At 40.1% G+C, this 283,558-nt stretch overlaps 14 protein-coding genes, 1 long non-coding RNA gene and 2 other non-coding genes across 32 annotated transcripts; 10 read left to right on the top strand and 7 right to left on the bottom strand.

Moving 5' to 3' along the window:
- Positions 1–19,494: 19,494 nt before the first annotated feature.
- On the bottom strand, positions 19,495–26,720 carry LOC114545404 (proteoglycan 4-like; the record flags this gene model as incomplete). Its single annotated transcript, XM_028563675.1, has 4 exons — positions 19,495–19,813; positions 20,778–20,794; positions 23,714–24,652; positions 25,929–26,720. Coding segments are annotated over 4 exons (2,067 nt in total), but the record flags the coding sequence as incomplete, so codon positions are not given.
- Positions 26,721–50,143: 23,423 nt separating this feature from the next.
- On the bottom strand, positions 50,144–54,190 carry LOC114545403 (uncharacterized). The gene is made up of 6 exons (XM_028563674.1): positions 54,149–54,190; positions 53,233–53,303; positions 52,599–52,797; positions 51,853–51,944; positions 51,430–51,553; positions 50,144–51,139 (listed from the first exon to the last, which is right to left on the bottom strand). The coding sequence occupies exons 1-6, from the start codon at positions 54,188–54,190 to the stop codon at positions 50,546–50,548; spliced, it is 1,122 nt and encodes a 373-aa protein (XP_028419475.1). The 3' UTR covers positions 50,144–50,545.
- A 6,609-nt stretch (positions 54,191–60,799) lies between these two features.
- On the top strand, positions 60,800–66,781 carry LOC114545745 (claudin domain-containing protein 1). Its single transcript, XM_028564235.1, has 4 exons — positions 60,800–61,597; positions 63,289–63,396; positions 63,632–63,769; positions 64,414–66,781. Exons 1-4 carry the CDS (start codon positions 61,306–61,308, stop codon positions 64,632–64,634), a joined length of 759 nt encoding a protein of 252 aa, XP_028420036.1. The 5' UTR covers positions 60,800–61,305; the 3' UTR covers positions 64,635–66,781.
- Positions 66,782–66,896: 115 nt separating this feature from the next.
- LOC114545402 (N-acyl-aromatic-L-amino acid amidohydrolase (carboxylate-forming) B) lies at positions 66,897–71,047 on the bottom strand. The gene is made up of 7 exons (XM_028563673.1): positions 70,970–71,047; positions 70,170–70,420; positions 69,894–70,089; positions 69,649–69,742; positions 69,445–69,552; positions 69,210–69,322; positions 66,897–67,142 (listed from the first exon to the last, which is right to left on the bottom strand). The coding sequence occupies exons 1-7, from the start codon at positions 71,045–71,047 to the stop codon at positions 66,897–66,899; spliced, it is 1,086 nt and encodes a 361-aa protein (XP_028419474.1).
- A 1,438-nt stretch (positions 71,048–72,485) lies between these two features.
- On the bottom strand, positions 72,486–74,622 carry LOC114545400 (oxysterol-binding protein 1-like). The gene is made up of 5 exons (XM_028563672.1): positions 74,494–74,622; positions 74,167–74,350; positions 73,628–73,745; positions 72,998–73,055; positions 72,486–72,716 (listed from the first exon to the last, which is right to left on the bottom strand). Exons 1-5 carry the CDS (start codon positions 74,620–74,622, stop codon positions 72,597–72,599), a joined length of 609 nt encoding a protein of 202 aa, XP_028419473.1. The 3' UTR covers positions 72,486–72,596.
- Positions 74,623–75,425: 803 nt separating this feature from the next.
- On the bottom strand, positions 75,426–90,375 carry LOC114545524 (oxysterol-binding protein 1-like). Of its 2 annotated transcripts, XM_028563855.1 has the most exons (17): positions 89,977–90,374; positions 87,561–87,733; positions 87,045–87,253; positions 85,992–86,160; positions 85,463–85,574; positions 85,139–85,322; positions 84,598–84,715; positions 83,800–83,857; positions 83,357–83,521; positions 82,205–82,450; positions 81,133–81,253; positions 80,764–80,867; positions 80,292–80,387; positions 79,853–80,040; positions 77,810–78,045; positions 77,654–77,692; positions 75,426–77,557 (listed from the first exon to the last, which is right to left on the bottom strand). In XM_028563855.1, exons 2-17 carry the CDS (start codon positions 87,695–87,697, stop codon positions 77,415–77,417), a joined length of 2,325 nt encoding a protein of 774 aa, XP_028419656.1. In that variant the 5' UTR covers positions 87,698–87,733; positions 89,977–90,374; the 3' UTR covers positions 75,426–77,414. The 2 variants fall into 2 exon arrangements, 1 of the variants encoding a protein (XP_028419656.1); XR_003690899.1 differs by lacking the exons at positions 75,426–77,557; positions 77,654–77,692 and adding an exon at positions 78,302–78,434 and having other exon boundaries at positions 77,958–78,045; positions 89,977–90,375.
- Positions 90,376–90,989: 614 nt separating this feature from the next.
- trnar-ucu (transfer RNA arginine (anticodon UCU)) lies at positions 90,990–91,078 on the bottom strand. The gene is given in 2 exon segments: positions 90,990–91,025; positions 91,042–91,078. It is a non-coding gene; the product is annotated as a tRNA-Arg (tRNA).
- A 942-nt stretch (positions 91,079–92,020) lies between these two features.
- coro1b (coronin, actin binding protein, 1B) lies at positions 92,021–102,066 on the top strand. Its single transcript, XM_028563856.1, has 12 exons — positions 92,021–92,256; positions 92,366–92,510; positions 94,473–94,678; positions 94,956–95,078; positions 95,973–96,102; positions 98,477–98,658; positions 98,783–98,902; positions 99,104–99,208; positions 99,324–99,469; positions 99,913–99,970; positions 100,095–100,424; positions 100,520–102,066. The coding sequence occupies exons 3-12, from the start codon at positions 94,475–94,477 to the stop codon at positions 100,640–100,642; spliced, it is 1,521 nt and encodes a 506-aa protein (XP_028419657.1). The 5' UTR covers positions 92,021–92,256; positions 92,366–92,510; positions 94,473–94,474; the 3' UTR covers positions 100,643–102,066.
- Positions 102,067–104,044: 1,978 nt separating this feature from the next.
- On the top strand, positions 104,045–108,058 carry LOC114545808 (nucleolar transcription factor 1-like). 3 transcript variants are annotated; one of them, XM_028564340.1, is made up of 4 exons: positions 104,045–104,240; positions 104,684–104,795; positions 105,122–105,277; positions 106,484–108,058. In XM_028564340.1, the coding sequence occupies exon 4, from the start codon at positions 106,486–106,488 to the stop codon at positions 107,098–107,100; it is 615 nt and encodes a 204-aa protein (XP_028420141.1). In that variant the 5' UTR covers positions 104,045–104,240; positions 104,684–104,795; positions 105,122–105,277; positions 106,484–106,485; the 3' UTR covers positions 107,101–108,058. The 3 variants fall into 3 exon arrangements, with proteins under 3 accessions (XP_028420141.1, XP_028420142.1, XP_028420143.1); XM_028564341.1 differs by lacking the exon at positions 104,684–104,795; XM_028564342.1 differs by lacking the exon at positions 104,045–104,240 and having other exon boundaries at positions 104,780–104,851.
- Positions 108,059–108,219: 161 nt separating this feature from the next.
- trnaa-cgc (transfer RNA alanine (anticodon CGC)) lies at positions 108,220–108,291 on the top strand. The gene has a single exon. It is a non-coding gene; the product is annotated as a tRNA-Ala (tRNA).
- Positions 108,292–108,571: 280 nt separating this feature from the next.
- Positions 108,572–122,165, top strand: dtx4a (deltex 4, E3 ubiquitin ligase a). Of its 2 annotated transcripts, XM_028564286.1 has the most exons (10): positions 108,723–108,789; positions 109,001–109,138; positions 109,356–109,570; positions 110,996–112,175; positions 118,724–118,785; positions 119,111–119,272; positions 119,383–119,444; positions 119,539–119,859; positions 119,964–120,053; positions 120,526–122,165. In XM_028564286.1, exons 3-10 carry the CDS (start codon positions 109,363–109,365, stop codon positions 120,754–120,756), a joined length of 2,316 nt encoding a protein of 771 aa, XP_028420087.1. In that variant the 5' UTR covers positions 108,723–108,789; positions 109,001–109,138; positions 109,356–109,362; the 3' UTR covers positions 120,757–122,165. The 2 variants fall into 2 exon arrangements, with proteins under 2 accessions (XP_028420086.1, XP_028420087.1); XM_028564285.1 differs by lacking the exon at positions 109,001–109,138 and having other exon boundaries at positions 108,572–108,789.
- A 2,550-nt stretch (positions 122,166–124,715) lies between these two features.
- msantd1 (Myb/SANT-like DNA-binding domain containing 1) lies at positions 124,716–128,086 on the top strand. Its single transcript, XM_028564524.1, has 3 exons — positions 124,716–125,171; positions 125,266–125,559; positions 126,934–128,086. Exons 1-3 carry the CDS (start codon positions 124,918–124,920, stop codon positions 127,223–127,225), a joined length of 840 nt encoding a protein of 279 aa, XP_028420325.1. The 5' UTR covers positions 124,716–124,917; the 3' UTR covers positions 127,226–128,086.
- A 561-nt stretch (positions 128,087–128,647) lies between these two features.
- rgs12a (regulator of G protein signaling 12a) lies at positions 128,648–170,726 on the top strand. 3 transcript variants are annotated; one of them, XM_028606228.1, is made up of 18 exons: positions 128,648–128,709; positions 130,351–132,226; positions 136,100–136,192; positions 152,800–152,821; positions 155,499–155,668; positions 156,544–156,636; positions 157,436–157,579; positions 158,676–158,858; positions 158,987–159,137; positions 160,060–160,157; positions 160,431–160,616; positions 160,964–161,037; positions 161,156–161,282; positions 161,763–161,859; positions 162,172–162,233; positions 162,706–162,817; positions 163,020–163,571; positions 169,615–170,726. In XM_028606228.1, exons 2-18 carry the CDS (start codon positions 130,433–130,435, stop codon positions 169,899–169,901), a joined length of 4,245 nt encoding a protein of 1,414 aa, XP_028462029.1. In that variant the 5' UTR covers positions 128,648–128,709; positions 130,351–130,432; the 3' UTR covers positions 169,902–170,726. The 3 variants fall into 3 exon arrangements, with proteins under 3 accessions (XP_028462029.1, XP_028462030.1, XP_028462028.1); XM_028606229.1 differs by lacking the exon at positions 128,648–128,709 and adding an exon at positions 129,131–129,312 and having other exon boundaries at positions 162,175–162,233; XM_028606227.1 differs by lacking the exon at positions 128,648–128,709 and adding an exon at positions 129,131–129,312.
- Positions 160,402–172,199, bottom strand: LOC114573971 (uncharacterized). Of its 3 annotated transcripts, none has more exons than XR_003695003.1 (3): positions 172,004–172,199; positions 171,023–171,087; positions 160,402–160,598 (listed from the first exon to the last, which is right to left on the bottom strand). It is a non-coding gene; the product is annotated as an uncharacterized LOC114573971 (long non-coding RNA). The 3 variants fall into 3 exon arrangements; XR_003695002.1 differs by lacking the exon at positions 160,402–160,598 and adding an exon at positions 166,145–166,988 and having other exon boundaries at positions 171,017–171,087; XR_003695004.1 differs by lacking the exon at positions 160,402–160,598 and adding an exon at positions 166,145–166,988.
- hgfac (HGF activator) lies at positions 171,297–184,694 on the top strand. 2 transcript variants are annotated; one of them, XM_028606230.1, is made up of 15 exons: positions 171,297–172,215; positions 172,303–172,758; positions 172,857–172,920; positions 173,303–173,396; positions 175,292–175,365; positions 175,468–175,611; positions 176,255–176,386; positions 178,233–178,343; positions 178,714–178,888; positions 179,567–179,664; positions 180,745–181,009; positions 181,943–182,082; positions 182,457–182,597; positions 183,278–183,420; positions 184,448–184,694. In XM_028606230.1, the coding sequence occupies exons 2-15, from the start codon at positions 172,693–172,695 to the stop codon at positions 184,619–184,621; spliced, it is 1,821 nt and encodes a 606-aa protein (XP_028462031.1). In that variant the 5' UTR covers positions 171,297–172,215; positions 172,303–172,692; the 3' UTR covers positions 184,622–184,694. The 2 variants fall into 2 exon arrangements, with proteins under 2 accessions (XP_028462031.1, XP_028462032.1); XM_028606231.1 differs by having other exon boundaries at positions 171,297–172,488; positions 172,563–172,758.
- A 1,941-nt stretch (positions 184,695–186,635) lies between these two features.
- LOC114545620 (protein Dok-7) lies at positions 186,636–238,583 on the top strand. 7 transcript variants are annotated; one of them, XM_028564027.1, is made up of 13 exons: positions 186,636–186,922; positions 187,037–187,082; positions 189,384–189,614; positions 192,902–193,102; positions 197,705–197,824; positions 202,257–202,355; positions 202,727–203,532; positions 206,683–206,731; positions 206,928–207,542; positions 209,399–209,487; positions 211,073–211,142; positions 226,419–226,589; positions 237,111–238,582. In XM_028564027.1, the coding sequence occupies exons 1-13, from the start codon at positions 186,869–186,871 to the stop codon at positions 237,245–237,247; spliced, it is 2,688 nt and encodes an 895-aa protein (XP_028419828.1). In that variant the 5' UTR covers positions 186,636–186,868; the 3' UTR covers positions 237,248–238,582. The 7 variants fall into 7 exon arrangements, with proteins under 7 accessions (XP_028419828.1, XP_028419827.1, XP_028419826.1 ...); XM_028564026.1 differs by having other exon boundaries at positions 206,904–207,542; XM_028564025.1 differs by having other exon boundaries at positions 206,886–207,542.
- Positions 238,584–267,865: 29,282 nt separating this feature from the next.
- LOC114546115 (alpha-2 adrenergic receptor) lies at positions 267,866–269,167 on the top strand. The gene has a single exon (XM_028564780.1). The coding sequence runs from the start codon at positions 267,866–267,868 to the stop codon at positions 269,165–269,167; it is 1,302 nt and encodes a 433-aa protein (XP_028420581.1).
- The last annotated feature ends 14,391 nt before the right edge of the window (positions 269,168–283,558 follow it).

Raw genomic sequence — 283,558 nt, 5'->3', positions numbered from 1 at the left:
ATCACTCTGTCACACTCACTCTCTGTCTCACTCACTCTCTGTCTCACACACTCACTCTGTCCCACACAAACACACTCACTCTCTGTCTCCTCTCACTCTGTCTCACACTCACTCCTCTCTCCTACAAACACTCACTCTGTCTCACTCCACACAAACACTCACTTTGTCTCACTCACTCTCTTGTCTCCCCACACTCCTCTCCTCTGTCTCACTCACTCTGTCTCTCCTCACTCTCTCTCTCACACACACTCCTCTCTGTCTCACACACACAATCACTCTATGTCACACTCACTCTCTGTCTCACACTCACTCCACACAAACACTCACTCTCTGTCTCACACACTCACTCACACAAACACTCACTTTCTGTCTCACACACACTCACTCACACAAACACTCACTCTCTGTCTCACTCACTCTGTCTCACACACTCACTCACTCTCTGTCTCACACACACAATCACTCTGTCTCACTCACTCTGTCTCACACACTCAATCTCTCACACACACTCACTCTCTGTCTCGCTCACTCTGTCGCACTCACTCACTCTGTCTCACTTACTCTGTTGCACACACTCACTCTGTCGCACTCACTTTCTCTCTGTCTCATACACTCACTCACTCTCTGTCGCACATTCACTCACTCTGTCTCACACACACACACACACTCACTGTCTCACACACATTCACTCTCTGTCTTACACACTCACTCTGTCTCACACACTCACTCACTCACACTGTCTCATACACACATCACTCTCTGTCTTACACACTCACTCACTCTGTCTTACACACTCACTCTCTGTCTCACACACTCACTCACTCACTTACACACTCAATCTCTGTCTCACACACTCACTCACTCACTTACACACACACACTCTCTCACACACACACACACACACACACACACACAGTAAGGTTTATGATTTGTAATGGCAGAAAAAGGCAGATAGATATTTAACAGAGTGGATAAGGAAAAAAATGTTGATGCTGTGTCTTACCATTGTTTTATATTGTATGAAACACTTGAATGTGTGAAATAAATGTTTTTGTTAATCTTGACTCACATTCTTGTGTTGTGTAAACTTAAAAAAAAAAAAGTTGGTAGAACTTAGATTTTCAAGGCAACCGAGTCAACTTACTTGATATGTTAATACAACACACATAATAAAGTCAACACAAATACAAAGCTTAGTCAAGACAACTTGAAAATGCACATTAGCCCCACTACATAAAGTTGTTGAATTGATGTAGATTGGAGTTGACTCCACACAATCATTAGTTCATATAATGCATAATTAGAAGTTGGATCCACTAAATTGAATGTTGTGTTTACAAATAAACCTTAGTTGACTGAACATGTTATTAGTACAGTGAACTTGCAACATTAAGTTGAGAGAACTGAATAGCCTCTTTGTGCCAACTTAATATCTGATTTCCAATCAACTTATAATTTCAAGGCAACCAGGTTACACATATTTTTAAGTTGAGTCAACAATTTTTTTTTTACAGTGCTGACACTTTAGAAGAATATGAGGAAATACCTAAGATACATATCCTTTTGATGTGTCTATATAGTATATACTGTTTTGTACTTATCTATTTTCATATTTACTATGATAATTCCAAATAGCATGTACAATATTCAATATGTTTGAGATGCAATTCTTTTTATTGTTCTTTTTCCTGCTTTATTACCTCTTCATTGGAAATCTATATTTATTTGTTTTTCATAACTTACTGTCAAACCTCTTTCAACATTCACATAGGTGGAATGCATCAGCAACCGGTTTCACAGGACACAAGAAGGGAGTGTGCCATTGTAGGCCTATCCTGAGCCTAGAAACTGACAAATTGACTGCTGAAATTCTATATCCTGTGATTTGGTTTTGTTCATTGCTAAGGTGTCACAACATTTCTGTCTGTCACCTATGAGTCACAACATTAGCTTTTCTTCTGTTCTAATAAAAAGGCCCTAATAGATGTGGACTGTCACAGAAGGTGAACGTTTTGGCAATACCACAGATGTGAATTAGACTGAATTAAAAGACATTGAAAAAGTTTAAAACATTGAAAGCAGATGGAAAGAGGGAATATATAATGTCTCATCTTAAATCTTTTGGGTGAGTATATTTTTAAGTCTATATGTAATGCTATCAGGAGATGTCTCTTACTTATAAACTAAAAGTGGGATTGTTGAGATAGTGAATTGTGCGTTCAGGAAGCAGTTTAATCCTTTTATGTGAAGTTTCAGTCAGCATCATCAGAACTGGAGCAAACACTGTTGATACAACTAGCTACAGTAGATAAGATGATTGATTCATTATGGGCAAGTGGCAATTTAAGCAAAAGCTTCAAACTTGAAAATTGAATAAATTCATAATTTTACATTGGTTATTCCGCCCATCCATTTTATGCCACTTATTCGAGTCCAAGTTGTGTGAATTTAATTAATTATACCATTAAGAATGGTTCATATAAAGCCTACTGCTGAGGAGTACTCAACAAATGTCATATAGGCTAATAACAACATAAATTAGGCCATATTGCCCTTACTGATTTAAAAAAAAATATCATACTTAGGCCAGTATAATCATGAAAAAGTTATTAAAGTATATTGTGTGTGGTTTTAACAAGGTGTTTAAAAAGTCTTACATCCAACTTGGTGAACTCGATACAGAAACCCTGTATAAGCAGCTACAGTTTGTCTTTACCCTATGTGCTGCTATTGTTAAATATAAAATGGAATGAGGAGGAAAAATACAAGTACATTCACCATTTATTAAATATAGTGATTTCATATTGGATCATATTGATGTCATTAAATGACAAGAATAATAAATACAAGAATATGAGGAAATACAACTTTGATATGTTTCTTTAGATGTGACAAATTTTATTATTTTCTACTTTCACTGTCTGATAAATCTGATAACTCACAATATCATATATATTAATATATAATATTAGTTCAGTATGTTTAAATGCAATTCTTTTTTTCTTGCATTTCTTCCTGCACCATTACCACGACACTAAAAATCTATATTTAGTTGTTCATCCTTACTGACTGTCACACTGGTTAAACAATTTTTAACATTCACGTAGGTGTAATGCAGCAGGACAAAAGAAGGGAGTATGCCATGATAATGACAGCTGAAATTATATACCTAGATATTTGGTTTTGTTCATCGTTAAGGTGTAACAACATTTCTGAAAAATATTTCACCTATGAGTGACGTCAATAGCTTGTTCCAATATAATAATAGATATTGACTGTCAAATAAGACAAAATGTTTACAATATCACAGATACCAATACATTCTATTAATCTCCTATGTCCTAATTTTAGGAAATGTTCATTTATGTCATTATCAGTTATTATCAAATATTTAATGTGATAATAACTGATTCTCAAATGAAGTTATAAAATTGTTTGTGATATGTTGTGAAATCTTGCTTCAGTGAGTTCTCTTTAGCTGATATTACATTTTCAATCTTGTTGTGATCTATTTTTGTCCCTCTCCATCATAATCAGAGGTTAGGGTCAAGTTGGAAGAAAACATTTATATCAGTGAGCTGTGAAGTAAAACGTCCAATTTGTCAGGCAGGGTTTTAGTTTTAGGATTAAATTCTGAAGACTCAACATGGTTTCTTTTTGCATTTTTTAAACTTTTGAATGGCTTTAGCAGATAGGAGGTGTTGTGAGAGGAAAGGGTCTTTTTATGCACAAAAATCATCATCAGAAGTTGTGAATTATTTGCAAATAGTGTTTTTAAATTCTGGGTGCAGATATTATGGCCAGTGTTAATTATCGACCCATTTCCAAACTTTGCATCTTAGCCAAGGTTCTTGAAAAGCTGGTGAATGATGAGATTAAGGAGTATTTTGTGGTCTATTCACATTTTATGTCACGTTTCACTAGGACAGGAACCCAAAAGCAGATGAGGACAAGGTGAGTAGAATGAGCAAAAAGGTGAGTCTTTATTAGGCTTTGTACGTGGAAGCAGGTGAGTCCAGCAAGTGAGGCAGTAGTGGAAGTGGGTCGGCTGACAGGTACATGCAGATCCAATAATGATGGTGAAGTAGACAGCCCGGCAGAGGTGGAGAGGATTTTCTAGGTCGCAAAACAGCATCTCTGTGTTGGCCCGAGAGAGAATAGGGCGGACTCTGGCTATATTTTTGAGGTGATAAAAACCTATTTTAGTTGTATATTTGATATGTGGGATAAACCCAAGCTCAGAGCCAAAAATGACACCTAGGTTTTTCACTTGTGATGATGGATTTTAAGAAAGGTCCTGTATTTTGATTTTGATTTCGGGTTTCTCTCTCAGAGCCTCTGGACCGATAATCAAAACTTCAGTTTTGTCCTGGTTAAGCTGTAAAAAGTTCTCAGCCATCCAGGATTTTATATCTGAAATACAGTTAAAAAGTGCATCCATCGGACATGTGTCACCAGGAGGCATGGCGATGTACAGCTGTGTATCATCAGTATAACTGTGAAAATTGATTCCATGCCTCCTCATGACACCTGCAAGAGGGAGCATATACAGATTAAAAAGAACAGGGCCCAAAACTGACCCTTGGGGCACACCACATGTCATTTCATGAATTGTTGAAGAGCATGTATCCATAGTTACCGTAAATGTTCTGTCTGTGAGATAGGAAGCAAACCAATTGTACACAATACCAGATAGGCCGACCAGGTATTTAAGTCTGTTTAAAAGAATAGTGTGGTCCACTGTATCAAAGGCTGCACTTAGATCCAGTAGCACCAACACTGAGAGTTTTTGTGAATCAAAGTTAGACCTGAGGTCATTTAAAATCTTCAGCAGAGCTGTCTCTGTACTGTGTTTTGCCCTAAAACCAGACTGATGATCGTCAAGGATTTTAAAATTATTTAAAAATTCATTTAGTTGAGTAAAAACAAGTTTTTCTAAAATTTTACTTAAAAATGATAAGTTAGATACTGGTCTGTAATTATTAAACACATAACAATCTAAATTGCTCTTTTTCAGAACAGGCTTCACCAACGCTTTTTTAAAGGCATCAGGGAAGACACCCATCTGAAGAGAGCAATTCATCATGTATAAAAGCTCATCTTTAAAAAAGCCATATAATGTTTTAAAAAATGAAGTTGGGATTGGATCTAAAGCACATGTGGTGGGTTTTACTGTGGAGAAAACTCTATCAAGCATCTCAGCATCTACCAGGGCAAAACTATCCAGTGTTTCCTCAGGTGAAAGTACATGTTCAGATGTATCTAAAACCCCCTTTTGGGAAGATACAATGTTACATCTGATAGTATGGACTTTGGCTCTGAAGTGGTCTGCAAACTCTTCACAAAGAGAGTTTGTTGAAATTATCTGTGAGAGATTAAAATCAGGGTTAAGTAAATGATCAATAGTGGAAAATAGGACTTTAGGATTATTGTTATTGTTGTTGATTATATTAGCAAAGTATGTGTTTCTTGAAGTCCTTAAGGCCTTATTGTAAATTTTCAGTTGCTTGCATAATATTTGATAGTTTATTGTTATTTTATTTTTCCTCCATCTCCTTTCTGCCCCCCTACAATTTCAGTCAATAACTTTTTCGTTATTAGTGGAGCAATAAAATCAAGGTTTAATTTCAGTTTACTGTTAAAATGTTAAATAATGAAATCACAGGGTGCAGGTAAAACATGACCTCATGGGGCAAGATTCATGACATTTTATCTCCCCATCAGTCTGGTTTCAGAAAATAACACAGCACAGTAACTGCCTCCAAAGTGTTAAAGGGTGTTGTGGATCCCTTAGTTTCCAAAGAATACTGTGCTGCACTGTACATAGATCTTTCCAAAGCATCCAATACTGTAAGCTAGATCACGGCATCTTATGTCAGAAGCTTTCAGTCTACAAGAAAAGCTTTGTTAAAAAAATTCCAATCTTCTCAAATCTCTTTATTTTTTATTATTTATATTCTTTTATCCCACCACGTACGCATCACTTTGATTTATTTTGTCAGAGACAGAGACCTCATATTAACTCTCTAAGTGCCATTGACGTGTGTGTGTGTATATATATATATATACACTACCGGTCAAAAGTTTGGGGTCACTTAGAAATTTCCATTCCAGACAGAATACCAGCAGAGATCAGTTGCATTGTTTTTTTTAATCAGGGCAGCAGTTTTCAGATTACATTATGTGCTTACATAATTGCAAAATGGTTCTCGACTGTTGTAGACAGAAGTGGCTGAAGAAATGCTTGAAATTCCATGCTTTTTGGTCTAAACGTCATACCCAAATTAAAAGTGGTACAGCTCCCATATACTTTGACACTTAGGGATGTGCCTGATATCATTGGAAAGGAAACACTCAAGTTGTGTCAGGGTGATTCTAGGCCTTACTGACACCGAGTTACAGAGGCTAGAATGGAGATTTTTTATTTCTGTCCAAGTTATAAATCTGTAAAATTATTAAAATACACTGCTGTAAACACATCTGACAGGTGACAGACAACACAGCATTAGCCACGTCTCAGCTTACTACAGAAAAAAATTCAGAAGCTAAAAGACTCAAAAATGGATTTTATATGAATTCTTTTCTACAAATATGTCTGTGCGTTTTTTTATTTCTATTTGAAAAGTGCAAATAAAAAAGCCAAAAAACTACAGAATACAACACTTCTCAAATACACAAACAAACCCACATCAATCACCTTTCCAATGATATCAGGCATACCCCTGAGTGTCAAAGTATATGGGAGCTGTACCACTTTTAATTTGGGTATGACGTTTAGACCAAAAAGCATGAATTTCAAGTGTTTCTTCAGCCACTTCTTTCTACAACAGCCGAGAACCCTTTTGCAATTATGTAAGCAAATAATGTAATCTGAAAACTGCTGCCCTGGTTAAAAAAAACAATACAACTGATCTCAGCAGGTATTGTGTCTGGAATGGAGTGGAATGGAAATTTCTAAGTGACCCCAAACTTTTGACCGGTAGTGTATATATATATATTATATAAAAAAAATGAAAAATAAACTGTGAAATGGCACTTTCTGGAGAGTTTTGTGCAAAGAAATGGAGAAATTGAGTCTTACATGATATGTGCAAAACTGCAAGGTTGAGTGCCTATACTCTGCATTGTTTTAGTATCAACAGGTATTTTCATTACTGTTAATCAGTCATCACTTGATTACACATTGTATTACCTGATATAAGAAGTGACCCATATAATGTGCCAAACATAATGTGCCACATGAAGAGACAGTGCAGCATATGACAGTAGCAACAGCTGAGAAGATTTGGGTCTGTGGTGACCAGGTCCACTGTTAGGTTTAAAAAAAGTTAAAACATTGGTGATGTCTGATAAAAATGTACTTTTAGTTGAATGAACACTGTAGCTGGAGGAAGCACTGAATCAACCGATTGCATCACACCACACTAATCAGCATTTGTCTGGCTCACACCTTCTCAAGCTTCTAAAGAATTGATTAGGTCATTGCTGATTTAGCATAAATGTAAAAGCGCTAGAAAGACCTATTGTTTAAACAACTTTGAGAGCCATTGCCAGTTGAGCCAGACGTGATTAAGACAAAGAACGAGTATTGCTGTAGTTTGGAAACAATTGACACCGTCTCAGTAAGATCTTGTGACCGGGTGTAGCCTCAGGAACATACAACTTTTCTTTTGAGAGACATCTGACCAATAGGGGAAGATTTCATTTGAGAAACCACCCAGATGTAGGCGAATAAATGTATGATCCGGGTAATGTCACAGGACTGTTCTTCTGTAACTCTGCAAGGAGAAGCATGAGATCAGTCCGCTGTCAGCTGCAGTGTAACATTTGTGTTTTGACTGTTGTTCTCATCGTGATGTTTCATTAAACCTTTTGCTTAACTTTCAATTCGACCCTAGCCTCTCCTCCTTCCTCCAGAAATCAGAACGAACACGTCTTTTAGAGATATTCTTAACACCACCTCACACAAACTTCTTCTCCCATTCTCTCTCTTTACTTACACACACACACACACACACACACACACACACACACACACACACACACACACACACACACACACACACACACACACACACACACACACACACACACACACACAGCACCTAGTGGGGCTCTCCAATGCTCGGAGGCGAGCCGTGGCCGGTTCAGAGCCCTACCGCTGGAGGAGATGCGACAGCGAGGACCGGTTCCACGGCTTGGTCAGCGACATGAACTCGTAGCGGCCGGTGAAGCTTCCGAGCACCGGGCTTCCACCGCTGCGAACAGGGTTTTTAGCTTTAGGAGAAGGCATTTTATCTGTTAATCCTACCGACGTAGACACTTTGGCGTTATGTAGTTGACCCACTGTGGTGAATTGTCTGCAGTTCTGGGAGGTTTGTTGCCGTGTTCTGAGAGAGCCCCGGCCCAATTTAACCAATGTTTATATACATGTATGCACATATATATATATACGTATAATGTCCCGCTGGGCAAGTGTTGTGAACGCAGCGCGCTGGGACGAACGTCCGCATGTGCCCAATAGAAACGAGGCAGCCAGCTAGGCACGGAAGAAAACACTCCATGGCAACGCTGCTGTAACTTTCACTCATTGAGGAATGTTTCTCTGCTTGCATCAAGCCCGGCCGATGTCCCGCCCCCGAGAGCCATATACCCCACCGTGATTGGTAGGTTCGTTCAGCTCCGCAAACAACACTGTAAAGTACCATACATATCACACTTGCGGGCTGCACTAACATTAAACTTTCATATTAAGGTGGGGGCCACAAACTAACGTCCCACGGGCCGCAATTGGCCCGCAGGCCGCGAGTTTGAGACCCCTGATTTAGATTAATGTATTGCTGGATTAAATGTGGACATTCTCTAAACAGGCTCATAGTCATTGAGGTAAGATGGGCGCTGGCAATTGACTCGAGAGGGATACCTCGGTGTCACAACGACGGTGTCTTCATTCTCCTCATCAGGATCTGTGAGCACATTCTCTTTCTCAGAAACAACCTTTTTAAAGAAGGAAGAATTCCTTGTTATGGAATGTCCATCTTGGGTCGCTGTGATCATGGAGACTTTGACCTCTGACACTGCGTATGGCTTGCTGTTGAATGGGGTAGTGGGTTTGTTGTGCTTGGGTTGTTTGTAAAGCACTTTGTTACAAGGGGTGAATGTGCTTGGTTCATCTTTGCTTTTGCAGTTGCGTCCCGCTCTCTGATGATGTGATCCGCGTTGTCTTTGCAGGTTGTGGTGATTAACGGGATCTTTGTGTGGATCTTGCGCTGGAACAACAGTTCTGTAGGTGACGCTTCTGTGGTGCTGTGTGGTGTGGCGCGGTACTCACGGAGAAACGTATTGAGTCTCTGTTTCCATGGGGTACTCTGTGTTTCTGCCACACGGATTGCTTTTCCAGGTGTATGCATGAAGCGTTCTGCTGTTGCATTTGCTTGAGGCCAGAGAGGTGTTATTTTCCGATGGTGAAAACCTAGATGGCCTGCAAACTTGGAAAACTGTTCACTGTTAAAAGGAGGCCCGTTGTCTGTTTTTAGGACTCTGGGAATTCCAAACATTGAGAACACTTTCTCAAAGATTGGGATGACTGTGTTGACTGAGACAGATCTCACAATTTCAACAACTGGGTAGCGGGAGTATTCATCTATGATGACCAATAGATACTCTCCAGTCGGAAGTGGGCCTTAAAAATCTGCACTGATGTTGTGCCAGGGGGCTTCTGGCAATTCGGACATTTTCAGAGGTTCTGACTGTGTAACAGGTGTGTTGGCTTGACATGCTAAACAGTTCTTAACAGTCAGTTCTGCTTTCTGGTCTATGTTGGGAAACCAGACCTTTGACCTGAGCAATGTCTTAGTCTTTACAATGCCCTGGTGTCCTTCATGGGCTAGCTGTAGTACTCTGTGCTCAAGGGATGTAGGAATGACGATTCTTGTACCTCGCAGGATGATGTCATCGGTGTGAGACACAGTGAGCTCCCCACTGAGCTCCCCACTGATCTGTCTGTACTTTTTCAGTGTTGCAGCATGTGGTGTGTCGCCCATGATTTTGTGCCATGTGTTGTCTCTGATGTGGGTACTAACCTTTTGCAGGATTGGGTCTTTTAGGGGTTTCATCTTTTATCTCAGTCATAGAGTCATAGCTTTGGGTGTGGCGTACTCAGTCACAAAGTTGACATACTCCTCTGCTACTTTCATCACTCTTGTGCTGTCGCTTGTCTGCATCAGGATGGGGTGACGGGAGATGTAGTCAGAAGGGTTGTCTGCGCCTTTCCTGTATTCTGGGTGGTGATGGCGCAGTGGATATGACACATGCCTTTGGTGTGGGAGACCTGGGTTCAATTCCCACTGCGATACATCGACCAATGTGTCCCTGAGCAAGACACTTAACCCCTAGTTGCTCCAGAGGCGTGCAACCTCTGACATATATAGCAAATGTAAGTCGCTTTGGATAAAAGCGTCAGCTAAATGACATGACATGACATGTAATGTAATAATGTAATATTCTACACTGAAGTTGTAGGGCTGTAGTCTCAGTCCCCACCTCTCGATCCTTGCAGGTGGTTTTGAACGCAGGTTGTTCCATATGACCTCTAGAGCTTTGTGGTCAGTTACAAGGATGAAAGGGTTGCCATACAGGTACAAGTGGAAGTGTTCATAACTCCACACAATGGCCAATGCTTCTTTTTCAGTTTGTGAGTAGCGTCTTTCTACGTTGCTGAGAGCACGGCTGGGGTACGCTATGGTGTGCCTCTCTCCTTTTCCATTCTTTTGGTAGAGAATAGCACCTAGGCCGACTGGACTAGCATCTACCACAAGCTCTTTGTCTTTGGCTGGATCAAAGTATGACATTACCGTGTTGCTGGTCAGGCTGTTTTTGATCGTCTGTAGCGCACTGGCGTGCTCAGGGTTCCAGTGCCACGGTGTGTCTTTTCTGGTCAGCTCACGTAGTGGTGCAGAGATGGAAGCGAAGTCTTTGATAAAGCAAGCACAGTAGTTTGCCATGCCAAGCAGACTCCTGACTTCGGTCGGGTCTTGTGGATCACTAGCTTGCTGAATGGCAGCAACTTTTTTGGGGTCAGCTGAGATTCCACCAGCTGAGAAAATGAACCCAAAGAATTCGAGTTTAGCTTTGTTGAACTCACATTTCTTTCTGTTGAGTGTGAGCCCTCTGTCCTTCAGTCTCTGGAACACAGCTCTGAGGCTGTCGTCATGGTCTTTCTGTGTTTTACCATACACGATGATGTCATCACTCAGATTTTTCACTCCTTTGATGCCTTGCAGAGTCTGGCAGATTACATTTTGGAACACCTCTGCCGCTGAAGATATCCCAAAATTCAGGCGCTTGTAGCGTCTCAGGCCAAGGTGTGTGGTGAATGTTGTGATGTACCTGCTGTCTGGGTGGAGTTCTAGCTGATGGTAACCGGCAGTCAGGTCGAGCTTGGAGAAGACTGTAGCTCCATTTAACTCGTGAATTACGTTGTCCATGGTGGGAGTGATGTGGCATTCACGTTGAATGGCAGTGTTGGCCTGTCTCATGTCGACACAGACTCTAACCTTGTCTGGATCCTTTGGCTTGGGTGGCGTAACAATGGGGGAGACCCATGGCGTAGGGCCCGTGACTGTCTCGGTGACGTCGTCATCTTCAAGCCGTTTCAGCTCCTCTTCGACCTTCTGTTGGATGTGAAAAGGTACCCGCCTATGTGGCTGACAGGTTGGCTGGATGTCAGTGTTGATGTGAAGCTTTACTTGAAAGTCTTTCAGCATGCCAATGCCTTCAAACAGCTCTGGGTATTTCTGTACTGGCTCATCTGCTACTGTTTGGCTAGTTGGAGCAGATACAGTGTTGATGATCTTGATGAGGTCTAGCTCTTTAGCTGTGTCGTAGCCTAGCAGAGAGCAGCTGTCACCTTTCATTACATAGAATTCAGCCATGGTTTTTCTATTGTCTGTCTCTGTGCTACATGTAAATGCACCGGTTATGAGCAGTGGTTTAGTGCTGCCATATGGAAATATCTTAATATCAGCTGGGCTAAGCTCAGAGGTGGGTAGTAACGAGTTACATGTACTCCGTTACATTTACTTGAGTAAGTTTTTGAAAAAATTATACTTCTAGGAGTAGTTTTAAATCACTATACTTTTTACTTTTACTTGAGTAGATTTGTGAAGAAGAAACTGTACTCTTACTCCGCTACATTAGGCTACAATGAGCTTGTTACTTTTCTTTTTACTTTTTCTTTGTACGTGACTGTGTTTCACCAATCAAACGTAGTTGTGCAGTCTCGTCAGCTGGCAACAAAAAATAGGCGACTCTGATGCATAAATCAACGCTTATGAATATCACTTCCACATCAGTCAGGACCAAGATCTGACCATAATTACACTGGTCATTTCCATAAACTGCCGTAATTAGCCCATTATTTCAGTTGCAATCCTGCCAGTGGAAGCGATTGTGAGAGCAAATAAAAAATATAAAAAACATAATTCAAACCGCTGTGCGCATTGGCTCAAGAAGCAGAGAAATAGCCAATATGTAATTCCCTCCCATTCAAATCTATATATTTCATAAATATACCCATCAGGGAATGTTTACGGCGTTGTCGGTCTCTAAATGTTTTAACTTTTATGAGCGCACTCTTCCCCCGTCTCTCTCTCTCTCTCTCTCTCCGCACCGAGCTCCGCCTGATCTTCTATAAGAATGGTGATGGCGTTATCAATTGAGTAGGCCTATTGATTGGTCAGTAGGCGGTGCTTTTACACCGGTTGATCTCTGATCTCCAACATAACCTGCTCCCGACCAGGTTAGGCGTCCAGCATGAGTTACCACGGCGATTGAACCCGGTATCAAGTGATCCACCTTCGTGATAAAGAAAACCCTGGGTTGAACCTGAAGTTACCTCGTTAACCCCAAATCTTGCTTCGTACAGGCCTCTGGCCTCATAATGAAAGCATGTTTACCTTAGTAAAAGTGCCAAACAGCAGCTCCATTACCTTGTTCTAGTTCTGCCTGCAGAGCCTTGTAAAAAAAAGTAGGTTTGGAAATTTGTGTTACTTATTTATTTTTATGTATTATTATTTTATGTATTTTATTTTTTAAGTACTTGAATTTACCTGGATTATTTTAATTTAAGATATTTTGTAATTAATTAATTTTTATTTATTTTATTGATTGGATGAACTATAATTTGCCTAAAGATGATTATTTAGTATTTTTGTCCGTCTGATTGAATGTTTATGTTAAAAAATAAATCAGACGTTACTCAACAGTTACTCAGTACTCAAGTAGTTTTTTCACCAAGTACTTTTTTACTCTTACTCAAGTAATTATTTGGATGACTACTTTTTACTTTTACTTGAGTCATATTATTCTGAAGTAACAGTACTTTTACTTGAGTACAATTTTTGGCTACTCTACCCACCTCTGGCTAAGCTGTGGGCATGGTCTCAGTGTACTAAGGACCGATTCACTAATAATGTTCACTGCAGCCCAGGAATCAATCATTGCTGCAATCTTCACACCATTGAGCCTAACATGTGTGCGTGGTTGAATAGTATTGTTGTTGCTACTGGCAGCAAATACATAAGCCTCATCACTACTAGACAAGTCATGTGTGGTATTCTGTGTTGTGCTGGTGATGTTATACACTTTCTTGTGCGTTCTGTGTTTCTTACTGTTGTGTCTGTATTTTGTGTCATGGTCCTTTCCAGGCATTCTTTGCTTTGACCTGCACTGCTTGGCGAAGTGGTTAAGCTTCACGCATGCTTTACAGTCTTTTCCTTTTGCTGGGCAGTCTCCATCGTGTGGATACTTTCCTCCGCAATTCCTGCATTAGAGGTTGGGCTTGGCTCTCCCGGCGCGTCGGCTGGTAGTTGTTCGCCCGGTCTGATGCACTGCATTCACTGATGCAGCTACACTCTGCTCCATGCCGGCTGCTTGTTGCTCGGACAGTTCCAACGTACTCCAAATCATCCAGGCTGTCGTCGGGCTCTCTGAGCGCTCTTCTGCGCAGCCTGGTTGAACTGCAGCTTTGGATCAACTGTGCTTTAATTTTGTGGTTGACGTCACCCGGCTGTTGCACTGCTTTTCGGAACATATATACTTGATACTGGACGTTCTTTTTAGGCGCGAAATATGTGCCTAGCTTCTGCTTAGCATCTGCAAACTTATCTTGCTCTGCTGCTAACGTGTCATAGATATAGCAGAACGCAGAACAGCAGAACAATGGAGTCCCCCACTGGCACCCCATGCAGGACTCCACTCAAGGTCTCCAAGAAGGCCGAATACTCCGAACTCCTGTTTGGTGCATATGCACAAATAACAGTCAGAGTTTTCCCCCCCACAACCCGCAGGCGTAGGGAGGCGACCCTCTCGTCTACCGGGGTAAACTCCAACGTAGCGGCGCTCAGCCGGGGGCTTCTGAGTAGCACCCGACCCCAGCGGTTCCTCCCACAGGTGGTGGGCCCATGGGCTGGAGAGATGGGAGCCACGTAGCTTGTTCGGGCTGTGCCCGGCCGGGCTCCGTGGCAAACCCGGCCACCAGGCGCTCGCCGACGAGCCCGCCGTCTGGGCCTGGCTCCAGACGGGGGCCCCGGGCGTCCTCCGGGCAGGGTCACTCCATCTCTACCTTGTTTTTCCATAGGGTTTTTGAACCATTCTTTGTCTGGCCCCTCACCTGAGACCACTTTGCCTTGGGAGACCCTACCAGGAGCACAAAGCTCCAGACAACACAGCCCTCAGGTTCACAGAGACACACAAACCTCTCCACCACGATAAGGTGATGGTTAATGGAGAAGGCATATACTACTCTCAGCTTTATTGTAGCTTTTGGGAAGGGTTATGGTTATGGTATTTAGCAGACACTTATGTCCAAAGCAACAAAATATGAATCTTACAATAGTTAAAATTCAATTTAAAGTTACTAAGCCAATATTAAGCAAAATAGTAATAATAACAATAATGGCAATACAATATCAAAAATCAATAATAAAAAAATACCATAAATATACAAATCATAACTCTAAGAATTAATTAATTATTTAAGTGTAAGATCAACAGTTAAGGCTTGAGATCCCTCTTGAAGAATCCAAAACGATCACATGAACGCAGAACACTAGGCAACTCATATAATAGAATGCACGCATATTTTAAGAGGACTGTCTGCAGGGAATGTGACTGACCAATCACGGTGGGTGTGGGCCGCCTGGGCCAAAAATGCCAGGGCATTTTGTTCCAGTCCAGCCCTGTACTCATCCATTTTAGTTGTATTCTAAATTGTAACACTGTTTTCCTTGTTTGTCTCATTAAACCTTTAGAACATTGTGACAAAGTCCAGTATGAAATCACTATGGTGAATGTCTACATGTATTTTTCTTCCAACGTCAAAGTCAGTAGAAAATACAGAATTGTTTTTTGGGCATTTCTTTTTTTGGAAACAGTTGAATCAGATAATACATTTCCCTAAGGGAACACGTGTATACAATACAGGAAAAAAAGAATTCACACAAAGAATTATTTACATTTTTACAAACTTAACACCAGTGGTGGAATGTAACAAAGTACATTTACTCAAGTACTGTACTTAAGTCCAAATGTTGCGGTACTTTACTTGAGTCTTTTTTTTTCATGTCACTTTCTACTTCTACTCCACTACATTGCAGAGGGAAATGTTGTACTTTTTACTCCACTACATTTAATCTATTAATTAATTAACTTAATTAACTAATTAAGTTTGTGTTGATTCTAGCAGCCACTTTGGACAAAAGCGGTAGGCCCTAAATGGAAGGGGGATGTAATGTAATGTAGGCTACTGACTACCACCACATTGTGCATTGTGAAGTAATTTTATGAATGAAATAGACATATTAAATACCCAAGGGCCAATTCACGGTCTGTTTTGAATCGTTTACAATCCCCTAAAAGCCTGACCAAGATTGACTCGGGTTTTGCAAGTCCTCTTTCACTTTCCCTTTTAGCTTTTAGTTGTTCTTCGTTTAATAAAATTTTTTCCGTCATGGCCCTGTCCCAGTATCAGCCATAATTACACCATATAACTTCCAAAATGAAATAAAAATACAATTAGGCCTATATAAAGAGATGTTCTGCTACCCCTTTACCTGGCTGGATACACTAACACAGGCTTCTCCTTTTCAAAAAAATGTTTCTTCTGGTTTTGTTTTGGCGTTTTGCAGTTATTACTTTTTAGATATTAATTTCTTTGTACATGTAAAGGAAATTTGCAAAATTGATGACCCATTCCATGTCAGTTGGCTGACTGAACATTGACTTGAATAATCAATTTGAGATATCTGCCTCTAGGCCAGTACATTGTACATACAGTATATGAAGATGAGATGAGATTTGCATTTACAGCATTTAACTGCATTTAAAAAAAATCTACATCAACATGTCTTTCCAGAATTTAATGTAAACTGTTCTTCAAGACCCATAGCCACTGGAAAACTGAGCAAACCTGAATCACTTACTCTATTCAGAAAAGCTAATTGTGAAAGTAAGTTTTTGGAAATAATAAGGCAGGGTTTGATTGTCTGTACATAGTATCTTCAGTGCATTTAATATAATGTGATACACTTTTGTATCCACTTTAAATGATAAAAACTTAGTGACATAGAATAGACAGTTTTTTATTATTATTGTATCCTGATCATCACAAAAACCAATTTTTTTACTCAAGTTGTACAAAAAGGTAAGGTAAGCTCACAGAATACACATATGTATAATAATATAAATACCTTTAAATAAGAAAAGTGACTGGATAATCATACAGGGCATTGTGTTCGATTTAAATGTTATTTGTTTCTACATCATATTATTATAGCACAATAATTTAAACATACTGAACAGTTTACGTGGTATGTAATGGTGTGTCTGATGTACAAGGTTTCAATTGTCATTACTCTCATTTTTAAGCCATTCATTACAGTGATGACTATTTTCTTCAGTCCTTTTTATATCAGTAATAGAAGTCTTTTTCTTATGGTATTTCACATGGGCATAACCGCTGCACTATTGCTGGCTTGACAGTAGCCATGACAGCATTACAAGGAAGGATGCAGTGATGAGACTGATCTTGTGGCTTACTCCACTTGAAACTTCTGTAAATGTTGAAAGAGGAAAAACATTGAAAGGCATTGCTTTAATAAATAAAAATCAAATCTGGAATTTCTTTATGAACTAAATATTTATTTTTGATAAGGTAGCATTTAAAATTGCTTACGTGTGCCATCCACAGAAATGGAGATGGTGTCAACATTGAAAGCTGTAATGTTCGAAGCTGCCCTAACCAAAACATTTCCAATCTGAGCGCCATTAGGAATGGGTGTGGATGAAAATGCAAGGTCCAAGTTGTTGATGATTGATCCACTACTGCAAAAGGAATGACCAAAGAATATTGTTTTATTTGTATGAATTTATGACAAATACTCTTAAGCTTCTATCACTATAGCATGAACAAATTACCTGAATGAAATCACTGTCAAGAAGCGGAATGAAGAAAATGCTTTTTTGTAGAAAGGTTCAAGCTGCAGAAATTAAAAAAACAAATAATTTGTAAGTACATTTATTTTATTTACTTGTTTCTTCACTTGTGCCTTGATTTAATTATGGTATTTAATTTGGTAAAAAAAGTAATAACAATATCTTAATCTAAGACAACTACATAATTTATGTTCTATTTAATGTATATAGAAGAATGATTTATATAAGGTGTGTGTGTATATATATATATATATATATATATATATATATATATATATATATATATATATATATATATATTTAGTGTGTTTGCACCAGGCTATTTTAAATTTAAATAATTTAATTATCTTTCAAATATGTATAATTAAAAATACGTTTGGATGGATTTTATTTATACAGTCTTGCTTCAGCACACTGATGGGAAATATACTTTGTGACAATTGTAAGTGAAAATCAAATAGATATTTAAAATATATTATTAAAAAAGATGGCATATTGCAGATTATGTAAAATTATAGATATTTAGTTAGATGTTTCAGATTAATTAAAATGCATAGATTTTTCTCAGCTTTTGGAAGAGTGACTTACTGTTGACTTTATTTTTGAGGCTCGACTTGTAAATGCTGCAGTTGATGGATTCTGCAAGTCAATCGTAAATGTTTCTCCAGCAGATCTGAAAGTCAATAGCCTTATTGTGACTGCCTCAGTAGTTGTAGTTGTAGTTGCAGCAGTTGAAGTTGTAGTTGAGGCTGTTGTAGTTGAGATTATTGTATTTGTAGTTGTATTTGCAGCAGCTGGGATTGCAGCTGTAGTATTTAAAGTGGGGGCTGCAGTTGTTATTTCTGTAAAAAAAAAAGGAAAAATAAATTATGGTAGCCAGATGGCCTTATTTTAAACAAACACATCACTGTAGTCTAGTTAATGTTTGTCAAAGTGGACTTCATGGTTATTATGATTGTGTATGCTCTTTGGCAAAACAAATTTAAAAAGCGATCAGGAAAGGAAAAAATAATAACTTTGATAAAAAGGTCAGTAATGGTATTTACAGTGGAAAAAAATGATATTTAATGGTACTAGAATATGAAACTAGGGTGGTTCTTTTCAATGAAATTGTGGAGTATGTCAGATCATAAAAATACATATATACACACAGACAGTGATAAATAAATGACAAATAACAATGGGTATATGTCCTTGCTCTAACAACTACTGGAGTGAAATGTAGGGCTAGTGTTTACTTACGAACTACTGTGATGGATGTGGCATCAACAGTGAAGTTGAAGGTATTATTGGGGTTAGAGACAGCCTCTACTAAGGTTTGTACTACAACATCAGCCTTTGGGATTTCTGAAGGTGAAGCAGTTTGATTGAACTCAATCCCGACGTCTGCTACAGTGTTGTCCATTCGTGCTTTGGCTTGGCTGCATTGAAAAACACACATGTTAATTAAAGGATATCGACACGTATGCATGTTTGTAATTATACAATTTTTTGTAAATATAAAAAAATATAATATTGATCATCACAACCCAGAAAGTAAAGCAAATTCATTTGGCTCTCAAAATCTTAAAATATTACCTAAACTGTATGACAAAGCTGCGGATGAAAAGACGGCCAAATCTTTTACTGTAGATGGAATTATACTGGGGAAATAAAAAGTATAAACAAACTAAAAATACAGTATTCTCTTAATTAAAAGAAAAATTGCAAATGTAATACACAGACAAATAATAAGAATAAGTACTAACCACTGCTACAACTTCTGCCTCAAGATTCTTAAATTGTATGCTGCTTTTATTGGTGAGTTCTTCTGTAAATGGCACTACCAAGACTGTTGCAAGAACCACAACTGGTGGAGGAGCTGCAGTAGTAGTAGTAGTAGTGGTAATAGTAGTAGTGGTGGTAGTTGCAGTTGTTGTTGAGCCACCTGTTGTTGTTGAACCACCGGTTGTTGTTGTTGTTGTTCCTCCAGTTGTTGTTGTTGACGCACCAGTTGTTAACTCACTGGTTGTCGTTGGTCCAACAGTTGTTGTGGAACCTACAGTTGTTGCAGTTGATCCACCTGTTGGTGATGTTGTAGGTACTGCAGTTGTTGGTGCAGGAGTTGTAGGTACAGAAGTTGTAGATGCAGCTGTTATTGGTGCTGCCGTTGTAGGTGCGGCTATTGTTGTTGCTGCTGTTGTAGGTGCAGCTGTCGTAGGGGCAGAGGTTGTAGGCGCTGCTGTTGAAGGTGCTGCTGTTGCTGGTGTGGCTGTTGTAGGTGTGGCTGTTGCAGGTGCGGCTGTTGTTGGTGCGGCTGTTGTAGGTGATGCTGTTGTACCTGCTACAGTAGTTGGTGCTGCTGTTGTAGGTGCTGCAGTTGTAGGTGCTGCAGTAGTTGGTGCGGCTGTTGTAGGTGCAGCTGTCGTAGGTGCAGCAGTTGTAGGTGCTGCTGTTGTAGGTGCTGCAGTAGTTGGTGCGGCAGTCGTAGGAGCGGCTGTTGTTGGTGCTGCTGTTGTAGATGCTGCAGTAGTTGGTGCTGCTGTTGTAGGTGCTGCAGTTGTAGGTGCAACTGTCGTAGGTGCAGCTGTCGTAGGTGCAGCTGTCGTAGGGGCAGGAGTTGTAGGTGCTGATGTTGTAGGTCCTGCAGTAGTTGGTGCTGCTGTTGTAGGTGGAGCAGTTGTAGGTGCTGCAGTAGTTGATGCGGCAGTTGTAGGTACAGCTGTCGTAGGTGCGGCAGTTGTAGGAGCGGCTGTTGTTGGTGCTGCTGTTGTAGGTGCTGCAGTAGTTGGTGCTGCAGTTGTAGGTGCTGCAGTAGTTGGTGCGGCAGTCGTAGGAGCGGCTGTTGTTGGTGCTGCTGTTGTAGATGCTGCAGTAGTTGGTGCTGCTGTTGTAGGTGCTGCAGTTGTAGGTGCAACTGTCGTAGGTGCAGCTGTCGTAGGTGCAGCTGTCGTAGGGGCAGGAGTTGTAGGTGCTGATGTTGTAGGTCCTGCAGTAGTTGGTGCTGCTGTTGTAGGTGGAGCAGTTGTAGGTGCTGCAGTAGTTGATGCGGCAGTTGTAGGTACAGCTGTCGTAGGTGCGGCAGTTGTAGGAGCGGCTGTTGTTGGTGCTGCTGTTGTAGGTGCTGCAGTAGTTGGTGCTGCAGTTGTAGGTACAGCTGTCGTAGGTGCGGCAGTTGTAGGTGCGGCTGTTGCAGGTGCAGGAGTTGTAGGTGCTGCAGTAGTTGGTGCTGCAGTTGTAGGTGCAGCAGTCGTAGGTGCAGCTGTTGTTGGTGAAGCAGTTGTAGGTGCTGCTGTTGTAGGTGCGGTTCTTGTTGATGCAGCTGTCGTAGGGGCAGCAGTTGTTGGTGTGGCAGTCGTAGGTGCAGCAGTTGTAGGTGCAGCTGTAGTAGGTGCAGCTGTTGTAGGTGCAGCAGTTGTAGGTGCAGCAGAAGTTAGTGCTGCAGTTGTTGGGGCTACAGTTGTAGGTGCAGGAGTTGTTGGTGCAGTTGTCATAGGGGCAGGAGTTGTAGGTCCTGCAGTAGTTGGTGCTGCTGTTGTAGGTGGAGCAGTTGTAGGTGCAGGAGTTGTTGGTGCAGCTGTCGTAGGGGCAGGAGTTGTAGGTGCTGCAGTTGTAGGTGCAGCAGTCGTAGGTGCAGCTGTTGTTGGTGCAGCTGTCGTAGGGGCAGGAGTTGTAGGTGCTGCAGTTGTAGGTGCAGCAGTCGTAGGTGCAGCTGTTGTTGGTGCAGCTGTCGTAGGGGCAGGAGTTGTAGGTGCTGCTGTTGTAGGTGCTGCAGTAGTTGGTGCTGCTGTTGTAGGTGCGGTTGTTGTTAATGCAGCTGTCGTAGGGGCAGGAGTTGTAGGGGCAGCAGTTGTTGGGGCAGCAGTTGTTAGTGTGGCAGTCGTAGGTGCAGGAGTTGTAGGTGCTGCTGTTGTAGGTGCTGCAGTAGTAGGTGCTGCTGTTGTAGGTGTGGTTGTTGTTGATGCAGCTGTTGTAGGGGCAGGAGTTGTAGGGGCAGCAGTTTTTGGTGTGGCAGTCGTGGGTGCAGCTGTCGTAGGTGCAGCTGTTGTAGGTGCAGCAGTTGTAGGTGCAGCAGTTGTAGGTGCAGCAGTAGTTAGTGCTGCAGTTGTAGGGGCTACAGTTGTAGGTGCAGGAGTTGTTGGTGCAGCTGTCGTAGGGGCAGGAGTTGTAGGTGCAGCAGTTGTAGGTGCAGCAGTTGTAGGGGCTGCAGTTGTAGGGGCTGCAGTTGTAGGTGCAGGAGTTGTTGGGGCAGCTGTTGTAGGTGCAGGAGTTGTAGGTGCTGCAGTAGGTGGTGCTGCAGTTGTAGGTGCAGCAGTCGTAGGTGCAGCTGTTGTTTGTGCAGCTGTCGTAGGGGCAGGAGTTGTAGGTGCTGCTGTTGTAGGTGCTGCAGTAGTTGGTGCTGTTGGTGTGCTGTTGTAGGTGCTGCAGTTGTAGGTGCAGCTGTCGTAGGTGCAGCTGTCGTAGGTGCAGCAGTTGTAGGTGCTGCTGTTGTAGGTGCGGCTGTTGTTGGTGCAGCTGTCGTAGGGGCAGAAGTTGTAGGTGCTGCTGTTGTAGGTGCAGGAGTTGTAGGTGCTGCAGTAGTTGCTGCTGCAGTTGTAGGTGCAGCAGTGGTATGTTGCAGCTGTTGTAGGGGCAGGAGTTGTAGGTGCTGCTGTTGTAGGTGCTGCAGTAGTTGGTGCTGCAGTTGTTGGTGCTGCTGTTGTAGGTGCTGCTGTTGTAGGTCCTGCTGTTGTAGGTGCAGCTGTTGTAGGGGCAGGAGTTGTAGGTGCAGCAGTTGTTGGTGCAGTTGTGGGTGCGTGTCGGGGCAGGAGTTGTAGGTGCTGCTGTTGTAGGTGCTGCAGTAGTTGGTGCTGCTGTTGTAGGTCCTGCAGTTGTAGGTGCAGCTGTCGTAGGGGCAGGAGTTGTAGGTGCAGCAGTTGTTGGTGCAGCAGTTGTAGGTGCTGCAGTAGTTGGTGCTGCTGTTGTAGGTGCTGCAGTTGGAGCGGCTGTTGTTGGTGTGGCTGTTGTTGGTGCAGTTGTAGTTGCAGCTGTCGTAGGTGCTGCAGTTGTAGGTGCTGCAGTTGTAGGTGCAGCTGTTGTTGGTGCAGCTGTTGTAGGGGCAGGAGTTGTAGGGGCAGCAGTTGTAGGTGCTGCAGTTGTAGGTGCTGCAGTTGTAGGTGCAGGAGTTGTTGGGGCAGCTGTTGTAGGTGCAGGAGTTGTAGGTGCTGCAGTAGGTGGTGCTGCAGTTGTAGGTGCAGCAGTCGTGGGGTGCAGCTGTTGTTTGTGCAGCTGTCGTAGGGGCAGGAGTTGTAGGTGTGCTGCTGTAGGTGCTGCAGTAGTTGGTGCTGCTGTTGTAGGTGCTGCAGTTGTAGGTGCAGCTGTCGTAGGTGCAGCTGTCGTAGGTGCAGCAGTTGTAGGTGCTGCTGTTGTAGGTGCGGCTGTTGTTGGTGCAGCTGTCGTAGGGGCAGGAGTTGTAGGTGCAGCTGTTGTTGGTGCAGCTGTTGTAGGGGCAGGAGTTGTAGGTGCTGCTGTTGTAGGTGTTGCAGTTGTTGGTGCTGCTGTTGTAGGTCCTGCAGTTGTAGGTGCTGCTGTCGTAGGGGCAGGAGTTGTAGGTGCAGCAGTTGTAGGTGCAGCAGTTGTAGGTGCTGCAGTAGTTGGTGCTGCTGTTGTAGGTGCTGCAGTTGTAGGGGCAGCTGTTGTTGGTGCTGCTGTTGTAGGTGCAGCTGTTGTTGGTGCAGCTGTCGTAGGTGCACCAGTTGTAGGTGCTGCTGTTGTAGGTGCGGCTGTTGTTGGTTCAGCTGTCGTAGGGGCAGGAGTTGTAGGTGCAGCAGTTGTAGGTGCAGCAGTTGTAGGTGCTGCAGTTGTAGGGGCTGCAGTTGTAGGTGCAGGAGTTAGTTGGGGCAGCTGTTGTAGGTGCAGGAGTTGTAGGTGCTGCAGTAGGTGGTGCTGCAGTTGTAGGTGCAGCAGTAGTTGGTGCTGCAGTTGTAGGTGCTGCTGTTGTAGGTGCTGCAGTAGTTGGTGCTGCAGTAGTTGGTGCTGCTGTTGTAGGTGCTGCTGTTGTAGGTCCTGCAGTTGTAGGTGCAGCTGTATTTGGTGCAGCTGTCGTAGGGGCAGGAGTTGTAGGTGCTGCTGTTGTAGGTGCTGCAGTTGTTGGTGCAGCTGTCGTAGAGGCAGGAGTTGTAGGTGCAGCAGTTGTAGGTGCACCAGTTGTAGGTGCTGCTGTTGTAGGTGCGGCTGTTGTTGGTTCTGCAGTAGTTGGTGCTGCTGTTGTAGGTGCGGTTGTTGTTGATGCAGCTGTCGTAGGGGCAGGAGTTGTAGGGGCAGCAGTTGTTGGTGCAGCAGTTGTAGGGGCAGGAGTTGTAGGTGCTGCTGTTGTAGGTGCTGCAGTTGTAGATGCTGCTGTTGTAGGTGCTGTTGTTGGTTCTGCAGTAGTTGGTGCTGCTGTTGTAGGTGCGGTTGTTGTTGATGCAGCTGTTGTAGGGGCAGGAGTTGTAGGGGCAGCAGTTGTTGGTGTGGCAGTCGTGGGTGCAGCTGTCGTAGGTGCAGCTGTTGTAGGTGCAGCAGTTGTAGGTGCAGCAGTAGTTAGTGCTGCAGTTGTAGGGGCTACAGTTGTAGGTGCAGGAGTTGTTGGTGCAGCTGTCGTAGGGGCAGGAGTTGTAGGTGCAGCAGTTGTAGGTGCAGTGCTGCTGTTGTAGTAGGGGGCTGCAGTTGTAGGTGCAGGAGTTGTTGGGGCAGCTGTTGTAGGTGCAGGAGTTGTAGGTGCTGCAGTAGGTGGTGCTGCAGTTGTAGGTGCAGCAGTCGTAGGTGCAGCTGTTGTTTGTGCAGCTGTCGTAGGGGCAGGAGTTGTAGGTGCTGCTGTTGTAGGTGCTTCAGCAGTTGGTGCTGCTGTTGTAGGTGCTGCAGTTGTAGGTGCAGCTGTCGTAGGTGCAGCTGTCGTAGGTGCAGCAGTTGTAGGTGCTGCTGTTGTAGGTGCGGCTGTTGTTGGTGCAGCTGTCGTAGGGGCAGAAGTTGTAGGTGCTGCTGTTGTAGGTGCAGGAGTTGTAGGTGCTGCAGTAGTTGCTGCTGCAGTTGTAGGTGCAGCAGTGGTATGTGCAGCTGTTGTAGGGGCAGGAGTTGTAGGTGCAGCTGTTGTAGGTGCTGCAGTTGTTGGTGCTGCAGTAGTTGGTGCTGCGGTTGTTGGTGCTGCTGTTGTAGGTCCTGCAGTTGTAGGTGCAGCTGTCGTAGGGGCAGGAGTTGTAGGTGCAGCTGTTGTTGGTGCAGCTGTCGTAGGGGCAGGAGTTGTAGGTGCTGCTGTTGTAGGTGCTGCAGTAGTTGGTGCTGCTGTTGTAGGTCCTGCAGTTGTAGGTGCAGCGGTGGTAGGGGCAGGAGTTGTAGGTGCAGCAGTTGTAGGTGCAGCAGTTGTAGGTGCTGCAGTAGTTGGTGCTGCTGTTGTAGGTGCTGCAGTTGTAGGAGCGGCTGTTGTTGGTGTGGCTGTTGTAGGTGCAGCTATCGTAGTTGCAGCTGTCGTAGGTGCACCAGTTGTAGGTGCTGCTGTTGTAGGTGCTGCTGTTGTAGGTGCAGCTGAAGGGGGCAGGAGTTGTAGGTGCAGCAGTTGTAGGTGCTGCAGTTGTAGGGGCTGCAGTTGTAGGTGCAGGAGTTGTTGGGGCAGCTGTTGTAGGTGCAGGAGTTGTAGGTGCTGCAGTAGGTGGTGCTGCAGTTGTAGGTGCAGCAGTCGTAGGTGCAGCTGTTGTTTGTGCAGCTGTCATAGGGGCAGGAGTTGTAGGTGCTGCTGTTGTAGGTGCTGCAGTAGTTGGTGCTGCTGTTGTAGGTGCTGCAGTTGTAGGTGCAGCTGTCGTAGGTGCAGCTGTCGTAGGTGCAGCAGTTGTAGGTGCTGCTGTTGTAGGTGCGGCTGTTATTGGTGCAGCTGTCGTAGGGGCAGGAGTTGTAGGTGCAGCTGTTGTTGGTGCAGCTGTCGTAGGGGCAGGAGTTGTAGGTGCTGCTGTTGTAGGTGTTGCAGTAGTTGGTGCTGCTGTTGTAGGTCCTGCAGTTGTAGGTGCAGCTGTCGTAGGGGCAGGAGTTGTAGGTGCAGCAGTTGTAGGTGCAGCAGTTGTAGGTGCTGCAGTAGTTGGTGCTGCTGTTGTAGGTGCTGCAGTTGTAGGAGCGGCTGTTGTTGGTGCTGCTGTTGTAGGTGCAGCTATCGTAGTTGCAGCTGTCGTAGGTGCACCAGTTGTAGGTGCTGCTGTTGTAGGTGCGGCTGTTGTTGGTTCAGCTGTCGTAGGGGCAGGAGTTGTAGGTGCAGCAGTTGTAGGTGCAGCAGTTGTAGGTGCTGCAGTTGTAGGGGCTGCAGTTGTAGGTGCAGGAGTTATTGGGGCAGCTGTTGTAGGTGCAGGAGTTGTAGGTGCTGCAGTAGGTGGTGCTGCAGTTGTAGGTGCAGCAGTAGTTGGTGCTGCAGTTGTAGGTGCTGCTGTTGTAGGTGCTGCAGTAGTTGGTGCTGCAGTAGTTGGTGCTGCTGTTGTAGGTGCTGCTGTTGTAGGTCCTGCAGTTGTAGGTGCAGCTGTATTTGGTGCAGCTGTCGTAGGGGCAGGAGTTGTAGGTGCTGCTGTTGTAGGTGCTGCAGTTGTTGGTGCAGCTGTCGTAGAGGCAGGAGTTGTAGGTGCAGCAGTTGTAGGTGCACCAGTTGTAGGTGCTGCTGTTGTAGGTGCGGCTGTTGTTGGTTCTGCAGTAGTTGGTGCTGCTGTTGTAGGTGCGGTTGTTGTTGATGCAGCTGTCGTAGGGGCAGGAGTTGTAGGGGCAGCAGTTGTTGGTGTGGCAGTCGTAGGGGCAGGAGTTGTAGGTGCTGCTGTTGTAGGTGCTGCAGTTGTAGGTGCTGCTGTTGTAGGTGCGGCTGTTGTTGGTTCTGCAGTAGTTGGTGCTGCTGTTGTAGGTGCGGTTGTTGTTGATGCAGCTGTTGTAGGGGCAGGAGTTGTAGGGGCAGCAGTTGTTGGTGTGGCAGTCGTAGGTGCAGCTGTCGTAGGTGCAGCTGTCGTAGGTGCAGCTGTTGTAGGTGCAGCAGTTGTAGGTGCAGCAGTAGTTAGTGCTGCAGTTGTAGGGGCTACAGTTGTAGGTGCAGGAGTTGTTGGTGCAGCTGTCGTAGGGGCAGGAGTTGTAGGTGCAGCAGTTGTAGGTGCAGCGGTTGTAGGGGCTGCAGTTGTAGGGGCTGCAGTTGTAGGTGCAGGAGTTGTTGGGGCAGCTGTTGTAGGTGCAGGAGTTGTAGGTGCTGCAGTAGGTGGTGCTGCAGTTGTAGGTGCAGCAGTCGTAGGTGCAGCTGTTGTTTGTGCAGCTGTCGTAGGGGCAGGAGTTGTAGGTGCTCCTGTTGTAGGTGCTTCAGCAGTTGGTGCTGCTGTTGTAGGTGCTGCAGTTGTAGGTGCAGCTGTCGTAGGTGCAGCTGTCGTAGGTGCAGCAGTTGTAGGTGCTGCTGTTGTAGGTGCGGCTGTTGTTGGTGCAGCTGTCGTAGGGGCAGAAGTTGTAGGTGCTGCTGTTGTAGGTGCAGGAGTTGTAGGTGCTGCAGTAGTTGCTGCTGCAGTTGTAGGTGCAGCAGTGGTATGTGCAGCTGTTGTAGGGGCAGGAGTTGTAGGTGCTGCTGTTGTAGGTGCTGCAGTAGTTGGTGCTGCAGTAGTTGGTGCTGCTGTTGTAGGTGCTGCTGTTGTAGGTCCTGCAGTTGTAGGTGCAGCTGTCGTAGGGGCAGGAGTTGTAGGTGCAGCTGTTGTTGGTGCAGCTGTCGTAGGGGCAGGAGTTGTAGGTGCTGCTGTTGTAGGTGCTGCAGTAGTTGGTGCTGCTGTTGTAGGTCCTGCAGTTGTAGGTGCAGCTGTCGTAGGGGCAGGAGTTGTAGGTGCAGCAGTTGTAGGTGCAGCAGTTGTAGGTGCTGCAGTAGTTGGTGCTGCTGTTGTAGGTGCTGCAGTTGTAGGAGCGGCTGTTGTTGGTGTGGCTGTTGTAGGTGCAGCTATCGTAGTTGCAGCTGTCGTAGGTGCACCAGTTGTAGGTGCTGCTGTTGTAGGTGCGGCTGTTGTTGGTGCAGCTGTCGTAGGGGCAGAAGTTGTAGGTGCTGCTGTTGTAGGTGCAGGAGTTGTAGGTGCTGCAGTAGTTGCTGCTGCAGTTGTAGGTGCAGCAGTGGTATGTGCAGCTGTTGTAGGGGCAGGAGTTGTAGGTGCTGCTGTTGTAGGTGCTGCAGTAGTTGGTGCTGCAGTAGTTGGTGCTGCTGTTGTAGGTGCTGCTGTTGTAGGTCCTGCAGTTGTAGGTGCAGCTGTCGTAGGGGCAGGAGTTGTAGGTGCAGCTGTTGTTGGTGCAGCTGTCGTAGGGGCAGGAGTTGTAGGTGCTGCTGTTGTAGGTGCTGCAGTAGTTGGTGCTGCTGTTGTAGGTCCTGCAGTTGTAGGTGCAGCTGTCGTAGGGGCAGGAGTTGTAGGTGCAGCAGTTGTAGGTGCAGCAGTTGTAGGTGCTGCAGTAGTTGGTGCTGCTGTTGTAGGTGCTGCAGTTGTAGGAGCGGCTGTTGTTGGTGTGGCTGTTGTAGGTGCAGCTATCGTAGTTGCAGCTGTCGTAGGTGCACCAGTTGTAGGTGCTGCTGTTGTAGGTGCGGCTGTTGTTGGTGCAGCTGTCGTAGGGGCAGGAGTTGTAGGTGCAGCAGTTGTAGGTGCTGCAGTTGTAGGGGCTGCAGTTGTAGGTGCAGGAGTTGTTGGGGCAGCTGTTGTAGGTGCAGGAGTTGTAGGTGCTGCAGTAGGTGGTGCTGCAGTTGTAGGTGCAGCAGTCGTAGGTGCAGCTGTTGTTTGTGCAGCTGTCATAGGGGCAGGAGTTGTAGGTGCTGCTGTTGTAGGTGCTGCAGTAGTTGGTGCTGCTGTTGTAGGTGCTGCAGTTGTAGGTGCAGCTGTCGTAGGTGCAGCTGTCGTAGGTGCAGCAGTTGTAAGTGCTGCTGTTGTAGGTGTGGCTGTTGTAGGTGTGGCTGTTATTGGTGCAGCTGTCGTAGGTGCAGGAGTTGTAGGTGCTGCAGTAGTTGGTGCTGCAGTTGTAGGTGCAGCAGTGGTATGTGCAGTTGTCGTTGGTGCAGCTGTTGTAGGGGCAGAAGTTGTAGGTGCTGCTGTTGTAGGTGCTGCAGTAGTTGGTGCTGCAGTAGTTGGTGCAGCTGTCGTAGGGGCAGGAGTTGTAGGTGCTGCAGTTGTAAGTGCTGCTGTCGTATGTGCAGCTGTCGTAGGTGCAGCAGTTGTAGGTGCTGCTGTTGTAGGTGCGGCTGTTGTTGGTGCAGCTGTCGTAGGGGCAGGAGTTGTAGGTGCAGCAGTTGTAGGTGCTGCAGTTGTAGGGGCTGCAGTTGTAGGTGCAGGAGTTGTTGGGGCAGCTGTTGTAGGTGCAGGAGTTGTAGGTGCTGCAGTAGTTGGTGCTGCAGTTGTAAGTGCAGCTGTCGTAGGTGCAGCTGTTGTTGGTACTGATGTTGTAGGTGGTGCAGTTGTAGGTGCAGCTGTCGTAGGTGCAGCAGTTGTAGGTGCTTCTGTTGTAGGTGCGGCTGTTGTTGGTGCAGCTGTCGTAGGGGCAGGAGTTGTAGGTGCTGCTGTTGTAGATGCAGGAGTTGTAGGTGCTGCAGTCGTAGGTGCAGCTGTTGTTGGAGCAGCTGTTGTAGGGGCAGGAGTTGTAGGTGCTGCTGTTGTAGGTGCTGCAGTAGTTAGTGCTGCAGTTGTAGGTGCAGGAGTTGTTGGTGCAGCTGTCGTAGGGGCAGGAGTTATAGGTGCTGCTGTTGTAGGTGCTGCAGTTGTAGGGGCTGCAGTTGTAGGTGCAGGAGTTGTTGGTGCTCCTGTTGTTGGTGCAGCTGTCGTAGGGGCAGGAGTTGTAGGTGCTGCTGTTGTAGGTTCTGCAGTATTTGGTGCTGCTGTTGTAGGTGCTGCAGTTGTAGGCGCAGCTGTCGTAGGTGCCGCTGTCGTAGGTGCAGCAGTTGTAGGTGCTGCTGTTGTAGGTGCGGCTGTTGTAGGTGCTGCTGCTGTAGGTGCTGCTGTAGTTGGTGCGGCAGTCGTAGGAGTGGCTGTTGTTGGTGCTGCTGTTGTAGGTGCTGCAGTTGTTGGGGAAGCTGTTGTAGTACTAAAAATTACTAAAAAGTACCCAAAAAAAAAGATTTGGCAAATGAGCTTACCTTTTGCCTGCATTACCTAAGTTATATAAAGGTGATAGTAGACTGTTTTTCTATAACAAATATTTAATGCAGTGTACGCAAGTACTCTACTTTAACTTTATGGTACATAACGCTACACCTTTTCCAGTATTTTCTATCAAGACTTTTTAAAGGCAATCTGTTTAACATTACTCAGCTTACCTATAACAATCAGGAACATTGATATGATCCTTCCGACAGCCATCTTGTCTTCTTTAAATCTATGAAATAATACAATACAGAGACTTATTCACAGAAGCAGTATATGGAAAGCCTTTGTTCTACAGTAAGTACTTACTAGACTTACTTTTTAACAGAGATGGGGACTCAAGTCTGATTCTCGGACTCGAGTCGCACTTAAGTTGCACTAACAGCTGACTTCAGACTTGACCTGGACTTGACCTAAAAGACTTCAGACTTGACTTGGACTCGAGCTTCGAGACTCGTCAACAATCTGTTTTCATGCTATCATTGCTTTTTAAATCTAAATATATTCATGTATTTCTATTTTCTTTTATTGGCGCATATACGTTGGTGAAACGTATGACGAGCAGCATGTCCCCTGCCCTTTGCCATAATGTGCACATTAACGCATGCTTTATGCCTGATGTGCGCGCACTCACATATAAAAAACAAATGCATTGCCGATGGCGACACCAAGTCCTCCCAGAGTTGTGCCTTTTGTCATTAGTTTTGCTTTCAATAACTTTGTGAACAGTGGCAGTAAGCGAACAGCTACATGCAAGGTGTGTGGCACCAAGATAAATGATGCCGGATCAACAACGTCGGACTTCATCAGGCATCTCAAAACACACCTAAATAGGGCAGACACATTTAGCATATCATCACAGGTAACAAGCTAACCATCGCAAAGTGTTGCTGCGAACAGGCAAATTGTATCTTTATAGTTAGTTGTTGCTGAGGCTCAGGCATCCATGGCACACAGGAGGTGTGACTGTAGTCCTATTTACTATTTCATTATTTCACTGTCACCTGCCGTGGAGACGCTGGCCTCACTAACCTCTCCTCCTCTGAACTGAGCGTACTAACACTTAGAAAATAAATGGCATTACATCAGTGAGATCAAACTGCTTATTGTGCGTAATTTGGACTCACATTGAGATGCATGTTGTTCTGTAACTAGAGTGGCACTCCCATTATTCTCTTGATTTCCACTTCGACATGAGACATTTCTTTTGAGTGAAAGAGACGTTACAGGTACAGGGATATGTTAAGTAGACCCCATAAAGTTATTCTACAACTAATTTTGATACTGTAGTGTATTGATGTAGTTACAGGACATGCTTTGAATTCATAAGATTTAACAATACAGTGTTAGGGACGGATCAGATGGCCAGAGACTTGAGACTTGACTTGGACTTGTGGCAAAAGACTTGAGACTTGCCTTGAACTTGCCCCTCAAAGACTTGAAACTTGACTTGGACTCGAGCTCAAAGACTTGATATTCGACTTGGATTTCCAAAACATGACTTGTGAACATCTCTGCTTTTTAATAGTGCACAGTAGTCAATCTCCAAATGACAGTAGTCATTATATTTGTACTTTTAGCATTCCTAACTCAGGGCACAGAAAACATCCAAAGGGAAATAGTGTTACTATTATAATACAGTATTTCTCCATCTAAATATCTGTATCCTTAACTGTATAGATATTATACTTTGAAACAACTGTTACAACATGAAACTTACACTTCTGATAAACTAATCTATATTTCAGTATACTGTACAACATATCCATTACTGTAATATGTTTTTTTTTTGACAAAATACAGCAATCACAATAACCACTTTGAAGTTGATGAGATTAAGAAAATGTGTAGGTCCTTTTGACTTTTAAAACCTACATGGATATTATTTCACAACTTTTGGAAAAATTTATTTTCTCTCACAATACCTCCTTTTATTCTAATAAAGCCAATTATAAAAGTTCTAAAAAAGCAAAAAAAAAACATGTCAAATTTTCGAAACACTGCCTGACAAATTAGACCTGTTTCTTCACATCTCATCGACAAAAATGTTTTCTTCCCATATTCCAACAAACTTCTAGTGTCTTTTACTCTATTTCTCCCAACGATTTTATCAACGTTAGGACATTTATAAACGTTGATATGCTCAACAAGCAGAATACTTGAACAGGCAGGTAATACACAAATAATCATCTCTTTGAAAGATCATCAAAAAAGATTTATTGGGGCCAAGTTAATTTTACTTGATACTTTAAAAAACACAACTTTTTCATTAACTAATTATCATAAGTATTAGTTACAGCTTTATAATAGCCATACAAGTAATGGTTATACATATTTACAAACTATTAACATTGACAAAAAATATTATTATCTAAATTTATTAAGTTCTTATTAAATTATTTATTACATGTACTATTAATATCTAAATGTATAAACTAATTAATTTAGATGCACTTTAGTGATATTACCCTAAACAGTAACACTTTACAATAAGTGTACATTAATTAGCATTAGTTAATGCATTAATAAGCATTAACTAACCGTTATTAAGGGTTGAATAAATTGTGTAATAAACATTTATTAACAATGCTCATGTTAACTAAGGTATTAATTGATACATTATTTACCATTAGTTGATGCCTTAATTAGCATTAGTTAATGCATTATAAATGCATTAACTAACCGTTATTAAGGGTTGAATAAATTGTCTAATAAACATTTATTACCAATGCTCATGTTAACTAAGGTATTAATTGATGCATTATTTACCATTAGTTGATACCTTAACTAATTGTTAATCACAGTTAACTAGGGTGTCTATTTTACCATTAGTTAATGCAGTAATAAGCCTTGACTAACTTTTAATCACAGTTAACTAAGGTGTCTATTTTACCATTAGTCAATGCAGTAACAAGCCTTGACTAACTTTTAATGACAGTTAACTAAGGTGTATATTTTAACATTAGGTAATGTACTAAAAAGCCTAAAGTGGAAATAAAAGCTACACCCTTAGTTGATGTTGATGAAGGTTTTTCCTACTATTACTTGGTTGTTGATAAATATGTTTGATAGCATGTATGTCTTGAGGTTCACGGCCAAGCCATGTCATTATTAGAAAAGTTTTTTTGTTTATTTACAGGTTATGGTTGTCCACCTGTGTCCACTATATTTGTCCATCCTCCAACATATGACTTACTTTTGGTAGAGGGTGAGATCAGGGAAAAGACTCCATAGTCTCCATGCAGAGGTTTGCTTCTTCCTTTGTCTTCATACACACATTAACTTAAAGCCCAACCTATATAAATTATTGTGCATGCTATATAAGCATTACTTAACCTTAAATGGTCACTTAATTAATGTGTAACAATACTGAATAAGCCTTAATAAACCATCACTAAACATTTATTAATGCTCTTTGGTAGACATAGTAAAGTAGAGAACATATGCACCTTAACTAACACTTAATTAATGTGTAACAATACTGAACAAGCCTTATCTAACCATCAATAAACAGTTATTAATGCTCTTTGGTAGACTTATTGTAAAGTAGAGAACATATGCACCTTAACTAACACTTAAGTAATGTATACCAATACTGAATAAGCCTTAGTAAACCATAGTTAAACAGTTATTAATTCTCTTTGGTAGACTTATTGTAAAGTTGAGAACATATGCACCTTAACTAACACTTCATTTAGTATTTAACAATACTGAACAAGCCTGACTGAACCATAACTAAACAGTTAGTAATGCTCTTTGGTAGACTTATTGTAAAGTAGAGAACATGCACCTTAAATAACACTTAATTAATGTATAACAATACTGAACAAGCCTTACATAACCATAACCATAAGTTATGAATGCTCTTTGATAGACTTATTGTAAGGTTAAGAACATGTACACCTTAACTTATTATATTATGATTCATAGTTTATTAATACTCTTTGACTTAAACATTCACACAACTTTTAAACATTAGTGAAATATTGTCAATGTGAAATCAAATCTTCATGACAACCTTCTGTTATGCACACATATTCAAAATGGAAAGGTTTTCATTTGATTCTGAGTCAGTTCTCATCTTTCTTTCCACTGAGACTCAGAGCTATAACAGTTTAAATCCTGTATGGAGATTACACTTGAAATTGTCCCGCTCTCGTCATATTCACTGTCATGTCTTCTGGATAGTTTTCCTCTCTTGAAACCTAACAAACCAAGTGGGATATATCAATTTCTTTTAAATGCATGCAAAAGCTACGGATGCAAGAATTGATCGTTCACTAGATCAATATCAAATCTTTACACATATTGTACAAATGACAACAAAACATGATAGGGCAGCCTTAATGGTACACACTCTACCTAGTGAGTGGTGAGCTACCTTGACGATAATGATTATCCATTATCTAGATAGTGTCCAAAATATTAATGCATTGATGCATCTGATAGCCAGCAATCACAGCGTTTGTTTGTATAGAACACAGTATACTATGGACCATAAATAATCATTATCATAGAGTAGCCTCCCCGGCTGAATGATGGACTTCATGGTTGGATAGTTTATTCACTTTCTATGCAGAAATCAACCTAAATTAAAAGCCTAATACAATATTAAAATGATTCTCCTTTGAACCTTCTGTCACATCCAATATACCTTAGTAATTGCATTTCTATCTCTAAAAGTTACACCGTTTCATGTAGCTTAACAGGCTCATTAGCCTGGTAATTAACTGCAGGCTAAAATACGTTGACATGCTAGCTTTACTTGCACATACTCATCTCCAAGTCTGTAAAACTCTTAAACGGCATATCATAAAGTGACTGACAATACAAACGATGTTAGAGTAAACACTGACAAACCTTGTTCCTTTATCAGCCAGATGATATACAAGATAAGCATACACCATGCTTTCTTTTGCAGAGTATCAGCAGCACATGTTGCCCGTGGCCTCAGCCCGCTAGTGTTGACGAACTGACCGAAGAGCCAGTTAATTAACCCGACTCGTGTCACTGAGCCGGGAGAATCGAGTGCCATACGTCAATGTTTTTTTCTTTTACTTCATTCGTGCCGTTGGCATTATATATATGTCAATGGTTGGCCGTTGTGTAGCTGGTATTCTTCTGCTACTGTGTGTGTTGTAATCAAGCTCATTAGCGCCTTCGCTGGACTGGAGTGGTGGTGGTAGAATCAATCAGGAAATGAGCTACTAATGCCTAGACCCTATGCCGAACGAGACCGAATGTAACGGGGTTGATCGCGTTTAACTTTACATAACTATCAAGATAACATTACGTGTATTTGTATGTGATATAGGCCTAATACTTTCCCCTTGGTAATGTAGCATATGAATTTCCATGAACACAATTCTAAAATGCACGAGACATAAAGGCTTCTGCTATCGGTTGATAACTCAAACTTGCCGAGAACCTAGACACCCGTTTAATTACATGACTCATGCATTAGGCACCGTTTCGGTCTTGTTCAGTAGTCTGGTGCACAGTCTCCTGGTGATAGCCTACCTATCACGTAACAAACATTTAACTTAACATAACTCCTAAGATAACATGATGTGCATTTGTATGTGATATCCATCAATAATGTAATCAATTAATTTGTATGTACACAATCATCTAAGACCATTGATAAAACCATTGACATATATATGTAATGCCAACAGCACAAATGAAGTAAAAGAAAAAAACAGGAGTGAGTCGGTTCATTGACGTATGGCACTCGATTCTCCCGGCTCAGTGACACGAGTCGGGTTAATTAAACGGCTCTTCGGTCAGTTCGTCAACACTACAGCTCATACAAGCAAAACGTTTTATGTTTAACTTGTTTAGCACCTGGTTGATAAGGGGATAATTGTTTCCTCTAATATTGTTTGTATTTTGAGTCACTTTATGATATGCTGTTTAAGAGTTTTACGGACTTGGAGATGAGTAAGTAAAGCTAGCATGTCAACATATTAGCCTGCAGTTAATATTACCAGGCTAATTAGCCTGTTTACATAAAAGGGTGTAACTTCAGAGATAGAAATGCAATTACTACAGTATATTGGATATGACAGGTTCAAAGGAGAAGCATTTTATATTTCACTGAATATTTCATTATAATTAAGGTTGATTTCTGAAAAGCAAGTGAATAAGAATGGGAAGTAACACTCAATTTAAGCACTCAAAGGGTCATTTACAATAATATATGTGTAAAAGGGGTTAAAATAAAAAAAGATGGATATATTTAAACTAAAAGTATTTAGTATCCCACTTGGTTTGTTAGGTTTCAAGAGAGGAAAACTATCCAGAAGACATGACAGTGAAGATGACAAGAGCGGGAAAATATCCAGTGTAATTTCCATACAGGACTCAAACTGTTATAGCGCTGAGTCTTCAGTGGAAAGAAAGATGAGAACTGACTGAGTCAAACTCAGAATCAAATGAAAACCTTGTTTACATTTTGAATATGTGTGCATAACAGAATGTTGTCATGAAGATTTGATTTCACATTGACAATGTTTCACTATGTTTAAAAGCTGTGTTAATGTTTAAGTCAAAGAGTACTAATAAACTGTGAATCATTGTTTATTTATGTTTATTCAGCACTGTTATGCATTTATGAAGTGTAAGTCAAGGTGCATATGTTCTTAACTCTACAATTAGTCTTTCAAAGAGCATTCATAACTGTTTAATTATGGTTTAGTAAGGCTCATTCACTATTGTTATACATTGATTAAGTGTTAGTTAAGGTGCATATGTTCTCTACTTTACAATAAGTCTACCAAAGAGCATTAATAACTGTTTGGTGATGGTTTAGTAAGACTTATTCAGTATTGTTACAGATTAATTAAGTATTAGTAAAGGTGCATATGTTCTCCACTTTACAATAAGTCTACCACAGAGCATTAATAACTTTTTAGTGATGGTTTGTTAAGGCTTATTCAGTATTGTTACACATTAATTAAGTGTTAGTTAAGGTGTATATGTTCTCTACTTTACAATGTCTACCACAGAGCATTAATAACGGTTTATTTATGGTTTAGTAAGGTGTATTCATTATTGTTAAATACTTAATTAAGTGTTAGTTAAGGTGCATATGTTCTCTACTTTACAATAAGTCTACCAAAGAGCATTAATAACTGTTTAGTGATGATTAGGTAAGGCTTGTTCATTATTGTTACAGATTAAGTAAGTATTAGTAAAGATGCATATGTTCTCCACTTTACAATAAGTCTACCAGAGCATTAATAACTGTTTATTGATGGTTAGGTAAGGCTTATTCAGTATTTTTACACATTAGTTAAGTGTTAGTTAAGGTGCGTATGTTCTCTACTTTACAATAAGTCTACCAAAGAGCATTAACAACTTTTTAGTTATGGTTTAGTAAGACTTATTCAGTATTGTTACACATTAATTAAGTGACCATTTAAGGTTAAGTAATGCTTATATAACATGCTCAATCATTTATATAGGTTGGGCTTCAAGTTAATGGCTACATGAAGACAAAGGAAGAAGCAAACCTCTGCATGGAGAATAAAAGTAAGTAATATGGAGGATGAACAAATATAGTGGACAAAGGTATGTGGACAACCATAACCCGTAAATAAATAATAAATAAAGTTAAACAGCTTTTTAGTACATTACCTAATGTTAAAATATACACCTTAGTTAACTGTTATTAACAGTTAGTCAAGGCTTGTTACTGCATTGATTAATGGTAAAATAGACACCTTAGTTAACTGTGATTAAAAGTTAGTCAAGGCTTGTTACTGCATTAGCTAATAGTAAAATAGACACCTTAGTTAACTGTTATAAACAGTTAGTCAAGGCTTGTTACTGCATTAAGTAATGGTTAAATAGACACATTATTTAACTGTTATTAAAAGTTAGTCAAAGCTTGTTACTGCATTAGCTAATAGTAAAATAGACACCTTAGTTAACTGTTATAAACAGTTAGTCAAGGCTTATTACTGCATTAACTAATGGAAAAATAGACACCTTATTTAACTGTGATTAACAGTTAGTTAAGGCATCAAGTAATGGTAAATAATGCATCAATTAATACCTTAGTTAACATGAGCATTGTTAATAAATGTTTATCAGACAATTTATTCAACCCTTAATAACGGTTAGTTAATGCTTTTATAATGCATTAACTAATGCTAATTAAGGCATCAACTAATGGTAAATAATGCATCAATTAATACCTTAGTTAACATGAGCATTGTTAATAAATGTTTATTACACAATTTATTCAACCCTTAATAACAGTTAATTAATGCATTAACTAATGCTAATTAATGTACACTTATTGTACTTATTAAGTGTTACCCACTAATCTAATGATAAAATAACATACATTGTAATATAAAATATGTAGCCTATTAATAATTAATTAATAATTAGTAAACATAAATCATAATCATCACATCGTTTGCAAACAATAAAATAACTTTTACCTAAAAATCTCTCTCTCGCTCTCTCTCTCATAAACACTCTACTACTACTACTTCATACAAAAGTCTATGCACTTAAAAATGTACTTACCCAAAAATGAAAAGATATAAGATGAAAAGTTATGAATCCCTCCTTTTTATCTGCTTTCAATGTTTTTTCTGTGTCTTTTTTCAGTCCAGTTCACATCTGTGATAGTGCAAATCTTTCACCTTCTGTGACAGTCAACATCTATGAAGGCCTTTATAAAGGAACAGAATGAATGCTAATGTGACTCATAGCTGATAAGCTTTAAGGAAATGTTGTGACACCTTAGCGATGAACAAACCAATTGATAGGATGCAGGCTGTCAATCTATCAATTATTTGGCTAAGTACCATGGCATGCTCCCATCTTTTGTACTTTGAAACAGGTTGCTGGTGGAATGAATCTGTGTCTGTTTGGTAACGCCTTGCCACATGTTTAGTATGGAGTTGTTTTGGTCTGAAATTGTCAGTTCCGGGTTCCTTTTGAGGAAAGGTGGCAATGCTACACCAGGCACGGCGTTATGGGTGGGCCTGACGGGCCTAGGCCCACCCACTTTTCAACAGGCCCACCCAAAACATTTCCTCAAAAAACATTAATTAATTAATATATTATAATTTGGTGAAGAATTATTATAAATCGGCAAATAATCTCATAATTTGTTCTAAAATTGTCTAAATGTTTAGTTTTCAGAAACAATTTAAAAAAATGTCTATTTTTATGTTTCTGCGCAAGTTTAGCAGACAGTGAGGTTCGGATCGGATGTAGCTTGTAGGGTAGCACTTTATAATAACTATCCATAATTTATCATTTATTAAGCATTAGTTAACTATTAGTTAATGGTTTGTTCATTATTACTTATTAATTGTTCATACATAGTTCATCATGAGTAAAGTATTTGTTCACACAATTATAAATGGTTTGTTCATAGTAAATAAGCCTATTAGTAAATGGTTTGTTCATCATTATTAATTAATTGTTCTTACATAATTCATCATCAGTAAAGCATTTATTCACATAGTTATAAATGGTTTGTTCATAGTAAATAAGCCTATCTTGAAAAATATGTTTGTAAGTACATGATTTATACGTAACAAATAATGAAACCATTTGGAAATGAAATAATTTTCCCATAATAAACCAGTTACTAACTATTGCTAAATGCTTTGTTCATCATTTGTAAAGCACTGCTCCTATGTTAATTCTCATGAATGAAGCATTTGTATACACACTCATAAATGGTTTGTTCATAGTAAATAAGGCTCTCGGAAGTTATGTTCATAAATAGAAGTTTGACACTTTCTAAGTATTGCACAAACCATTAGTAAATTAAATAATTTTCCCTTTATAAACTATCTACAAACTAGTAGTAATTTATTTGTTTATCATTTGTAAAGCATAGTTCCTACATTCATTCTAATCAATAAAGCATTTGTAAATGCAGTTAGTAAATGGTTGGTCCATAGTAAGTAAGCCCATGTAAAAGGTTTATCAGTATATTTTTTAATAATTCCTACATGATGCATTAACCATTTGTAAATTAAGTAACTTTACCATTATCAACTAGGTACTCAGGAACGTAAACGGTTGTTTATAACTAGGAAGTTAATGATTAACAGACTATCTAGACCTACATTTGTTCATGTCTTAAATAAAATGTTATGATTTAGAAAAAGGCCTAAACTAATAGCTGGGGTGTTAACACATCTGTTACAAATACTTACCAATAATGTAATCCATGATTAACTCATGAGTTACTAATGGTTAGTTAAAGGTCCAATATGTAATATTTATACTGTAATAAATCCAAAAATGACACCAATGCCTCATCAGATATTAAGGAAACATGTTAAACTGAAATACTATCTTTTCTGACAACAATGGTAATTTCAGTATTTTTTCTTTTTGAAATTTACATTCCGTGACGGAATTTATGTTTATGTTTTGATCTGTGTGTTGTTATCAACGGCCCAGTTTGACAGGCAGGCCGGGTTGCCAGATATACCTGTAAAAACGTAAACCCAGCACGCTCCAGCTGTAACGGTAGTACAGCCATGAAAGCAGCAAACGAACAAGATCAACGGAGATAGATTCTACATGACATAAAAAAAAGAAAACGGCATGTTGCGTGACCAGAGACGTAACAACCCCCTGGTAAATATTGGAGATGTATTTGAAAGATGGAGACAGCTTAGAGCCCAAAAGGACGCAGAGTTGGCTTATTTTCTCCTGAACAGGTAAGCATTAGCTTCATGCTAATTTATCACAGCTACTAGGGACGGGCATTTTTTGTCATTTCAACATTTGTGTACTCACTTTGAATTATATAGCTAGAGTAACCGAGTTGGTTACTCGCAAAAACAATTGAGACATAGCCAGTAAAGTGATCCCGACTGGTCCTGGCTATGCCGCCATGCTAACCCTGCTAACTGTTGTCATGGCTGTTTACAGCGTGTAGCCTCTTCAGCGGCTGGAGCCGACAACGGTGAGTTATTTTAAACCACGAGAGGGGGGCTGTAAATCGGAAAGAGAGGACTGTGAGTTTGCAGTGTGTTTAGCTATTGTTCCCTTAATTCTAAGCCAATGAAGTGTGTCGGCAAGGTAGTGGTATTTTTAGTGTTTCGTATTGTAATTCTAAGCCGAGGAAGTGTGCCTGACTGGCGTGTGGAGAGGACAGTGAGGTTGTTGTGTTTTTAGCGGTTTATACTGTAATTTTAAGCCAAAAAAGTGTGTCTGTCAGTTGGTTACAGAGCTCTGCGTGAGCACAGGCTTTTATGACTGTCAATATAGCCAGCATCTAACGTTAGCTACTCGGCTGTGCTGTGGAGTAATGTCTGGCTATGTGAGACTAGCATCTAACGTTAGCTACTCTGCTGTGCTGTGGAGTAATGTCTGGCTATGTGAGACTAGCATCTAACGTTATCTACTCCGCTGTGCTGTGGAGTAATGTCTGGCTATGTGAGACTAGAATCTAACGTTAGCTACTCCGCTGTACAGTTGAGTAATGTCTGGCTATTCAGAAAAGCGTCTGGCAACATTGTTGTGAATGCTGCGGTCTCAGCCTGGCAACCCCCGTGAACTTCGAGTCTGGGCAGGAGGGGGCGGGGGAAACGACTCTCCAGTATTTTGAATTGGTAGTGCACTAACTATTTTAACCGCTAGCTGCCAGTATTACACACAATATTACATATTGCACCTTTAAGTATACTGTTTGAGCCCATCTAAAGTGAGTACTTTCTATGCTTTACAAACCATTTATAAATGAGTTCCAAAGGCTAACAGAACCTGGACACACACGTATTCTATTTGAAATTCAGAAATATGCCTACGGATAGTTAGTGTTAATGCATCTTTAACAAGCACTTACCAACACATCAATCCATGATTAACCCATGAGTTAGTACTGATTAGTTGACTACATGATGTGAGCCCATCTAAAGTGAGGACTTGCTATGCTTTACAAAGCATTTATAAATGAGTTGCAAAGGCTAGCAGATACAACAGAAACACAAGTAAAAAAAGTATTTGTAACCCTTATTATAATGTAGTAAGAATGTACATTTATGAAATATTTTCATACCTGTGTTTTATCTGTTTATGTGTATGCCATGTCTCTGTGTATATTAATACACTTCTCAAACTTTTTCCTGGTTTCCTAGTCTCTTTATTGATGTTCAATTCTCTGGCTCTTAACAATCTAGTTTTCTTCTGGTTCTGGTCCAAATTCACATTGATATCAACTACATAACACTACTACGAGCTATTTCATAAATGTACATTCTTACTACATCGTAATAAGGGTTACAAATACTTTTTTTTACTGTTGTGGATTGGATAGTCCTTCAACCAATCAGACCAACAATCCGGGTGACATACCAGCGACAGCGGCATCAACAGGTTGCTGCGCGCCAGACTGACTTGCAGGGCAAATCTAAAATTTGCCGGGAGTTCGTCAGGCTTTTCCTGGCGGTGTTTAAATAAATAAGAATCTCTTAGCCAAAATAAACTATGCACCACTCCCAGTTCTCTTATTCTCAACAAACTTGATTCACTGACACAACAAAGGCGGAGACCGGCTGACTGTAAGACACTGTTGTGAAATTTCAAGTATCAAACATCACTGGTGCTTTAATTAAAGCTCCTGACATTAAACATTCCCGGAATGCTTTCTCTTTACCCACCGAAACTGCAAAACATCACAAGATTGATGATTTTATATTTTTCAAAGATTTTGTATTCTGATCACCATAAAGTTTCCCACAGAAATTAAACCTTACATACAAACACTCATGTACAACAAATTTCATTGTTTTGACAAATATACCATGTAAAAACAACATTTCAATCAGGAGAGACTTCGTTTGCAGATATGCAAAGATATTTATTGTACAACTGTATGATATTGAATGTACAAAGTCTTTTGGAGATTGGACTCCATCTAATTAATCTTCTTAAAGGGGTAGGGAATAGGAACATAACCCCCCGATGGAGCCCAGACACTGGTGGCGGCAGCGAAGAGACCAAAGACCGGACCGAAGAGGCAACGGAGCGGTCAGCCGGGAGAAACACAACAACCAGAGGCGGCAGGGGAGGAGCATAGACAGTATATAATGGACCAATAGACCCCGTTGCTCTGGACGGAGACCAGTGAAGGCTATTAGAAGCACTTTTCCGGTGATGGCCAGCTTTACTGCGCAGCCTCCAACTGAGAGAATGTGACGTGAGCAACGTGTCTGAAAGTTGGAAGTCTTCTGGTAGCTGTGCCAAGAGAAATCTCAATCATTCCCAATCTTACAGATACGGAGACTGTAGGTGTATGTAAGGAGATAACATGGGCACAGGCTAATTATTGATCACTAACATGCTAGTTAACATTAGTAATTAAACCTAAACATCTCATGTATCTGGTAAGGATGCCCCCTGGGCGCCTCCCTAGGGAGGTGTTCCAGGCACGTCCAGCTGGGAGGAGGCCTCGGGGAAGACCCAGGACTAGGTGGAGGGATTATATCTCCAACCTGGCCTGGGAACGTCTCGGGATCCCCCAGTCGGAGCTGGTTAATGTTGCTCGGGAAAGGGAAGTTTGGGGTCCCCTGCTGGAGCTGCTCCCCCCGCGACCCGACACCGGATAAGCGGACGAAGATGGATGGATGGATGGACATCTCATGTAAGTCGAAACTGCCTGCGAGCTTCTCCTGTACTATACGGTAATTCCTCTATTATGCGACAGTAAGTCACTTGGTTATGACACAATCGTTAGCCTATTTTTACAAAAACGTCTGCTACGGAGCCATAACGTTAGGTACAAGGTAATGGAGCCTTTTATACATTGTCGTGTTTCTTTGGAACTAAACAACGGACAAATAGAGTCTTTAAACGCTTCAGATGTAAAGTTATTCGCAGTCAAGTGACGTAAAAAAAAAATGGCGGTCAGCGGAATGCTAACAGGAGGTGATGGCCAGTTAGCAACAAAATGGCGCCATGATGGCTCGAGTTCTGAAGCGAAGCTTACCCCCTTGGGGAGGAGGAGGGTCGAGCGCTTTGCCTGAAACGACAGTTGACAGCACAAGGAGAGAACAGATTTAAAGCAGAGTTGTAAGGCTATGATTGGCCCTTGAATCTCGTGGCCAAGTCTGATTGGTTTAACTGACAGCGTCACTTCTTGAACAGCTGATTTGATTTAAGAATGAGTAGTGATTGGGTTAATGACGTCTTCCTGAAAGAATTTGCGATGAGCTTCATTAGTAACTGTAACTTTGTTTAATACTTGTTTATTTTGTCATATTTTGCAAGATTCATTTGTTTATTAATAGTGGAATTATTTTCTGACATCCCAGAGCTTAATGCTATATTGTGTGGCTTCTAATAATAGTGATGGTTTAACGACCAGGTGCTTAAAGTTGTATTTGATAGCAAGTTCATCCGAAGCTGGACAATCGTGATTGCAGTCTGTTCCTGTCCTGTTTGGTGGCTGATACACACTACACATGTGCAGACAACAGACTAGTCTCGTTTTGCCAGACCTTCCTCCCCAGCGCTGAGGAGGAGGGTCTGGCTAGTCCACACAGCATTGTGGGATGGGAGAAAAACATGCTCGGTTTTATTGCCATTTCTTTCTAACAATCATAATCGTCTTGGGTGGCACTAAGTGCAGAACAGAGCATTGGTACTGCTGCAAAATAGATTGTTTTGGTGGAATGTGTACGTTCAAAGGTTGTTTTAGTCGTGCAACATAAAACTCAGATTATACAGATAATCTAGCTAGCTGTCTGGATTTACCCTGCAGAGATCTGGGGAGCAATTATTCATAGTCCTCATAAAGTTTAGAATGCCAACACAAAGAAAGAAGAAGGTAACGGACATCCAGGATGGAATCTGCATTGTTTCTCTTCAATCTGAGGTTCGACTATCGGCCAAACCCTATTTTCCAGCACCTTGGAGTAGACTTTACCAGGGAGGCTGAGAAGTGTGATACCCCTGTAATTGGCACACACCCTCTTGTCTCCCTTTTTAAACCGGTGAACCACCACCCCGGTCTGCCACTCCTTAGCCACTGTCCCAAACTTCCACGCAATGTTGAAGAGGCGTGTCATCCAAGACAGCCCTTCTACACCCCGAACTTTCAGCATTTCTGGACGGATCTCATCAATCTCCAGGGATTTGCTACTGTTGAGTTGTTTGACTACCTCAGCAACTTCCACGAGTGAAATTGACGACAATCCCCCACCATCCTCCAGCTCTGCCTCTAACATTGAGGGTGTGTTTGTTGGATTTAGGAGTTCCTCATTGTGCTCCTTCCACCACCCAATTACCTCAGTTGAGGTCAACAACTTCCCATCCTTACTGTACACAGCATGGATGGTTCCCTGTTTCCCCCTCCTGAGGTGGTGAACGGTTTTTGCTTGTATCCAACTAACTGCTAACTGCTGGTGGAGTTTGTGACTGTTAAATGCTGACCATTCTACATTCCATGCAAATTTACGGCTGTGTTTAGCTATACTCAGTGTTTACAGCCCACCAAGCACTAATGCTAGTAGCTATGTGTTAGCTGAACTTTACGGAGCCTATGTGTGTGCACTAAATGTAGCCTGTTTCGTATGTCGTTTTTATGTAATTTAATTGTGTAACCACTTGAGCCAAGGTGAAACATTGTTTAGTGTATATGGTTAAAATGACAATAAAACACACTAGAGTTGAGTTGACTGTCTCACTGTCTGTCTGTCTGTCTGTAAACGGTAGGCGTAGCTTGGGAGTAGACACTAAAGCAGCGAAACAAGTGCATTCTGAGATTTCAAAGTCAAAGTGAAATTTATTTAATCCATAAAAATGGAAATTACAGTGCTCATACCCACCTAATACAATACAATAAATAAAATATAATACAATATAAAATACAATACATAAATACATCACAGAATTTATAAAAAATTATGTTTTAAGTGCTTTTTGTGCTGTCTGATAGTCTGAGGTATAAAAGAGAGAGCATACCGCTTAGTTCGTGTCACAGGAGGCTTTAGCCTACCACTATGTTCCATAACTCTGCCAGTCAAATTACAATGAAGAGGGTGACCCAGGTCCCTCGTTATTTTCTGTGTCATTTTTGCCAGACGGTCGCCATATGCTTGATCCACTATATTTAACTCTCCTACCATTTTTCCAGCCCTTTTAGTCACTGTATCAATCCTGGCCTTCTCGGTTATGCCAGCATTCCAACCCCAGCCCACCACACAGTAACTCCAAACAGTTCATATCACTGACATAAAAAACATTCTCACCACATCTGTATTCACCTTAAAGGACTGCAACTTCCTCATACAGTATACACGTGGACTTAATTTTTTCATCAGTAAGTCAACATGATCTGACCATGTTAGCCTATCATTAAAAACAATGCCCAAATACTTGTATGTGTTGTTAAGAAATCTCTTAAAAGACGTGTTCGTTCTGATTTCTGGAGGAGATAGGAGAGGCTGCGGTCGAATTGAAAGTTAACTAAAAGGTTTAATAAAACAACATGAAAAACGACAGTCAAAACTCAATCAAACATAAAACATGAAACACTGCCAGCAGCAGACTGCAAACATGCTTCCCCTTGTGGGGACACAGATTGCAGCCATGCAACATGACAAACAATACACTGTAACCAGCGGACTACAGCAGCTTCCCCTTGCGGGATCACAGCTGAAGTCCTGAGACAGTCTCCGGATCACACATTTATTCCCTCCACTTGGGTGGTTCCTCAAAATGAAATCTTCCCCTATTGGTCAGATGTCTCTCAAAAGAATAAGGTGTATGTTCCCAATCAGTGTCTTGAGGCTACACCCGGTCACAGGATCTTACCGAGACAGTGTCAATTGTTTCCAAACTACAGCAATACTGGTTCTTTGTCTTAATCACGTCTGGCTCAACAGGGGATGGCTCTCAAAGTTGTTTAAACAATAAGTCTTCCAGCGCTTTTACATTTATGCTAAATAACAGCAATGACCTAATCAATTCTTTAGAAGCTTGAGAAGGTGTGAGCCAGACAAATGCTGATTAGGCTTAATCAGTATTGAAACATTCCTTCACTCAGTTACACAACAGTTTACATTTTTTAAGTAACATTTTTTACCTTAAAGTTGTTTTCAAAACGCAAGCATAGTTTTAACTTTTTACTTCAACAGTGTTCACTCTTTCATTTGATTGATTTGGTGTATTTCACCCACATGAGCAAAAAACACATTTTCTGGCTTTTCTCGGCCTAGAAGCCACCAATTTCCAAAAAATGTTTACATTTCTACTACATAAGTGACCCAATTTCATGATATATTCATCTTTTCAACGGTGAAATATCCCTTTAAGCATTGTCTGCTCAGGTTCAATGCCCCCAGCCTATGGTGTTTCCAGCCTATGGTGTTTGAATGAGAATCTCATAGACCAAATAAATTATGCACCACTCCCAGTTATCTTATTTTGAACAAACCTGATTCACTGACACAACAAAGGCTGAGACCGGCTGACTGTAAGACAATGTTGTAAAATTGGAGGAAATTACATGGCCGGGCTTACTTGTACGTAAACATCACTGGTGCATTTTAATTAAAGCTCCTGACATTAAAAACATTCCCTGATACACTTTCTCTTTACCCACCATTGCAAAACCTCACAGGAGAGACAGTTTAAATCAATCCAAGATTTTGTATTCTGATCATTGTAACGTTTTCACAGAAATTGTACAAGCTATTGGAAATATCACAGAATACAGCTTTGATTGATTACATAAATAAACTTTGAATAAATAAGATTGACTGCGTATTATTTTGGCACACATGTAAATAGTTATATACTGTACATAATGTATACCATGGCATGTACACCATGACCTTTAATAAAACTTAATTCAGAAAATAATGAAAGTAATTTTATGGTGTTACTTTCTGTCAATAAAACTGTAACTAACTAACTAATATTATTATAGGACAGTGCTCAGTAAAGACTAAAGAATTTATTTGTATATTAATAGTGCAATTATTTTCTGACATTCCAGAGCCTAATGTTATATTACTATGTAATGTTATATTACTATTCTAGTAATGGTTCATTGGATCAGGTGCTTAAAAGTTGAATTTGACAGCAGGTTCATCCGAAGCTCTAAAAGACTTCAATCAAGAATTTTGGATTTTTACTGACAACAAAGTCCGTTTTCATACCAGTGATGGCAGTCGTGTTGGAAATCAGCACAGATGCTATTGTTGGCTTGACAGTAGCCATGACAACATTACAAGGCAGGATGTGGTGACGAGACTCATCTTGTGGCTTACTCCACTTGACGCTGTAAATGAGGAAAATGGAAACGAAACATTAGTTTAACAATCAGTTGTGCAACTTTGACCTTAATCTTAATCAAGTAGCACTCAATATTGCTTACAGATGCCGTTCACATTGATGGAGTTGCCTTCAATGTCGAAGCCGCTGACACTTGAAGCTGCAGTTATTAAAGCTGCAATCTGAGTGTTATTAGGAGGAAATGTTAAGCTAAGGTCAATGGTGTTGATGACTGATCCACTCCTGCAGAAAGAGAAACAAAAATATTGTTTAAAATATCAGATGAAGTCCACTATTCTTAAATTGTAACAAGATAAATCTTAACAAATTACCTGAATGAAACCACTTCCAAGAAGTTGAAGGAGGAAGGGAATGTACGGAAAACAGGTTCAAGCTGCAGAAAGAGAAAAGAAGTTGTCCTTTATACAGGTAATCTCATTGAGACACAGGGTCTCATTCTCAAGAGAGACCTGTTTGAGACAGTACACAACATCAGTTACAAAGAGACAAACAGATTAAAAGTATATACAAGATTTATCAAGTAGTATATACAATATTTAAACGAAAGTACCAATTAGACTTTAAACACTAAAATACTAAAAACAATGTTCCAAAAATGTTTTTTCCAGTGTCCTTAAAATGAGTTTAAAATCATCTAGTGGGATCAAGCTAAACAGCTTTAGATCTTGCTGAGCTGTATTACGGGTTTAGTGGGAATAAGAGAAAGCCTTTTTGAAAAGCTCAATACAACCTGATGGAACATTGAAGATAATAAATTCCTGGGAGCATAGGCTGTGACTACATCATGGAGGATCTCAAGGGACATGGAAATTGAAATAGAGCATTTCTTTATCTAATTGTACATTAAAAACAGGAATTAATAGATTGATTTTTAAATCCATGAATTAATCCATTGTTAAATAGAGGAACTGTGAACTTTAAAACAGTAAATTAATACATAGTTTAAATACATTAATGAATTCCTAAAGAAAAGAGATCATTTAAAAATAAATTTTAAAATGCAATTAATAATCAAATTCACATATTGAATGAATAATACAGCTTTTAAAAAGAGCATTTAAAATTCAATTTGCAAAGTCATTTCACTTCTAGATGTCATCTTTCTGTTTTTTTGTGATTGTTGCCGGCAGAAATCCTTGATTATGCGGCACGTTTTCTTAAAAAATGCGATGTAATATGCGGGATATTTATGCAATTTTATGCGAAGAAATTGCGGGAACTTGCAAAAATTGCGGGAACTTGCAAAAACTGCGTTTTGATGAAAAAGAGAAAAAAAAGTGATTCCCCCAACACCCTGCTTTTCGATGATGTTCACGTCGCGTAAATATGTCACTTCATAACGTTCCCATGGCAACAATGGAAAATGGCTGCTCTTGTGTGAAGTAAATGCAACATTTTTCAACTTTCTGCTAAGATATATGTGACTTTTTTGCAACGAAAATGCGGGGATTATGAAATCATGCAAGCCCCGCATATTTTGTGCGGAAATCGACAATTTATGCGCCAAAAGTGCGGCATAAATATGCGACGGAGTGTCTATTTGCACCCCTGGTACGAATAGCCTCGGCCACACAGCTGAGCTATTTACACCCTGTGACGTAACAACAAAAAAACGTTGCTCGTGTGCACCGAAATCATGGCGGACGTTCATCTTCCATGACCGCAGAAACTGGCATATTAGGGAAGTTTTGTCTCTAAAGTTTATAACAATTGAATTTCTAGCGGAAAATGGATACTACAGTTGCGCTTTCTGTCTTCAGTGAAAGCATACAACCGTTAGTTTGTTAGTTAGTACCTATTTTTTTGTATACAGTATGGTTACCTAGCAACCGAGGCTTGAAGAAACCAAGTGGTAAACAGTTCCTGAAAGAACTGCTAGGTGAGTGGTTAGGGCCAGTCGCGTATAGGTGTAGAAGACTTTCTCGTAAAAAAAGGGAAAGAAAAAAAGATGTTTTCCTGACCGGAAACCTCTCCAAAAGAACAGGTTTCGAATCCCCCCTTACCCAAAAAAATTGTCCTGTATTTAGTTCAGAATATTATGCTACAGCATGTCTGTATTACATTAAATAATTATATATAACGTTTTTAACCGTTTAATGTTAAATTTAATTCAATATGTTTCTGAAAAATGATGTGGAAACAATATGATAAGACCTTGTGATTTTAAGGTCATGACAATAATACTTTTACATGCTGCTAGTGGTAAAAGTTGAATTGAACTTAATAGTATACTACCATATAATGATACAAAATTCCAAAGCAATGTATATATTTATACGTATAATTTTATTTCATTTTCTATCACTTTTACTTCCTCAATCAAATGATAGTAATGCTCCCAAGATATTTCATAAAGAACAACATCATTCTTAAACACAAAATAAAAACTGACATTGACACATTCCTTATTTATATAATTCAAATGTTATATATAAAACAAATTATATAACAACTAAATATGGGTATACATTTACGGAATAATTTATTATTAAAATATTACACATTTACACACGTATAGGGAACACTAGAGTGCATGTAAAGGTGCTGAGAGACTATGTGAGGATGATGATGATGATGATGATGATGATGATGATGATGATGAAGAATCAGACCAGACGTCCAGTGAAGGTGAATACAGTTAAATTAAACTAAAGATCACAATTGCTTGGCTATGAAAACAGAAGAAACAGTCCTGACAATGCACAGTGGTGTGTCTTGTGTGCGTGAGTGCGTGCGTGTGTGTACGTGCGAGAGGATATATTTGTCGTTTGGTGGGTTAGCAGTCCATTTGTCTGTCTTCTCTTTGAATCTTTGTGTCCCTCAGCCTCAAAGAAGTTCGACAGTTTGAACTCCCCCCAGGTCATCTCCTTCCCCATGCCCTGTGCCTTGTAGGGGGAGAACACTCTGGAGGGGCAGTAGATGTATTTCCCTGGTACCCCGGGGAAGCTGTCATGTACAGTATGTAAGGGCTGCCAGGGCCCTGCTTTAGGGGTTGATGATAGAACCTGCACAGGCGACTTGTTGGAAGCTGCACTGCTGACTTCCTGTTCGCCCTCTCCTCTGACTCCATCTACGACTTCAGCTGACTGTAGGCTAAACAGTTCCTGGTCATCTTTTTCTGCTGCTGCTGCTGCTGCTGATGCGGCTGCTGCTGCTGCTGCTTGATGATGATGATGATGATGATGATGATGTTCTTGTTGTTGTTGTTTAACCAGGATGTCTGACCCAATCCGCTCCACTGTAGACCTGCTCAGAGACTCCTCCTAGTGCGAAGCAACAGGTGGAGGGGTTGAGAATGGCAGGAGCATTTATTTATTTACCAAACTCGGACAAAACATGCATCAAAAATTGTTTGTGGATTGTGTGAAGAGTTGTTTGAAATAAATTCAGTTAAGAAAACAGTTCAATTTGTTACATTTATTATATATTATATTCCCCCATAGTCTTGACATTTTGCATAGGGTAACTGATTACTAATTCAACCTTATTAAGCCTATTAAGCCAGACCATTAACTGGTCTGTAGGAGGATGGTAGGTAGATAATTTGAATGACCTGTATCCATGAAAGACTGCCTCTGGTAGCAGCTGTGTGCTGGGACCGCTGGGACCGGGAAATTGCTTCAGAGCCCTGCTGAAAGACCACTCCAGCTGTGTGATCAGCACCACTCCAACTGGATCTTCACTGGTCTCCTGCAATACAGAATCACATATAGTGATTTAGTCCGTCTAAGCCTACAGATCAAAATAGTTTGCATTCATTTTGCTATTGAGTTATATTACTCACAAATGCAATTATACACATGTTCACTGTGTAAATCCCTACATGCTAAATAAAGCAAACCAACAATCACATTAACCTGTCACACATAAGATACATAATAGATATGTGACATTTTTTTAAAAGTTGTAAGCTAAATGAGGAACAATTCAATTTCCCAAGTGTCAGACTGAGCAGAATATGGAGCATGCAGGAGACAGACTGGGGCAACAGCCTCCCCGTGTAAGAAGAAAGGGCATTAGAGTGTGGGGTGCTGAGGGGGTGAGGAAAGGGCATTTGAGTGTGGGGTGCTGAGGGGGTGAGGAAAGGGCATTAGAGTGTGGGGAAAGGCGACGGCCCAGTGAAATATCAAATGAGATAAGGGCAACAACTACACTTTAATCAACCATGGCCTGAGCATGACAGGCTGGGTGGAGAGTGCAGCCTCTTTTCTTTTTACCTGCACTGTACTGCAGTTCCTAATAGTTTTGCTTTTGTATATCTTTTTTTCTGTACAAGCTTTCTTTATGTATATTTCCTATGGCTGGTATGTACACACAATGACAAGATACATGTTTTGTTGAAAATGTTTTTGTTGACATCAATAGTATTCAGCTGCCTCAATATAAAATGTTAGACTTCGGACAATATTCCATAGTGGGCAACTATCACACTTTCAGATTACACTGTCATTAGACAGGATGTCTTTGCATTTTGACTGTGTTGGTCCAAGCAATAATTAATAATGATTGTTTTGATGCCACTTAGTTATTCATTGATGGATTTATTTACATTTGAAACAGGATTTCATTATTTTGATTGAGTAATCACCTTTTATAGGTCACATAGATTATTGGAATGCTGAATGTGCCATGTGGTGTGAGAGTTGTACTTAGAGTTTTGAAAATTGTAAATTTGGTTCAGTAAATGTGCCAAAAGATTGAGAAAACTGTAATCTGGATTACCTGAGAGTCTGTGGCCACCAAAGCAGCAGGGCAGTGATCCTCGGTCTCCATAGCTACAGCAGCTGGGATGTTGGGCTGTACCCTGTGCTTGTCACAATTTAACACAACATGACGACAGCCTGGCTCCACATGCTGAAGTCCACATACTGTATCTGAGCTGAGGAGGTAGAAGGGGCTGGCAGCGGGGCCTTCAGCCTGGCTGTAAGAAGATTTTGGTCACAAAAACATTCAGGGAATTCATGATGGTTTAAAGTAAGACAAAACAAATAATAACCTTTCACAGAAGCAACAATCCCAGAGGAGTCATCAGGCTGTTGGCTCCGTCCTGTGTGCTGTAAAAACAATTCAGAGTAATTTTCCTCACACAGTCAAGTTAGTTTATTCTTCACAATGTGTCTTTATATGTTTTCTCTCTAACAAACTGTGAATACAGACTGAGAACACCATATTTCCTTAAATTATGAATCACTATTTATTTGTCATGAAAAAAACAATGCTTTTAAGAAAACAGGTAAAGCACAGAAACAATATGAATATATAGTAAGCACACAATCAAAGATGTGGTTTATTGTGCCTATTGAATATAGAAATTTAAAATGCCAAATCCTTGAATGACAGCCTGAGAAAAAAAAACCTGTTGGTGGAGACACAGCCGGGGCTCTTTAGACTGCTGCTGCTGGCCCTGAAAGCACAGCTGACATTAGACTGTTATCATAAACAGTAGGAGTAAGAGTTTAAAAAATACTCTGGTTATTAAACTAGATCCACCTACTTAGTTCAGTGTCAAATTTAGATGGAGAGAGATTAAGCATCCCCCTCTCCATCGCCACGAGATGACTGTAATGGTAACATTTATTGTGTGTCAGGTATACCTGATGGAGCCTTCCCTAAAGACACCGTAATCTTTCCTGGAAAGAAGTTGGATCCTGTGCACAGAAAAACACAATGCACATAATAATTTGTATGATTTTATTCATGAATATAATTATACTATTATCATCGATAGATAGATAGATAGATAGATAGATAGATAAATAGACAGATAGATAGATAGATAGATAGATAGATAGATAGATAGATAGATAGATAGATAAATAGATAGAGACCAGAACAAAATGTTTCACCTATTAATCTTAACAATTTAATATTCTGTTTGGCATAGCAACTAAACCCCATTCCAGACATGCTGTAGTATTTAACGTTACCCATTCAAAATATACACTATAGTTGCCTGAAATAGGAAGTGTTTATGTCTCAGTGATATGATTTTTAAATACAAAACATGTAGAAGCATGCAGCAAGAGAAAAAAATGAAAATCAGACAGGTCTTCCACAAAGTAACCTTATTACAATTGGTAAACATTACTGCAAACGCTAAAATATAACGTGATGCATAACGTTAATGTATTAACCTTAATGTTAGCTAACATCATACCATTAACTAAAAACAGTTAGAACCTGTCAATCATAAAACACTAAACGTAACGTAACCCTTTCCCATATAAACAACGGAGACACGTACATTTACTACTTACTTTAGATAAGTTTACCAGCTTCTTAGACAACAGAACAGTGATTAAAACGCCGTACATATCGATATAAAACCTCCGTGGATTATATTCTCTACTGCTGCTGCTGATGATGATGTGAAGGCTGTCACTGTAAACAGGAAACAAAGAAGAAAAGAGTCTCTCCTTAACTTTATCCACAGGGGGAAACAGCGCCCCCGAAATCCAGCTTGTGGCCACAAATATATGACAGCTGTAGTTTAAGACTTACCATAGAGAATGAATGGTAAAAGTTAAAAGAATTAAAGGAACACGCCGACTTATTGGGAATTTAGCTTATTCACCGTAACCCCCAGAGTTAGACAAATCGATACACACCCTTCTCATCTCCGTGTGTGCTGTAATGCTGTCTGACGGCTCCAGCGGCATCAGGCCAGCACAGAACATGCAGGTGAATGGTTCCAGCAATCCTACTGCTCCGAATAAGTGACAAAATAACGCCAACATGTTCCTATTTACATGTTGTGATTTATAGAGTCACAGCGTGTACAAAAAACAAAGTAACATGAGACACAGCCGTCTTCTAACTGTAAACAAACCGGGAACTATATTCTCAAGCGGAAGAATATAGTACTTGGGCGGAGTGATATGCTCGCAGCAAGCCTGTCTGAGAATATAGTTCCCGGTTTGTTAAATGTTAGAAGATGGCTGTGTCTCATGTTACGTTGTTTTTTGTGACTATACAAATCACAACATGTAAATAGGAACATGTTGGCGTTATTTTGTCACTTTTGTCACAATTGGGAGCAGTAGGCTAGTTGGAACCAGTTACCTGCAGGATCTGTGCTGGTCTAAGCTAATGCTGGAACCGTCAGACAGCGTTACAGCACTCACGGAGATGAGAAGGGTATGTATCGACTTGTCTTACTCTGGGGGTTACGGTGAATAAGCTAAATTCCCAATAAGTCGGCGTGTTCCTTTAAGCCCTACTATTCACGGCTCCCGCGCCGCAGAGGCCGCAGAGGCGCGGACTAATAGCATTCATTTCTAATTGCACCAGGGTACGAATAGCATACACTGCTAATTGTACCAGGGGTGCAAATAGCATACACTTCTAATTGCACCAGGGTACAAATAGCATACTGTTAATAGCATACTGCTAATTGTACCAGGGGTGCAAATAGCCTCACCCATTATGTGATCGCATAATCCAGTTTTTCTGGAGGGACTGTTAATAGTGCTTAAATAATGCTAATGAAGCCCTCGTATGCACTTTTCACTTTTTTGTAACAACAGCGGCACCAGCAGTGACAACAGCTGCCCCATTATCAACCACAGCTGCCCCAGCAGTGACAACAGCGGCCCCAGCAGTCACCACAGCAGCCCCAGCATTAACCACAGCTGCCCCAGCAGTAACGACAGCAGCCCCAGCAGTAACGACAGCTGCACCCACAGTAACAACAGCGGCCCCATCAGTAACAGCAGCTTCCCCAGCATCAACAAAAGCAGCCCATGCAGTAACCACTGCTGCACCAGCATCAACCACAGCAGCCCCAGCAGTAACAACAGCAGCACCAGCAGTGATGACAGCAGCCCCATTATCAACCACTACTGCTGCACCTACAACTGTAGCACTCACAACAGCTAGGGTGTCTTTCAGATCTGTTAAAAGCACTTTTACAAACGACTTGCTGAATCCATCATCAGCAGCTTTTAAAAATCGAGCTGCAATGATAGTTACGGTTAACAGGTAAGTCTCACCCTCAGAATGAAATATTCTTATACACCTATTGAATTACTTTATCAGAGAGCTCAAGCACTCACCAAAACTGAACAGTTCCTTGACAGTCTATATATAAAAATGTCACTTGTTCTAATTTCCAGAAAGAATCGATGATAGAGACATTAAGGGAAATATACTACACCTCCAGCTCACTGTACTACTTATGTGTACACCCACTTTAATGTTCAAAGTAAAAGTCTTTAAATACAACTTCTTTTGTTTCTTTTTTTTATAAACTTAATAACACTTATTTACAATAAGTCTACCAAAGAGCATTAATATGTTTATTGATGGTTAGGTAAGGCTTATATTGTTACACATTAATTAAGTACTAGTAAAGGTGCATATGTTCTCCACTTTACAATAAGTCTACCAAAGAGCATTAATAACTATTTATTGATGGTTAGGTAAGGCTTATTCAGTATTGTTACACATTGATTAAGTGTTAGTTAAGGTGCATATGTTCTCTACTTTACAATAAGTATACCAAAGAGCATTAATAACTGTTTAGTGATGGTTTATTAAGGCTTATTCAGTATTGTTACACATTAATTAAGTGTTAGTTAAGGTGTATATGTTCTCTACTTTACAATAAGTCTACCAAAGAGCATTAATACATGTTTAGTGATGGTTTATTAGGGCTTATTTAGTATTGTTACATGTTAATTAAGTGTTAGTTAAGGTGTATATGTTCTCAACTTTACAATAAGTCTACCAAAGAGCATTAATAAATGTTTAGTGATGGTTTATTAAGGCTTATTCAGTATTGTTACAAATTAATTAAGTGACCATTTAAGGTTAAGTAATGCTTATATAGCATGCACAATAATTTATATAGGTTGGGCTTTAAGTTAATGTCTATATGAAGACCAAGGAAGAAGCAAACTTCTGCATGGAGACTGTGGAGTCTTTTCCCTGATCTCACCCTCTACCAAAAGTAAGTCATATGTTGGAAGATGGACAAATATAGTGGACAAAGGTATGTGGACAACCATAACCCATAAATAAACAATAAAAAATGTTTTCTCATAATGACGTGGCTTGGCCGTGAACCTTAAGACATACATGCTATCAAACATCTTTATCAACCACCAAGTAATATTAGGAAAAACCTTCATCAACATCAACTAAGGGTGTAGCTTTTATTTCCACTTTAGGCTTTTTAGTACATTACCTAATGTTAAAATAGACACATTATTTAACTGTTATTAACAGTTAGTCAAGGCTTATTATTGCATTTACTAATGATATAATAGACACCTTAATTAACTGTTTTTAATAGTTAGTCAGGGCTTATTACTGCATTAACTAATGGTAAAATAGACACCTTAGTTAACTGTGATTAACAGTTAGTTAAGGCATCAACTAATGGTAAATAATACATCAATTAATACCTTAGTTAACATGAGCATTGTTATTACATGTTTATTAGACAATTTATTCAACCCTTAATAACGGTTAATTCATGCTTTTATAATGCATTAACTAATGATAATTAAGGCATCAACTAATGGTAAATAATGCATCAATTAATACCTTAGTCAACATGAGCATTGTTAATAAATGTTTATTACACAATTTATTCAACCCTTAATAACGGTTAGTTAATGCTTATTAATGCATTAACTAATGCTAATTAATGTACACTTATTGTAAAGTGTTACTGTTTAGGGTAATATCACTAAAGGGCATCTAAATTAATTAGTTTATACATTTAGATATTAATAGTACATGTAATAAATAATTTAATAAGAACTTAATAAATTTAGATAATAATATTTTTTGTCAATGTTAATAGTTTGTAAATATCTATAACCATTACTTGTATGGCTATTATAAAGCTGTAACTAATACTTATGATAATTAGTTAATGAAAAAGTTGTGTTAATCAATTAACACCTTAGTTAACATGAGCATTGTTAATAAATGTTTATTACACAATTTATTCAACCCTTAATAACGGTTAGTTAATGCTTTTTAATCCATTAACTAATGCTTATTAATTTATACTTATTGTAAAGTGTTACCAGTTTAACTTTGTTGTCTGTAAACATCTTTTATTTTTGCTATTTTAAAGGCCCTTCTAGAAACAGGCATTATAAATCATCAGTAGCTATACATTCTAAGATACATCACATTCGATAAGTGTATTAAATTAAATTACTTAAATGGACACAATAATGACAGTGGATAGGAATGTTTGTCAAACTGAACACGTTTCTGTGCGGGAATGTCCAGGATGCTGGGCTGGACAGAATGACACAGACAACTTTAATTTTATACGGTTTATTGAGCCTCAGTGGGGAAATTACAATTTACACTTTGTTTGTTAGAAATCACTACACACAGGCCTGAAATACACACAAACATGCCTATTCAGGACCTATTAATGCAAAAATGGAGAGATGTCACAGTGAGTGGGCTGCCAGTGCTGGACTGGCACCCTGAGTGGGGGGTACGGTGCCTTGCTCAAGAGCACCTGGCAGTGCCCAGGAGGTGAACTGGCATCTCTCCAGCTACAAATCCACACTCTGTACTTTGGGACGTACGTCCCTACAGACTGAGCTACTGCCAGTAGCCTACATAGACTGTATAATAGTATACAGTCTATGGTAGGCTATAAGGAGACCTTTTAAAATCTTGACCACAGCACTGCTCCTTTTGTGTTCAATTAAACAAGTGGGCGTTTTGTTGCTTATGAATCAGCTATTTATTTATTTAAATATAGTCTTGCTGTCTAAGTCTTCAATCTAGGTTAGACTAGGCTACAGCTGTTTAACCAAGGTCTGGAACGAATAATGAAAAAGTCTAACTAAGCCTTTAATTGATATAGCCTAAATAGCTTAAAACGTTACAAATAGTTTTATAAAGCACAACTATCACGGAGCAGAACCTCTCCAGCTGATCACAGAGCAGGGACCTGTTTCACAAAAGCAGAATATCTAAATCCAGGATAACCGATAAAGCGAGGCTTGACCTAGTCTAATCTGTGCATCCTGGCTTGGTGCGTTTCACGAAGGCCAAGCCAGGCTGAGGAGGAGCGACTAGGTCGAGCCAGGCTGAAGTAATTCAGATAGATGCGCGTGCACGGCTTTCCTCAAAAGACCGCGAGGTCGATCACAGATTTACTGATGCCAAAATGGAGAATACGCATTGTACATACTTTATACAGAGAGAGCAGCAGCTTCTTGTGGAAGTATGATGACGTGAAACACATTATTTGTAAAAAAGAAAAGAAACACGGCCGCTGTAATGAAACAGAGAGTGAGAGCGAGGCAGACGATCACGGAACGACTGAATGCGTAATTGTATCCTAAATATATATATGACCACGGATCTGAATTAAAGCCGTCATAATCATTCCATTCAAGAATTAGGCTACTAATCATAATAATCATACATCGTAAATATCTCTTTCACTCTGTTCCTCTCTCTCTCTCTCTCTCTCTCTCTCTCTCTCTCTCTCTCTCTCTCTCTCTCTCTCTCATGGGCTAAAATATAAATTTCCTAAGTCATATTAACTTCCACTGCTCGCTTTTAATGCAAAGTGTACAACTGTTCGTTTTTGCAAATAACAAGTGACTCATTGAATGGTTTCAGTTAAGAGCTGTAGTTCATAAATGTATATTTTTAGACTATCATTCAGTCTGTCCGCTATTATCTGCCACACTTTTTATAGCGTTTGTTTTATTTTTTTTATAGAGGACGAGTTTCCTTCTCTACATATTATATGCCTTGCTCCCTCATATATATGGACATAGAAAATAAAGACACTGAAGCAATTGGACTCTAAAATCTAGAAACTATAAAGATAATTAAGTGATAAATTCCATGCACACTGTTAACATGAATGGAACAGAGTATATTCATCAGTTTTATCCCCCCAGCAAAATATAAGGTCAAAAACCATTGAGGTGTCCTCTCCCTGTTGTTACATGGATGTAAAGTAGCCTACAACACTAGATAGTTATGGGTCCAGTGAACTAAGACTATCATTTGGGAGGATTGTACAATTACGATATGTTCTTAAAATTGTACAATCCTCCCAAATTATAGTCCCAGTTTACTGGACAACACAAATTGTGTACTAAGAATGCCAAATACAATGTACATGGAAGAGGAACAAACATGATCCTTATTGTTAATGAATTTAAAACAAAATTAATCAACTAAAATAATTCAAGGGCATTGGTCAACTATAGAAATGTACAGCATTGTATATATTGCCCTTAGTAACAGACTTCATTTAAAACACATTTGAAATGTTATCAGCCTTTTCTAATTATCTCAACAATTGCCATAATATATTCATCAAACTTCTAACAACAATATGTGAACAGCAGTCTTTATACAGCAATATAACAGTAACAATGACTGTCACATGAATAATTATTTAATGGTCACAACTTCAAATAATAACAGTACTTAAATGAACAGCAATATGCACCTGTTGTATTTTAATGCAGGCTGATAACAATAGGGTAAAACCACTGCTGGGTGATCAGAAAAGGCTCCAGGATTAAATAAATCCTGGCTGTTAGCCTGGTCGGGAGCAGGCTAGCTGCACAGAATAAATCTCCATGGTGATTTATGTGCCGCCACTTTCGTGAAACCGAGTCAAGGCTTAATTCATCCAGGATAACTGGGAAATCCTGGCTTAATCCCTTATCTTGGTTTTGTGAAACAGGCCCCAGGTTTTAGAATAACCGAGGTTAACAACTTAATCCTAATCATTTCTTTGAACAATTTGTCAAGATTTTATTTTGCTAATGCTGTGTTGCTGCTCATTTTGCTCCCAAAACGGTCCTGTGTTTTCTGCCCTCTCAGACGTCGATGGAATAAAAAGACACAAGCGTTATGAGAAAAGGTTATTTTTATATCTGCTGATCAGCGGAACCGGAAGAGGAAAACGCATGGATTAGTGTGTTTACAACTCATATCATCCCTGGTGCACCCGGCATTACCCTGTCGTCCGAAATAGAACCATGCAATTAGCATTTTCAGGCTGGTGCAGGACATAACGTACTAGGCTATTTTATAATACATGCCTGTTACTTTCTTTGGTAAGGTTATTATTGCGAACTAGCTGTGTGATAGCCTATCTGTCGCAGCGTCAGGCCACCCACCATCTGTGGAAGTGGGACAAGGGAACAGATGGCGCATCCGAGCCGCCCTGCAGCGCTGCTGACGCTGACTGTTAGGACAGCACTGGAGATGAGTATCAGTCAATAAAATAAAAGGCTGTTGTTAGCTTTTGCACATAAGGCCAGTATTTTTTTGCAGGCATGACAATGTCAGAGTGACTTGGATAAGAGTGATTGACAGGAAGCATTGCAGATTGACCAAATTGATGCGCGACGACTCGACCACTGGCATCAACTTAATCCCATTTGACGTGTCTCCAGCTCGGTGAACAATGGTTGACAACCGCTACGCTACAGCTCTGGTCATCGCCTGTGTGCTGAGCATACTGGCCACCGTGTATCTTTCGGTGGCCATCGGGACGCAGCACTGGTACCAGTACAGCAGCCCCACCGTGCGCGGAGAGGCCAACGTGTCCGAGCTGCGCTCCCTGTATGAGGAGTTCATGGACGGGGAGTTTGATGAGAAAACCTACAGCGACACCCTGTTCCGCCTCAACGGGACTGTGGGCCTCTGGTGGCGGTGTGTGCTCGTTCCTGCCAACGCACACTGGTACAAAGAGCCAGGTATGTTAACTGACCTAACCTGTCCAATGACACCGTATGTCACTTTTATACACATGTGAGTCATGAGCTTCTGTCTCAGACGTTTCACACTGTAGCTGCTCTGTGACTATGAGCCCCACGTGGTCACAGGTAGATGTCACCAGATGTGGCTCCATGCCCCAACAGGTCGGAGCTGTATCACCCTTGGATTGTAGATAGAATCACTTTGTGTCTCTCGTGTATTATCATAGCTAGTCACAGAACTAAGCTGATTTTCTGACAAATAAATATCTGTTGTTCTATTTGAAGATAGATTATAGGCTAGTGGGGGTTGTCTAAGGTAAAATAGTTCAGTGTATCTAATAATCAGGGCTGGGTTGCCAACCAGGCAAACAAGACAGGGGCTCAAAAGGCCCAGGTTTACAGTTTACAATATCAACTATGAGTCACATCTTGTGGCACTGGTCTGGAAGAGGGACCTTGTGTCAAAATCTAGTTTTAAGACTTTATTGTAGGGCTGGGCAATATTAGATCACAATATTCTTGAATAAATACCTCGATATCGATATTGCGACAATATTCTAGGGTTGACAATTGGTGCTTTAACAAAATATCTTCACACTAATCATCAGTAATACATAGACATAATGTCTTAGTGGGGAAAAGGCAACTAATAGAACAGCTAGAACAGTCTGGTGAGTTCAGAAAAGTACATCACCTTACTGTAATGCAGCCTTTAAAACCAGTAAAAGACAACACTTATGTCATATCACGATATTACGATATCCAAAATCTAAGACGATATGTAGTCTCATATCACAATATCGATATAATATCTATATATTGCCCAGCCCTACTTTATTGTGTTAGTTTGTAATAATCTCATTGTGCAGTGTTTTATCAATTGGCTTTATTTTTTCTAATGCCTTGGTCAAGATATTATTATTCAATTATAAGAGTACTGTAAGGCTGCAGCCAATAATTACTTGCATTATAATTAGGTCTGACAGTTATTATAATGTTAGAAAATTGTGAGAAATGGCCATCATTATTCCCTGATGCCCAATTAAACATTCAAATGGATGTTATTTGTCTTATCAAACCCCCAAAAAGTTTAAATAATCATAGTAAACTGGGAAACTAGCAAATGTTCACATTTGAGAAGCTGATATCAGTGAATTAGTGGCATTTTTTATTTAAAAAAAAAAGGGGGCACCCTGTTAGCCCTGGTTAAGCGTGCGCCCCATATACTGAGGCTCAGTCCTTACTGCAGTGGCCCATGTTCGAGTCTGACCCGCGTCCCTTTGCTGCATGTCATACCACCTCTCTATTCCCCGTTTCCTGTCTACAAATAAAGGCCAAAAAGCCAATAAATGTTTTAAGGTAATCCTATAAGAGATCTATTATCACAATTGTTGCCAATTAAATTTATCCCAATCTATTAATCATTTGATCAACTAATAACTCACAGCTGTTCACAGCATAAATTACATACAAATCTGTATCTCAATGAAACCCTAACTGTCATTAAGATGTACCATTTTAATTAGTAATTCACCTTGATGTAATGGCAATTAGCTGATTAAAAAAAGTGTTTTGGTTGCAGTGAAGTAGCATTTTAGCACACAGAACAGATAACAATAAAAGTTTCCTTTATGCATGTTGCTATTGCAGTGAAATAAAAATTAAATAATGTACATAACCTTTTTCAGATGTCAAGATTATGCTAGAGTGTCGAAGCTTCACTCTACATCAGCAGTTCACTCCAAAGTATAAAGAACCAGGCAACCACAACAGTGGAGAAGACATGCTGCGCACATGTAAGTTCAGTCACAACTCATTTCCCCCTTTCTAAGTGATATAATGAAGCTGTAAGAACTAGCCTCTTCTCTGCGTAGTGCATTAATTATGACTAATATGTGGTGTTGAATAATACATTGCCCCCAATTAGGGCTGCTTCTTCTGTCATGCATAAGAAGGTGAGTAAATGAAAACTTAGTAACTGTGATGCCCACGGACTCATACATTTCTGTGTCTGTGTGCATATGTGTATAGACTTGTGGAGGTGCCAGTTTCTGCTGCCACTGGCGTCCTTGGGTCTGGTGGTGTTGGCAGCCCTGACTGGGTTTTGTGCCTGCCTCTGCCGAAGCCTCACCCCCACCCTCGGCATAGGAGTACTTCACCTGCTGGCTGGTAAGACCTGTTCAGCTGCACCAAACCACTTGCTAGTAACGAGCGGGGTTTTACAGTACAAGTGACCCAAGTGATTAAATAAGCTTGAGGTGTCCTTTTGCTTTGGTGTTTAAGTCACAGGGGTTCCACTTTGAATCCAAGTCTCTAAAAGTAATGTTCAGAATGTAACCCATCTAAAACTAAACTAAATAGTCCATTCAGGCATTAACATACAGACAATTTAAACTGGGAGAAAAAAGTACTTTCCCTGAATCCATTAGGTGGAACACACCTTCTAAAAGAGCAAACACGGTATATCCCTACAACCATGCTAGCTTTAACCTGATGCTGTGCTTTGAGCTAAATGCTAACGTCAGCATACTATCATGCTCAAAAATAACAATGCAAACATGTTGATGTTAAGCAGTTATAATGTTCAACATGGTATGAACATTATATTACTTACAGTAACAGTATAAGGCCAAGTGTGGGCTACATAATGTCAAATTCTACAACAACTAGACAATCAATTTCTATGCACAGAGCCTTGTTGTTAATCCACAGTGCCAGTCAAGTCAGCAGGCAGCCACATGGTCACACCTTAACTTTAATCTTACGATTTATGGTGCACGTCTGAGAGTCAGTTTGTTCCTTGTGCCCTGCAGGCCTCTGCACCTTAGCCACAGTGTGCTGCTACCTGGCGGGAATGGACCTGCTCCACAGGGTGTCGATGCTGCCTGATAAGGTGGATGGCTCTCTGGGCTGGTCCCTCTACCTGGCTCTCATTTCCTCCCCGCTCCACATGATGGCCGCCGCGCTGCTGGTGTGGGCAGCACGCAGCCACAGTCAGAACTACTACCGTATGACTGCCTACCGGGTGGCGTAGACTGAGATTCAGCTCTGGATCTTTGCCCTGTTTAAATTCATACCCCACTCTGTCACCAAGATGCATTTTATAATGTTCGCAGAGAAATGTGATGTGGGTTAATCTGTGCGTTTTGCCCTCTGATGGATTAAAGTGCATGTACTATATAGTAATGATGACCCTGTCTGCTGCGTTAAAGGACTAGATTTTTATCTCTCTACGGGTTATAGGAATTGGTTTGCAAAAGGTCAACCAGAAAGATGTCTATAGTAGAACATATGTTTGCTTCAGAGTAACTTAACACCAAGCTGTAAAGCATTAGCTCTGTCCCAGTTTCATATTACACATTAAGTAATTCCAGGTTCTGAATAAGAAGTGCACTCACATTGAAAAAGTATAAAGAAACAAAGTAATTGCTGACATTTAGGAATGCAGAAACATCATTAAAAAATAAATTGGACAGGAAAAAGTCAAAGGAGTAGTCAACATGATCAGACAAGATTTAAACAAATCCTTAGATAAGATAATATATACCAGCATTTCATATGTTCTCTTATCTGCAGCTAGTTTCTTGCCCTGTCAAATTTGATTATAGGGAAGTTGCTGTGTTCCCATTGTTCCTAATACAAAATTATAAGAGCAGAAGCATTATAAGATCAGTTCAGAAACACAATGTTGTCTATTTAAAGGCATTTGTGTTTTGGAGTTTCATCAATCTAATACAAATTAACCCAAATTGTAATAGGAATTATCATTAAAGTATGCAGGTTTTAGTATGCTTACTAAATTTGCTGGATTCCTAAGACTGTTGTTGACTATGAACTACGATGTAATGTACAAAGCAAAACGAAGCAGATACTCACAACTGGATAAAATGTATTCAAATTGTGGACACCTGGGGTGTATAAAATATTTTAAAACAACTCTTTAACTGGCAGGTGTGTTTGAAAGTTGCAGATTAATTTGATGCTTAGAGATTATTACATATACAGTTCGCACATAAAAAAAAAGGTTTGTGGTATGGCATTGGTACACACCTTTTGTTTTACTGACCTCTTTTATTCCACCTCTTATCACACCCAGAATCACAGTTTCGTGTGGTGACACCTAGTTACATTTATAAAAACACAGCTGACGTTGGTGTACTGGCACTGAAGCAAGACAAAAACCGCAAAGGCATTCATAATATGTTTATTTTGACAGGTTTGCTGTTGTGCAATAAGTCTTTTACTTTAGCTGCTTCAAAACACAGACTGGGACAGTGGGCATCAATGATTGAGAGTGACAATGAATATTATGTATATACGTTTGTGTTCTTACAAAAAAGATTGACGTTCCTTTTTTTTTAACTTAAGTGACATTTATTTATTCATGGCCGTTATTAGGGTCAGATTGTGTTTGTTTTACATTTCTTTACCCACTGAATTGTTTTCTTTACTATTTTTCAAGCATTACTAACGTTTTGACTGATTTCTTTTTTAGGCTTTTGTAGAAAATATCAAAAAGTTATGCTTTAAACATTGTCGTGGTTTTTAACCATTTCTTGTTTAGTTTAGTTGCCCTTACATGCTCATATACATTGGTTTGATTTTGTAAATATAGTTGTGTTTGTTATTATTTATTTTTACTCATATTTGTTCATTTATTTTTTATTCAGTTGTTACAACCATTTCAATTCAACAGGAATGAATGGAAACAGTGTTTCCCTGTTAGGCATTATGAATGTAAATTAAAGGCCATATTGTGGTAATCTACAGTGTTCCTTTGCACTTAAATTATTTTGAACATATCCTGAATATTGCTGTATTGGTCCATAGTGAATTTCTATTTCTATTTTTTGAAGATGTGTCCCAAAACAAAATCAATTTAGAAAAGAATAGTACCCTAAAAACTATGCTATACATTTGCAGACATGTATAAATTACCACCAGTCTCAATAAAACTAAAGAATGTCTGTGAAATGATGCACTGTATGTGGTCTGATGGGTCTTATGGTAAATTAGATTGTATTTTGCATATTCAGCCTTTTAAGTCAAGAAATCGTTCTATCCCAGAATCCACTGTAGCGTAAATATAACAGCAAATGTCCATGTATGACTGCTTTTGTGAATCTACAGTGATGTTCACTCTCTTGATAAATGTACACCTAAATATTGTGTGTGAGTGTAAGCGAGCGTACACGTGCGTGTTCCAAGCAACTGCTGTTGTTTCAGTAAAAGCTTTTTGTAAAATTTATTTCAGAGTCACATCAGTCTCATCATGTTGTGTGTGTTAAGTCCTTCCTCACTCCTCTTCTTCTGATGCAAATTCCTGTTCGTTAGCTCGTTGCTGCTGCTCTGTCTGCACCCGGATTGCAGGAATCGTAACACGCCTTTTCCTTGCCAGGGAGAGAGCGATGCCCTTTTCGTAATATGCACATTCATTGATGAAGAAAGGATAAAGAGGTTCATTGCCTTTATACCTCAGAGTTTCGCCTGAGAAAGTCTGGAACAGTGGGTCTTCAGGGTGGAGCAGGCAGAAGTCTCGGTCCTGTGGGGAAGGACAGCCAATAAGGTTGATAGTTTATGAGCAACACCAGTGAGATTAAACATTTGCAAGGCAATCTCCACTGATATGTGTGAGGTTTAAAAGCAGCAGGGTAGCAAACAACAGGTCCAAACCAGCTGTATACTGCAGTTGTTGGAGCAGTGTTCATAAAAACTGCAAAATGATTAAAAGACCAGTTTTAAAAGGTCAACCTTTTTAGGAAAGTTACTCGAGTTAGATGAGCAGTCAGATATTTATGGGAAGCCACTCTCGTATCTGCATGCTAAATATGAAGCTAGAGCTAGCAGAAGATTAGCTGAGCATAAAGACTTAAAGCAGGGGGCAACAGCTAGTCTGTGTTTGCATTAGTGCTGACGGTGTGTGTGTGGAAATTAATATTGCCTTTAAAAGTTGGCAATACTGTCAACTTTCCAATTCACCACTACAAGTTCCCCAGCAATTTAGAATTGCACTTTCATGAAATCTAAAAAAACAATTTGAAAACATGATTAGGATTTTCTGTTCAATATACAAAGTAACCAGCCATTTAAATCCATAGTTAATATTGGCCGGAATGTCCTTAATGGTTGTGTGTCCTGATAAAAAAAAATCATTGAACTGCAGTGACACTTCAAACGTCACTGACTCACAGGATGACTGCCGAACACCACCTACAATCCTAAATATTGCAACAGGAACAAGGTTTAAACAGAAACTACATTGTGAAATTTACAATGCTGGTTATTTATAGAAAGGCTGCAATGACAAAGCATTATTATCAGGCACTAACTCAATCTCCAATTTACTTATTGTATCAGCTGCAGTTTGAGCAACCTGTCCAGTTCCATTGTTTTCTTATTCCATTCATAATCAAAATGTCAGTTCTTGTCATTTGTAACAATTGTAACAAAATAAAAAAGATGCACCGTTCTGTCTTTTACATACAAACATATATGCACCAGTCTTCATACTACTGATTGCTAGTAATTTGTAATATAGTAATCAGTTTGAACAGAAAAAAAAGGTAACACTTTATTTTATGTAGTTACTTTTTTATGTAGTTACTAGTTACTACATAATTCCTAGAACTATATAATTTGAGACCAAGGATAGGTAAATTAGGATTTTTCTTGAACGAAAAAAGCTCGAGCTAAACCACCGTGAATTATAATTTATTATTAGAAATGTTAGAAACTCTCCATTACGTTGAATTGTATGCTTGCCTGTTGACTAATTTCACATTTTTGCATGTACTGTGCCCTGACTAAAAGACTGTCTAGGTTACAGCAGCAATTTATTTGAATTAATTAATTGGATATGAAGCAGGTTAACCTTCCTGTTAAAAATATGTGTACTGGTATGAAAACCATGATATGGACGTCATGCTGTTTAATGATTGCACTCTGATAAGAAGCCATTTTGAAGGAAGAGGCCCCACCCTGTATTGTGAACACTAAAGCTGTATGTCTTCATATTTTACGAAAATGCCAACACCCACACACACAAACACACTATTAACATTACCAGAAATTGTTTTTGTAATGACAACTTGACATTAACCAGGATGATATTACTAGAGGATGTCTTTGTCATGACAACTTGACATAATGTCATCCTGTTTAATGTCAAGTTGTATTAATAAGGCCACTCCAAAGAAATGTAATGTCAAGTTGTCGTCACAAATACAGCTTCTGGTAATGTCATCCTGGTTAATGTCAAAGACATCCCAAACAAATTTAATGTCAACATGTCATGACCAAGACAAACTTGTGGTAATGTCACTTTGATTAATGTCAAGTTGTCATAATCAAGACAACCCAAACAATGTCAACTTGTCATGACCGAATGACACTTAATGACAGAAGTCATAAACCTTTATGACTTGTTTATAAAGTTTATGACACGTTCATGACAGTGTCATGTCATAGTTATGACAGTGTCATGTCATAGTTATGACAGTGTCATGTCACAATTATGTTGATACCTTCAAGTAAAGTGTTACCGCATTTAAATCTGAAGGGCAACTTCTTTTATAAAAGCTTGATACCAAAAATAGGTTTCAGAATGTACCTGGACTTTAGGATGAATGGCTGCGGTGATGTTTCGAGTCTCATTGTCTCTTGGGTAGTCAATGTGTTTAATCATAGTGAACACATCCACACATCCTCCTTCAAAAATAGTACCTGTAAATAAAAGAAGGGTTTAAAACAAGACCAAGAAGGACTTAAAAGATGCACAAATTTTGCAAGACTTGTGACATTTTGGAGTCAAATATACTCCATTGGTATTCTGATTTTAGTTGCACCTGAGTTGAAGATACGGACCCAATCGAGCATGTGCTGCACACCAACTTTCATTGCCGTATAGATGTTTGACCTCACCACACCGTGGGGCTGTGGGCCGATCTCCATAGCTGCAGGAAATGGATTTTAGATGACAAATATGATAGATTATCCAGCATTCAAATGCTTTTGATAAACTAGTGTTATAGTAAACATGAAAAACTTACCAAAGCCATGTTTTCCCACTGAATCAAGGGAATATGATTCTTTATTGGAGACGTCAAAATGGATGTACCTCATTGGTACATCAGGCATCTGCCTCTGAAAACGACACGTCACTCTCAACTTTAGATTTCTGGCATTACCAAACTCAGTTCTTTGTTCCATTTAAGTGTTCCCGAACCTGGTAAAATTCTCAAACATGCAGGGTGAATTGATTTTACTTGAGTGAATGGGAACTGTTTGTGCTTGCCTGCAGATGTCTAAATATGTGCAGGCAGATCCAGTCACAGTCAGAGTACGCGATGAAGCACAGGCCCATGTTGGCAGTGGTGTTGTGGAGGTCACAAACAAGATCCACCGCCTCAGGATTTCCTTTTGGACCCAGCGTGGCGTTCAGTTCTCTGGATCTGATTATCTCGTAGGGGGCATTGTCTGGTATGGGACCACTGGGAGACACAGAAACAATGTGAGCTCAACACATTATCACAACTGTTACCAAGAGCATCATCATCTCTCCTCGCCTTACTTGAGCTTGGCGTGGGTGAAGCAGCGGTTGAGGTCGGTGTCGACGTATCTGCGGCACTGCTGCATGGCCCGCGGGTTCGACAGCACCATCAGCACTGACAGGGGTTCTTCCTCCTCCTTCTCCATCACTTTCTTCTCTGCCTTCAGCAGCTCTCTCACTAAGTACACCCCAGACAGCTCGTTGCCATGTGTACCACCGCATACAGCGACCCGGGGCAACCTTGGCAAACACACCACCTCGTCTACCTCCATCTGAGTGAGAGCAGGCAGAGATACAGTAGAGAAGGTGCAAGAATTTGAGGATGTATGTAACAAAATCTTTTGTTTTTTAAGTCCTTCTATATTACTGTATATTCTGCATCCAGTTTTGAGCAGCACATGCACAGATTGCTTTGCATTTGCTCTGTTCATACACTATTTGTGTCTCTTTTTATTCCATATACATCAATGTCAAATGATATCAAATTGCACATGTATATTTGGTTTCCCCTTTTGTTTCACTCAGTGGGAGGTATCAGTTACTCCAGTGTGGATGTCACTGGGAACATTGTAGACAACAACTGCAACACAAAGCAGAGATATTGATTTGTGAAACCTTACCTCGCTGTTCTGGCTTGCTGGAAACTGTAAAGGGGCAGTTCCGCCTTTAAACCCTAGAGATGTAATGTACTCTAAAGCAGCACTAAGATTAAAAGTCTGTTTAAAGTCTCTTAACTCGAGGTAAAACAGGGTGAACGGTCAGCTCCACATTCACAAATAAGAGATGAAATGAATGACGAGGCATCGTACTGTACATCTTACCCAGTCTACCCTGTCCCTACCCTTTCTCTTCCCTCTCCCCTGCCGTTTACCCTCTTCCACCCTCTCCCAGGCTTTCATGCAGTTTCACTGATTCAGCATTCCCATCCCTCCCTCTGTACAGGCTGTAGCTGCCTGTTATGCAAACTCTCACCGTCTCTCTATCACCTCTTGTCCACTGCACTGTACTACACTGTATCGTAGGCAGGGTGTGTCCTGAGTGTGATGTGGTGCATCGGTTGCTTCCTTTGGTCCCAACCAGCTGTGAGGTCCGCCAAACTGTAAGCCCCTCCCCAACTCCCCATTTCTCTCTGCCCCATGTATAGGATGGTAGGTTCCAGTCTGCCTTTCAGAAAATTGGCTGAAAATAAATCTGCTGGCATGACACAGCAGGAGAGGCGCCTGTGGTGTGTACAGTGAAAGAAACAGCTCTTCTCGCAGGGAAAATAAATAGAGAACCAGCTGGTGATTTAAAAAGAACACAGCTTTAATCTTAAACTGTAAATACAAGGAGGTTGACTGCTGAAGAAAAAGTTAGAATAACAGGTTTATACCATATAAAATCATCGATCCATGTATACGAGCTATTATTCTATTATTCTTTTTTTTTTTACTTTAACTCATAATGTATTCAACCATTTTGATAAAGATGCCTTAAATATATTTTTTAATCTGACCAAGCTCTGTGAGGCTGTACTTTGAGCAAAATGCTAATGATATCAAAATGCTAACATGCATGTGTTTAGCAGGTATAATGTTTATCATGTTTATCACGTTCAGTTCTAAGGTTTAGTGTTAGCCTGCAAAAATGCGCTAAACACAAAGTACAGCTGAGGCTGATGGGAATGTCAGTTTTGCAGGTATTTGGTCATAAACCAAAGTCTGCACCAAATTCCGTGACAATCCATCCACTAGATGTGATATTTCAGCCTGGGCCAAAGTGGTAGACAGATATTACCATCCACAGAGCCGCAAAGCTAGTATGGATAATAAAAATAAATCTGTCAGTGCTCTCTATTGGACAAAATGTGTAACAGAGACATGGTAATGGCGTTAAGGCCTCAAACTAATCTGTCAGTAATGCAACTTCTTGTTGTTTAACGCTCAACATTAACGTCAATACTGATTTAACTGTAATAAGCTAATACCGGTCGATAAACTGGATTTATCAGTACACCTTTAACTTTTACTTCATGCAGCTTTAATGCTATCTATGTCTTTTGTTTTCCTAACTCTGAAAAGCACTATTTTGTTTAAAACATGTTTTAAGGATAAAATATTTTAATTTTTGATTAATTTTAATAATTAATTTTAATTTGGTAAATTTAGCAATGTAACAATATCTGGCACAAATCAAATGGGCAATCACATTTTTAAACTGCACGTCATTAGCTTTAAAGTCTGTGAAAATGCAAATTCAGTATATATTGAGTCAATATTAACTAGTTTACATATCAGTAAATCAAGTGAACCACAAACTATTATTTTATTGACTTATCATTAATTGTTATTGAATAAAACTGCACTAATGTGAGATTTTCTCAGCACTGGAATGTGTGTTTTGCCATTTTGCAGCTCTGTAGTCTTTTCCCAACTACTTCTTCAAAGTTTATAATGTTTGTACAAGAAATTAGCTAGAGTAGTTGAGAGAGTAGTTTGGCTTGTCTGGAATGCGTGTCCTCCTCTTCTTCAGGGGTATCAACTCCTGAGAGGGAGATTCCTGGTTCATCACGAGAGGCTCCTCATTAAGCTAAATGGAAGATAATGATGTCAATAAAGAGCATAAAAGCTTCTGGAAATATGAAAGCTTTCAAAACAGGTTTACTGTTTAATTAAACATGTTTCTGATCTAATTTATTATGACTGTAGCACAATCATACCATTAATATAAAAAAAGAATTGGCCACCTTGCTGCAGCTTTGCAATAATACTGTGCATTTTTTTTTAATCTATGATAATAAATGACAGTAAACAACATATTAATAAGGGTTTTAGCTGAAGACCAGTGTCTTTGAACAGAATGAAACATACCGATTGATCATCTGGACACATTTCACTGTTGAAACCGCTGATATTACTGCTTGACCTTCTGTAAAGAGATTTGAAAAATAAAACAAAGAGGCACTGTCAGTGTTTGGAAGGTTTCTGGTTAAACAAACCGCCAGCTAAACATACAAGGAAATGATTCAACTAACACTAACCAACACAATCAATCAGTGATTTCAGAAATAAGGGCAGTGTCAGCAAACATCACCCGGAACAAGGAACTGGATTGAATAAATACATTTCCAAAGAGATAATGATCAATGGAGGAAATTCACAATGTTAAAAGATTTCTAGAGGTGCAACGATTAATCGATTAGTTGTCAATTATTAAATTAATCGCCAACTATTTTTATAATCGATGAATCAGTTTGAGTCATTTTTTTATTAAAAAAAATATATATATATACATATATACAGTATATATATATATATATATATATATATATATATATATATATATATATATATATGAGATTTCTCTGTTTCCAGCTTCTTAAATAATTAATCGACTATAAAAATAATCGTAAGTTGCAGCCCTAAAGATTTCATTTATATTGCTGCTTATTGCTGCACCAGCACTAAATGGGTGTGTGGGGTAAATGAGTGTGCACTGACTTGTGGAAATGGGGATCTGCAGGTACAGTGATAAACTCAAGAGCCTCTTCCATGGCATCAAAGAACTCATTGTCATTGTCCTCGTCACTGGCCTCACCTTTTCCTGGCCCGGAAGAACCTTAACAAAAAAAAACCAGTTCAGTCTGTATAATATAGAGACCGAAAACCAATTCACAGTTATAAATTACGCTTTTAAACTTTAAACCTTTTCATGACAAGCGTTTTCTCTTAAACATTAATATCATGGAAACACAGCTCTCTTGCTGACAACAATAAGTCAGGCAAACTACTATAGAAGCCCTGATCATTTGGAATTTAAATACATAAACGCTGTATATTTGGGCAACATGCCTTTTTAGGCATTTAGGAGATTCTCACATCTATACAGACTTACAAAAATGGAAGATAATGAAGTAAACAGGATAGGAGTTTCCAAAGTGCAAGGGAAGAAAAGGAGGGGTAAGTGGACAGAAGAATGAGTTGAGAAATAACTGACAATATCCTAAAATGGGGTGGTCAACGTCAGTGTCACATCTTACTTTTATTGTCTGCAGTAGCATTAGCCTGTGCTGCCCCTCTGAACGCTCGCTCCAGGTTGTTGTGCTGCTTGGCCAGCTGCTCTAAAGTCTCCTCCAGCCTTACCCGCTGGTCCCGCTCTGCTTGAAGGGCCTTCTGCCATCGCTTGCTGTGAGCCTGAGCCAGCGAGAGGAAGTCACGGCACGCCTGAGGGGCAAAACATAAAGCAGGGTCAAGCTAGAACTATTGAAACCCAAGAGCCAATCGATAGAGTATATATTTACAAGACTCACTCACATTTACACATTATACATGCAGAAATAGATATACTGAGAGGAGGCGACACCTACATTAATCATGGCATTAGAGGTGATGCGGAACAGTGTGGCCCTCTCCGTCACCTGACGGATCTTATCCCCAGCCTCTCCAGTCAGACGCAAACTGTCCAGTTCTGATAAAGTCCTGGAAATAATGATCATAATATACAACATGAATAAACAGTTGGGACAATAATTCATCAAATCACAGTGTAAAAGGCCATGAGCCTTTTAGGAATGGGTTTATTATTATAACTCATGCTGCAGTACTTGTTTATCTACCTGCTTTTTTTGCAAATAGTGCAACACTACACTTAAACTCAGCCTGTAAATGTCAAAGCAAAAGTAGCATGCAACAGTGATATGAAATGCTGGACATAAGGACATTACTTCACGAAAGATTTTGAAATAGAGTTGTCATGAGAAACATGAGTATGTGCATGTTTTAGTCTTATGTGTTTTGGATTCTTCATTTATTCTTTAAGACTGAAGACACATGAGAAACTTTGGACTGCGTAAGCAAAAAGCGAAGCAAAAACAGAGCAACAGATTGTTAAAGCCTGACCTCTGGAGGGCAGAGCCATGCTTTGAAATTAGGTCATTGCATGTGCTCAGATCCTCCACCTTGCTGCCTAGCGTTCTGAGAGCAGACTGAACTTCTGAATTCTGTGACCCGCCACCTTGTCAGTGTGCCACCGGTGGGGATGATGGGGAAAAGTCATCCCCCGAGTCATCTGTTAATAATCAAAGCAACAGGAAAGCAAAAAACATCAGCTTTAAAAAAAATTAAATAAAGCTAGCATGGATAATGTCTATGGAGATTAATTTACGCATCCAGGTAATTGTAGTTTCAACAAAGCTTTAATTTAAAAAAACTGGATTAAAAAATATAAAACACATATTCATAACATTTGATGGTAAATTTAGCAATGTAACAATATCTGGCACAAATCAAATGGGCAATCACATTTTTAAACTGCATGTCATTATCTTTAAAGTCTTTCAAAATGCAAATTCAGTATATATTGAGTCAATATTAACTAGTTTACATATCAATAAATCAAGTGAACCACGACACTGTTTCCATCGGGATTTATTATTTTATTGACAACATATGTCGTCCCGTCTGGAGCTCCTACTTAACATGAGGACAGAAATTCCCAAAGAATCGATTTGGCAAGTCTTTAATTGTGTTACCCAATTAATGGAAATGTTGGAACATGTGAAATTTAAAGAAGAGTGTGAAAAGCTATTTGTTTGACATCACAGCATTTGTTTATTACAGATTCTTTGTCTTTGTTAATACAAAGTACTGAACAATGTCATGTCTCCCCTCTCGGTTAAGTATGGAAACTCCTTTTTTTCTGAAAATGAAGACCTCTTCCAATGCGAGGAACCAAAAAATACAAGAAAAAAACTACCTTGCAGTTATCAATACTATCTGAATTTCATTACATTTATAAAATCATTGTTATTTTCAATGCTTTAAACTCTTTGTTTCTTTATTCTTCATTTTTAAGTACACTTACAAACAAAATTATGCAATTCACACACGCTTGGCACACACACACACACACACACACACACAGAGACACACAAACACACACACACACAATATCCCATTTTTTGGTGTCAAAATGTACTTGCATATGTATGAACTCTTCAGCCGATACACAAAGGTTTATTTTCACCACTGCATTTACTTTTCTTTTCTCATTTGTCTGTGTTCCTCTAAACACAAAAATCACACCACATATCCCATTCCATTTTTACTGCCATGTAACACAGTTACCATTCACTTATTTTATCTGCAAAATGGCTCAAACATCATTCCAATATTGTGAAAAGGTGTCATTTCATTAATTGTTATTGAATAAAACTGAACTAATGTGATAAGAGATTTTCTCAGCACTGGAACGTGTGTTTTGCCATTTTGCAGCTCTGTAGTCTTTCCCAACTACTTCTTCAAAGTTTATAATGTTTGTACAAGAAACTAGCTACAAATGTCGGCGTCAAATCCACTCAGGTGTGATGTAAAAACAAGTGAGAGCAGGTTGCTCATTTCTAAGGCGAAGAGAAAGAGTTTAGGCCTTTGAGCCACATCAAAAATTTCACCATCATAATTTCCATCAGGCCTTTGTGAAGAAAAACAAATCTTCTAAGTATAAAAAAATGACAGTGTGGAGGTTCAACCAGTATTTTGGACAATCATTACTTTTTTAAAACACAGTATACTGCACAGTGGCAGTGTTGTAAAGTGGTGGAAGAGCAGATATGCAGTCATACACACAAGCACACTAGAACCTTCACTGCATTACATTAAGACACGAAATCAGAGAGATAAACAAGAAATCCTCACTTATGTCTTGAAGGCCACCAGTCAACATATTAATGAAATTATTTGAATCATAATTATATATAAATTTATATATTAACCAGGTCTTACCCTTTTTTTTTTTTTTTTTTTTTTTTTTTTTTTTTGAGTTATTACCAAAGCACACAATGCTGTGGATGGCAATAGAACACTACGGTTATCAGCATGAAACCTCTTCTGCTCCTGATCTGAGAGGCTGCACAGACTTGAGCAGAGAGACTAAAAAGTGTTTTACTAATGATTTTTTGGAAGCCCTTCCCATTTCATTTCCTTCCCCTTATTCTCAGCCTGACCTGAGTCAAAGCAGCACAAACATTTTCATTCCAGTCCTCTCACACGTGTTACAGCAACAACGGGGTAGGTGCGAAGACAGGAACCAAAATGGGATGAGGGAGGCCGGAGGAAAACTCTGCTCCCCCTCTGGATCAGACAGCAGAGATCGTCCTGGAGATCTCTTAAAACAGAGAGCCACTGGGGGGGAGGCAGCCGTCCAAGTGGGGGGACAAGCCGGCCTTTGCAGTAGCTGTTCACTTAGGCGGCTTCAATGGATCAGTCTCTTCAGGGGCAGTCAAAGCCGAGGTCAAAAGATGTCGGGACAGCCCTCCCAGCTGCCGCGGTCCTTTGCTTCCCAGTAGCCTCCCTTATAGATATGTATTTGCTCACCTGTGATCCGGTCCTCACAGCGCTCGAACCAAAGTGCCTGGTAGCTGTCATGAGGTGCGCCTGAAAGAGAGAAAAATTGTGTTAACAAGAAAATAGAAGACTTAAACAGAAATGAAAGCACTGCATTTGGCAGTAAAGTAGTAAAGGAGTACTTGCTTTTTAAGGACGGATCAGTAAGAGAGTCCTCATCGACAGCTTTTGGAAGAGAAAAGGGGGAATCACAGAGATGTTTTTTTTTTAACCCGCTTTTAGATTTTCCCCATGCATGGTAGAGAGGAATACAGACAAAGTAAACACACACTAGGCTCTCACCTTCTTCTGACTGGCTGGAGGTCCGCTGGCTGGCAGCTTCCCTCTCTCTCTCCCGCCGGACGCTGCGCTGCTTCTCCTCCAGCCGCTGCTTCTCCGAGTTGGCCTCTTCCCAGCGGCCGTCCTCCATCAGGCGCTGGTCAGGCCGGCGCCGGCTGTCAGTGGGCGCCACGCCCTCCTCAAACTCGTTTAGGGTCAGCGCCAAGGCAGTGAAGTAGTACATGGTCTCTGCTCCCTCACTGTGGCCAAGATGAAGAACAGCAGCACTGAAAGTCAGAGGGCTCTATAGACCCATAATCAACATGCAATTCTGTCATTACTGATGGGAAACTAGAACTGTATCGGACCATAACTTTTTAAGTAGCTTGTTGCTTGCCTCTTACTGATCTTAAATTGTTTGTTTGCAGCCTTTTGTAAAGCACCTGAATCGTATGTATGAAAGGTGCTTTTAAAAAGAATAGTTTGTTGTTAATATTATAAACGCGTATGGTGTACCAGCTCTACTTGGCTCGGCTCGACTTGACCGCGGTGCCCCGTCCACCTTTTTCCTTTGCAGATTTAGTACCGCCTCATGCGTGAGGCAAGCGTGGCTGGTCATCATAGCGACGCCGCAGGAAACTGCCGTGACCTAACGCAACACACACACACACACACACACACACACACACAGAACGTCGAAGGTGTGTTGTTTTTGATTCTTGGCATGTGGCTGTTGCCACAGCCAGAAGACTAATTTAGTTTCAAAAGAAGCTGGAGGCAGCAAAAAAAACACACCGCTGGCTAAACTATTAAAAAATGGCGGGGTTTGTTCAGGACACCCCCGTCTGTCGTTAGCAATGATGACGCAGTAATTAGTGACGATTCTCTCCGACCAATCAGTAGTCTGCAGGTTTTCACGTCACCTTTTGGTATCGCCTCAGCTCGCTTGGAACCTCGACGGAAGTGATACTAAAAAAAGTACCTGTTGGCAGGTATCAGGGACTTTTTTTCATAATGGAAAACCAAAAAAGGCGAGTAGAGAGAGGTGAGCTGAGTCGAGCAGGTACAATGTAATGGAAAAACACCATTAGTCATTACTCAAGTAGACATGGTTGGCATGGGTGGCCACAGAGGTAAATAAACTCGTAAGTGTAGGTGCTGCACTGTGTTTCCCAGTGTTTTATTGTGGAGGTGGGTCACTCTGAAATAAAGACCACATCTGCAAACATATAAAAATAAGCAACGTTTTGTGAAATATAACATTCACAGAAAAGAAACTGATGGCTATTTTGAATAGGAAATGCCACTTTTTGTGTTAGTCAGTGTTGGTCATCTTATTTTTAAAAAGTAATTAGTTACAGTTACAAATTACTTCTCCCAAAAAGTAAGTGAGTTAGTAACTCAGTTACCACATTGTAAAAGTAATTAGTTACTCAGCAAAGTAACTGTGTCATTACTTTATATATTCTATAACGCTATTACGTTCTATAACATCTTTAACGTCAAAGATGTTTATATTAACTGATATATATTGATGTGTTCAGCTCGGCCTTGGTAACCTGTTGCTGACCCGAAAAATCGAGCGTTGCTTGTTTTAACAGAGTGGCTCCGTCTCCTTCACTGGAGCTCACGCTAGCTGCATTTGGGCTTGGGGTTGGGTTAGCAGCAGCAACAAGTGTCGTGTTAGCATATGTTGATGTGAGGTGCTTCATAAGATTCGAGTTGCTTGAGGCAGACGTGGATAAAGTCTTTTTTCCTGGGCATAGCGTGCATGTTACATAAACATTCTTGCCTTTAAATTTCAATGAGCGAGAAGTAGTGCCGGTACTTCCAGTTCAAGAACGCTACCTTTTGAATTTCCCTGGCTCGTCGCTGTCTTGTGTTTAGTGGTAGTCAGAGCGTGCAGTCATATGCTAGGGTGTCATCATCCCCACCCCTGCTCTCTCCAGGCAGCTGATGTCACCTCGCACTTCATTCAACCAAATTGTAGTATCGCGCCACTTTACAATCTCATTTAATAAAGACCATAATGCCACGCACACCCGACCATGCAGTTATAAAACTCACGGTAAAGGGTTCCTCCTCCAAACCTCTCTGGCTTTGAGGGTTTGATAGACCGTCTTCTGTTTGCCCTCGGTGCCATTCTCTCCTCCTCGGCTGCTCTGCATCACCCGGGAAAACTCCATCTTCTCATCCCACGTGCCCGACAGCACGTAGTGGGCCTTGCCGTCCTTGTCCATCACCACACCTGTGACCTGAAGAAAGGAGAGAGAGACAGAGAGAGAGAGAGAGAGAGAGAGAGAGAGAGAGAGAGAGACTGGTCACAGGGTGGAGGGCAGGAAAGTGCAACTGTAGTTTGGTTATTACTAAATCACATCAGTGTAGATCTATGTTATACTACAGGAGCATATTTTTCTTTATGCACAGAACCTGAAAACATTAATACAATAACAACACAATTAACATACAGAGAGGAATCTGTCAAGGGTCTTTGCATTTTTCTCACCTTCCTGGCCACATCTCTGGAGAAGTAGCTGTAAGGAGCAAACTTAAGGTGGCAGCGGTCTCCGGTGGTGTGGTTGACCACGTCTATCTCTCCTGACTGGCAGAGAGAACAAGTTTTAAAGAAATCGCTGAGACTATGGAGACATTTTCATTTTTTAAGAAATAAAAGTATAAAATTCAATTTAGGTTTGGCAGTATGTGGACGGACACATGGAAGTCAGACACTGCTTTCAAAGGATTTTACTCTATTCTTCACCTCCACAAACAATATGTGTAGGGCAATGCAAAGCAGTATGCTCATAAGACTGCACATACTAGTGTGCTATCAACAATAAGAGAATAAAGCATTTTAAATATATGAATATTAAAATGCTCACGTGTATACTACTGGGCCGTCGGGTGACGGTGGGCTGTGCAATTCTTCAGTGTGTAGAAATGTACATATGTCACAATTTTAACTCTGGCAGTCTCACCTGATCGATCCATAGTTTTCCTACAATGATGTTGTGCACTGTGGTGGTCACTTTCTTCCATGTGTAGTGATTGTTGCCCTTTTCAAAGACTGCGTGAATTGTGCCTGCGGTGAAAGAGAGAATGCAGACAGCACAAGCAAACAAGCTTCATGTTACCAAACAAACCACTGTTTCTTATTCAATAGTATCCGGATGTTAACATTCCTTTAATCAAAAGGTATGACTGCTACATTCCCCAAACTGAACTGTCAAAGGAACAATGTAATCACCATCATCATTTGTGTTCCGTATATATATTGCACCCTCAATCTACATCATCATAAGACCGCAAGGAATGCTTAACAAGTTCTGAACTGCACCGCCTCTTACCTAAAGGCATAATGGAGAGGTATTTTCCCCTGAACTTGCTGGCAACAGTGATTTCTTGTCTCAGGGTCCAGCCGCGATCAGAGATCGCATGATGCGCTGCTGCAGGGGGGTGGTGACTCACCTGAGAAAAAGGTAAAGACGTGAAGCGTACAATTTGTGTTTAAAAAAAGAACACCACAAGAGGCGTCGAAATGTTGTCCTTGAGTGGTATCGCCTTGTAGGTTTGGATCCTTTCTAATAGTTATAATTCACATTTAGTGTCATATAGAGACATACATACTGACCTGTCAACCATGTTGTTGTACTGCAGAGCATGAAAATCCCCATTGTAACGCTCAAATCCAATTATAGTACTAAAATAGAATATTTTCTCACTGCTGCCTGACTTGCAGCCCTAAAGCACAGTTCATTGGATTAGATATTAAACTGGATATACGTTCTTGGTCTTCAGGAATAGAAACCTTTTTGCCAGTCTGATTTTCCAACATTCAGCCTCCATTCTGTTTCCTGCAATCACCTTCTACAAATCATTTCTTGTCTCTGCTTTAAACAGCCTTTCTTTTTTCTCCCACCTTGTGCTTTAGAAAAAAAGAAAATGGAAGTTGCTTTGTCACTTTCCATGCCAGAATTTTAAACAACCACAAAGAATATACTTTCTTTGGCTTACGGTATTTTTAAGTAAGCTTTGCTACAACCACAATTATTTGTTATAAAAAAAAAAAAAAAAAATAAAAAAAAAAAAAGAGTGTGAATTGTTGCCATATAAAAATAGCTGGAGCTATGTTGTGATGGTTTTATTCAGCATTAACAGCGGTTTAACCACCACCACTCTTTTGACACTAAATTATGATAAACCTGCTCTTCTATTCCTGATTTGTTTAGATAACACACATAACTGCTACTTCTCTGGAACATGTTTATCCCCAAATACATGAGAAACAGGAAGAAAAAGACTCAAAATGCTGAGCCTATGGGATTTTTTTTTTAAGTCTTCCTTCATATTCGTTCTTTGTTCAGTTTCACTTCACCCCGTTGGAAGGCCTCTATTTTTGTGTGTTTCTTCTTGTCTCACCTGCTCGCAGAGGGAGCGGTAGCCGCTCTCTCTCCGGCGGTCTAGCTCATACGTCTCTCCCAGCAGAGGGTTGAAGGGCTTGCCTGTGCGGTAGACGGTGGTCGAGTAGGAGGACACGGAGAAGGCAGCCACGTAGCACATTTGCTCCAGCGAACTCTGGCACTTGGAGGCCTTATCCAGCAGCTCGTGGTACTCGAGGTCCTCCGACAACCGCTGCAGCATGGAAATGGGCTCGTTGAAGTTCACCTAGAGAGCAGAATGATTCGGATGTCTGATCATTTAAAGTGCCCATAACATTTAGTTTGAAATGTAAATTTCTATTATCATGGTGTTTCTAAGCTTAGCCTACAGATTGTACAAAATCACAATGAAATAACACATTTAAAAATAGGGCATGCAAGTATATTATATAATACATTATATATATTATAGCCCTACCAATACTGGATTTTTGACGCAAATAGTAATTTTTTTTTAAACATTTACACATAACGTAAACCAAGTATCTTGATAAGGATCTGATATATTGGCCTGGCAAATTTATCGGTCTTAGTATTTTAGTAAGAAAGTACTGTTTGTATAATGAGTATATTGTATTATTGTATATAATATAATATAATATAATATAATATATATATATATATATATATATATATATATATATATATATATCAGCATTGACTCAACATGACTCCTGGTAACGAAGCTGCGGCGACGACGTGCATTGAGCTCAGGCTCGTACACGGTTGGGGTAGAGTACAAATATAAATAGGGATTATCAATGATCGTATTTCTGGTGTGTCAAGTGAAACCGGCTGATGTAGGAGCATATGCACAATAGAGCAGATTGTTATGGAAACAAAACAGACAAAAAAGAAACCTAAATAAAGATCAGAGCTATAAAATCTACAGCCTATCCCTAACTCTATGTCTTGACTCTATGTTTATGAATGTTTTCTTAAAACAAACAAACAACTTCTTGGAACTGGTCACCACTTAAATATGTCAGTAATGCTATTTTAACCACTAATGACTCTTACAGAATGTTGTTGAGCCAGTACTGCAGACATGACAGGAGTCTTTGGTTTCCTTGTCACGCTGTTGTTTGCTTTTTACTGGCCATGCTAACACTTTTCTTGTGAGGTTACTCACAGGCATGGGGATCTTGGACAGCTCTTTGCCAATACAGTTCTTCATGATACTCCACAGGTTGAGAGAGTAGTTTGGCTTGTCTGGAATGCGTGTCCTCCTCTTCTTCAGGGGTATCAACTCCTGAGAGGGAGATTCCTGGTTCATCACGAGAGTCTCCTCATTAAGCTAAAAGGAAGATAATGCTGTCAATAAAGAGCATAAAAGCTTCTGGAAATATGAAAGCTTTCAAAACAGGTTTACTGTTTAATTAAACATGTTTCTGATCTAATTTATTATGACTGTAGCACAATCATACCATTAATAGAAAAAAGAAATCGGCCACCCTGCTGTAGCTTTGCAAAAATACTATAATTTTTTTTATCTATGATAATAAATGACGGTAAACAACATATTAATAAGGGTTTTAGCTGAAGACCAGTGTCTTTGAACAGAATGAAACATACCGATTGATCATCTGGACACATTTCACTGTTGAAACCGCTGATATTACTGCTTGACCTTCTGTAAAGAGATTTGAAAAATAAAACAAAGAGGCACTGTCAGTGTTTGGAAGGTTTCTGGTTAAACAAACCGCCAGCTAAACATACAAGGAAATGATTCAACTAACACTAACCAACACAATCAATCAGTGATTTCAGAAATAAGGGCAGTGTCAGCAAACATCACCCGGAACAAGGAACTGGATTGAATGAATAAATATTATATATATATATATATATATTTCCAAAGAGATAATGATCGATGGAGGAAATTCACAATGTTAAAAGATTTCTAGAGGTGCAACAATTAATCGATTAATCAATTAGTTGTCAATTATTAAATTAATCGCCAACTATTTTGATAATCGATTAATCAGTTTGAGTAATTTTTTTTATTTAAAAAAATATATATATATATATATATATATATAAGATTTCTCTGATTCCAGCTTCTTAAATATTTTCTATAATATATAGAAATATAATAATATAATAATTTCTTCTCTCCTCTGTGACAGTAAACTGAATATCTTTGAGTTTTGGACAAAACAAGACATTTGAGCATGTCATCTTAGGCTTTGGGAAACACTGATCCACATTTTGCCATTTTTATAGATCAAAAAACTAATCGAGAAAATAATCAACGGATTAATCGACTATAAAAATAATTGTAAGTTGCAGCCCTAAAGATTTCATTTATATTGCTGCTTGTTGCTGCACCAGCACTAAATGGGTGTGTGGGGTAAATGAGTGTGCACTGACTTGTGGAAATGGGGATCTGCAGGTACAGTGATAAATTCAGGAGCCTCTTCCATGGCATCAAAGAACTCATTGTCGTCGTCCTCGTCACTGGCCTCACCTTTTCCTGGCCCGGCAGAACCTTAACAAAAAAAAAACTGTTCAGTCTGTGTAATATAGAGAACGAAAACCAATTCACAGTTATAAATTACGCTTTTAAACTTTAAACCTTATAATGACTAGCATTTTCTCTTAAACATTAATATCTTGGAAACACAGCTCTCTTGCTGACAACAATAAGTCAGGCAAACTACTATAGAAGCCCTGATCATTTGGAATTTAAATACATAAACGCTGTATATTTGGGCAACATGCCTTTTTAGGCATTTAGGAGATTCTCACATCTATACAGACTTACAAAAATGGAAGATAATGAAGTAAAAAGGATAGGAGTTTCCAGAGTGCAAGGGAAGAAAAGGAGGGGTAAGTGGACAGAAGAATGAGTTGAGAAACAACTGACAATATCCTAACATGGGAAGTGGTCAACGTCAGTGTCACATCTTACTTTTATTGTCTGCAGTAGCATTAGCCTGTGCTGCCCCTCTGAACGCTCGCTCCAGGTTGTTGTGCTGCTTGGCCAGCTGCTCTAAAGTCTCCTCCAGCCTTACCCGCTGGTCCCGCTCTGCTTGAAGGGCCTTCTGCCATCGCTTGCTGTGAGCCTGAGCCAGCGAGAGGAAGTCTCGGCACGCCTGAGGGGCAAAACATAAAGCAGGGTCAAACTAGAACTATTGAAACCCAAGAGCCAATCAATATATATATTTACAAGACTCACTCACATTTACACATTATACATGCAGAAATAGATATACTGAGAGGAGGCGACACCTACATTAATCATGGCATTAGAGGTGATGCGGAACAGTGTGGCCCTCTCCGTCACCTGACGGATCTTATCCCCAGCCTCTCCAGTCAGACGCAAACTATCCAGTTCTGATAAAGACCTGGAAATAATGATCAAAATATACAACATGAATAAACAGTTGGGACAATAATTCATCAAATCACAGTGTAAAAGGCCATGAGCCTTTATAGTTTATAGTATAGTTTATTATTATAACTCATGCTGCAGTACTTGTTTATCTACCTGCTTTTTTGCAAATAATGCAACACTACATTTAAACTCAGCCTGTAAATGTCAAAGCAAAAGTAGCATGCAACAGTGATATGAAATGCTGGACATAAGGACATTACTTCACGAAAGATTTTGAAATAGAGTTGTTGTGAGAAACATGAGTATGTGCATGTTTTAGTCTTATGTGTTTTGGATTCTTCATTTCTTAGTTAAGAGTGAAGACACTGACGGACTGCGTAAGCAAAAAGCGAAGCAAAAACAGAGCAATAGATTGTTAAAGCCTGACCTCTGGAGGGCAGAGCCATGCTTTGAAATTAGGTCATTGCATGTGCTCAGATCCTCCACCTTGCTGCCTAGCGTTCTGAGAGCAGACTGAACTTCTGAATTCTGTGACCCGCCACCTTGTCCGTGTGCCACCGGTGGGGATGATGGGGAAAAGTCATCCCCCGAGTCATCTGTTAATAATCAAAGCAACAGGAAAGCAAAAAACATCAGCTTTAAAAAAAATAAATAAAAAAAACTCACAAAACCATACCATGTCTGCCACTCGCATTGCACGACTTATTGAGACTTTAGCTTATTCACCGTAACCCCCCGAGTTAGACAAGTCGATACATAACCTTCTCATCTCCGTTTGTGTCATAACTCTGTCTGACACCCCCAGCGCTAGCTAAGCCTAGCACAGACCCTGGGGGTAACCGGTTCCAACTAGCCTACTGCTCCGAATAAGTGACAAAATAACGCCAACATGTTCCTGTTTACATGTTGTGATTTGTATAGTCACAGGGTGTACAAATAACAAGGTCACTATGCTTTTACTATCTAGTAATTGTTGACTCTATTACTCCAACTCTGATCGAACTCCAGGCAAACTCTCTGCTCCTCACCATGGGGCTTCAGGTGCTGCTAGCAAATCACTCCGCCCAAGTAGCAGAAGTAGCAGTGCTTCGCCTTTCTGAGAATATAGTTCCCAGTTTGTATACGGTTAGAAGATGGCTGTGTCTCATATGACCTTGTTATTTGTACACCCTGTGACTATAAAAATCACAGCATGTAAACAGGAACATGTTGGCGTTATTTTGTCACTTATTCGGAGCAGTAGGCTAGTTGGAACAGGTTACCTCCAGGATCTGTGCTAGGCTTAGCTAGCGATGGGGGCGTCAGACAGAGTTACAGTATAACACGCACAGAGATGAGAAGGTTATGTAACGACTTGTCTTACTCTGGGGGTTTACGGTGAATAAGCTAAAGTCCCAATAAGTAGGCGTGTTTCTTTAAAGAGCAAGAAAACGGAATAAAGTTTTTTTTTTTTATCTGGCCGTGTGTTTGTATGTTTTACCTGACTCTGCCTGCATGCAGGCAGCTTTAGCTTTAGCCAGTTCTAGGGCAGTTATCCAGCGCTGCCGTTCCACTTCACAGCTGGCCTTGAGGTGGTATGTCTGCGCCCCGCCATTGGAGATGACAAAGTTGCAGGCGTCATCCACAGTGATAGTTGCTGTGGCCAAGTTGATTGTGCCTCGACACGTGTGGCCCATTTCTGCCTGGGTCCTAATAATCACAGGTGTTTGAGTTGACATTTTGGAAAACATTTAACTGAACAGAAAAAAACATGTGCATCATTTATGTTCCGTAACTACAATATTAGAACTAAGCTTTAATCTGTGAAGGAAATTCAACACAAATAGGAAAGAAATATTGATAAGGTGAGGTTGATTGTTCCCTGCTTAATCGACAGCTAGTCGGATGACATTAAACAGTAGTTACGGCAGATCAAGGCTAAGGGATTTCTCTGGTGACGTGGTAAAGGCTACAGTATAGTCTTCCTTCATTTTATCTATTTTACAGGAACGCTTACCTGTAGTATGACAACAACCCATTGCTCAGGACAAACCACCTCCGCTGATAACCCTTGATGTAATTTGTCCACTTGAACACCCATCCTTTGTATGTGTCGCCAGCAGGAGCGGGAGTGGGGGTCTTAGGCTCCGACATCACAGCCCCCAAAATCAAGGGACAGATTTGAAGAACCTTAAAAGAAAAATGAAGTTGAAAACCTTAGAATGGACATGAGGAAGGCGTGTGCTCTTATGTACGGCTGAACTGATTAAACAATTAGTAATACACCACAACTATTGACCAGCAATTATTTTGTTAACCGATTCATTGTTTAACTCACTCTTAGGCCAGTTACACACTGGATGCGCGGCTCGAGCCGCGCCGAAAATGCGTGCCTGCTAGAAATAGAACCGACGCCTATTATTCACGGGACACGCAAGCGTGTTGGAAGCGTTTCCAGGCAAAATAGAAAAGATGTTTATATGTCGTTTAGACACAAATACATATTAATAAATGACATGTTGATGTTTGAAAGTCTCTAGGTTTTGATATAAATGTAATTTAAAAAGAAAACGATTTTCTAATATTGCACGTCAATACAGAACGAAATATTCTGTAGCCTATTTTGCCGTCAATACTGCAAACGTTGTCTTTGCTGTAATCAAATCAGTATATATTTATGTTGAACATGGTATTTCATTTTATCAATGGGAAACATACATGTGTACAGACAAGGCTAGCAGCAGCAGCATCGCGCCAGACACGTTTCTGGTGTGTAAAGACACAGAAAAATCCAAGCAGCTGACACGCAACAGAAACGCCACTCTCACGCCACGCAGCCAGTGTGTAACCAGCCTTAAGGAAACAATGCAACAATTTCCACAAATACACTTCTCTGAGCTTCTCAAAGGAGCATATTTGCTGATTCTCTTGGTGATATTAAAATTTATATTTTTGAATTTTGGACTTTGGGACATACAAGGCAAGGCATTTTCTCCTATTTTCTGACATTTTGAGGCTGACATTATTAAATGGGAGAATTATCAGCAGAATCATTAATAATGAAAATATTTTTCAGTCACAACCTTATATTCATACTAAACCCAACATTTTATACTACACTACTAAGATTCATTACTGGTGGTTAATATTGATCGTTCAGTGTGGTGTGACAGGTCAAAGATTAACCATGGAATCAATACAGATTCACTACTGACACATTGTACTTACAAATCTAGTGTTTAAGATGAGCTTAGAGGTGCATAAAAGAGGGACTGATTTGCGATTTAAACCCCTTAGTGTGATTCTGTCTTTACCATTATTCATTTGCCGTGAGGGCCCTTTGACTTTGGGACGAGCCTCGGGGAGATAAGGCTCACAGAATCAGTGAACTCTTTTAAATCACTTCTTAAAAACCCATATTTATAGACTTGCTTTCATCTGATGTCGTCTTTATATTTTACTTTTTCTCTTTATTTTAATTATTGATTTTATTGCTTTTACCGTTTTGTAGTTGTCACTTTTTTACTGTTTAATTGATTTTATTTCTTCTTCTCTCTACTGTTTTGCCTTCATGTTTATAAAAAGGGTTTAACAACAAAACGGAAGTACTGCTACAGTCAATCATTATTATTAATAATAATAATAATAATTTCCCAACTTGGGATCAATAAACAGTTTAAAGTATAAATAAAGAATAGATATCTTAGAATAAAAAGTATGTAAATGATACTATAAGAAAATAACAAATATGTACAATATAACAACTGTTTTATAAATGGAAAGAAGGAAGGCTGTACAGTTTAGTGCTGGGTGTGCAAAATCTTTGATCAGGGGATGTTGAAAGGTTCACAGAACGTATAATGTGCGCAATGGTCAGGGGTAATAGTCCAGCATGTGTACCAATGTAACGTGTCAATGTAACGTGTAGCAACTGAGGGTGGGAGGTTAAGACTGTTTAGCTCTCTGTTGTTATACTGACCTTTGGATATCCTGCTTTTGCCTTACTTTGTCTGTAATAGCACTAGTTTTTAAAAGTTGCTATATAAATTAAGTAAATATGCTTATTACACAGATACCAGGATTTAAAGAACATGTGATTGTAATGACTCGATCAGGGAAATGTGACAGTTGTACAATACTTGCAACAAAGAAACCTAGAAAATAACAACATAAAATGTTGATGAGCTTGACACCAGAAGCTAACCGACATTAGCTACCGTTAGGCTACTGGGAGTCACGGGTGACAACAGCCCATTGCTAGAACAGGAGCTAAAGTAAAGAAAAACACAAATTTCACGTTTGCGCGAAGTTTACCAGCTGACATGGGCATATTTACAATAACGTTACGGTACAAGCAAGACAACGTTACGTTACGCTAAACCATCATTAGCTAAACAGCATACTTTCAAACTCGCCGATGGCTAAATGTTTACCTTGACGTGTCCGAAATGTGAGATCAGGCAACCAGACACCCGGTGAAGTCACTGCTAACTTTGACACCCATACGCTACTGTACTTAGCTAGCAGAAGAGGCTAACTAGCTAACTGACCAACACGGGCAGCTAATGATGAAAACAGCGTAACCGAAGACAGCAGCAGTAGTGTGATTGTAAAATAAAGTGACGCCAACGAGTTTCATCAGTATCACTCAATACTCGTGTTTTAAATGTTCATTCGACAGCTGCGTACACCGACAAGAATCTAAAGCTAGCTAGCTAGCTAGCTACATCTAACTAGCCTAACGTTAGCTTGTTGGTTACACCCGGTGCAACATACAGATGGTCTCGTCTAGAAACATACAGCTAGCTAGGCATTGTGTTTTCGACGTATGGCCGGACGAAACCGTCTTTTTGCCTTCAAAGTAATAGTACATTGTGTCAGTATTTGCCACTAAAAGTCATAAACTTCGTCTCAGTCAAAGGCCATCGAAATATACATTCTGTACTATATACTTAACGTTTATATATCCATAAATCCATCCATTTTCGTTTTCTGTTAATAGTCGATTATCAGTAAATCAACTGATAGGTAACTGTTACTGTAGTGTAGGTAGTGCACTCTTATTTTTATTCTAAGTAACGAGAATGTGTTTTATTTTGAAGGATACAATCCAAAATCAACTTGATTGTATCTTGCTAACTTGACACATTCAGTTGATTCTTCTTCTACTAACTAGCTAGCTAGCAACATGAACAACAAAATTACATTAAATCGCAAAAACGCATTAACTAACGTTACAGATAGTAGCGAATGTACAATGATAGTACACTATACTATGTTGATGTAAGTTGCAGGCTGTGATTCAAATGAAAAACTCAATGCTTACAGAGAGTAACGAAAAACTGTAAACTGTTAGCTAGGTTTTCATAGTTTGGTCCCTACTTAAAAACGACAAGGACGATGTCTGTACTACCATAATGTCGACTGTTTCGGTAATAGAAAAATACGACTCCGGTGGGACTCGAACCCACAACCTTTGAATCACTTCGATTAATACCTAGAAGTCCAATGCGCTATCCATTGCGCCACGGAGCCACCTGTTGCACACAGTTGCGCCACCATATTTAAAGTACTAATACACCGTTTTATCTCCTAGGTATATTGTTAATTATTAATATTATTATAATAAATTCATGCATTTGCTTCACCCACTTCCGCTTCCCCGACTTCACAAAACTATTTCGTTTGGAAACAAATAATGAACATGCCTTGTGACATATTAAACACTAGGTGACGCCCAAGGGCTATGCACAATGGGCGGCTGTGACTCAGGATAGGAGCACTGTCTATGCTCAGAAGGTAGAGCATTTCGTCCTGTAATCACATGAATGGCGATTCGATCCCCGGGTCAGCCGGTGTGTTTTTTTTAACACACGTTTAATCATAGAAACAAAATAAATCAACTTTAATCCAATAGAAATGTCTATGAGTTCATCATTCAGCAGCGTAAACGTCTTATTTACCACAATACAACTGATCTTATGGGAGCTAGATAAGACTAATGAAAATGTACTAATACAAATTTTACATTTTAAAAAGGGAATTACAAAGTGTGTGATTATGCATTGTTCTGAGCCCAATATTCCCTGATTATTTCTTCATTTTAAATTAGGTTTTTGGACAAAATATTTTAGACTAAGTAAATATCTAGGAATTATCTTTCCAAAATACATTTAACGCGTCCAGCGTGGGTATACGTTTTACCATAACCTTAACCATTGCGTAAACACCCTAATCATGGTTTCGAAATGTAGTATGCCTATAACAATCTGTAATACATTGTTCTTTTGGTATACAAATTGGGGGGAAATGCGCTTTTGTTTCACGCATACATGCATGTATGGTGAAACCGGACACTTACTTAAATTACTAAGGGTTTGTACATTAAACCAGCTAATGATTCCATCCTCGCATGTGCGTACCTACTGTATATAAAGAGGTGCGCACACATCCGGTCTGGCAGACAGGAATCTGGAAGTAGACGAATGATTTCCCTCTTGACTCCTGCGTGTCTTTGACATATCCTGCCGTGAGCGGAAGTGTCTGGGATAATGCTGAGTCCATCTCTTCCAACCAGTCGTTTGTGAAGAGAGACGAGGCGAACGCCGTCTGCATTTCTTCCCACACCTTCACCATCAGCTTGGCTCCATTCAGCGTCGCTGTGCACTATTTAATGTAGTCTAGCTTTAACAGCACGGGACATGCGCTGTCAGGTTAGGCTTTTACTACATCAGACATGCGTACCAATTGACAAACCAACGTGAGAAAATTTGGTAATAATACGAATGGGTGTTTATTTCTAACGAACGTATTTTGTTATAGGTCTGCGTAATCGATGTGAACGCCTGCCTGGACACAGGAGAGGATTAAGTTACTGCTGCTGGCGGCGGATTATTTTATTGGCCTCCTCCTGTCACGCCCGAGTCTTTAGTGATCCTTTTTCCAATTAGGAGAGGCCGAAAGCCAGGTATGCTATTCTATTGTGCTCTAAAATGATAACCCTGCCTATTGCTTGAAATGTCTCATTCTGGAGTTAACTACGCATTCCTGAACGTCCTTTTGTTGCTCATGCCTATAGGCTACTCTTTGCAAAAGCCAACCAGTATTCCTCGCATTGTGTGCAGACAACAATAGAATCCCCAACATAAATGGTGCAAAAAGTGCTGTGTGTATTTGGAAAACAATAGCAGTGAATTAAAACCACCGTTATACAATAGGATGACCCTATTTAGTAACCCAGATCTAAATACCTATGTGAGTGTTACAGTGGACTTTACTATATATCCAAAGCTGCTTGGATGTGGAGCAGTTTTATCCTCACAAGCTACTGGGAAAAGATGGAGACGACAGACAGCCTAGACCTGCTAAAATACAATTTGCTTTGACAACTGCGAAACATTAGGTAGATATGGCATATAGAGTTACTGGCTCCCCTGCCTCAGCAGCTCTGACTTCCCAACCCCCTTTCCCTCACTGCCAGCATGTTTTGCTTTCAGGCGGATCATGCCCTTTTGTCCGCTAAAGCCTGACTGTACTTTTCAGGACAGACCCGCAGTATTAATTTGCATGCTGTTTTGACATCACCTTTTCACTCAAGCTGGCAACCTAAAGATGTTGGGGATTCGCTGAGTAAACCGTATAATAACTGTCTTTTCTGTCTTCCATTTTTTAGGAATGGAAATGACTAAATCCTCATTTTAATTTCCATGTCAAATCTTTTTTTTATTTTTTTATTCAATTTACATTCAGTCATCACAGTTCGTAAACCTAAAAATGTACATATGAGGTAATATGAAAGTAAATATGAAAGTAATATTTTAAACAGAAACAAATACAATAATAAAGAAGTGACAGACTTGCAAACTTCATTAAAGATATTGACAGCAGGAGTTCTTAATTAAATAATTTTGAGTAGATATCAGTTTTAACACCGCTATTTATCAAACACCAAAAGTACAACACGACCTCATCCAGTTACATGTATGCACAACTTAAAGAAAAACATCATTTTTTTATATTTCTGCTATATACTTTTTAAATAACACATTTGTCCGTAAAAAGTATGTGAATAGTCAACTAAGCTTTTATGCATCATCAATGTTTAAAAAGGTATTGTTTGGTTCCCAGTGAAACATACAATTTTCCATACCATTTAAGGTAGCATTTTGAAGAAACCAGCAGCAGTGCCTGTTAGGGCTGCTCGATTATTGAAAAAATCTTAATCGCAATTACTTTGGTCTAAATTGAAATCACAATAACTCATTGACTTTTGGAAAGTTGTTGCATTTATTGAACTTAAAAAACAGTGAAACCACCTTGAGCTACAAAAATTACAAAATACTTTTTGAATTCCCCTTCAAAACTCAAGACGAAATAAGAGTTTATTTACAAAACCTAATGTGTAAAATAAAAAGAAATTCTCAATTTACATTGTTTTAGTGATTAGGAGCTGAAATCTTAATCACGATTAAAATTTGATTAATTGCACATCCCTACTGCCTGTAATTGTAAATTTAATGGCCTTTTAAAATATTGAGCTATCAAACAAATGTATTAAAAAGTCATCTGCAGCTCATGTGTTTTACTTTGGCACAGGTAGTTAATTTCCCAGAGCCCAAATTGACATCAGTTTGACAACCATCAGTTTAAAGAATATATAGTCCATAGATTTAACTGCAAAATATTTTATTTACAATAATATTAAACAAAGGAAACAAGCATTTTTTTTACACATTTTGAGAAGCTGGAACCAGAGACGGTCTTTTCAAGCATTTTTGCTTGATAAATCATTGACTTAAACTATTAATTGAATATCAAAATAGTTCCAGATTATGATAAAAAGTACCACTTTGCTTTCTTGTTTTCTCAACTTTTCAGATGCCTCATAATTCACGTCTTGTTTTTTTTTTTTTTTTTTTTTTTTCGACAGACATGTCTTTCCGGCGAGGTGTGGTCAGACAGAGCAAATTCCGCCACGTCTTCGCCCAGGCGTGGAAAGCTGAGCACTGCATCGACGATGTCAGGGTGTCCCGCGTGACGTGGGACACTTCCCTCTGTGCGGTCAACCCCAAATTTATTGCCGTTATCATCGAAGCCGGCGGAGGAGGGGCCTTCCTCGTTGTTCCGCTTAGCAAGGTTCATCATTACATTACATTCAGCATCAATTACAACAGTGGATCAATATTTTTTGAAAAGCATCTATCCTGTTTTCTATCTTTCACTCTGCTACTAAAAGCAAATACCTATGTGAGCAAGGCTTTGACGCCTCGCTCCATGTGTGCTAATGCATACGCAGCACTTTTACAGTTCCAAGACAAATGGTGGACAAAGGTTAAACTCCTGTAACGTGTTAACGTTTCTCTAGCCAGCTGTCACGCTGTCATGATCTTAACCTTTTTGTTTTCTCCCACAGAGTGGCAGAATCGATCAGTCCTGTCCAACAGTGTGCGGCCATGCAGCACCGGTGCTGGACATCCAGTGGTCTCCTCATGATGACAACATCATTGCAAGTGCCTCAGAGGACTTCACAGTAAAGGTAGGTTTAAACTTTGACACGGGTCACCCTGACCCCATTGATGGAAACTATGTCTCCAACACCTGCAGTCAATTTCTTTCTTTTTCCGTTTAAAGGAAGTAACATATTGTTTTTGCAATTAAAGAGCTGCTAGGGTATTAGTGTCCGATTTATGTAAATGCTGTTTCAAAGCCAGTTTTTATTCTGACAATAATACGGCTAAGTGCTTAATCCAGGGAACCTGGAAGGAATAGTTTTGACATTTTTGGAAAATACACATATGAGAAAAAAATCACACTCATGTCCGTGCAGGAAATATGAAGCTACAGCTATGAGAAGGGTAAACAGTCAGCCTGGCTCCGTTCCTGTAAAGCACACTAATTCACACGTTATATCTTGTTTATTTTGTACAAAAACTGAAGTGTAAAAATAACAGTTTGTGGTTTTACGAGGGCTTGTGAGCTGGACTAGCCAGGCAGGCTTTCTCCCTGCTACCAGTCGTTATGCTAAGCTAACCATCTCGTAGCTGTAGCTTCATATTGAACAGCCAGAGATGACTGGTATCAATCTTCTCATCTAACTCTCATTAAGAAAGCGCATAAGAGTACTTCTCAAAATGTTGAACTATTCCAGAGCTTCTGTTAAAAGCCTCTATTTAGTTGAGTGTGGTGGTTTTAAGCTGGTTTCAAACCCACAGTGTCTTCATGAGAGCAGAAATGTCTAAAGGAAGGCTTTCAACATAACTTTTCTCCCTGCTCTGCCTGAAGATAGTTTTAATTTTCTGTGATCAAAAACAATGTCAGCCATTCTATATCAATGGCAATGCATCACATAAAACATTAGTGGCTCTTTTGCACCTGAATGGATCACATTCACAAATAAATGTCTGCGGTGTCTGACTCTGGTGGTTTGAAGGTGTGGCAGATCCCAGATGGGGGCCTGACGAGCCCAATGACTGAGGCCATTGTGACCCTCGAGGGACACAGTAAAAGAGTGGGAATCCTGGCTTGGCACCCAACTGCTTTCAATATCCTCTTGACTGCAGGTAAAGTCATTTATCACATTCTGGTGCCACATAGTCTGACTTTAACACTGCTGTTTGACTTGTGCCCTGTAGGGAGCTGTCAGGACAGACCCAACAAGACCAATGTGATTTCTATGTTTTACATATAGTAAGATGAGTTTTACATATGAAATGATCCCTTTTTAACAAATACTGACTTAACTATGACAAACATGGCTGCCAACAATACTTAGGTTATGTTAAAGGAGAATGTGATAAACCTGAACAATGATTACACTTGGTTGCAACGCTTTTAGATGTTTCATTTTTTTTTTTTAATAAATCCTATGTGGCTCCCAAAACGCACAAGTACATTCCCAAGCAAAGAAAGTAGACTTTGATGTACAAGATGTTTATCTCACACGAAACATTGTGAGCTGCTGTCTTCTGTTAAAACACACTTTGTTTATTCCCTGTATCTCAAGTAGCCACAGAGACAGGTTGTTGAACCATAAAGATGTGTATTTAAAATTAGGCAAATAATGGAGTTAGAGGTGGCGTCAGGCTGAGCAGGTCCAGTCTATCTAAAATGGAAGGAGTCTCTGTCTGTATAGTCTCGCATTGCCAGACCTTCCTCCACGGCGCTGCGGAGGATGGTCTGGCTAGTCCACACAGCATTCCGGGATGGGAGAAAAACGTGCTCTGGTTTATTGGCATTTCTTTAAACCAATCACAGTCGTCTTGGGCGGCGCTAAGTGTCGCTGCAAAATAGGCTCGGGAAGGAACTTGTTTTGGTGGAAAGTGCACGTTCAAAAGTAGTTTTTGTCGTGCAACAGAAAACTCAGATTGGACAGATAGTCTAGCTAGCTGTCTGGATTTACCCTGCAGAGATCCGAGGAGCAGTTAACCATAGTCCTCAGAAATCGACAGAGTTTAGAATGCCAACACAAAGAAAGCAGAAGGTAACGGGACATCTGAAATCGGACATCTGAAAAGAATGCCATCCGGACAAATTTCCCGGGAGAACAAGAGCAATCCTAGAAGTGCAACATTGTGGATATGGACTACTGTATGTCTGTCCTTCGACTTTACACTTGGTGGGTGTATTTCTGTAGACGTATTTAGTAGTGCGTTATGTACACAAACTGTATAGTGTATTGAGAGGGGCCCACTATTAACCGTTAACACTGCCGGATGGCATGCTGGGTACAACTCGATCTCCTTCACTAGCTACAGTACATTCAAGACCAGATAAAGAGAGACCAGAGATGTTGAAGCAACCTCAAACAGCAATGTAAGTTTCAGAATGAGCACTCTTGTTCCCGGAAATGGCCTAATCCCAAATGGCTAGCTGTCAGCAAATGACATGGATGCAACTATGTCATGGCAAGTGTATTGCTCAGGACCCAAGGAAGCGCAGTTAGATAAGGATAGTTGAGCGGTTAAAGCCTCTATTAACTTGGTTTCAAATCTCAAGTCATTATCTGTAACAGCCAAAGTTTGAAAAACCACCTCCACTGTGTGGGCGAACCACTGTGTGGGCGTGGCTTGATCAGATTATAATGACTGCTGGCAGCATAGGGATATAACCCCTGTGAAGAAGTAAATCCAGAGTGTCTGTTAAAAGACTCTATGAGTGTGAGGGTTTTAAACTGGTTATAAACCCAAAGTGTCTTTGTGAGAGCAGAAATTTGATCTAAATGAAGGCTTTCAACAGCCGGTAACAGTCAAAGTTTGAAATGTTGGAAAAAAACATTTGTTTGATCAGATTTTAATGACCGTGCTGGCAATATAGGGAAATAATCCCAACTGTCATTTTTATTTAGATAGTCCTATTCTGATTGGTGCTCAGAAGTACATGTCATCACCCTTTTCTAACTGAGCTATGTCCCCTTCAAACCAGAGAAACAAATACAGAAATCCCTCATGTGAAAAAACCAGAATTGGTCAAACTTTGGGGGGAAATGTTGTCTTTTTGTAGGACCCGATTGCTCACAGAAGTGAAGCTGATTAGGGGGGGAAATTGGTTTTCAGGGCCTTGAAGTTAAGTTACTCATCCTTACTGTAAAGTAATCCTATTTTGTCCCTCTCCAAAAATTCTGTGCTCAAGCTTCAAATGTATTGTGTCCCACGCCACATCTGTAAAGGTTTATCCTTCTGTCTCCTCTGTCTGCTGTCTCGTAAATCAATCACAGCACATCACTCCGATCTGATGTACTTGCGTACATCTCAATTTCAGAGCCTGCTTTTGGTATGCAAAGCTCTTAATGGCATTGCTCCACAGATATCCGACATGCTCTTAGTTTATATACTCAGCAGATCTCTCAGATTACAAGACACGAATCTCCTTCATGTTCCTGCATTTAGCAAATATGAACTTAAAGAATGGATGGATGTTGTGTCTTCCTCTCTCTAGGCTGCGATAATGTGATTTGTGTGTGGAATGTGGGCACGGGGGAGCTTGTGTACCAGCTGAGTGATGCCCACCCAGACTTGATCTACAGTGTCAGCTGGAACAAGGACGGCAGTGCTGTCTGTACTGTCTGCAAGGACAAGGCTCTGCGTGTCATCGACCCGCGACGGGGCACCGTCCTCAAGGTTACTTCACTTTTTTTTTTTTTGCCATGTGTGCAGATGCATACAAAAGAACTTAAGCTACACTACATCATGCGGGTACACATCCTCTTTTCTTGCTATGTTATGTCTCTTATTGTTCTCCCAGGTGAAAGAGAAGGTCCATGATGGCACCAGGCCAATGAGAGCTGTGTTCCTTTCAGATGGGAAGATTCTGACCACAGGCTTTAGCCGTATGAGTGAGAGACAGCTGGCATTGTGGGATACGGTAAGTCTTATGAATTGCTTTCATATTGAATGATTCTTGACTGCCTAACCCAGAACTATGTCACTGAACATAATCAGGCTTTGCAGATTTGTCCAATATCAGCGTTTTGTGCGGTGGGTTGAGTGTACAGTACATATCGTACGCAAGCAATTACAAGTAGTATTAAATCCGTCTTTTGCATTTCTTTTTCTTATTTTCCAGAAGGATCTCTCTGAGCCAATGGCAGTACAGGAGATGGATACAAGTAATGGGGTTCTTTTACCCTTTTATGACCCTGACACAAACATGGTCTACCTGTGTGGCAAGGTATGACATTAAGAAACAGATTTACTAAAATCTTAAAATTAGTATCCATTCCTTTTTTTTTTTTTTTTTTTTGGGGGGTTCAGTCGCCTTAATTAGATTATCTTCTGGCTTTCAGGGGGACTGCACCATCCGTTATTTTGAAGTGACAGACGAATCCCCGTATGTTCACTTCCTTAGCTTATACAGCAGCAAGGAGCCTCAGAGAGGTGCTGGCTTTCTTAGTAAAAGAGGTGTCGATGTCAACAAGTGTGAAATTGCCAGGTAAATATGTTTGGTCACGTTTTCCTTCCTTGATATTTAATTACTTTAAAAGATTTTTAAAGGGCTGTTGATATATTCTGTTTTTCTTATTGTCAACTAACTTGGAAAGAAAATAAACTTGATCCTACTGAGTATTGCCTGTGTAGCAAAAGCCTTGTACAGATTATTGATGTGTGCCATAGAGCTCTATTGTTGTCCAAAAACTATTAGAAACACATAAATTAGCCTTGTTCCTTCATTACCCTGAACATGCTTATTATCACTGTATATCTTCTTTGGGAACGATTGAGCTTGGGGCTGAGTGGCACAGTTGGCAACAATAACTAATAAAGCATTTAGAGACATGTTTGTGATGTTGGTCTTTTTTCATGCGTTTTTTTTGCATTAAGAAAAATGTATGTGCCAACCTTTCACGAGATTACTAATCTCCTGGTCTTCTGTAGGTTCTACAAACTGCATGAAAGGAAAGTGGAACCCATTTCTATGACTGTACCACGAAAGGTAAGCCAGGCACAGCATTTAAAAAAAGTAAAATCTATTCACATTACTTATTAGTTAAAGGAATTGAAAGCCTTCTGCGTGCCCAGGAAGTCTATCTATAAGCGTATCCATCTTGCCTCCCCAGTCAGATCTGTTTCAGGGAGACCTTTACCCGGATACAGCTGGCATGGAGCCGGCTCTCCTGGCTGATGAATGGATCGCTGGGCAGGATGCACCACCCCTGTTGGTCTCTCTGAGCGGCGGCTACTCAGCTCCCCTATCCAAGCACAGGGACACCCTCAGAAGCAAACCCAAGCTCGTCTCGCAAGACTCTGGGACTGGGGCTGCTCCGCCTTCAGCAGGCAATGCAGCAGCCACATCTAGCTCTGCCACCAAGGAGCTAGAAGAAGAGGTGCCACAGCCACGAGTTGCCACACGGGAGACAGATGGAAATACTGAGAGGCCGAAGAGAGAGGTGAGTTGGTAGAATAAGACATATTGCCCGTACCAAATGTTTTTAATGCTCAAAGTTGTTTTCTGATTTGTTCCTTCTCTCCTCCCATCTTCCAGGAAGATTTGTTGAATGAGTTGTTAGCAGAAATGAAGGCCTTGCGGGCTGTCGTCCTCGCTCAGAGCCAGAGAATCGAGTTACTGGAGAGGCAGCTGGCTCGGATTGAGGATGGGGATGTATGAACAAGGCGGAGAATCACTACATTCGGAGGGCATTCGTACTTAATCCATAGACCATAGCCTAACTTGAATCAGCAGTACCTTGAGCTGTGTAAGTGGAAGAATGTAGTGTAGGGTAGCGACTAACTGACTCACAGTGGCTCACAACCAGATCAATTATTGGGATGAAAACAAGACCACAATTTTTCTGTGATTGTTTTCCAGACTGAAAACGGGGTGTCATCTGCATAGAACAATTTTTGACAGTGAGATAATGTTTTGTTTTTCATATGAAGGAGTATCGTAGCAGCTATGTGGTGGTGCATATAGTGCAGCTTTGAGCTTTGCAAATTTTGCTAATTTTGAAGGTGTTCCAATGGTACCATTGCCTCAAGTTAATGCACAAATTGGTGATAAAAGCATTATATCAAAGTTGATTAAGGTTGACATACTATAGCAAAGTATAGTAAAAATATGATTTTCTTTCTCTAAAGCCTCACAAATGTAACGATTAGGGCTATTTATCAGGTAGTTGAAGCTGCTAAACTGTGATGTCATCAGACCCCCAATTGTTAATTCATTGTGTGAATTGTGCTTTGTTTTACTGCTTTGTTATATGTGTAAGGCTAACGGTAGGGAAATCTTTTGGTACACAAATCATGACCTTGACAGTGAGAATTATGTGACTGATAGCTGATGAGAGTCTAGTTGAATATTTGTGTATTGTAATTCTGTGTTGTCTGTGCAGTCAACGAAAAGGTAACACTTGTGATTTACCTAATGGGTTTAGGAGAGAGCTGCGGCAGATATTTGTCCACATTATCATTAGGATAAAAACATGCAGAAATATTTGCCTCTTTCTTTTGAATGTCTGGAAAGGCTGCAGTATTTTCTGCCCCCTAAAGATCCAGGATATGAGGTTTAGTCGTCACTACTTGAGAGTATTTTTCTTGTTTTTTTTTTTTTTTTTCCTTCTCCAGAGCTGTAAGCTGAAGTACAAGTTGTTTGGTGGATACAGAGACCAAGTTGAGCTATTTATGGTACATGCAAATATAACCTAACACTAGTTACAGTGCAGTCTTACTAAATTACACTAGTGTTTGCAGCCATGAGAAAGAGGAAGTTACGGTGAAATGGGAAACATTTTCTACAGTTTGCAATTGCATTTATATTGGTGTTAAAAGATGAAAACATCTTTTTAGATTTTTTTTTTTATTTTCGTTGTTTTTTTCCATTACATTAAAAGGCATTTTTCTGTTAACCTCTCCATCAGTCAATGATTTTGTAACAATGGTACATTCCACATCAAGCTTATCCCTTTTTAATTACTTTTGTGATTTATATTTCTTGATGCACTGACCTCCTAACACTAACTGTAAAACCAGTAGCAGGTTAAAGGAGACTAAATTGTGAAAATTCAATAAACGTTCATTCCTCCTTTGTATTAATGGAATGGCTTTTTATTTACACTAAAATGTTCTGATCTTGATTTCTGGTATTTGTGATAATTACTAAGCGTAGTTATGTTTGGATAGTGTACACACAAGTTTTGTTGACTGTAAGCCAAGCAACTGCTGCCTACTCCAATTTAATAGACATATGTGTAGCGCACACACTTAACACTTTGCCTCAAAGGATGCAACACCCTGTAGATTTCTCACATTTTATATTGTCTGAATTTCTCCTATTTTACTTTTGTTATAAATATTATTAAAATATCTCAAACTGTATAGGGGCCAATTAAATTGACTGAGGAAAAAGTGACAATGAGGCCCTACAAATGACGCTACGTCATGTCAGAAACGACAATGAAGAGATGTCTGTAGATTTCAGAGAGAAGTGAAAGAACATTTTTGGAGTTTCATATTAGCACAGCAGTCTCCATTATTAGTTGGAACTCTCGCCTTTAGTAGGTCATCTAAACAAACTGAGCAACCAACCAAGAAGCCTGCATGAAAGACGAGGAACAACTTCAGGTCAACTAATAGCATAACCGAATAATCTGTGGTCTGACAAAAAGAAAACGAAACTCCGCAGACCATGCAAAGCATTACGTCGTGGCACCCTAGCCACCATCAGGCATACAAGTGGCTGATGGTGGTATCATAATTAATGGTGGCGCTGTAGTTTAGATTAGGGTGCTAATACAACCAGACAATCACTTTGTCCAGCAATCAACACTGAAACTGCTACAGGGAAATCCCAGAACTCCATTGAGTGGGACCTAAGATAGCTGGAGCAATTATCCAACTCTACCTGTATCAAGTCAAGTCAACTTTATTGTCAATTCTGCAATGTGTGCCAGACATACAGAGCAATTGAAAATACATTTATCTCTGAGCATTTTTGTTTTTCATTTGGAGGCCACAGTTCTGAGACAAAAGGGTTTTAAAAGGGACAACAAAAAGGACACATACAAGTATAATATAAAAAAAGATGAGACATATATATATATATATACAAATAAGATGAAGAAAGATAACTTATATATACAATTAAAAACATAAGTAATATGTACAATACAGTAATACATTCTAAATAGTGCAAATGTAAGGCACAATCAAACAGTACAGAAAAATAAAGATATTGAAATGGGCAATAGAATAGAAGATAGAGTTCCTGAATGTCTTCATTATAAAGTGGCCGGTGCTGATCCTGATGGGGGGGTCAGAGTCCAGAGTTCATGGGGGGCAGAGGGGACGGGTTTTTTTTTTTTTTAACCAAAAACATTTTGTGACACTGCGGGTATTCTTCATCTCAATCCGTGACTGATGTTTATGTCCTCAACTGGGTAACACGGTGTAAATTGACTGTAGAGATTTGGTATGGCTGTCTTTGTATGCTAGGGGCTGTGGCTGCCTGGCCCCCGGAGTGAAAACAGGATGTGGTCAACTTGTTTCACGTTAAGAAGCCGAGAACAGTGTTTGGACTTGATCTGTTTTTTTTCTGATAGGTTCAAATCTGTATAATATAATAATAACCTTAATGTTTTGCATAAATCAAAGAATTATTAGGATCTTTAGTTCTTGGGATTGTCTTGGACTCATGTAAGACTATTAGACCCCTCTTTTTCAGTGTAATGTTAGCTGCCCTTATGGGAGTCAACCCGCTGACATATTTTGTATGCTTGTGCAAGGTTGAAATGTGTCACAGGAAATAAATATACTGTACATTGTATTTCCTGTGAGTAAATTGTAGTTGACGAAGAGTATGAATGTTCCTAAAATGCATTTAATATATGTTGCATAATGTCACCTGCACCTGTGCTGCAAGCTGAAAGTGACACAAGTCAACTTTGCAGAAAAAATTCAAATGTGTATGTCTTCCTCTTTCCATAAATAAATAGCACATTTTCCTATTTGTGCTTTCCACCACACCCTGCTTGACTTTGTCTTTAATCTGTGTTCTCAGCCCCTTCAGCCTCCACCTACCTCAAAGGGCTGCAGTGAGCTTTCTTCACCACATTTCATGCATCACCCACCCCTTCCTTCGTTTTCTCTCTGTCTCCTCTCACACACACACATACTGTTACACAGTTCAAAAGTACCTTAAATTACACAAGTGAGTCTCTTTACAGTGATCATGTTTTGGCACCACTAACTTCCTTCTGCTCACAACTTTGGTAAGTGTTTTACAGTTTATTTCCCGCCTTTTTTAATAGTTTGCCTTTTTACTCGTTTTTGCTGCACACATTTATGTCTATTCTTATTAATCATAATATGAATGCCACATGTTTTGTCTGCTCTTCTGTGTTTAATTACAGCTCTGTATATACATATTTTGGAGTTAAGTTACTTGAATCTTTGACTTAATAGACTTTACATTTTAAATGGTTGTATAATTACAGTATTGAAGGCATTCATTTATCACCTAGGTCAGTTATCTGCATGCATTTCAGCGTTTATTGCATGTTAAGTCCACTTATTTCACATGTATATTTTTATTTTTTTACTAAACATTATGTTGTAATGCTTTATGTCCGATCTCTAGGAGTCTAATTAAGCATGACAAAAAGTTCCCTCCCATGGCAGGCTGACTGATGCTGTTCAATTATCATTTTGACAGGAAACCAGCAATGCTGCGAGCGGTCTGCTAGCTTCCTGTCACCCCAGACAATGCACACAGTTTACAGTCAAATAAGATAAAGGCAGTACATACTTCCTGTTTCATCTGCAGCGTACGTTTGTATATTGCAATTAAGAACCATTTGTTACGTTTCAGCCAGCGTGGATGGTGACTTTTTTTTATTACAATTGTGTCAGGATTAGATGTCTGTATTGAAATAATATTTTTGAATGTTAAATTTGAGCAGCTTCCAAAATATAATACCACCATGAAGTGGATTTTTAAAGCAGAATTATTGTCATTTCTTGGTAATCTGTTTAATTCTGAGTGTGTAAAACCTGAAATGCCACAGCAAAATTAAATTGAATGGATAATCTTTTATGTTAGGCCATCTGAAGGTTTGGCTGGAAATTAATTTTCTCATTTTCTTTTTTCTAGATCCTGAATGTACATTTCCAATGGATCTCCTTCTGATGAAAACTTCACAACTGCTTTAAAGTAAAGTAAAGTAAGAGTTTGACTGCAAGATTCTGCCTGAAACTGTGACAACAAGCCAGTGGGACCTTTCTACTCAACAGAGACTTTTCTAAAGCGGTAAAGTACATTTCTAAATCTAATCTGTCTCTGTTTTGTGGGATTTACAGCTTGATAACATTGAAAGGATTTCTGGTGCTCTTGGGAAGAATTAGCAAAGGATTGAGGCCTGGTTCAAACATAATGTTCAGCATCTGTGTCAACCTGTTTTATGTTGCCTCCAGTAAAATTTGGATTAATTTGCTGGAATCATCTAATCAAAAGGGCTACTCTATTTAAAAAAAAACTTATGACCTGTAAGAAAATACACTTATTTGCTTTTATGCTAGATGAGAGGCTTGATACCACTCTCATGTCTGTACGGTATACTGTATATACTCACTGTATAAAATAGTGTAAATATCAAGCTACAGCCAGCATCCAGCCGGCCTAGCTTAGCATTAAGACTGGAAACAGGTAAACAGCAAGTCTGTTCAAGTTTAAAAACAACAATTTGGAGTTTTACAGGTGGCTATGTGTTAGAATATTTTTTATTGAGCCTGGAGCCTTTGGACAGAGCTAGACTAGTAATTTCTCCATTTCCAGTCTTTATGCTAAGCTAAGCTAACCAGCTACTTCGGCTACATATGCTGCCTTTAGGCTCGTGTTTACCGTGTTGAAGAGTTCAAGAGTCCATATGAATGTTGTATTCACAACCTCCAAGTTAACGAGTTGTGTTTTTAGAAATGGCTGAGGCCATGGAAGTTCATTTTTCAGTGGATGGTTATTCAATATATTGTAATTTTAGTCTTATAGAGTATAGCTACTAAGTAACTGTTAATTTATACAAAAATATGTCACCTTTGTCTTCTAATTTCTTGTTCCTCCGCATGGAGTTGAAATACAACATGAGTCTACATTTCTTTTAAAAAAGCAAAGAATGACAAGAGACCATGTTGCCGTTTCTTAGCAGCGGCGTTCTCACAACTTAACCACTTGAACGCCAAGCATATCCTGTACACAACTTCCGACGTTGTGCCCACGAGCTCACAAGTTCCATTTGAGGGCAGCAATATTAACTGTATAGATGTGAGAGCAGGAAAGCAAATAAGCATATTTCCCAAAATGCCAAACTATTTCTTCAAGAGACAGTGCCACTGAATATACTCCAAAAACAACAAATAAATCCCAGTGTGGATGATCCACTTTGGGAGATATTTGTTGTTTTTGAAGTCCATCCACAGTGGATGGGACCATGCTAACCCCTTTTCTCTCTTTTCACTTTAGGCATGGCTGGCGACTCATCCTCCACTCAGACTGTGGTGATCCTTTTTGTCTGCCTAATAGTCTTAATTGCATTGTTGATCTTCTTGTACAAGAAGTTGAACAGGGAGTCCAATGGAGAATATACTGTGCGCCGCTTGGTGTATAAAGAAGGAGGGATCAGGGACCGGGTGAGAGGTACAGCTTTAGCTCTAGGGACACGTTTTGGAGTCCAGCTGTGGCCTCAAAGTGATACCGGGGAGGATGAAGAGGAAATGCAGGAAGTCGGATTTCAGGATGGACAGTCGGACGAGGGTGGTAGCCAGGAGAGTTACAGCGAGGGAGATGACCAGGAGGAGGAGGAAGAAGAGGAGGACGATGTGGAGAAGTGTGGAAAAGGAGGTGACACTTCAGATGATAACTCAAATTTGGAGGGTTCAGAGGCAGGGGAGCAAGCCAGGCAAACAGATCAGGAAGAGGCAAAGGGAGACACAGAGGAGAAAGTGGGAGATGAGGAAGGTAAAGGTGAAGCAAGTGGAAGGGCTGCACTGTTGATAGATCTAAAGCCTTTCTCTGGTAGTGCCATCTGGTCGGAGGAAGAGGGAGGTGAGGGCAAGGACAGTGATTTAACTGCACTGTGAGAACAGAATTTAAAAAGAAACATTAAATACAAAGGAGGCTTAAGAAATGGTCTTAATCAGTACTGAGGTCATGAGTCCAAATTCCCTAATTAGCTGTTAAAATATATTTTGTTCTGCAAATTTTATTTCCCAACATAAATGTGTAAATGCTGTTCCACACTGTGTTGTCCTAAAAGTACTGAAGCCACCCTATAAAACAAACAATTTTCCATTTGCAGGTTGCTAAAACCTCATCAATTCTCACTAAAAAAACATTTGTCCTCAATGGTAGCTATGACTCTGGTCTTAATTCCACTTCCTGTTTAAAAGGTGATTGATGAATGAAGTCGTTGTAAATATGCAGGAGTACACTGGATTGAATTGTGAATGTTTGTGTAACAGTTTTCCTTACCTGAAGTAAAACCATATGAGTAAAATTGTTCAAATGAAACGCTGTATTACTGTGTCAGCGTATTGCGTGCTGTATATTGTGGACTGTGGCATATGTTTTTTTTTACTGCTTAACAGATAAACAAGATAGATTTGACTGTTTTTGTATTGTTCTTAATGTCAAAACCATTAGTCGATTGAATGATTGAGCGAGCCCCAGAAAAGTTAAGTAATTTTTAAGCAAAGAAAACAAAATTTAAAAAGGTTCCAGCTTCTCAAATGTGAACTGATGATGAGTCAAACTTTCCATGAAGTTACATTGTTATACTGTTAGTTAGCCTACCTTATTGCGTAATGTTTAGTAAAAGTAGATCAGTAGTAATCATTATGTTGAATGTACTGCAAAACTATGACATTAAGCTCTATATAGCTGTTAAATGATGTAATTTTGATACCATGAAATGAAACTACAATAAGGTTTCTAACTCAAAATCATTGACATAGGCTACATGTTTAATGAATGTATTGTATTGAAAGGCAGTTCCTGAACGGTTTTGTTTTTTGAGATGTTGTAACTGTAACAACATTAATAAAAAAAATGAAGAAACGTTTTCTCGTTAGTAGTGAGTTTTTTTGTTGAGACCATAGACTGTTATACTTCTATGGTTGACACACGTATGATGCATGACATCATCAGTCTCGGTGAAGGAAGAACATACAAAACACGTTGTCATGCTCTGGTTGACCAATGGGGATGTAGCTCAGTGGTAGAGCGCATGCTTCGCATGTATGAGGTCCCGGGTTCAATCCCCGGCATCTCCAGGACTTTTAGATAACGGACTATAAAACATGTAACAAGAGAGTAAAGTATGGTAAGGTAAACCTGCGAAGAAATGAATATAAAAACATTTCGAAATACAGTTTAAGCTAGCGATACAGTTCACAAAGAGCGTGTGAGATGATCACAGAAGGAAAATTCGTGATTGGCCAGAGGGGAGCACTTGCTCAAATCGGATTGGATGTGAGAGGTCTTCAAAGAGCCTGAGTGTAGGAGTGTTCGCACACGCGAATGTCAAACATATTTTTCACCTGCCAAATTATCTTCAGTGTGAGATCCACTCGATCGAGACATTATGAACCAATAAGTAAGCCCGATTTGAAGTAAACAGAACTGTAGGGACACATCATCAAACCAATTATGTAACCAGAAATCCGGGAATTTACCTCAAGACTGAAGACATTCTCACAGTGACAGATGGAACATATAAGCACCCAAACTGTTCTACAAAGCAGTCATTTGACTGGAGACAATCTAACCCGGTAAATATTATTTGCTTTCAGGAATCTGATCTTCCCTTACAGATAGCACAGATTTGGTTTAAAAAACAAAAAGAAAAAAAGAAGAAAAAAGCAACCTTGCATTGCACGATAAGAGCCAGTCTGTCACAGTAACCTACTTTAAGAGTGCTGCACCACCGTGAGCATCCAAGTTGCATTTTCTCCTCTCACCCTAACTTGATTGTGATTTCAGTAGACGTCACTCATCTGCATAGGGAGTAAAATGCAACCATCCTGCAAGGCTTTTTTGCGCCCTGAAACTCTCTTTAGCCTCGCCGTGTGATAAAAGGACCTACTAATTGCTGCATAACCGAAACTACAAACATGGAAGGTACAGTTTGCATGTAGTGTCATGCCAAAATATATATTTATATGCACAGATAGGAAACACATCTGGGTTGCAAACTGTCCAAGATGGATGCAGCGCCGCTGTGCGCAGGGATGCACGGCGGAGCGGCAGCAGGGTGTCTTTAAATGCCCACCATCCCCCGCGGTTTCGCTTTCATTTATGCCTCCCTATTGTCAGTTGTATTTTTTCACCTTTGCAGGAGTAGGATGTTACTAGCATCCGCTGTAGTGGTATGGGAATGGCTGAACGAGCACGGACGCTGGCGGCCCTACAGCCCGGCTGTCTGTCATCACATCGAGGCAGTCATCCGGAGCGACCCGCGGTGTGGTAGTGTTGTCCTCGGCCAGGTGGACTCTCGCCTCTCGCCCTACATCATCGATTTGCATTCCATGCACCAGTTCCGACAAGACACAGGTGAGAAGCAGAGAGGAGGGAGAGACAGGGCGGAGTGTGTATACGGTGTAGCTGGGCCTGATGGAGGCCTTTTTATTGCTCATGTGTCTACTTTATCTTTGCAAGCCCTTATGTTGATTCTGCTCCAGAAGTTGATGTCCTGGTGGGAGTGTTTTGCTGCAAAGTGGCTTCTTATTTCTGCAGCAATGACATCAGTGCCATTCTTTATATATATATATATATATATATATATATATATATATATATATATATATATATATATATATATATATATATATATATATATATTGGATCCCTAAATCTCGTTTCCCATATTTTACACCTTTCCTGTATTATGTTACATTATATGTAAATGACCGGGAGAGATGCTGTGTGTCTGTGATTTTGAAAGGTGTCAGTGGTGAGTCATTCTGGTGGGACCTGTGTGTGTTTGCAATGTGGCACCTAGGCCCCAGCTGAAGTGTCCAGTCATAGCCACAGATTCATTTTCTTTTTTACTGCAAACACTGTCATTAGTACCATTGCCTTTTATAGCAGAATATGGGCATACAAAACCATCCTTCACGAGTTAAAGCTTCATGAAAGAGAGGCAAGCAGAGCAGTAAGACAAAGCCGGGAATTGTCAGTTGTCAGATGTCTAACTTTGGCAGAGAACCCAACATCCCCCCCTCTCAACATTGGCTGACAAAAGCCTTTGTGAAGTTTGTTTTCCAAATCCAGCAGAAGCTTACATAGGGGATGCTGTCTAAATATTAGACCGTGAGGAGGAATACTACAGTATACTGTAAAAAGTACATGAGGTGCATTTTACAGTTCTGACAAAACTGCCTTGTGATCCCGAAAAGGTTTCATCTCTCACTTCAAGATTCAAGCTCACTCATCTTTAAAGAAATCTTTGCACCCCTTTGTGTTTCAGACACAGGGATTGATATGTGAAGGCTTTACAGTAGAAGAACTCTGTAGAGTTTCTCTGGACACCCTGGGAAAGCAAACACAGCCAGCTTTGGGTCGGATCAAGGCTGCCAGCCAATCAGAATTCAGAACACCGTGTGCTGTCTCCAGGGACAACCTGTTTGACCAAATTCTTAGCAAGCAAACACAGACATGTTGAATTTGTTAAGGTTGCAATCTACTTGTCCTCAGTAAATACGACAGTCAGCCACTTACCTCCTATTGCAGCCACGTCTCATCACCAAGTGTCATGATAGTAGTTCAGGCTTAAGAGAGAAAGATGATCAGACTTTATAGTTACAGTAGAAGTCTTGCACATGTAAAAATCAAGCAGTAAATCTGTCCAAAGTGCTATTCATGGAAATAATCCAAATGCAATATGGCTGTATTACTAGCAGCAGTTGCACCTTTTTCAAATTGTAATACTGTGCATGAATCTTTTGCATTTTTCTGACCTCCTAATTACTGCCTTAGGTACCCTTCGACCGGTACGACGTAGCTTCTACGACCCCACCTCAGCGCCAGGCCAGGGCTGGTTGTGGGAGTGGGAGAACGACGCTGGCAGCTGGACGGCCTACGACACGGAGGTGGGCATCGCAATCCAGGCAGCACGCGATCGTCAGCAGCCCTGGCTGGACCTGGCGCCGCTGGGTTTCTGCTACCTTATTGACTTTGAAAGCATGACCCAAATCAACGGGCAGACCCAGCGCTGCCGCCGCATCCAGCGCCGCTCCGACCTGGCTTACCCGCTGGTGTCCGGCCCCTTGCCCAAATCCCACCACGCCTGGGGGCCCATGTCCATGCCCAGCCATGGAGGACTGCTTGGTGTGGATGTATCTGGAGTGGGCATGGGGATGCGGATGAGCAGCAGTGGGACTGGAAACGGCAGCGCGTATCCCAGCGGGGCACTCCCTGCCTCATCAATCACCTCCTTGGGACAGCCCTGCGCCTGTCAGCAGTGTATGTTGGTGCTAAGTGTCAAAGCAGGCGCCATGTCTGCTCACACTCTAGGTCGGCGACCGCCACAGACCAAACCACCTAGTCCCAAAATCAGCAGTTACTCTGTCCCAGGAGGGTCGTACTCACTAACCCTCCCTCGACCTCCTTCCCTGTCACGGTCATTTTCCCCCCACAGGACGTCCATAGTCGGGGCGACAGGTGGTTTTAGTCTAGGTGGTATGGGTGGTGCAGGAGGTGTTGGAATCGTCGGTGGTAGTGGCGTTGGCAGTGCCAGCTTTGGTTACGGAGGAGGCTTCACCCACTCGCTTTCCCTCCTTGGCTCAGCCACCGCCGCCTTGTCCATTTCCTCCACCCGTCCCCCGCCTCCACCTCTCCCCCCTCCCCCACCACCTCCTCCTCCACCCTCCACCACACTCTCATCTGCTGCCACCTCTCCCCCTCACCCCTCCACCTCGTCCTCCCTCTCTGCTTCCTGTTCTGCCCCTACAGTGCCCGCTCCAGGCCCACCTATCATCTCCACGGCCGCCTCCACCTGCACGCCCTCGCCTTCTGCCCGCGTCCTGGGTCCAGTGTCTTCATCTGGTGCTGCTGCCTGCGCAGCCCCGCTGCCACCCCGGTCCAGCCTAGCAGGGCTGAGCCGACCTGCACTGCAACGTATCGCCATGGCTCAGTCACGTGCCCTTATCGCCTCTGGGTGAGTACACAACCACTGTAGTAGTATATCAGTTTGCTCAAAATATTCATTTACAGTTAAAAGGGTTCTATCATCCAAGAAAAGGTAAGAAAACCGCTGGAAATTAAGTGTATGGATTTCCAATGGAGCATATTTAAGCAACCACCCATCTGAAGAATTCAAAATTGTTACTTACTACACAGTAGTACATTTCTCATATTCATTTTTCAGTTTAGTCCCACATTAAAATCTTCTTCCACACAACTATTTAAAAAGGCTTTTATATTTATGTAAATGGGAAAAAAAGGGTGTAGTGCTCATTGACTGTAAAGGCAATACTGAATTGGTCAAATGATTAGCTTAAAGCTGCAATAATCAACAATTAATATTGTCATATTAACAGTGGATCAAATGACTATGTGCAACGTAAAAAGGGTCGGTCAAATTGAGAATTAACACCCAGCAGCAGCAGGCAGCGGCTTTCAGTGCAACGCCAAACAAAATCCACTGTCAGCTACGTACCTGCCCAGCACCAAACAGTTAGTGACAAGCTGGTGAGCATGAAGGCTAAAAAGACAACTTACATAATATAAGAATACAAACACATGTATAAACACAAATTAACAGACAAAACAAATCCGAGAAGAAAAGACGGAAAAATTGTCAAATGATATTATAGAAAGTATAGAAGCAGTGGGCAGTTTGAATGCCAGCTAGTTTAGGACATTTTAATGGTCACTTAATGTTTGATGTGGCATTCAAATGACATCTTCACAGAGACTACATCCCTTATCAATATACTGTATGAAACCAAATGAGACCAACTGAACAGGATTTGTAAGACAATCAATTTAGACAGGCCATTCTAATTTGTTTGAAGCCCTCATTACACAGTGTCTGACATCAGCGCTCATTAGCATTCATGAGCCTTTAATCTTTGTGACAAAGTCCATCGGGCTCGTTCATTTCCATGGAAATACAATGAAAAGCATTCACACTGAACAAGCCAAGCTCTCACAAGTGTTTCACATTCCAGACATTTATCATGCAACCGCTTAATGATGGATTTATTTTACACACACACACACACACATACATTTACATAATTTGTATATTTTTCATGCAAACAATTTTTCGCACGGGGGGCCTGAAGAAATCAGTAAAGTCTTTAAAATACTTTATGGTTACATGTGTGTAAGCACTTTTGCTTTGTTAACTGTAGCAACATGGGCTGATTGTAAAAAGGCACGCTGTGGGTTTTACTTAACAAACTACATCTGGAACAGGTCTGTAACATCTGGGATGCCCCCATCGTTATGGAATGATTGATATTTCCATCAGTGGGCTTCTTTTCCTCAGACTTCTCTTTGAGTTTGAACACAATCACAACAAAAGAATCTGAGATGTTTTCAGATGTCTTTTATCACAGTATGTGGAGGGGTGTGTCTTCATTCTATACACCGTGCTAATAAAAGTGCTGCTGGCTGTGTCACCAGTTATACTGGCAGATGTTATTCACTGGGAAATTAGGTTAAACGTTTGGTGACAGAAGCAACACATTTTGTCTGTGCTCTCTTTTTAAATCTAAGTTTCAGACGTGTAGGGAACAAGAAGTCTGATGTGGAAACTTGAAGCTTCCAGTGCACAAAATAATCTGAGAATGATCTTTACTATGAAGTAGGAGACATCTTGTTTGTAGTAATATTTCTAGATTATGGACTTTGTATTGGGAGAGAAGGAGTAGGTTTTTATTTTAAGAAGGCCTTGACCAACTGCCACTTTGCTCGTTTGAAAGCCATGATGTCTCTCTCTCATGGAGCGAGACCGCATAAAGAGCAAGATTCCAGATCGGCCCATCTGAGCTTCCATTTTCTCAAAGGCAGAGCAGGATACCCAGGGCTCGGTTTACACCTATCGCCATTTCTAGCCACTGGGGGACCATAGGCAGGCTGGGGAAACGCATATTAATGTTAAAAAAAACTCATAAAGTGAATTTTCATGCCATGGGACCTTTAATGAATGATGGAAGTATCCAGGTATCATAGCCAGAGGGCGCTGGTTAGCAATATATCTGTTGTCAGTGTAGTAAAGAGGTTCCGAGAAGACTTTCGGACCAAGAGCACTGCTGTTCCTATTTTATCATTCCTTTTTCTGTTTAACAGCTGGTTCTGTTTTAGCGCCTTGTTGTGAGCACACTACACATTTTTAGCATCTACATTTTACCAGATTCCAATTAAATAACCTATCTTTTTGAAACATTTCGCTCACAATCATTAAGTGTCACTGAAAGAGATGTTTCTGGGGTGCTCTAGATTGTTGTTATGCAGCTGCTTCAAATATAACTTGCAAGACATTCCCACATTGGTCAAACACATGCAGTCACTTTATTTGTGTTTTGATAGCAGGTCTGCGTGGAACTTCTTGTACTGTGATCAAATGTTGAAAAATGACCACATGCTGTGGAGAATTTCCATGTTAGCATACCCAACATCTCCCCAGCAGAGAACCCCAGCTTTCTGGATCATGGCATTAGCAATCCAGCTAAGCTTCAGATTAATACCAAATACCAATAATAATTCATTAATATTCATGCTTCAGTAATCAACGTATTTTGTGTCAGGTGAGCTGTGTGACTGACTCATTCTTTCAACCCATCAGGTGAGAGCACCTGCTGATTCTTGCTCACCCCACAACTCACTTTTCTTCTCTCCTTCTTTGTTCTAAGCTCCACTTAGTGCTGCTGCTGTCCTCATTTTATTGCTTTATCCCCAAATTCATAAGTGCACCACATGGGTACTGGAGCAGTGGAGAGAACACCTCCCAAAGCTCTACCCAGTGGTTCAATCATGGAGGTACATGTGGGTAATTAGGCTCGCATTTTTGTTTTGAGTCATTTAAAGAAGAAAACGATTGGGGAAAAAAGTGGATTATTGACCTTTTGAAGCATTTCTTCATCAGTTGACATTATGTTTTAGCAGTATGCCTATTCTGCTGGTTCTGCACTTCTCATTTGGTGTGACTGATATTTACAGCTTTGATACTGACAAAAATATTACAACGATTTATCGATTGCACCATGCACTTTAATGGACATAGCACTTTATGGGGTTTTTCTAGAGGGATTTATGGGAAATTAAATTAGGTACAAAGTCATGGGTAAATTCTTTTCATGGGGACATATATAGATAAAGCAAACGGGTGAACAGCTTAAAATGATATGCCTGTCTGTTTGTTTTTGCTCTAACAATATTTCGTTGTTATGATGTAGCAATGACAAAATAAAACTGAACTGAACTGGAGAACCTGAGGGCTTCAGAAGCCCAACAATCTTCTGTAAGACAGACAAAGTCACAGGTTCAAACGTGTCAAAGATAGCAGAGCAGAGGACAGGGATTCATATCCTCTGTGTCCTCCATGGCTGCTAGCAACTGTTTAGAGGAGGGGTGGGGGCGCATGCGCGATCACGGAAGGCTTGTATCATGTGGACGCACCAACAGTGTTGTTGTCATTACATAGAATTCCTAATGGGGGCGGCAGAAACTACACACTACATTTTGGTCCACTTTGTTCACCAGCTTGTTGCTAATTGTGCCTGTCTGCTGTGTGGTGCTGGGCAGGCAGTGTACACTGGGTTTATAGAGGGTTTTTTTGCTAAAAAAAAACAACTGCCTGCTGTGACTGGCAACATTGCAAATTAGAGCACCCAGAGTCAAACAGGTTGCTGGCCAGAACATCAAAATAATGAGTTGAAAGACATTCAAACATCATTTCATTGTCTGTAGTCCTCTCTCTTTTATTTGTTTGTTCGGCCATAGCAACCGTTTAACTTGCAACGCAGAGACCAGAAAAAAACAGTACACACACACACACACACACATACACATATACAAGTGAGTTGAAGAGCGAGTCTGTGTTTACTCTGCCTATACTCTCTGGCAGACCAACCACTGCTGGGTGATGGAAAACAGCGCTGCTTGACACCCAGTGTGTGTGTGTGTGTGTGTGTGTGTGTGTGTGTGTGTGTGTGTGTGTGTGTGTGTGTGTGGCCATATGCTGCATCTTGTATGTTTCTATCATCCAGCGGTCCAGATGGCGGCTGCTCTAATTCCACTAGATTAGCTGGGATTAAAGAAACGGGACCAACTGACTCTTCTTTCCCATCCTTTCTCTGCCTCAATGCCAGTCATCTTATTCTATTTATGCTCAGGTTGGACCCAGTCAGCCAGCATGTTTTTGTGACTTTGTGAGTCATGTATGACACACACACACACACAGGAAGCTGACAGTACAGCTTAGACACTTTGTTGGCAAACAAGCAAATATAGTAACAGAGTACAGTGTAAGCATATTGTCAGGTACAGGAACTAGTGACTGTAAGTTGTTCTGTGTCATGGTTCCATAATTTATAAGGACTCTTCCCCCTAGTGAAAACAATGTGCAGAAATGTGTTACTGTCTTTCAGAACTAAACATTCAACCTTAAAGCCTACACTTCAGTCTACAATCTGCCTATGTTACCTTATTGTTACCCTAAGAACAAGGTCGGTAAAATTAGATTTTCTATATAAGATAACTGATCAGCTGTCAAATAATAAACAGCTGGACATCTCATTTTATTTAATATTTCAAAAGGCGATTTCTTCTTTTTTTTTTTATTTACCACTATCAGGTATGCACCTATTGCTTCCTTTGGGTTGTAAAAGAGCATGATCTGATGTCACGCACCCTCTGCTTTGAATTTAATTGGGTTAGCACATGTCAAAAAGAGCACCTTGCTAGTCATCATATCAATTAGAGGTTTCAGTTATAGACATAATCTATGGTAAAGTATAAAATATATATAATAGCAGTACAGTGTGCTTTATATAATACAAACAAAATACTCACAAAAAGACATGCATTAAGTAGAAATAGAAAAAAACTGTTTTTTTAGTATAAAGGTTTTAAAATACATACTAAATGCACTGTAATTAATACTGAAAGACAGTAAATTATTATAAGGGAAGGTTGTTGTTTTTTTAAATAATGATGTATGCGCAGTTTTAATATATATATATATTTTCCCATTTCACAAATCAAGAGGAAAGACTAAATGGCAAGAATAAAGTAAAAGTAAGAAAAAATATTTAGAACGCACATACATAAAAGAAGAAGAATGACCAAAAACATAGAATAAAAGGCATGAGGGTGGGTAGTCCTTGTGGGAAATAAGAAATTAATTAAATAGATAAAAGAGAAACAGATACAAATATCTTTACTAGGTAGTCGAGTAGTAAAGGCTCAAAACACATAAGTGGAGCTGTGCATTTGAATGATAAAAAGCATCTGTTTAGACATTTTCTTTCAATATGAAATCCTTCTTTGTTGTTAGCATGGTGCACATTCTAATTCAATCTATAGGGACTGTAGGTTGTAATGCAAACATTACAGTTACAGTCAAAGTGATCACATAGGACAATATTAATGGATAGCTTTGATTAATGCAACACAGCAAAGTTTTCAAATAACCCTGGCCAAATCCAAGGTTAGGATTTTATGATAGCAGGTGTAAAAGAAAGAAAGAAAGAAAGAAAGAAAGAAAGAAAGAAAGAAAGAAAGACAGGAAATATGCTTTATTGGTCAATCAACAAAGGCAATTGTACACAAGGCAAATTAACACAAGGCAGTTTAAATGTATCTCTTGGCAATGGCAGTGTGTTAGTAGGCTACATCAACAAGTCGTATGTGCTCGTGTCTGTCAGCCTTATGGCAGCCAGTGTGACGTGGTTACTGACAGGTAATCCCTCCTGTGACAGACTAGAGTTTAGTCAACAGATAGAAACAGGTGGATTAGCCCTATAAAAGGAGGAAGGAGATGTGACACTGGCACACAACCATAGGAACTGAGAGACAGAGACAGGCGAGTGCCATAGCAAGTCAACTGAAGCGACAAGTGGAAATTATTGCGGCAGTATATTTGTCTTTGGTGCTTTCGAGCAGAAAAAATGACTATTATCAGAATTGGCAGTCCGTAAGTACACACCTGTTTTACCTTTTTAATGAGCAGAGATATAGTACAGCCGTGGTTAAGGATGGTTTGACATTTCATTAAAATAAGGGCAAGTTCACTACTGTCTGAAATATTTTTATTCAGCAGATTTAAGGGGACTGACACTTTGCACAATCCACAGATCTAGTTGGCAGCAGTTTCATGTAGGAACTATTTTCTTTCTAGTGTAGTTGTACACAAAGATAGCAAAATATCTGGTTTGCCTTGTTTAACGCTGCCATACACATCCTAATCTTAAACCTTACATAGCAGGAAGTCCTAGCTGGCAATTATAGGACAGTAAGTCAAATCGTGATGAGCAACGCCCGTTTGTTTCTCTACATAACTCGGCAAAAGCTCCTTATCCTGCTGACTGAGGTGAACAAGAAGCTAGCGTATGCTGCTTGTCACTCCTCCTGTTTACTTGTGACTCCTCCCTCAGATTCTGACGCTATGAATCTGGGCTGAGGTGACCGGACCAGTTGCATGTCTGCTTTTTGTCAGCAATCTGTAGATTCATATTTAATTTTTTCTTGTTTCAGAGTGCCAACTGTTCCAGTGAAAAACCTGAATGGATCAAGCCCTGTACACCCTGCGCTGGCAGGTACATTATTTCTCATTATCTTTAAATCGATCAGAAGTACTTTCTTAAAATAGGTCTAAAATTCAGCTTTTAAGACTTTGAAGAGGCATCTTGTTTGTTAAGGTTTGTTGTACTTTACAGCTCTTTAAATAAACATTTAAGTGGCACTGATGTACTTCCATACAGACACCACAATTTATGTCATTTTTGACATGACTAGACTAAATCAACTGGCCAAATCTTATGAGTATGGTTAATAGATAATTTGCTGGATAAAGAGCTCATCACGTGCTGAGTAAATCTCAAATACAGTGTCTAACATCCCCCCTCTGCTGGCTGTATCCAGGCATTACAGGCATCCTGATGAGCGCAGCAGGACTTCCTGTCTGCCTGACTCGCCCTCCCAAGTTGGTGCTTCATCCTCCACCGGTCAGCAAGAGTGACATCAAGCCCGTCTCTGGTCTGGGCCACTGCTGTCGCAAGACCACAAAGAAACAGGCTCGTAAAGGTGGGTTTGATGATAAAGTCTGCTTCATGTTTTTCCCCCATATGCAGTCATACCTATGCTGTGCATTTTGGTCATAAACAGATCATCATACTTTATGTTCCTTCACGTAGGGAAGACCCCGGAGGAGGTGGTGAAGAGGTACCTTCAGAAAGTCCGCAATCCCCCAGAGGAGGTGAGTTCTCCTTTTATGATTATTTTGATTTCATTCTTTTGAACACCCGTTTTCAATGGTTAAACAACATATTTCGTACTTGTTTCGTACTCAGGACTGCACCATCTGCATGGAGGCCCTGGCCGGACCATCGGGCTACAAAGGACCAGGCGTGGGTGGCATCTCCCGAGCCGAGTCGGTGGGCCGCCTGGCACAGTGTGGTCACCAGTACCACCTCCAATGCCTCGTTGCTATGTACAACAATGGCAACAAGGACGGCAGCCTGCAGTGTCCCACCTGCAAGACCATCTACGGAGTCAAGACCGGCAACCAGCCCCCGGGCAAGATGGAGTACCATGTCATCCCCCACTCGCTACCCGGCCATCCGGACTGCAAAACCATCCGGATAATTTATAACATCCCTCCTGGCATTCAGGTAAAGTTTCACCCATGCTTACATGACACTAGCTTCTAAATGATGAATTCAAGGAAGCGTTATTGGTTTTGCTTGCATAATGTAATTGCTGACTTGCTGTTTAGGGCCCAGAGCACCCAAATCCAGGCAAACCCTTCACTGCCCGCGGGTTTCCCAGACACTGCTACCTCCCTGACAGCGAGAAGGGACGCAAGGTAAATGAGAACTTTTCTCTATTGTCTAACTTCCTGTATGGTTTGAAGTTAAAGGTGCTGTAGGTAGGATTGCGAAGATCCAGGACTTCACCAAAACATTTGAACATCAACAACTTCTCAGTCCCTCCCCCCTTTCTGCTAAAGCCCAAAACGGTCTCCTAAGTCCCTCCCCCAACAAGGGAGAATGAATGCGTGTGCATGAGCATTGATTGACACACAGTTAGACAACCCCCCTGGCCCTGATTGGTGCATCTGAACAGGGAACAGTGATTTTGCAAATCACACTACAGGTTGTAGGTGGTGCCATATTTTTTAATTACGTGCTTCATGTAGTTCTACTCTAACATAGGGTCAGTTTCAGCAAATATGACAGAAAGTTAGTTTTATAAGTCTTACCTACTGCACCTTTAATGTGACTGGATAAAATGTAATCTTGTATCTTGTATCTTGTAAAATGTATCTCTACGTCCAGGTTCTGAGGCTTCTACTGGTGGCGTGGGACCGCCGGCTCATTTTCTCTGTGGGTACATCCAGCACCACAGGCGAGTCCGATACAGTCATCTGGAACGAGGTGCACCACAAGACGGAGTTCGGTTCCAACCTGACGGGCCACGGCTACCCCGACCCTGGCCACTTGGACAACGTTCTGGAGGAGCTCAAGGCTCAGGGCATCACCGAGGAGGAGTGCCTACCGAGAGACTGAACGGAGACATTCACACATGATCCTGGGAAGGGATCCACAGCTGGACAGAGGAATTATTTTCAAAGTCTGAATAAAAAAATATGTACTGAAACAACTATAACCACCAGAGATGGAAAACAACTTCTAAAAGCAAAACTCTTTGCTGAGAATAAAATTTCTCCTATGACTGCATGAGTCAGTTTCGATACACGGGAAATAATGTTTTTCTCCCGTGTCAAGATTGCAGATGATATTCAGTGAGACATTTGAGACCACTGTGCACATACAAGTAAGTGTTAGATTTAAAAATAAAAAATAAAAAAAAATTATACTGTGAGACTTCATATCAAGAATGTAACTAAGTGAATTTTGCTGAATTGAAGTGTTTACCACGCCTACTACTGCTGCTGCTATGTGGAACTGAAAGGAGGTTAAAATGGAGAAAAGAAGTGGAGGTCTGTACGTTTTGTCAAGTGTTAGTCCACAAGCAGAAGGAACTTGTCACTGCAGATAAATATTTCAAGTGTATAACTGGATATCTGAGCATGAATATTTGCTGACCTCTAGTGGTACTTTTCCAGAACTACATTCCTTTTTAGGTTTGATTTTTATTCAATTGTATTGTTGTAAATTATGAATACTTGATATATTATATGATATTGATTCCATTTTATCATGTTTTTTATAATTTAATTTTGTTTTATATGGTATGTTTCTTTGCATTGTTTTTGGGTGTGGTGTGACTGAGATGTGGGGTGAAGTTAAGATAAACTGCTGGTGTACCAGAGTTTGCCTGACACTTTATATGCCATATACCAGCATCATTTTCAGTATTTTGTATTTGATAGGTTCAGAAACTGACATTCCTTAATTGTTCTGCCCTCAGAGCATGGGTGCATTAATAGCTTTCTATGTCTTCTTGTATCTGCGTTATTGTTAAGGACTGATAGAGGAAAAGCTACTATGGATTACACCATTCCCCCCTGGAGGAGTAGATTCCCAAAAAGCTAGGATTGGACCTCCTGCTTGAGCTCAGACTTGCACAGAGCTTTCTACTTAGTATAAAAAAGAACCAGACAGCTTATATCTACTGTATAATTGTGTAGGATACACACACCAGCCTCAAATGCTCTAATCACACTACAAAATGTGCTCACCAATTGTTTTTGTCATATTAAGTTTTTGTCATGAGCAGGTGCAGAAGATTATCTCTTGTTGTGGATCCACCTTTGGCCAAAATGGTCCAGTCAGTTTGCATTCGGTCTGTTGTGGACCGGTGTATTATGAGGTACGTGTATGGTATTTGTTGACATACAGATGTAGGCCAACATTAAAAGCATTTATACTTTATGATACTTTATGTATGCACTGTACTGTATGTATGTGTTTTATGTGCACAAATTTGCATTAAACATTTTTCTAAGGTTCAATGAGATAACAGAACTTTATGCCGCTTTACTTCTTCTTTTTATGTAAGGTTGATTATGTGATGTTTCTTTAAGTCCATAAATGTGCCAGCCTTTATTACTTTAAAGTAAGACTATGTAACTTTTGATAAACCGCAGACACTGTGGCCATCAGTGGCAAATACAAGATCATAGTAAATGCTAAAACATTGTGTAACAGTAGCACAAGTAGAGAAGAATCCATTTTCTAACGTCAGCTAACATTAGCCACCAAACACTACTGGTCATACCAGACTAAAATTTTTAAACAGTGTTTTAGTCACTGTCTGTTCAGCTATTGCAGTGTTGCTGTGAAACCCCCTTTTCATTTGATTTAAGCCTTTGTATAAATATTCATGGAAAGATTAAATAAACTGACGACAAAGAATGCAGGTATTAGTTACAGTATGCACCACAGGATGTATGAAATACAAGCAACTTGCATACAGTAAAGTGCAGCGGGACTATTCAATTGAAAAATTAGACAAGACAGATATTTTTTCTTGTGTGTTCACTGTTCTATGTTATACTTGATTTATTTGAATTTGTCATCCTGCAGTAACACACTGAGATCATATATTTCCACTGCTTGTATTGGAGATAACCTATTGTATATTTTCAGAAAGATCAAATCATGTGTTCTATCAAATCATGGCAACACTGTGCAGTTCCTCTATGCACTTTCCATAAAGAATTATAGCAATGGCCATCTTAAAACTACAGTGGTCGCATTCGCTTTTTTGCAAAGATTACTGTGTTGTAGATAATTAGTTATCGAGACATTTTCTTTCATCATGTGGAAATTTATAAAAGGCTCCTGGAAAATAGATCCTGATTAGTCTTGTCATATAGTTAAATTATACAATGTTGTGTGATTTTACAGATCACCCACATTACTTCAAGAAATGAGCGGCGCGTAACCAGTTTATCTGTAGATTAGTCTGGCTCCTGGATTAGTAGCCCGGATTACTTCCACCTTAATGAATGAGAAAATGTACGGAGATAGTTAAACACAATTATAGTGGTCCCCAGCAAGAGGATTTACTCACGATGTTGAAATAGGCAAGGGTTAGTATGTCAGTGACTATTTATTTAAAAATAATGCATTTAAGTCTCACTTAATGTCTTATTTAAAACAATGTGAAATACCTACCTACCCTGCTTAACGCTGAGCCATAGGCAACAATCACAACCCTGCAAAAAAAAATGTTACCTTCAGGAAGTCGGTAAAGCGATAAATATGAACCCATACCCAAAAGACCAATCAAATGTATTTACTTTTTGAGACGCAGTCCTTTATGCACACTGGTGGAAAAACAATCACACACAAAAAAACTTTCACGACAACTTTCATTTGCCCTTCAACTTCTGTAACGGCGGAGCTTAAAACGTTTGTCTTAAGTGACAGATGTGATGGATTGGGCAAAGCGGCCAATTTAGTATGAAAATGCACCGGCCGCCTGTCAGGTTACTGCGGAGCAGATGGGTTAAGGGTCTAATCAGGCCAGAACTGAGTTAAGCTGGACTGACAACAACTAGTGGCACCTTTGAAGATGAAGTGAGGGTGGGCTTGTGTTTTAGTGCATTACCACATCTGCACATTTTGGGGAGTCAAAAGTAAATAAGTGGAAAGACATGGAAAGACAAATCAGGAGGCAAAATGCTCAATGGAAAAGGGGAATTGGGTTTTTACAGTCCATGTATTTGTGTAAAAGACAGTGTGGTTTTGATGGACTAATATTCTTTAAAAAAAAAAAAAAATAGGTGCTAACAGGCAAGTAGAAAGAAATGGAGCAGGAGACAAGGGGAAATAACTGCACAGAATATGGTAGATTAGGGTGCTTGAGATGGGAGTAGACAAAGATCCGCCCCTTGCTGAGAACTAAATGGGGGAGGGGTCTCCAACTGGTCAGAGAAACCCTTCCTGCAGGGGTCCATTGTCTACAACCCCAGGCTGCGAATAGAAAGCTGATTACAGATTACAGAGCAGTCAGCATTTTGTATTCGGTTGCAGGGGTGCCTATGTGTCTCCCCCCCCTGTTATTTCCTCCCGAACACAGTGTTTCCCAGTTTTTCAGTGAAAGATTTTTGCTTTTGCCTTTTAGGTCTAAACTGCTGACTGGAAGTGTTTTCTCTCTTCTACATCATGCCAGATAAAGCTAATCCTCCCTCTCCCCTTTTCAAAATGATTTGTCTATTATTAAAAGCTTTTAAATGGAGCAGTGTGTTGGCTGACGACCAAATCCAGTGCCTTGTTGCCAGGGAAACATACCCTCAGCTCGCCTTTTTTTTTCTCTCCCCAGAGGCTCATATTTCAAAGCTGTCAGCAATCTCATGCACTCACACTGCTGCCTTTCAGCTAAAAGCTTTTTGTGCTACCAGTGGAGCAGTGAAGAAGGGAAAGGAGGTGGATGGGAGTGGTTAGAGGAGAGGGAGGGAAAATAAAGTACCACCTTTCGCCGTTACCAAGGCAACTTGATGTCACGGTGACATCACGCACCACTAAAAGCTTTTAACCGGATTCCTCTCCCGCCTTAGGCCCCATTTTGAGTCCTCTTTCAGCTAGGCTAGGGGGAAGGGCACAGGCAGGACGGTGTGTGTGCCTGCTTGCATGTATCACTCCCTCACTGCAGATTCATCACAGCTCTTAGCACAGTAAAAGACTTTCAAATTCACCCACTAAAGATCCTGTTTCTGCAAACCCAGCCAGCACAGGCCAAGAGAAAGCATTTAAAAAATGGCAACAGAGGACGGTTTCAGCTACCTCATGGCAGGTCACAGTGAGAAACACAGGCGGGCCCCGAACTGGACTGACGGTGAAATGAAAGCCCTCCTGTACGTGTGGGAGGAACACCACAACGAATTGAAAATGAGCAAGAGGAACGCCAAGGTTTACGAGAAGATGTCCCAGAGGTTTTTCCAGCTGACTGGAGAGCAGCGTTTCAAAGAGGAGATCAAGATGAAAATCACCAACATGTCATTTCAGTACAGGCAAGTGCACCAGATCCAAATGTCCAGTTAAAGGTATGACTTCAAACTCCAGCTGTTGCTGCATGACTTTAAACATCTATTTTTGATCCAACAGGCGACTGAAAACTGTAGCTGGTGAAAGTGGGGAGACGCCGGACTGGCCGTATTATAAGGCCATTGAGAAGATCCTCTCCAAGCCGCTGGAGAACGGGCGGGTGACCTCTCTGGAGTTCCAGGCCTCTGTTGCAGGTCCCTCCACTTCCTCCCAGTCAACAGACAACCTGGTGCCCCAGTCAGAGGAGGGCATGCTGGGATTTCTGCCAGAGTACACAGGCTCCTCAGATGAGATGGAGATAAAACAAGAGCTGGACTCTTTGAGCTCTGACAGTGAGCACACACTGGGCTCCAGGTAAAAGGAACTAGACGAAACAAACATTGTGTTGGTGTGTGTATGTCACTGATAAAGGTAATAACAGTTTGATAAACTGACCTTTGTATTCTATTGTGTCAGGGAAGCAATCCACCTAAAGTTGTTCAGTTTCAGCTGACTAAATGCCCTTCAGGTCTTTACTTGATCATGTTGTGTTTCTTGTTGCATGTATACATGCATCATCATCATAATAATAATAATAATATTGTCAAGAAATCAAAATTAGTTTCTAGAATACATGTTTTTAGGATACGCATTCAAATTAAGAATATATTAATTTTGTGTCAATGATAATATATATTTTTGAAGAAGAGAATGCCAAAAACTTTTGGCAAAAACTCAAGGTCAACTTTCAGTCCACAAGTTGCTCAGTTGTCATAGAGCTGGTTAGGGATGATAGTTAGGCTACTCTGCTAAGCTAGGCTATAGTTTTTAGCAGGAGTAGTTTAGCTGTTTTTTTATTCTCCATCACTGGATATAACTGTGGCCTTATTTACGTGGGATAACAAAGTAAATTGTATATAATATAATGCTATTGCATCAATATTTATATGTTTCAATTACAGGAAACATGAAAAATATTTTACCTTTAGGCTAAAGATTAGCCGTGGTTATCTTCAGCTAGCTTTAGCTGGATTTGGCTCTCTTGCTCTAGCGTCAGCTGTGTAGTTTACTATTTGGTTTGGTGTTTAACTGTATTTTGTAGTAATGAAAAGGTGGGGGAAAGTAAGTACATTTACCTAGATGTGGATATATTCAGCTAGCTTTAACTTTTGGCTCTCTTGCTTTTGCTTAGCTGTGTAGTTGACTGTTTGGTTCGGTGTTTAGCTGTGTTTAGTAGCTGGTAGCTTTTTTTTTATACTGTACATATATGACATAACATATACTTTATGTCTATCTGGTTCATCTGGTCTTAATATTTTGACTTAATATGCAGTTACTGCATTTTGGCTTCTGTATACATAAGTGCCAATTCAATTAGTTAAAAAAAAAAAGATGTTGGCATTTTTGGCCTTTATTTAATAGGACAGATGAAGACAGGAAAAGCAGGGGAACGACAAGCAGCAAAGGGCCACGGGTTGGACTTGAACCCCGGGCTGCTGCGGCAAGGACTAAGCCCCTGTACATGGGGCGCACACTCAACCAGCTGAGCCACAAGGGCACCCCAACCAATTAAATTAGTTTATTAAGCCTTTTTCATTATAATACTTGTATGATTCTAGCTTTGGGAGAGGTTAGTGATGTAAACTAACTATTAGATTGAAGGACTAACAATGAGCTCTTGCACCCTGAGGTGATCTGATCTATTACAAGTCACTGCCTGCTCTAAAAGGTCCATTCTCTGTTCTCCAGCTCTCACCCTACTTCAGCCAGAAAAAGACATGCCAACAAGCACCTGTCCATGAAGAGAAAGAAACTGCGGGTGATGCAGGCCATGTTCCAGCAACAAAAAAGGTCGAGCCGGGCCATAGAGGAGACATGCAGGGAGGTCCGTCGAGTCATGCATCAACAGAACCTCCTCCAGGTCCAGTGTCTGCAGCTGCAGGAACGTATGATGAACCTTCTGGAGAAGATGATCCAGCCTCCCTCTGCCATGTCAGCATCATGGAGTCAAAGTGGGGTCAAAGATCCAGTGAAGCCATGACATGTGAGAGTTATAGTTGTCTGGGAGAGATTATGGTCTTGCCTCGCCTATAGCCTCGTTGAAGCAAGAATAAAGCATATTTATTTTGGATTTCAGTTCGACATGGAACATTTTTAATTGACAAGGTTTATCGTTTTGCATAGCCTATGACACAGTGTAACTCCTATCAGTGCAGAGGTGGCATATAGAGGTAAAAAAATATGCTGTTACGATTGTTTAATGTGTCATCAGCCTGAATATCGTTAATGGAAGATGACCATTGTTAATAACCATTATGACATATGCTGGCACTTTAGAATCTAACGTGTATCAGGCCCCATTGTGAGCTTTCATTGTAGGGATAGCTGTATCAGCTGTCACTTGGGGAACAACAGGCTAGCAAAACAGTTATTTTGTCACTTCATTTTTTCACTGTGCCAGGATAATTACAAATTGCAACGTTTGATACCAAAACAGGACAATTTGCATTATGAACCAGAAGATGAGGCAATAATCCCTGCTATTATTGAAGTAATTGGAAGGAATCTGTCAACAAATGGCAACATAACCAACACAAATCGCAGCCCTCAAACATGTCCCTTTTGTGCTCAATAGCAGCACAGCCAGTATTGACAAAAACATGCTGGTCCCACGTGAGACAGAATTGCTTCTAAACCTTGATTATACAATATTATACTGATGTGAAAACATGAGCTTCTTATAATGAAGGTACTTCCTGCTTTCAACTGATGATAACTTTCAAGGTGAATCTTATTTAGTAAATAAATAAAAATCAGACAAATATTGAGTCCACTGACTCATTCTTCTATTCATATCCAACTTCAAATTGTGACTATGGACAAACAATAACATATAGTTTAATCATGGGTGGCATTGTGTTTTTTTACTTTAATATGCAAAAATGTCCTGTTCTTATTTGCATTTCTGCTGAATAAAACAACACACAGTCTCTTATTTATTGTCTTTTAATTGTTACTGCAGAGGAATTATTGAAATGCAAAATACACAGAAGGTAATTAAGGCCTGATAGAGAAAAATGTTAAGGCATTTGCCGTTGTGTCTATTTTAAAAGGATTTGAAGAAACTGGGGATTAGGCTAGTTCCATCAAACACTACACAAACTCCATGGAAGTCACTGCTTCATGAAAAAGCAATACTGTTTGTTCAAGATGTCAACCAAATATTATCTTGATGTTATCAAAAACTACATTAAAAACTAAACAGTTGCTTCATGGCAAGTAGCAGTAGACTATTTATAATTATTTATCTTTCATGAAATGACTGTCAGTCATTTCCTCTTTTCTGTAAAGGTGTAGGCTGAACACGTGCAGTAAAACCATGTCCGTTGCAGCCCTTTGACCAGAGTGGTATTGACAGACCATGCAGCCACACTCAAGTGCTGCTGCTCCAGTGTGGAAGAGCCAGGGGGCGATCCACTTGTAAAGTGTATTAAAGAGTACAGCAGTAATAGCGAAACCATATGGGTAAGACTTACATTTATATATGTATTATAAATAATTGTGTTTCTTTTATACTGAGAACGCATCTGTAAATGCGTGAATGAATGTTTGCTGTGCGTTTTTTTAAATACAACGTGCTCAACCGTGGCATGTTTCCGGGATAATTATATAGCTTACAAAGTGGTTTCAATCCCAGTTTTCCTACATTTACATGGCGTTGCTTACTTAAAAAAAACTCTATACGTTTAATGTGATTTACTTTAGCGAAAAATAAACACCGTCAACTGTCATCAATATCAGCCAATAGCGTCGCTCCAATCGTTTGAATATTGAACATGACAGGCGTGGTGATTGGCCAGAAGGGGACGTCACATGTTCTAGAGACGTTACGCTGTCATGGTTACAATGAAAGACGCTTTGTGATCTCCGCCGCGGTGGATGAGTGGAGGGCGGTCGTGGTGCTCTCGCCGCGTTTCCATATGGACTACTGAATCACAACAGGGAAATAGTGCTTTGAATTATTTAAAAAAAATGGACGTGTAATGTAAAAAATGGAAACGTTTGGACGTGCAGTAGCGTGAATGTAATCGTTGGCAGTTTTTGTGGAACTTTTTACCCCTGGAAAAGGTAACTTAAAAAGTTATTCCTCACACAGCCTCGTTGTGGTGATAGTTTCTGATAAATTAAGTGCGAGCGTAACATCGGTTCTATGGTTTAAACTATATATCTTTTTATTTTTATAACTGGTACAAAATAAAGAAGCCACAGGTCTTCGTCAGGTGTTTCCGGTTATGAAAGTGTTTAACTTTTGTGGTTAGTAGAGTATTGGAACATTTAAAAACATTGGTTGACCGAAACTAAAGAGTCTGGTTGTGATTAAAGTGGTGTTGGTGAGTAGGGAGCCAGCTGGCATTCTGTTTTGGGGGAGTGGGTGGAGGGGTGGATACTTTGCAAGCTGTGTTTGGCCATAAAAGATGTCTGTCTAATCTCTGACAGATAATTGCTAAAATAAGATTGATAGTAGTGTTTAATTTGATTTAGAATTTACTTACTCTTATTTTTGTTTGCTTTAAACGATGTATTATAAAGTGTATTTGTAATTATGTAATTATTATTTAAGTATAACATAATAACTTCACATGATTAAACTGTGTAATGTAGAGCTGAAACAAATAGTCGATTAATCAATTAGTTGATCACCAGGAAATTAAATAGCTACAATTTTGATGATTGATTAATTGTTAAGGTCAGTTTTTGAGCAGAAGAGCCTAAATTAGCTGGTAACAGCCTCTCAAAAGTGAATATGTCCTGCTTTATTTAAACTCAAATGGTTTTTGATGGCAAAGCTTTTGCTGTTAAGACATAATATCAGGAAACTGTGATGGGTGTTTTTCACTATTTTGACAAGACCATACTCAATTCATTGGTAAAGATTTTGACAGATTAAGTAATAATGAAATAAGTGTTGCAGCCCTAGTATAATGCTTCAAATTAGTATTTCACCACAACATGTCTCTATTGAAAGCTGATGGACAACTGAATTATTCTGCAATTCTGTGTGATAATCTGGTGATAAATCTGTTCTTATGTAGTATAATTTCATGCATGGAAAACAAATTGCTTTTCAATTTTCTTCCTGTTTTTGCCCACTTTGTGTAACTGTAGGATGACAACAACACAATAGTGTTGGCAACTTGCAAGTGTTTCAGTTCCCACACACTGGCTCTCACAGCGCCCTACAACAAAGATGAGGATACAGGGGCAGCCCGAGGGCGCAAGGAGGCGCCTGGATTTAAATGCAGTCGGTGAGCTGAGGGGTGTGGAGGTCATCCGTGGTCGGGCAGGATATGGATTTACTATTTCAGGGCAGAGGCCATGTCTGTTGAGTGGCATCCTGGAGGGAAGCCCTGCTGACCTGGTGGGACTCAAACAGGGGGATCACATCATGGCCATCAACGAAACTGACGTGTCCGCTGCTTTGCATGAGACTGTGGTGCAGTTGATTGGCAGCTGCAAAGGACCCTTGCGGTTGGTGGTGCATGCTGCAAGCCGAATCATGGGGAACCCCATTCTTAATGATGCAAAATTTGGGATTGGCCAGAAAAATGGTATTTTCCAAAAGGCAGGTGTTCTCCGCACTATCTCATATGATTCAAGCAATTCCTCCTTTAACTCAAATCCTGCTATCAGCACCAGACAGAGGCCGGTGTCAGAGCCTGATATGTCACAATGGTCACAAAAGTGGAACTCTTTAGCTGAGCAGCAAAATGAGGAAACTTCCAAAGTGGGGGACACAGACTCTGTGTTTACAGACCCAGAAGAAGCCAATTCAGACTGGAGTGTGTTAAACATGACCTTGGTGGTGGGCTACCTGAGCTCCACAGAGCTGATTTTAAACACTACAGAATCGGAGGAGGACTGTTTAAAAGCCATTCGGGAGCGAATACGACTGTTGGGAACAGAGCAGACTACTCATACTCTGGTGATGATGAAGATCATGTTTGACTGCATCCGACTTTGTGACGACGCAGGAGCTGTTTTGGCAGCCTTTCCTGCTGAGAACCTGGTTTTAGGGGCTGTGTGCGCTGAAGACCCTCGTTTTTTGTGCCTGGTCACTACAGCACACGTAATCAATGGCCGTGTACCAGAGGATGGTCCTCTGCGGGCCTCCTGCCATGTTTTCTTCATCGACCCAGAGCTGGGAAACCACGAGGACCATGTAGGCATTGCAGGACGCTTTGGCTTCGACTGCACTCCAGATCCAGATGCCTTGGGCTGCCTGGAATTTCCTCAGACTCCACCAGACGTCCTTCACTTTGTCACAGTCCTGTACAGTGACATGGGGGAGGCTGTGGAGAGGCTTCGCGTCAAACTGGACATGGAGGCTCAGCAGCAAGCCAAGGAGAACGACAGCACAGGCAAGCAAGGCAGCGCCAGCAGCAACGGGGACAGTGGAATTGGAAATGCGTCGCCCCCTGAGGAGAGAGCGGACAGGGATTTCCCTTCTGCAATCCGAAACCACCCTGGGGCCCACCTCCCCAGCTGTCCATGGGATTATCCCATGGCTAAAGACCTCACCCCAATAAACCTCTCCAAGAAGGGCCAAAACCTGAATCCAGAGAACAGTGCCAGCACACATTCCCTTTCAGAGTCACTACCTGGCCCTGATTCTCTTCACAGCTTTTATGGAGGTCCCCCACCCAGGCTGGAGTTCCAGTTTAAGCCCCCACCACCACCTCCTCTGCCTTTTGGTAAAAAAGCAAGTGTCTTTGGAGACCCTCTCAGAGGTAGCCAAAGGTGGTTCTCAAAGCCAAAGTGGCCTAAAGTCCTGAGTGGTGAACCAGACCCTCAGGTGACCAACAACTGGGCCTCCAGTGTTAGCGTTAGCACTAGCACAAATAACCTGCCACCCCCCATGAGCCAGATCCCCTCAGACAGGTACTGCTCAGCAGAGGTCATGATGCTCCCTCCCAGAGAGGAATGGACCAAAAAGCTTCTTGAACAGAGAGAGAAACAGAGGAAAGATGGTGGTACCAAAAATGTAAGTAAGAAACTTTTCCACAAAAAAAATAACTAAAATCTGCAGCATTTAAAACCTGTAGTCTGTTTGTAACCAGTTCAACTAAACAATAGGCCTATGTCACACTTCCTGCTTCCTGAACGCAGAGTAGGGAACAGAACTTCCGGTCAACAGTCCCTTTCTCCATTTTAGATTTTAGATTATTAGCCATAATGTCTAAACCATCCGAGGTAGACTGACCACGAGCTACGTTGTCCTGTGGAAGCTAGAAGTCTGTATGAAATCAACCTTGTTTTAAAGTGCTCATATTATGCTTTTTGGCTTTTCCCCTTTCCTTTATTGTGTTATCTTTTTGTGCACATTATAGGTTTACAAAGTGAAAAAGCCCAAAGTCCACCCCAAAGGGACTTACCATCTCCAACAGAAAACACTGTTCACAAACTGCTCCAAACAGCTCTATTGTAGTACAGCCTTTAATTCCGTGACGAACGTGCGTCACTTTGTAACACACGTTATAATGCTCGCCTAGCTGCTACCGTGGCACTCCCTCATACTCAAGGGGGCGTACATCCTATGGAGCCATTTTGATGCTAATAAGCCATCACCTGCCGTTAGCATTCCATTGACTGCCATTCTTTTTGGCGTCACTTTGACAGCGAATAACTTTACATTAGAAGCGTTTAAAGACTCATTTGTCCATTGTTTATTTCTATAAAAAAAATAATTTATTAATGGCTCCATTACCTTGTATCTCACGTTATAGCCCCGTAGCAGACGTTTTTATAAAAATAGTCCAACGATTGTGTCATAACCACGCAACTTTCTGTCTCATAGTACACAAATTACCGTATAGTACAGGAGAAGCTTGCAGGCAGTTTCGACTTACATTAGCTGTTTAAGTTTAATTACTAATGTTACCTAGCATTTTAGTTAGCAATAATTAGCTTGTGCCTATGTTATCTCCTTACATATACCTACGCTCTCCGTCTCTGCAAGATTGGGAAAGATTGAGATTTCTCATGGCACAGCTACCAGAAGACTTACAACTTTCAGACACGTTGCTCACGTCACATCTAGTCTTCAAGCTCAGTTTGAGGCTGCGCAGTAACGCTCAGCCATCACCGGAAAAGTGCTTCTAATAGACTTCACTGGTCTCCGTGGGAAGTCTACAGCGTCGCTTTGTCCATTAACTGGACTGTCTATGCTCATACTCTGCAACTGACTAGCTAGCAGTACTTACTGCGCATGTGCAACTCCCAACAAAGGTGGAACAGAAGTGAGATGTCTCACTCTGTAGCTAAAACAGAGAGCTCAACACACAGGGTGAAAAGAGGAGTTGCAGCAATGTGCAGTACAACAAATATATGGTGTTTTCTGAAAATTAAACCACATAAACCTATTCTAGTACAACCTAAAATGAGCAATAATATGAGCACTTTAAGAAAAACATGTTTTATCCGCTTTCTTATGGAGAAAAACTACACTACCCACAATCCTAAGCGTAACAGCAATGTTTCTGATTGGTCCAACTTGCTGTTACCATAGAAACGTTTACCGTACCCGCGAAACTGCGAACGGCTAGAGCTAGCTTCTACCATTGAAGTCTATGATAGTTTCTGTACAGTGTTCATTTACAATCCGAACCCCATCGTCGTAGGTGACTTCAGCAGGTTGCGGAGAGACTTGGTCCAGCAGTATCTATCGGGATCTGCCATTGTAAAAAGCTAACCAGAAAAGCCGTTTCCCCACTCAGAGACGTTTTTCAATTGTTGCGTGACATAGGACTATTCTTTTTCTTTTTTTTTTTGGTCTTGTATTTTATTTTTAGAAGCCTGAAGAGGTGAAAAACAATTTGATAATTAATTACAACAAAGGCAAAGTTTTGGGAATTCTGACAAGACAAATATAATTTTGTGCAGCAGAATAAATATATTATTCTTATTCTGTCTGAATGAATTGCTTTAGTGACTGGTCAGTCAATGCAATTTTTTGTTACTGCTTTGCAACAATGAGGGGAACCAGCTTACAAAAAACAACAGGAGATACTCTGCCATCTCTGCTGCAGTTTGAATATGTGAAAAGGTATGGATTGCTAATGTTTTGATTATAGGTGAAAATATTTTACCCATGACTATTTACGTTACCTGAAAACTTGGTTTTGTGTATTTTTTATTTTTAGGTAGGCTATTATCGGATTTTGAATACTAGGGCAAAGTTTTGCTCACATATACTGTTTCCTCGCAGGTAATTTCTTAGCCATGTGTTAATGAGAAATCCTTACACACAGTGACATTAAATAGTCCCATTGTAAGCACAGTCCCAGTAAGACATCTGTTTCTGTACTTCATTCATGTTTAACACAGCTACACAGGAAGTATTAAATGGTGTGATGGAGTTGAGTTTCCAGACACTGAGAGGGTGTGAGCCTGACTTTGGTGGCACCTAAAATGAAATACAATACCACTTTTTTCAAGAGTCAATTGGTGCTGAGTGTGAATTGAAATATCCGAAAACACCTGTTTTAAAGTGAATGCCGTCATTGTCATAAACATGCAGAGAGGGAAACTGATTTTGTTTTTTTACATTACTGTCCTCTCTGCCCACAAGATGGCCCTGTGTATCCATATAGTCACAAAAATGAGGCTGCCTCAGAAAATCAATTATGTGTATGCATTATCTTTGAATATATTTATTTCAGCCATGGGGATCAATGCAGTTAGTTGACATGTAGGCAAAAATGTTTTTGTAAATACCGGTAGCTAAAAATAAAATTCTGGGCATTTTAGGTTATGTCCAAGTCAGCTACAAAATCTATAGTTTTTGAACTTCCATTTACAGCATTTATTGGTGTTTTCAACCTTATTTTAGCAAAGTATTTAGCTGTGTTTATAAATCAGATTGTGTTCTTGTCCCCCAGCCTGCATTAGATCAGAAAGGAGACAATCTTGCGCAGGAAGCCAAGCAAATTACAGGGTAGAGACCATGTCATGCAGTGGTAATTATCTGCAATTTTTAAACTCGCGTTCGAACATTAGACACAGCCTCTCCAATCATAAGAATAGGGGTGGCTGGTGAAACTTTTCTAAAAGTGATAGTTAGAAAACCATGGAGGTTCCGTCTGATCTCTTATGGTCTTGTGGTTTGACAGTTAGTGAAATTAGATAAAATTAAATTTTGAAACGGGGCTGTAGTATTTCAGGTTAACTTTAAATCTGCATGTTGTTAGACAGAACTGTGTGTCATGATGACCCCCGTTATATGTAAATGCAGAAGCTTTAGTAGCTGTCAAATCTAGTAGACAATCTCTGAGCTTTCCAGACAATCTACTTCAACTGACTAACCTCAAATTCACCGCTCAGTTGTCATTTTTGGTAATAGTGTTTTCATTTTCTCATACACTTTATGAATAACTATCATCTTTTGGGTCTTAAGACAAAAAGTGCACACAAACACTTTATGTCTTGTAATATCATTTCATTATTTCAGAGTCAGTCATAACACATTCTTAATGTTTTTGAATTTAACTTTTAAGTAGATGAAAAAGGATACAACTAATATGTGATGTATGCATAGCATTTCTTCTTTTATTTGAATTGAACAACTGTTTATTACAACTTCTCTTTTTTACCTTTTTAGTTTTTCAAACTTTTAGCAAGATGCATTTTCAAGGAGTTTCAAGACTATCAATTACAATGCAATTGAATGTAATTGATTTTAATTGAATTACAGTAACTTGGACTCAGTAGTGTTGGCCGACCATTAGTTCAAATAAGCCGTATGCAAGATCAAAACCACAATAAACTACTAATAGTACAAGGATAAGGGTGTTGATTATGCCGTTTATAGTATTGGTAGTTGTGTTTTTGCTAATCTGTTTCTCCTTTATTCTCATAGGGCTCCAGGTTTTGGGGTATGGGTGTTGCCCGTGCCTCTAAACGCCGCTCTGCCAAACGTCTCAGCCTGGCACGATCACTGGACGACCTTGAGGTAGGCAACAAGTTTAGTTTTTTTCGTTGGTTTTCTTAGAGGTTTAATTCCTGTTATTTTTCTCATTTAATTTGAATCAGAACATTCAAGCTTTTAATTTGATTCATTTTGCCATTGTTTGACTGTGACAAAAGTAGTTTAAAAATGGAAAATCATCAGTGGTTAGTGGTCTGCTACACTAATGTAGACATTCAGTTTAACCATCCCCCTTTCTCATTCTGCTCCACTTTCAGTTCTTTTTTAACCTTTCATTTCCGTTGCCTTGAACTCTGCGTTTGCTGCTACACTTGTGGCCCGGGGTGGCTCACAAAGTGGTCTTTGTGTGGGCCAGAGGCGTGGTCCTGTTTGTTTGGCCTCGCTAATGAGCACTGCTGCACGACTAAATGTCATGCTCACATTTTCTCATATTAATGTTGCTGAGTGGAACATTCGAATCGCGATTCAAGCTCTACCGATTCAAAATCGATTCATAGAATTCCAAAAATCTATTCATATTTTTTAATATTTTTTTAAATTGTATGTCTATTGCAATCACATGGGAAAAGTAACTACATTTACATGCTGTGAATGTTTTTTTTGATCAAGAATCGAAAATCGATTTTGAATCGAATCTTGAGCCTGAAAATCAATATTGAATTGAATCGTGACATTTTCTGAATCGTTCACCCCTATTTGGTAATGTGTTTCATTATATTTAGTTGTTATGGTTATGGCATCCCAGCAATTGCAAATTAGTTTGCATCTATCAATAATATAATTACTTTTGAGTTCACAATCATCCCTAACAACTGATGCAGCTGCATTGGTATATAAAAAGTTTAGGATGTAAAGAACCGAGAAGCTTCAGACTGCTTTAATCAGTTTTCTATTTTGCACTTATAATGTGGAACTATTTTATCATGGGACATAATAACATTGACTGGACAGAAAGCTGGCTGCTTTTCTAACTTATAGTATTGTGTGGAGTTCTCTTTCTTAAACCTTGAGTTTGCTTTGTTACACAGTGTTTTGTGCACATGTGTTAATACCTGGACTTCACACCTACTCTATCAGGAGCTGCTATGCCACAAACAGGGACAGATGGGCTCAGGCTGGTCTGATATGTTTTTCCAAGTGTAATGTCAAAAACACTGGCCTCTCATGTGCGAGCATCATGGGTAACATGATGTCTGTACATTATCCAATTGAATTGAATGATCAAGCTCTGGCATGTTGAAGTAAGCTGAGTTTGGTTTGGCATATGTATTATGAAAAATAGAATGCGGTTGCCTGTATAATGACAGTTTGTGTTAGATTAAACAAGACTTGGATGATTGGGATGCTGGAATTATTGAGTTATGAGAGTGAATTTTTCATTGTTAGCCATACATTGTGTAGAACTTGCTTTAAAAACGCATTAGCTGTTCTCTTTTCGAACTTCTCGTTGTCAAGTGGTTTTGTAAATCTGCATTCAGCAGGCTGAAGTAATGCTTCTTGGTGCATGGTGATGTTTTTGGTTACATAAGACACCCTTTGATGACAAACTGATGAATGTTTCATTGTCTGTTGCAAGGGAAACCCCAGTTTAAAACACTAAGAATCCGTTTCCATTCAAACAGTTGAACATATTCACTGCTGTGCAAACAGATGTGTCTGCTGTTTGTTTTGCACAGAGCCATATCGACTGTAGTTGTTGAAGGAGAGGGAGGGTTTTTAGATGGATCCCTTCAATTTGCTTCTCAAAGAATAATAACATATATATTAGGGGTGGGAATCACCAGAGGCCTCACGATACGATATAATCACGATACTTATAATAATATTATTGCGATTTTAAAGATATTGCAATATTCTGCGATATATTGTAATTTATTACCTTTTTTCCAACTTCAAATTTTTCCCAATTTCAAATTATGTCCCCAAAAGAAAACTTTGTCAACATCTGTTTTTATCTAAAAAGATACATTTCTCTGTTTGTTCATGTCACTTCAATTTTATTGCTGCAAAATGGGATTGTCAAGCAGATAAACTGACCAACACATCAATACTTGCCGTCTGTGTATCGATACAGTATTGCCACGGAAAATATCGTGATACTATGCTGTATCGATTTTTTTCCCCCACCCCTAATATATATATATATATATATATATATATACACTACCGGTCAAAAGTTTGGGGTCACTTAGAAATTTCCATTCCACTCCATTCCAGACACAATACCTGCTGAGATCAGTTGTTTTGTTTTTTTAACCAGGGCAGCAGTTTTCAGATTACATTATTTGCTTACATAATTGCAAAAGGGTTCTCGACTGTTGTAGAAAGAAGTGGCTGAAGAAACACTTGAAATTCATGCTTTTTGGTCTAAACGTCATACCCAAATTAAAAGTGGTACAGCTCCCATATACTTTGACACTCAGGGGTATGCCTGATATCATTGGAAAGGTGATTGATGTGGGTTTGTTTGTGTATTTGAGAAGTGTTGTATTTTGTAGTTTTTTGGCTTTTTTATTTGCACTTTTCAAATAGAAATAAAAAAACGCACAGACATATTTGTAGAAAAGAATTCATATAAAATCCATTTTTGAGTCTTTTAGCTTCTGAATTTTTTTCTGTAGTAAGCTGAGACGTGGCTAATGCTGTGTTGTCAGTCACCTGTCAGATGTGTTTACAGCAGTGTATTTTAACAATTTTACAGATTTATAACTTGGACAGAAATAAAAAATTTCCATTCTAGCCTCTGTAACTCTGTGTCAGTAAGGCCTAGAATCACTCTGACACTTGTAACCAAAACTTGAGAATGTTTCCTTTCCAATGATATCAGGCATACCCCTGAGTGTCAAAGTATATGGGAGCTGTACCACTTTTAATTTGGGTATGACGTTTAGACCAAAAAGCATGAATTTCAAGTGTTTCTTCAGCCACTTCTGTCTACAACAGCCGAGAACCCTTTTGCAATTATGTAAGCACATAATGTAATCTGAAAACTGCTGCCCTGGTTAAAAAAAACAATGCAACTGATCTCAGCAGGTATTGTGTCTGGAATGGAGTGGAATGGAAATTTCTAAGTGACCCCAAACTTTTGACCGGTAGTGTATATATATATATATATATATATATATATATATATATATATATTTATTTTACTGTTGAAAAATAAACGTGTCTGTGCTTTCTGGTGGACACTATATGTAATTATGTAATGGTGACACTGTTTCTAAATTACCCCACATGTATCTGTGGCATTTCTGCGCTGTAATGTCAGCAGAGAAACACACTGATATATCTCTGATTAGCTAATATCACTCAACTTCCTATGAAATAACATCAGAAAGTAAGTTGTCATGGTGCATCTAGCTCATAAGTATTCAGACTGCATCTAATCAAGAACAGTAATTTACCCCATGGTAGGCCTATACATGCCAGATATTAACACCATAGGGATGTTTTATGGTTGTCAAAGGCAATTAGATCCTCACCTAGCACTTGCCCCTGGGCTCTTGTTTCAAGGGCTGAGCTTCACCCTGGGTTCATGGTCAGAGATCTGATGTTGCACTTCTAAAAGCCCCCTGCCACAGCAAATCAAAGCCCATCCAATGGCATTACCAAGTGTGTCCTTAGAAAGACATGTGCAAAAGTTGGTGTGTTTACTTCCACAAAAGATTTGGAGAACTTCTCTATGAAGAGTCTGTACATCAGACTGGAGAGACAGGCTAGAAAGTGAAGCCTGAGAACTTCTTTTCTCTTCTTTCTGCTCTACTCCAAAGATAGCACGGATAAGTAACGAACAACCTATCAAGCCTATGAGCTGCACTAAGCTGTTGACCTTAGATGACTCCTTGCTTCTACGTATTCAGTGGCAGTAGTGCAGGTATGAACTTGAGGGGTTGAAGTCTTTGGTTTCTGCGGCTCTCTAACTTTGAATATTGTTGTGAAAGATTTTCTAAGGGACTGTTCTCATGGCAAGTTTAGCAAAAATAAATGATAAGCTCTCAGTCAGTGCATGCACCTGGACTCACAAGGACACACTGAGACTATTTTGGAGTTCACCATCAGTGCTCAGGGCAGACCTCTGTATGTAGCTTTACTGCATGTCACAAATTGGACGCGTGTGGTTGTGTTGCATTTTCCATGGTCGGTGGTGTTCATCACAGTGGCTACAGGAATGAGCAAATGCTTGTTATTTTATTTCACAGTACAAAGGCTCTGACACGTAGCTTTTGCAACTCGTGCATCATTTGAAACAGCGTATATGTAATCCCATGCTTTTTACGTTTTAACGTTTTGTGCCTTTTTGGTTTAGTAGAGGGGGAAACTGCTGTACAATTCTGTGTTTGTGCCGATTCATCTTCCCTGCATCTTGTGATGATGGGTGTTTTGATGCACTCTAAGCTTTTGTTGTCAGATCCCCTTATGTTTGGGCATGTCAAAGAATGTGCTGCTTTGTACCTCCTTGTCATTTATTTCCACACAGAGCTCGTCGGAGCCCTGCCGCAAATGTACCCATATCCCACCGCACCAATCCACTACTATGAGCCTATTTCTTACTCATCATAGACTCCTTGTTTCTAGCTTTCGAACAGATGCTTTGCGCCTGCGACACTCTGTAGATGACAACACGGTCAACTTTGCAGAGGTGACACCATTAGCAGGCTGCTGTGCCCATGTTCACACTGACTCAGTCTTCTGAAGTGCTGCTGCGTGTTAAAACATCTGCTAATGTGAGTTAGTGAAAGCACATTGTTTTTTTTCAGACATACAGGTGCCTGCTGGGAAATTTGGGGCACCTTTTTTGCTCCATGAGTGTGAAGTTTTTCCTCTCCTTCTAGGTGTGGAGACATTAGTAGCTCTTGTTTGCACGCCTGTGGGTAATAGATCTATCTTGTGGGCGTAGCAGAAACCAAGAGAAGGCATAGAGAGAGAAAGAGAGAGAGAGAGAGAGAGAGAGAGAGAGAGAGAGAGAGAGAGAGGGAGAGAGACTGGCAGCAGAGGAAGAGAGAGGGAGCTTTTGAACTCCCAATAGCTGTCAGGATTTGCGGCTCTCCTGCACGCTCTCTCCTCCCCCGTTGAGCTCCCGTCTCTCTGCACTGCAAACACCGACTCACACACACAGCGCGGAGCTCCAGCGGATGGACTGGTTTACACACACCAGGCGTGTGGAGCAGCGCTGAGGACGAGCCAAACGCACGCACACAGCGCCATACATGGAGCAAACTTTGACTCTCAACTCTGTAAGTGTTGTCATCCCGGAGTCTTCATTATTTTGTCTGTCCTCACTTGTCTTCTGTTTTGGTGGTGCCATCTTCCCTGCCACCGTTACTACTCCGTCTTTGGGCTCTTTGTAGCTCCTGTTGTAGCCTTTGAGCGGGCATACAGTGGTTAGCTTGTGTGGTCTGTCAGAGGAATGTTTTGACCAGTGCCAGCTGAACGCTCATGTGCTGTATGACACACACTGCGCTGCTCTATATAGCAAAATGTGGTGTAGCATCTACATCAGGATGCACGCTGACTTTAAATTAGATGTTATACTAAAAGGGTTTTGTGAAGTGACCCATGATTATTCTGGAAAGTGCCCATCAAGGGTCGCTTTATGGGCCTTTGAATGAAGTTTGCTCTGTTGCGCTCGCCCTGAGAAGTCACCCTTTCTGCAGTCGCTTGGTGGCATTGGGAGAAGTTAGATTCAGTGTGAGCGAAACGGAGATCAGAGATTGTTGTTGTCAGATAGAATTAAATTAATTTTTTTAATGGACGTTCTCTTGCATCATGTAATAATTTAGTTTGAACTTGAAATGGTTGCCTGTGGTTTGGCCGTGCCCCTATTTCCTTTGTGCAGGCATGCCCCCGCTCTGATTCACTAGCCCTCTCATTCACTTATCTCAAAATGAAAACATCTATCTTTTTGAGGCTCATGACTACTGCATGATCGTTGTTGCTAATACAATATGTTTTAAAGAAACATCCATACAGCATATCCAAGCAAGAAAAACTATATTCACTTACAAGTTTGAACCAGGATTATTGTTATTATTGTACGAATAGCTGCTACAATGAGATGCCATACTTCATTATATAAATTATTCTTTATTTTTTTGGTGTGGGTGTTATGATTTGAGAAGATGCGCAGGAATAGTGTGTTCCTGGGGGTTAGCTGTAGAGGCAGGAGAACACGACACAATTTTCTCTGTCTGACATCACATGGCCAGCTCTGGAGTGTGGGTGGACAGTTGCGCTCACGAAATGGGTCCTTAGGTGAACATTATAGGATGCAAAGACTAAACAGCCTGACATTTTCTAAATGTCTCCTCTATGATTCCTTCTTTTTCTCTCTTCTCTCACAAGAGGTTTTTTTGCAATTACACAAACTTCTCTTTCCAAACCCTACGACTGGAAAAACAATATAACCTATAACACAACAAAACCTGAGTGGAAGTTGAACTGTCCAGCTGCTTGGAGTATGAATATGCAACAGCCAATAACCAAATGACCAGATGTGGCTGTGGTTGCTGAGTTTGCTGTTTGACCAAACCGTGACCACGGAAAATACCCGCTGCCTCGCCATCTTTTGGACGGAGACGCACCGCAGCTCCACTCTTGGCTCTGTGGACATTCAGGATCATGATGTATTTTTTTAGTTAACCTAACAGCTTTTCATCATCCCTTGTTGATTGGCTATAGGAAAGAGAATCAGGACGTCTATGGATGTGACACACAACTTCTGGAGGTGATTCATTGCCCACACACTGTTTACCTTCCTCAATCGTACTATTATTACGTTCCTCTGCTTCATTGAAAGGGAATCGACTGCCAAGGGCGTGGAGGTTACTTAACAAGCAACGGCTTCAGAAGTGCCAAAGTCTTGTATCACATCCCTGGTAACAGTTTAGACATGTCTGGGATACAGCGGGCTAATCGCCTGCTCAACTCTCACACCTGTTGCTTAGACGACGCCACGGCTCGTTTGCTTCATGTCTTTGAGACATTGAGCAAGACGGATTGTCTTGTTTGAACTAGAGAGGATTGCAAGGAGGCTCGGAAAGTGAATGTAGTTGGTATCTTTTTGACCTTATGTTGGCACAAGACGCGGTAGGACCAGGCCAAAGCCTTGTCTACCTCACACTGTGGAAGTCATAAACATGGATTGTTGGGTCGGCCAAGTTAGCTTTCCTGTGATATTGTGAGGGATTGACCTGGCGCTCTACTTAGGCAGTCTAAACACTAACTTTCCCTCATGAACTATTTATATAACATCTTCATCCTGTGGTCAACATCCAGAAATATAATATCTGTTTATATAGCTTGGTTATTGCATGACCTCACCGCTTTAGGTTGAGTAAAATACTTATGTTTATGTTTTGTTCATGTGTCATGGTATTTCTAAAGGCAGTAGATTAAAAGGTTGCCCTGAAATGCAAATTATACGGTGCTAAATGAGTGTCATATTATGAAATATATGCTTAAGCAAAAGGTGACCATCACATGTAGTAGTACATATGATAAAGACAAAAAAGGAAAAGTTTAAGGAAAGATGCAGACATTCATTGTGTAGACAAATCTCAAATGAAACGTTTCTGCAATGTTTTTGCCACTGAGCATTTACATGAACGGCAATGCCAAATACCCATAGAGAAATGCCATCCCATTGACATTAGCCTAGAGCGATCAATTTAAGCCAACCTTGACTTCCCTGCATGACCCAAAGGATTAACAGTGGGGTGTAAAGTGAGACTTAACACAGGAAGTAAACAATTATGACAGTTCCTTGTCATTGGCAACATATAGCCTTGTACACTTCCAGGAGGCAGGTATTTACTCATATCATGGCCTTATCTTCACACAACAAATGTACCCAAGCAGTTAAAGCAGTTTTAAAACACTGTGTAAGTGAACTTTGGTGTCGGGTTTCAGGTTGGAAAGTCCATTTCTGGTGTTTTTTATGGAAAAGAAAGAGAGCAGTAATAGGGTGTGGTGGTATCTTATGTGGTTTACCCACCTTAAGCCCTCTAGGCTCATATGAGCGCAGTCCTTTCTCTATGATAATAAATTGAGATGGGAGGGGTCGTGGTCACTGGTTCTAGTTTCCATCTCTGAAGTTATTCTATTTTTGTTTGGCTGTGCCTTGTGAAGCAAATGTATTTTGTTGGTCATTTTGTTTAGCATTTCCTCCAACCTAGCCTTCCATTTTGTTACTTCAATGCAATAAACATAGATATTAAAACTACAAAGGGAGTTGACGACATGTTTCCTGGCATGCTTTTAGGCTTCACAGTAAGCTACAGGTCCAGTGCTGTGAGCTGTACAGGTTTAGGCCAAGTTAAGAAGATCAGAATTTACATTGTCGTCATAAGTTGGGAAAGACAAATTCTGATATTGGTCACATTCCTGAATTCTGCGAAGTAGGGCAGCAGAGGGAAAAAGGTAAATGTCTCCATCCAGAGGAATGCTGGTTCTCCCTGTCAGCTTTTTTTTATCAGCAACAAGTGGCGAACACACACATGCACACCGGCAGCACTGCACAAATCATACTAATGACACTTTAAACCAGATTGGAGAAGAGCTGTACCCATCTGCTGTGGCTAACCAGTTGGAGTTGGGGAACAGGCAGTAGATTACTGCCGATCAAGGGGATTAAGAGAAGAAACGCATTGTGGCGATGGACTCTGTTTACATGCAAATCACCAGTGTCTTCAACCCATTTGTTAGTTGAGGGGATTACACTTAAAAGATGCCTCGGCACAAGTCTGGACCCTCATGGCTCAGAGCCGACATGTATCCACCCAGCATCGATGTTTGATTGAAGATCTTTTTTATTTGTTTAAAAGAACCCCCCAGATTAGTGTTTAGATTTTACTTTTCTACACTGTGGGAAAATTCTTATGGTTTAGCTGAGCCTTAAATTCTTTTCTATATCAATATCTACAATGCAAGTTGGGTAAGATAATGACCTCTGTTTCTTCTTCCCCCCGAATCTGTTTGTTTGTAAGATTTAAGAAAATACATATACAGATTTGGCTAAAATTAGGAGGAAATAAATCCCTTTGCAAGCACACACACAAAGGTGGATTCTCTTAATTTAGATGTTGCCATGAGACAAATCTTTTTTTTTATGTTTTGTTTTGCAATAGCAATAACACCGTTACGCTTTGTTTAAAAATTAAACCCAAAATGCCCAAATCATGACTTCTACGGTCAACTTTTTTTATAAAAAATAAATAAAATAAAATTAAGTTATATCACAGAACATGTGAAACTAAATTAGATCATAAGTGAAGTTGAATTACACCACTGGCATCATTTATGAGGCTCTCATGGGAAAAATAGGATTTCTAAACAGAGCGTGACCGTAAGTCGCATTTTAATGCTCTGAAAATATGTTGTCTGAAGTGACTCCATACTCCACAGCCCTTGATCTATGGCCATAATGCAGATAGGAAATCTAAGGGGAGGCTAATTGTGTTCATGTTGTTTACCATTCCTGGCCCCCTAGCATCACATAATTATGCTGACCTCATCAGATCCTAGCTAATGTAATTGAGTGTCTGGCAGATTTTCTGTGACAAGATTTCCCACAGTAAAAACACTGGATCCTTCTTTAACCTCCTAAAATTACCCGGCCGGCTGTCTGTCTACACTATCACTTTGACACTTAGATATTGTCAGAGGAATTTCATAATTCTCTAAAGCAGCCCCCCCCCCCTCCCACTCCTTGCTTGGTTGGGAGAGAAATGTATTTTCCATCTTATCAGTCACCACACCCTCGCCCCTTTCTCTCTCTAAAGGAAGTTGCCTCCATGCAAGACTCTCTCTTGATGTTATTGTCAGGGAATATTTTGTCCTCCGTCACAGATAGCAGGCAGAGATACATTTCCTTCATTGCTAAAGATTGCCTGGTGGAGAACTTGACATGCAATTAGTTAGGTCTTGTGACAAGCAGTGCTTGCTGTCGTTGTAAGGCCTGTTCAGAAAAGTTTCACAAATTGATTAAATCAAGTGGAGGCTCAGACTGCACGTGAAGGCTATTTACTTTGTGGCAGCAGACTCTTCGGTTAGCAAAACTGAAGCAAGAAATAGAAAAATGCTTTTCCTGAGGGCATTTTGGTTTGAAGAGTTCGATGATTTTGCTCTTGTTATGTGCTTATAGACCACCTGGCTGCAGTGAACACAAAGGTGCAAAAGTAGACCTGAAGGGCTGTAGTAGACTGTTGAGTGTCTTGTGATTTTTGTGACCACAGTTATGAATGACTCAGCTTAGCACCAAGAATAGCTTCTAATTACTGCACGGCTGATTTTATCTGCACATGAAAGCACACACATTCTGTCTTGCAATTCTTGCATAACATATACATTATATTATAATCTGAATGGCACAGTGTTTTAAATCAATGTCCCAATTTGTACGAACAGAAAATGAAAAACGTGCACAGGTGAACATCAGCTGCTTTGGAGAGCAACTGCCAATTTAAATTTGGAAAGAGAAAGCAAGAGATTTAATACTGTATTTTATATTTTTGAGATGTTCCTGGAGCTGTATCAACCCTTTATTCAGCTATGAGTAACTTGTCTATTGATTTTTTGTTTTAAGTAGTATGTACTGTAAAATAGAACACAGCTTCTTTCTCTTTCTTGAGGCATCAGTATGCATCAAATTAAGTTCTCATCCGATAAACTTTAGCTCTGCGGCAAACAACGTGCTCCCTTTCTTTAATTAATTGAGACTGACCAATGGCAGATTTGGGAAGGTTGTCTCCGACAATTCCGGCGGATCATATTTCCCTGCACTACACCTTGAAAACACAGCACAGAGTTGTTTTCCCTCTACTCCACTGGATGGAAACTAACTGTTGTTGGTTTTGTGGTTCTATTCTACGTGAATTCGCAGTCATGGCCGCCGCAGCCGTGCTGCAACAAATCCGGACATGGTGGGTATTGACGGACGGCGGGGCACGCAGCCGGGACACAGCGCAGCCGGTCCGCAGACGTTCTGCATCCAGTGGAAATCCGGAGTAAGCCTCTGTGCAGAACTCGAACCTCCTCTCGCGCCATTTTGATGCTACCAAACGCTTACCTGCCGTTAGCATCCCATTGACTGCCATTCATTTTGACGTCACTTTGACAGCGAATAACTTTACATCTGAAGCGTTTAAAAACTCTATTTGTCCATTGTTTATTTCTAAAGAAACAAGACAATGTATAAAAGGCTCCATTACCTTGTACCCCACGTTATGGCTCCGTAGCAGACGTTTTTGTAAAAATAGGCTAACGATTGTGTCATAACCACGCAACTTACTGTCTCATAGCAGAGGAATAACCATATAGTACAGGAGAAGCTCACAGGCAGTTTCGACTTACATGAGCGGTTTAAGTTTAATTACTAATGTTAACTAGCATTTTAGTTAGCAGTAATTAGCCTGTGCCTATGTTATCTCTTTACATATACCTACACTCTCCATCTCTGCAAGATTGGGAATGATTGAGATTTCTCTTGGCACAGCTACCAGAAGACTTCCAACTTTCAGAAACGTCACGTCACATTTACGTCTTCAAGCTCAGTTTGAGGCTGCGCAGTAACGCACAGTGCTCACCGGAAAAGAGCTTCATAGACTTCACTGGTCTCCGTCCAGAGCAACGGGATCTGTTGGTCCAGTTTATATACTGTCTATGGGTGAAGTATTAAGAAGTTGATCTTCGATCTCAACGTCTCTTTTTTGCAATCTTCACACTTCTGTCACTTTTTGTGTGTGTAACTGGATGCAACAAAGGAAACCTGTTGAGGAGAGGCTGTCCAGTGTGCGTTGTTTTATCTTATATTCAGTACCTTTGTACACATTGTAAAACCTAGTGTGTTTGAAGCATACTGAAGCCTTTTCTGTCCCTCTTTCTTTCGAATCATCAACATAGCCATGCACATATGGGAAAAACTTCCAGTTTCCAAAGTGATAGACCATGTGAAAATCCAATTAAACAGGAGAAATCTACCATGAAAGCCACGCTGTTATTAAACACTGTGTCGCGTATATTATTTACGGCAGAATTAAGTCCAAAGAATGCTAGATCGTGTGCCACGGGAAAACCTCCGAAAGAGCTACCAATGCTTTAGGAATAATAGTCGGTCCAAAAACAGTGGGCATGCTGATTGTAGAGTTTTGCCAGAAATGTGGAGGCACAGTGCTGCATCGGAGACCAGGAGTGATGCCAGAATATAACCCAATTTTCTTTTGCCGGTATATGAGCTAAATTGCTCGCAGAAAACCCCAATTGACGTGATTAACGGTGAAAGAGTAAGAATGGTACTCTGTGACAGCAGATAATGAAGCTCAGAGTTCAACTCGTGGGCTACCAAACTTTTGTTTTGATTAAACAAAATTCATCTGGTTTCCATTTAAAATGACTGGGTATTTCTTCTCTCTTTCAAGTAAAGAGAGAGTGCCCCAACTGGAAACAAAAGAGGGGGGGAAGGCCAATGTGGTTTTGACATGGCCAGTGTGTGTGTTTTGTGAGGGGAATAAAGAGGGGGTTAATTCATCTGAGTCCTTCATGCCACTATTGCAGAGGCTGTATGTATTGGCGGGTGTGTTGCCATGGCAACAGCTGCGGAGTAAGGAAATCTTTCTTTCTTTCTTCTCACCCTCCTCCTCTTCTCTCTTTCTGTCCAGTACCTTGTCAAATGTCTGCCTCTCTCTCCCTCCCTCTCTTCCCCTCTTTCCGACTTGTACAGACATGGTTTGCTGAGTTTTGGGTGGGGAATGTTCAGGTATGCGTTTACACACACATACACACACACACACACAATCTGTCTGTGTGCTCCTGGCGTAGCAGACTAGGGAACAATGAGTCTCAAAAAGAGACTTTCCTTCAAGAGGACCTGGAACTTCAACACTGTAAGTAAACTGTGGTTTGCCGAGCGAGCCTCCAATTCCTCCTCTGTATGAAGCGGGGAGACTCCTTTTCGTTCATACAGCTGCTTTTCTCATTAATCTTCCTCTTTGTTGCTTGTCTCTCTCCCACTCAGAACAGCTGTTTGAAGCGGCGGGGACTCTTGGGGGTTTGTTTGCGGGATGCTAGAATCAGCCTTGACTTGTGTAAAAGTTTAGAAGAAGCTTTTTTTTTTATCTAACTGTGGGGAAGTGTTGAGCAGAGTACATCTCAACCCAGTTTTTGAGGGCAGAAACATGCCTAAACAAGCCCAAAAGATAAAAGAAATCACTTCTTAAAAGATCATAAATACTCCGTGAGAGGTGTTAATGGGTGGCATTAACATGTGGCTTATCCTTCAACTGATTTAACACCGGTGAAAGTGTGTTTTTGTCGTGGTGGCTCACTTCAGATCACACATAAACCTGTCTTGGTGGGATCATCTGCGTTCCTTCAGTATGTGTGGTGTCTCGGGATGCCAGACTGTATGGCGTGCCATAGTAAAGCCGGGAGAGCGTTTTCCAACTGGAGCCAAATCCTGCTCTGTGTGAAGCCATGGTTCCTCGCTGTGACTTGAATTGTGACTTTGTCCATTTGCTTGATAACAACCTAACGTGGACAGCTTTCAGAGGGAATTCCAGCTGGGAAATGGGATCTCGCCTCATATGAAAATGATCAAAGAGTTTCTGGAGTACTGCAGAGCCACCCATGGTGGACCAGCTCGTCACCAGAGGTGTCCATACAGGAAGGGAGTGTGTTGACAAGAGGTGATGGGGTTCCTGGCTCATCACTTCTTGTAGGGGACTTGTGGGCAAGGAAGTAATAACAAGTGGTGTGTGTGGTCTAAACCCTGCAGCCTCATACAAACAAACATACACACACCACCCTCTGCATATTTGCCAGCCCTACCTGGTCAACTTTTACCAGTGTGACGTGTGACCGTGATGTCATTTTTACTTGAAAGTCCTTGATTAGTTGATAAACAAAATTATTACAGACAAGATTTTTTAAGATATTTTTTGGGGGCATTTTAGGGCTTTATTTGACAGGACAGCTGAAGACATGAAAGGGGGGGAGAAATGGGTGGTGATGGCGCAGTGGATATGACACATGCCTTTGGTGTGGGAGATCGGTTCGATTCCCGCTGCGATACATCTACCAATGTGTCCCTGAGCAAGACACTTAACCCCTCGTTGCTCAAGAGGTGTACAACCTCTGACATAAGTATATTTAGCAATTGTAAGTTGCTTTGGATAAAAGCATCAGCTAAAGGACATGTAATGGGGAGAGAGAGAGGGGGGGGGAATGACATGCAGCAAAGGGCCACAGCTTGGAATTGAACCCAGGCCTGCTGCGTCAAGGAGTAAACCTCTATATATGGGCACCCGCTCTACCAACTGAGCTATCTGGGTGCCCACCAACAAGAACTTTGATAATGCATTTAACATTAAGGTTGTCCAAGCAAAAAAACCACAAACATTTGTTGTTTCCAGCTTCTCAAATGTGAAGATTTGGTAGTTTTTCTCAGAGTTTGGGTTTGGACAAAACAAGCCATTTGAACAGGTTACATTAGGCTCAGTGAACTTGTTATTTTATAGCCCAAAAAGAATCTATTATTTGAATGAAAAATAATCAGCAAATTAATCAGTAATAAAAATAATCGTTATTTTCCCTTATTTGCGAGTAGAATTTGAAGTAGATCTAATAAGTGATGTGCTGCAGCTGGTCACACTAGCAGCAAGATTTTGCAACATTTCCATTCGTTTAGACGCTTCAGGCTGCTTACGCAACTTTGTCATCAATATCATATTTGTCATCAACTTAATTGTCGTCTGACACAAGCATGCTTTAGAAGATGATATATTACATCAACTGTGTGTCAAGAGATTCATTGTGATTTATTGTAACTCTCCCACTCGTATCACATATCTGTGAATAAGAGGAAGTTCCAATTAAAAGAAGTTGATGTCATCATATTTGTCACCTTTAGAAAAAACATCTCTGTGTATAGGTTTTAATAGTAGTGTTGACTCTTAAAGAACGGATAGTAGTGAATACACCAATTAACAATTTTAAAGTTTCAGCCTGGAGACCTTGTGTTTGTCCAAAACCGAAGTTAACGTCACATTGTGTGATGTCTGTCTCGTTCTTTAAAATGAGCCGCACTCTATATATTTAAGGTCGTAGGTTTAGCTGTTTTTAGACCCAAAGGGACAGACCGATGGAGTGGGTGTTCTCTCTTTTCTCTCTCTTCTGTTTCGGCTTCGTGTTGGTCCTCATCCTACCCGCCCATGATTACTGTACACATGCTAGCCACCACAGAAGGGGTGGCTTTTGGGTGTTGACTATATGGGGTTGGACTCAGCAGCAGCAGAGTTGTAAAGAGACTGTGACAGATATTTAGTGGTTTAGTGGTCGATGTCTGATAGAGCTTTTACATGTGGTCACTCCCAAAATGGAACGAAGCGTCACTTCAGTGCACATGACCGCGGTCACATCCCCTGCCTTCAGACGATCACTTGCATCAACACAAACAAAAAAAAATGGGCCAGTCCACAATATGTCTGAGCTTGTTCTATGGCTGATTGATCAAGCTGAAAACTACTAATTAAATTCACAGCCAATTTAGAAATGATATTGTGAATAAAATCAGACAGGAAAATCAAACCATATCCTGATATCTTATTTTCAAAAACAGTCTCATCAGGGTGCATCATTTTTTTTTTGTTTTCATTGTTCTCTAATATTGCAGCTTTACAGTCCAATATTATGCAATTGCACTAAAGTACAAACTGTATGTACTGCTTAAACCAAGGCACCAGCCTGGTAATAAGAGCCTTGTTTAGACGTTATTATCAGCCTTGGATATTCACACTTTGAAGTGGCAGCTCAGAAAACACTCTTCTGGAAATAGTCTCCCCTTTTCAGATGAATCCTCCAACGCACCGATTTTTCGAGTGTTCTTGGACCAATCCCTAAGATGCGCCTCTCATATCCTCCCCTGCATTTAAATATATTTGGGACAGCAGCTTTACAGTTTGGGCTTCTAATCTCTCTTTATTTGCCAAACCAAAATTATGCTAACTGGTTTTAGAGAAGCCCAATGCTGAGGCAGTGATTTCAAATAGAAGTATTGTCAAGTGAATATTTGTTGATCTTTCATAAGATCAGACATGTGAAGTGTTTAATTTAGATTGCACACAATTATAGAAAGTTGTCGCCGTGACATTTCCATGGACCACCAGGGGTGCTTTTGCTGTTTGCCTTTTATTACACATGCATAAACCACTTGTTCCTTGAATTAGCAAGTGAAAAGAGGACCATTATGGCCACTGATGGCTTCTCAAGTAGCCCTGCATTGATGAGCTCTGATCTTTGTGTATGCAGGAATGTGTGTGTGTGTGTGTGTGTGTGTGGATAATATAAAATGAAGGGTGGGTCCTGGTGTGGAGGTGTGAACAGCTGTATGTTGTAGAGGCCTGGGGTCCACCCACTTACAAATTAATGGTCTTGTGTAAGGACCCACGATCCAACCCTTTCCTAGTAGCAAACACACACGCACACACTCTCTCTCACACTTACAAATCACAAAGACACACACCTCAGAGCGACTGGTGGGATGCCTGAAGAGACACTGCTATCTTCAGTCTCTGGTCTCAGGCAGCACAGGAGGTCATGAGGGCAGCCTCTCACTCATGTCTCTCTTTGTTCTCTTTCAGTCTGCTGCTTCTTCAGATGGTGGTGAGTACAATTCCTTTATTGCTTCTGTAAGAAAAATGTAAGAAAACCTCTGAACATTTTATATGAAATGTAGAAAATAATGTCAGCTATGTAAGTGAAAGCCTTATTGAAACTCTGAATTAAATCACAAGAGTAACAAGATTCAAAGGCTTCTTCTGTATCATCCCTTTTTACTAACAGTAAACAATTTTGATCTTGTCCAGCTTTCAGTGCTTTGTCCAGCTTTGTCAGTGTCTGCACTTTTATTTCTCATTTTCTGCTCCACCCTTGACACAGAACTTTGTAGTTGCTCAATAAAATGGTCTAATAAAAACACTTAGCGAGGATGATGTAGTCACTGTAGGCAGCATGCCTCATTAACAAAGGTTTGCTGAGTGTGTTTTGGGTTACAGTCAGGGCTAGCGTGCATGCTTTCTGCTCCTCCCTTTCATAGCAGTTTTCAATAACATTTGCTAACAGGCTGACCGAGGCTGCGGTGAGGAGTGCAGCTCCTTTTACTGTGGATGTGCATCAGACATACACGGCTGTTTGCTTTCTAAAGCCATCTCATTAACTGAGCAGCACACATTGTGGTAAACACGTCTCCCAAAGCCTCAGTCCTAATGCATTAAACCTAGTACAAACAAATGGCTTGTTAGCAAACTTTAGCGAGGGACTTTCGGCGGCACAGGGGAAAAAAACAGCCATTTGGCCTTATTGTAAAAAAAAACAATAACAACCAATCCCTCAGTTTCTAAGATTGTAGTCTATATCCACGACCTTCCACTTTGTCACTGTGAAACTTCTTTTTGGCTGGATGTCCGTTACCTTCCGCTTTTTTTGTGTTGAAATTTGAAACTCCGGCCAATTTATGAGGACTATGGTTAACTGCTCCTCAGATCTCTGCAGGGTAAATCCAGACAGCTAGCCAGACTATCTATCCAATCGGAGTTTTCTGTTGCACGACTAAAACAACTTTGGAACGTACACGTTCCACCAAAACAAGTTCCTTCCAGAGTCTATTTGGCAGCCACACCGTGACAATTGTGATTGGTTTAAAGACATGCCAGTAAATCAGAGCATGCTTCTCTCCTTTCCCAGAATGCTGTGTGGACTAGCCAGACCCTCCTCCACAGCGCTGTCTGGCAATGCAAGACTACTCAGATTGTAATACTTAACGTAATGCCTATGCAATTTTAATGACCCATCTTCTCAGTCAGTTGGAATAATTTCTAATAGACTAGGATGTAATGTGTTATAAGGTCATGTAGAGGACACCTTAGTAATAATCTGAAAAACCTCCCTGTAAGACTGTTTGTGATGTCACGTACTATTTACAGGACTTTTATTTCACCACAGTTGAACTACACCTATTTGTAAATCCGCCCTATTTCCGGGCAGGCGTATTGGTAAGATGACGATATGCAGCACTGTGCCTTACTTGACCAAGCTAAAGTTTCTGTTCTCAACAGCAAAGATACATTCTGTTTATACCAGTTGCCCACGCCACCCAGTTGACTCTCAGCAGAATGACCACAGCTATGTATCTGTAACAAATCTCACTGTGACCCTTTTGTTTTGACTGTGCGCTTCCTGCCTGCCCGGCCCACAGCTCTAAAGTGGCCATCTGCTGCCATGATAGCAGGTACTATGGGTGCCGAAGCCCCCACTCTAGTTGACTAGCAGCTCCCGGATCCTTACAGATTCTGTCTCTCTTTGTCTCTTTAATCAGCCATTTCTCCTCTCTTTCTTCTTCTTTTATTCTGTCCCCTCTCCTTGCTGCCCCCTGTTTGCTCCTCTCAGACCAACCGAGTGACATCTGCTGTCTTTGAATGTAAACAGATGTGTTAGCTTTGTGCTCCACGCTTTCCACGTAACACATTTGAACTTTGACATTACACTTATTGTGTCCCATTCACCGGTGAGAGGTGTAGCAAAGGGTACGGCAAAGAGCCATTAGCTTTCCTTTCAAATCCCTTGACCATTACCTTGTAGTCTAATCCATTTTCTGTTTGTATTTATGTTTGGTGCAGATATAAGGCACCCATAGAAATAAAATGGATTCTGGAGACAACATTTTATTTCTAAGAGGGCACCTTTTGCCCTCCCCATTGTGCCATATAATTTCATGACAAGTTATTCTCTCTTAACTCTAACAGGATCAAGACTTTCATTAAATTGCTCAAAATATATTAGTTTTTCTCGTTTTCTTGCAATTTCCGAAAGCCAAACATGTACTCTTGAGGAAATTTTGTTGAAAAGATTGTAGTGAGATTTTTAGGTGTAGTTGTAGACATTAGTTAAATTAGCACTAGAAGCCGAATCTGATGTTGCTCCAATGTTTAAAAATGTATTGTGCTTTCTGGTTTACACGTTTACCAAAAATCATAGACATGTCTACTTTTGTGAGGCCCTTTGCCGGATGTGTACCAGTACTAGGTTTACTTTCTGGTTTCTTTAAGGATGTCTAGGAAAATCTTTATAAAAGCTCTGTTCTCCTCCACAAATTGAATTAACTCTCAAAAAGGTAAAATTGTCATGAGGAAGACAAGCACACAAAAATGCTCAAATCCGCAGGAATATTTGGAAGGTTGGAAGGGCACATGGGAGAATGGCTCTAACGTTCCCTCTGGCTGGAATTACCCTTTAGAATTAGAGCCCTCTAACCCCGTTGCGTTTTGTTCTCTCCGTCATGCAGACTATAGTGGCGTCCAGTTGCAGGGATGCTGCAGCCAGAGCAGCCTGAACAGTAATGGCAGTCTTCCAGGAGCAGGCAGCCTGCGAGGGGTTCCGGAGCAGCGCGTGGCCAGCTGGGCCGCCTGCTTTGAACGCCTCCTCCAGGATCCAGTGGGCGTGCGCTATTTCTCGGTAAGAAAACGAAAGAGTTTCTCAGGTTGATTGAATCCTGTCAGACTTAACCAGAAGTGTGGTGAAGAACAGCTGACATGAAGCATCTTGGTCCTTCAGATTTAAAAGTAAAACAAAGTGGGTGAGCAGTACGGTTGTGTGTTGTTTGGATTTAATCGATTCTGCTTATTGATTCTTCTTTTTATTAAAACCTTGTTTTGATTCATGGCATTTGAGAAGAAAAGAAAAGCAAAATATATCAGAAGTGATCAGGAAAAGTATTCTTTTTTAGTTTCACGCTTGTTTGCTGATCATCGACCATTATGACATGAAAAACTTGTGCATTCTTGTACAGCGCTTTGTCATGTTAGACCACCTTCCTTCGTGCATTCAATTATTTTCACGCAGTCATTCAATTATTTTGTTTCACCGCTTTTTTTTGTAAATCTTGACCAATGTGTAACCACTACATTGCTCGAATCACATTAAATCCAGATTCTACGACCGAATTGAAAAGCACATTTCTTAACAAATCCGAGCTTTATATAGATTCGGAATAGGTTCAAGTTCAGAACCAGTTCTCAAAACTGAGTACAGGCACCTCATTTATGTTACCTCCCACATAAAAGATGTGTCTTTGAATTTAGCCCACAACAATTTCAGAAGGCTCAACATGAAGTTCTGGCGTACCACAACCCGCTCGCTCCTCACCTTCCCTCACCACTGATCAGAGCTGTGCTGTGTGCCTACACTGTCCTGCGCCCACACTTACACCAATCTTGTTCACACCATTACACCCAATAATTTCTTTTCTCAATACTGGTCTCAACAACAGCAGCATTGGAAAGACAGAGTTTGAGATCATATAGAATCTCTCGTACTGTGTGACTCCACAGGAATTCCTCAAGAAAGAATTCAGTGAGGAGAATATCTTGTTCTGGCAGGCCTGTGAATACTTCAGTCATGTCCCTGCAACTGATAAAAAGCAGGTAAGTCCAAAGTATGAAGCACATCCCATTGCTGAAAACATATACACTAATTGGAATGGTTCCAAACCCATTTGTTTTATATCCACTTATAATAAACACTATGCGTGACATCTCCTCACAGAAATTATATAATTGGAATATTTTTTAGAGGCTTGAATGGATTAAGAAAAGCATAAATAATTTGTGAAAATACTTTTGTGTAGAAAAAGTTTTTGGATTTTCTGTTCTCTCATTAATCAGTTCTGACCCCTCATATTTAACTTGAGACCCCTTTGTGGGTCCCGACCTTCAGGTTTGGAACCACTGTTAACAAAGGGTCAATCCGCATTAAATGACATTTTGATTGCTTATATAATTTTGTGCAAAACACATGTAGCAACATCATTATCTAGAGTTGTTCTTGAACAGGGTTTCCGCGGGGTCTTGAAAAGTCTTAAATTCGCTGAAGTATTGTACTCTAGGTCTTAAATAATTTTAAACAGGTCGTAATTTTCCTATATCCATGCAACGCTACCTCATTAAGCTCATTTTTTTTTTTATTCTGTGGTATTGTAGTTCTTTCTTTTGCTAGTCCAAATATAATTTCACTGTATTACAACTACAAATGAGACCAACATGTAACTTATATTACAGCCAATCAGCTTTTTAACCTAAAACAAATATTATTCTTCAGCTATGGGGAAGTGCAAGTTTTGCGATACTTGGTTTGAAAAAAGAAAAAAATTAATTTAGGTCTTAGTTCGAAACCTGCAGAAACCCTTATGAAATTGTGCATCATCAAACCCCTCTTCTCCTGCAGCTGTCCCAGAGAGCTGGAGAGATCTACAACAGCTTCCTGTCCAGCAAGGCCACCATGCCGGTCAACATCGACAGCCAAGCCCAGCTGGCTGACGACGTCCTCACCTCCCCACGGCCCGACATGTTCAAGACGCAGCAGCTCCAGGTACCAGCAAGGCAGTAGTAGTAGTGGGCTCATCCTATTGGTTGCTACAGGGTTTCCACAGGGTCTTAAAACATCTAAAATTCCGAAATAAAACTTTTAGGCCTTGAAAAGTCTTAAATTCGCTGAAGTATTGTGTTCTAGGTCTTAAATAATTGTAAACAGGCCTTAATTTTGCTACTTCCATGTAAAGCTACCTCTAATGCTCACTGAAATGCTCTTGCACCAAAATAGAATACAGTGTTTGTTTTTTTATTCTATAGTATTGTAGTTTGTTCTTTCCAAATATAATTTACTATATTACGACAAATAAATGAGCTGAGGTGCTCTACGTCCTCCACGTGATGACTAGACACCAGTCCTATAATGAGACGATGTTTCCGAACGATGTTGCCATACTCAGACATCTGACCCTTTCTTTCTTTTTTTATTGTTTTGATGTCGTGACATAGGTCTTAAATTTCATTCATTATGGTGCTAAAAAGGTCTCAAAAGGTCTTAAATTTGACTTGGTGAAAGCTAAATAATATGTTTATTTAAAATTATTTTAAATATTTCATGTCTTTGGTTGATTTAGACTTTCTCTTATTTCAATTATTCAGTTGTTCCGTATCAACACTGAAGATCAAGACATTTTTCCTGACACTACGGGGTTTTGTTCTCATCTAGCCTTTAGTCACTTTGCACAAGCATATTGGGTTTTTTCAGTGGCCATCTGGGTTTGTTTACGAAAGGGCTCTGAGCCTTTACCAGAGAGAGATAAACACAAACTGGCATACACCCACAGAGAATGTAGCGCATACTGCACACACAGACACATAGACGTGCAGTTAGAGATCTGTATATTTTCAGCCTGCACACGAGCATGATAAAATGGTAACCGTTAAGACACCTGTCATAACATCAGCTGTAACCATATGTTAACACCGGTAGTTTCTTCTGTCTTGTTTCTGTCTATGTGTCGTTTTCTCTTCCTCACTCCTTTATTTTTGAGCATGACTGCTGCTTTGTGTATCTTACCTCTTCCTCTCCCATCATTTTCACTGTTATTTTTAATTTTTATTTTACTTAACACCACTCTTTTAATTCGCATCTACAGATCTTCAACCTGATGAAGTTTGACAGTTATTCGCGATTCCTCAAGTCCTCCCTTTACCAAGAGTGCATGCGTGCTGAGGTGGATGGCCGACCCCTGCCGGACCCCTACCAGATTCCCTGCAGCCCCGCGCCCTCGAAACACAGTGCCAGCTCGGACCGCTCTACCCTCTCCACCCCCAAAAAGGTGCCACTATTGCTTTTTGACTGTATCACAGCAGCTATTGACCATGGAAATAAAACAGTGTTGACAGTGCTCATCCGTCCTATACGGCAGGTCAAATAATAGTTTTTCTTTTGTTCTCCAACCAACAGGAGGCCAGAAAGCAGAAGTCCGGGAGGTCACTGAACGAAGAGAGCAAGGATGAGAGCGCTGACAAGAAACGCGGAATCTTCTTTTCGTGGTCCCGCAACAGGAGCTTTGGGAAGGGCCCAAAGAAGAAGGACATAGGAGACATTAACCTCGGTAAGAAATTGATTAACAAGCCCGTTGCCATCCGGCTACAGAGATCCTCCGCAGTTTAAAACTTTTGCAACAAAAGCGTCCAAAGTACTGATGTGTCCTTGAACAAGACACCAGTTCACTCCAGGGTTACCATGAGCTGTATGCGGGGGTGGCATGTAGAAACCCAGCTGCCCCGCAGTCATCCAAGTATTATATACACACACACACACACACACACACACACACACACAAACACAAACATACTTGTTGTAACCCTGGCATTTTGACACACCAAAGCGAGTTATCCACAAAGGGCCAAAGTTTTAAAGGTGGTAAAATACAAAAATGAGGTTGATATGATGATGATGATGTAAAACTTTTGTTTGAGATTTTGATTATTATAATATCTAATTACTGTATAAAGTGTCTTATTTAAAGGCTGCAGTTGACTAAAATGTCATTTTCTAATTTGTTTTTAGACTTTCAAGCTTTCTGAAATACATAAATAATGATTCCTCTTTTTTTGTTTTTTTAAATATCCTCTGAAAGCACAAGTAGTCATACAGGTATACACAATTGCATATATTGCAGATAGCACAATTGTCGGTCAAAACATGGGAATAGCTATGGTCTAAATTATCCCTATTTCAATCATGTGAACTTCCTTTCTTGCATTTCACACCTGTGCGTTAACATAAATGTCTCTCAATAAAGTGTAGCTGCACTTTAATTTAATAAAACCCCTTCTGTCTATTCACACGCTTCTTTGATGAGTCATGACAATATGACAAGCCTGCCAATATGTTGTGGTGTCGAACTACAATCACCAATCAGTTTTTAGTCATGCTGTAGCTTGACGCCGTCTTGGTGTTACTTATTGTAAGTAGTGCGCAAATGTCTCTTATCTGCATGAACTCATCATCCTCTGGGCTGTTTTGTGCAGACTACTGGGGCAGTAATGGGCGGAGGGAGTCCCAGGGCTCCTTGTCGTCCGGTACGAGTCTGGAGATGGCCACTTCCTGCTCTGCTGGCAAGATTGAGGTAAGATTCCTCTGGACAGATCCCCATGGCAACACAGAGCCCAGTGTCTGGTGAAGCCATCATAATAGGCCTAAAATGATTTTTTTTTTTTATTTGTCAGCCCACTCGTTGTTTATGTATGGACTAAATCAGAGAGTAAAGAAAAACTAGATACAAATACAACTGAATATGTTTATTAACACTGGAAAGCCATAAACCAGTCCTTGTTAAAGTAAGCCTTTGACTCTTTTTTTTTTTTTTTTTTTCTTCTTCTCTCCAATCATTTATCCTTAGTCTGATAACCGTCACTCAGTATGGGAGCGTTCCCCCAAACATTGCACCGTGATGCTGTCCAACGGTTCCTGCTCTTCTGTCAGTCTTCGGCCCGGTGCCTCCATAAGAGAAGTCCTCCACGATCTCTGTCAGAGCATTAGCGTCAACATGGCTGCTGTCGACCTCTTCCTGGTGGGAGGGGAGAAGGTAAAGGGAGGCAGACACCGCTAACAAATGACAAATGCTAAAAACATCTGCTGCTAATAGATTACAGAGAACAGAATACTGCTGCAAGCACCTCCTTGAATGAATCAGTTTTATTATAAACCAAACGTTGGTAAATACAGTCAACTACACTTACAATTTAAACATGCTTTATTTTTGCGAGTACTTTGTGAAGAGGCATTGAGCCGAATTCAACCAAAGTGAATTGAAAAGATTACAGAGGAGTGAAGTGGACAATATGTCTTTTTAGTTGCTGTGTAAAGAGTTTACAGTATGGAGTGTTTGGGGCTTCATGTGTTGCTAATGTGTAGTTTCATTTTTCCTCACAGCCTTTGGTGTTGGACCAAGACTGCATGACCCTCAGCTCACGAGACTTGAGAGTGGAGAAGCGGACCTTGTTTAGGTATTAATAATAAATCAAAGTTTGCTTGGATCTGTCAATTTCCTTTTGACTATCACATTGTCTGTCTATGCTTTTATGTCCATGCTGACATTTACTTGTGCTCTTTCTCTGCTCGCAGATTGGACCTGGTACCCATTAACCGCTCCGTGGGGCTTAAAGCCAAACCTACCAAACCAGTCACTGAGGTCCTGCGCCCCGTGGTGGCCAAATATGGCCTTCACCTCAGCGATCTTGTGGCCAAAGTAGTAAGTTGTCCCCGGTGGCTACAATGCCTTCATCTGTTTGAAGTTCCTGTGTGTCCAGGGAGCAGCCTGTGCAGCGTGTGACAGTGCCACAGGGTGGAGTATCATGGTTAGGGGAGGGAAGCGACCGCATCCTTTTCCATCTCTACACGGTGGTTAGCACTCTGACTCAGCCCAGCCTCTGAAGACGGAGCACCAAGGCTATAATTAAGAATGACGACACTCCTCAAACATGCCAACTCTTTACTCCTCCCCTTAACCCCCACCAGATGATTTATTTTAGTCCCGGGGGTTTCCAGGCATTATAACTGTATTATACAGTAGACCCGGAGCTGAAAGATGGTTTATAAATAAAGCAAAGGCCCGTGAACTCAAATATCAGCCGTGAGCTCAATATGCTAAGAGAAATTGTAACGTCTTTAGACTTCTGCACAACCGGTGAAAATAAAAACGCGCTGACCATCAAATTGTGTTTCGTTTAAGAGCGGGGAAACTGAGCCTTTGGACCTGGGTGCCCCCATATCGACTTTGGATGGCCTCCGAGTTGTTTTGGACCGAATCGACCCAGCTTCAGGAAAAGGTAAGACCATCAAATACACTGTAACCCAATATTAAATACTTAATATTACAAACGAACAATACGTTGTTTTTCCCGCTGGAATCTGTAAACAACTGTTTGTGTACTGACTGGGTTGCTCTGGGTTGCGGACGTCATAAATGTAACTGCCAAATGCAAATAATGTCCACCTCTGTTATTCCATTGATTAACATATTCAAGCTTTGAAGAACATGTCTCTTAGGTCTAAAGTGTCCTCTCCTCTCTACTTTCTCCTCATCAATTTCTCAACCTGATGAATTTTTCATGTACATCTCTCTCTTTCTCTCTTTCAAGTAGACAAATCCAAGTCGTCCTCCCTAAAAAACCACCCTCCAACCAGAAATTTTTCTGCTACAGTAAGTACTCACGACATCTTTGTTCTCCTACAACATGTTGCTTAAAAAGTCCAGTGTGTGATGTTTTGTCCTTTTCTATTGCTGCGCTGCTTCCGCAACATTCAGTATCATTCACTAGCGGCCCACATTCATCTTTATTAACATTTACAATCTTTGACAAGCTTTAAATTGGTGGAGTTCCTGATTTGTTTGTATTCTTTGCCCTAACACTGCCTGTGGCTGACTTGCTTGCTCATATTTTCCATGCTTGAGTTATTATATATGTAGGCAGATAGAACTTGGTCCTAGATGCTAGCTAGCAAGGTCAGTTAAGACACAGAGCCAACAGATGAGACGAGGGTCTCAGTAAATCTGGACACTCTGCTCAGTAGGGTGCTTGACAGCTCATGCTTAGCCTCCCCCTTACAACCCCCTCCCCTCCTCCCATCCCTCCATCCCCTAACAGAGTGCATTGTTATTGTTGCATCTGCAGGGAGATGAGAGGTCAACACCAAAGGACTTGTCTGTGAGAGCAAGTGGACCAGACACAGCACTCCCAGGGGAAAAGAGAAAACAGAAAAAGATTAATATAGATGAAGCTGAAGGTAAATCCCTCTTTTCCTTCTTTCTCTTTCTCTCTATTTTGACTTATTGGTGGATGCCTCAGCTGTGCTTTGCCTCGGGACTAACTGTCAGCTGTGAAGCTGCTACGCTGCATGTTAAACCTTAACTAATCCTTTTTCTTCTTCAAGGTGTTCGTCAATTTGGAAAGTTTAATTGAGAGAACTTGTTTGATCTGTTTTGCAGAATTCTTTGAGCTGCTGAGCCGGGCACAGAGCTCCCGAGCCAACGACCAGCGCGGGCTCCTGAACAAAGAAGACCTGGTGCTTCCCGAATTCCTACGCCTAACCCCTCCCAGCTCCTCCTGCTCCGTCTCCTCTGACCTAGCATGCTCCACTCCTGACCGCCGGGAGAATGGCGTCTCCTCGCGGGGGGCCCTCACCGCCAGCCTTCGTTCGGAGAGCCTGGACTCCTCCCTCAGCTCCAGTGCCAATGGACACTCCGGGACCAGGCGGTGCCTGATGCCCCCTCCTCGCCATCAGACTTTCGGCAACTACCTGTCCCCCATCCCCCGGCCCTCAGACACCCGGCCAAACCTCCGCACCGTGGAGGAGGACACCCACAACGACTTGACCCTCGTGGGCGAGGGCGACATCAGCAGCCCCAACAGCACCCTGCTGCCTTCATCACCGTCCCTCATGCCGTCCTTCGACAGCAGCCTGCCTGAAGCCAACTTCACCCCGCCACCACCCTTCTCCAAGTCTCAAGACGCAGCTGGAGAGGGAAAGTCCAGTTCAGGTATTTCTAAAGTGTAACAAACCAGTGTGTTTGTGTGTGTGTGTGTGTGTGTGTGTGTGTGTGTGTGTGTCGTATGTGCATGTGTGCGCTCTATCCCCGGTGGTCTAAACCCGACCACCTTCGTGATTGAACTCCCTCTACGCTGACTCTGATGCACTTTAATGACAAATTGATACTGACTCTTTTTCAGTTTGCCGTTCATTTAAACAGATTTGTTTCATTAAACTTAGCATTGTGTGTGTGATTGATCTTAATTACACTCAGATCATCTTGTAAATAGGGATGTGTATATTTTGTTCAGTGAGTAACGTTTACTTGGATGTCACTTCCCACGCCACAAGTTGTTGGGTTTCGCCACATGACTGGGATGAGTTAATTCCAGGGAAATATTTACTTTTTTTGGGTGCATGAGAATGCTGATGTAACTGACTGCAGAGCTATATAAATATTAATAATATAATATATGCATAGTGCATACAGATCAATGATCAATATTTGACAGTACTGTAGTCAGTGAATGTTGTGCTGAAGATTGTAATTCAGAACAACCGAACAATTGAACGTGATGACATTAGCAGCTGTGTGTTTCCTGGCATCGTGGGGTCATTACGTACAATTAGAAAAACATCGTAGCAAACCAGACCCATGTGATTGTTTTACAGTGTTGGACCTGCGAATGCCAAACATCTCTCTCCATCCCACCACCTCGAGTTAAGGGCAATCCAACAATGTCAAAAAGCTGCTTCTCTTTTAACGCAACTCTCTAAAACCGGTGAGTCATTCAACAGTGTCAGCTCCTGCTGTAGCAATTTGAGCAATGGGGGAAAATAATTAGTCATCGGAGGACAAGTGCTCCTTGGTGCTGGTGACATTGTTGAATTGCCTTGTCATTCTTTATCTGGGTCATTCACTCCCTCTATAGATGCCTGTTGTAGATAACCACTGCCAATAAACTCTGTACCTGTGATTGAGTAGATCTAATAAATGTTAGAATTGGAAATCACTTTTGTCTGTCTTTTTACACGTTTGTGAGCTCAGATTCCCCCGTCCACCACCTCCTCCGCCGCCGCCTTCCCCCCCCCGTTCTCCTTCAGCTCTGTCTCATGTTGTCTTGTGGCTTCCTCCTCTCATCTGCGCCCACTCCTTTGTGTACTATTCTGCGTGCGCTCGTTTTGTGTGTTCTGCTCAGATTGCTCAGTGTGGCGTGTTTGTGCGGTGTCGTTAAACATTGCTTGGTCTACCTGCTTGGTGTATTGTTGTTTGATGGAGTCACTGCTCCCGTGTGTGTGTGTGTGTGTGTGTGTATGTGTGTGTGTTGCTCCAGCGTGGCATTGTGGATCTTTTTTTGAGTCTGTCTTCTTTCAAACTTGGGTTTTAAAAAAGTGTGGCGTTGTTTGTGCTGGAGTGTTGGCTTATTGTATATGATTATAATCCTCTCCCGCAGACGGATTTAATTTCCCGTCCATGTCATTTCCCCCACTCCTCCACTCCTGTATGTTTCTGAGATTTTAAGGTAAACAATCAAGTGGTGAATTGATTTGTATTGGTGATGTTTGTTTTTTCTACAGTAGACATTCTCAGAGTTGTCAGAAAAATAAAGCCAAAAGCTTTCTGTGTTCGGATATCCAGTTAGAGGAGATGTTATGATTCTTGACTTTAAAGACGATCCCAGGAAACCTTCTTTGAAACCATGTGAACTCTACAGAAAGAGAAGATTATCACGCTCAACATGTTTTTCCAACAACAAAGCTGGTGACGTGATGAGTATCTTGCACCTCAAAGCACTTTACGGAAGGTGCACAAACATGTTCTCTCTGACCTCGCTGCCTTAGCCCAGCTTTAATGTAAGGTGATGTATGTACACAAGATGATGAGGAAGGAGCGCAGCTCCTCCACAGGCTCTCTCCTCTTTTCTGGTTGCTAAGTGCATCAGCCTGATTCTTCCCACCACTGGGCGCCATGGTAACCTTATCCACGAGTTGACTGAGCTACAGATAGAAACTGTCAGTGCTGGTTTTCATCTATTTCTCTCTCTTTCTCCCACCTGCTAAACTAAACAACCATTGTAACATAGCTATGATTCAATATACCCATATTTCTAACACTGTTTGCCGCACGCCTCCACTTTTTTAGAGACTTTATGAAGTTGTTACTTTTAAATTCTGGTGGAAAGTCACGCTCAGAGGCTTAATATTGTGTAAGAGACAAACACCCACTGAATAAGTCAGAGGCCATCAGTCCAAACAAGTTAACAGTGGTTCAGTAGCAATTATGCTCTTTTACTGTGCCGATCTGCTTGATTTTGTCCCTCTCCAGTTTGTGTATTACTGTTGAACTGACGCCCTCTACTGTTCCGAGGGAATAAATAATTGCTGCTGAGGTGGATCAACATGTTCCTCAGACATCATTGCCACTATGCCGTAAATAATAAAGTACTAAAGAAAGGAAGAGGATAAAGTCCAGCTGCTTACTTCTTCTTCGCATGATGTGATGTGGATAAAAGAAATACTTTTTTTTTATTTTTATTCGGGTACTTTATTGTTTCCTCTTCTGCAAATTCACCAAACCGCACAAGTTAATTAATTAAAGGGACGCACTGAAATTTGTTTATAGATTTTAGGAAGTACATTTTCTCTTTCACTAAAAAAAAACAATATACCCTGACATCGGTATAAGCATTTGCATTTTAAACAGTGGGTCTATTGTACCAAAAGTGCTTCTGGTCTTGCAGGTAGTTGCATTTATTGGGCATATCAGGTATAAATTAACCGCTGATTAGACTGTTAAAATGAAAACCATTAGGCCTCTGGTCTGTATCCAGAAGACCAGAACTGAGAACTGCTGCCCAATATATAATAATTTCCTAATTATGGCTGTAATCACTTCTCCCTCTTTTGCAAGCGTTGGGTCCCTGGGCTTGGTTGGTAGGGATTAGGACGTCCACTAGGGGGCGACGTCACACAGGGTAACTCCATTCATACTGTATGACTGATTTGAACTCAATGCTGGGTGTTTTTAGTTTAGTCAGAAAGCTAAGAAATAAACCAGAATTTGTAGAAATGATTAATTCAGAAAGTTCATGTGGAAATTGCTTCCTTTTCCCTCTCTGCAGTGGGAGTTAATGGGACATCTACCCTAAGGCCAGGCTATCTACAAAAAGTGCTCTGTAATGACTCAGCAGTACACCTGAGGTACCATATGGCTTAGTTTTCCTTTAGACCCGTTTCACTTTCTTCCTCCTTGTGTGTCCGCTCCAAGCTGGCACCCTCTGACCCTGGGCCAGCCTTATCATCCATCTGTTGGTCGGAGGAGGAGGAGGGCTTGGCTCAGATCTCTGGCAGTCCGCCTCAGTGAGGACTGTTCGCTGGGTCCGTTCCAGTCTGGCTGGTCTGTCTTAGCTCCCGGCTGCTGTCATGTCTGTGGACGAGACTCGCCACAGGAGGCGTGGCTGTGTCAAGACATCACGTTTACACGTCACAGCAGAGTCGTCAAGCTTGAACATTGAAAACATGTTTGAAAAAGGTGTATGGGTAAATAATAATGAAGGCCTGAAGGAAAACACTTAGTCTAGTGAGGCGCTGGCTTATGGAGAAGGCAAGACGTCCAGAAACAGTGATACATAGAATTAGAAAAAAAAAAAGATAGTATTGGAGGTTCCCCTCCTCGCAAAGACACGAGTAAGCACAATCGGGCACATTTGAGTCATTTATTGTAAAATAAAATAAAAAGTTTAATTTTTGTGGTGTTATGGTGGCTCAATGGTTACAGTAGGACTTGTCTCCTCTCAGTATCAACATCTTAAAGTTAACCTTTAACCCCTTGTCACATTTCTTTTTTAATAACTATTTACAGACATGCACATGAGGCAAAAAGAGATTTTTACTTTCACACATACTTTCACATGTATTTTTTTTAAACATACATGTTGAACGCCTGAAGTGGTAAAACTATCCAGTATTTCAGAGGAAAATTGCAATTATAAACTAATTTTAGATCATAGAGGATCTTTTCATACTGCCTAAAATCATCTCCTGACCCTTAAGATATAGTGTGTGACTCCTTAGGGGGTTCTGGTACCCAGGTTGGGAGAGGATGGATTGAGTGATGCATTTATGACGTAAGATTCGTAGGAAATTCTACAAAGGCCAATTCATCACAATGCATCATCTAGCAGCTCTGCATACCAGCACTAATACATCACATCCTGTGGAAAACCCTGTGATGGAGATTTATGTTGAGATATCATCAATTATATCTCAATCTAATGGATGTCACGCCTTATTTGCCAAACACAAATTAAACAGTATTATACAGTAATGTATCCTTCCTTGAACTTCAGAGAAGACCATGACAGTTGTTAAAAAGTCCTTGAAAATGTTTTGTGTTCACCTTGGTGGTTCGAGTTGTGCCGTAGTCAGTTGCTGAGGTTTTGTATAAGGTCAGCTGTTGGAGCTCACAGGCTGTGTTTACATCTGAGCTGAACAGCAGTGAATCACAGTCAGCACAGTTAGGAGAGTGCGGTGTTTGAGTCACTCAGGCCTCTGTGTTTAGAGCCTGTGGGACCACAGGGATCACATGAGAGGTAGCGAGTTTATCAGTCACCATAAAGGCCATTTTATAGTCGTGCGTAAAATCGACGGCGTAGCCCCGCAGCCCCCTCTGTGTCTACGCTGTAGCCTGACGCGCACCTCTCGAAAAATGTAACTAGACCTCGCAGCGATGCTAATCGCCATCACTATCTCACTTCTCCCTCGCTCTAACACACTCCCCACACACACACGCATGCCGTCTCGACGCACACACCAGCGCACAAGTATAAACATCAGGCCACTTACATAGGCTACGGCGAGAGCTCTGCGTGGAGCCTCCGCACAACTGTAAAATGGCCTTTCAGTAATGCCAGCCTCCTGGAAACTTTGGCTTTTAAGCCCACCCAAGTGCACTTGCATGAGAAGAGGGAAATGTTGGAGTCACTGTGCCCAACACACCCTTCTTAAATGTGAGTTTAACATTTCATTAACTTATGTTCAGGGCCTTCTGATGAGGTCATGCAGCTCTGAATTGTTTGAAATGAAGCACAAGTGGTAATGTTGAAATATACCACATGTAACAACAAGTCAGTGAATTAATACGTTTAATCCAGTTGCAATTTTATTCAGATGTTTCCCGTGATTTGGCAAATGAGTTCAGTAAGTTTGAGCTGAAGCCGTTATGTCATAGAGTTTGTCTTGACAACAGCTGTCAGATTACACAAACATATTACGCTGGCATGTTCATTTGAGTGCTGTAGAGTTAAAATCCATGTGCAGTGTGCCCCCAAGCCATGGTTGACAAAGTTTTGGTTTCTTAGATCCTCTGAAATCTCATACAGTTGTGTGCTCAGCATCTGGTCATCATGCAGTCTAATGTCAAGTCAAGTGGGTTTTATTGTCAGTTCAACCATATACACTGTATTTAGTGAAACAAAACAACGCTTCACCATGGATCAAGTGGTGTTTCACATTTATATAAAAACGACATTCGAGACAGGCTTCAGTTAGTGCACACACATTATAGACTAAGGCAACGTCAGTCGCATGCAGGTCCACATGAGTCAAAGTTGCACAGTGATGGAACAAGTCTTTTGTATCTATGTTTATTCACTGTTCTATAAAAATATATATTTTTGACAACCATATTTGAAATGAAGATTGTTTGCCTGTTATTTTTAGCTGCAGTGATCAATATTCTTATATAAACAATGGATGAAATGACTGTGAAATGTGAACGGGTTCACTCAGTGACAAACCCACAGAAAATTATCTGAACGATATAATGTTGAACGTGTCTACTGGATGTGTAAATAGGTAACTATCTGGTTATAAGGTGATAGTATGTCAATACGTTTTTGCTGCCCCCAAGTGGCCAAAACAATCAATGAATGCAGCTTTAAGTGTCAATTTCTCATTGCCACCCTCATAAATATTCAAATAGGCCTCTTGGCTGTCCATATTAAATCAACTAATCTTAAATCTCCAATGTCTTTCTTTTTTCCCGTGCAAAGAGGGAGGAACAGAGTCAAGCTCCGACACCAAATCCCCCGCCGACAGAGCCGACGCTGATCAGATGGTTCAGGAGGTGATGGATGTGGAGGGGGTCCATCTAGAGGAGGGAACGCTGGAAACATCCCTGGGAGAGGACTCTGAGCTCAGCTTGAGCTTTCACGGCTACGTGGCTGAGCTGCGGCAGTGCCAGAGCAAGCTGAGGAATGCCCAGATGCCCCAGAACGGCCGCAACCCACCAGAGGGCAAGGACTGCAAGACAGACCTTTACAAGGCCACAATTGTCTAAAGGGAACCCCCACTGCTGCACTTTTTAAGCCTGAGGCACTGTATTTTGATGAAAGGGAATTAGTGAAACGCTGGGCTGCATGTACACTCAAAAAAAAAAAAAATCAATATTATGGTAACAGACATTGTATATTTGTTACGATTTCTGGCGTCTTCTCGTTGATTTTTAGTACTGGTTGTAATTTTTGGACAGTGATATGTTTTTGTTATGGTTTAGTTTAATAGTGAAGTGCAAAGCGGTTTTATTATGAGCCATGTTAGACCAAGGACAACCATGGAAGAAGCCTGATATGAACTTTTGGGTACTAGTTTCTAATTATAGGCATACATTACAAACAGTTTCTAAGTTGTAATCAATGGGTTTATTATAGATCCTAACTTAACAATAAGCCATAAAAATGAACTAAAGAGCTAACTAAAAAGTAAGTTATGTTAGTAAACAATATGTACAAGCCAAGGGATTAATCATTAATTAAACTATTAATTACAATTTAATGACTCCGCTGAGGAAGACTGTGAGATGCAGTTGAAAGTTCCAAAAAGTGGAGCTTGATTTTAATTTTTTTGTCAAACTACTGTTGCCCTATTAAAAAGTGCTACCCACTTTTGTTGGACCATACGTTAGACGGGACTGTTTTAGGATCAAAAGGGAAGCAAATCACAATGTTCTTGCATATTTAACTATTTCCTGTATATATCTTCTTCCTATGTTTTACGGATGATACATGAAGGTACCTTTGTTTCCTGTACTTCCTGCTTCTGTGGTTTTGAGGTTGTCCACATGTTGAATGATTAAAAAGATTTGATGGCTGTAATTCCAACAAAACTGAAACTTTTCTTTTGTACCTACATAGATTAATTCTGGTATTTCTGACAGCAGGGAAATCCTTACCATCCCTAACCTGTAGCCCCCTTGTAATAATAATAATAATAATAATTTAAATACTCCTCTGTTGTAGTTTATAACCCCAGTAGTTTATATTACAGCCCTGAATTCTCCTACTTGCCATATTTGACCAAGGCCCAGCTAAATGTATTTGCCAAGTATGTCCAAATTGTCAATAATTAACAGCATAGTTGTCTTAGTTGAACAATTCCTCTTTGAAAACACACTACCTTCACCTGGGGATTTGTTGCCAATGTGGACGTGCTGTTTAGTCATCCAGCCTCCTCTTCTAGTTGAGCATCTGGAGAGAGATTATTACAGATGGTGAAAATTAGAGGTTAGATTATGGCACTGGAGATCTTGTCTTGACACAGGCACAGCATGTGATTGCTGGAATGCTGACAACACATGGGGCCTATAAGTGGTTGGTTGGGCTAGGTCTATTCACTTTCTTTTCTTTTTTAAAGTACTGTCATTATTGAATTCTTCATTACAGTACTTACTTCCAGATCCTTGATACACCCCCAATTTGGATGTAACGTTATCTTATCTTAAAAAACTTGAGATATAACTCATTTGAATGTTTTAATGTCTAGAATGCTTCCACCCTCTGTGTGTTTCTCTGCCAGTAGCCGCTTTGGCACTATGTATGATGGGGCTATTAGGGGAGAGCACTTTTTACCTGTTTTAGGACTTTTAAAAATCCCGAATAACATCCCTTGTTGTGACATTAGTTACTTTTGCCTGGGTCAAATCCTCTGACAAGTAGTTACGGTTGTTATCAACAAATTGCAGGGGAAACTTAACCAACCAAGGTTTTCTAACTTTAGTTAGCTTATCGCAATTTAAGCTAACTTCTAAGCATGCTAAAATGAAAATGGCACAAAACTTTACTCTCTGTGGAATTAAATATTAAGTTAGCATGAGGGTAACATTAACAGTTTTAGCCTAGCTACCTAGATAATACGATTGAATTGCCATTTCGAGTTTAAAAATCAAAATTACTTCAAATCGCTGAGGAAATCTAGCTACAGTTAGTATTTCAGTCTGGAAGTGAACTAACAGCGTTAGCTGAAGTTAGCGTTAGGCTAGCTAACACTAACTAATGAAATTGATTTCAGAATTAAAATCGCTATATATGAGCGTAATCCTCTATCATGCTCTAGCTAGCTAAGTGTTGTAGTTAAATGTACCGTTATTGTATTGTGTTACAATACCGTAAATCGCTGGGTTGAATGCTATTTCTCAGGAACCTTATGCTAAACCCTTACAGCTGTCTGGAAACAATAATAGTAATAATAATAATAACCCTCGGCATATTGTTCAAGTGGTCTGAGAGAAAACTAGACTTCTGCACCTCCTCTTGGCTGTTTTTGGCTTTAGTTAATCTGGCCTCTAACGGAAGAGTTTGGTCTTTGGCCAATCACAGGTAATTTCAGAGAGACATCTTTAACTATAAATCAGAACAACCAGACATCACAGCTGAAGCAGTTATAAATGTTTATATGCGACCCAGGCAAAAATTAACTTCACACACTGGACGGTTCCAGAGGCTGCAAAGGAGGGATTTTGCAGCACCATCTCCCGGCCCGGCAGCCGCCTCTGCCTCTGGAAAGTTTTGGTCTGTCCTCTCTCCGTGGATAACTTGCAATGATAAACCGTGGGCGTCTGCAGAGAAGGTGTACAGGGAACACCAGCCGGGGTAGGCTATAGGATGCCTCAGAGATAGACAAGCCTAATGACGCAACGGATTTACTGACAGGATAATACTTGCAGGGTTTCCCACGTTTCCTATGACCAAAAGCAGGCTGAGGACTCGGAAACTGACAGCTATATAACGTAACACAGGCACACAGACCCTCTTCCGACTTCTGGAAACAAGCTTCTCCGGACACCAGAGACTAACATGCAAACTTTCATGATGGCATACCTTATATTACTTTCTTTACCTTTTGTTTTCAGTACACGGGCGGTAAGTTTAAACCATCCTACTCACCTCTGTGCCTCTTTTTCATCAATATTGCGGAAAAAGCCAGATAAAGTGCAATAACTTCTCTCCCCTGATTTCAGCGCATATTAGGAGCTGGTTATGAAACGGTCATCTCCAATGAGCCATACAAGGAGAGCCGGAAAGGTAGGTTTTACCTCTGTCCTGTGTTTGATTTAGAGGAGAAAAGAGGGAGGGAAAGGGGATGAACATTGGACTGGCAGTGAATGTGATATATTTACAGCTGTAGTAATAGAAAGTTGTTGGTGCAATATAAATCTAAAGCATGTGGGAGGGCGTGTACAGGTCTGTAACCTGCCTTATAACAGCATGATTAAACTTTCTGAGGAGAGGATCATGGATTTGCTGTCCTCTGATCAGATATGTACGGTCTGAGAAGTCCTTGTGTGTGAGGTACAGGGGGAAACTGCACAGATGTTTTTCAGGCAGTTTCTGATTTCACTTTTTTGTGTTTTGCCCATCTGTGTTCATTGGAAATCACTAACAAGCTGTGTTTTGCTGTTGCCAGTTCTTACTACAATGGGAGAAGAATGTACGTTCCCATTTCGTCAGGGTGGAAGGATTCATCATCACTGCCTCACCATCCTATCCTCAAAACCATGGTGAGTCCCTATTAGCCAGCCCGTCTGGGATCTACTGTTTATGTCACACAAACACACCACTAATGTGCGCGTAATCACACGAGTTACCACACACTCGCTTTAGACAAAGACCTGACAGGTACATATTTGGTTTTGTTCACACATTCCACACACCTTGTCTACGCCACACTCACACAGACCGCAGGTGTTACGTCACAGGTGAAGTAATGAGCTAATTTTCTTCAATAACTTGCTCATTGCTGAATCGTATGTGGGCCTTGTAATGATGAAACTAGAATACTGCTGTTATTATAAACAGCTGTTTTTTTTTTAAAGGTGACATCTTAAATCTTAAACTGTGACTATGGCTGTAGTTTGTAAGACATTTACTACTTACCTACAGTTAATCCCAATGGTGTATAAACAGCTGTCACAGTTTAAGTCCCCGTGGTGCTTTTTTATTGCTTCAGGTTGTGACATAGCAGCAAAATCCTCTTTTTATTAGATTTTTATTTTAGGATATAAAAAAAAACTTGCTGAAGGGCTTTCCAGTCATCAGTCCTTGGAATTGAGACAATAAGGGTGGGTGCCAGCAAGTTGAAGTAACATGAACGCAATTATATATGGCCCAACATCTCTGGTCCACCTACACATAAAGTTACTGCAATAAGACTGCGTGTTTTCGTGATGTGCTCATGAGCTCAGTGTTAAGATAGGTTTGTCATTATGAACTGCAGATTCAGTGAGTGTTGCTGATGTTTCTTGGATTAAAGTAGTGGATGATTTGACAGAGTTAGTGAGTGTCGGTTGGTAATGATTTAGAGAGATTTTCCTTTTTTTCTCAGAATCAAACTGGCCTAAAAAATGCAGCATTTCCATCACAGAGAGATTGTTAGAGCAGCTTGTCTGTAATTGTAGGTTTGAAATATGTAATTTAGGGGTGGATAAACCCCTCTCATATGGTATAGTAGTTTTATGTGACAACATCAGTATAGTACATTTTCAGAAAAATCTATTGTGAAACTGTTAATGGATAAAATAACCAGATAGTAACGTCTGTTTTTCCCTATTTTCTCATATGACAGTGTCCGACAAATCGGGTGCAGACATTGTCCCAAGTTGCCCTTTCACACATGTTATCACACAGCAGGAGATTGTCTGTGTCAGACACATTCTCACCTACTGGAAGTACTCCGTTTGGTTTGGGCGAGGGAAAGTGCCTGGGTGAAGCGTGCAGGAGGCAGGATATGACGCGTCATAAACAACCGACTCTCTTGCTATTCCTTCAATTTGTCTGGTGATTTTGGCGTCGGCCCTTACCAACAGAAGTTCCCGAATCGTGTCGTCTCTCCAGTCAAACATTTTCGTTGGCGTCTTTGTGTAAATGACCCTTCTTCTTCACCCTCAGATGTTTGTTTTCTTCCAGTTTTGCATCTGCTGCATGATAGAAACGTCCTCAACACGCCCACTCTATTCACGTACGGGATCAATCGGACATTAGACAGATGTGACGATGGTGCTAAAGGAAACGTCAGGTCATGAAAGTGGTACAGTAACAATTCATCCTGGGGGGGACATGAATGCCTGTACCAAATTTCATGGCAGTCAGTCCAAGTGGCAAACTGACCGTCTGAGATAGCCATCTATAAAGCAATTTTGCTAGCTTGGCTTAAAATCTGAAATTTCCATGAAGCAGTCCTACTCATTGATTTACTCACAATGGCCTCATACATCCTGAGTTGTTAAAGGGAGAGATACCACTGAATAAACGATATGACACAACATCTGACAGGTGACGAACTTCTCACGGTATTATTGTCATATTGCCCAACCCTAATTTAATTGCAAATGTTTCCAGTTTGTAATCCAGGTGACGAGCTGGTGACTGTATAATATTTCTGTCTCTTCTGTTGTAGGTGCTCCCTCACACATAATTTTGATCGGGACCGGCGGTGGGGCTTCTGTGCACCAGAGAACACTCAGCCAAATGGTTAGTTTACTGAACACGGTGCATTTCGGATAGTACAGTGTTTTATCATAATACTGTAATGTTTATCCTCTAACTGTGTTCTTCCCTGTTGATGTGTTTCAGTTTTTATCCAAACATCACGTAGAATCCTAGATCCATGTCGGCCAAATCCATGTCAGCATGGAGGCATCTGCATGCTGATCCCACAAAGACACTCGTTTGAGTGCTCCTGTCCTGAGAGCTTCACTGGGAGACTCTGTGAGCAGAGTACGTACATTATTATTATTATTATTATTATTATTTTATGAATGACAAGTATAATACCACTGTTGTGTTATGTGTGTCCTCCATTCAAACTTTTAAAATGTTTTAAAAGGAGTTATTGTGTTCATATCATACTGCACATTAGGCTGCCTACTGTCAATCACCTGACAGCCACAGACGAATAAAACTTGTCAGCTTACAAGACAGTGAGATGCATTTAAGAGCTTTGGAAAAAGCTGATAAGTAGACCTTAAGTGAGGTTATTATTATGTCATAAAATGATGGGGAAAAGCCTATATATGTTATTTGAAAATATTTCATGTGACATGCTTTGCAATAATAATGATGTGAAATCTTGTTTGTCCAACATCAAACTTATTATTTCCAAGAAGTTTCGCCTTTGGTTTCAAAGAAGTCTTTTATGAGTCATTTGTAAAGAGGTTTCACTCTACATTCAACGCCATTTAAAGCGCTCACAGTCAAATCTAAACAAAACCAAAAAAAAAAAAAAAAAAAAAATGGATCCACTTTGAATGCATCTTGCACAGCCCAGCCATCAGACTTTTCTCTACACGCTCCATTGAACTCTTCAATCTCCTCTCGGATTTCAACCTATTGCCTTTTACGTGTTTTGTCGGCTTTTCAGAGAAGTGCTATGAAACCGTACACCTGCGCCATTATGACATCGGAGAGTCTTGGGGACGAATTCACCTCCGTAATGTGGAACAGTGCACATGTGTGGCAGGGGAAATCCTGTGTGAAAGAGTTCAATACACAAGTAAGATGTGCTTTCAGCTGTTCTATTTTCAATTGTGTCTTGCTTTTGCTCTGGGGTCTGCTTTTGTTAAGATGATGAGAGATAAAACCAATAAGGGGATGTATTTACAATACCTTAAACACTATGCACTTCCACAAACTGTTGAATGGATTGTCAGTTAAGTGAACTTTGTTTACTCTACATGTAGTTAGAATTAGCTTAAGTGCACCAGACGCTGTGCATTTGTTCATACTTTAGATCATGTACACCTGATATATTAAACTAAACTACTACTACTAGACTAAAAATGGAGAATAGTGCAATCTAAGGAAAAAAGAAAAGTATCAGGTCTCCTCCTAGCCCAGAGACATGCTTTTCCTCTTTGATTTCAGCTCCGTAGTTACAAGACTAACCTTGCCATGAGAGAAAAGACAGATTATATGACTCACTGTGACTCAGGAATGGTGTTTTAGGACACGCCCCATGGGTCCATAAGGTGCTTTCATCTCAATGGGGGACGTTCATTGGCATTTAACAGATTGCTTGGCATAAAAGAGGGAATCAGTGAGGTAGTTCCATGCTCACTGAGCCGAAACAGTTTTTTGTCATGATGGTAGGGGCTTATCTGACAGTGGAACAACATCTGTCCTTAAAGCTGAATGCACCTGAATGTCCTTTGACTTGGCTTTCAAATGAAATTTGACTATATTTTCATTTTGTACTGAGATCAAAATTTTCTTTTGGCTCGTTCGAACTAAAAAGGGGACGATTTCGACTCCTCCACACGCCTCTGATCTTTAGATTACCCCAATGCAGATGTGACGTCACTCTTCTCCGGCATATTTCACAAATGTTGCAATAGATCTTAAGGGAATACTCAGGGTCAGATATACTATTTGTACACACAGGACCAGTGTGCACTGTACTTTTTGGATTTCACTTTTTGTTTGTTTAACCTGCATTGATTTTCTTCCCACTTGAGGGCAGCACAGCATGCTGAAGATATAACATTGACATACAGTGTTATTACCTTATAAAGTTGACATATTGGCAACCCGTTTCTTATTTACACAACAAGGAGACTAATTACTCAGGGAAATATCTGGCTCTTTAGCATACAGTCTATGCTCTTTAGCTGCTAAATGCTCCGATATTCACCAGCTAGTTTCTTACTTTGTCTGTCTGGTGTTTGGTGCTGGGCAGGTAGTGTACAGTCAGTTCATCAGCGCTTTTTTGTTGAAAACAGCTGCCTGCTGCATTAGGAAAACAACGCTATGAGAGCAGTGCAAGTAAAGAGCCAGATATTTCCCTCAGAAGTGGGTAGAGACAAGAAAGAAAAAAAAGAGTCAATATTGGACATTCATTAGGCCAAATCACTTATTGCAGGTTTACACCATGTGTAAAACATTACATTACATGTCATTTAGCTGTATGTCAGAGGTTTCATGTTGTGTCGAGCCTTCTTAGTGTTTTAAAAATGTTGATTTTGATGCTATCATAGTTCTATGATAGCATCAAAATTAACATTTTGCCCCTAGCACTCCCATTCAAAAGGCCATTTGACCAAAAAACAAAGTAAATCTTAAAAGTGCCGCTTCCGTCCTTTTAAACTAAAGTTTGATTCGGGTACATTCACAAAAAGACCCTAGGTTGCATTTTGGCGAGAGTTACGCTTTAAGTGTCTTGCTCAGGGACACATTGGTTGATGTATCGCAGTGGGAACTGAACCCAGATCCCTCACACCAAAGGCATGTGTCATATCCACTGCGTCATCACCACCCAAAACAGATATATTCTGTTATGTAGCTTACTAATATACACTATGTGTGTTGTTAAGATGTGACCTGGTTTGCCTTTATGTGTCCAGTGTGCCGTTCAAACCCTTGTCAGAATGACGGAACGTGTCGACTGATCACATCCACCGACAAGGAAGTGTGTAACTGCAGACATGGCTACAGCGGCCCATACTGTAGCTTAGGTGAGTAAAAGCAGGACTGTAGTGACAGGTAGTGATGTTCTTTATGTGTGCCCTCCTATTTGTCATGTATGCGTGTTTATGTAGTGCAAGTTCATGCACGAGTGTGCGTGATAATGGTTTGATTAATAATGGCAGGTGAAGACATGAGCAAGCAGCTATACTTGTACTACTGAAAGCATTACAGAGAGTTTTTTAGGACTTGTTCTGACTGGTTTTAGTGTGAAGGATAGAGATCTGTCATCACACTAGCAGAAATTGCCTGATCGCATTCCAATTATTTACATTCTTGTGTTATACTACGGAATCGATGATTGGGACATTTGTTTTGCGTGCTTCCATCTGTGGTTTGTGTGTATGCATGTGTGTGCAGAGCCAGAGACAGAGTGCTACAACAGCAGGGGCACAGGTTACAGAGGGCTTGTGGGCACCACGGTGTCCGGCGCCCGGTGTTTGCCGTGGAACTCAGACCTGCTGTATGACGAGCTCCATGTGGGCACGGTGGTTGCCTCGTCCCTCAGGGGCCTCGGGGAACATGCCTACTGCAGGTGTGTGTTGAGACATCCTGCTTTATCGAGTAGCAACATGACAAATAAAAGCTACTTCTAGTAATGCCACGAGTAGATTTTGTGTCAATATTGCAGTTGCTACAGTACCAACTGGCTTATCTGGAAGGCCAGATTTCCTTATACTTTTCCCCACAAATTCTACTTTGTAGAATTACTACTGCAATATCCAACTTCTTACCCTGATCTGGCCAAGCTGCCTGCTAGTCCTAGCTGTTATCTGTAAAGTTCATGTGCCAACATTTGTTGCTCATGTGGATGAGCCTTCAGACGAAGTCTACTCAGAGGCAACTATAAAACCAGCCTGGGCCTTAAAGAAGCACATGGTGAATCCAGCCTGTGTGTAATAAAAAAAACATATCTCCTCCTCCACATTTGCTCTTCTTCCATTTATTTCTGCTTTCCTCAGTCGTCGTCGTTGCTATAACTACCGAGCAGCCATAAGGCATGCCCACAGCAAATGGCATGTGCCCCAAAATGTCCAAAACATCTAAGAAAAGCCCATTTCAAGCAAACCTTGGGATTTAGGCACAGTTGCACAAGTTTGTGTGTCAGACTGTAAGCCATTTAGCTACTGTATTGAACTGAGTAATGTGTGGTGTTCTAAACAATGGTGCCATACCTACACACACTCTGTCCGCTGTGTTTCTGTGTGTGCAGAAACCCAGATGAAGACAAGATGCCGTGGTGCTACACACTAAATGACGCCACCATCTCCTGGGAGTACTGTGACGTCCCCTCCTGTGTTATGGCTGTGTGTGAGTAAATGCGGCAGAGGAAAGGAGTTTTGTAGTCCCGTGTATTCTGACTTAACGTATGTTAAAACATTTTGGCAGGCCAGATTGGAAATCATAGGGCATTAAAGAACCCAATTGCATCTGTTGCATTAGTTTGTAATGTAGTTAGTTTCATCACTGACCGGGCGTATTGATATACTTTGATGCTTAAAGCTAGTAGCGTGATATATTTGTTAGCTTGGCTAGACATATTGTCAAAACAGTTTGATTTTGCTTTCATCATTTGCTTCCACTGTTAATAAATTCTGGGCACTACTGAATTATTTGCTCTGGTCTTTCTATTAACTATTGGCCTTGGTTGTTATTGGTCTTGTTGTTTAGGTAAATCAAAGCCAAAAAAACCTTTTTCTTTATTTGTATCTTATCAAGGATGGCATATTCACTTAGCTGTCCTTATTATAGATCCCTATTTGAACATTAAACTCATCATTATAAAGTATGAAAAGCGAAGACTGTTTACCAAGGCCACTCGCTGTATTATTCCATATCTTCATTCTCTCAGCTTTGATTATATTACACAGTCAGCGAAACATTCCAAACAGCTCAACACCTCATTCAATGTCTCCACTTTTAATTAGAAGACCAGTGTTTGTGATAAAAACAGAAAGCTGAGAATACAGCTAATCTCTGTTGAGTCACGCTGCTCTGAAAAGTTTAATTCAGCCAAGTTGACTGGTTTTGGCAGAGCGCTTTTAAAAACGTGGGCTAGATGAGATAAGGAGAAATAAGACATGACTCACCTTGCATCAACATGTCATGTCAGGTGCAGTCAAATGTTTATGCGTTGAGTAGGATTTAACACAATGTCATGATGCCAGGGGTATGCACAGAATCCACAAGCTTGTCCCATCTGCTGTCTCCTCCTCAACATATGATTTTAAGGAAGAGGTTTTTCTGTAACATTATTCAGCAGAGGTATATTTAGGTAGTGTGTTAGCAAAATATTCTAGCTGTTAGACCGGTTTGTAGTTAGGTTGCTGTAGTTCTTGTTTAAAAAAATGTTTGAAATAATCATGCACTTTAACTTGTTTCCTCATGCAGCTTCTTCACGAAGGATTGTCCCATTTAATGGCCTGCCCAGCATTACAAAATCTCAGCACTCTATGCCTCCCAAAAAGCCTGTGTGTGGAAAAAAGAACAAGAAAAGGTTACCGATATCCAGGGCGCGGATATTGGGCGGAGTCTCAGCTCTGCCAGGTAATCACCCCTGGATGGCAGCCATTTACATCGGACAGTCAGACTTTTGCGCCGGCACCATGGTCTCCTCTTGCTGGATTGTCTCTGCGGCTCACTGCTTCTTCCGCAAGTATGTCATGAACCCGCTTAAGCTGCAATGGATGCCGATATTTGTATTTATGTCACTGCAGTAAAGGCAAAAGGTTTTGTAGCCCTTTTGAGTCAACATACTTTACATAATGTAACTTTCACCAAGTGCCTCTGAAACTCTAAAACTCTAAAACTCTAAAAATAAATGTTATGTCCTTGGGAGCCCTTTTCAGCCCGTCTGTAAAAGGCTGAAAACACTCAGTTTGAGTCAGCAATGTAAGAAACATAATCCTTCAGAAAACATGCATATATCAGGGGGGAGTGTTATTTTACATAATTTTGTTTTTACCTCAGCTGAACAAGAGGTCCCAAATCAAGAGGTATGGGATTCAAAGACTCCTCAGCATCACAGCTTTATGAACACACTATATTTAATATTATTTTTTGGGGGCTTTTTCCCTTTATTTTATAGTGATAGTGGATAGACTTGAAAGGGGGAGAGAGATGGGGGATGGCACGCAGCGAAGGGCAACAGGTCGGATTCAAACCTGCGCCGCTACAGGCCTACATGGGGCGAACGCGCTTACTGGATGACCTAGAGGCTGCCCCGAACCCACTATATTTAGACAAGCATCCAGTTCGAGGAAAACCTAAAAACGTCTCAGGCGCAGATGCTGTTTACATGCATGTGCATACATGTCAGCAAACAGGCATCTGTTGCCATTGTACAAGTTCAAAGATCTTAAGCTAAAACATTAACATCATTGAATTGGACTTCATCACTAGCTGTGATGGAAAAGCCATCTTACTTGTATTTTAGAAGGATACAGTAAATGATCTCTGCAAGGCTTTCTTTAAACTATTAAAGAACTATTATATATATATGACAGATGGACACGAGTATTAGGAGTACATACTTGCACATACCATACCATACAGCACCATGGACTGATAATAGTGTGTCTTCCCTTAGCCCCCTGGAGTCTCAGCTTCGAGTGGTGCTCGGTCAGCAGAAATTCAATGTCACGGATCACAACACCAGGACTTTCGGAGTGGAGAAGTACATCTTTCCTAAACAGTTCTCAGTGTTTAATCCAACACTACATGACATTGGTAAGCATTAAATACACAAATGCACACACACACACACACACACACACACACACACACACACACACACACACACACACACACACACACACACACACCAGTGACTCACATGAACTAGAAGACCTCCTGTCCCCATTCAGAAGCACACTTAAGAGCCCACTCTGTGTGCACAGCTGTGCATCATTGAGCAGCTGTGTCCCTGTGCTCCCACCCATTTGAACACATACACACACACACACACACACACACACACACACTGACTGTAGGGTCTGGGGTTTTCATTGGGCAGCGGAGTCTCCAAGTCTACCACTTGTTTCATCGTTTTTTTTGTTGTTGTCTCTTTGCCCGTTTCATAACATTGCGTTTCTGTTTGGCAGTTCTGATCAAACTGGCGAAGCAGGACGGGAAGTGTGTGAAGAGAACCCCTTTCATCAGACCCATCTGTCTCCCAGACAAAAGCATGACGTTCCCCGATGGGTACTGCTGTACTATTAGTGGCTGGGGACACATGTATGAGAGTGAGTGATGAGGAAATCATGGCAGTAATGTGTCATCATGATAACACCTATCTACATTCATACACTGGAACAGACTGTATATTTTTGGGCTTTTCTTTTGGGCATGCATCTCTGCTCCAGCCTTGCTGTTGGCTAGTTGGTTTGTGTACAACACACAGAGTGGACGTAAACAGGCAAGAGGCTGTTTGTTGCCAACTGCGGCAAAAAACCCCATTTGAGATGCATATTATGAATGTGCTGTATACATGTCCAAAAGATTTTCCTAAAACCTGAAAAATATTGTTATAACCCACTTCTTTTAATTGGAAAATGCTACATTCGAAATAAGACCTAATTTGGAATATCCAAATGGAACATGCTGTTTAAATGCCCCATATCAAATTCGACATGATGACAGTGTAAGTTGTTCCGCCCTAACAGATAACAAAGCTAACAGGAGAGTGCGAAAAGATGTCAAGTCAAACACAGTCAGTTCACAGCCACACAGTTCTGAGAATCAGGCAACATAAGTGACCACACCGGGTGGGTGAACTGTCAGTGTATTGGGCCCTAAATACAACTAACTGAAAAATCAAAATAATAGTAAACATTTAGGGCTTTCTTTTTTGTGTTTTGGGGGGGATTCAGGTTAAAAAGGTTTTCTTGTAACGCAATACGTTATTTGTGCTTTATTTTGACAGAGGCACAGGGTTACTCTAGTCTGCAGGAGGCTGGAGTGAGGCTGATTCCTCACGACACATGTAGGAAGCCAAATGTTTATGGCAACCATGTCACTGCTGACATGGTTTGTGCGGGGCTCAACGGCTGTGTCGACGCCTGCCAGGTAGGAAAACATTTTGAGACGAATCGTGATTATTAAATCCAAGACTGCCAAGTGGATGGTTAATGTCCTACTATTAGAAAAAAATAAAAATAAACTCATCTTTTTTTTCAAATTCATTTTTGAAAACACAAAGTCAAGGGATACGTACACGCACACACATATACAGTACATACACACACATAACCATATACATATACTTCAATACAAAAGTGTTCATTTATGCAAAAAAACAATTTACATCCCAACATGAATTGACCTATGTCGACTTCCAATGTTTTAACTCAAGCCTGCACCCTGATTCAAAGTATACACCCACTTTCAAGAATGTGATTCTGTTCTTTATTCCTGTTAACATCCCTTTAAACAACCCACTGATATCTCACAAACAAAGCACCTTAGCTAGCTCATTTAATCTGACATTATTGGCATTTTAGTTAGGCGTCAGATCAAGTGTGTTGACCATAACCCATTACCTCTTTTACTCTTCACTCTCAACAGGTTGTGTTAGCAAGCTAAAATGATCTTAATGTAAGAATTACTTTGTTTTAATTTACTGATCCATACACACCGAGACTAGGTTGAATTAAAACTTACGAGAGTTGGAGCATACAGCTCCTATTTTTGTTTTTGTCTTATTGCTTATTGCTGGAGTATTGGAAATTACAACTGATCTCAAAGTGTAAAATAGACTGCCAGAGCCCACGTAGTTGTTGACCTCCCTTGACTCGGAAAGGGTTGATATCAGAAGACTTGAGATATGAGAGTAATGGAATAGCACAAAGATGGCAGCAGGGATTCCCCTGAGTAAAGTGCAAGGGTCTGAAAACTGCAGAGATGTCTGCAGCGCCAGACTAACTACTCAAACTGCGGTGTAAAATATTCTAGCTCCTTCTTCTTAAATTAAATGTCACAGTTATCTGTTTACCTCATGGGTAGGATGCAAGTTTTAGTAATTAGGTTCCAAGTGGGTGACTTAGCTGTTTGCGTGACTCCACTTTGATGTGCATGTATGTTTATGTTTCCCCAGGGTGACTCTGGGGGCCCTCTGGCTTGTTCGAGGAATGATGTCAGCTTCCTGTATGGGATCATCAGCTGGGGAGAGGGCTGCGGCCGCTCTCAAAAACCTGGTGTTTACACTAAAGTAGGGAACTATATCGATTGGATCAATTCAGTGATCGGACACAAACCCAAGGCTTCATAAATGGACATTACCTGGACATTAGTTTTTAATATATGAAATATTGTACTATATTGTATTTTGTTTTTATGTGTAATGCTTGTGGAAGTTTATAGGTTATATATTTTTTAACTGTGAAACATGTGACTGAATAAACCTTTACTGACTTGATAAAGCCTTTTATTTATATATAAAATAATGGTCGTAGCATTAGTGATGTGAGTGAGTTTTTTTTAAGCAGAATTTGCATTTTGCTATCTTGGTATTTTGGAGCCAGAAGAGTGACATATTTGCTGCGGAGGATGATGTGGCTAAGCCAAAAATGGGGCTAAGCCCATTGTTTTACATAAGTGATATGGCTAAGCCAGTGTCATGTATGGTCCATATGGTCTCAACGGTGCTGCGGTAAACTAAACGCTGACTGCCGGCTGACACGAGTCATCCAGTGGGAGACTTACCACGGACCTCCGGGCACTGGCGCTGTTTATCTGCATGTACGGCAGTACACAGAGCTGGTTAACAATTAGCAAACTTTCCCTTGATTTGCAGCTAACGTTAGCGCTAGCTAGCTTGCTAGCTTTGGTTGACGAGGTGCTACCGAACGCTGGACAAAACATTTTTTGGCGATCAACTTTTTTTTTTTTTTTTAAACTCTGTTTATTAGTATTTTTTCAAAAACAACAATCTTCAGTGCAATTGTGATTTGTGTACAGGACAAAAAAAATAGTAAAAATTAAAATAAAATAAAAAAAGGGACAATGAAGCATGCTTACAAGAAGGACGAGTCTAAGTATGTGCATGGGTACACAAATACGCATACATACATGCGATCAACTTGTTTTAATCAACTTAACAAGTAAAAACACACAGTGAGAGGTTACATTTGAAGACGTAAACATGGACAACACCGAAAACAAATGAACGGCTATTTCAAATGTACACAAGGGCAATGGTTAGCATTGCTAAGCCCCCGGGTCAGCGTGTAGCCACGTCCTGAAGCATCCCCTGCTTAGCTGCTTTATGTCTATTTTAAAATAAATGGGACCATAATTTACTAAATGAATCATGCTGTATTGAAAAACTTGCGGTTAAGAACATAATCTTGTTGGGAAAATGTTTACTGAGGTAATAAATCAAGTGAGAAGGTGGGTCAATTTCCCATAGACTTATATGCAATCAGACTTCTTTTTGGAGCCAGTGGGAGTCGCTGTTGGAAATTAGATAGACTGTAGAATGCACTTCTGCACTGGCTTTACTGTTCAGGCCTATGGTTCAGGCCAAGGTGGAGAGTGGGGGTGTGGCCTTGACCAACATGACCTCATAAGGAGAAGATTCCAGATCGGCCCATCTGAGCTTTCATTTTCTCAAAGGCAGAGCAGGATACCCAGGGCTCGGTTTACACCTATCACCATTTCTAGCCACTGGGGGACCATAGGCAGGCTGGGGGAATGCATATTAATGTTAAAAAATCTCATCAAGTGAAATTTTCATGCCATGGGACCTTTAATACATCCATGATGTCATGTTCAGGCCAAGGAAAATCGGATACTTCCATGAGGAAAATAGAAAGAAGGACGAGTCATTTGTGCAAAGCCTGTAGCTTCCAACATGTATTTGATTGTAATGGAGCATCTTTAGTTGCCAAAAGTTATTCTTTAACTTCATTCCGCTTATTTGACACTTCAACTTCATTCAGTGCTATACTTTACCTGAGATTTCAACTTTATTCAGCACTTCATTCACTTCCATTTTATCTGCTGTTTCCACTTCTTTTAGTATTTCAGCTACTATAATTCAACATTCAAGCATAAACTTTGATTTACACACACTATGAGGCGGAGGCCATTTATGAATATAAACTTCTGCAGTATCAGACTGTATTTCAGATAGCCTACACATTTACACAATTGAAGCCACTTCCACTTTTCTTTCCATTTCCAGGAGTACATACTTCCCGTTTTATGAAATAACCATAAATAACACATATCTGTGTATATTTCTTGAACCAGCGTTTGTAAAGATACTATGGAATGTTGTATGAGAATGTGATTGTTTCCTCTTGTAGCAGGTGGTGTAAACCGGTCCAGGTGGCAGCATGGTCGGCTGGCTGGTGCACAGACAAACTGACCCACAGACGGATACTGGTCATGCCATTTTCCATGTGCCTTGCTGGGGGCGAGTTTGCGCCCCGCAAGCAGAGAGAGCAGCTATTTTGAAAGTGACCCCTCATTCAGGCAGCGACTGTGCAGCTGTCAGGAACCATGACTGAAGATGACGGATTCTGTTGTCGTGGAGGGATATGCCAGACTCAGAGATGGAAAAAAGGTGTTTAGCGTGACTAAATTTGCTGACGGATACGGCTGAAGTAATTCAGTGCACTTGCATCTGTGCTTTAGAAAAAAAGTTTGTCTCTAACGTTACGTTTGCTTTCTTCCACAGTGGAAAACTAGGTGGCTCGTTCTTCGCAAACCGTCGCCTGTAGCAGGTAAAACAAAACAAAAAAAACACCGTTTATTCCCGGTCAGTTTTACACATTTCACATTTGTTTCTTACTGCGAGTTATCTATGAAATGTGTGTAAACAAATGAATGCGCATGTTAGCTGCGCCAGATTAAAATAAAGCTAACGTTAGCTTGTTGAACATTATAAGGTGCGTGTGTTGTTGCAACTTGCATGGACCCTTCCTGCGTTGATGAGGCCGTTTGTGTTCGTATATTCAGAACTTGGGCCTTGCACAGGCGCTTAAATAAGGGTCAAAAATATTTCGAGCTTGTAAAATAAAGTAGAAAAAGGTTTCGAATTGTATTTCAACCCTTTATAAACCTGTGACAAGACTACATGATAAACTCAAGTTATAGATATAGTTTGTTTTTGTAGACAACAAGCCAACATTTGTGGAGAAACAGCGAGGTTACACAAAGTCTGAGAGAAAACATCTGTTGTGTTTTTTTGTGAAGATCTCAGTATACAGATTCAAAGCAGGAGGTACAAATATACACTACCGGTCAAAAGTTTGGGGTCACTTAGAAATTTCCATTCCACTCTATTACAGACCGAATACCAGCTGATATCAGTTGCATTGATTTTTTTAACCAGGGCAGCAGTTTTCAGATGACGTGTTTACATAATCTCAACAGGGTTCTCCAATGTTTTCTCAGTTAGCCTTTTAAAATGATATCAGATTAGTAAACAGAATGTGCCTTTGGAACATTGGATTAATGCTTGCTTATAATGGGCAATGTAGATATCGCATTAAAGATCAGCCACTTCTTTCTACAACAGTCGAGAACCCTTTTGCAATTATGTAAGCACATAATGTAATCTGAAAACTGCTACCCTGGTTAAAAAAACAATGCAACTGATCTCAGATGGTATTCAGTCCATAATGGATTGGAATGGAGATTTCTAAGTGACCCCAAACTTTTGACCGGTAGTGTATTTTTAAACGAGTACATTTAAAGTGCAAATGTATGCAATGATTTTGGCTGTAAAAGCGGGGTTAAAATTCATTCAGGTCATTTTAAATGCGTTCACGTGTAGTCATTTGTTGATTGGAATTTCACAGTTTGCTTTGAGTCTGTAACGTTACTTATGCTTTTTTTTTTTTAACCCGTTCTCTTACATCCATGGTGTAGCCTCACTGTTAATATAATTGGTGCACAATTGGATTTTGATATTCTCAAATCAAATGTCTACACATTCACAAGCTTTGATTTTCTAAGGATGCAAAAGCTGATATTCAACCAGTTTTCTGAACTATTTCTGAACTTGATTCCACAAACTAAAAATCTTATCGACTCTTATTTGAGACCATCCTCAAAGTTAACAGGCTAAAGACTGGTCTGTTGGTCTGAACCCTGCTGTATTTTTAGATACACCAAACCTGTACTTGTTATTTAGTCACATTTACTGAGGAGGCTTCAGCGTGCCTGAAGTTGAGTTTGAAGTTGTCTAAACCTACCTTACCTAAATTTTGTCGGCGCAGTAAAAGTCTTAGGCTGTGTGCGGATGGGAAACTCCACACTCACGCGTGTTGAATGAAGTTCCACAAACTCGGGGGCAGAAACACAAATGCAGTGTTCATACTTTGTTCTAATTTTACATCCAGCTTTCCTCATTGGTTTCTCATTATCAACAGAACACAGACTCAGTTACACAGATGTTTTATTAGAAACCTTACTTATTTTGTGAATAAGAAACTATAGGATTCAACGTAATTAAGTGGCTGTATTGCATTACAGACATGTGGTGCTGGACAGCTTAACATGCTCCACAGGTTAGACTGAGGTTGAGTGCTGCTCCTCTTCATCTTTGATGTCAGTGTTATCACAGCTGTCTGCGCTCATGCCTCAGTTATGTGGGTAAAGGTGTGTGTGTGTGTGTGTGTGTGTGTGTGTGTGTGTGTGTGTGTGTGTGTGTGTGTGTGTGTGTGTGTGTGTGTGTGTGTGTGTGTGTGTGTGTGTGTGTGTGTGTGTGTGTGTGTGTGTGTGTGTGTGTGTGTGTGTGTGTGAAGGAGTGAGATGCACAAACACAGTGTTGTTATGTCAGTTGACACTAATTATTTGAAGGTGCCAAAAGACTGCAGGACACTCCAACAGCTACTGTGTGTCAGAATACATCTTGACAATGTAATTAATTATGGATTTAAATGTGTTTCCAGTTATTTGAGGGAACTGTTACATAATACAAAAATGTAATGTAAACTGCAGTTTAACTGCAAATACATCTACTGATGCTGCTGGACACCTCTTCAGTGATGTTCATACTAACTCTCTGACTCCTCCAGACTGCCTCGTGCTGCTGGTTTTTAAAGACAAGTCTGAAAAAGCGCAGGGCAACAAAGAGAGGGCCAGTGTCATCTTGGAGGAGATCTGCGGTCTGGAAATAGGACAGTGGTATGAAGGTGTGGGTTTTACTCTGGCCATCCTCTGCCTGAACCAGGCTGTTCTACTGGGCTTCGACAGCAAGGAGGCCCTGCAGGCGTGGGACGCCCGCCTACGATACAGCCTCGGAGAAGGTAAGGAGATCACTCTCTGTGCTTTGGTTTCAATGTCCTTCTGGTGTGTCACTTCTCAAAACTTTTCAAGAAACGTGAATCACTCTAAATTTGACAGAATACCACATTTGACCGGACTATACTGAAATCAAAGCAATTCTCGATAAGTTAATTAGGTCATGAATTTATCCGGGGGCTTTATTTATGAAAGCCTTAGAGGTGATCAGCTGAATCACAGGAAGAGAGTGGTGCTGCAGCATTTTTGAAAAAAGCCACAGTTTCTGGATTGATGATTCATTTAATCAAGGTAACAGCATGGTACAGATTCATAAAGTAATTCCTGGCTTTCATAATGACGGATACATCTGCATGCGTTAATTATAAATTCATGTTTATGGAGAGATGCAGTTGGTTGCTGACGTATTTGGGACGTTTTAATTGAGGTTACGGATGATTTTCTAAACTACTGTTGGCCTTTTAAGGCTACCTAAATTTACACTCACATTCACACATAAAAGGTTACCATCCTCTAAAAAAAAAATACAACTATGTCATCACCATGTCACCTGCTTTTGCTCCATCCTACCTACCTAAAACAAATCAGTTTGAGTGCTAATGGTAATGATCTTTTAGTAGATCACATCATGCAAACTTAATTGTTGGGTATGGTCATTTTAAAAGTTGGTTGCAAGTTGTTTTTGTTACTAAGACTGAGTATTATCTCCATACACATGAATTTCTGACATCATAGAATTTAAAAATTAATTTATACCTAAGCGTCGAGACTCAACGTGTATACAGTCCACCGTGTGGCTCTATTGTATAAGTTATATAAGTGATAAACAGATCAGATCTAATAATAGCGTTGGACTGTTCAGCTGGTGGCTGGGTTCCAGCTGAATTTTAAAGCAGTCACTAATGACTGTTGGACCTGACTGTGCTAGTGGACATTGTGCTAGAAGACAAATTGCATCGCAGTTAGGAGTGCAATTGTACACAATTGTTTTTTTTTTTTTTTTTTTTTTTTAAGGATAAAACTCCAACAGTGGCTCAAACATTCACAAACATTATAAACATTCAACTAGAGATGTTCTGATACCAGTATCGGTATCGGCTCCGATACTGCCTTTAACGCTGGTATCGGTATCGGGAAGTACTGGAGTTTATGCACCGATCCGATACCACGTAATAAAGCCCTAAAGAATATCTACGTTAAAGTAGTTTATTTAGGTTCTTTTTCCGTTATAACTGACTGTCAAACTGGAAAATAAAAGAAAGTTCTGTGTTTGTTCATGTTTCACAAAGAGTTTAACCTGAGCCAGACCGACAGCAAAGATAGAAATAATATCACATCCATACTTGGATAGTAGTATACAGCTGTTAAAACATAATAAAATATATGACACACTGGTATCGGATCGGTACTCGGTATCGGCCGATACGCAAGTTCAGGTATCGGTATCGGGAAGCAAAAAATGGTATCGGGCCATCTCTACATTCAACAGTTGAGGCACTCAAATATTGGAAATTTTTTGTTATTCATAATAAGACTGACCTGTTGATAATTCCTGAACTGCAGCTTTTGCTTGTTTATACAGGACAGGCACAACAGACTAACTAAATTGTACACATGAAAGCCCTTTGTAGCGGGGCTCAAGTGCTTTGACCATATGCTTTAGTTTGGTATTCTCTACGACTGAGTATGGTTGCATATAGGCAGCGATATATAACATTAGTTATTACTTTGGCACGGTCCAAATCTGCAGTGGGAGGCTGCCTGAACGCTGTGGGTAGACAAACTCGCCTTTTTAAGACTGTTTTTTGTTTCGTTAAGCTAATCGACACATTTGGGTGATGCCATCGTAAAGTAAATTAAGTTTATCCACATACATACCCAACTTCAGTTAAACAATGTCGGCACACAGTTTTAAATATAATGTTGTCCATTGAGCTTGACTAACCCGGCTAACAGGACTAAGCTAACTATCATACTACAGCTGATGGAGAACAACCAGTGCACTGCTAAAACTCAGAGTAAAACTTGCGTTCCAGAATTTCTGTGTAGTAGTAGAAATAGACTATTTGACGTGTTGAGTCACAGGGCATACCGAGCCAACATCGCATACCAAATTGAATGTCCTGTACTGACGAATACACGTACTGTTAAAGCCATAATCGCAGTTGTTCTTTCTGATCTGGTGTGTGTGCATCTGAAAATACACGCATCTGCTTGCTTGTATAGATTCAATTCAATTTTATTTATAGTATCAATTCATAACAGTTATCTCAAGACACTTTACAGATAGAGTAGGTCTAGACCACACTCTATAATTTACAAATGGAAAATTATAGACAACAATTACAGTAATTCGCTGTAAGTGTGTGTGTGTGTGTGTGTGTGTGTGTGTGTGTGTGTGTGTGTGTGTGTGTGTGTGTGTGTGTGTGTGTGTGTGTGTGTGTGTGTGTGTGTGTGTGTGTGTGTGTGTGTGTGTGTGTGTGTGTGTGTGTGTGTGTGTGTGTGTGTGTGTGTGTGTGTGTGTGTGTGTGTGTGTGTGTTTTTAACATTTCCTAATCAGCGTCTCCTATCGATCTCACCTGGCAAATTTTGTTCGGCGCAGTAAAAGTCTTAGGCTGTGTGCGGATGGGAAACTCCACACTCACGCGTGTTGAATGAAGTTCCACAAACTCGGGGGCAGAAACACAAATGCAGTGTTCATACTTTGTTCTAATTTTACATCCAGCTTTCCTCATTGGTTTCTCATTATCAACAGAACACAGACTCAGTTACACAGATGTTTATTAGAGACTTTGATTGATTGCATTTAGGCTTTAGATCTGAGCCTGCTGGGTTCAGAGCTCAGCTCGCTGATCTCATTCTCTCTGTGCAGCTGTTTTTCCTTTTTATTTGTTTTTTTTTTTATTGTTGAATGAAATAAAATCCGTGCTGAAGTAATTATTTTGTAAGGACAGTGTGTTTTCTATCCCCTGTGAAGCCTGTCTGCAACAATTTTCAACCTGGACTTTCCTTACCTTGCATGGCAGCTGGATTCACATTTGCATGATTTCAACGGTACTTTACATTCCTGCACACCTCCTGACAGTGAAAATCAATACAATACAAATAACTTTTGATACTTTTTAGACAGACTTAACAGGTCCAGTAGAAAAGTATCCGAGAGCCATTTCCAGAAAGAAGCCAGTCTCTCTACTGAAGAGAATGTATTGAAAAGATAAGATGGTTAAATGATGCTTGAAGTTTCTGTTGTTGGCCTTTCTTCATTGTTCTATTGGATTCTCTGTTTTCTTAGTTCACAGATTCAGTGTTGGAGTCTTACCAGGGACCAAGTTGGAGAGTGGACCTGCAACTCTTCATTTGTGCAACAACTTACTGGCTCTTGCCAGGGACGTCCCTCCCGTTATTATCGGCCACTGGAACCTTCCAGACCTGCGCAGATATGGGCCTGTACCCAATGGATTTGTGTTTGAGGGAGGAACAAGATGTGGTTACTGTAAGTTCACTGCTTTTTATGTTGTTGCTTTTATGCTACATTTCGATGGGTTTAGTTTAGGTAAATTGGCCATTAAGCTATTATGTGACTCCATGAACTGGTATTTTGTGTTTGGCAGACGGTTCTTCAAGACATGAAACTGCACTAAAGGAACAGTTGTATGTTTAATACAATATCATAAATAACATTTACTGTTTGACAAAAATTTCATGATTAGAAAACAGAAAATCAACAGCAAAATTGAGACGGAAAAATAAATAAAAGCAAGACTAAAATAACAAAATAAGAGAAAAAGAGCGGACTATCTCTATCTTCATCATGTAATGACAATCTCTCTGAAGTAAAATTGGGTTGCATCATTAGAGGCTAATAGCTCATTAAATAAGTATCTGAGCTGTGTTTTTCTTATATCTTTATCAAACAGGCCAGATAATCACAGGCTGTGATTCCAGATGATTCATTTGTAGCTTTCATTCAACAGTTTCTGTAAAAGAGAGGCTCCTTCCCAGTACAATAATGTAAGGAGCAACTCTTGAGTTAAATACAGTACATGCTGTACAGCCAGTAGGAAGAGGGAAAATGCTTGTGTGTTTTTTTTTTCGTTATTTCACTTAGTTCCAATTAAGGGAAATCTTAATAGCATATAATTAAGTTTAAGACTAGTGTTTATTTTTTTTAATCTCCACAGCCTTATGAGATGGGATCAAGTACCCCTGGTGTCAGTTGACATTCATACTACTCCTACTTGGAGTGGCAGAAGCTGGGCGTTTTAAACATTTATCCATTACTTAAAGCAATCCATTTTGACTTCTCTGCTTGCATGTTCACTATTTTCCATGCGCCAACTCCAGATTCTCCAGCGTGCGCGTCTTTGCTGTGTTGCGGCTACACCGCTGTTTTGTTCCGTCCTCCGCCCCACGGAAGAATACCTTACAGAAGCGTCTTGCTGCCGACTCACAGATTTTGTCTACAAGTACTTTACAGAACAATCACATGTTTATTAACTAGTATCTACCTTCCACAAAAACTTTACTGCAGACCCCTTGTTTCTTAAGGCTAACTATATTAGCTTTAGCCTGGCTGGTAGCAGCTTTCTGGCAACTCTGCGGTGAAAAATGGCCGTGAGACGTCGTGATAACATTGCATTATTCAGGTGATTTACTTGATCCTTAAAACACTGACTACTGTAGGTTCACTACCCATCGAAAAGCATGTTCTTCATTGTGTCTGCGGCAGCTGCTGCTTACGGTACTTTTCTACACACGGGAGAGCCTTACTTCCAAACAAACCTGTTGAGTCGCAACTTTTCGTCACATAAACACGTTGCCCACATGGCCGTCTGTTTTAAAGGGGAAGGGTCGGCCAGTAACAATCATGTAAAAAGAGAACGGTAAAAGTTTTCTTTTCAATTGAGCAGCAAAAAGTTAGGTTATGTAGTGTTAATATCGCACATGTGCGCATTACGATGTAGACGATGAAACAAAATACCATGCGGCCCTAATTCAAAGTCTCACATTTGTAATCACACTTGGTTTTTATTGGTAATTTGATTTACCTAGATGAGTAATGGCGAGCATATGATGCAAACAGCAGTAACATATTTTTCACTTGTTCTCATTAGTGTTGTGTCCTCTCCGACTCGGTGGATTGTGCTTCCGAAAAACAGCTGCTTCATGACAACAAGAAACCTGCTGGAGGGAATTATTCGGTCTGTGCAGGATCACCCCTGCTGTGCCCAAAATTCCACATCATGCGTCACTCCATAGAAGTTGTTTCTGAGAAACAGTAGTTACCCCCTAACAGAGATGTTCACAAGTCATTTTTTGGAAGTCCAAGTCGAGTCTCAAGTCTTTGAGCTTGAGTCCAAGTCAAGTCTCAAGTCTTTGAGGGGCAAGTTCAAGTTAAGTCTCAAGTCTTTTGCCACGAGTCCAAGTCTCAAGTCTCTGGCCATCTGATCTGTCCCTAACACTGTATTGTTAAATGTTATGAAATCAAAGCATGTCCTGTAGCTACCATCCATAAAGTACAGTATCAAAATCAGTTGTAGGATAACTTTATGGGGTCTACTTAACTGTCACATCATATGGATACAACTATAAAGATACAATTTGCCTGTTCCCAGCATTAGCACAACACTGCAATGGTTAGCTTGTTACCTGTGACAATATATGCTAAATGTAACGTCTCTTTCACATTAGCAAGTCCTGACCTATCTGGGTGCGTTTTGAGATGCCTGATGAAGTCCGACGTTGTTGTCTTTAGCCACACACCTTGCATGTAGCTGTTCGCTTACTGCCACTGTTTACAAAGTTATTGAAAGCAAAAGTAATGACAAAAGGTGTGGCCATCGGCAATGCATTTTTGTTTTATATGTGAGTGCGTACATAAAGCATAACTAATGCATTACGTTGCACATTATGGCAAAGGGCATACGTTTTCCCAACGAATATGCACCAATAAAAGAAAATAGAAATACATGAATACATTTAGATTTTAAAAAGCAATAATTGCATGAAAACAGGTTGTTCACGAGCCTAGAAGCTCGAGTCCGAGTCAAGTCTTTTGGGTCGAGTCCGAATCAAGTCTGAAGTCAGCTGTTAGTGCAACTTAAGTGCCACTCGAGTCCGAGTCTCAGACTCGAGTCCCCATCTTTGCCCCCTAAGCTCCATTATAACAGCCCGAGCTGTGTCTGTCCCTGTGATCGGGCAAACCACAGTTTACATCTTGGAACAGACATGAAACCATTAAAGCAGAGACTGGTGTATGTCATCACCTGGAGGGGACAGAGACAGACATGAGGGGAACGCCAGAGACATCAGAGCATTACGGACACATGACAACCCCGCTGGAAAAATGACACTCACAGTATGTGATGTGTGATTTATTTAGCTTCATTAAATCTTCAGCAGTTCATCTCGCAAAATACGAAGACGATCAGACGGCACGTACATCTTCATGCACAGAAAAAGAAAAAAGGGATATGTGTGTGAATGTGAAGGTGCATCGAAATGTTTGTTGAAGGGCGTGCATTCCTGTGAAATGTAATTTGTCAGCACAGTTGATTAACAATTAAAAGCGGAAAAAGAAGTGGTGTAACGGTGTTAAATCTCTCTCTTCTGGTTGAAGCTGCATTTGTCCGACCTTTTGTCCACGTGCTGCTTGATAGTTTGTCCTCAATTATTTTAGTTTTTCAGTAAGAAATGCAACCAAATTAGTAAGCGTGATGGAGAGGAGAAGTGTTTCTTTTGAGTATTTATTGTGTGCTGTGTATATATAAAAGACTTATCACACTTGATACGTATAGCGGCTAAAATGATTAGTCAGATGGACAATAATAGAAGGAAAATGAATCAGCAAAAATTTGGAAAATCAACTGGATGGATTCTTGCAGGAGTCAAGTCGCACATGTATGACAAAAAAAATATTGAGGAGCTAGTGTAATAATATATAATAGTTTACTAATTAAGAAATGCATTTGTTTTTAGAAGTTGAAGCTGGCACTGGTTCCAAAGATTTGAGTTTTTCTCACTTGAGAATAGAAGCAAATCCTGCAGTTTGCTCAAAAACAAACTTCCCCTTTAAAGTTTGCCTGCTTGGATGACTTTGCTGTTGTGAAAATAGAAAGGCCAGCCTTCGCTCTTGTAAAGATTCAAGCTAATTTACACTTCCCACTTATCGAACACGATTTAAGTTCTGTTACTTGGTAATGCCGCTGTGTGTTATCACTTTGTAGAGGAGAGACCAGAAGGGTCCACTTGAGTTGTTTTTGTTCCTACGCAGAATCTTTGCTGTAAACCTAATGAGCCCTGCCACCTGTCCTTTGTTTTGCTTTGTGTTTTTTTTTGTACTCAGGCTTTTGGCAGTGCACCTGATGTTTATGCACCTGCTATCAAAAGCGAGACACAAGTAGAAGTGGTTCCTTTTAAAAAAAAAAAAAAAAAAAAAAAAAAAAAAAAGATTTAAAGAGATTAAATTCAGCCTTAGAGTCTAACCAAATTAGTTTCTGTGCCAGAGTAGAGTGCAATATAAGATTGAATGAATGAAACTTATTAGATCTACATCAGCAGGCAATACATCTTCAATTTCGACTGGTACAGCCTTCACTGCTGACCTTTGAACCAGCTCACTGCGAGGGGAGTGTTGGGAATGTGATTGAGGATTGCCTTGACCTGGGTGGTCTCAGGGACAGGGTGACACAACCACCCTTTAATGGTGACACCTTGTAACGGACAGCCAATTGTGTTGTCAGAGGGAGGTCAAGAGACCTGTGGGGAGCATGACCTTTTAACCTTTGCATTCTTATAGCACCTTTTGATGACATTCTCAATGGATGTGGGACATACTGGTAGCAGTAAAAAGGACATATGAAATGTATAATAGCATTCACAACCAGCACTGAGTATCAAACCTCAATACTTTTCTGGAACAAAATGTGTGTATAGTATCAGAAACTGAATGCTAGGTCAGATCTGTCCACAGCAAATCTATCTTTCTTATTCATTACCTCCTGTACTAATTACAGTGTATTTCTATTTGGCCTTGTGGCAGATATTTCAGTCCTGAAAAATCAAGCATGGCACTAATCAAGTCTGCTTTTTACAGGGGCCGGTGTTTTTTTGCTTGCATCTGCTGAGAGCGAGCAGATCAGCTTTCTATTCGACTGCATCGTCAGAGGCATCTCCCCCACCAGAGGCCCTTTTGGACTGCGGCCAGTTTTGCCAGGTCAGTACCAGAGGTGTTTAAAGCTGCTTAGCTGGAAAGGACTGGAAAACCAACTGTGCGCTACAGAGACAGTTTAGTTGTAAGGACTGTTATTTAAAGAGACAAGGTGGATCTCTATGTGATGCATTATTTCAATAATGAATAGCCTCGCTGTTACCAAGGAGTATGAACAAACACTTAAGTCAACACTTACCATTTAAATTGTAGCAAGCGGTGCATGGCTCCCCTCCTGTGCCTACAGGTATTATCATAGCTGTTAAGTGTGTTGCCTTCCTGGCATCCAACCATTTTTGGCAGAATGAGTCAGAGGATTTGTCCGTGGATGGATGCGCTTTGATGTGACTACATTTTGACTGACAGCTGTGTTTTATGTGATTGGATAATCCTCTGAAGCAATTTATAATTTTAGTCTTCTTAGGGTCGCCTTAAACATCAGTAAGAGGATAACTTATGTACTAACTGTGATTATGATGATTGGCAGTAAATTCAATTGTAGTCTATGTATAGTTGAGAGTGTAGTGCTACTGGTGGGAAAGCTGGAGGATGGGCCAAGTTCCAAATAGCCTTTATGGTTTTTTTTGTACTCGTATTACAGCATGGTCATCTGACTTTAATTTGTCAAAGATGCCAAGCACGCTGGTTAAATGATATGTGGACATCATGATCTCCATTTGGGAATATTTGAGTATTCATTTTTCTAAATTATTAAATACTTACTGTGCAACAGTGAACTCTTGTCTGTATAATGAGCCCTGACCTCTAGCATGTCCACTCTCAGCTCCTCTGTTCTCCTGTTTTTCTGCCACCTGTTGTGAAGGCCTGACAGTATCTGCTTATTTCTTTGCTAAAAAAAAAGTTTATTTAATTTTAGTGCTGGGAAAAAAGAGAGAATCCCCAATAATTTTAATAATCTATTAATCATTAGTAATTTATCAAGCAAAAACTTTTTCTAGCTCCAGCTTATCAATTATAAGGATTTTCTGCTTTTTCTTTGTGTTATGTAGGGGTTTGGACTGATAATTTGAAAACACTACAGAAATGTTGTGTACTTGGGTATCTTCCAACTCTTCTTTTCAAATGTCTCACCAGCCATCATATACTGTCCAAAAAATAGAAATTGTAGAAATTGTCTCAGATACAAAGAATCATTCCTTATACCTTATCTATCTGATTGCTCTTAGTTCTGTTATTTTAACACATTTGCATGCTAGATCTAATATTTCTAAAGCTGTTAAACATTGTCTGCTCTCCTACCGTCCACTTTAACACCTTCGATTTTCCACGCTAGCGGTTTTATTTAAAAAACAGCTGTGGGGTCTCGTGGATATTCTTGTTCTCACACATCTCGCTGCTCAATCACAGGTTGAGCTCATACTCCTATTATTGTGGTGCGTAGTAGAATAAATAGCAGAGAGGATGTCTGAGAGAGAGCAATGGGTCAAAGTCACAGTTCACACAAGCGGAGCAGCCAAAGCCTTCTAATCACTCCGGGCATGTATGTAACCTCATCCACAGGATTCCACTGATGCCTCCCCCCCTTCATTTCATACTCAATCACCCACCGCTCCACTTCCCCCTCCCTCTTATTTCTCTCTGCAGCCATAATTGTGTCTGTTGTTCTCAGTTGTGGTTCACCTCTCAGTCCTTGTCTGTGCCTCTGTCCTACACAGTTCCTGACTAAATCTCTCTGCCTCTGTTTTGATTAATTGCTGTTATGTTCCCAGGCTCACTTATCTTTTTGCCACCTTGTGTGCTGTACTGTTTCCACCTAACCTCTCTCACCTTTCACTCTCCTGCTCTGTTTACTCCCTAGGATACAAACTTTATTCCCATGGGGAGCATTTTAAACATATTACTAGAATGTTCATCTAGGGAAATTGCATAGCTGACCAGTGGATGACATTATATATTATATAGAATGAAGATTACAATACCTGCTTTAAGATTAAGTGGATAATGTATACGATTATGATTGTTTCCAATCTTTATGCTAAGCTAAGCTACCTGGCTGCTAGCTGTAGCTGCATATTTAGAATGCAGATCAATGTCAAACAATTCTTTTAAAATGTATATTTTATAAACTAAGATTGTATGATTGGTTGTTAGAATCCTTTTCTGTATTTGTAAACAGTTGGAGTGCAATAAGTGTTGTTGGTGTCTGTTTAGAGACATGAGATAAATGTAGGGAGGACTGTTCTTTGCCAGTTAGAGTAGCCAGAAAGTTCTAATTTGGTCAAAGGGGAGGTGGGGTTAGTGGAGCTTAGCTGGGATGAGCAGGTTGCAAAAAATACAGCTTGTGATAGGCTGCGACACCTGTCAGTGAGGCAGATATTACCCCACTTCTTTCTCATCTCTTTGGCTGTGCTCCATTTGGTCGTGCTGGCGTGTTGCTTGTTACGTAGCTTCAATGGCAAAGGGAAACGTCATATGAGGTGGAGCCATCACAACTGATATGAAATATCAGTTTGTATTGTTTACGGTGATGCTGGTACACTTTTGTACACTTTACACACCAGTCCATCAAGACACTAGAACTGTAATCATAAAAAAAAAAAGATTTCTCACCTTTTTGTCATATTAAAATGAAAGTATGTTTTCAGAAAGAAAAACATCTAGAATTAATGTAATACATTAATTTTTAGTTTAAAACATTGAAGTCTTTTTTTGAATCAGTTTTGATGGTGAGTTTAGCTCTAAACTAGACTGCAGGAGTAGGTCTTCTCAGGCCAAATACATTTCCAAGTTCTATCTCTTTGAATTGTTAAGATGCATTGTTAAAGCCAATTACTTCATGTCCTGTGGTACTGTGATTAAGGTCCAGGAATTTTGGACTGGGGTACAACATGATAACCTATGTCAGATTGCGGGGAGATGGGTCAATCCTAAACTCCGAAAGTACCTGAGCTTTCTGGAGGGCTCCTAAGAAGCTTTGTGCTGGGGAGAGTATGATGGGCCTATTTTTTTGTCTGGGTGGGTGGTGATGTGTTTTTCAGCAGGGAATCTGTGCCTGTTTGCGTGATGTGCTTCTTGGTACACAATATCAGGACAAAGCTCTTTAGTCTTTTAGTTCAAGATAGAAGTTAAAAAGGAAAGATAAGAAATTAATAATACAAATATATAACTGTATGACTAAATGTTAGTACAAGCATTTGAAATCTTTGCTACATTTTTCAGGTTGGACCTTAAGCCTACAATTTCTGACTGTAATTTTAATTTGTCTACACTAGACTGTGTGCTGTAGGGACCCAAATAAATGTCTTTAAAAGTTAAGTATAATGTGCATCTTGGTAAACAGAAGTAGGACATACAGCTTGTTGTCTTCCAGCTAGAGACAGGATTTCAAAAGTTAAGAAGTGAGATTCATATAATCAACCCGTAACTATGTTACAAGGGAAACCAGTGGCAAGACTCATTGAAGTCCTCTAGTACAGGGTTTCCGCAGGGTCTTTAAAAGTGTAAAAAAAAACAACATTTTAAACAGGTCTTAATTTTCCTATGTCTATGGTTTTTTTATTCTGTGGTGTTGAGACCAATGAAACCAACATGCAACGTAAATTGCAGCCAATCAAGACACCAGTCCTATAATGCCAATGAGGAAATCAGGATATTGTTTCTGGACTCTGTTTTCGACGTTGTGATATAGGTCTTAAATTTCATTCGTAATGGTCTTAAAAAGTCTTAAATTTGACTTGGTGAAACCTGTAGAAACCATGTTGTAGTTTGGCCCAATCTATTATTTTTTTAATTTGAGGACACTGACTGTTTTATACTGTAAATACTCCACATGTATGTTGTGATCTCAACCATTTTCGGAGTTCCGGTTTATTTACCACATTACTGCTTCAGGCTCAAAATCAATCCAGTGTTAGAGTTGACATTGGTGGTCCAAGGTACATAAGATCCTTGAACAGCACTAACAATCTTGCCACCAGCAGCAAAGCGCGTACCAATAGAGCCACACGGCAGCGCTATTAATAAACCCTGTAGTGTTGCACAAATACTGCAAGGTGTTCCCCTGTGTGACCCTTTCCTGTGCTTTCCCAAAATCCTGTTACACTCACAGGCCAAATAATAGTATACAACACTCCGGCCAAGGTGTGCGTTAGTTATTCTTTTTACTAACATCTTGTGGCTGACGTGTTATTTTCCTGATGCCACAGTTTCCACGAGTGAGACCCCTTGAGGTTTTAAAGTGTCCCTTCATGTTTGTCTGGAGTTGTTGTTGGATGTGTTTTCACAGCTGTGCTTTTCTCACCACGGTGCAGAATCCTCAGCTGCGTCACATTTGATCCCGCATCTCAGTGACGGTAGCAAGACTCGCGAAACTTACTTTGTCGTGACTAGTTAGTTTGATGACTGCAATATAAGTGTATATATGTATGTATATAGAAATATAAAACTTGTGCCTTTGTGGGTTATTCTTCGGATGCAGATCCCAGTGTCAGTCAGACGAATTCGGAGGAGAGGTTGAATCACGAGGCCCAGGAGCTGGAGAAACGATTGAGCATGCTCTCTCACAGGAGCAGCACAGGTATAGCATGTAGAAAAAAAGGTGAAAAGTTTGCCCATTTAACAAATCTTCCTCCTCCTGAATGTGTATCTTTCATTATATAACTACCCCAAAGCACCCATAATTATTCTATTACTGCAGTGATGATGATCCCTCTTCACCACCTAAGGGTCTAAATGATACATTGGCTTTTAATAATGCTGCACTTAGATTTAAATCAAGTTTGCAGGTTGACATTTCTCTCACAGGTGATTTATTGTTTCTATTATGTGGTGAGGTGGAAGAAAAACAGGCATAATGATATTATGATGCTTTAATGTGGTGTGCTTTAATGTTTGATAAGCTGTTGATTAAATTCATTAAAGTCTCATCAATGCTGTCTTTGTTGTCAGTCTCGTCCTCGTACAGCCAGTCTGCTGGGGGAGACGACCACAGCATATCCGGTTCCTCCGACACATCAGACACCAGTCAGTCAGACTGCAGTATTAGCAGCCGCGTGGCCATTTGGACTGAGCCGTCCTCCAACCCATCTGAAAACATCAGCCATGTGGGAGCTAAAGTGGCATTTCAGAGCTTTGAGAAGCTTTCCGTCAACCAGGGAGGTGGAAACCGGCCTGCTGTCAAGCCCCCTCGACAGCTTCAGGAGATCGGCCGCCAGAGCTCGTCTGACAGCGGCATCGCCACTGGCAGCCATTCCTCTTACACTGGGAGTTTCTCCTCCTACACAGGCAGCCTGGATATCACCCATGGGGAGGACTTTGGGTCTGTTTTCAGCTTGCCTCCTCACTTGGCTCAAGACCTGAGCCCTTGTATTTGCGCCACTGTGCCTGGACATGAATACCAAGTACCGACATCACTCAGGTATCTCTACGACAGCCCCAGGAGTCTGTTACAGGAGGGGAGTGAGGGTGTCAAAGACAATGAACCCTCCACCCCAACTAAGGACACGCCTGCCTCTTCAGGCTTCACAACAGACTCGGCAAAGGGGGAGAAAATCAGCGCCATGACCTCTGATGCTCACTCAGAAACTACTCAAAGACAGTCAGTGAGTGAACACTTACAAGGCCCCTCAGAGAAGAGTAAGAAAACCAAGGTGCCGCCCTCTAGTGAACACCCAGACTCCTTTCACATCTGCAGCTCTCTCACATCTGTCTCCAAAACCATTGTGACAATCTGCTCAGTTTGTGGTGGATTTAAGGTAAGTAGAAAAATATCTTTGTCGGTTGTGCTTGTTTAAAAAAACATGTATGCATGCATGCATGCATGCATGCATGCATACATACATACATGTTTTTACCAGAAACAGACCCAACTGGGTTAAGCTCAGATATACTGTAAGTGTAGTTCTATTCTTGTTGGCCATCTGTTTGCCTCAAAACTTCAACCTAACAAAAGGCATCCTCCGTGTATGCAAATGAATTGTCTCCTGAACATTCTCGGTTGTATAACTCCCTGTCACACAGTAGCAGCTTGTGTGAGCAGGCCTCATCATCACGGTATCATCTGTTCTGTAGCTTACTGTCAATTTGACCTTTGCTGTACCGTGCAGGGTGGCGCTCTGCGTAAGACAACCAACAATCCATCTGTCTAACAAGTTAGCATTACAGCAGCCAATTGAGGATGACACTGTCATTGTATCCAGCAGGTTTACCTTGTGGGTGACTTGCAGTTCTTCTCTTTTCACACCTTTACCTCCTATGTATTGCTAAATTGAATGCGGTTGAAAATTAAGGGAGTGTTTTCTTTTTTTATGAGAAGAACATATAAACCGAATGTCATCCAAATGTATTCACAGCTTTTAAAGATTCAATAATGTATTGCCATATTAACTGCAGTTGATTTGGAATTTGTTTCAGTGCTCTCAACCAGGACAAAACATATGATAACATAGTACACAGAAAAACACACTGCCACAATTACGAAAGACAATACAATAAATGCAATAGTGCAACCAAAGGGCTCCTCTCCTTATAGTGACAAGAAGAAAAATAAACTTCTAGTAAAAACTTCTCAGTATGAACTATGAGGTTCAGTTGCCTCCTAGGTAAGGCATTAAGCTTTTTTCCTTGGCTTGGCGATCATGGAGTAGATAGTAGAGGTGTGAATCTTCACTGATCTTTCGATTCGATTATGATTATCATGTCAGCGATTCAATATCACGATGCGTCAAATTAATTTTCTATTAAAGCCAGGTAGGATATTTAATTCATAGCTTTTCAAGCTTCAAAAACCAAAGATTCTGCAGTGCGCTAATACTAAATAAATTGGATCCATAAAACTACAGCACTGAGCACATGGCACTTCCTGAATGTGCAAAACCTAACAACAGAATATGTAAACAGAAATTAGGCCTACATGAAATTGTAAACAGAAATAATCGATTATGAGCCGGCCGATTATCGATGCAGCATTGTCCACGTCCACGATTTCGATGCATCGATTATTGGATTAATTTCAACACCTCTAGTAGATAGTGATTATTTCTTTTTTTTTCTTCAGAGTTGGATTTGTTGATTTGTTTAATGATTACAATTATACCAATCACAGTTTACCAAAGCCCAAGTTTACATATTCAAATGGATTGTGTTGTCCAGCCAACAATCCAAAATCCTAAGATATCCAGTTAAATATTATTATATTAAATCATAGATGTCTGAGAAAATAAGCACATATTTACATTTGTGTTGCTGGAACCAAAGAATGTTTGGCATTTTGCTTAAAAAATTACTTAATCCACGAGCAAAACCATTGACAATTACATTTTCTTTCTAATTGTTTCAGCTTTACTTTGTTTTCTCCGTTGTTAAGTTATAAGTTGCTGTAAGTGAAGAAAGACAGTTCAGTTTTTGCCCTTTTGATTTGGATATGGATCCTGCTTGGCTCGGATAGTTTTATATCATGTACATTAGTTTTATTCTCATGATTTCTTCTTCATGTCTGTGATGATTCTCAGTAGAAACCTGCAGTATATTATCAAATATCTTATTGCACTCTTTAAGGCTGAGCTCGAGCTATGATTTACATTTCTTGGGAAATCCCTATCATTTGAACAGATGGAAGCTCAGTAAAGCATGGTCTCTCCATGTCAGGTGTGTGTCTATTGAATACTCTTAACATATAGCTCCACCTGCTGGTAGTGCATTTAGGTAGAATGCAAATCGCATTTGATTACCTGAACAAAATGTTCTCTTCCTCTTTGTTTCCCTTCAGTCAGTCCTCAGTAAACTAAATTAAACAAGAGAGTTATTGGCTACAAGCTGATGGATCACACATGGTGTGTGTCTGTGTGTGTCTGTGTGTGTCTGTGGTGGTGGTGTGTGGGTATTTATCACCTGCAGCCTGAGCAACACAATCCACCCATGTAGTGTTTATTGGCTCACAGTTAAAGGGCCAGTGAAAGAGAACATCAAACCATAACTAAATATGTGCCTCTTCCCATTTTGGAGTATTTCAATGCATTAAGATAATTTTATCAGAATGAATTGTGCTATAATTGCAGTCACACTGTTGTGAACAGATTTCAAAAGGTTCAGTCTGGCTGGTTTGACAAGTGAGAGGAGTATGGAATAAATCTACAAGAAAAGTCAAGTGTGCCATATGCTCTGTGTGATGGATGCCATGGACATGGCATCCAGAGCGTTGACAGCTATGATCCCTCACAACTTTGAAATATACATTTATTGAAGTTAGAAAAACTAAACAGTCCACTGTGGTGAGAAGTCTGGTGATATTTTATATTTTTGTTATTGTCAACAAATCTTATGAAAAGAACATGAATTGATCTTAACACTAACAAGTTTTGCATGTGTAGCCAAAGCCTGGTATGTCTTGTTCCTCTGTGCCTTAGAGCGCCATTGTTGTCACTGTATTTTATTTTGGGTCAATTCTACACATTCTACTGTCCTGCTGCTGTAAAAATACTCACTCAGGTAAAAAACCTGCAGCTGAAAGTAGTCTCCAACAAATGCACTTTTTCCTCCTGTTTGAGTAACATTTGCTCAACACTCCAGCTATTCAAGGAAATTATGTAGTCTTTAAAAATAAAAAAAGAAGTATATATTTGTGACCCGTTTTCCAGATTTACATTGTCAGTGGAAACCCTTCGGCTTCTGGCTGAAAAACAAAGTCAGGAAATATGTAGAGACGGATTAACGCACTGTTGGTTTTCATCTTTTATGGGATTGTTGGCAATTTAAAAAAAAGAATAATACAGATCATTGCCAGCCTTATCCTTTTGAAATGCCTCATATTTTGAAACCAGGCTAAGAATGTGTTGTTGCTTATTTATCTAATTAAGCCAGTTTGCATTAAGAAAAGAATTTGTGTAATGTTCTATTTCATCTCACAGGGGACACAGTACATCCCTGCAAGTGGTGCAGTGATCCCTGCCATACCAGGTAAGTGTAATCAGTTGAAATATTGTATGCACACTGCATGCATTGATTCTGCATCTATAGTTGATGCATGTTTTAAGAGAAAAACATTCATAATTTGCTGTAGCAGCCACAGCATGCTGGTTTGATTTGGGACAGAAATCAAAGTGTGTTGAAGGTTTCTTTTTGCCTCCAGAACAACATATTTTCAATCCATCAGATCAAAGTGTTGACAAGTCACCATGCAGACCCTGCATTGCCAGTAAATACAATATTGCAGTAAAAAACATTATGGCGAAACCCTCTGCCTCTCCTGGCTCTGGGAGCATTGACAGCTCAAAGAAGCCAACAGCGAGGACAAGTGAGAATTCACCGCTGCCAAAAAACGGAAGAGAGAAATTATCCAGTCTCTTAGCTGATCTGTTAGGCTTTCCAAGCGCAGATAGGCAGCCAGAGGCCAAGACTAAGAGACTGAACCTGTATGAGTCAATGAGCCCTAGGTTTGGAAATGAGCTCAGATCTCCAGCAACAGACACCTGTGTACCGATACAGGATTTACGGCAAGACAGAAGATCTGCCATTTATGAAAACTGTTTGAAGTGTCAAGGGGAGCACTGCCACCCTCCTCCACGGGTCGTACCCGCTGAAATGTACCGCAACAGGAACATTTCCGCTTTACACACCTTTCCAACTGGGCTGAACCTGAAGAACAGCCAAGAACAAGAAGTAGATGCTAATGAGGAACTGCTCTATCAAGCTCCCAGTGATGGATCACAGAGCGTGGACGGCCAGTGTCAGTATGAAGAGATGGATGGTTGGACAGGGACCGGTGAAGGTAAGAGGCCTCTTCTCCAGTTTCCTCTTCAACTCACAACAAAGCTTCTACGATTCCTTTGGTGTCCTTTTCCTCTTCAGTCCTCGGACATGGATCTTCTCTTTGTTTCTGTCCTGTTGTTCTTGTTCTGAATAAAAGAGCACACTTTTCTTCCTAGCTTCTTTTATTTAATCAACTGCTTGTTTTCTCTCTGTACTCTGTGGTGTTTCCTTGGGTTGTGTTGCTTGTACAACAGTTTTATGAGGGCTGTTAAACATAGAGGGGGTTGAAGTTGTGTAACACTTTATTTCCCCGTCAAAGGGTTTATAAGTTGTAAGCAATACTTTATTCATGGTTAAGAAATCCTTTACTGATGACTTCTAAAAGAGTTTTGAGCCAGTTTTTGGGTTGCCAGGTTGTGAATAATGTATTTACCTTAAAATTACTTAACATTTTAAAAGGGATGGCCGGGTTGGCTCAGTGGGTAGAGCAGGCACACATATACTGAAAGGTTTATGGCTCGACGCAGAGGTCCAGGGTTCGAATCCGACCTGTGACAAGTATCCTTCTTGTCTTCCCCCTCTCTCTCCCCTTTCTCACCGCACTGTCCTGTTAAAAATTAAAGGCAGAAAAGCCCCCCAAAATCTTTAAAAAATAAATACTTCAAAAAAACTTACTACCAATAGTTAGTTATTGTTAGTTATAGTTAGTAACAATGTATTAAGCATTTATTTGATGACAAACCTTATTACAACAGCCAACAGCATTATTACTAAATTTAAAGGATTAACACCAGCCAATGGATTTTGTTTCTGCAAACCTGGCACCCTTAAACATAATTTTATTAATGGTGTATAACTGAACTATGAATCATTAGTAAAGTAGTTATTTATTTTTATTTATTATCTGTTACAACTTTGGGTGCCTTATTTGAAAGTTGCACCATAGACAAAGCCAAAATTCTGTTTGTTTTTTTGTTTTTTTTAAGGATTACTTGAATTTTTAAACTTGTCAGCACCCTCTAGTGGACAAACTGTGTAATGGTGACATTGTTTATGAAGTACCTTAACATACAGTATCTTTAGAATTTCTGTTCTGAAATGTCCTGTTTTGTCTTTTTGGTTGATGATACACTCAGTTGCCAGTTTATTAGGTACACCTAGCTAAAATTAATGGCGTCTAATTCAACAATTTGAAAGTTGGAGCGATAAATCTGCCTATATCAGCTGATATTCGCTTAATACAGATGTATCTTTATACATGTCGACCAAGTAACAAGAGATTGCAGTGCAGAAATGTCAAGGATGTGTTTGAGGTCATTTAGAAACCGTATTGCTGTCACACAGTTGGTAAGGAATTGAAATAAAAAATCCACAACCAGTCGGGCTATATCGTCAACACCAATATATCTGTAATAAGCTAAATTGTCTGATAATATCACCAATGCTAGTGTATAAGTCTGGCTCTGATAGAAAGCCTTTCTACAATAACAAAACTGAAAGAATCCGTGATAACGGTGTTCAGTGCTTAGATTGGGTTGTACATTTGCCGAGGACACTAAACTCTTGTCTGCTGCATGTTGAACCTCTTTGTGATGTCTGTTCCTTGCACGTAGCTCTTATTTCCAGCACAAGCAATGCCATTTCCCCCTGTGTAATAACTAGTAGTATTGTGAAATGATGAATCAGTCCACTGTTATTTGTTCCCTCCACTGGATCTGGACAAGTGTATACCCAGAGAGCACCGTGTCTGATTTGATTCACAAAATGGATTAAAGAAGCACAATGTGGGATAATTATTTACATAATGGCTATTGGCACTAGAAACTGCAGTTTAATTTCTTATATTTAAAACACCACATTTTTCTCTCCCACCAGACAAAAGGTGTCATAGTAAAGAGGAAAGACACAGAGCTGATCCTGCTTATGAGATCATGGAGAGTCGGGCGCCGGAGAGGAACCCTGAGGTACGCCAATCCAAAACACTCTAATCCGCTTTATGCTATCATCCGTTGACACATTTTAACTGCGTAACTCATTGTGCTCCGAGTTCAGCTAAACATTTAGTCTGATATCCTGCTAATACTTATTGCTTTAAAATGAGGCTTGAGTATTATCTGAAATTGAACAATCAGCATTTTGTAGTTTTTAACTTGTCTAGTTAGTTATCCGGTAAGCAGTTGTCTAGATTGTCTCAGTGATGTTCTGAAATCATAACATTAAAGTACATAATGGGCAGTCTCTTATGCTTTGAACTTTAATATGAGTGTGTGTGATGAGACTCATTGTTCTCAGAGGTGTTCGTTTAGTGAAAAGGAAGAAAAGACATGCAGCAATAGATTTGTTGCACAGCTTTGTATTAGACTGCATTAGTAGTTAGGTGTATACGTAAACTGGCAGCTGAGTATGATGTATCATGATTAATTGACACGTTTACCTCCATAATGAAAAATGAAACCGTTTTACATCAGTACCTATTTCCTTTATTGCTTTGGCAAGTTTTGAACTGAAACATGGGCCTACTGGTTGAATCGGTCCTTGATTGTTGTAGCTCCGTTTTTAAATGGATAATTTGATATTTTCAGAAATGTGCTTATTCACTTTCTTTCCATGAGTTAGATGAGAAGTTGATACCACTCTCATGCATGTAACCTCTTCTAAAACCATAAAATAATTGTTTTTAAATTACTGTTTGTTTATGGGTTAAACAAACAAGAGTTAACGTGTTAATTATCAACTTTAGAGGTGAGGGTTTTTGGAACATGGTCGCCATGCTAGCAGGTTCCTCCTGCTTCCAGTCTTTATGCTAAGCTAAGCTAATGGCCTTCTAGATCCAGCTCCACACTAAACACACAAACATGTGAGTAGCATCAATCTCCTCATCTATCTTATGGAAAGAAAGTGAATAAGTATTGAACAACATTGTGGAATACAGATTATTTATACAAAAGTGCCAGTTATCAGTTTATTGTCTAGCTTTGCATCACAGGGCGGGATGCTGTAGAACATTCATTTAATCTCTCAAGTGTCCTGATATGGAACATGAATATTTAAAAAAAAAAAAAAAAAAAAAAACGGCTGGAAGATGCACCAATAAACAGTAGTCAGCAGATTCCCATTACAGAGATGCCCTTTTATGTACGAGTGTCATTCATTCTCCGCATGATGATGGTCCCGTCCAGGAATCCCTCTTAGTGTGCACAGTGGCCTCTCAATGAGACTGAAAGCAAAATGGCTGCACTCCACCTCCAATTTTACTCCACAATAGCTGTGCTTACAGTGGCTGTCTGGAATCCGAGATTACATGGCTGCAGTTCAATGGGCATGGATCCATAACGATGAGGCATTGCAGACAGTGTTTCAACATGTAAGATGTAGCCCTGAGCTCTCAGTAAATCCTTAATATCAGCCTCTGTCTCTACATACTACTGCTGTGTCCACAGAGCTGTTGAGGAGGAAGTCATAGTCACACTTCTTATGTAATAAACGTATGCGTATAGTCGCTTACTGCATATTCTAATCAATAGTGCTTACTGTCTGTTTGTCTGGTAGGCAGAAGAAAAAAGCAAGTATGCGCTGATGGGTAGTTGTGGTCAGCAGAGGTTCCTTCAAGAGACTGAAGGTGAGTAACCATGACATCAAGTGATGAGCATAACCAGGTTGTTTTTCTCATCCAAGCCAGTTAAACAAATGCAGGTTGTTGGTTCTGTAGCTGCACAAATAAATGGAACATTTTCAGGTTTCTTACAATAACCCACTTCTAAAAAGTGAATTAAATATGAGTCATGCACCTGAATAAGCAATGCTATAAACATCACCTGTTGCTTGGTGTGCATGAAAAAATAAATTAAATGAAGCTCATTCAGTGTCTGAAATAACAGACTTGACATGAGACATTGCATCCACAGGAGTGATGTTAGGAAAGGACACGTACTCCACACATGTTTACTTGACTTTATTCAGGGTAATGGACTGTGACATTGGCAGGAACTTGTTTTCATAAAGACATACATAGCATGTTGTGCTGCATGTAGACTCATAATATCTGGAGTTCTTCGTAAGTTCAAATTTAGCCCTGTATATAACAAAGTGAGATTTACATGTTACTAAATTAAAGCAGATTGCCCCATACAAACAAGTTGTTTCTAAATATGTACACCTAGTAACTGCCAGGTGTAGCTGCTGCAGAGCTAACTGAACCAACTTGCTAATATATAGCCCCTTAATCTTATAATTACGTAAAATTAAACTTCACAAAAATGACACAATACTATAAACTATAAAACATTAAGTGTAATTCGATTTTCCCTACTCATTCTAAACTGCATGAATACTACGAACATAACCAATCTGAAAAACAGATTTCTCCACGTATGCGTATATAAATAAAACAAAGCCATTACCAGTGGGCGGTTAGGTTACATCTCGTGATGCTACAGTGACTTCCTGTTTACATAGCTGATGCTCGCGATTGGACATGTTTCCTAGCAACTGATTTACACGTTACTAAAGTTTTTACTAGCTAAGACAATTCTTAAGTGGTTGAAACCAGATTTGATAAATAATTTAACATTTGAGTCACAAAGCTAAGCATTACATTGTTTTTAAAGATGAATCCCTGTCAACCTGCACGGTTGTTGCTGTTTGAAAGGATGAAAACATTGTGGGCCAACTTCTTGCTATCACTTTGTTTTACAAATCTGTAAATTTACAGAAATGAGAGTACATCAGAGGGACAAACTGAGGCTAAATAGTGGAATTAGTTTAAATTGTGTTAATGTATGTGATGCAAACCTGTAAAGCACATACAGTAATGAGTCACATACGTAATTTGTGTTGCCATTAATGTAATTTAGTATGAAGGACTATTTGTTAACCATCTGCATTTTATGTAATGCCATAAACACGAGTTACATAAGAACTAATTGTGTCACAAGAAAACACACAGACGTCTAAACAAACAGAGAGTGGAGTGGCATGTGACAGGATACCTGCCCTGATGGTGAGGTGAAAGGGACAGTTGTCAGGAGATGTTTGGCCACTTCAGCCTTCATTCTAATGCACACCTGCTCTAGGAAGTCCCAGCAGCTGTCACACTGTGGCACCAAACCCATCAGTCATGTACCAACACACATGTGGCTGGGCTCCTCATGTCATCTTCCCTACCATCCTGCCTGAGCAGGCGGTTAATGGACGGCGACGTGCAGGAGGCGGCCAAATCCAGGGGCTCAGGTTTACGAGACGATGCAGGCTCGATGGCAGCTGAAATGAGTAAAAGATTTTTGTGGGATGTTATAGTGGTTTGGTAACAATTTCATGAAACAGTGCAGTTAGCAGTAACAATGTATTTTGGTTCCATATTGAGACATCTCTACAGGTAATTCTAGTGTGCAGGCATGAAGGTTTTTAGTGGGATATTTCCCTGTGGCACTACTATAACTATTATACTTGATGCCACTAAAACAGCAATTTTGCAGATTCATTGTATGTTACTTTGACAGTTTGTGACCAAGATTGTATTGGAAGCATTTTGGGTTTGTACAAGATCAATTTTGAGGTATGCCAGATTTTTCAGTAAATCCCTGCTGAAGGTTATTAGAGAGAGATGTTGGTTCAACTGTATGGTCACTTTGTCCACCCCATTTATATTAATGTGGATAGGCTGAATAACAGAAACGCCAGTCTTTATAATGCAATACAGCAGCACAAACTACATCCTTCTAAATGAGTTGAATCAACACCTCGCTAAAACAGTTTCAACATAAGCTGAACATTCTAGCCTTCATTAAGGTAGGATTGATTGCAGGACTGTTGTATTAGACGCCATTACTTTGAGCTAGGTGTACCTAATAAACTGGCGACTGAGTGGAGGACCACCATTTGTACCGACGACCAAAGATTTCACCATGTTTCTCGGAGTGTAAATGGGCCTTTAGTATCAGCTGCATGGTTCAGTCTGGTAGTTTCCTCACTTGTTGCGGTGTACCGATTAGCTCTTGTATGTATGTGTATATATATATCATCTAATTTGATCAGCATTTGGGAATTGGGTAGTACTCACCGACCACTGCAGAGACCCTTGCAGTGGTATCTTTGGCTTGGTTATGCAATTTGATGACCACAATTTCTGGTGGGAAGCCGGTGAGGGAGCATGCCTTTTGTTTCTCCACCAGTGTCTCCTGCTGATTGGCCTGGGATCTGGGAACGGATAGTGTTGTCCCGGTAAAGTCCTCCTTTGACAGGTAAAACTGGGGATAAAGAGGGGAAAAATTTGTATGTGAGAAATGTGTGTATTTAGTCACGAATCCTTTGGGTTCAGTCAGACATGCTTTCACCTCCACCTTAATGTCTGCCTGCTGGAATAACATGAAAAGCCGCTTGAACTGGTCTGCGTTTCCCCTCAAAAGCCATAGACTTTGTTTGTTCCGCTCACTAAGCTCAGCCAGGTATTGTCTCTAACATCTCCCCTAGGTTTCGCAGAGTGTTATGGAAAAGTTATTCAGCTTTAGAGCTGTGGGCAAACCCACTGTTGTAATGGCAGCCATTATAAACCGCCACATTTCTGCGAGGGCTGCTTGGTGTCTGATCAATTAGGGATCAGGCCTCTTAGACGTTGCCAAAGGCTGCACCCACCAAGACTCTGCTGGCATCTAATGGCTTCTCGCTGATTGTAGGAGTGTCCCTTGGGGTTGGTTTTTCTGAGCTGCTGGTAATGGCCGCTGCCTGCTGCCATTTGGGAACAGTCAATAGCAGGGGGAAATGTTGTTTGTGCCTAAATGTTACGCATTACCCAGCCTCTTAACAAAATGTACAGCGCTGTATCTACAGGATAGTGGAATAACAACAGCTGTAGCAATACTGATGAACATACATATGAAGCCATTACACTAAAAAAACAATATTTTACGCAGCATTTCATAGTTTAACAATAGGATTCTGACACAAGACAGTGAATTATTTACTGTTAGTTATGTAAATAGTCTTCTAGAGATAGCCTCATTAGTGTTTTGAGCAGTAAATGCCCTCAGCTGAACTGCTTCCTGGTGTTGTACACTGACTGCTGCTGGGATTATTTTACACACAAATCAAGTTAAACGATCAGTTTTCTGTGATCTAGATATTCTCTTTAATCTTCAAACATATGCAGTCTTGCAGTGACTGACAAAGTAAACCGATTTTTCAGCAGTGTTTGTTTCTACACGATACATGGTGTTTGTTTTGTGAGGAAGTGGTAGGGCTCGAGGAGTTTTTTTTAGTTTATCGCTTAATGAGTAATAGTTTTAACCGATGTACATTGCTTAAATGAAGGCACTCATTTGGCACTGATGATAGGCACTGTATGGGGCAGTGTAGCCTCACACCCATGAATAAGTTAGTTGGTGTGAAATTGTTAAAGGTTCCATGGCATGAAAATTTAACTTTTGAGTTTTTTTAACATTAATATGCGTTCCCCCAGCCTGCCTATTGTCCCCCAGTGGCTAGAAATGGCGATAGGTGTAAACCGAGCCCTGGGTATCCTGCTCTGCCTTTGAGAAAATGAAAGCTCAGATGGGCCGATCGATCTTATGAGGTCATAAGGAGCAAGGTTACCTCCCCTTTCTCTGCTTTGCCCGCCCAGAGAATTTGGCCCACCCATGAGAGAGAGACATCATGACTTTCAAACGATCAAAGTGGCAGTTGGTCAAGGCCACACCCCCACCCTCCACCTTGCCCCCCCCTCTCTCCTCCTCAATAGCTACAGACACAGAAATGGCACATTCTAAGGAAAGCTCATTGTGGGACTGGCTCTAGTGGCTGTAATTCTGCACCAAGGCTGAATTTTCTGGAAAGAGACTTCAGATACAGTATTAGGGGACCACTAAGGTCTATATAAAAGCATCCAAAGAGCACCATGTCAATGTGTAAAATGTAGCCTTTTTAGGACATCTTTGTTAACTACTGGAAGAGCTCAGAGCTGTAATATGATTATGATGAGGATTTTGAATGCATGATTCTCAAGAACAGTCTGAATGTAGGTGAACTCATTTTAGCAACGTGTCCGTTTATTTGGTTTTCCTTTATCTCAGTGCAGGACAAATTGAGTATATCTTGCTTTCCATTACTAGTCTCTTTGTGTTGTGAGAACAGAATAATTCAGGTTATGCATATTTCTAAAATATCTGAGTGTACTCTCCTCCTGTTTTTGAAGGTTGTAGCTATCTTTGCTGGTGTTATAGAACTTAAAGTACAAATTTTATGTGGTTGTTCTGAACAACAAACCGCATTGATTCTGCACCTCTTGATCGTGAGTGGCTTTTAGGTTTATGACAGGTCATCCATCTATCAAGCACAGTAGACGCACTTTAGGTAACACTGTGGCAATAATTTGTGGGTTTTTGACAGGAAAAGCTTTTTGGTTGAAATGGGTTGAGGCGACATTTCTTGTTAGCTTTACTTGAAACCTATTTTCTGCTGACTGCATGATTTGATCAATTGCATAGATTCTTGAAGCATGAGCTGTTTTTACTTTTAAAGCAACACTACTACTTTTCCCGCTTCAGTCCAATTGTCCATTACATTACATTATGCAAGTTTGCGAGATCGGGTAGCAGATCTTTAGTTTGAATGAACTGGACAATGTAATGTAATGGACGATTCTTCCAACCTGTAGGGGGACCTAAGCGGGAAAGGTTCTCTAGTGTTGCTTTAATACAATGCTGCTTGTGTTCAGCTCAAAGTTAAGATGTAGTCAGGTTGCCATTAAACAGCTTTTTTGGTTGTTGGTACATTTTTCTTTTTGTCCAATTGCACACATGCTTTTTAAAAGTGGTTTACCAATTTTAAATGGAGAAATCGGCCAATAATTTGTACCTCCTGTTGGTGTTGTGAATATTGGAAATCAAACAGTTTCTGGATTTTGTGTTATTGGCAAAGTTGGTCTTTTTAAAATATTTTTAAAATATTTTTTTTTATGTGAATCAAATTAGGCTGCTAACTTAGTTTTGTAGGTGCTCCTATTTGGGTTTTACTTAAAAAATAAAACTTGGTTAAGCGATAATTTTATAAAGAAAAACATAAAATTTGTGTCGGTAAACGCGCCAGAATTCTTTTCACATGTTCAATGAATTGGATATTGAGCGCTGATAGTAGAATTAAAATGGCAAAAGGTTCTGGGTTTACTGACTCATAGTCATTACTTAAAATGACCATAATTCATCCCATAATTTATCCCGGGGGCCCATCGACCAATTACCGGTATGTAGAATTAGCCTCTGGGGCTAAAGGCAATTAAGTTGAGTACACTGTGTGCCAGTGTAGCTGCTGATCCCAGATCTGCTGCTGTGCTTTACTGTTGAAAAGAATATTGTGACGTTAATGCACGTCTATCATTTAAATGACTCTAATTAACATTAGGCTGTTGATAAGGACCGTTTCCTCAAGAGTTGCTAACCCTGGAGGGGGAAATCTTCTGGTTTCTGATGAAGGTTATAATGACAGTGTTAAAATAACACCAGCCATATCATTGATGATTTCATTATTATCTTTTAATTGAGGTCATAATGACAAAAACAAATCCCCTCCTTTCAAATAAGTGTCGGAGTAAGGCTGGTGTTATTTTATCTTTATAACAACAAATATCACGAAAAGACAAATGTATCCTAGTTTGTATTGTCTATGTAGACATAGCCTGGTAGAAGTTATTCCTCTGCCTTTGTTGTCTAAAAACTTAGAAACATGAAATAGCCACAATGACGCAAGACACATATTGTTTGTAACAATGAACACAGCCAATCACTGAGCAAAAGACTGTAAAATAACTGGCCATTTAAATAGTCATCCAAATGCAACTGCATGCCTCTTTTCTGCATCTAAAATGTTTTTCTGATGACAAAGGAGTCTTTTGGCAGTATAATCCGTCTGTGGCTATACAGTATGTATATAGAAGATGAACCACTTGTTGGTTTTGGTCTCATCTGGGATTCTGTTGATAAGTGTTCACACTTTTTAAAAGAAGCAAATGACACAAACGAACAAAACTGACGATACCACATGATGTCTACGCGATAACGTCACGGATAAGGGGGGTGTTTGTGAGGTGGGCGGTAGAGCTGAGGTGTACGCGGTTGTTGAATAGTGCCTAGTTAGTTGCTTGTAATATACATTTACAGTGTTTGTGTGGTTGGATATTGGTTTAGGACTGAGTATTGTCAGGAACAGTTAGTAGGAAGATCGGCCGACGGCCTGTATAGGTCCGGTATCGGTTTTTCTGCTTTGTTCTTTGCAAACTCTGTCAAGATGGCAGGGACGGAGATTGACTGTGGTGAAAGTAGTATGTTGAGTGAGGACAAAGAGAGAAGGGAGGGTGATTGGAACGAGGTAGTGAATAGAACAAGGAAGGAGAGTAGTAGGAAAAGGAAAAAAGAGCAGACTGGCGCTAGTGGGTCGGATAATGATGGGAGAGACGTTGGGGGGAGAGGTCAGAACACTGGAGTGACTAATATGGTGGTGAGATTTGAGGAAGAAGGGGGAGTGAAGAAGTTTGATCCTCTAAAGTTGACACAAATCATTCAAAGGCAAGTTGGTGAGGTATGCGACTGTTTTGGGGGATGGGAATTTGCTAATAGGCTGTAATACAGAAGAGGAAGTGGAAAAGGTGAAAAAATTGACTAGCGTTGGGAAAGTTAAGATATCCCGGGTTGTACAGGTTGGGGAAAAGAGGTTCCGTGGTTGTAAGGGGGTGGTTTTTGGGATTTCCCTAAATGTCAGTATGAAGGTATTGATGGAGAACTTGAAGGTAAGGAGTAATTCTATAAAAAGTGTGAGGAGACTGACCGCTGGAGTGGAAAAAAGGGAAACTGAAGGTATTGTGATAGTTTGAGGGAGAGTTGCTACCTAAGGAGGTGTATCTTGGCTTTCTGAAGTATAATATAAGAGAGTTTGTGCCGAAGCCTATGAGGTGTTTCAATTGTCAGGAGTTTGGGCATGTGGCTAGAATGTGTAAAAGAAAGAGGAGATGTGCCAGGTGTGGTGGGGATCATGAGTATGGAAAGTGTGGAGAGGGTGTGAAACCAAGGTGCTGTAATTGTGGAGGCAGTCACAGCATTGCTTATTGGGATTGTGAGGTGTTGAAAAAGGAGGTGGAGGTGCAACAGATAAGGGTAAGGGGAAAAGTTTCATATGCTGAGGCAGTCAAGATGGCAGGCCAGAAAAGACAGGTGGAAGGGGAAGGTGGCAGAGAGATAGAAGCAGCAAAAGAACAGCAGGAGAAACAGAAAGTTTGGAGAGAGAAGAAGAACTTGGTAATGTTTATAGCGGGAGTTATTAATGCGACCTGTGAGATTAAATCTAAAACTGAACGGATTCAGATTATTGTGAAAGCAGCAGAACATCATTTGGGTATCAGAGGGTTAAAATGGGAAGAGGTGAATGATGAGCTTAGAGTGCAATCTGGCCAAGAGGTAACGTGTTTGAGTTGATATTAATAATGTTAATTCTACAATGGAATGCAAGGAGTTTATTATCAAATGGACAAGATTTCAAGCAGTTTATTGTAAGTAGGAGAGATAAACCAGACATGGTTTGTGTTCAAGAGTCCTGGTTACTTCCTTGTCTAGACTTTATTTTATATCGGTATTTGGCGGTTAGAAGAGACGGGAGAGGTGGAGGATGTGTCACTTTTATAAAACAAGGCCTTCCTTATAGAGTACTGGGTATAGGAATGAACAAGAATATGGGGTAGTGAAGGTGTGGGCTGTGGAAATGGAGTTGGTAATTGTAAATTATTATAATCCCTGCAAGAGATTAGAGTTACGCTTACTTGAGGAGGTAGAAGGGCAGGATAGTAGGAACATTATGTGGTGCGGTGATTTTAATGGACACAACATGTTGTGGGGGAGTGATAGCACAGATAAAAATGGACTGGTGCTTGAGGAGCTGTTAGATGAGAGGAACCGGGTTTGTTTAAATGATGGTAGTAAAACGAGAATAGATGTTACGGTGGGTAAAGAATCTGTGCTTGATCTCACATTTGTATCTAATACTATAGCACCAATATGTGATTGGTTTGTGTATCAGGAAGGGACTATAGGAAGTGATCATTATCCAATCTGGTGTAAGATAAATGTTAATACCTCGTTGGTTAGCGAAGGATCGGGTGGGAAATGGATCCTTGAAAAGGCAAAGTGGGGTACATTTTTGCAGGTCAGCGACAAATGTCTAAATCAGGCCAATGCAGAAATGTCTATAGCGTCACTTGACAGTTACATAAAGCAAGGCATAATATTGGCAGCATTGGAATCCATTCCTAAAAGTAAAGGTAGTAAGAAGAGGAAAGTAGTGCCATGGTGGGATGATGAGTGTAAGGAAGCTGTGAGGAATAGAAACAGGGCTTTCAGAATAGTTTTCAGCATATGATACAATACAAGCAAGCTCAGGCTGTAGTGCGGAGGACAGTGAGACATGCAAAAAGGTCACATTGGAAGAATTATTGTGATACGATTGGTAGCACAACGCAAGTGGGTGAGGGGTGGAGTATGATAAAAAAGATGGGAGGTGTATCAACAATATGTCACCTGTTCTACGCGTAATGAAGCTTGCCTAGACCATTGCTATTGAAACATCCAGGATGCCTTTTATTCTAAGGCTTTGCCTGGTTTAGGGAACTCGGTCCATAATATGATTAAGCTGATGCCTTTCTATGTGTCCCGACTACGGAGTGAGAAAGCGAAAAAGGTGGAGGTTAAAAGCTGGTCTGCTGCTGCGACGGAGACTCTTCAGGACTGCCTGGAGTGCACAGACTGGAACGTAGTTACTGATGGGACTGATAACGTCAATGACGCAGCGTTCGCTATTTCGGGGTATGTACAATTCTGTGAGGATATGATCATCCCCCGAAAGACTATTAAGATGTTTCCTAATAATAAGCCCTGGGTTACTCTAGAGTTAAAGCAATTTCTTAATGAGAAAAAACATGTTTAAATCAGGAGGAAGTAGAGAAGAGAAAAAGATAGTACAGAAAAAGATCAAAAGCAAGATCAATGAGTGCAAAGCAGCATACAAACATAAATTAGAAAGCTTTTTTAAAAATGATGTTAGAAGAGCCTGGCAGGGAGTTCAAGCAATTACAGGTTACAAGCCCAAGAAGCACCCTATGGTAGCAGACAATGATTTTAACATGGCAAATCAATTAAATGATTTTTACTGTAGATTTGACATATATGGTTTTAAAGCAGAACAGAATGAGGCCATTACAGCAGTAAGAGACATGAAAGATGTGGATATTGACATCTCTATGGACGATGTCAAATCTCATTTTAGACGTGTAAACCCCCACAAAGCTTGTGGACCTGATGGTATCAGCTGTAAGACACTGAGGCCCCGTCCACACGTACCAAAACAATCTTTTTTTTACCCGTCTTCCCTGGATTTGTTTCAAGAATAGTTTTGTCCAAACTAATCCACTAATGACTCAATACGCTACTTAATATGCCAGGCCTATAGTTGGCGCTGTTTCCGCAACAGAAATTCACCAAAAAACGGAGAAGAAGAGCATGGTCACTTCCACTTCCCATCATAACATGACTAGCTAGATTATAATTTTCTCTTAATACGTCCATTTTATAAAGGCCGCCGCAAGAAAATGTCTTTGTTTACGTTGTATAATGTGCTGTTGGATTGCTTTTTATTTTGCATGATTGCAGCGCGCTAGCAGCGAGCTAACGTTAGCGAGCTAAAGTTCGCTAGCTCTAACATCGGCAGAGTCAAACAAAGAATGATCCATGAATGATGTCTTTTTAATAATCTATACGTTTTTCTTGCAGTAGCCTTTCTACAATAAGCCGTGGTAAAAGTTACTATAATCCGTTCAAGGAGTTGATAAGCAGACAGATTAGCTAGCTAGTTGATAAACAGATAGCCATAGCAGCTAACGTTAAGGTTACGTCAATGGTTACTTCGCTGCTGGAGCAGTCAGCTACTTTAGCGATGTTTAACGTTGGCTACATAACGTTAGCAATATATCTTGTGTAGAATCCAGAGGGAAGGGTCAGGGAGCAGAGACACAGTATTTAGATGAAGTGAGCTGGTTTGACCATGGAGATGGGACATGCTCGCTTAGCTTCACTGCAATTGTGGGCGTCAGCGGCCGTGGGAGAGGGTGTAAAAGAGGGGTGTGGCGATGACATCATTGATACGGATCCGTATTCACCATCCATATGAAGCCAAACGAGAGCCGTTTTCGGATTTTTTTTCACCCTGAGACCTGGTTTCAAAAAAGTGCGTTTTCAGGCAGTGCGTTTGCAGGATTCGTCTGGATGGTCGGCCCAAACGATGCAAAACATGTGCGTTTGCACAAAAAAACGTTTCCGTGTGGACGGCCCCTAAAGGTGTGTGCTGATCAGCTGGCACAGCCCTTTCACAGGTTGTTCCAGCTGTCATTAGAGAGTGGTGTTGTTCCCAGTTTATGGAAAAAATCCTTAATAGTGCCGGTGCCTAAAAACAATAGACCTAAGGAACTCAATGATCTGTTGCCCTTACATCCACAGTTATGAAATGTTTTGAAAAAATAATTTTAAAGGAACTTCTTCATAAGCTCTCACCTCTTTTAGACCAAAATCAATTTGCTTATCGTGCAGAGAGGTGTTGAGGATGCGCTGCTATTTTTGATTAACAGCATTCATGAGCACCTTGAGCATGCTAAGAGCCTGGTCAAGATTGTGTTCATTGACTTTAGCAGCGCTTTGAATACAATCCAACCCCACCTGTTGGTGGAAAAATTGGTGCATTTGGGAGTAAATCCCCAATTGATTATTTGGATCTATAACTTCTTAACGGATCGCAATCAGCAAGTCAGATTTAATTCATGTATATCATCCTTAAAAACTATAAACACAGGGGCACCACAAGGGTGCGTTCTGTCGCCTATTTTATACACGTTGTACACTAATAATTGTCAAGCCTCCTCTTCAGCTTACACTTATTTTAAATATGCTGACGATACAGCATTGGTTGGTTTTTTAAAATCTGACATTTCTTCTGTGAATGAATTCCAGAGGGAATTCCAGGGTCTCACTCAGTGGTGTTCTGACAATTTTCTTGAAATAAATGTGAAGAAAACAAAAGAGATGGTCATAGATTTGAGCAAAAACAGAATTATAGTCCCCCCTTCTAAGATCAATGGTGAACTTGTAGAGAGAGTCTCAACCTATAAATATTTGGGAGTTGAAATTGACTCTAAATTAATTTTTAATGACTGTGCATTGAATAAAACTAAGAAAATGCACCAGCAGATGTTTTTCCTTTTAGACTACACTTTGACTAGACAGACACATCCTTGTAATGTTTTATAAAAGTATTCTCCAGAGTGTTCTGTCTTTTGGCCTTATCCGCGTGTTTGGTAACATGCATGTTAAGGACCAAAAGAGACTGCAGCGTATGATCAAGATGGCCAGTAAGATCATGGGACTTGATCAGATGTCAGCAACTCAGCTGTACAATGAGCTTATCCTAAAAAAGACCAACCAAATCCTTAATGACCCCACCCACCCTCTTCATCATAAATTTATGCAAAGCAATAGGTCAACTGGTAGAATTTTACAACAGAGAATTAAAACGGAAAGATACAATAAATCATTTGTGCCTACAGCGATCAGACTGTATAATGACCATGTACATCGCAAGTACTTTGATCCTGCACTGGCACTTTAACTGGATGGTAGATCCAATTTTCCTTTTTTGACAACCACTCCTAGTTACTTTTTTATATATATATATATATATATATATATATATATATATATATATATATATATATATATATATATATATATATATAAATAATTTTTTATTTTTAGCTATCTTAATGTTTTGTAAACATTAGATGTCAGATTGTCTTTGTCATTTCTGTAGTATTGTTTATTCTTTGTATTGTGATTGTTGACTTCTGTTATTGTCATTCCCATTGTACTGTTACTTTTTTGTTATATACATGTTTATTGGTTTGTCTGTGGTGTCTATATGTTTAGAGAATATGTTGTGACAAGAGTGCAAAATGAATTTCCCCTTGTGGGATAATAAAGTTTACCTTGACCTTGACCTTGATAGAAGGGAGTGGAGTTACCCAGTTCTGACGGAAGGGGATGTGACAGCAGTAACTAATAAGGAAAAGGCAGAGTTGATGGCAGTTACATTTGTTAAAGTGCATAGCTCGGATAATTTGTCTGTAGCTGAGAAAAGAGCTAGAGGAAAAACAAAAGCGGACAACATGGAGGCTCTATGCAGGACAGTTAAGTGTGATGGTGATGGTCTGAGTTTCCCTTTCAGTATGGGGAAATTGAGGAAAGTACTGGATAAGTCGGGTATGACTGCGTCTGGTAAAGATGAGGTTTGTTATAGTATGATAAAGCATTTAAATTCTGATGGCTTGGAGAAATTATTGTTGTTATATAACAAAGTTTGGGAGGAGGGTAACATGCCATAGAGTTGGAAAGAGGCGTTGATTGTACCAATACGGAAACCAGGTAAAGATTCAAGCAGGCCTGGGAATTATAGGCCAATTGCATTGACTTCACACATTTGTAAATTAATGGAGCGTATGATAAATGAGAGGTTAGTAAATTTTATTGAAAGTAGAGGCATGATGGCAGCTTATCAAAGTGGTTTTCGGAAAGGTAGGAATACTATGGATCCAGTGGTGTGTTTAGAGGATGAAATAAGGAAAGCCCAAGTAAATAAAGAGACAGTGGTTGCAGTGTTTTTTGACGTGGAGAAAGCTTATGATATGTTATGGACTGAGGGGCTTCTAATAAAGTTACATCAGATTGGAGTTGGGGGGAATATGTTCAATTGGATAATGGGTTTTTTGGATAAAAGGACCATACAAGTAAAGATAGGTTCTGAGATATCCAGCATGTTTGTTGTTAAAAATGGGACACCTCAGGGGAGTGTAGTGAGTCCAACGCTTTTCTCTATTATGATAAATGATGTGTATGTGAATATTCCGATGGAAATAAGTAGATCACTGTTCGCTGATGACGGAGCTATGTGGAAAAGAGGGAGAAGTATTGACTATTTGATTAAGAAAATGCAGGATGCAGTTACGCGAGTGGCAGACTGGGGAACACAATGGGGTTTTAAATTTTCAGTGGAAAAAACTAAAACTATGTTCTTTACAAGGAAGAAACTCCATGAGTGTAATCTGACACTATATGGAAATAAGTTGGAGAGAGTTGATACTTTTCGTTTTTTAGGTGTGTATTTTGATATGAGACTGACGTGGAAAGAACATGTTAGACAGGTGGTTAGTAAATGTAAAAAGGTGATCAATGTTATGAGATGTCTTGTAGGTTTGGAGTGGGGGGGCGGATTTTACATCACTGAAGTATATCTATCAAGTCTTAATACGATCTAGGTTGGATTATGTCAGTATTGTATATGGATCTGCAGCTAAATCTGTACTCTCTGACCTGGATGTTATTCAGGCCCGTGCACTGAGGATTTGTTTGGGGTCAATGAAAACTGCTCCAGTTTGTGCTTGCAAGTTGAGGCAGGTGAAATGGCGTTGTGGCTCCGTAGGAAACAGCTTATGGCCAATTATTGGATAAATTTAAAAGGCCATGATGACTGGCATCCTACAAAGAGGGTATTGGAGAATTGGGAATATGGGAGAGGGGTAAAGAGCGAAAGGCAAGTTTTGGATGGATAGGTGAGGAAATAGCAGAGCAGATGAAAGTCCAGGAAATTGAGTTTTGCTCAACTGTTCTGTGGCCTGTGATGCCAGCCTGGATGCTGAATATTGCTTGTGTAGACCTGGAGTTGCTGAATATTAAGCGCAAGAATAAGATAGTTGACATAGTTCAATAATATTACGATTATAGAGATAGAAATTATGGTGGGTATTTACAGGTTTTTACTGATGGATCGAAAGATTTACTGACAGGGGCAACGGGGGCTGCAGTGGTGATTCCCAGTTATCAGACTGGAGTCAGTAGGAGAACCTCAGACTATTTAAGTGTGTATGCTGTTGAATTGTTAGGTATTTTGTTAGTTGTACAATGGGTGGAAGAGGTGATGATGCGCAATGTACTCATTTGTAGTGACTCAGTGTCAGCACTGTCGAGTCTCAAATCAGGATCAGCCAGGAATCGCCAAGAAATTGTGTAGGAAATTTTGTTTACAAATTCAAGGTTTGTTGATCAGGGTGTGAATGTGGTGTTCATGTGGGTTGCTGCTCATGCAGGAATACCAGGTAATGAGCGAGTGGATAAATTGGCAAAGGAGGCGGTTAAGAAGGGTGCTGTGGAACTGAATACTAAACTGTCAAAGTCAGAGGGGAAAAGCATTGTGTGGGAAGAAATTTCCAGACCGTGGCAACAGTATTGGGATGGTGGAAATAAGGGGAGGAAATTGCATATGATTCAGGCTAAGGTAGGCTAAGGAGGGATGAGTTACAGTGGGTTTAACCGACAAGAACAAGTAATTGTCAGTAGACTGAGAATAGGTCACAGTAGATTAAATGGTACACTTTTTATATTAGGGAAACATCCGACTGGCCTGTGCAATGTATGTGAGGTAATGGAGACAGTGGAGCATGTATTGATGTCATGCAGGAAATATGTCCAAGAAAGAGGGGTTATGTTTGCTGGACTACGGAAATTAGGTTTAGGTGAACTCAGGATTAAAGATGTCCTTGAAAGTGGTGTTATTATGAATGGAAGGAAATATCTATTTGCGTATTTGAAAGGTACTGGTGTTTTTAGGAAATTGTAGTGTATTGGTCTGAATAAATAGATATTGAGAAATTGTCAATAGGAGGCAGTAATGCAACGACTTGGATGCCAACTGCCGTTAAACTCGAAAAAAGAAGAAGAAGAACGAACAAAACTTGTCGAGCTTAATTAACACGTTGCTCTTGTATTGACAGGGGCAGTGTTCGTTTTTCCCTCAGAGGCTCCGCTTCCTGAAAGGCCTCGCAGTGAAGGTGTGACGTATGTGAATATTCCTGTTAGTCCCACATCCAAGAAGCAGCTGAACTACATGGAGCTGGAGTTGCAGGAGCCAGGTCCAGGGACTGTCGCACACCCCCCTCCTCAGAGTAAGGCATGCATAACGTTTAAAGGTCCAATGTGTAGGATTTTCTTCCATCTAGCATTGAGATCGTATATATCGCAATCAACTTTCTCACGCCACGCAGTTCAAAATACGTATTACAGCTACGGTAGCCTTCACGCTTTTTTCTGATGAAGCCGGTCTATTGCTCTTTTCAATATCCTTTTTCTTTTTTTCTGGGCGAAGAAGAAGACTCCTGTTCCTGAAATTTGGATTTTGAATACGTGTGGTCCTCCATGTTTCCTTCTTCAAACTTGCCGGGAAGCTACGATACCCATTAGCAGCATTAGCAGCACCTGTGAGTTTATCATGTGACAGCGAAAACACGAAAGGCGGAGCAGTATGTCCTGGATGTCCCTTACCGGCTAACGTATTTCAAGGTGGCGCATGAATATGGAGCGTCTACCCAATGCATCTACCCCAGTTCATGCGAATGCAAATGTCAACTTTCAAGCCAAAAGGAATACTTGGAATTGATGGCGGTGGTAAATATTCATGAAAAAGGATGATGAACAACTAACTAATGAACAACTAAACACATTACACACTGGACCTTTGACAAGTAAAAGTGCTGATTTACAAACCGCTTCGCTCTAAAGCAATACTGACTGGTTTTTACCTCATTCAGACAGCCGACTTGTTGAATATTCAGGGTGGCAAACTCTACCTGTTATGAAAAATCCACTGTTACTGTCACATCAGATAATCTTTGTCACTTTAAAGATTCACTACTGAAACTCAGAAATGCTCATTGATAAGCTAATAAACTACCTAAGACACTTGAAAGATTATTGACAGCTGTTGCTCCATCACATGTGCATCCTCATGCATAACAAACAAAACAAAGATCCACTCATACAGTAAAAACACTGCTCCATACTACTACTACTAAAAAAACTAAAACTCAGGTAGTGTAGGCACAAGTACAGCACTAGAGGGTAGTTGTTATATTACAGTAATGTCAATGACATTGCATTTATCCTGTTTTAACTGATAATATTCTGCCATATTTTAGATACGTGAGCAGACACACAAAAGTCCTTTGTTGTTATTAGAAACCATTATTTAATCCTGCTATTAATGCACTGTCCGTCTGTATAAATCGGTGCATTTGTGTACTGCCCAAATAGACATGCTGTAAATGCCAATCATCATCATCACAAGTTTGAAAATCATGAATGCATGTTCAGATCCAGTCAATTTTTATTTATTTATATAGACCAAAATCACATATCCCATCAGAAAATCATGAAAGATTCATTTCTGAGGAGGATGTTTAATAGATTAGATGTAAGCGGATTTTATTTTATGCAAAGGTTGTAATTCAAAAGAAAACCTTGTGTTGCCCTTATGTTCTCATCTTTGTTCACACAGTGTACAAAGTCTTCTCATTTGTGCTCATGTTTCTGATCGAGGCATCTTTGCGAAAAAGCTGTAGTTCAACAAAGTGTTCAAATCCTGCAGACCGATATGAAAGAGCCAACTTAAAACTAATCAGGATATCAATCATCATCAAATCAAATCATCAAAACTTTTATTACAGACTCAAGGTCCAAATCACCCACAACAATACATAAATACATATCAATAAACGCACATGCATACACACCTACCTACACATTTAATAAATATAAAAACAAACAAATTTAAAAAAAAATTATTGTTCTACCAGGAGACAATTATACCAATGTTTCCACATACAGGATTGGTAGCGTGTAGTGCTTAGACGTATGTCAGTTAAGCCCATTATTATTTCATTTTGTGACCCATCAAGCCAACACATGAATTTAAACATTAGGTTTCTTAAAACAGCATGAAAGGTATTCACTCTTGCAACCACAAACATCTCACTTGTACTACACCATCTTGGTTTTGTGAGTAATATTCTCATTGCGTCATTATATGCTACTTTCAATTTTAAAAGACTTGCCTTTTTATAGTTTGACCACAAGTGCGCAGTATACAACGGTGTGCAATATGCTTTGAACAGAGATATCTTTACACCAGCCGTACATGCCCTAAATTTACGTAAGAGACTATTGGCTTGTGCATACATCATGCGCAACACAGTCTCACTCCCTACTCGTCAAATGTATGACGCATGGTCAAGGACCCTGGCGTCAAGTTTCAACGAAATAGGGGTACCCTTGACGTTATTTTTCGACGAGGGGGGTCCGTCAGATAGACATTCATGTTATTCCCTCACCGTCTGATACCGACGAAAGAAAAAAACATGCCCCCCGCCCCTTAACTCGAAATCTGTGACAGTTATTGGTATTTTTAGCCCAATAACCGCTGTTTTAATCAACAATATTCACGAGATAGTATCATGGTTTATATGTATTTCTTTTTATGTTATTATTTCGGTATATTTCGGCCAGGGAAGCTGGATTGCTTTTTTTTTGTTGATTTATATTTTTTAAACTATAATGCTACATCTATCAACATTTATTTAGATGTTATCATTGTATTCATTTCTTTACTTTAATAATATTATTTCGGTCTTATTACCGGTGAAATATTACAGTATATGCTGTAATATAGAACATTACGATATGATCCGAGCAGGAAGCATTCAAAGCCGATAGGCCTATCCCCCAATGCAATGCGGCCATTCATTTCAAAGAATCGGGCAGCGATCAGCTGGTCTTTAACGCCAGGATCGCTTCAATATACATATATACAGTCAGTTATTGTGTCACCAGCAACAACATGTTGCTCAGTTTTGTTCCAGTAAGTTATGAACCATAATAACGTTTAAACGAATCCGCGGAAAACTCCGGAAGTGACGTATTACTTCCCGCTCAGCGGATACGAAGATAAAAATATATAATATTCGTAATATTGATGTTTTTTTCTAACGTTGTATTTGAGGAGTTAAACAATAAAGATAGTTATAATAATAAAATACAGTTTCATGTATTTGTCTCATATATTGTGTTCTCGGCCGGCCGGCGGGCGGCCTCAATCTGAAGTGGAATCAAGCCATTTCACGGCAGACAGCAGAAAGAGGAGCCGAACAGTCCCCCCCACCCACCCGGAAAAACTACAAGTGCTCAAGCTTTGTAACAGCTTCTGTGGCGTTTCTTATGGGAGTTGTAGTTTTAAAGTATATTGGTATATTTCTCATAAGTAGAAGTTGGCAGTGTATAATTTTGGATACACCCTGGGGTTTTTTGGGATGGAGAACGCACTGGTGTCATCAGATTTTAAAAATCGAATCGTTAAATAGGTGAAAATAGCTTATTACCATATTTAACAGTGTTTACAGTAGGTAATTTGGTGACCATATCTACATGACAGCTGAGGTCCAGAGCTTTCTATAACAGCTGGTTTTATGTGTGTAGAACCTTCTGTTGCTAAATGACAGGCCTTCATACATGTACTGGGTTCAAGGTTCAGAGGTCAATATTTCAAAGCAGGAGTAATGTATCCTCTTCAGACTGACATATGTTCCTCTCCAGGTTGAGACCTTTCCAACGATGTGTTTGCTATAGTCCTACGACAACATTTTAATTTTTACACATCATGGAGACCACTTAGCAGGAGATAGCCTACTTTATTGTCCCCAGAGGTATATTTGCCTTGAGTTCAAATGCTTCACAAATAAGACTTGACATATTGTTTTATCATACAGCTGACATACTTAAAATAAAAAACAACATGAACAAAGTGATATAGGCTAGACTGAAGCACATCACACAGCAACAATCTATTGCTCATCTTTCACAAACAGTGACAAGAGCAACACAACCATGCTTCATATCATGAAGCTATTGCACACCCTCAATCTCAAGCAACATTATTTAAAGTTTTAATTGAGGTAGGTCCAAATTAGGCCTATATCATCATCAACGTTTTTATAGTTTAGAAATGTTAAGTTTACCCATATCTTCTGCCAGAGGATAAGAGCTCATACTTGGCAAGGAGAATAAAGATAGAGCAGACCATATTCTGTGTGCTTGCCTGGAGAGACTGGTTTCTATTCCTTACACAACCTTCATGAGAGTCATAATAAAATTCTCTGTAATGCAGCCTTGTATAACATAAACCATCTGATTCACCGTGGGTGTCTGCTCTAAATGATAACACACACTTTCAATACGGGCCTTCCAGCCAAAGGTGCATGTTGTCCATATGAACACAATTGGGCCTATAGGAGCAGAGCCGATGGATTGGTTCATCATTTATGACCTCTGATATCCTCTGACCCAGCTCTATCTCGAGAGTTACCTCAACTTCAGTTTCAAAGGTGTGTGTGTGTGGGGGGGTCAGCTTTTCTTAGACATGAGTAAGGGGGGCACCAAGGAAAAAAGGTTGGGAACCACTGCTCTGACCCATGTCATGACCCTTTTCTCAGCTTGTGAAATGGTTGAATGAGATGTGTGAGTTTTGTCTTTGTGCAGTAGTGCTGAGGTAGAAGTGTGCCAAAAATGCCATACAAATGTTGTATATGTATACATACCCAAACAAAGCTATATACTGTACATCTTACTCAGTGAACAAAAACCTCGGTAACAATCTGCTTATCCTTTTAATTTCCTGAAAATGCTTCTTAAAACTAGTCCCTTCTTAATTTTGAAAAGGTAGTCTCAGTAAAGGCTACAAAGGTTAGGATGGCTACAAGCTGTAACCACGGTGATTGATATGAGGATCATCTTCTGAATATAATAATGAATATGTTTTTCACAACAGTACAATTCAAAACAAATGCAAATTAGTCAAACAAGCCATTAGGCTGTATTTCTAAACTCTCAACTGTAGGTTTTTTATATAGTGTATATATAAGGCAAATAAAAGTGCTAAATATAAAACGCAATTTTTTCATTATGAATGTTAGGCCTATATATTTTTATCTTCGTATACGCCGAGCGGGACGCAAAATTACGAATCCCACTATGGCCACGCCAAGACCCGCCCTACGAAACAGCTCGATTGGTCGGGGTTAGGCATTTCACCTCGAGTGGTTAAGGTTAGGGTTAGGGGATTGGTCAGGGGATAGGACCTGTACATGTAAGCATGGACACCTGGCCAATAGTAGTGTGTGAAGGGCGGGACTTGGCGTGGCCATAGTGGGATTCGTAATATCGCGAGCGGGACGTACTACGTCACTTCCGGAGTTTTTCGCGGATTCGTTTAAACGTTATTATGGTTCATTATTTACTGGAATAAAACTGAGCAACGTGTTGTTGCTGGTGACACAATAACTGACTGTATATATGTATATTGAAGCGATCCTGGCGTTAAAGACCAGCTGATCGCTGCCCGATTCTTTGAAATGAATGGCCGCATTGCATTGGGGGATAGGCCTATCGGCTTTGAATGCTTCCTGCTCGGATCATATCGTAATGTTCTGTATTAGCCTATACTGTAATATTTCACCGGTAAGAAGACCGAAATAATATTATTAAAGTAAAGAAATGAATACCATGATAACATCTAAATAAATGTTGATAGATGTAGCATTATAGTTTAAAAAATATAAATCAACAAAAAAAGCAATCCAGCTTCCCTGGCCGAAATATACCGAAATAATAACATAAAAAGAAATACATATAAACCATGATACTATCTCGTGAATAATGTTGATTAAAACAGCGGTTATTGGGCTAAAAATACCAATAACTGTCACAGATTTCGAGTTAAGGGGCGGGGGGCGTGTTTTTTTCTTTCGTCGATATCCGACGGTGAGGGAATAACATGAATGTCTATCTGACGGACCCCCCTCGTCGAAAAATAACGTCAAGGGTACCCCTATTTTGTTGAAACTTGACGCCAGGGTCCTTGACCATCAGTCATACATTTGACGAGTAGGGAGTGAGACTGTGTTGTCATGCGACATTGCCTGTAAATATCTTCATCATCTGTCATTTTATCCGTGATAAAATGACCAAGGTATTTCACCCTTTCACAGACACTAAGCGTATTATTAGCCAATTTAAAATCAGGGAAATTCAAACCTTTATCATCTTTAGTTCTACTGATCATGACAACACTCTTTTTGGCGTTATATTTAATATCATGTTCCACACCATATACCGAACAGATTGTAAGAAGCTGATGTAATCCAGCACTACTTGGGCTAAAAATCACAAGGTCATCAGCATACATAATATGGTTCACTACTGAATTACCAATCATGCACCCAGTATTACAGGCTCTCAACTGCCTGGACAGATCATCCATATAAAGATTAAAAAGAGCCGGTGACAAAATACCCCCTTGTCTGACTCCATTACCAACCCCAAAAAAAGCTGACACACTATTGCCCCACTTCACTTGCATAGTCTGGTGAGCATACCAGTAACCTAAAATTCTCACAATATACTTGGGCACCCCTCTTTGCCTTCATTTGTTAAATAATTTGTCATGATTTATGCGGTCAAATGCTTTAGAAGCATCAATAAAACACATAAGAACTGATGAGTTTTTATCTCTATATTTGTTCACAATTTCCTTTTAGGGCATATATACACAAGTCAGTGCCATGTTTAGCTTTAAACCCAAACTGGTTGTCGGTGGTGTTAATAAATTCATTTAATCTGTCCAACAGAATTTTTTCTAGTACCTTTGATAATATGCTCGCTAAAGCTATAGGCCTATAGTTATCTAAACTGCCGATCTTCCCAGCTTTGTCCTTAATAACTGGAACTAAAAGAACAGCCAACATTAAGTCTGGCAATACACCATGTATCATAAAAACAGTAAAGCAAATGGCGAGCAAGGGAGCTATTCTTATACTGGCATTTTAAAGATGCTCAGCAGAAATACCATCCAATCCACTAGCTTTGTTATTAGAAAGCTTATGTATGGCTTGGTGTACCTCATGTGACATAATCACCATTGATTCCAGCGAAGTATTGCTCTCAATGTGTTCTACTTTATACAAATCAGTATGAATACAGTTGAATAAGGTACTATAGTGCTGTCGCCATAACTCAGCAATTTCCTCTGGTCCGGAGATGCCTTCAACAGTGCATGGTAAAGATGTCTTGCAGTTATTAAGAGCTCTCACCTCTTTCCAGAAATCATTAACATTGCTACTTATGAGTTTCTTTGCCGTGGAATCAGCCCTCATGGCCTGCTCATTTTTGCGTATAAAGCGAATGGCATACTTATATCTTGCATTAGTGAGCTTCTTATACTCAAACACAGGACCCTGTCGAGGCCTACCAGCAATAGCCCATGATTTAGTGGCTTCCCGTGCCTCCGTATGATATCCAGACACATACTCCTTCCAGCCAGGCTTGTTGTTATGGTTATTATTTTTTTTATATTTATAATAGGGCTTACTGCCTTCATACAGAGAATGAACTATGTCAGAATACATGGAGCATATATCTCTCCTATGCTTCTCATCCTCGCAGTTAATATCCTTACAAAAGATCGCATCTAGAGGTAGTTGGATATTACCTAATGACTTGTCTGTATGTGCATAGTAGGCAGAAAAGTCTTCCTCTTTGAGTGTTGACCAGTCTAATGCTTTTGTATAGACACCGTTTTCACGTCTGGACAGCACAGGTATGTGTTCAGCATTTATCACCATAGCAAGAGGTAAATGATCTGACGTTGTTATCCCATACAAAATGCTCATACATCCCACTGAGGCATGTGCATCAGCTGTACTGATACAGTGGTCCAGCCATGATGTAGTGTGCCAGGCCTCGCTAATGTAAGTATAACTGTCTGTAGGCAACAATTCTCTGCTTGACAATATTAAATTATTATCTTCACAGAATTGATTTATATGTTTGGCAAACAATGACTTCCTATCTGAAAAATCCGCATTCATATCTCCAATGACATAAACACAAGAGGTATTACTGTTTTGAATAAAGGAACTAATAAAGGCAAGCCTATTTAAATATTCATCCTCATTCTGACAGCACTCATATGGTGTATACACATTTAAGATATACAACTCCTTGTTATTACAGACAAAACGCAGGGCTATACACCAATCTACATCAAGCCTAACCACATTTATTGTAGAGTCTAGCTTTTTATTCCATAGGACAGCCACGCCCCCTGATATCCTACCCCTGACTATTCCCATGCCAAGGTCAGTTGTAGACTCCCCAGCCCCATAAAAATCATCATTAAGAGTTTAAACATTCCAAGCTTTGCTTTGCTAAAAATGTCTCTTGCAAACAGAGTATATCACAGTTCTCCAGAAGGTTGTCAACAACTAGACGGCGCGCTTTATCTCCTGCGTTCTGCCCCAAACACAGGCCACGACAGTTGTACGACACAATCCGAATGTCCATTTACAGGGGCTTAATAAGTGCCCGTGGCACCAGCATGTTCAATCAATCTCCCCGCAGCGGGTGCGATGCTTGACCCGATAACTCCAGCCCTACGCGGCTCATAATATCGCCGAACCAATGCCCCTTCTGGCCAGAGTTCCGGATCATACATTTCGTTAACCTCATCGCATTCAGCAGTAACTTTGAATGAACCCCACCTACGGTGTACAGTGTCAATCCTTTGGCAGGCAACCTCCCGTCCAAGTTTTTCCTTGAGATAGCCAGATAAAGTTTCAGCATCTAGATCTGGAGAAAACCTGGAAGCAAAAACACTTACTAATTTACTTTCTCTGCCCGGGTTGTCCAGTGCGCAATCGGAAGCCAACTTCAGCATTGTTGTTCTCTCGGATTTGTCGTCGGCTCTTTTTGACAACATGACTCCATTTTGGAGAGCCTGTTTGCGACGTTAATCCACTGGGACCGTCCGTTGCTGTAGCGTCAGCACCTTCCACGCTCGGAGCAGCGGCCCCGGCCGCAGTCGCCGACCCAAAGGCCCCCACCAGTGCAGCTTCCCCCGCCACACCGCCGCCCAGACCAAGGGCCCCGACGCTCACCGCCGGCTCGTCCTCACCATCGCCTCCGGCCAGGTTAATAGAACACTCCAACACACCCACACGGCGATTCATTTCCATCGTAATGGCACGAAAATCTTCGCCAACATCAGTCTGTAGTTGCACCGCACGTTTCAGGGTGCAGACCTCAACAAACAACTGTTCCATTTTCCCAAGTAGGGTCGAGACATCCATGTTAGTAAATGTCACCGGCAGCAGTTCATTCAAATAGTGAGAGACAAACCTGGGGATGTTCTCCCCACACTCATTCAATACTTTCAGGCAGCTCTTTATGTTGTTGACATCTTTCTGTGTCCCTTTATGTGAGACGTTCCTCTGTGTAGTAGAGCATAGTTCAAACAACACTTTCTTGGAAGACTCTATCCACTCAGAGTCAAAAGTGTTTGTAGCCAGGAGGACGATCTCGTCCTGGCTCAATGTCTTAATTTTAACAGCAAGGAAATTAAGTAACTCATCTTCCACAATGATTTTACCGTCCACTGTCTTATAAATCTCTGGTTTTACTCGAGACCGACTGAAGACCTGAGCAGCATGTGCAGTGTCCGCCATGACACAGCCCAATGTGATAGTTGTCAAGTGAGGATGAAAAGTCGCTCTAGATAACACGATTGTTCTGTAATTTTAATTTCACTTGGTCAGAGTTAACGATTGAGCGTATTTCATGTCTCACTAAAAGACTGTCCTTGTCATCGGAGACGCCCTAGTGAGCTGTAATTGACCGACAAGTCAGCTATCAGCGTCCTTGCCCTCAGGAATACAAAGGCAGCTCGGGCTCTGACATGAGAGAGGTTAACATCTGATAGAGGCAATACAGTTCATATTCCGGCATGAGGCCTCATTAATCTGTCACTTATCTTGCCACTGAAAGAGGGTCAAAGGGCATTCAGAGCAGAGCTGTGAATTCAAATAGGATACTCCTCCAGGGACTATTGATGTGTTGTTAGGAGCTGGTTGTGATTTCCTCAATTTTATGAAACTGTATCCTGAATCCAAAACCCAAAAATATTCAGTTTACTATTATAGAAGACTGATAAAGCAAATATTCACAACTGAGATGCCAGAACCTGGCATCCTTTTTTTTTTAATTACTAAAAACAAGTAACTGATTATCCACATGAAGAATAAAACATGAATTCAACATTTTGGAAAAATGCTTATTTGCTTCCTTCATGAAGATTACATGTGAAAATGTATACCGTTCTCATGTCTGAATGCTAAATATGACGCTTCAGCCAATTAGCTTAGCATAAAGACGCGGGGAAACCGCTAAAGTTCCCGCCCTTTCCACACCGTGTCCTGTGTAACAAAACCATCTGGTGAGTCAGGTTACTACAATGAGGCAGACTTTTGTCCCTTTTGTTGCATATAGGAGATTGTTAGGCTTGAGGTTGTGGTAGAGAGGCAGTGATTAATTAATGTAGTTTTCTAATATTGCTCTAAGATGGAGCCAGATCTGCTTTCATTAAAAAAAAAGTATACCTATACTTTTCTGTCAATCCACTAATCGTTTCAGCTCTATTTGCTACCAAAAGCAGCTGGCTTTGCTTTAACAAGCCAAAGGGTTGAATATCAAAATATTAGTTATAGGACTTACTTCAGGTTAAAAGGTCTGTTTTTGTGTCTTGACAGGAAAGAGCTCCACCAAGTACGCCCAGATCGACATCACTGCCACAGAGACGGCCCACAAAGTCGGCACCCAGCATGCCCTGGGTCGGCAGGAGGGCCTGCACACTCTGGAGACGAGAAGAAAGGGGACGCTACACTGATTTCTTCATCACCATGTAAACTACATCAGACTTTAAAGTTAGAAGGAACCCTCGCTCTGAAGGAGTTTTCAGTCACTTCATCCAGTCTATACATAAACAAATCCCAGAAAATGTTGTCTACCCCACTGTCCATTTCAGACTTGCTTCTGTAATCACAAAGCCACTTGAAAATGGAGCCTCCTCAGAAAGGTTTTGCACAGGATCAGGAGCAACATTTCAGACTTGGTCATCTCATTAAATGGCATTATATCAGTGCCGGAGCCTCAGGCTAACTTGGCGGAAGATGTGCCAGTCCTGAGCTGAGTCACTGGCCCCGATAAACCCCCAGAGCAGAGGCATTTTACAGCCCACTCAGACCATCCCTAATAGTAAATGCTGTTTTTGTCAGGCAGGAGAGGAAGCGGACATGTTGTTTGGATAAAAGTTCACACATTTACTTCTCAGCGAAAACCACATCAGTAATTCCACATGTAGTTGCACAAAACTCACTTTTTAGCATATTCATATTTGGGGAACTTCCTATCCAGTCTTACTCTGAATGCTGCGAATTTTAGGCTCAATGTTTAAAATAAATTGTACAAATAAGAGTAATAACAGTATAATCAGTACTTCTGCATAATACTTCCACATTGTGCATGGTGACATTTTTGCCTGGGTGTAACTAATGGATTGGTGTTTATCATGTGAACAGAATCTCAATGCTGCTATTGTTTTTTTGCTTTACGGTTCATATAAAATAGGATTTACTCTGGAAAGTCCTCATAAATAATGCAACAATCACTCTGCAACAACAAATGTATCCCAGAACTGACTGCCTGGCACTCTTTTTTTACTCACTAAAGTGGTTAACATAATTTTATTAGTGTGTGTGTTGTGCACATAAGCATTTTTACTAAAACTGCAATTTTGAAAAGTATTTAGTATGCCTTTTGTAGAGCTAATTAAGGAGCCTGTTTTAGTCTCATACTTTATTGAATAACACTTTTGATATCTGTAAATAAATTTTTTCCATTTAGGTGATGTGGATTGTTATAAAATATACAGGTAAAGACTATGTATGTACAGGAAAGATGTATGGAAAGAATTAATGGACAGTGCCCACTTCCTAAGGCACAAATTTTTCTTCTTGTGATATTTTCTTGTAAATTATTTATGACTAACTACTGCTTTCATGTGCACGTTCAGTTTTTCTAGAGCTACAGTTGATGATATATAGGACTCCCCCACCATGTACAGTTGTAAACCAGTTTGGTATAATATTACATAAAGCAGCCTTACAATTGTTTGTTTTCATTTAACACTAAGCATTTTAATGTAGACTGATGTACAGTATGAAGGCAATTAGCACTGATCACATTATAAAAATATATAAAACATTTTGAACCTTTGACCTATGCCAGTGGTTCCCAACCTTTTTTCCTTGGCACCCCCCCTACTCATGTCTAAGAAAAGCTGAGCCCCCAAAACCAAAGTTGAGGTAACTCTCGAGATAGAGCCTTACTTTGTTTTTTGATACAGAGGAGTTATCAGCACTGTTATGTTTCTCCGCCATGTTTCATTCATAAAATAGTGATGCCGTGGTGGCAGGAAAAACGAGGATACAACAAAATATATAGTTTTCGTACAGACTTTGGTATACATTAGATATTCTAGTGTATTATCATAATTTGTTTAACATGTGCAAATTTTTTTTTTTTTACCTCAACCTCAAACCAGATAAAGACTCGCGCCCCTCGTGATCTTTGGCACCCCCCCTGGGGGTGCCCAGACCCCAGATTGGGAACCACTGACCTATGGAGTATGCTACTCTGACATTATAGATTTATCTAGTGTAAAAAATGACAAAAAAGTTATAGTATAGCATGTCATGAGAAAATGCCATAACAAATGCTAAAAAGTCATAGTATAGTGATGATGCCATAAGAAATCTCGTAAAAAGTCAAAGTATGCCATAAGAAATATAACAAGTCATAATATACCATAAAACATGTCATAGTATGTCATAAAAATATTTAAAAAAAAGTCTAGCTCTTTTCTTATTTTCACCTTTAATTTGACTCTGCAACTGAACAATTTCCCTAAGGGGATCAATAAAGTATTCTGATGCCATAAGAAATATAAAAAAGTTGAGGTATGCCATGAAAAAATTTCACAAAAATGTTTATATAGTACAGTATATGTCAAAAAAGTAATATGTTGAAAAAAGTCATAGTATGTCGAAAATATGCACAAAAACATAGTATAGAATGTCGAAAAACTCGTAAAAGTAAAGTTATAGAATAGTATGTTATGTCAAAAAAAAGTCATAGTATAGTGTTGAAAAAATGTCAGAAAACGTCATAGTATGTCGAAAAAAGCCACAAAAATGTCATTGTATAGTATGCTTTGAAAAAATTCATAAAAGATTCATAGTATAGTATGTCATAAAAATGCAAATGAGTCATAGTATAGTATGCAATAACAAATATAAAAAAGTCAGAAAAGTCACAGTATAGTATGGCTAAAAAAGTAACGTCATAGTATAGTATGTCGAAAAAAGGCACAAACGTCATAGTATATTATGTCGAAAAAAGGTCATAGTATAGTTTTTTTTTTAAGTCACAAAAATATAGTATAGTATGTCGAAATAGGCATAGTATAGTACGTCATAAAAAATGTCAAAAAGTCAGAGTAGTATGTCATAAAAAATTAAATAACACAAAAAAGTCACAAAAACGTCATAGTACAGTATGTCGAAAAAATGCACAAAAACGTCATAGTATAGTATGTTGAAAAAAAGTCACAAAAACGTCATAGTATTGTATGTTGAAAAACTCAAAAATGTCATTGTAAAATATGTCGAAAAACTAATAAAAAAAGTCATAGTATAGTATGTCGAAAAAATGCATAAAAAACATAATAGGATAGTATGTCATAAAGATAATGCCATACAAAAGTCATAGTAGTATGTCATTAAAAAAATTGTAAAAAAAATTTCATCAAAACAGAACAGTATGTCATAAAAAGTCGTAGTACGTCAAAAAAATATAAAAAAGTCATAGTTTGCTATAAAAAATGACATAAAAAGTCATAGTAGAATAAAAAAAAAAAAAAAAAGAAGTCATAGCATAGTATGTCGAAAAACGTAGTAGTATATTATGTTAAAAAAGGCATAGTATAGTATGTCAAAAAAGTCACGAAAAAGGCATAGTATAGTATGTCAAAAAAGTCACGAAAAATTCATAGTATAGTATGTCGTAAAAAAAGATTTTTCGGTGGACAACTCAGCAATTTAATGTGGAGATGAAAAAAAATGTGTGCATTTTTCCTGGGCGACCCTCAATCATATGCTGGCTCTCTGAATTGTCAGTCAGTCATCCAAACTTTGAGCACCTCTGGCTTACAGTATTTGTGCCTTCGTTGCAGAGCTTGTATGGACGTTGCCACGGCACCAGTGCTGGCAAGCAGAGACTCCGTTTGTATCTGCAACCAAAACGTATTTGCAGGAAAGGATCTGGGAGCCCCAGCTTGGCAGTGTGAAAGTGTTTGAAGAGAAACACGGTGCACATTATTTTCACAGTGTTACAGATCAGGCTGAAGAAGGTCCAAATTAAAAGCTTTCACACATATTATTCCTCACATTTTCAAGATGGTAATGTCTAAGTCTGCCAACTATCAGAGCAAACATGATTTGCATCGAGTTGTCACACAGTCACTCGCACTATAGACATAAACTTCACCGACCTCGAACAAAACCACAGGCTAGCGAAGCGTTTCTTGGAAACTAATTTATTCATTACATTTAGCCAAAAAGAGTGGAGCAATAAAGCATAATTGTCTGTCTCTGTGGTCCAATATTGATTTGAATAAATTAATGTTAATGCCATCGAGACAATGGTGGCGTGGCAGTAGCTAAATTAACAATGCAAATCCACAGACAGCTTGTATGTAATTGCAGTACCTAATTTTTATGCAAGAAACAGCAGTTTAGTTCTTTTGAGTATAGTTTTATTTATTTTTTTATTTCATAATATGAGCACTTTAATATAAGACTGACTTTGACAAGTCTACAGACTTGACTTGGGGTTCGCTTTGACCAGATTTGAGATTTGATAGGCAACTTGCTTTGACAAGACTTGACTTGAGACTTGCCCGTTTTTCTATAATAGACTTTAAAACAGCTCTGACATCTACACCTTCCTATACAGTAAGCATTTAAACGCTGCCTTACTACTGTTCACCATTATATACAAGCTGCTGTTTTCAGGTTTACGGGTACATTGGGTTCAAAGAACCAAGTCTGTAGAGGTAGCGTATAAAGATCCGAGACCATTCAGTTATGTTCTCTGAACTGGTTCAATTATCGAGAAATTTCCTTCTCCCTTTCGCCTCTAAGAAAATTACATCTTCTGAATAAGTAACTGGTGTTTGCAAATCAAACTGTCCGATTTGCTTTGTCAATCTTATACTTGTCAGAAAACAAATTCAAATAACTCAATCTGTTTCATTATTCATGCAAGGTAATTTCCCCCCCTCTGCTTTTTGGTACTCCATCCCTGATCCCTGACTAAATTTCATTAATAATGCAGGAACCAGGAGAGTATTTTTCAACTTTTCAAACAACAGCATATAACTTGACCATTTACTTCACTCCTGCAGTAACCCTGTCTCTTATTTACATGTCATTAAGACAATATAGGATAGGATAACGGGGGAGCACCTAAAATCAACATTTTAAGCCACACTCATAGACTGGAGTGTGGCTTAAAATGTTGATTGCAATGTTGAAGGCACAATTTACATTAACAATTCCCTCAAACTGAAGCAGAGGAAAAACAAAGTTAGTCAGTTTGACACAATATCCATGGTTTATATAAAAGTATGGGCCCATAAACCCTCAAGCTATATTGTCAACTCTGACTGCAACAAAGCTATTCCATCCGTAAAATCCACTATTGAAACCTGAATACCTAATGTCATTGCATGCTCACAATTTCTTTTAAATAATCAGTCTCGAACTGCAGCAAAGATGGTGGATTACCTTGTGCAAATTCGTTACACAAAATGTCAATTGTCAGACATTGTCAGAACATAATTCACTGAACTGAAGCAATATCACGTCTTAAATATTTATACATACAACTTTCCACTTCCGCATCATGCGCTGTGTTGCTCAAGACGGTTAATTTAATTCATCACAAAAAAAATCATTTTTCCACTGACTATTGATCTGCCAATTGTCCTTGTTGTCCTCACTACATGATGTTGTTATTCATGGCACTATTTTCGTCATGTTTCAATCAATTCTCATTCTGTGTGGTGCACAGCAATGAATTAGATTACTGCAGCACATGTTCTCCAGGTAGTGTATGGCAGAGCAACAGAGAGCATAAAGGACACGGAAATGAGTCATTTGTAGGGTAAATGTCTTTACTTGCTTTTAAAAACACTACACCTGGGGTATTCAATTCAAATTCAAAGAGGTCCAGCTACTAAAATCCCCTACCTGAAAATTGCATCCCAAAGCCTACCAACAACATGCATTTCCATATGATTTCAACAATATTTATTGTGAATTTTCAAAGTAGGATACTTTTAACTTACATACTTGTATGGCACTTTTTTGGAAAACAAATTGCTATCTGTACGATACATACAGTTAATCCTGGCACAATGAACTTAAGGTCTACATTTCAAGTAAAAGGAAAAAAAGACGTGAAGGTGTGTAGTGCTACTTTGGTTAGACAAGGGAAAACAGTTTTGGACAGAGTCTGTTGTATCATGCTGGTATCTCTCTGACATCTCTCTTACGCTGCGGTTCTCTAGCGAACTGTGTATGCACGGTAAACAATTGATTGGAATGGCTCAATTGAGTGAAGCTAATGCTGTAATAACTGGATTAGCCGTGACCGTTAGAAATAAGCCAAGGTCTCTGAAGTTAATCGCTTCTCATTAATTTATAAAAAATTGGTCACGGATCCGGATAGAACCATCACCGGTCCAGGTCTGGAAAATGGTCCGTCATTCAGCGATGCCTGCACTAAACTAATAATGATATCAGATATTATTCACAAAGGCGAGACTGGCTCATGAGTGGAATCATATCGAACAGCTCACAAGCACATAACGTCACGTGCTGAGTATGGCTTCACTAAGTATTGAACAACTGTCTCTTAACTCGCGCACTGATGCTTGAACCTACAACCTCATGGCTTCTAAGTAAATGTTATGCTTCCCCAAATAGCTGCTGAGCGATTTATCTGTCGGAAGTGATTTGTTGCAAATGGTCAAAGCCTGCAGGGTTTAGTAGCATTTCCAAACGGCAACCCAATAAACTCCAGTGCTGACCTTTTTTGCTCTGGTCATTGGGCCCTGGTCATTGGCCTTGTTCGGCCCAACTCAATTAAGACCCCTAATGTCTCACACAAACCCACAAAGAGCCTCTTGCAGTCGGTGCCCACAAGGCATCTCAAGAGGAAATGCCTTAATCTTGTTTTTCTATCCCCCCTGTGCAGCTTTTATTCTCTTTGGGCTGCAGCTGTTCGGTTGCCTGATGCTTTCGCCTTTATTTCTGTTTTACTTTCACTTTCAAATGTGTTCATATGCTGATAATAGTCTATTATAATTTGCTAATTACATTACAGTTGGTGGTTTATGGACAGTAAAGGATACAAACATCATTATCTCCACACAAACTCACTGCTGAATACGGTGGAGACTGAAAGCGCGCGCACACGCGCACACACCCCCCCCATCAGTGATGGTACATTAGCTCTCTCACTCTCTCAATATGTAGATTGACCCTAATGATGTGTTCTTCTTGCTGAGTACTGAGTGTTCACTGCTTTTAACCTTTTAAACAACCCCGAAAAAAAAACAAAGGTATATAAATAAATCTTGATAAAAGGTTTGGTTAATTTCAGTTTCTAGTTAAGTAAAAGACAACTAACTGCCCTCCTCAGGCTACACAGACAAGAAAGTTGAAAACAACATATTTAACAATATTTGGGAAGATTTTCTGGAGCTAAATGCTCTGTATTGGTCCGAATAACACCACAACATAAAAGGACATTTCGATGCGATAACTCCAGCCAACAAATTCGCTCTCTCATTTCTCAATCTCTCATTGGTTAAACTGCTCCAGGCTCTGCTCCTAATCTGAAGTTATGATTCACTCACTTGCTTTGGGTGAGATGATCATGGTGTAAAATATTGATTTAGCTCAGACAAGTAACATATTTGAGCTTTTACAATTAATCATATCGCTGCAAGAGGACCGAAAGCGAAATGGACCAACAGCTGCCACATTTTAATGTGTAAAACATAAGGGAATATTTTAGTAAAAGTGCTTTGTTTCTGACCTCCCTCTTTCTCTGTGACACATGGCGTGAGCTGTACTGCTGCTGTAGTAAGCCTTGTTTGGGTGTGAGTTACGTAATGCACCAAATGGGGACCTTTTTTTTTTATCTGTTAGCAATTAACAATGAAAGTCCATCCAAACACAAACACTTCAGCTTGATCATTTGATGCTCATCTGCTGTAGAAAACAACAGAAACTGTGAAGTGGCTCAGGGAACAAGTGCAACAACAATGATCTACTTAGTGACATTATTACCTTGGCACTAAAGCACAGCTTTAGTTTTCCCCACCTTTGTCTCATCTATAGCACTATTGATTTCCATTTGTCCTTTGTTTAGACAAAAGGGAGCGCTAATGGCTAAACATGATGATTCTGCTCCTATTACCTTTCTATATTTTACCATTAGCGCATCTCACCTAACCTCACTTAAACCTCGCCTTGCTGTTTTTGTCTTGATGTTATCCTCCGTTAACTCTACTGTCTGTGTTTCACAGGCTGACAAAGATGCATGAGAAAAGCTGCTTTAAAACGCAGAACAGTTATCCCAGAGAGGGCTGTGAGACACAGCATGACTCAACACCGCACGATACAAATCATCCTTGAAATGACTTGCTGATTTTTGGGAAATAAGTTATCACTTTTTCAAAAGGAATGCGTGGTGAAGCCTGAAGACAAATTGGAAAAGTGATGATGATTTTTAGTGACATCTGACTCCTTCTTGCTTTTTCAGTCCTGTGGCTTTGCCACTGAATGCTATTTTTTGGGATGTTCTGTTTATTTCAGTTGCTTCCCCTCATTAGAATAAACATTTTAATAGTAATACAATTATGTCAAGATGTTTTGATACAGGAATTAGCAGTTAAACAAAAATGGTTGAAAGCTTGATTAACATTTAAACAAAAACATTTACCAACTTTCCTCTGCTTTTTCTAGTTCCTACTTGGACTTTGAAGACTGCAGATGTTCCTGTATAGCACGCAGATACACCCGGATATAAATACATGACAGACTAATGTTGACAGATTAAGTGTCACATTCAGCATTTAAATTGTGCACAAAAGGCACTTTTTTCACAGGAAATTCTGGTCAATTTTCACTTAAGCGCTACAAATTAACATGGTAACGATAGTATTATTATATTATTCCAAATAAATTGTCTTCTTTTGGTGACACGACATCACATTTATCACATCTTAGGTGAATTGTGGCTCCCAGAGACACTCCTAATGCACGTGATTCATTTTGTGCTCTGTAGTGGGTATGTGGGCACTTAGCACACCCTAAAGCAAGACCCTGACATCCTGAAATGAGGAGGCCTGATCATCATCCATAGATGCGATGAGGTGAGAGAGGGTGAGATACAGCATCAACAGACAGGACCGGAGCAGAGGCTGGGTGACATTAACTCTGACACATACTGACAGAGTGTGACCAGCACAGAAAAAGACACTGTTATCGGTCTGTTTAGGCAGACTGGGTGGACTTTAACAGACTTTTTTGTAATGCTATGGTTAAAAAATTTCAGTATTATATTCTTCCTCTACTGCTGTGGGAGGACTTCATAGCCCCAGCAGTCTATAAGCTTTCTCTTTGCATGGCTGATTATTACCTGGTATCATTATAGAGTTATCAAAGATAGTTATTTAATAAATGCTATGCTACTCTAAAGCATAGAGTGTGATGGGGTTGAAAGTTGAGAAAATCATCTACCTTTGTCGTGGGACTTCTTGAGGCTAACATTTTCAAACATGGCCTTCAATTAGCTCTTCAAGTCAGAATCAACTGAAACTCATCACACCCCGAAAGACTTGACATTTGGAGATGAGTCACTAGGTTTCAGCAGTGTGGGCTGTGAAAATAGATAACCATTGCTCAGCAACATGTTGGTCAGATTATGTCTGTGTAGTCAGTCTGTCAGTGCCTGTGACACGTGTGCAGATACTGTAAAACTCCTGTACAAATCTGACAATGTTATGAGGATGCCACTAATCTAGGAGGGAAAGGACTTTTGTCTGTTTAATATGCGAGATAGGTTCACTCATCTCATTTGGTAGCTGCTTTCTTGACTTTTGGGAAATATACTAATTGGCTTTCTTGTCTTGTCAGTAGATGAGAAGATAGATACCACTCTTTTAAGTCTGTATGGTAAATATGAAGCTATACAGCCAGGAGATGGTTAGCTTAGATTATCATACATTCTTCTTCTAAATTGAAGCGGAGAGAAACAGCTAGTCTGGCTCTCTTCAAAAGTAAAATTAAGTCAACAAGATACAATGTATTAATTACCGAGCTTTAGAGGCGCCAGTAGGTGGATTTTTTAACTTTGGAGTGAGCCAGGCTAGCTGTTGTCTGTCCTTCTAGTCTTTAATTCTAAACAAACTGTCCCCTGGCTGTAGATGTCGAACGGATACATCACAAATGTCTATGGTGTCATTTAAAACCTTTCAGAAAAAGCAGCCAAAACCCCTAGAAAACCAGCAAACCTGCTCAACAGTTTCATATCCATTCTTTGGATCCATTCTTCTTTGTTATTATAAAAACAATAAATAGACTATGGTGTATGGATAATGGTGTGACAAAGGTACAAAAGTTAAGCAGAGGTAATTTTACCACATTGCAATACACCCACAGCAAAACATCAATTCTTAATTTTTTGCTAAATGTTGTGCTCCTTTGATAATTGAACATGCTCCCTCACTTGGAGGAAATGACTGGGCAATGGTATATTATTGAGTACTTAAGGTAAAGCCTTTGTCAGTCACTTTGCTTCTACTTCTGTAATTAATTCAAACATAGATGCATTAAGAAAGTGCGTCATTACCTATCAGAATTGGAAATAATGGACAAGTTAATGGAGTGGAAAGTAGATATTTAACATTTTTTTTTTAATTTATTGCTGGTTCCTTTTATGTATTCTGAAGCTTAGAGCATAATAGAGAAACTGAAATAAATGAATAAATCATTGTCTTCAGCTGAAAATCAGAATACACCAGTAAACATACATGTAGGAAGGGTAGTAGAAGATACAGAAACACAGTGTGAACCCATCATAATTGTCACAAAATCATGGGGACAGCTCAATGCTGCTTTTATTTAAATGACAATTTATTCAAACTTGCAGTGTTTTAAAAGCCACTTTAATCTCTCGTCTTTTCTCTTCACTTGCACACAAGAGCGGACGAGTGGGAGTTGTCACAGCATGCCACCTCAAACAAACAGATTTGAATTATGGACCTACGCAACGAGATGGCACCTCTGACAGTTTTTAATAAATACCCTCATGCATAATGGAACAATTATAGTTTGATGCAGGGTTTCACAAAAGGATATTGACATGGCATGTTGATATAGGATAATGGGTCTTCACTTATAGTAGTCATATTGACGAGGTGCGATAGTAAAACAGACTGTATATATATTCCACATTGATTAGCTTTGAGTGCAGACCCACAGAACTGTTGATCCATTAGAGATATAGTTAATATGTCTTATAAAATAAAACTGTAATGAGCGTCTATGGACAGCAGCATCGATTGTTATGTCATGCTTTCACAAATGATGTCATTTTTTAATGGCAGCATTGCAAAGCTTACCCATTAGGGTGGTATGTGAGTGAGTGTTTTTTCTTTATTCCAACCTGTGATATGTCATTGTTAACAAATTGTACTATTAGGTTCTTTTCAAGCTCAATATCAATGCCTCAAGTATAGAGCTATAGAGCTAGGATGTGGCTAGATTAGCTTAGCATAAAGACTGGAAGCAACAGGAAAACTAACTGTCTAAACTCTCTCCAGGGTTAAAACCCACCATCCACCTACCAGCACCTCTTAAACTCATTAATTAACAGGTGTCATGTTTGTTTGAGGTGGGGTAATGAAATGCTTTAAGTATTTTAAAGATATTTCCTTTATTTAGAACAGCTGAAGAAAGACAGGAAATGGGAGGGAGGGGGGGGGGGAAATGTCATGCAGCAACGGGCCTTGGGTTGGATTCAAACCCAGGCCGCTGGCGAGGACTGAGTCTACCTGGGGCGCACGCTCTACCAGGTGAGCAAGAGGCCACTACTGCTTTAAATATTTCTTGTGGGAATAAAGCAGCTCCAATTAACCAAAAAATGCTTTTCTAAAAAAGACCAAACGCTACAATTAGGAGGCTTGATCAGATTGAGATGCTTAGATTTTTGGTTTGGTTACACTCTCCTGGGAAATAACCTGACCTATGAAAAAAGTGCCTCCTCAAAGAAAGAAAACTACAAAGAGAGCAGAGGAAAGGCAAAGTCATTAAAAAGCAATTACCAGACTTAGCAGTGTAATTAAGACACCAGGCTTTAGGACTACACGAGTCACTTGCTGCTCTGCTTTGTGATCAACAATACCACTGTAATGATACCAGTTCCCAGGTGTATTTGTGCATGTGAATTTGAATATAATGTATGTGTATGGGGCAATGTGTTGATTATGTTGCTGTGTGAGTGTCATGAGGGAAAACACTGATACAGAGACCACGCTATTACAATTGCAAAGTGTGGTGGCTGTTTTCCAATCTGCTTATAAAGTGGGAATCAGATAACCACAGGTTTCCTGGCTGTCCTGACAGAGGCTTGATAATGGATTGAAGAGGGGGACAGAATCAATACGGCTGTCCCCATTCTGGGCCAGGAAACCATCACTGGAGAACACACTGTAAAGTACAAGGGATCACCTGACTTGCACAGGCCTGTCAGTAACCTTAATGCTTTCAGATTCAAGCAATCTGTCAATAGTAATCAGGAGCCATTACTAAAAGTAGGCAGTAATTATTCTTGCAATATCTTAAGATCCAGGGTTTTATCAGTGATCTGCACTACTTTGTAACTGGAGACCAAAGTCTATAGATTTGTGAATATTGTACATGTTCTGCCTCATTTTTCAATATTGCATTATTTCAGCATTGATTGCAAGCATGCTTCTGTTCAGAAGGCAATTTCAAACATTTTAAAGATTCTGGAATAGTTCTTGCCTTTGAAAGGAAATGAAGCTATGGAAAAACCTTTCTATAAACAATATCGACCATATTGTTTATAGAAAGGTTTTTCAATATCTTCATTTCCGAGGACAAAATGTTATATAGCTAAATAAATACGTATGACTGGTAAAATTTGCTGTATAAAATAAACCAAAAGCACAAAAAAGTACAGCTACAAAGCTTACAACATCAAAATCCAAAAGGAGAAATGCATAGAAAAGTGTTGTTTCTGGAATTTTTACTTTCTGCATGACCGTTGATCAAATATTAAATTAAAAATAAAATACTGAATAAATCGTTGTGCAGCCCATCACTAGTTGTTTATATGTGCAGATGAAAACTATATTACACTGAAATAGTTTAAGATAAACTCTTGAAGTTTTCATTAAATTGTGAAGTCAGGCTAGACACGCTGAGTCAGTGCTCAATAAGTAAAAGATGTGTTGTCTGTTCACCAGCTGTTTCTTTTAACAGCACAATTTTTGAACTAATTATCAGGTAATACCCTCTCAAGAGTAATTAGATCTATGGTTTAGTTAATTACTGTAGAATAAATGTGCTTGCAGTCTCATCAAATTACAGTCAGAAGTTTTTTCCTTACTTTCCCTTGACATTATCTGACCTCTGCTCTTCCAGTATAAAAAATGCAACTATTATTAGTGATTCCTTACTCATTGAATAAGATACAACAGACTAACAATACAGAGAACACCAGAGTGTCCCATCAAGGAGTCAAATTCACCAGTTACTAATGTTGGCATCAAGTCGGCACCTTCCTTCACCGGACAAAGGTTAAGCAGTGTTTCCCATCATCCAGGAAACCCCCTCTTCTGTTTCCACTTACATGTTAAAGATTCATCCTCTATACGTAACATTATACACTGCATCAGCATCCTACAAACTATAATGTATACATTTAAACAATCCATACGCAATAAATAAAAAAACATCTCTCTGGGTGGTTGGTAAGTTTATACAACTAAAACTACTTAATAAGGTGAAAGATCATGGTGAAAAAAAACAATTGTTGTTTTCAACATTTTGAACACAATGGGAAAAGCCATCAAAACACTGATCATAAAAAAACAACTATCACATCCACCCCTTCAATAAATTAGCAGTACTTTAGTGCTGAGAGATTTCCATTTGAGTAGGTTGCAAATGATGTATCCTTTGCTTGTCCTTTGTTGAGCAGGTAGTGATAACCGTGAAACAGCAGGAGAGCTTTCAAGGCGACAGTGCGCTTGGCAGTTTGAAGGAGCATCCAGGGACAGGTGCAGATGCAGCAAGTCTTCAAAGAGTGACCTTCGACCCTCTTTTAACCTAACCCATCTCTCAAGAGTCCTCGAGGCAAACACAAAAGCAGCAAGACGGGAGACATCAAGGAAAACAATCACTATGCTTTGGCTTTGAAGGATTTGGTTATGCTTTGTGATTTTTGATGCTGAAGCTCATTAGGATTCAGATTGTAGTGCTGTTAGAAAAAGAGGAAGATTTGGGGGGTTTGTTGCCGTTTGTGTAGTATTGGACAATTTGTGCAATCAACATAGGGAGAACATTTTGATTTAAAATTTGAATTTAGATTCAAACAAGCAATGGCTATCTTCAAAAGATAATATTTCAGTTTTTAAGAATATACTGTATACAACGAGGTAAATATTTCGTTAAAGAGAAACTCCAAGCCTGTAACATTGGTAAGCTTATCGCAGGAGTATAGCTTATAAAAGAAGTGAAACGTTCTGGAAGCTATTGTGGCCGCTTGTGAAAATCTGCCAAAAACTTCTGATGTTTTTAATCTTTAGAGAAAGATAGAGGCGACCCCATCCAAAGCCACTAAAGAGCAGACGGACACTTCTGCAAGAGAGCAAGGAAAGCTTTTGACTGTTGATCCTCGGGCTTAGTGGTATGACTTATCTTTGCTCAGACATGGTTTAGCACTTAAGTTTAACTGTTGTTTGTACCAGGGAGGGTTTAGAGAATTGTAAAGGGAGAAAGCACATGGATCTCAAACTATAGCTCTCAGAGGCTAAAGCAGCTGCAAAAACTGAGTTTGAGGTATTGGAAGGCTATTGATTTTGATAGAGTTGGGTGTTTTTGACACCAGAACATTGTTAAAGACAAATAGTTAGTTAGTTAGAAATACTAGGGAGTTGAGTGCTTAGTTAAATTAATTGACATGGTGTAATAATTATAGTCCTGGGTAGCTACACCCAAGGTATGTACATATATCTAAAGCAATATGTAATACTGACAGCTAGTGTTTATAATACTGCAGTACAAATTCAAAATACTGAGAAAGTCATCTCCCTCGGCCCGTCCTCCTCGAAGTTCCCGTTGGTTGCCAGGATGAGACCGCAACATTCAACGTTCCTAGACGCTTGTCTCACACTTCCAGACATACTTCACAGCACATCGGAGTAGCTAACGTTAGAGGCTGGCTATACTGACAGTCATAAAAGCCCATGCTCACGCGGAGCTCTGTACCCAACTGACAGACACACTTTTTCAGCTTAGAATTACGGTAGGAACCACTAAAACCACTAAAAACCTCGCCATCCTCTCCACCCAACTGACAGGCACACCTTTTCGGCTTAGTATTAGCCAACGTTACTGTAGGAACTGCTAATAACATCACAACCTCGCCATCCTCTCCACCCAACTGACAGACACACTTCCTCGGCTTAGTATTATTGCAGGAACCCATTGGTGTCGCTGTTGATCCCGTTCGTTTGTTTGCTGCTTCCATGGTTGTAATAACGTTACAGCTGTAGCGCACTGGGTTTACGTTTTCACAGGTATATCTGTGCCCTACAGCTATGCTCTGCTGTGCCATGCCACGTCCTGTAATGCCCTGCAGTGCCCTGCTATACCATGAACTACTACAACTACTATTTCTAGTCACTGTTCCATTATCTTTATTGTGACTATTATTGCCACTGTTCATCACACCCCCAACCGGGACCGTCAGACACCGCCTACCAAGAGCCTGGGTCTGTCTGAGATTTCTTCCTAAAAGGGAGTTTTCCTCGCCACTGTCGCACTAAATGCTTGATCTTGGGGGAATTACTGGAATTGTTGGGTCTTGGAGTGTGGTCTAGACCTACTCTATCTGTAAAGTGTCTTGAGATAGCTCTTGTTATGATTTGATACTATAAATAAAATTGAATTGAATTGAATATCTGGCAACCCGGACTGGATGTCAAACTGGGCAGTTGATAACAACACACAGGCCAAAACACAAACAGACATTCCATCACGGAATGGAAAATTCAAAAGGAGAAAATACTGACATTAGCATTGCTGTCAGAAAAGATAGTATTTCAACTTAGTATGTTTCCTTGTCATACAAACTAGTTATTTTTCTAGCATAACCCGGCTCTTAAACTGCACTTAGTGTTACAACCACTACCAACAGTGTAGCCAAATCAACCAGGACTGAAATCTTAAGGATTACAACTTTAAAGTAGCACAGTTTTCACCGAGCTGGGGCAGTGAAGTGAAATCAACATAATTTTTTTGAAAGTGTGTAGAGGCAGAGGAGAAAGCTTGTGATCCTACAGTAATTCATCTTTACTAATGTCTAAAAGACTTTAAAAAACCCTTCATTTCTTAGTAGGAAGTCTAAGTCAATAACCATTTTGTCATGTACTATGCTTCAGAGTATGTATGTATTTAGGAAAGATATCCATTGAGAAATTGCACGTTGGCCGAGGTTATGTATAGTAGCGATACTGAATTTGCTATGCCGGAATATTAGCTGACATTTCAGGGAGTCATCAGCTATCTTCATTTCTGAGCCTGGCCTTTCAATGACTTGACATTTATCCCGCACTTGATTGGTTGAAGGAGAGCAAGTACTCTAACCTCTTATGCACTCCCTACCTATCCCTTGTTCTCCTTATCTCTTTCAATTAAGGACTCTGCCTTTAGGGATGCCTAGAAAATGCTCTGAGGCTTTAAAGCAACTTGGTGGACTCACAAAGGGCACACATTCACAATTCATGGCATTTCCGCCCGCATTAAAGGGCTTCAACACGCAATTACATGTTGTTTGGGCAAATCAAGCAGAGAGAGGGACTCACATAATTAAAAACGATGATATGAAAATAATGTAAAGAGGATTTATTCTTAAACCCTTTGAGCCTCATCATTGTGATGTTTGCTTTCAATTAAATTCAGAGAAGATGAAATGAGGCAATGTGCCTTATGATTTATAACAGGCCTAATCAACTAATACTAAACTGACTGTGTCTCTCTTATCAGGCCTGAGGAATGTGGAATAAAGATGTTATCAAGAAGTTTTCATGACAAGATGAGTTACAAAAGAAATTATTCCATTTCTTACATCTTACCATGAAACAAAGCCATGAAAACAGAGTGTCTATTTGCACCCCCGGTACGAATAGCCTAGGCCACACAGCTGAGTTATTCACACCCTGTGACGTAACAACAAAAACACGTTGTTTGCTTGCACCACAATCATGGCCGACATTCATTCCTTAACAGCAGAAACTGGCATATTAAAGTTTTGTCTCTAAAGTTTATAACAATTGAATTTCTAGTGGAAAATGGATACTACAGTTGCACTTTCTGTCTTCAGTGAAAGACAGCATACAACCGTTATAATAATTGTGTGTAAATATAGGGTAGCCTACGCCAGGGTACAAATATCATCCACTTCTAATTTATACAGTACTGTAACAACAAACGCATTGCGCATGCCCAGAAAATTGGCGGACAGAAGCTTTTATCCAAAGTGACATACATATAAAAACTTATGTAAATTTATAATTACTTTGGTAAAGAACAGATGTGAATACAAATAAAGATGTTAATACGAAATAAACCCTCTGTTGCAACAAACAGCAATCATAAAAATAAGATTGATCTTATGATATTTCTGTCTGGATGAAACTGTCTGCATCAGTCATTAAAAGACCATTGAGGATTCTGGAAGGTGTTGCTACTAATAGAACCTGCGAACGTCCAGACCAATATGAAAGGAGCTAATTGCACCAGGGTACGAATAGCATACACTGCTAATTGTACCAGGGGTGCAAATAGCCTCAACCTTTAAAAAGAAACATTCTCAAATCCAGCCTTATTACAATAAAGGTTCTTTTCATTTTCTGCAGTATGTTCTTATTTAAAATGTCAAACTGTCATATCAAACAGATCATTGCACTTGGAAGTACGTTTTGAATAAGCATATATGTCTGATAGTACAGTGCAGCCTTGAGGGAAGGATGTCTCTGCTCGCTGAAGTGATTCAAGCAAGCGGCTGAACAGATAGAGTTGTGCAGACATCAGAGGGATGGCACTGATTCATTATTTCATTTTCACGCAGCATCAGACATTATTTGCACAGATGTTCAGATGATCCAGTGATGTGTGGCATTGCTGAGCCGCTCACACTTCAATGAACTGATAAGTGCCACTATAAAGCCTTGAGGCTTGTTTGCATTATCCTCTGTTCCTGCCCACAGTGAAAGAATAATGTTATTGTATGACACTGACCACTCCCCCCCTCGCCCCAGATCTTCAATTATTTTATGGAAATCGTCTCGGTTCTTCTCAGGAAAACGTATCTCTATCCCTACAATGAGTAACTCACAATGCGAGAAGAGTTAGAGTGTAATTACATTTGATTGTTGCTTGAAGATACACTACAGCAGTGTTGTAATGTGTGAGTAATATTTAAAAACCTCACTGGCATTTCTGTATGGTTCTTTGGTTGGAATATATGTGTATGAATGTATTTTGAATTTTGTTTTTTAGAAATGTATCTAAGAAGATTATGTACTTGATGGATGTGATATAGAATGGTTTTGTAAAAAGTGTGGTTGTGACAAGTCTGATTTTTATCAAGACAATTTTCTCTTTCAGGAGACAAGAAAAACTATCTTGGACTTTGAGTAAAGAGTCACTAACCATCTTTCTGAAATCACGACACAGAACAACTTTTAAACTGCAAAAAAAAAAATGCTCTGAAGTGTGTAGCACATTCAAGCCAGCACAGTCAGCCCATTAACATTGATAAGTGCATCAATATTAATCTGGATCTGTTATCTACTGTGATGCTGTGGGCTGAGGAACAGACCAGTGCACTCTAAGTGTGTCTTCATCTTCATAGTGGATCTGCAGTGCCAGAATATACCCTTGGACCTAATACATTAAAAGATCTTCAATTGTAGGTAGACACACTTAAGAATGTACCGTGAAGTTCTTTTCAACTGATGAATATATGTCTGCAACTCCTTCACTCTGTGGTCAATGATTAAAGACACAAACCCCAAAAATGTCTTAATACATGCACTATATAGCAGCAACAACTGAATCAAAGCTATTCATGTATTCTAAAGCTGCTAAATTGTCCTCACATTAAATGAGCGTTGGCTAAAGCCTGTCCCCACAGTTAATGTGTTGCTACACATGTCAGGGGCCCCTGTTCTCACTTGTCCCATATGCAGTTTATAATGTTAACGTTGGCAGATTTACCATCGTAATTCTTAGTAAGCAATATGTTTTTTCATTTCGGACATAGATAGACAAAACCAGGTGTCTCATTTTTTTTCAGCAGGCCTCAATTTTGTCGTCTAAAATGACAACTGTCGCCGCCAGTTTTTGTTAGCGAAGCTCGCCATCTAATTAAGCCAACGCTAGCTCCATGAGTTGGTTAAAAACGTTTCTAATTGACTCTTTAATAATGCTAGCTATAACACCATAAACATCTTAAATATAAACCTGACGGCAAAAAGTCCACATCCTCACCAGTTACATGTGGCAAGAAAGAAAACATTGTCTTGTACTGCAGTTACAACTCTTTTTGGCTGCTTCGTTACATACTTGTTTTGGTTTTTTTACAATACACTTTCACTTTAAATGTTAAAGGAAATGAGGCTTTTCAGATGAGGACTTATCATTGTACTTGACAAAGGTAACGTTATATCTGTAACAAGTTTGGCTCTGTTCGGTTACTTCCAAGCTAGTTAGCTGGACATGCTCATGATTTGAAAAAAAACAAATCAGTTCCTTTGCTCTTGTGGTTTTGTAAAAGCTGTTCGGGGAATGGTTTAGTGAATGGTAAATTATGGGTAAAAATTAAATTAAAACACTGTAAGATACCTATATTTCTAACTATAATTAATTGAGAAAACTGTTGATTTTCTACATATGAGTCAAGCTGAATTATGTGTCAATATACCTCAAAGAAAAATTGCAGACAACAACTACATGTCTGTGTCCACCTGAAACCTAAACATGCACTTATTGGAATGTACCTCCATCATTGCCATCACTACCACCTGTTGCTGTTTTTTCAGATCACTGATGGTATTCAATAAGGCACATGAAAACCATCTGACCACACGCTGAACTGCACTCGCACCATCTCCATCTTTCTGCTTTGCTTCACTCCTTGATAATCTGAGGAAGATAATATGAGCTGATTTTGTTTGGAACCCATTTCATGCCCAATGGATTGAAATGATGAGGCGCTCTGATACTGAAGCTGTCGGTGATATTAAAGTCCACAGGTCCAGTCTAGGTTCGCAGTAAATTGCGTGTGAGGACTTAAAATGTTATGTTCTTGAACAATAACATATATCTGCCCGCAGGACTGTAAGAGAGTTTTTTAAGAGTTAATTACTATACTGACAAAGAACAAAATCTCATTAAGTTTCACATCTATTTTATTCACTGCATGCTAAAGTAGGATATTTTGATCTCTATCACTCAATCATTAACTGCCTGTCACAGTTAATTGATGGGCAGACACCGGCAGGTATGACTGATTTATAACATGTAGGGAATGGCAAATGGGTGTATCATACAGCAACAGAATACACACATTTTTCATTGCATAAGAAGGGATTCTTCAGGTTGAATAAAGAATCTGGAGTTTCTGATATGTTCACATTTTTAAATCGGGAAACTAACTGTATACTGTATTGTTACTGTGTTTTCAGAACACTTTTTGTGAGTACTAAGATTCCTAGTTCTGAGCCATGTTTCAACAATACATGCAGTGAGGTATACAGTATTTGTGAGGTTTATCAAGGGCGGCAGGTAATTAGGAATTATTAGGTAGGCTTAAACTTAATTCCTATGTGCACACAATTATGCTTAAGTTAAAGAATACAAACGCCTTTTTGATGTTAGGTAGTCGCTAACTTTTCTTTCTAACTTTTCTGTCTGCCGTTTAATTCTGGGCAGGTAGCGTACAGTAGGTTTATCAGAGCTTTTTCACTTAAATCAGCTGCTGCTGGAAATGAGAGCAGTTAGAGCAAACCAAACAGTATGGTGGCAGGTAGTAAAATCAAAACAATGAGCTGAAAGATGCTAAAACGCTTCTCAGAATTGATGGTAACATCAGTCAGGTGATAATTATCTGTGGGTTTTTCACTAAAAGTAATTTGATCCATTGTTTATATAAAAAAAGTTGATAAGTGCAGCTTTAATGTCTTTAAACTAGGCAGCAACAACAAAGAAACTATACTACATATATTCAAGAAAAGACTTGTACATTTCTTAGCACGGAGGTAAGATTATCTCAGCTTCTTTATTGTTTGGTAAAATGAACTTTAGGTCTTAATGAAATGACTTGTAGAGTGGATTTTTTTTTTTTTATCCTACAGTAAATCCACACTGCCATTCTCTTTGCTTAATCTTTCAGAGACTCAAAATGAGCACTTTTTATCTCCTCTGTTCCCATGCTGAGCACAGCTTAAGATGAGTGAAATGAACATTTCAGAAGGTCATGACGGCAAAGCAGAAGCGGCATATGGTTAAGTGTCCTAAGATATAAAATAAAAAAATCTGTGCCTGATCAATTATTCATTAGTCTTGCTTATTATTTCTTGGAAAAATATAAAAGTAGCTATGAAAGCAAACTCTCCTTACTGTAGCTTACATGTTGCTGTGTATATTGACAAATGCAATGCTTTATTAATCCCCTAATAATAAATTATAATAACGTATTAATTGATTGACCTTTAAAAAGAGGAAATCTCTTTTGGCACGACTACCTCAGCAGCGAGGTCTCGCTCAGGGACACTAAGCAGAGCAGATACTTGCAAATATCACATATTTTGAAGGTGTTGTTTCTAATTAGGAGCATGTGATATAGATCAAATTATTGAAGAAGATAGAGAACAAAACAAGAACTCTGATGCCCAAAGAGTCCCCGAAGCACTTGCCTGTTACTGTGATACTCATACACCATGACTCACACTTGTGCGAAAAGGACAATTTGTATCTGTTTGATTGAATTAGAAAATTCATGCATAATACACGGACAATCATGGCTGGCTTAATCTCTTTAGGCGCATGATAAGTTAATAAAATAATTCAAAATTCTTAATGTTTTCATGAAGTAGAACTCAACAACACCTTATTAGTAACAACATACAATTTACAGGCAAACCGTATGGACAACAAGGAGAAGAAAAACTAACCACTAAAATCAATGTGTTCAATGACAAAATCTATTGGTCAGCCGTGACATATTTATAGCTGATGTCATGGTTACAGTAATGCACATTAAGCACAAGGACACTGGCTGCCAACTGAAGATGAAATACTAATCGTGGTTGTGAAATACGGTCTAAGACCTCACTTCTTTGCTTTACATTTTAGTATGAACGCAATGTTATCCTTAAAAACAAATATTTAACAACGTTCTACACTCCCGGCGTTCAGAACAACTAACTGACAAATCAATGAAATATAGATCTTCTTCAAGGTATAGGTCATTTTGCATTAATATGATATCAATACTCACTGTATGGGATTTAAATGACGCATCGTATAGTCTTTTGGAAACTCAGTTAAGAAACTGCCTATAGATTCAAATTTGAGCTGAAACAGTTACTCAATTAATCATTTGATTCACAGAAACTTAATTGGCAACCATTGATTATTGATTGAACATTTCAATTATTTTTTAAGACAAAAGGCTTACAGGTTTTAAACTCTCAAATGTGACGGTTAGCTTCTTTAGTTTGTCTTACATATATTTAAATAAATATAGTATAAATACATTTATATACTAACTTTATTTTGTATAAATAAATATAGTAAACTAAATATCTTCATGTTTTGGACTGTTGGTCAAATGGAGACAGAATTTATTGGTTTTGACCTGGGTGTTGTGAAGCCTTGTGAAATAAAACCAATTAAGGATATCCTTGGGTGCACGATGGATTAGAGTGTCTGACAAGTTCTTTTTATGTATAGGACTATTTACATGTATACGAATATGTTGTAAGATTTCACTTTTGTATACTCAGTGCTTATGAATTTAGTGTAACATATATAAGAGTATATGAAGAGAAATATGTATAGTTATATGTTTGCGAGAAAGAATATTGTTATTCTATTCTTATTTTTATTTAATGTGGTTGTTTTGTCTGAAAATGTCTTATCCATTGTCATGTTTTATGTGGACCCCAGGAAGAGTGGCTGATGTTCTGCATCAGTTAATGGGGATCCTAATAAAGTCAAATTTCAATCAATCAATTTAAGAGACTTTGTGACTGATATTGTTTTTGAGAGACTAAGCTGCAGTTGAAGGGCGCTGATAGGCTTATACTTTTCTGTCAGATGTCACTGCAAAGATTGTACTACTAATGAGGAGGGAACTGCTCATTTTAGTCATGTCTCTGCCAGAGTCACATGATTGAAGATTGGGAGCTTTTTACATCATTCTATTAAGAACAACAAATGAAAGGCAGAAAATGTCTACAGCTGATTTGTGAAGGATCTTAGAGAAGAGGGGAGAGCTAGTTGAAATGCCAAGAAAATGTGCATAAATCATGTGAGGGATCTGCTCGTCCCTGACATTACAGATGCAAGGTATTGTACTAAAATTCACTGCAATATTTCTGCTGGGAAATCCTGCTCACTTATAAGATCTCTTCATTATTATTGATCAAACCAAAGTAGCACCTGTTGTACTAAATTTACCAAACCCTTCATTTGTCTGCTGTAGCTCCTCACAATCTTCCCTGAGTGCATTCTCACTCACATACAGCTCATCCAAAAATCTCCAATGTAACCCTCTGTCAACACACTCTAAACTGGCTGTTTGCAATTAGTTTGAAACACCGATGTTTGCTCGACCCAAGGCACAGCATTGTCACAAGATGCTACATTTAGATTATTACTAACAATAATTTTGATTTAGCGGCAGATTTTCTTGGTTAATCAGTCAATTACTGATCAGTCTATAAAAAATTGCAAACCGTGAAAAATTCCCATCACAATATTTGAAACCTGTCCAAAACGCAAATATACCCATTGCTATAAAGTAAGACCAAGAAAATCAGCAAATTCTCACATTTGTGAATCTAATAAAATAATAAATGACTTAAGTCAGAATACTTGCGGATTAAATTGCTGTTGATCAACTTATCAAAAGCAACTTATATTTTTCACATGATGGATCACGAGCAATTTGAGATTAAATAGATCAAACCTTGAACTCTACAATTAATGGCCAACCCTCTCTACCAACCAACAGCTTTTCAGTATGTTAGTTTGTGTTATTCTAATTTAACACAACCTTGTTTAAAAAATAGAACTATTTGATCACAGAACTGAAACCAAAAAGTAGTGTATAAATATCCCAATATCCGGGGCAAAAAGGCAAAAACATGATCAGGTCTTAAAACAAGATTTTAAGAAGAGTAATAATGCAGGCCCTGCTTCTCCACAAAGTTTGAAATGAATTAAATTACCAAAAACCAATTGACACGCAGAACACATCCTCATACTCGACCCATATTTGGCATGGCTGTTATTAAACACCCATCACAGTACAGAGCAATGCTGAATACCCTGCGATGATGCATTAAATCAACCGTCGCTTATTAGTTTTGTTGGCTGCTGGGCAGGTGACTCGTTGATCATCTAGAATAGTAATTGACAGAAGTGATGAATAAGTAAAAGTCTTGTTCCTCAGAGATGTTGTGGTGTTGTGAAATATTGCTTTGCTGGATAGTGTTACACTTTCAATAAATAATGAATTGGAATGCTTACTCATTATTATAATGCAACTTTAATGTGTAATGGTTAATCTAAATCAGGAATATTTAATGCTAGAGAGAAACCAAGTTGGCAGGAGCTTTAATTCCAGAGAGATTAGTTTTGTGTTTTCTATTAAAGAGCCTCTATCCAAACCTAAATAAGTGAGAATACCAGTCAACACTTTTATATGTTAGAGTGATAATGTTGATGTTTCTGGACTGGACTGCCTTTGCCTTCGTCTGGCTCCAATTTGTGAAAACAGGCGTACTGTATCCTGAAACAGATGATGATTAAAAGGACATTTTGGAGGGGCTCCAGGTCTAACACAGATGCTTCTCAGTGACAGGCCTTCAAAATGTCCAAGTGTTGACAGTCGGAGCAGCAGCTGCCCCTCAAGTTGACATTAATTTGCCTCGACACTACCTGCACATTGGTATGTTGTCACTTACAATTGTAGTTTGTTGAGATTAGCTAAAGTACATTTCACACCACTTTGTCATAAAGGTTTTACCCCTTATACATGTATTTGGATTAGGTTATAGTATTACTGGAAAACCATTACCAAACCTGGCTTGAATTTAATAGATTGTTATAGAAATCAGGTTTTAAATGTCACCGAGTGGCCCCCAGACACTTAATAACATTAATCAGCTATTTTTTAGGTAACCAGGCATTAAAAATGCTTAAAGTGCTCATATTATGCTCATTTTCAGGTTCATAATAGTATTTAGAGGTTGTACCAGAATAGGTTTACATGGTTTAATTTTCAAAAAACAGCATATTTTTTGTTGTACCGCACTTTGCTGCAGCTCCTCTTTTCACCCTGTGTGTTGAGGTCTCCGTTTTAGTCTCCGAGACTGCGGTTTGTTTAATGTTTCTAACGACAGTTTTAGTGCATGACCACAATCGGGCCACAACCTTAACCAAGTGTGACTCAACAAAGTAGTCATTTTAACCCAGACAATGATCTTTCCCTCAACCTAACCAAGTTGTGTTTTGTGGCTAAACCTAACCAAAACTTCAAACTTTTTGGGGGTTAATTGTCCACTGCCGTTTCCAAGGTCAAGAATGAACTTTGAAAATCAATATATTAAGACAATAAAGTTAACATCCCTCCCATTTATAATCAATCCCAGGACAATGTAACATTCTGTCCCAAAATAGTTTCTTGTCATTCTTTCGCCCTCATGTGAGCCAGATCTGTCTTTTGGTTTATCTGATCGCTACAAAGCCCCGCAAATTCTGAAAGGTGATATTTTTATGATCTTGTGAGCACAAGATAGTAACTTGTAGTCATATTTGTTTGGGGGCTTGATGATTGAGAATCCTGCCCAAACCCTCAGCCATTGCCTTAGTGAAATGTTTATCCTGACAGAATTCTACTGTTCGCCTGACTAAAGGGAAAAATTGAAAAATAATGCCATTAAACCCAAACAACTCGCAAAGTTACATGTGATTGATCAACGGGCTGTTTTCAACACTAATTATATCGTATCACTCAACATGTGGCGGAAGCTTTCATCGTTTACACTTTACAGGAAGGGACGTTATCCCGAGCTGCTTGTGCTGCAATGCTATTACATAATTTTGGACTTCAGGCCTTAATTTACACATCCAGCTGAGCACTGTAACTTAAGGAAAATACTTGACTCAAATATGAAGGCATAGACACATGGAAATACTTTGCTTGAAGGAGGAACCTACACTGCATGACTTGTCCGATGATAATTAAGAGGAAGAATGCATCTCGCTCCAGGATAACCAAAAAGGTATTTTGATTCATGTGGAGGATGCAGACACATTAACATTGTAAAAAACATTTTACAGACACAAAATACGTAAATTTAAATAAATAACTCTTAATTATTACCTGCAAATAAATGTCTAATGTGGGTTGTAAGGCTTGCCACCCATTTTGATCGGGCAACAAAGGGGTTCATGCTGAGCCTTCACTCAGCCACTCTCCCCCTCAGAGTTTCTTTGTCATGCCTCGCAAGTGCTTTTTGTGCTCAATTAACAAGACGGTACCAACTCCTCAGCAGCGTTCTGCAGAGACTGTTTGTTCATTCAGTTCTCCTCGACCGGCTGCTCGCCACTCGACGCTGCTGCCACTATAAACCCTATCATCTGTACAAGGAGAAATTTCTACTTCTTTCCAATTACATGCGTGCTGATGCATCCTGTTTCATAAAGATTGTTGTGGTGAAGAAACACTGTTTAAAATTTAAAAACTGCTTTGTAAATTGTAATATCGTTTCTAAAGATGAAATGGTGATTGAGTATATAGTAGTGAATATATTCTCCTTGTTTTCACTATTAACATATGCACTCCAGTAACAGACCTTCATTCACACAAAGGACACAGCAGAAGTGATTGCAAGCCGCTGACCACAGGGGACCTTTAGTTTTTGACCATAAGTGCTACAGAGCCTTATGGGTCCCTGTTTTGTTCATATTGTGCAAACACGAGGGCGTACACATGTGCGCACACAGGTGACTCGACACACAATCCTGCCAATAGTTTCACACTATTTTACTAATCTACAGGTGGCAGTAACAAGAAACGCAGCGATGCACCAGCAAAGGAGACTGCTAGCCAGTAAACATGGATGTGAAAATGCTGTACTTAAAAAATTGGCTATGCAAATATTTGAAGAGGAAGGAATGCATACAATTTGTTGGACCTCAGGGATACACACATCATGATTCAGTCTGCTCTCAGACAAGGAAAACAATGTGCCCTGCACTCATTTCCACACCAGTTCACTGACATTTCTGTCTATACAACCAAATAACAAACCAGTTAAACCAAACAGGACACCGCAATTACACCTTAGATCCAAGAAACCACAGACAAAGCTTGTAAAAGAACATAAAAGGCACACAAGAAGACCATTCCTACTGTGGTGATACATACAGACAGTGTAGACCAATAAGCAGAGCAGTAATTACAGTTGAAAGCAGAAGCATCATTTGCCATCAACAAGTTCTTCATGAATTGTCTGCGATGGCTCATCTTACCTCCTGCACTGCTCTTGCAAACAATTCCATGCATGCTAGATAATTTCAAAAAACACTCCATATTACTTATTGATCATGGTTCACACACAAATAATCTTCATTTCTCTTCTAAACTAAAAGATACTTGTAACCATTCTCAAAGGATTGATGTGGCTTTCTCAGCTTTCTGTTGTTGTTGAATGTCAGCATATTAGGCTTGAGAGTTGTTGGATTGAAAACAGGAAAGTGCTCTCTCTCTCTCGCTCTCTCTCCAGTGCCTCATGAGAACATCAACCGTCACAAGCAAGTCAACAAATTCAAGGCTTAGTTGGACATCTTTCAAAATGCATGAGGCTTGTGGTGGATTATAGTGAATAGTTTTTTCTGTATGAAATACATGTCATCATCTATTACTTATGTTTCTGGGTTTGTGTGCATAGCCCATAATGTTTGTCCTTCACGTTCTCCATACTGTAATGTTTGTTAACTGTATTTTTCATTATTAATACTGACGAGCAGAGTGTGTTCACCCTGGAGGGATCACTCTTGAAGTTTCTTCCTTTTTCACCAATACATTTTTCACATGTGATTTTGGGCTTAATTCATAAATAAACCTGACTTAACTAGTGCTGTAAACAAAATCTGATAGGTTTAATAATTAAAAAGACGGTTAGCGTTGACTTTTATATACAATTTCCAAGCTTTTGCAAACCGTTATAGTTTAGTGTCTTCTTCAGCAGTTCAGTATCTGTTCCAGAGGGAGGTGAGAGTATGACTCACTGTCTTACCTCATCCTGAAGCTTGTCCAGGGAGTTGAACCAGTGACCTTTTCAGTTACCAGCCTGCCTCTTACAGCTCCCAGCAGCTTCCATACCACTGCGGCAGCAGACCTGCAGGTCCAGGTTCACTTCCACAAATTCAGAGTTGCAGAATGACTGAATGAAAAGTAATTTATGTTGCTACACTCTGATGTGTTTTCTTCAATTACTGATTGAAAGCGCTTCTCAATCTATACTGTATTCTATCTTCTTGTGACATAGCAACTGACACACAAAACCAAACCTGGCAACACAAGAATTGTTTGCAAGATCAGTGCAGGAGGTAAGATGAGCCATCACAGACAATTCATAAAGAACTCATGGATGGCAAGTAATGCTTCTGCTTTCAGCTGTAATTACTGCTCTGCTCTTATTGGTCTCCACTGTCTGTATGTATCACCACAGTAGGAATGGTCTTCTTGTGTGCCTTTTATGTTCCTTTACAAGCTTCTTCTGTGGTTTCTTGGCTCTAAGGTGTAATTGCAGTGTCCTGTTTGGATGTATGCATGAAAGAGAAGAAGAAATAAAGGGGGACAAGCTTTGTGCAAAAACAAGGTGACTTCTCCCTTTGGTACTTTCCTCTATCTTCAATCTAACTGTAGTTATTGGCTAGCTACATCAGACTTGGTTTGACATATGGAAGCAACAATTTGCCTCAGCTTTTATGGTGATAATATGGTGTATTATATTGTAGAACATAGCCTAAGCCAAACTGAGCAAAATATCCTAATATTTCATAAATGTGCTGCCAATGCCTATTTTATAAAGTTGTTAATGTGAATATTAACACTGGTTTATTCCCCAGAGATATTGATCATTTTATGTCATTTGAAAATGTTGAACTGGGAAACCTTTTTATAAATTTTCACCGTCTTTTTTAACATTACTGTATTAGAAGCTAAGTCTTACCATCTGGTTACATTTCTGTTGGATTTTCAAGGATCACATTTAATGTATTGTGTCTTCTCAAATTCACCTCTGCCTCACGGATAACCTTCAACAAAAATGAAATGTCTTTGAATGACTAATGCTATTAATTGAGATTTGTAGGGATCACAAAAGATCAACCATTGAGTGACTTCATTTAAGGCTTGTTAAAATATACATTTTAATGCACATGCACTTTCAACCTAGTTAAGCATAAATGTCATGTTGAACATTTGTTATGAAATAGGTATGAAATGCATTTTTAGCTTTTGACTGTTGAAAATAAAAAAGTGGCTACTTGACTTCCATCAAAGGCATGTGCAGTGCGCTGTTCTGCACAGTGGAGAACAGCTATGGTAGTGTGAAAATATGATTATCAAAGCCTCTCTTATCACTGTTGTATAGGGAAAAAAAACACAATTTTACATCTCGCCTGATGAGCTCAAATCCAAAACCACCATCACCCTCATCTCACTCTTCTGCTACTCCTTCACTCTCCTCCTTAAATCTGCTTCCATGTAAACACATACAACTCCAAAAATGAAATTTAGCACGTGTCTGTCAGATTTTTCTTCACATATTTCGGTTTGTTATTTATGCTCTATTCGAATAGAAATAAATAGAGAAATTATTATTAACAAATATAAATAAGAAATAAAATATAACAATATATGTATATATATATATATGTGTGTGTGTGTGTGTGTGTGTGTGTGTGTGTGTGTGTGTGTGTGCGTGTGTGTAAAATAGAGACATGAAATATGTAAACAAAATATGAATACTATAATATACACAACAGTGTAAACAATAATGTAAACAATGATAGTGCTGATAAATGTGATTTATTGTGCAGTAAAAATAATTTCAGTATTAATGTAAGCCAGTATTGCACACAGTATTAACAGAAAATTGCACAGTTGAAGATATAAATAACTATTATTGACAAGAAGGAGAAAGAGAAAACTAATTTCTCCTTCATTTTGACTGTACAATTTGGGAATGCTTGTTTACAACACAAAAATAACAACTTATTATTAATAATATGGAAATTGAGATAATTTGGGCTAAGCTACAGCCTTGTCCCGAGCCTTATCATATCCCAACAATATGAAAATAATGCTGTGAGGCGGGGGCGGGGCAGGAGTGGGTGAGTTTTATGAGAACAACTCATGGGGCATCATTAGGAGCGAGAGCGCACCATGTTTAAGGAAGGAGAGCTGCGGCTGGACGGAACTCAACTCCTGACAATCAGGAGACAAGACTATGAAAGGGCGCGGGGGAGATTCTTTTTTTATTTATATAAGTTATCTTGAGATATGATCAACTGGCTCCAAATAACCCCCAAAGACTACGTGAAGTGGAAATCTCGTATCCATGTCAGATTGGTAAATTGGCCGCGGAGCTGCCCGTTTTTGATGGACTCCTCAGCCATTAGAGGGATGGATGTAAATTCATGCCGAAATCCAGCCACTCCAGGGTATACATAAAGCGCACACAGTAGGGATGGATTCATTTAACGCCAGCGGAATGGACGCGTTCACGGTGGTCCATCTGAATTCCTCCTGGAGTCTGGACAGTGGATATTCTTTAGCAGCCATAGCCAGCATTGCTGCTCTTGTGAGTTTTCTCATTCTCTTTACGGTTGTTGGGAATATTCTGGTGGTTATTGCGGTGTTGACGAGCAGGGCGCTGAAAGCCCCACAGAACCTTTTTCTGGTGTCTCTGGCCACCGCGGACATTCTGGTCGCCACTTTGGTGATGCCGTTTTCTCTGGCGAATGAACTAATGGGCTACTGGTATTTTGGAAAAGTGTGGTGCGGTATTTATCTGGCTTTGGATGTTTTGTTCTGCACTTCGTCTATAGTTCATCTGTGCGCAATAAGCCTGGACCGCTACTGGTCCGTTACGCAGGCTGTAGAGTACAACCTGAAGCGGACTCCCAAACGCGTCAAGTGCATCATCGTAATTGTTTGGCTTATATCTGCTTTCATCTCGTCTCCTCCGCTCATATCTATAGATCGCAACAATGATATCAGCTCTCAGCCTCAGTGCGAGCTGAATGATGACACTTGGTACATCCTCTCCTCCAGCATCGCGTCCTTCTTCGCTCCGTGTTTAATTATGGTGCTGGTGTATATCAGAATATACCAGGTGGCCAAAACCAGAACCAGAACCATGTCGGGAAAAAATTCCAGGCCAGATGGTGTTGAACATACCGAGAATGGACTGAGCAAAGCCACCTCCCCTTTCCATGGCGAGAGAGAGAATGGTCACTGTCAGTGCCCGCCTACGCCCAGCCAACGCACCGTCACCATCGGGCAACAGACTGAGGATGCTGACATGGAGGAGAGCTCCTCCTCAGAGGGCAAGGGTCACAAATCCCAGCAGGAGGACCACCAAAAAGCCAAGAAGGCCAGACAAAAGAAAATCTCCCTCTCCAAAAAGTCCACTCGCATCTCCAGGGTCAGTAACAAATCCAAGGAGCTCTTTGCCTCCAGGAGGAGACGTCGCCGGGGCTCCTTGGCCAGGAAAAAGGTCTCTCAAGCCAGGGAAAAGAGGTTTACATTTGTCCTGGCTGTGGTCATGGGGGTGTTTGTTTTGTGCTGGTTCCCCTTTTTCTTCAGCTACAGCCTGTACGGTGTGTGCAGGGACTCCTGTAAAATCCCAGACCCGCTCTTTAAATTCTTCTTCTGGATTGGCTACTGTAACAGCTCCCTCAACCCTGCCATCTACACCATCTTCAACCGGGACTTCAGGCATGCTTTCCAGAAGATCCTCTGCAAGTCTTGGAAAAAGTCCTTTTAGATCAGAACTGCTGCGTCACCCTGACTATCTTAAAGGAAATATCGAAGTGAAAAAAAGATGCCTGTTTTGTCTATTACTGCCACTTGTTACTCGCTGTTATGTCTCATTGTCCTATTGTAATTCAGGCATGGCAGTGCACACCATCAACCACCTCCTGGGTGTCTCTACAAGCTTCAACATAAAGTGTTTCCATTACAGGCATTCCCAGTCTGAATAGTGAGCACCACCTTTCTTTTATCCCTACTTATGTGTGCTGTAATGTTTTATAGTGTATCATCATTGGTCAAGCTCTTTATACATTCACAAAAAGATACACACATGGCTGGATTTTTCTGCTTGGGGGCCCCAGGGCAAAAATGAGCTCTAAGGCCCCCCTCTTAATTCCCCCCAGTCGCTCTGTGCAATGGCTGCAATTTTTCTATCATTTTTGGGATGGAATATTACTTGGCAAAAGATTTTCTGAGTGGTAACATTAATTTATGCAACATACCTAAGCACAAAACTGAAATACTGAGGGTTTTATAACTTGATTTTGACAAAGGGATCCTTTTCCAGACAGTCTTAAACTGTGGTAGGCAATTTGTTTTTGGTGTCATTGGGCAAAAATTTCATATTGATCTTTCACTATGTTGTAATTCAGGTTGTCTGTGAGAAAACGTCTGCACCTCCTCTTGTCTCGGTTTTCAGGCTTTAGAAAATCTAGCCTGTGACGGGAGACTTTGGCCAATCACAGGTGATTTCAGAGAGAGAGAGAGAGACAGAGAGAGAAAGAGAGAGAGAGACAGAGAGAGAAAGAGAAAGAGAAAGAGAAAGAGGGAGAGAGCATTTCTATTGGCTGTTCTGCACATGCATATGCCTGTGCTACACAGAGGGAAGAGGGAGAGCTGCAGGCAGTGGTGGAATATAACTAAGTACATTTACTCAAGTACTGTATTTAAGCATTTAGGTACTTGTACTTTACTTGAGTCTTTTCTTTTCATGCCACTTTCTACTTCTACTCCACTACATTTTATTGAGAAATATTGTACTTTTTAGTCCATTTAATCTGACAGCTTTAGTTACTTAACAAATTAAGAGTTTTGCACACAAAACACATGTAGTTTATAAAAAATACTATGTTTTATTATAAATTAAACTACCCAACAATATACAGGCCTACAAGTACAGCTGAAATGATTAGACGATTAAACACTAAGTTGATTGACAGAACATTTTGATTGTTTCCAGTTTCTAAAATGTGAGGACATTTCTGCATTGAGTACTTTTACTTGTAATACTTTAAGTACATTTCCCCTTATGATACTTACATACTTTTACTTAAGTAACATTTGCAATGCAGGACTTTTACTAGTAACAGTATTTTTACAGTGTGGTATTAGTGCTTTTACTTAAGTAAAGGCTGCGGATACTTCTTCCACCACTAGCTGCAGGAAGAGGTCTCACTCTACTTCAAATCCTGCTTTCTACCCAATGCAGCTTTAACTGAATAGTTGACATTTTAGGAAAAAATACTTATTAGCTTTCTTTGCCGCGAGTTGAAGAGATAACCCCACCATTACTGTGCAAGTATGTAGCTGGAGCAAGCGACTGGTAAGCCTAGCTTAGAATAAAAACGGGGAAAACAGCTAGCTCTAGTCTCTGCAAAGGTAACAAAATCAGCCTCACAGCACGTCTAAAGCTCACTCTATACCCGTTTCCAGGTGTATAGCCTTTATGCTAAGCTAAGATAGCCGACTGCTATCTCCAGCTATATTACAGTACATACATTAGAGTAGAAACAATCTTCTCATTTAACTCTGTATTACCCAAAATTTCAAGCCATTCTTATGAGCTTTGGTGATAAAACAGACCCCAATCTTAAGGCCCCTTATCACGTCAGTGGTGTGCTGGTTTTTGTGTTTGCCACGATGCTGTTGGCCATGTCGGCTTTTACACCTTTTGCTTAGCATCTCTACCTTAACAGTAAGAGTGAAATAAATAATAAATTAGCTGTGTCTCTTAGTACCTGGGTGCTTTGAGTGTTATTACACAAATGAAAAAAGGCAAAGCACAACAGCAGACTAAATCACTTAAGAGTCTTTGCTCCGATCTCGGACTAGACCGTAAAGATTTAAGACGGCACTGAGAAGGGCTGACACTCCAGACTATAAGCTAATTATTGTGACCATGAACTACTGTAGAGTATTATGGAACAAAAGTATTATTTTTAATTTTTTTTAAATTTTTATATTTCAAGAAACTACCTCCCTGTTTAGTTTGTCATTTGTTTGCAAATTTACATTTTGCAAAGTGCAGTACACATCTTTCCTCTGCTTAAACTGTCTGCTGTCGTACGAAAATAAAAGATGAAGTCTTATAATGTGAACTTTTGTGTGATGTTGCGATAAGGAGCCCCTTTGATGGTCATGCATATGTGCATTAAATGCTTAAGTAGCAATCATAGCGTTATCAAATGTTTATTTTTTAATGGAAAGAGTCACAGAGGCTAAGTACTCAAACAGCTTTAATTTCAAGGCGATCATTCGAATCTGGTGGGTTATGACTTGCTTTGCTTTTAAATTCATTGTACAGTGGTTTAGTGTAGATTAATTACCGTTAACATTCAACTAGTTAATTAAACCAAACTCAGCACTTTGCTTTTCAGCTAAAAGAGAAATTATCCATTTATGCAAAGCCAGTGAGATAAAAAATTAAGCAAACTATATAAGAGCTCATTATCTCTATTAGGGGATAATTGACACATTTATAAGCCAAAACAATGTTACACTCTCAGCAGTGTGAGTTTGGACTTATCTTATCATGGGATCCAGATTGATTTAAAAGAAGAAGAAAAAAGGGTTCAGTCCCTCTAATGGACAGTGGCCATGCCTGTTTCAGGGTGTTTGTGACCTTACAGCACAACAGGTTTGATGTTGGGTCTGGCTGGCTCATACTCTAATATTCCCCTGTGGGAAGGACTGAGGTGAACCTGCATTCCCCATACCAGACTCATGTTCTTTTCCTCCTACTTTTCTGCTGTGGGTGAGCACAGCCAAAAGCCATGAGTGACGTGGTCCGAGTCCATCTGCTGTTGTTCCAACTGCTGTTATAACAAACAAAAAAGAACACAGCATCCCAGTCTTTCTAATTGTTTGAATAACGAGAATAAACAGGTAGGTGTAAAGTCGCTGATGGAAAACAGCAGGCAAATACCTCTGGCACCAGTTGGTGAATATTGTATTTAGTCAAACTGCACCACCAGCCAAAATTTTGCTTTTTCTCACCGTCAAAACCAAAAGAAAGTGTCACTTTATGTTCAAATTGTGCTAAATCCTTGCACATTTTTAACGCAAAAGTTAAAGTTTTTTCTCATAAGGTCAAAGAAAGATGAATCAGATTAGGTGTCCTGTTCTCCCGATGGCCTTTTACAGATTTATAGATTTGGTAAGGACAGGGCTTTCTTCACCGCGATAACATTTTTTTATTAAGCGGCACATTAACCCCTGCAGTTTTTAGGAGTCAGAAAAACAAACAGTGGTTCACCAGGGTTTGTGATCGATTGCAGTGACTCAACGATAACTTTGCTAGGTGCTGAATTTTTATGGCTTAAAAAAACTCTACAGCCTGCTCTTTGTTTGAAAAGGAGCAATTCATTAAAAATGGCTTAAAATCAAGTGGAAGCTATCACCATGGGAACGGCTTTCTTTTTAGACAGTTTGGTTGCACAGTTTCACTTGGTAAAACTAGGTTTTGAAAGGCATTACACATGATTAATAGAAAGTAACCGGCATAAGTCAAAGCAACTCACTTGAATCTACAAGGAACATACAATATTGCTATTTGAAATGAAAGCTGTTCGGCCCTTTTAAGACAGCACTATTCCACCGCTCAAAAACTTCCAGCGGTTTGATCAAACCCTTAGGAACACTACTACTAGACTACTAGAATGATGAATCCCAATGTCTTCGTAAATTGAAAGCTCGAGCCCGTTGCTCCTATTTAACAAAGGTAAACACCTCGTTAATTCCCATAAAAGGGCATGAGATGGTAGGGCCGTAGTGTTTTTCAGTTGCTTTTTGGATACACTTATTGAAAATGTATACTTGTCCTCAATATACTTCAATCAAAAGCAGAAGATGTTTCTCTAAACCTGGCAAATTGTGTGAAATATGAAAGATGTTAGAGCCATTGTGGCAACAACGGTGCCACACCTGACTGCCTTCAATTTTCTGCCAGACCTCAGACCCTAGCAGTGGGAATATATGGGCCGGCTATCATGAGATTGCAACAGCAATCCCATCCCAAAAGAGCTATTTGGTGGCTGAGACCTTAAAAAAAAAATAGAAAGTTCAATCCAAATTTATGTGTTTTCCTTAGAATGCACATTTCAAAGTTTACCTTGGATTTTTACACTCTTTCAACCATGGATACATAAAAGCCTTAGATGATAAAGGTTGTTTATTCCTCCCCTCTAACACGACCCATAGGAGGGGTTCATAAATTAGCACTTGCAGAAAATACGACCCACAGGAGCATTTTCTGTCCTCATATCTGAACCAGAGAACTTAACGCTTGCGGTTTTAAACACGTGTTAACGTTGTGAAACAGTTGCAATTTGGTTACGTTTAGGCACAAAACTAGAAAAAGATTATGGTTTGGGTTAAAATCTTCATTACTTACATTACATTACTTCACTTCCAGTAACGCACATGACACAGAATGTGACTTAGTTCTGTTTGTTAAGTAAAGTAAGAAAAAAACATAACAGGACATAAACCCTGGTCACTTGGGTGAAAGTCCTGTGTTTGTTTGAATCTATTCACCCCACCAACCTGCATCCTTACACAGAATTGGGCTCTCTTATGGCTCTTAATTTGTCACCTTAGCTACTTCTTGCTTTGCCCCCTACACGTGTGTGGCGCCACTATTAAACATAAATATGCATTGTAATTGCTCTATGAACAAACAATTCATGGTGGCATTTTCAGGGGAGGACAGTCAAAGCACAAATGCACACTACGTTCTGCGCCTGCGTGAGAGGAAATAACTCTCCATACCAGCAGGCGGCTAGCCTGACAAGCCACCATTGACAGGGCTCAATCTGAGGGGCTGGATAAACGGTTGTCGTTCTAATTCCCTCTGCACGTAATAGGTTAGCGCTACAACCAGGCAGAGCAACGAAGAAGGTAGCAGAGCTAGTTGATAGATTCAACTTTTGCTGTATCCGGTCGGCAAAACTCCAAACACATCTTCCTTTTGAATGACTTCAGTGGCGTTCTTTGTTCTTTTCTCAAAGAAAAGCTTAACTCCAAGTCTTCCAGAGTCGCGGCCAAAGCCGATTCGAAAGGCCGCTGTTCCCAGCAGCAGCAGCGATAAGCCCGCCCACCAACTCTATACACAATGTGATTGGCCCGGCCAGAGTTTGGCTTTTCCAGCTCGCAAGTCAACAGAGAGTTGCTAGACCCCCTGGCTGCAAATTACATTTGCTGCCGCTAGGGTGCGTCTAGATTTCTAGGCTAGCAGGTGGCGGAAATCTATTCGTCATTCAACAAGGCAAACCGGATAACGCTGCTCTAATACCCATAACTAACAGTGTTTGCTCTAGCAGCGGCAGAACCGAACAGAGCCTATGGTCCCTCTGCTTCACTCCCCGCCAGGAAAACAGCAGACATTAGGAGATGGCTAACCAGACTGTCCCTCTCCCAGGCTGTCATCTGTTCTCTCGGCAAAGACCAAATGGCCGTCTGCTGGCTCGTTAGCTAATCTTAGTTTGCTAATTTCACCCACCCAACATGCCTTCATCATACCCTGGTTACAGAAAATTAGCCAAACAAAACTGTCACTTATCTGGCGATAGCAATGTGCTTTCCTACAATGTGACAAGAGCATGTGAATTAAACATTAAGTTGTTACATTTTACTAATTTAGAGGCTGGCCAGCCGGTTAATAAGCTAGCTTGGGGGCTAATTGTTTAGCGTTGAGGGTGCAGAGAGAGAGAGAGGTCTATTTGGTCTTTATATTAAAGGAATACGCCACCGTTTGTTGAAATAGGGTTATTCACCGTCTCCTCTATATTTATAAAGGTGGACAAACGCGTTTTTGTCTCAGTGCATGCATTGTCTTAGTCCGGTCTTTGATCTGCATTGCTATTTTTACTTGTTGTGAATATGCAGGCCACAAGAAGAAGTAATTAGGTTTTGTTTTTGTTGTTGTTAGGTCACTTTTACTCACGACATGCTAACGGCAACAAAGGATTCCATTCATTACACTAAGCTAAACTAGTGGCGGACTAAGACAATGCATGCACTGAGACAAAAATGCGTTTGCCCACCTATATAAATATAGAGGAGACGGTGAATAACCATATTTCAACAAACGATGGCGTATTCCTTTAAATATCATGGTATAGGTTATTATTAATGTTAGTTTATTTTGTAATGTGTAGGTATGTAGAGATCTTTTAAAAGACATGTTATAGTTGGAATAAATATGCCTACACAAGTAGTTATGTAGTAGGCTATATATTGTACGTTTGCCATCTTATGGACATAATGTACAAAAATAGTTAGTCCAATAGTTCGAAACTGTGTGAAGGAACATTCAAACATAATTTTTGACCAGTTTTGACAGCTCTTATGTGTATTGGATTGATCAGATGAGATGAAAAATGAAAGCAGCCTTGTGTGTGGCCCTTACAGTCGTTTGTTTTCCTCACTCTAGTTTTCAAGCTGAACAGCCAATCAGATGAATTGGAAGTTCGACCGATCGCCGACGACGCAGATGCATCAGATTGAATTGTCCGAAAAAATGTTGAGGCGACGCTGCAGGACACACCGCACAAACTAGGCCGATGGTCGGCTGGTTGGTGTGTCAGGGCCTTGAGAATCTATGCAGCTGTAAAAGTAGAGGACAAACTTGATCAGGAGATGTTTTCAAGATAATAAAAATATTATTTTAATATTATAAATAATCTACAAAGCATCTTCTGTGTGAAGAAGGGTGTGTAGGTAGTTAATCATAAACTGATGAAAACCATTTTAGACTATAATAACAAAAAAAAAAAAAAAAAAAAAAAAAAAGAGTCATACATTTTGAAAATAATAATGCAGTCTTTTATGATGCTTAATGTTATTTAACATTTGATTAGTATTTGATGTAATGCGCTCAAGTTTGCTGAACCAGCATTAAAGCATTATGACGCCTAGGCTAGCTGAATCTAAATTTCAGTGTGTGATGAATTATGCCATCTGTTGACTTTAGACAATCATACATCACAGTGTAGCTGTCACACATAATGATGGAGAGCACCTCAGTCGCTGTTCACTCACAGCTGAGCTCACTGGCTGTCCTGCCAAACGGCACGGATACGAGAAAGTGTGATTAACTCAGCTAGAAACAGAACACCTGCTCAGATTTTCTTTTCAATTTTACTTTTGTATTTGAGTCACATCCCCGGTTTTCTGTATCTGTTTTCTGCATATATGTAGTGCAATTAATGTATTGTGTTCATCACAAAGTGCTATTTATTGTACAGAAAGCTTGACTGGAAAAAAGTGGGAAAATGTGCAAATGATTCCAGTGTGAAGATCACAGTCATGTTTCTTCAATTTCAATCATCATTTTAAACGATAAGGCTAGTGATATTCTATATTTTTGTTGTTTTCAACCAAACCCATGAACTGACCAAAACCAACATGTTAGTCTGTCCGTCCCTACCCCTCCCAAGTCTGTTTGTTCCTGCAGAGCTGAAGACACAATAACATCTTTAAAAACAGGTCACACATTTATAGTGTCATTTTTAGAAAAAGCGGATTCAATTACTGAAACAGCTAGGCACTATAGTTTTTTTATATAATTGTTACTAGACTATGAATGAATAGGTTTACAGTATATATTTTTTACATATCAAATATAAAGCCTCGTAGGTTTACAAGGCACTATTTTCATTACATACAACAAATAGAAAGCAAGCAAACACATGGTTCAGTACGTGTCAAATAATAGATACAAATTTTACTAGGTATTCCACCTTGTAGGTATTTGTCAAACAGACTGGGAAGGCAGTAAATCGTGCATTTTTTGGGGACTATTTTAATGGGAGGAGTGATACAAATTTTGTGTTAGAGCAGCAGGACGGAGTAAAATGTACTTAAAGTATCACAAGTTAAAGTATTAAATGCAGAAAAATGGCCCATGTGACTTTGGTTATACGTTAGATTATTTAATCACCTCTGCTGATGCATTAATGTTTAAGTAGCATTTTACTCTTGTAGCTGGGTGAGGGGGAGCTCATTTGAACTATTTTATATACTGTTGGGTAGCTAAATATATATATATAACAATGCTTCATTCGATTAAACGGTGCAATAATTCCCTCCGAAATGTAATATTGAATCATTAGAAAGTGACATGAAAAATGCAAGTAATGCAATGCAGAAAAGTGCAATCTTCAAATTAACAGTTTTATAGAAGCGTTTCATTGACTTAAACACTGCAACTACCCAACACAAGGTTATTTATCTCTTCATTTAGGCTGCACTGTTTTTATTATCTTGTGTTCATAGGGAACAACACTGAGGTACAGAAGAACAGGAGGACCCTAAACACCCCATAAGTCACTTTTATTGTTTTGTTTGCTTCAGTAAGCTCATCCAGCCTTGGGGAAGACATGAAGGCAAATAGCATGGCTGAGGTTGACTCTTCTGCATCACAACCCAACTATTATGCACATTCTCACAAATTCAATAGTAGTGGTTGTTCAAGAGATTATATTCTGAGAGCAGAACAGCTGCAACACAGAAAAAATTATACAATGTTAACAATGTAAAACTTTAGGAACCATAAATGTAACTGCAGAACCAAACAGTCACATTTGTAGTTTGCAGACTAGACTAGAATAATTTATTGGAACAGTTATAAGGATTTGATCACAATCATCAATGCATAAAAGAACTATAAAAAAAAAAAAATCATACTCTAAACAGCATTTATCAGAATATAAGAAATACAGATTTACTCCAAAAGCTGCAAAACAAGCTACCGCTGCAATACAATCATATATAATGAGTAATTATCCCCTGTTAACGGTGTCCAACATTGCGGCAAGGCCTTTTTGTCAAATCAAATTCACAATTATAATTATAGCCCGGAACTTAAAGCCTTAGGGCACAGTGTGAATTTGGTGATAATTACTTGTGCAGGGTGTGAGAGGGCACAGAAAAACAAGATGTAATTTACATTTGCAGTATGATTTCATAAGGCAACGGTTTCATGTGTTAAATGTATAGGTGCTAAATAAACAACAAATCAACACAAATTCAAAGCCCACTGCAGGAACCAACATTTTATTTATAGGCATATGCTGATTAAATACAACATCCTCATGCCTTGCAATACGTGCAATAGCCAATGTGTGTGTGTTTACGGATTTCGAATATTTTTGCACTGAAACTGCCAATGGATTGCATCTTTTATCTTCTACCATTCCTCGTCTCAAAAGCTGCATGAGGTGATGCGATGAGAGCAGTGAGAGTGAACCAAAACAGTTTTCTATTGTGTCATAGAAAGAACCATGTTAGAGACTTAAACTCTTGAGAGTTTAGGGCTGCTAACCATTCTCAGACCTCTCCCCCAAGGACAAAGGGGCTTAAAAGAGTAGCATGAAGTCAAAGTTCATTCATAACCACTGCGGGCAGTTTAGGTAACCCCAACTGAGGAAAACTGAAAATAGTAGTATAAATTCAGTAATAGTACTACAAATGATTAGGAGATTTGAGGTAACTAGATCAGTCATTAAGCAAAGAAAATAGAAGCCTCAAAATGAACTTCTAAGAGATAATTAAAACATTAACATGAAGATATAAATACTGATACAAACACTGAAGTTATATTAAAGGTCCCATGACATGGTGCTCTTTGGATATAGGCCTTAGTGGTCCCCTAATACTGTACCTGAAGTCTCTTTATCTAAATTCAGCCTTGGTGCAGAATTACAGCCACTAGAGCCAGTCCCACAATGAGCTTTCCTTAGTATGTGCCATTTCTGTGTCTGTAGCTATTGAAGAGGAGAAGGGTGGGGGTGGGGTGGGGGTGGGGGGGTGTGGCCTTGACCAACTGCCACTTTGCTCGTTTGAAAGCCATGATGTCTCTCTCTCACGGGTGGGCAAAGCAGAGAAAGGGGAAGTAACCTTGCTCCTTATGACCTAAGGAGGAGATTTCAGATCGGCCCATCTGAGCTTTCATTTTCTCAAAGGCAGAGCAGGATACCCAGGGCTCGGTTTACACCTATCACCATTTCTAGCCACTGGGGGACCATAGGCAGGCTGGGGGAACGCATATTAATGTTAAAATACCTCATAAAGTGAAATTTAGACTGAAACAGTCTACCATTGTAGATGTCTGTGAGTGAAGGCAATGGTGCTCCAAGCACTTGAACACTTGAGGAAGGGTAGGTTGCACTAGGGGAATTTTGATGACTCACCTTCCAAAAATCAGTTATGAGCCTGTATAAGTAAGCCTCCATCAGAGATGTTATCTCTGCAAAAACTGTTTGAACAGTGTTTATGGGCTTCCCACTGTTGTTTCTGCGGGGCCTCTTTCTCTCCGTCACCCACACAGAGAGAGAAGTCTCATCCTGCCACAGCTGACTAAGTGGAACTGGGGCTGGCACACAGTGTTTGCAGTTTGATCACTGGATTTGTTTCAGCACCTGCAGGCCCAGCGATTTGGCTTTGGTGTGCCACTTTTTGTCAGCAGGAGGACAGCGAGTCCAAGAAACGAAAAGGGTGAGTACTGAAGAAAAACACGAGCCCTCACAATTAGTTTTGTAGATGTCAGCCAAGCGAAATTAGCTTGAAACTTAATGTTTGTTAAAACATTGTTTTGTACCCAATCATGGTATTAGTTTCCTTGTTAACGCTTTATCAACTGTTGACTTATGTGTGCTCTCCATTAAAGGTGCAGTAAGTAAGACTTATAAAACTAACTTTGTCATATTTGCTGAAACTGACCCTATGTTCGAGTAGAACTATATGAAGCAGGTAACTGGTGTCTAACTGTGTGTCAATCACTGCACACGCATTCATTCTCCCTTGTGGGGGGAGGGGCTTGGGAGACCGTTTTGGGATTTAGCAGAAAGGGGGGAGGGACTGGATCTTCACAATCCTACCTACAGCACCTTTAAATCCAAGATTATTTCCAACATGATACGTCAAAGAAAATGCTTTGACGAAAGTGTTAATTGTCTCACATCATTCAGATAGTGACTAATAAACTGCAAATGAGTTTAGATGGCAAGCGAGGACTTAAATCAGAAGGGACTACAGAGGAATAATTGATATAGGATTTTTTCCCAGCACCGCCTTCTGCATTAATGGGAAGTCAGCTCGGGGCAAGCCTGGGATTTTAAGTTAATGGAGTGGCTCATGCCTCATCCAGCACTACACAGGCGTCTGAGCATTTATCTTCTATTAAGAATTATTGCAGCTGAAACAACTTCTCCAACCCAAATTGAATATTACAGGCCAGATCATCGAGGAAATCAGCAGAGCCTAGCATTATATTACAAGTTTCTGGGTTGAAGGCTAAAATTATAGTGAGTGGGCTGCGACTGCTAATCAGGTGCCCTGAGGGGTTGAGGGTTGGGGGGTTCGGTGCCTTGCTAAAGAGCACCTTGGCAACATTTCTCCAGCTACCAGTCCACCTCTGTACCTCGGTCCGTACGGGGACAGGATAGCCTTCACACCCTCAACCTTTGAGCCCAAGTTTCAAGTTGGCAAAGTTGTGATTCCTGAAATTCCAGTGGTCTCCTTTTTAACAAGACAGGCTGGCTTAAGTTTCGCAAAGAATTTAAGTACTAAATAGTATCGGTAAAACATGCAGTATTCTATCTATTCTATCAGCAGTTGACAAACAAAATCTCCAACTTCTTCATCTTTTAAGCCAACATGGACAAGGAGTCCTGGATATGCTCCGAATCATGCAGAGTTTGAACATCCACAGCTCATGACAACAGAACAAACTTCACCTGCTGATGAAGCCTGTGTAATTTTTCTGTATTGAAAGTATGGGAAAGTTATACAGGACATGATGACTAAATATTCAAATTCAAGTTAAAGTTGACTCTATACAAACACAGGCAGCACTTGAAAAGGTAAAATTCAACTCAGGACCAAAATGACATTAATACAATGAGGACAAGTGATTGACAGTATGAGTTTTTTTTTTTTTTTTTTTTTTTTAAATCACCTGCCAAATTTTGTTGAGCCTTTAAAAGATGCAATTTGCTGTGTTTAGCCTATAACAAAGACGTTCTCAAGCAACATTTGTTGCTAAGCTGACTTTTTGCATGCATTAAATCACATCTAGGCCAATGCAGACACACCATGAAAACCGCCTCTGCTAAAATATTCATTTATATCTTCTACAAGAGATGTCCAGAGGGAAGCAATGTGATTATTTAACAGAGGAGTGAAGCTTTTCCTTTGTTACAATTGAATGGGACTGTAAGAAGGAGCATAAAACGTCAATAGTTGTGACATTATTGAAGACAGAATAAGAACACCCTCACCTTTGCAAATATCCTTGATCTTCCAAAAAATTGACAAAAGTTGACCAAGAACAACACAGATGGAGAGTGAAAGCCCAAAGTCCACAAAGTAAAGTGTCAGGGAGAGTTTGCAAGGGTAGAAAGTTGACTCACTCAAAAGTTAGAATACTGACAATATCTGACTGTAGTATTGTTCAGTGTTCAGTCTTTCATGCTGCTGTCTCTTGGTAACTAAAGGAGATGTCCAAATCTAAAGAAGATGAAGAAGAAGCCCGTCATGCACAAGTCTTACCGATTGAGATGCTAGCTGCCTTTTGTAAAGGTTTTAAAAGGTCTTTTCGGTTAAAAATGGTCTCATCAGCACGTGACTGTCACGTCATACTCATGCAATTGCAATGTCACCCAGAGATTAGGTCTGATCTAACTTAACCTCTTTCACACTGGACTGTATTCTGTGCACAGAGGTTGTTTTTAACATTTCATTTGCATATAAAAAAGAAACCCAGCCTCTCCTTCAAAGTCCCCGTATCTCCTATAATTCTTTGTGCTGCATTTCCTCATTTCTCCCACACTGCGACAGAAGGCAGCGGAGATAACAATTGTAAAAAAATGTATGTCGCAGTTATTTCCTGATCGGCTGTCAGTCATCAATACAGAAGGTTCCCGCTGCGTCTTTTCATTGCATACCTATCCAGCTTTTGTAGTCTCAGTTCTAAAATTGTATGCACATCCTTTCTGCCTTGTGAGTTCTTGTGTATTCACACTGCGGGCTCTACCTGCACACTGTGATGAATCATTGAATGAAAAGCCAAATTTCAGTGCTGTGACAGATGTGTTTATTGCAGGAGGCTTTTGATGTCTGAGACCCAATTTTTTTACAAATTTTGCCAAAGCTAAGGTGACAGAAGTGGGATTTCCGGTTAAATCTAATGAGATTAAAACGACTTTGCCCTGATATTCTTTTGATAAATGTCTTGTAAGATATGATTAGACTGAATAATACCTATTCTATAATGTCTTTATTATTAAGGTGTCTTTTACCACCTTGCGTTTGTACGACTGGGCACTGAAAGTGTTAATTAGATACCTAAGATACAGGTTATCACAAGCCATTATACACAAGAAAACTACATCAGGTAATAATTATATCATTTCCATTCTCCGGAGGCTCTCCTTTAAATAAATCTCAAAGAATAATTACAACATCAATTGCAATTTATCGGAGGACTCCCGTGAAGAAAGCAACAAATCCCCAAGCACAAGTGTACATCTGGAAGGCATTGGCCATATTGTTAATGGATGCATGAAAGTAAGCGCAAAACCCCCCGAGGCCTTCCAGAATGCGGTGTTCCACAGCTCTTTAATTACTTGGAAGGCTGAAACTTAGCAGATGGAGTGGGCAAGACAAATGAGTCCCTTAGTCATGACATACAAAGCTCTGTTTATCGGCAGGAGAACCTTGTAGACATGTGGTGTGATGTTGGAACCAGAGTCATTAAAAGTGACCCAGAATATCAGACCTCGTGGTAACAACACTGGAGCTTATCATATTGGGGTCTACGTATAGGTTTAGGAGTCAACTTTGTTAGGTCCTAGGAAATGACTATTTTCTACCAACATTTAGGAGAGCTCAAGAGGTGTCTTAACCGGTTAACAGCTATAAGGAGATAACAGTCAGGCAGAGACATTCTGTGGGAAGAGAGATGTTTTGGAAAAATCAACAATTCTGGAAGAAATTAATCAAACTTTACAGCTCCTCGAATAATGCACAAATTAATAAATTTCTAATGATTAATAACTCATTTAAAAAAGTCGCTATTAATGTGCAGTTTTGTCGGCTACTTCAGCAACACAGCCAGCGCCAT

This window comes from Perca flavescens, chromosome 19 (genome assembly GCF_004354835.1).
Source record: "Perca flavescens isolate YP-PL-M2 chromosome 19, PFLA_1.0, whole genome shotgun sequence".
Taxonomy (NCBI): Eukaryota; Metazoa; Chordata; class Actinopteri; order Perciformes; family Percidae; genus Perca; species Perca flavescens.
The sequence above is the reverse complement of the archived record's forward strand: the minus strand, read 5'-3'. Positions and strand labels throughout refer to the sequence as shown.

Bases quoted from the DNA above. Each gene is read 5' to 3' on its own strand.
- LOC114545403 (XM_028563674.1), bottom strand. From the start codon at position 54,190: ATGTACGGCGTTTTAATCACTGTTCTGTTGTCTAAGAAGCTG. The intron at 52,798-53,232 runs GTTTTTTTTTCT...ATCTTCTTACAG, and splicing joins GGCTGTGTCTCCACCAACAG to CCAGGCTGAAGGCCCCGCTG. The intron at 51,554-51,852 runs GTCTCCTGCATG...AGACCAGTGAAG, and splicing joins GGAGGCTGTTGCCCCAGTCT to ATCCAGTTGGAGTGGTGCTG.
- LOC114545745 (XM_028564235.1), top strand. From the start codon at position 61,306: ATGGTTGACAACCGCTACGCTACAGCTCTGGTCATCGCCTGTGTGCTG. The intron at 61,598-63,288 runs GTATGTTAACTG...AACCTTTTTCAG, and splicing joins ACACTGGTACAAAGAGCCAG to ATGTCAAGATTATGCTAGAG. The intron at 63,770-64,413 runs GTAAGACCTGTT...TGTGCCCTGCAG, and splicing joins AGTACTTCACCTGCTGGCTG to GCCTCTGCACCTTAGCCACA.
- LOC114545402 (XM_028563673.1), bottom strand. From the start codon at position 71,047: ATGAAAGCCTGGGAGAGGGTGGAAGAGGGTAAACGGCAGGGGAGAGGG. The intron at 69,553-69,648 runs GTAAGTTTTTCA...CATTTCCTGCAG, and splicing joins AGTGGGAAAACATGGCTTTG to CTATGGAGATCGGCCCACAG. The intron at 69,323-69,444 runs GTGCAACTAAAA...TTTTATTTACAG, and splicing joins GGTCCGTATCTTCAACTCAG to GTACTATTTTTGAAGGAGGA.
- LOC114545400 (XM_028563672.1), bottom strand. From the start codon at position 74,622: ATGATCATTATTTCCAGGACTTTATCAGAACTGGACAGTTTGCGTCTG. The intron at 73,056-73,627 runs GTCAGTGCACAC...ATCTCTTTACAG, and splicing joins GCAGATCCCCATTTCCACAA to AAGGTCAAGCAGTAATATCA. The intron at 72,717-72,997 runs GTATGTTTCATT...TCTTCCATTTAG, and splicing joins TGTGTCCAGATGATCAATCG to CTTAATGAGGAGCCTCTCGT.
- LOC114545524 (XM_028563855.1), bottom strand. From the start codon at position 87,697: ATGTCGGAGCCTAAGACCCCCACTCCCGCTCCTGCTGGCGACACATAC. The intron at 85,323-85,462 runs GTAGGTGTCGCC...TTTGCCCCTCAG, and splicing joins CCTCTAATGCCATGATTAAT to GCGTGCCGAGACTTCCTCTC. The intron at 80,868-81,132 runs GTAAGAGGCGGT...CTTTCACCGCAG, and splicing joins CCTCTCCATTATGCCTTTAG to GCACAATTCACGCAGTCTTT.
- coro1b (XM_028563856.1), top strand. From the start codon at position 94,475: ATGTCTTTCCGGCGAGGTGTGGTCAGACAGAGCAAATTCCGCCACGTC. The intron at 99,209-99,323 runs GTATGACATTAA...TCTGGCTTTCAG, and splicing joins TGGTCTACCTGTGTGGCAAG to GGGGACTGCACCATCCGTTA. The intron at 99,470-99,912 runs GTAAATATGTTT...GGTCTTCTGTAG, and splicing joins AACAAGTGTGAAATTGCCAG to GTTCTACAAACTGCATGAAA.
- LOC114545808 (XM_028564341.1), top strand. From the start codon at position 106,486: ATGGCTGGCGACTCATCCTCCACTCAGACTGTGGTGATCCTTTTTGTC.
- dtx4a (XM_028564285.1), top strand. From the start codon at position 108,725: ATGGAACATATAAGCACCCAAACTGTTCTACAAAGCAGTCATTTGACT. The intron at 109,571-110,995 runs GTGAGAAGCAGA...TTACTGCCTTAG, and splicing joins CCAGTTCCGACAAGACACAG to GTACCCTTCGACCGGTACGA. The intron at 120,054-120,525 runs GTAAATGAGAAC...CTCTACGTCCAG, and splicing joins ACAGCGAGAAGGGACGCAAG to GTTCTGAGGCTTCTACTGGT.
- msantd1 (XM_028564524.1), top strand. From the start codon at position 124,918: ATGGCAACAGAGGACGGTTTCAGCTACCTCATGGCAGGTCACAGTGAG. The intron at 125,172-125,265 runs GCAAGTGCACCA...TTGATCCAACAG, and splicing joins AACATGTCATTTCAGTACAG to GCGACTGAAAACTGTAGCTG. The intron at 125,560-126,933 runs GTAAAAGGAACT...TCTGTTCTCCAG, and splicing joins GAGCACACACTGGGCTCCAG to CTCTCACCCTACTTCAGCCA.
- rgs12a (XM_028606228.1), top strand. From the start codon at position 130,433: ATGAGGATACAGGGGCAGCCCGAGGGCGCAAGGAGGCGCCTGGATTTA. The intron at 161,038-161,155 runs GTATTAATAATA...CTCTGCTCGCAG, and splicing joins GAGAAGCGGACCTTGTTTAG to ATTGGACCTGGTACCCATTA. The intron at 161,283-161,762 runs GTAAGTTGTCCC...GTTTCGTTTAAG, and splicing joins GCGATCTTGTGGCCAAAGTA to AGCGGGGAAACTGAGCCTTT.
- hgfac (XM_028606230.1), top strand. From the start codon at position 172,693: ATGCAAACTTTCATGATGGCATACCTTATATTACTTTCTTTACCTTTT. The intron at 172,759-172,856 runs GTAAGTTTAAAC...CCCTGATTTCAG, and splicing joins TTGTTTTCAGTACACGGGCG to CGCATATTAGGAGCTGGTTA. The intron at 173,397-175,291 runs GTGAGTCCCTAT...CTTCTGTTGTAG, and splicing joins ATCCTATCCTCAAAACCATG to GTGCTCCCTCACACATAATT.
- LOC114545620 (XM_028564025.1), top strand. From the start codon at position 186,869: ATGACGGATTCTGTTGTCGTGGAGGGATATGCCAGACTCAGAGATGGA. The intron at 187,083-189,383 runs GTAAAACAAAAC...TGACTCCTCCAG, and splicing joins CAAACCGTCGCCTGTAGCAG to ACTGCCTCGTGCTGCTGGTT. The intron at 207,543-209,398 runs GTAAGAGGCCTC...CTCTCCCACCAG, and splicing joins TTGGACAGGGACCGGTGAAG to ACAAAAGGTGTCATAGTAAA.
- LOC114546115 (XM_028564780.1), top strand. From the start codon at position 267,866: ATGGATTCATTTAACGCCAGCGGAATGGACGCGTTCACGGTGGTCCAT.